This window comes from Capricornis sumatraensis, chromosome 13, assembly GCF_032405125.1.
Source record: "Capricornis sumatraensis isolate serow.1 chromosome 13, serow.2, whole genome shotgun sequence".
Classification (NCBI taxonomy): Eukaryota; Metazoa; Chordata; class Mammalia; order Artiodactyla; family Bovidae; genus Capricornis; species Capricornis sumatraensis.
The window spans coordinates 22,128,108-22,416,465 of NC_091081.1; the positions used below are offsets into that span (position 1 = coordinate 22,128,108).

Here is a 288,358-nt window from a genome sequence, read left to right on the forward strand (position 1 = left end):
AGTACTTGGATGCAATGTCAAAAACAACAGAATGATCTCTGTTGGTTTCCAAGGCAAACGATTCAATATCACGGTAATCCAAGTCTATGCCCTGACCAGTAATGCTGAAGAAGCTGAACGGTTCTATGAAGACCTACAAGCCCTTCTAGAACTAACACCCCCAAAAGATGTCCTTTCATTATAGGGAACTGGAAAGCAAAAGGAGGAAGTCAAGAAACACCTGGAGTAAAAGGCAAATTTGGCCTTGGAGTACAGAATGAAGCAAGACAAAGGCTAATAGCGTTTTGCCAAGAGACTGGTCATAGCAAACACCCTCTTCCAACAACACAAGAGAAGATTGTACACATGGACACTATCAGATGGTCAACACTGAAATCAGATTGATTATATTCTTTGAAGCCAAAGAAGGAGAAACTCTATACAATCAGCAAAAACAAGACCGGGAGCTGGTGGCTCAGATCATGAACTTCTTATTGCCAAATTCAGACTTAAATTGAAGAAAGTAGGGAAAGCCACTAGACCATTCAGGTATGACCTAAATCAAATCCCTTATGATTATACAGTGGAAGTGAGAAACAGATTTAAGGGACTAGATCTGATAGAGGGCCTGATGAACTATTGATGGAGGTTTGTAACATTGTAAAAGAGACAGGGATCAAGATCATCCCCAAGAAAAAGAAGTGCAAAAAAGCAAAACGGCTGTCTGAGGAGGCCTTAAAAATAGCTGTGAAAAGAAGAGAAGTGAAAAGCAAAGGAGAAAAGGACAGGTTTACTCATTTGAATGCAGAGTTCCAAAGAATAGCAAGAAGAGTAAGAAAGCCTTCCTCAATGATCAGTGCAAAGAAATAGAGGAAAACAACAGAATGGGAAAGACTAGAGATCTCTTTAAGAAAATTAGAGATACCAAGGGAACATTTCATGCAAAGATGGGTTTACTAAAGGACAGAAATGGTATGGACCTAACAGAAGCAGAAGATATTAAGAAGAGGTGGAAAGAATACACAGAACTGTACAAAAAATATCTCCACAACCCAGATAATCAGGATGGTGTGATCACTCACCTAGAGCCAGACATCCTGGAATGTGAAGTCAAGTGGGCCTTAGGAAGCCTCAGAGTCAGCCATGACTGAAATAACTTAGCATGCACACACACACACAACAAGATCAATAGTTAAGAGTAAGAAACCTATTAGGCATCCAGATGAGGATTTTAGAGAATGATTGGATATAGGAGGGCCTTGACAGTCACTTAAAAAAATTTTTTTTCAGCCTACAAATGACTCATCAATATATTAGGAGCCATTTGGTACATGAAGCAACCTAGGGAGGGAGCGTATACAGAGGAGAAAAGAGGCCAAAGGCTAAATCTGGAATCCTCCCATAATTAGAAGCTAGGAGGAAAAGAAGGACAAACAAAGGTAAAAAATAGCTGCCTGTAAAATAAGAGCAACAACTGGAGAATGTAGCGTTCCAAAGCCACCTACAAGTTACAGGATCTAGGGTTTGAGCTTTGGCTTCCTCATCTGTAAAACAGTACTTACCTATAAGAACTTGGTGGAGAATGAGTGAAACTATAATGTTAAGTACCTACCAGAAAACCTAGCCATGATAAATATAGACTCTAACAGTTGGCAAAATTTAGAATGTTGTTTATACACATGACTGGGAAAGACTAGAGATCTCTTCAAGAAAATTTGAGATGTGAAGGGAACACTTCAAGCAGAGATGGGCTCAATAAAGGACAGAAATGGCAGGGACCTAACAGAAGTAGAGATATTAAGAAGAGGTGGCAAGAATACACAGAAGAACTGTACAAAAAAGATCTTCACAACCAAGATAATCGTGATGGTGTGATCACTCATCTAGAGCCAGACATCCTGGAATGTGAAGTCAAGTGGGCCTTAGAAAGCATCACGATGAACAAAGCTAGTGGAGGTGATGGAATTCCAGCTGAGCTATTTCAAATCCTGAAAGATGACGCTATGAAAGTGCTGCACTCAATATGCCAGCAAATTTGGAAAACTCAGCAGTGGCCACAGGACTCGAAAAGGTCAGTTTTCATTCCAATCCCAAAGGAAGGCAATGCCAAAGAATGCTCAAACTACTGCACAATTGCACTCATCTCACACTCTAGTAAAGTACTGCTCAAAATTCTCCAAGCCAGGCTTCAGCAATACATGAACCATGAACTTCCAGATGTTCAAGCTGGTTTTAGGAAAGGCAGAGGAACCAGAGATCAAATTGCCAACATCCTCTGGATCATCGAAAAAGCAAGAGAGTTCCAGGAAAACATCTATTTCTGCTTTATTGACTATGCCAAAGTCTTTGACTGTGTGGATCACAATAAACTGTGGAAAATTCTGAAAGAGATAGGAATACCAGACCACCTGACCTGCCTCTTGAGAAAACTGTATGCAGGTCAGGAAGCAACAGTTAGAACTGGACATGGCACAACAGACTGGTTCCAAATAGGAAAAGGAGTACGTCAAGGCTGTATATTGTCACCCTGCTTATTTAACTTCTATGCAGAGTACATCATGAGAAATGCTGGGCTGGAAGAAGCACAAGCTGGAATCAAGATTGCTGGGAGAAATATCAATAACCTCAGATATGCACATGACACCACCCTTATGGCAGAAAGTGAAGAGGAACTAAAGAGCCTCTTGATGAAAGTGAAAGTGGAGAGTGAAAAAGTTGGCTGAAAGCTCAACATTCAGAAAACGAAGATCATGGCATCTGGTCCCATCACTTCATGGCAGACAGATGGGGAAACAGTGGCTGACTTTATTTTTCTGGGCTCCAAAATCACTGCAGATGGTGACTGTAGCCATGAAATTAAAAGACGCTTACTCCTTGGAAGGAAAGTTATGACCAACCTAGACAGCATATTAAAAAGCAGAGTAATGACTTTGCCAAGAAAGGTCCGTCTAGTCAAGGCTATGGTTTTTCCAGTGGTCATGTATGGATGTGAGAGCTGGACTATAAAGAAAGCTGAGCACCAAAGAATTGATGCTTTTGAACTGTGGTTTTGGAGAAAACTCTTGAGAGTCCCTTGGACTGCAAGAAAATCCAACCAGTACATCCTAAAGAAGATCAGTCTAGGGTGTTCATTGGAAGGACTGATGTTGAAGCTGAACCTCCAATACTTTGGCCACATGATGCGAAGAGCTGACTCATTGGAAAAGACTCTGATGCTGGGAAAGATTGAGAGCAGGAGGAGAATGGGACAACAGAGGATGAGATGGTTGGATGGCATCATCGACTTGATGGACATGGGTTTGGGTGGACTCCGGGAGTTGGTGATGGACAGGGAGGCCTGGCGTGCTGTGGTTCATGGGGTCACAAAGAGTCGGACATGACTGAGTGACTAAACTGATTGGGCTATTTTCATACTGGAGTTAAGTAAAGATGAACGTGTTCAGTTATGAATATCTGAAGCCACAAAGTGGCAAGACTAGGATTCACAGAAAATAACAGAAAATCAACAGGCAATTGACCTTCATTTTGGAGTAACGTGTGCGTGTGTGTGCATGCGTGCACTTACTCAAATGACATCATGACTAGGTATATGTTATTTTCCAGACCATCTTAAAAGTTTCCTAAAAGGAGAGTTTGTGTGTGAAGTTTGGAGGGAGAACAGAATAAAAAGAGTATTTATGAGTGCTTACTATGTGTCATGTACTACAATAGATTATTTGAATTTACTTACATAAACTTCAGAAAACATGAGATAATATTAATATGTTCAATTTACTAAAAGGTGTTCTAAAAAATTTAAAATTTGAATAAAAACAATAATCAATCAGAGATGCTAATTGCCTATCAGTTTATTTTCTTCTCTTGACTTAAAAATTATTAATTATAAAAACTACTATTTATTTTCTACTATGCTTAAGGAACTGGAGCTCATAATTTACATGTATTGTTTCATTTTCAAAATAGTCCCACAGAAAGATAGGTGCTATTATCACCATTTTATAGAAGGTATACTTGAGGGAATTCCCTAGCAGTCCAGTGGTTAGGACTCTGTCCTTTCACTCCTGAGGGTCCAGGTTCAATCCCTGGTCAGGGAACTAAGATCCTATAAGCTATGCAGCACGGGGAAAAAAATTCAAGAAATAGAAAAAAATTAAAAATATAGAAAAGAAGATATGTCAATACTTGAGACCTAATGGGTTTATGTAAGTTGTTTTAAAAATATAGTTAATAAGTCACAAAACAAGACCATGGACTCTGGTTTTTCTCATTAAAAAAGGCCTCAATGCATTCACTATACTGGACTATCATCATAATATTTTGATAATTATTCTTCATGTTCAACCTTCCAAATGTTTTCACTTTCATTTATAAAGAAGTATTTTCTGCTTAAACAGTTCATTTCAAAATATATTAGGACAAGAAAGGACACATCCAGTTCTATGTTACTTTACACACTTACAAGATTTACAAATTCCTTATAAAATTTAAGCCAAGATCAAAACAAGAAAAACTCTAGAATTTCTAAGTCTAAAGCTTACTAGGGAACAACTTGCTTCTAATGCTATCAATGTTCAATATGGGGGCAGGCAGTGTCAGCCAAACAAACAGTGTGTGGAATCAGTCAGGCTGTATGCCAGCCAACAAAGGAAAATGAATCTATTCTGTTGTGGACTGAATGTCTGTGTTCCTCCTAAAGTTCACAATCTGAAGCCCTAGCTCTCAATGTGATGGTATTAGGAGCAGGGGCCTTTTATACATGATTAAATTTAGATCAGGTCGTGAGGGTGGTATATTCATGGTGGGTTAGTGCCTGCATAAAAAATAGTGAGAGAGCTCACTCTCGCTTCCTCCATGCACACACATCAAGGATTGGCCATGTGAGCAAACAGAGAGAGTGAAGGATTACAGGCCAGGAAGAAGGCCTTTACTAAGAACTGAACATTTGGGTACCTTGATCTTAGACTTCTTGGCGTAAAGAACTGTGATAAATAAACATCTGTTATTAAAAATGACCCCGCTGCTGCTGCTGCTGAGTCGCTTTAGTCGTGTCCGACTCTGTGCAACCCCACAGACAGAAGCCCACCAGGCTCTGCCATCCCTGGGATTCTCCAGGCAAGAACGCTGGAGTGGGTTGCCATATCCTTCTCCAATGCATGAAAGTGAACAGTGAAAGGGAAGTCGCTCAGCCGTGTCTGACTCCTTGCCACCCCGTGGACTGCAGCCCACCAGGCTCCTCCGTCCATGGAATTTTCCAGGCAAGAGTACTGGAGTGGGGTGCCATTGCTTTCTCCCAGTCTACAGTATTTTGTTATAGCAGCCCAAGCTGACTAATACACTCGGTGACATAGCTAACATAGAGCTGGAATTATATGTGATTCAGAACATTCAGAATTAATCTAGCTGGTCTTTCAAAGAACATAAAGAGTGTATCGATAGATTTTACAATTGCTACAGATCTTACTGAATATTCATGGCCATGTAGAGAATGAAATGAAAACAAAGAAATCAAGCAAAAGTGATCTCTGTGTTGACAGCAATTACTACTGGATAACTTAGAATTTAGGAATGTATCAATTTTTTCAGTATTTCTAATACTTCCTCCTAATTATGTTTGAATTTGACTAAATAGTTCATATTTATACAACCTTTCTCCAACTTTCAATATGTACTTCCCCTTTGGAATGATCTTGTGCACATGTCCTCCAATACGCAGCATAGGCTGCACAGTTTTGAGGAAAATATCTGCTGAAATGTCTGCTGAGTGAGGGAGTGGGAAGGGGACTATATAGGGAAAAGTGTTTAATAAAAAATGAGCTGCAGTAAAAGAAACAAACAGAGATTAATGTTCTGCTGCTGATGATGCTAAGTCGCTTCAGTCGTGTCCAACTCTGTGCGACCCCATACACGGCAGCCCACCAGGTTCCCTTGTCCCTGGGATTCTCCAGGCAAGAACACTGGAGTGGGTTGCCATTTCCTTCTCTAAGGTTAATGTTCTACCCTTGTTCAACTTTGCACTACCTAATGTTCATAATTTATTTATTGCTCTTAGAAATTTATTAATAATGTTACTTCACTTTTTAAAAACTTTCTTAATTAGTGTAGGCATGCTTTATTATCTAGTTCAAAGTGTATTAAGGAAAGTTTCTTTTCAGAATAAGTTTTCAATTAAAATATTCTTTACTAAGAATCCTCTTGAGGCTACTGAATCCATCACTGATGATATAGAAACAGGAAGGCAGGGCTATCGGTAATGTCTCTGCTTCATTAGAAACTGTGGCTTTCTCTGTAAAATGCTAAAATCAATATCACAATTTCAAGCGAAGTCACAATGAATCCATACTCAAACAGTAGAGTTAATGAATAACTGAAGTGTTCAGGTTTAGATTCTGCTTCTTTCATTCAGCAAGCCTGGACTCCAGTGGATCAGGCACTGTTTCAGGGACAGAGAAATAAGGTACACACCTGCTGCCCTTAGGATTCACTTTCTTGTGTGACAGAAAAATCCATCAGCAATTCATTGTTCCTAACTCCTATAGCTTACTTCTAGGCAAATTGCAATGTATACACAGAGGAGATACATTAGTTTGCTTGGGTTGCCATAATGGAATGCATGGTTTAACAAACATAAATGCATTTCTCATCATTCTAGAACCCGAGAAGCCAAGATCAAAGTGCCAGAAGATTAAGGCTTGCAGAGGTGCACCTTCTCACGGAATCCTCCACGTGATGGAGTAAGAGACAAGTTCTCTGGTGTCTCTTGTTGTAAGGGCACAAATCCCATCATGAGGGCCCCGTCCTCATGACCTCATCTTACCCTTTTTACCTCCAAAGTCCCATCTTAAAATACTATCACATTGGGGGTTAGAACTTCAACATAGGAATTAGGGAACACAACATTCAGTCCATAACAGGAGGGATGTGTTAACTCTACCTATGGTTATGGAGTAGGGCATTGCAGAAGAATTGACCCCTGAGGTCTCAGAACAGGCATAAGAGGTTGCCAGTGAAGAAACAGTGAAGGCATACTTTGTAGAAAGAATAGCAGGGGAAAAAAACACAGGGGGGAGAATGAAAGGTGATCGTTGCATCATGGATAGGAAACAGTGAATGAGGCAGAAAAGTAGTTTGAGACCAGATTATAGAAAGGTCTGAGCATGATTCTGAGAAGCTTAAAATTTCTTTGGATAGCAGGAAGCTGACGAAATTGTGTGTGTGTTATTAACAAAGTTTGTTTGGACTAAAGTACTACAACTAAATTTAATATTTAAAATTGATTTTTTAATGTTTTTATGGTGAAAAACATCAAACTTAGAGATAACAAGAATAGCACAAAGAACTGTATAGTCTTTACACAGATTTACCAATTATTACTATTTGGCCACATATACCTTATTCTCTTTCCTTCTCTCTCTCCATATATGTGTGTGTGTGTGTGTGTGAGTGTGTTATATATAACATATATATATATATATTTCTTATATAGACACATAGATATGCATGGGTATGTATACACACACACATTTATATATACTCACACGTATATACACACTTTTTTTCTGAACTAATTGAGAGTAGTTCATCCTTTTACCTCTTAATAGTTCAGTGTGTATTTTCCAAAAATAAAGGCATTCTCTTTTATAACCAAATTACAGTTTTCAAATTCAAGAAATTTTAATCCATATAATTCCAATTTTGTCAACGGTTCTAATAATGACTTTTACACTATGAAAAATTTTACCCTGTAGAATCAAATCTGGAACCCTGTATTGCATTTCATTTTCTTGTCTCTTTCATGTCCTTTAATCTGCAAAGTTCTTCAGCCTTCTTTTTCATGATAATGGCATTTTTAGAAAAACATTGAGAATTTTTAAAGAAAATGATATGTTACAATTATCTTATTATTGGAAAATGACTAAGGTCAGTGAAAAAGAGATGAATGAATGAGAAAATAAGGGGCAGAGAGGTGACTTGGGAGACAGAAACAGCTTGAGGTGATAAAGATTCAGTGGGAGGGTGAAAAGGGCACCCACATGGGAAATTCAACAGCATTCAATGCCGATTTTGTACGAAACTAAAGAAATTAAAGTTTGCTTCTAGCTTGGTCCATTCAATGGATGGTGATAGGATTATCAGTAAAGATTTTGCCTTCTGTTTGATTCTAGGTTGAAGGAGGATAACCAGTTTTGCTTTCGAGTGCTAAGTGGATCTAAGTATCATGCAGTTGGAAATAAGACATAGAGCTCTGGTAAGATATCGAGGGTAGGGAAGGAGTACCTGAAGAATAACAAAACTAAATAGCCTGTCTTCTGCTTAGCTTTCCACCTTCCAGCTGAGGCTTGTACACAGGAGATGCTTAAGATGGATTGTAGCCTGACAACCATCTCACAGTAGCTTAAGGGAAAGGCGAAAGGGTAGTCAAGTTTTCTTCCAGGCAGATGAGGGCTGGGAGGACTCTGGGGATTTCCCTGCAGAACTGAGAAAGCCCTGAGCTGATCAGGGCAGCCCCTCCCCTGCTGCAGAGACTCAAATAGGAATTAATAGGGTCCCAGAGGAACAACGCGTTGCACCAGCTTCACAATCCCCCATCCAGAATTTCCAAATCTGGAAAACTCCTATAGAACCTTTCACCTACACTTCTCTTCTACTGTTCTGTCCTGCACCCGCTGTGGGGGTTGGGAGGGAGTATCCAAAAAGGAATCAGACCATCCAGTTGGTCATTTATTGGCTCATCATTTATTCATCTATTCAAGAAATACATAGTGAATGTCTATAATGTGCCAGATGCTGTGCTAGGTTCTTCAAGTACAGCAATTAACAAACATATTTGACGTCATCATTGCATTTCCAATCTATCAAGGGAAACATTATATAAATAATTAACTACAATTGCTAAGTGCTACAAATGGGGATGCTGAGTGCAGTCAGAATGTGTGAGAGGGAGAGGCCCAGCTTGGTGTAGAGGCTCAAGGAAGTCTTCCCAGAAAAGGTCAAATGAGAAGGTAAGGAGGAAGCAGCTGGGTAAAAAGGGTGAGGAAGCAGGGAGGGTGAGGTAGAGAGAATGCCAGGCAAAGCAAACTGTGTAAAAAGAACCCAAGGCAGGAAGGAACTTTGCCTAAATGTGGAAGTGAAAGCGTTAACTGTGGCTAAAAGGAAGAGAGAGCTCCTGGGGTGAGGTCTTTATGCTAAACGATAATCAGCCACTGGGGGAGGAGGGGGTTACTGGCAGGATGTGACATAATCAGCTACTGCCTATCAGGTCTCTCTGGTTGTGAGGTGGAGAAGAGATTAGAAGATCAAAGGTGAATGTATGAAGAACAGAATAATACAGCTTTTCCCTCTTGGGACACACAGACATTTATTAATAATATAAGAGGCAACACAGAAACATAGCAAATGAGCATGACCCTGAGTAGGACTGGACCTCCTTGCTCCTGAAACACAGCCTAGCTCCACATGGCTAAGGCCAGGGATTGTAGAAGTCCTGGCCATCTCCAGGGAAGAAGAGGAACAAGACTCCCTCTCCAGGTAGGTCCTCAGGACTGCCTTGACCTCCAAGGGAGAAACCTGACCCCAAACAGTTTGCCTGCTCTCTCTCTCTTTATGCCAGCACATACACCAACTCCAGAATCTTTCAGCCTGACCAACTCAGTAATCCAAATACTGCTCTATAATCAAAGAATGCTCTATCTCTTAGGACCTTGCTCCATATTTTCTGTTTGCATAGTATCTGAATAAAAATCATACTTGAGATGATTTCACCTTTAAATTTACTGCCTATAAATGCTCATCATAAGATGGCTGTGAAGTTTGCATTAAGAATCATATGTTATCATATATAAACGACTTCACTCAACTAGAGCAGCATTTACTCTGGCTTACTTCCATATTCCAAGACTTTAATGTTGCCTGCTGGCAATAGAAACACTGCTGGAATTCATTCTTGAACAGAACTTTTTCTGAACTGGAACTTGACACTAAAAAGCAGTGAAGAAAACTTGTTACCATTCATTTATTTTGGACTTAAATTCAAAGGGTGAGAGGAACGGGAAGGACAATAGTTCTTTGACACAAGCAAGTTAGTAGAAGGCAAAAAATCTCTTTATTAGACTTGATAGCCTGAGGCAGAATAGTCAGGAAAACAATTTTGCAAAGTAGATCTTTGCAAGGGAGGGGAAAGATAAGATAAATATATGTAATGAAGCATATTAAGCAACTGCAAATGTTGTACCTGGACCCTCTAAATTCTAAAAATTCCCAGCTCTTCATTCATGTGGAATTTGATTAAAAAGAATGATAAAATTATATATTCAGAAGTTAAAGGAACTTGGACATTTGAAGTTGAACTTTTTTGCTTTCATTTTTGCATTTATATGGAAATCATATTCAAGTATGACATGAAATGAGTACTGTATTATTAAAGTAGCAGTTATTATTATTCCCAAAATAGTAACAGCCACTTAAAATGTACTACTTGAAACTTACTCTTCAAGCATGATTCTATTACTTCCACTTATTTCCTAATTGTGACTTTGGGACCCAAAGGACAACAGCAACTTTCAGAAGCGTAAGCTGAATAAAATGTCTTCCTGGAAGATGTGAAAGTGTGTCTACACTTTACTTTATTATTACTGTACAGATCTTCCTAAGATAAACTTACACTTTTTTTTGGACTAAGATTTATGAATAACTGTCAAATTAAAAAGAAATGGTTTGAACAAAAGCAAATTATTAGCAGACCAGCAGATTATTAAAATTCCACAACTGTATTTCCATCTCATGTTCTACATTATGGTTGTCCATAGCCAACCACTGCCAAAACACTAGCAGTCTCGGAAAATAGAAAAATGTGCAAAGCAATTTTCTTTTAGACCATGTTAATTTTACTTTCTGAACTTCAATATTCACAGTATACTATGGAATTTATTTCTGTACCCATCTCTCCACAAATGTGGCACACATTTCTTTTTTCTTCCTTACTCTGTGCACCATTCAACCCAGAAATCTGAAAAGGAGGAAATCTGGAAGGGCAGAGTCGAGTCTACAAAGCTGACTTAACTTGGCTTATATTCTCAAAAATTTTGGCCTAGAATAGCCAGGTATATTCTAATCAGAATAGTTATAAGACTCAGACAAGCTCAAATTCTACAAAATCAATGATTTTTCTTTTTTAAAATTTCAGCAGACTTTCCAGATGAGAGAGTTTAGTACTCTTTCAGTTTACCATGCCTTGGGGTCATTCTGTTCCCATAATTTTATAAACCTATAATTACAGATAACTTTTAATTGGTTCAAATTATTCTTAAAACCATGAGAGGGAGAAAAACTTCTAGTTGTTCCTCAATATTCAGTCCTTCTTTTCCCAGAATTTTAGGTGAACACAAAATCACTTTAGCTAGAGACTCATTTCTCTTGCAAACCAAGTTTTGCCATTGGCCTGTGAGTGGATAAGACTGTGGGATTTTTTAGGTCACATTAGAAAACTGTTTGCCTTCACTTCCTCGTTACCTGTATTTATTACTTAATAATACTTAATAATTTACAAATCGATATCGTCCAGGCAAACCAGGATGGTTAATCACCACGTCTGAACCTTTTACCCAAGCCCCAATTACAAAGGTTTAGCAAGAATTTATTAAAAAGCCTGATGGTCACAGACCACATTTAAATTCCAGAGAACTCCATCGTGGAGGGAGATGATTCCTTGTGAGACCAAAAATTGCCAGAGAAACTCTGCCTCTTCCTCCAAGTTACCTTTTCCTGGGTTTGACAAAAAGTGAATTTGTTGGAAATGGTTCAGATAATTTACCCTAAGAAGATTCATAAGCAGGACCTTGAAAGGAGATGGGAGAACACATCTGAGAAGGAAATGCAGTTCTGTCATCTTGAAGCATGTGCTGCTGTTTAGGCACTCAGTCCTGTCTGACTCTTTGCGAACCCATGGACTGTAGCCCACCAGGCTGCTCTGTCCATGGGATTTCCCAGGCAAGAATACTGGAGCGGGTTGCCATTTCCTTCTCCAGGGGATCTTCCCCACCCAGGCATTTCACTGACAGGTGGATTCAACCCAAGGATCAAACCCACGTCTCCTGCATTGGCAGTACATTCTTAACCACTGAGACACCACAGAAGACCACAGCATGTGTAGCTAATCAAATAATCCGAAAATATTACCTATCAAAGGTCTGGAGCCTCTCTGGTGGCTTAGACAGTAAAGAATCTGCCTGCAATGCAGGATCCCTGGGTCAGGAAGAAAAACCAGGCCTGGCAGTAGGAAGCCTTCAGCATCATTGAAACAGTGAATGCCCAGAGAATGTGGACAGAATATAGACCAACAGTCCTGCTATAACTGACCTATCCAAATTATATCCTGAGTCTTGCCGTTTCTTATCTTTTCTACAGTGACAACCCTAGTCCAAGCCAATGTCAACTCTCTCCTGAAATGCTGCAGCTGCTTCCTCATTGGCTTCCTTGCCTGTATTCTTCCACCCGACCATATCCCCACAGAACCGCCCAGATGATTTTTTCAAAGCATGATTCCAATTATATCATCCTTACTCTGCCAAAAATGCAGAGATTACAGAACAGAATCCAGCTTCCTTACAGTCTTCAAAGCCTTTTCTTCTGCCCCACTATTTCTGACCTCATCCCCTCAGTAAAGTTAGTTGACTACCCAGTCACCCACTCTGTGTTGATTAGACTTGTCTCAACCTTTGTTCCGTCCTTCCTTCTGTTAATATTGCTCTTTTCAGTGGATCACCTTCTAACTACACAGGTATAACTCAAATATCATCTCCCCAGAAAGGCCTCCTCTTGATATCTTAGCCCTAATCACCTTATAAACTGCCTTTCCTTAGAGCATTTATCAGTCCCCCTAATTATCTTTTTATATGTTTTCATATTTCTTGTCTGCACACAAGAAAGTAAACTCCTGATAGTCAGGGATTTGGCATGCCTTATTCAAAGCTATGGGCTTCCCAGGTGGTACAGTGGTAAAGAATCCGCCCACCAATGCAGGGGACACAGGAGATGCAGATTCAACCCCTGGTTTGGAAAGAAACCCTGGAAGAGCAAATGGCTACTCACTCCAGTATTCTTGCCTGGAGAATTCCATGGACAGAGGAGGATGGCAGGCTACAGTCCCTGGGGTCGCAAAGAGTCAGACATGATTGAGCAGCTAGGCATGCTCGCAGGCATTCAAATGTATATCCCCAGTACCTAGAACACACTAGGGATTTCAGAAATATTTGTCACTGAAAAAATGTTTCCAAGGTTAATGAGGTTGAATGAAAGGGCCCCTCTGTCTTATACATTGTAAACATAACTTCAATATACCCTGTTTATCATTGGTCTACAATAATAAAGAAGAGATGCTTTGCTAAGAAAAGGCAAAACTCGTGAGATTATGGAAAATTTTTCATCAGTGGAGTCCCAGTTAATGGAGTTCTACTTCTGAAGAGGTTTTTAATGATAATGTTCTAGCTATTTTTAGAAAGAAAATAAAATGACAACTTCCAATTTTTCTTTTCCCCCTTAAGTAAACCCATTTGTAGCTTTCAGTTAAAATTGTTTTTACCAGGGTTTAGTCATGCATTGAAAAATTACTGAAACTAACAACTTCAGAAAACATAACAATTTCCAGGAGGTAAATTATTGCTTTCTGAAAATCTAAAAGCTTTTCTTGTTTAAATATTTAAATTAAGGTGGTTATATTTTATTTTCCATGTGGTATTTCCTGCCTTCTCTTTCTACATATTGGCTGATTTAGTCATTAGATCACATCTCATCTTATATAAAGACCCTGAAATTAAAAAATGTTTGGGATAAAGTCAGCAAATTTTAAACAGGAAAAAAAATAAATGCACACTGTCAGGGTTCAGTAGGATGCTGATGGCAGAACACAACACTCCACAGTGAGCGTCAAAGCCCCTCAGATACAGCAGTCACATTCCAACCTTCCCCCTCTCCCCCTTCTTCCCCTGCCCATGCCACTGACTTTGTCTATACTTGCTCATCTCCAATGCTCTCCTCTAATGCTTTTTGTCTTCCTTCAAGTCCCAGCCTGTGTCCCCTCTTCTATAAAGCTCCCTCCAAACCCCCCAGGGAATCACTAGGTGCTTTTTTTTTTCTGTGCTGAGTGCTCAGCTTGTATTGGGTAAAACATGCCTAATGTTCCCCTTTTCAAATAGCCTTGTAATGTCCTGCCTCCCACTGGATAATCTCTCAGGGCAGGAACTTTGACTTTGTCCTGGAATCCTCCATTCGTATATTTTACTGGGAAGTCTCAATGTGTGTGTGTGTGTGTGTGCATGTGTGTGCATGTGCACGTGTGTGCATGTGCGCGTGCGTGCTCAGTCGTGTCTGACTCTTTACAACCCCATGGACTGTAGCCTTACAGGTACCTCTGTCCATGGGATTTCCCAGCTGTGTCTCAACATGTATATGTATGTATGTATATATGTATGTATGTGTGTGTGTGTGTGTGTGTGTGTGTGCATGCATGCTCAGTCGTGTCCGACTCTTTGTGACCCCATGGACAGTGTGGTGTGTGTGTGTGTGTGTGCGCGCGCGCGCGCACGTGCACGCGCGCGCGCGCACGTGCACGCATGCTCAGTCGTGTCCGACTCTTTGTGACCTCATGGACAGTGTGTGGTGTGTGTGTGTGTGTGCATGTGTGCGTCCATGCATGCTCAGTCGTGTCCGACTCTTTGTGACCCCATGGACAGTGGTGCCTCCCAGGCACCACTGTCCATGGGACTTCCCAGGCAAGAATATTGGAGCGGATTGCTGTTTCCTACTCCAAGGGATCAAACCTGTCTTGCATCTCCTGCATTGGCAGGCAGATTCTTGACCACTGCACCAACTGGGAAGCCCAGGAATAGTGTTCTTTCAATACACTCCAGGGTTCTGAGAGTATGTTCTGCATACTGAACGACAACAGTTGTCGTTGTTCACTCACTCAGTCATGTCCGACTCTTTGCGACCCCATGGCTGTAGCATGCCAGGCTTCCCTTTCCTTCACTATTTCCTAGAGTTTGCTCAAACTCATGTCCGTTGAGTAGATGATACCATCCAACCATCTCGTCCTCTGTCATCCCCTTCTCCTCCTGCCTTCAATCTTTCCCAGCATCTGGGTCTCCCAATGAGTTAGCACTTCGCATCAGTGGCCTTGATAGTTGTTAATAAAGATGGGCTAGGAGGAGATTGAGGTGAGACTTGCTATGATCCCATCTCCTCCTTTTCTTTATATTTTCCTGGTCTCAAGATGGGGCCAGAGACTAGTGGAGTCTGGACTGAGGTTCTGACTTGCTACACTACCTCTAACACCATGAGTAAGATACTAGCTCGCAGGTCTTTTAATTAACATCTTCTACTTCCTTTTATGAATACCTTTTATGAATACTCTCTCATCTATTTTCAGTCCTCAAGGACTCTTGTACCCTAAAGCTATACACCTTTTCTTCTACTGACTTTAATAATCAGTAGAATAGGGCTTTCTTATTCCTTAACACTTCTAGATTCCAATTTCAACCTAAGAAGGTTGGTTTACAGGTTATTTAAGTTACTTAAACTAAGGCACAAACATAGGCGTGTTCCTATTTTAAATGAAATTCTAATAAATTCTAATAGACTATTTTTATCTTGAAAGCTACCATTTTTGGCTAACTGTAGCACCCTGGTTATAAGCCTTCTTTCATATAAAATAAACTTTTATGAAAAACAGACATACTTAATAACTATTCACTAACTACTAACTTGCATATTGTGACAACTTGCATATTGTGACAGTTAATTTTATGTGTTTTTGGATGCAGTGCCCAGACTAAATACTATTTTTGGGTGTGTCAGTGAAGGGTATTTCTGAATGAGATTAACATTTGAATCAATGAACTCAGCAGATTGCCCTCCCAATGTGAGTGGGCAGCATCCAATCCATGGAGAGCCTGAATAGAACAAAAAGCAGAGGAATTCGCTCCTTTTTCCCTGCCTCATGCTTGATCTAGAACATCTCTATCTCCTTCCTTTGGACTGGGATTCACACCATCTGCTTCCCTGGTCCTCAGGCCTTTGGACTCAGACTGAATTATAGCATGGGCTTTGCTGGGTCTCCAATTTGCAGATGGCAGATTACGGGACTTCTCAGCTTCTACAATCACATAAACCAGTTTCCCCAAATAAATGTATCTATAGCTAACTCCTGACATTGCTGTTACTCTGGAGGACACTGACTAATACAGATATATTATAAATAAAAATTACTATCAAATAAATCGCCAAGGTCACTTCTAGTTCACTGGTTAAAGCAACCAATGCTCAATAAGACAGAGGTTCATCTCCACGTATTAAGTTTCTGATTGAGTTCCAACTATTTCAAATTACTCTCTAGTCTATTATTGGCCTCATCTTCCAAATTTAAGCAAAAATAAAAAGCCTTCATTTACCTTGAACTCTGTCTCATTTTAAGCAAGTGTTCTTGCTTCAGCTGTAATACCAGTCCAAAAAATTAACATAGCAAATGTGTTAGTTTTTGGTGTTTTCTTTTTAAATGACTGCTAAACTCTGTATTTGATCATATAAAGTAAAATTACTTCATGATTTTATGAGAGGGTTTTCTTCAGTGCAGTTTGAAAATATTTTAAATTAATAATGTAAATGTTATTCTAATGTCACCATTTCTCTTTAAAGTTGTAGGAAGAAGTTAAAGATCATTTTCCTTTTCTCATCCCCATTTCCCTGGAGACCACCACTGTTGGCAGCTGGGTACACATACTTTCCAAATATTTTCCATGTTTAGATACATATATGGGTATCAATTTATGTTATTTATTAAAGTATAATTATGCTATATTTATTGATCTATAATTTTTTGTATGTTTCTAATTTAACATGGATACTTTCCCAAGTCACTATTTGGGATCCATTTTATTCTTTCTTTAGGCTTCCCTGGTGGCTCAGAGGTTAAAGTGTCTGCCTGCAATGCGGGAGACCTGGGTTCAATCCCTGGGTCGGGAAGATCCTCTGGAGAAGGAAATGGCAGCCCCCTCCAGCATTCTTGCTTGGAGAATCCCATGGATGGAGGAGCCTGGTAGGCTACAGTCCACGGGGTCCTGAAGAGTCGGACACGACTGAGCAACTTCACTTTCTCTTATTCTTTCTTTAAAGGTTATGTAACATTCAATTATTTATATATACCATATTTTACACATCTTTTCTTCTGCTGACTTTAAGCTTGTTTCATTTGTGTGGGAGAAGCTCATGCAATGGACTGAAGGTTTGTATCCCCTAAAATTCCTATTTTTAAACCCTAACCCCGAAAGTGATGGTATTAGGAGGTGAGCCCTCTGGATGGTAATTAGGTCATGAAGGTGATGCTCTCATGAATAAGAATCTTGTCACTGTTTAGTTGCCCAGTTGTGTCTCACTCTTTGCAACCCCATTGACTATAGTCCACCAGGCCCTTCTATCCATGGGATTTTCCAGGCAAGAATACTGGAGTGGGTTGCCATTTCCTTCTCCTAGGGATCTTCCCCACCCAGGGACTGAACTTTCTCCTACATTGGCAGGAAATTCTTTACCGCTGAGCCATCAGGGAAGCCCGGGTGAACAGCATTACTGCCCTTAGAAAAGTGACTCCAGAATGCTCTTGCCTTCCACCATATGAGGATAAAACGAGAAATCGGCAGTCCGTGAATAGGAAGAGTGCTCTCACCATGTTAGCACCCTGATCTTATACTTCCAGCTCCTAGAACTATAAAAAATAAATTTCTGTTTGCAAGACACCTAGCCTGTGGTAATTTGTTCAGTTCAGTTCAGTTCAGTTCAGTCGCTCAATCGTGTCCAACTCTTTGCAACCATATGAATCGCAGTACGCCAGGCCTCCCTGTCCATCACCAACTCCTGGAGTTCACTCAGACTCACTTCCATCGAGTCAGCGATACCATCCAGCCATCTCATCCTCTGTCATCCCCTTCTCCTCCTGCCCCCAATCCCTCCCAGCATCAGAGTCTTTTCCAATGAGTCAACTCTTCGCACGAGGTGGCCAAAGTACTGGAGTTTCAGCTTTAGCATCATGCCTTCCAAAGAAATCCCAGGGCTGATCTCCTTCAGAATGGATTGGTTGGATCTCCTTGCAATCCAAGGGACTCGCAAGAGTCTTCTCCAACACCACAGTTCAAAAGCATCAATTCTTCGGCGCTCAGCCTTCTTCCCAGTCCAACTCTCAACATCCATACATGACTACTGGCAAAACCATAGCCTTGACTAGATGGACCTTAGTCGGCAAAGTAATGTCTCTGCTTTTGAATATGCTATCTAGGTTGGTCATAACTTTCCTTCCAAGGAGTAAGCATCTTTTAATTTCACGGCTGCAATCACCATCTGCAGTGATTTTGGAGCCCCCCAAAATTAAAGTCTGACACTGTTTCCCCATCTATTTCCCATGGGACCGGATGACATGATCTTCATTTTCTGAATGTTGAGCTTTCAGTCAACTTTTTCACTCTCCACTTTCACTTTCATCAAGAGGCTTTTTAGTTCCTCTTCACTTTCTGCCATAAGGGTGGTGTCATCTGCATATCTGAGGTTATTGATACTTCTCCAGGCAATCTTGATTCCAGCTTGTGTTTCTTTCAGTCCAGCATTTCTCATGACGTATTCTGCATATAAGTTAAATAAGCAGGGTGACAATATACAGCCTTGACGTGCTCCTTTTCCTATTTGGAACCAGTCTGTTGTGCCATGTCCAGTTCTAACTGTTGCTTCTTGACCTGCATACAGATTTCTCAAGAGGCAGGTCAGGTGGTCTGGTATTCCCATCTCTTTCAGAATTTTCCACAGTTTATTGTGATCCACACAGTCAAAGGCTTTGGCATAGTCAATAAAGCAGAAATAGATGTTTTTCTGGAACTCTCCTGCTTTTTCGATGATCCAGTGGATGTTGGCAATTTGATCTCTGGTTCCTCTGCCTTTTCCAAAACCAGCTTGAACATCAGGAAGTTCACGGTTCACGTATTGCTGAAGCCGCTTGGAGAATTTTGAGCATTATTTTGTTAATAGAAGTCCAAATGATTAAGACATCTGGTCCATCCCTACTTTAGTAAGAATATATGATTAGGATTTCCTTTGGTTTTATTTCTTACAAACTTTCTTCCTTCAACCCACTGTCTCCCTCAATCAATCACATATTTTCTGAATGGCCGATTATGAAAGAACTGGCCTCACATACCAGCCATATTTTCTTCATTTCTCATTCATTCCTCAACCCTGCATCCTGCCCCTCTACTCTTCTGAAATTTTTCTTGCTAAAGACACCCATACCCACATAGTTGCCCAGTTCAGGAACTTTTCTTCCCAGTCTTCATCTTACTCAACATGGCTGCATCTTCTTAATCCTGGTTTCCTGAAGTCCTTTCCTCCCTTGTCTTTTGGGATAACATTCTCTTCTGGTTCTCCTCCTACATCTAACAGCTATTTCTCCATTTTCTCTGTTTCAGTTTTCTCTGCTTGTCAACCACATTACCTGTCTCTGTCATGTCAGTGTACAAAGTTCTATTCTTGGCTCATCCTTTTTTCTCCTTCTACATGTCTTTCTGGTGTTCTCATCCTCTCTGATAGTTTCAACTATCAGCTATACATTTCAGTTCAGTTCAGTCGCTCAGTCATGTCCGACTCTCTGCGACCACATGAATTGCAGCACGCCAGGCCTCCCTGTCATCACCAATATGCTAAAGACGTCTGAATATATCTGTAGGCCCCGCTGTTCTCCTGACCTACAAAGGCCCAGATTTATTCTTCAGTATCTCCAAAGGGGTACCTTAGATTGACAACAAAACTCTCCTTGTCTATAGCTGGAAAACTCAGCAGTGGCCACAGGACTGGAAAAGGTCAGTTTTCATTCCAGTCCCAAAGAAAGGCAATGCCAAAGAATGTTCAAACTACCGCACAATTGCACTCATCTCACACACTAGTAAAGTAATGCTTAAAATTCTCCAAGCCAGGCTTCAGCAACGCGTGAACCATGAACTTCCAGATGTTCAAGCTGGCTTTAGAAAAGGCAGAGGAACCAGGGATCAAATTGCCAACATCCTCTGGATCATCGAAAAAGCAAGAGAGTTCCAGAAAAACGTCTATTTTTGCTTTATTGACTATGCCAAAGCCTTTGTATGGATCACAATAAACTGTGGAAAATTCTGAAAGAGATGGGAATGCCAGACCACCTGACCTGCCTCTTGAGAAATCTGTATGCAGGTCAGGAAGCAACAGTTAGAACTGGACATGGAACAACCAACTGGTTCCAAATAGGAAAAGGAGTACGTCAAGGCCGTATATTGTCACCCTGCTTATTTAACTTACAGGCAGAGTATATCATGAGAAATGCTGGGCTGGAGAAAGCACAAGCTGGAATCAAGATTGCTGGGAGAAATATCAATAACCTCAGATATGCAGATGACACCACCCTTATGGCAGAAAGAGGAAGGAACTAAAAAGCCTCTTGATGAAAGTGAAAGAGGAGAGTGAAAAAGTTGGCTGAAAGCTCAACATTCAGAAAACGAAGATCATGGCATCTGGTCCCATCACTTCATGGGAAATAGATGGGGAAACAGTGGAAACAGTGTCAGACTTTATTTTGGGGGGCTCCAAAATCACTGCAGATGGTGACTGCAGCCATGAAATTAAGACACTTACTCCTTGGAAGGAAAGTTATGACCAACCTAGGAGTAAGTGTCTTTTAATTTCATGGCTGCAATCACCATCTGCAGTGATTTTGGAGCCCAAAAAAGCAGAGACATTACTTGGCCAACAAAGGTCTGTCTAGTCAAGGCTATGGTTTTTCCAGTGGTCATGTATGGATGTGAGAGTTGGACTGTGAAGCTGAGCGCCAAAGAATTGATGCTTTTGAACTGTGGTGCTGGAGAAGACTCTTGCGAGTCCCTTGGACTGCAAGGAGATCCAACGAGTCCATCCTAAAGGAGCTCAGTCCTGGGTGTTCTTTGGAAGGACTGATGCTAAAGCTGAAACTCCAATACTTTGGCCACCTCATGCGAAGAGCTGACTCATTGGAAAAGACCCTGATGCTGGGAGGGATTGGGGGCAGGAGAAGGGGACAATAGAAGATGAGATGGCTGGATGGCATCACTGACTCGATAGACATGAGTCTGAGTAAACTCTGGGAGTTGGTGATGGACAAGGAGTCTTGGTGTGCTGCAATTCACGGGGTGGCAAAGAGTAGGACATGACTGAGAGACTGAACTGAACTGAACTCATGATTTCTCCCCTCTTGTCAAAACCTGATCCTCTGCCTATCTTCCATAGCTTAGTCACATTTCCACCCGTCCTTGAGGTCCAAACTAAAAAAAATATTCAACTCCTTGCCCATCTTCATATCTGTTTTTAATCAGTTTTTTCACTGTTTATCTGAAGTAATTCATTATGTTACTACCACATTTCTAAAGAAATATTCATCAGTCCTTGTCTGAACCATTACACTTCACAACTAATATCCTAGCCTTTAGCCACACAACTTTCATTTTATTGCCAATTAAATTATTATCTGATATAATGTATGTCAGTCCCCTGTTTAAAGACCTCTAACATTTCCTAAGAGTCAGAGGATTTTAAGAGGCATATAATTATATATACTATATGAATATAATAACATATATTACAAACATATACACAGAAGTACATAAAGGCTGTTAGTCATTAGACTCCATTTTACTGAAGCATCACCCCTCACTAATTGTCCTCTTTCAGTCACTCCTCAAGCTGTCTGGGTACTTGAGTCCAGGTCTTTGCTCAGGGTATTTCATCAGCTTGTAATTCTCTCTCTCCCTCTTCCTAATAATCTGATTTTTCTACTAGGACTCATCTCAAAATTATTGATATCTCCTCTGTAATAGTTCTCCCAGCCCTCTCGTCAGTTACAGGAATACAAACTTCCAAGTTCTGTGCATTCACAACCCTTAGCTCACACCTCTCTTGTTCCATTTATCACCTGGTATTGTAATTATTTGTTTCTGTATCTTCTCCACAATGGCATAAATCCCTAATGAACAAAGTTCACTTCTTTGTATCCTATCACACAGCGCTGTGTCTTGCAGGTAGTATACACCAACAAATATAGTTGAGTTTACTATTTGGAAAGACCAGATAGTGTGGTCAGGTCTCCAGCCTGTGCCTCCAGTCTACTGTGCTCCAGGTGACAATGCAGATCACAATGGTGACTAGATAATTTAGCAAATTTAGGTTGGTTGCTCTGTTTACTTTGTCACATTAGTAACGTAGTTCTAGGAGCAGCATTTTATCAGAAATTTCACTGGGGATGAACCCAGAAAACTTTCTCTCTTTGGAAGAGAAGAAAGCAGTTAAGATGATCGTGTTCAATTTTTAGAATCAGGGAAATGTTTTCAATGAAAGACTACATAAGGGGTAATGAAATGCTAAGTGGAAAGGATGCAGGTTATCTTCCTTTTCTCAGAGTAAGTTAGCATTACTTCCAAGTTGGACTTCATGTATTTCTTAACAAATCTTTATTTTCAAAATTTCCTCCTGAGTACAGATAGTAAAAACTAACAAAATATTTATTGACTAGAGCTCTCTGGGATATAGTAGAGGTCAGGGAGGCCTGGTGTGCTGCAGTCCATGCAGTCGCAGAGTAGGACACGATTTAGCAACTGAACAACAGCAAGAGCTCTTTTACCCTTCAGTTCATTCATCACAAAGGAACTCTTTGAACTTCGAATCTGGAAATACTGTTAAGTTAGATATATCAGCAGTAGCAGGAGGTACTGTTTCTTAAATCTGTCCCACATTTAATAAATGCTTCCACTGAGGGCACTTGTCTCCTAAAAACCGTATGTTCTGTTTAGATTTATACAGTGTAGTTTGCATGGCTGTTTATGCTAGATTTCAGTGTGGAATCATTCAATCAATGCAGTAAACACTGCAAGAAGATCCTCTGACTGCTAGGCATGGAAAATGCAAACCCTGGCAAAAGCAGTTATCAGCAAACAGGCTTAAGTTCCCTGGTTATTGCCTAAGATTTAAAAAACACTCAGAAAAGCAACATGACATAGTAGAAAGAGTTTTGAAGACAGGCAAACTGGGCTTATATCCACACTCCATTACTTACTAACTATATAACCTCAGGCAAGTCACTTGACCTCTCTGAATTTTCCTAATCTTTTCAATAAGATGAATTCTACCTATGTTAAACAAGAGATGTGATAATTTCTATCAATGATCAAATGAATGAATGATAGTCACTTTCCAACCTTCCACATTTTAGAAACAGATCTGCACAGAATGACTGGCTTACAAACCAAAGGAAATTTTAATACACAGTCTTAGAGCCAAAGAATTTATAAGGCAGAAGTCTCAACTAACAGATGAAGTGTTAATGAAAATCAAAATATTAAGTTATATACTATAATATGAACTTTTCATAATGAATTAATTTTTATGCCAAAAGTAGTAAATGACTGATGAAACTTGTTTTAAAACTTGTTTATTCATTATGACAGTCTGGTTGTTCTAACAAGGCTCTTTGACCTTGGGACTGTATTTAAAAAAATAACTACTATTTTTGTAACTTATATATGACCTCTGGAGTTTAATTAATAACCACAACACAAATTCATGGGAACAATATTTAAAGAGTTTATCTAGAAAATGCAAAGAAATATTTTTCCTGTATATGAAATTTCTTAACCTGAGGCATTTGAGATGCTAGATGCTTTCAAATATAAAAGTCATATTTATTTAAAGGGCTTTACTGTCAATTTTTGGTACTGTACTACAAATCACTGATTTATATTATTTTAAAAATCTATATAATTATTTCCATTAATTGTTTCACATATTTTCTTTTCATTTTATTAAAAATGTTTTTCACCTTACTAAAAATACAGTAGGAGGTCATTCATCAGGCACACATTTTTGGGTTACTTAAATAATTAATGTAATTACACAGATTTTTCAAGTAATTCTGCCTGAATTTGATTCATTTAGTTTAAGTACTTTATCTGAAGGGTAATGGCTCACTTTGGCAAACTATTTTAAATCTATAAGCTTTATAGTAAAGGATTTGGATTGCATAATATTTGGATTATCTTTTTGGTAATAAGTGAGCCAATAGACAAGTACTTCTAGTGAGAATACTTACTCCCAAAGTAAACACACAAAATTTTTGTTAAAAAATAAATGTTAACCGAAAACATTCATTTTACCAAATAATTTTTCTTAAGATCTTCATAAAACATAAGTCTGCAATCTCTGTGGTATGGCATTTTAATTCTAATCCGCCTTTTTTCTACCACCTGATAGTACTGTATGTATAGAACAGCACTGTCCAATAGAACTTTCTGCCATGATGAAATGTTACACACGGTCCAATGCAGTAGCCATTAGCGAGATGTTGCTACTGAGCATCTGAAATGTGGTGTGACTGATGAACTGAATTTTTTTTAAAGTTAATTTAAATTTAAATAGCTACATGTGGCTACTGACCACTACATTGGACAGTGTAGGGCTAGAATGCATGCTGAAGTATCTGGAGCAAGCAGTGGACCAATATGCTTACTATGTCCTCATGCCCCATCTCCTTCTCAAGCTCTTCAACTCTTATCTACCCCATAGCAGGATACAAGTTAAAACTCATTTCCTTCGTGAAGCTTTCACTGACCACTCTAATACACATGCATGTCTCTCTCTTCTGAACTCCTAAATACTTACCTGTTTTATAATGGAATTTAGTACCTGGTTATACACCATGGACCACAGTTTACTTTTAATGTATGTAGATTTTAGCATAAAAACAATACAAATAATAGTACCAGCTTCTACTCATTGAAAGGTTATAATGTTAAATATTTTATACACATCTTATTTCATCTTTTTAAAATAATTTTGCTTATGTATTTTTTGGTTGTGCTGGGTCTTCTTTGCTGCACAGACTTCTCTGTCGTTGTGGCAAGCAGGGGCTACTCTCTAGTTGTGGTGTATGGGCTTCTCATGGCAGTGGCTTCTGTCTGGAGCACGGGCTCTAGGGCACTCCGGCTTCAGTAGCTGTGGCCTGAGGGCTCAGTAATGACAGTTCCTGAGCTCTAGAGCACACACTCAACCATCACGCTGCACGGGATGGGCTTAGTTGCTCCATGGCATGTGGGATCTTCTCAGCCCAGGACCAGGGATCGATCCTGTGTCTCCTTGGACACATTGGCAGGTGGATTCTTTATCCCTGAGCCACCAGGTAAGCCCTTATTTCATCTTTTTAATAGGCCTCTAAAGCATGTGTATATAAATGTAAAATTATAATCTCTATTTTACTTATGAGGAAACTGACTCAGAAAGATGAAGTTATTAGTCCAGGTCAAAACAGCTAGTCAGGGGAACTCAAATTTGAAACCAGGTGCGTGACTCCAGCAATACAGGGTAGGGACCTTTTCAGAGTAGGCACATTCATATGAGATTCTTTGGCCTGAGCTGATTACTGGAAGCGATAATAAACAAAGCTCAGTTTGTGTGAGAAAATTAATTGGTAACCATAACAGCTTAAAGGGAATAAAAGATTATGATTCAATTTAAATAACAAGAGTATTTCACTTATAGTGAGAGAACCAAAGTTCTGTCATCATAATCTATCAATACCACTTTCTTATAGACAAGTTGCTCCCTCTAGTGAAAAGTGATGGGAATACCATACCCTCAAATATTCAAAGGAGAAAAATCTCTGCAGAAGCTATACTTTCCTAAGGGGTCTTTTGGATATTTGCGGAGGTGAGTTCTATATATTACAAAGAATGGAGGTTGTTATTGGCTTTCATTAGGTGGGGCTTCGGTGCTAGATACCATGCAGGAGGTCCTTATCAACAAAACACTGGCCTATTTCTGAGAGGGAAAACCCATTTATATTTATCTGAGCCTGGAAGTTAGCATCACTTTACATATAAAAACAAAATATTTTTGCACTGTTTTACTATGCAATGAAATTTTCTAGGAAGGAAACTATGGCATTTCACCTGACAAAACACTGTCAGTTGTATAGTATTTAAACATCATCCATGATGAAAGAGAAAGAAAAGGGAAGAAAAACACTGCCAATTAAGCTAGGACACAATATATTCTTATACATAATTTTATCTCTATTTAAATGGTTCCTTTAGACATATTTAGACGTTAAGTCAGGTGCACACTTGGACACCTATAAAGGGGGAAAAAACAAAATAAATTAAGGTATTTCTAAAACTTCTTTGTATTCATAAGATTTTTGACTCAGAGTTGTTAACATCCATGTTTTTCAAAACAAAATTATTCTCTTGCCACCAAGTATTTTGATGATGCTGTATTTGTTAAAACACTGCTCAACTTGTGTCTAGGTTTTTTCCAAAGCCACTGACACCAATTATATACATTTTGACATTGGCACTTTTTTGAGCCTTCCAAAGATATTGATGGTTGAAGGGGTTGCTGCCAGGAAAAACTTGAGCCACACAGAGATGCAACCAAACTTCAACCCAAGGAATAACCCTCTCATACTGTTCTAACAAATTACCACAGACTTAACAGCGTTAAGGTACACAAATTAATTATCTTACAGGTTTGGAGGTTAGATAAAATCAAGATGCGGGTAGGGCTGCGTTCCCTTGGAGGCTCCATGGGAAAATCTACTTCCTTACCTTTCCAGCTTCTAGAGAAGCTGCCTTTATTCTTTGGATCTTTGTTCCTTCCTCCATCTTCAAATCTTTTTTCTCCCTCTTTTTCACTTTCTCACCTCTGCTCTGGTCATCAGTTTCACACTGACACTCCCATTTCTTTTTGCTGTAATTAAACAGGGTCCACCCACCAGGATAGCCCAGCACAATCTTTCAATCTCCTGATGCTTAACTGAAACATACCTACGGAGTCCTTTTGCCAGGTAAGATGATACAGGTTATGAAGGTTAGGTCATGGACATTTTAGGGGGCCATTATTCAGTGTACTATAATAGAAAAAAAAACAACCACCACCCCAAAACATTTGCCTCTTTCACATCTTGAGGTAACTAACCAGTTTTAAAACTGGTATCCAGCCGTTTGTGTTCTACTCAAGGCCATCTTGGTTTTCCATTTTAACTGGCTTTTCTTCATAAAAATGGAGGTGGATGGCCCCTCTACCAGTAATTCTCCGAGGTCCCCTAGCTCTCTAACACCAGTTTTCCTCACAAGTCAACAAACTAAAACAACCAAAGACACTGACATCCCTTTTGAAAGAACTCTACAAGCTAATTACCATGAACAGATACTTCACCAGAGCCAAATTTTACTACCTTCTTTCAGAACTAAACTTGTTATTAGATTAATAAATTGATGGGGCTGGAAATAGCTTTTCTATTTCCTGCAGTGCCGGGCCGCGGAGCGAGATTCAGCAATTGATTCTGACTTAATTCCTGCAAACATCAAGCAAGCAAGCTCTTCTTTGATAGATTATCAAGGTAAGGCTAGCAAGGAACAATATGCATGAATGACTTGTGTGGTAAAAAGTCGTTCAGTAGCTTTTTCTCCCAGCGATGTTACAGTCCAGAATATTTTCACTACCCGAGAAAAGGGAAACATTTTGCTATTAATTTAGTTAAAAAATAAAGAGAATTTTGCTCCTGCCCATCATGGAGTAACAGGGAGGAGATTTACCCTCTTGCCTACTGCTACTGCTGCTAAGTCGCTTCAGTCGTGTCTGACTCTCTGCGACCCCATAGATGGCAGCCCACCAGGCTCCCCCGTTCCTGGGATTCTCCAGGCAAGAACATTGGAGTGGGTTGCCATTTCCTTCTCCAAAGCATGAAAGTGAAAAGTGAAAGTGAAGTCGCTCAGTCGTGTCCGACTCTTCGCGACCCCATGGGCTGCAGCCCAGCATGCTCCTCCATCCATGGGATGGGGTGCCATCGCCTTCTCCCACTCTTGCCTACAAAACCATAAAAACATGTTTTCAGACAACAGAAAGCAGTGTAGTACTGGGATCCTTACAATTAGCCCAGCGAACAATCCGGAGGTACTTCCAGATGCACTGCCAGGAAGGGAGTGGGGCGGGGGTCTCACTGCTTCAGACTCTGATTGCGAGCCACATATTTACGTAAGTCAAATTACCAATCCACCGGATTAAATTCGTAAAAATAAAGCTAACACTCGTAAAATTAAAGTGAACACTCGGACCGTAGGACGCCTGGTAAGCCATCCCAGAAGCCGCGAGTTCTCGCGTCACATCGAGATCTACTGCCCTGACGTCATCCTCACGGAGTCACTCGCGAGATTAGAGAGTGGGTGGTACGAGCGAGCAGTTTTCGTCAAGCGCGGCTTCTGAGAGGAAAACAGACATTGGCCTTCGGTTTATCTGGGTGCTGCCGACATGAGCTGCCCAGACGGGGGCGAAAGGACCCCTCTCCTTGAAACCCACAGCCTCACCACATCCGACTGTGCCGCCGGAGCTCCGGACCCTCCCCGGTGCCTGAAAACAGAGGCGTCACAGGTGATGGCGGAGACGGGTGAGGGGTATTTCGAGGCCGTCGCGCTCCCACCACCCCAGCTTCCAGAGGAGGAAGGCGCACCCCCAACTGCTCCCCTAGATCCAGGCTTTGCCGGTACGTTCCAGATCCGAGACGGTGGGGATGGCGGTTACGTAGCGCCCGAAGCGGGGCTAGAGCCGGCTCCGCCTCCTACGGAGGGCCTGGAAACGGCGTCTGTGTCCCTGACAACGGACGACAGCCTGGGAAATGGCCGTCAGCCCGGAGAGCCGCAGGGCTTGAGTCGAGAGAAGCCGCTAGAAACTTGTGGCGCGGAGAAGTTGGGGTCTGACTTGATGGCGGAGGCGAAGGCTGAGGAAGTGAAGACTGAAGAGGGCCCTGTCTTCTCGGTCGCAGTGGATGAGGAGCTGGTGGGGAAGGAAGGAGCGAAGGAGGAGGAGGGAGTGGAGCAGGGAATGGAGGTGGAGGAGAGGCCAGTCGGTGAAGAAATAGAAATGGTGGAGAACAGAGTGGTGGAGGAGGCGGGGCATCGGCCCCTGCGTATGGATCTCCGCATGAACCCGCTGGAGGCCATCCAACTGGAACTGGACACGGTGAACGCTCAGGCTGACCGGGCCTTTCAACAACTAGAGCATAAATTCGGGCGGATGCGTCGACACTACCTGGAGCGGAGGAACTACATCATTCAGAATATCCCGGGCTTCTGGGTCACTGCCTTTCGGAACCACCCCCAGTTGTCTCCCATGATTAGAGGCCAAGATGCAGAGATGTTAAGATACGTAACCAATTTGGAGGTGAAGGAGCTCAGACACCCGCGAACAGGCTGCAAGTTCAAGTTCTTCTTTCGGAGAAACCCGTATTTTCGAAACAAGCTGATTGTCAAAGAATATGAGGTTAGAGCCTCTGGCAGAATAGTGTCTCTTTCCACTCCAATCATATGGCGCCGGGGCCATGAACCCCAGTCCTTCATTCGCAGGAACCAAGAGGTCGTGTGCAATTTCTTCACCTGGTTTTCAGACCACAGCCTTCCAGAGTCTGACAGGATTGCTGAAATTATCAAAGAGGACCTGTGGCCAAATCCACTGCAGTACTACTTGCTGCGTGAAGGAGTCCGTAGAGCCAGACGTCGCCCAATAAGGGAGCCCGTGGAGATCCCCAGGCCCTTTGGGTTCCAGTCTGGTTAAACTTTGCCGTTGGGAAGGTTCCTGCACAAGGTCCCTTTTTGCCTCTTAATGGACCTGCGCTTGGGCAACAGATACGGATATGTCTTCTAACCACCCCTCTCTCCCCCCACTTTTTTCTCTGACATTTCTGGAGCCTTTTTCCTCTGGACATTCAGTTCTCTCAGCCTCAAGATTGAGACAGTCATGGCCATGCTCCTTCATTTCCACATGGCCTTCGTGGTTTTCTGCATTAATATCACATGCTGCATGGCCCGTGATTCATACCACTCCTAAATAAGCTTGTGATGTAAATTGTATAGTCTTTATCTGCACTACTTGGACCCTGTTTGTTCCCAGAGCCTCCGGTTTGACTCATATCTAGAGGTATTTGTCTAGGAGGCCATTCTACTACCCATCCTGATCTCTGCAGCACAGGCATATAGCCTGTAGACAACTGGGCGTTAATGACATCAAGGGAGAATTGCAGTGGGCCACTGGGCCTGTATGATTTCTGTGACTCCATTGCTCTTGTTGCACCTCTGGTCACATACTATTGCTGCCTGCTATTGGCTGTTCCCTTGACTGCTACCTACTGGATGGACATCTGCTAGAACGTTGTCAGCCCCACTCAGGTTTCTGGTAAACAGTCTCCAGGTTTCCTGGCAGCACTCAAAAGACCCTTCCATTTTCCCCAAAAGACTTCTCCTCTATTCCTCAACTCCCCCCTCCGACCTCCGTTTCCTCTACTCCCATCATCCAGAACCCTAATAACTGTCAGGCAAGTGGTTGAGGTGACAGGTTAGACTTCTCAGGGCAGGTTGGCCTAAAGATGGTGTCCATTCAAAGTACCAGGCTTTCTCAGTCTCTAGTGAATCACTCAAAAGCTGGGTACCTCTTTGTGCCTCCTTTTTTCATCCTGAGCATGATTAAGTGCCAGAGTGGCACCTTCTCCGTTGTCTCTGTCCTGTCTTAAATGGTAGCTCATAAGCATATGCAAATCAGGTCTTTTAATTTGGCTCTCCATTATTTCAAGGAACAGGCTATCTTGTTTAATAGATTGCCAGAGCTCTTATTTTCTTCTCTCTTCCGCATCTTCCACCCCCTTTAGCAATCTAGAGGATTTAAAAGGAGACAGATTTAGATGAAAAGTGCTATCTAGGCCATAACTGATGGAAGAATTAAAGATATTGTGATGAGTGCCCAAAGCAAGAGAAACTGAACAGATCACAGATAGGCAAAAATGAGCCAGGTTAAAATTGGGCCTGAAATTAAGACAGAGTCTTCAAGGAGGTTGTCAGTGGTGATGGGAGAAGAGGTTCTTTTCCCAGAGTTAACACGTGAGAATTGAAGGGGGTTAGAATGTTAAATACATTACCTAGAAAAGAGTTCTGTAAAAAAGGCAGCTGAGTACTTTATCTTGTTTTCATTTGACTTAATTTATAAGGAAGGTTAGTACTGCGTGCTTTATTTCACTAGTATTTAGTAATATCGTGTTATTTTCCTTGTTTCTGGTGACTGGGAAAATTGAGCTATACAGGCTTTATTTTGCTTTCAATTGAGAACATTTGGAAAAATGTGCTATATCTCTATGATATAGACACTTAAATGAATATCTGTAGTGAATTTCAGCTTGTTTCTGTTAATAATTAAACTGTATGCTTAGAAATATAATCTGTGTAACTTGTTCTTGTCATATTCTTAATACTTTGGAAATTGTCTTCATGAAAAAGTAGCCTACTAAAAATATGTGGCTTAATTGTCTGTCTTCATAATTTGCCTGGTTAACAGCTTAGTAATTCATGTGTCCTTTCCTAAATAGCATAAATACTTGTGAAGCTGCTCTGTCAAATTGAAAGTGTACCATTGATATATTTGTCTTTCTTTATATGCATGATAGTAAAATAAAAGCATGTTACTTGCTGGATTTCTTATATTTCACCCTGCATGTAAATATGCATGAAGAAATTGTTCTAGGCGATGGCAGGTTATGAAATTAACTAAAGTTCTTAAATGGATACAGTAGGCATTCTCCCAAAAGTAAGAGGGGCTTCTCTGGTGACGCAGACAGTAAAGAGTCTTCTGCAATGAAAAAGACCCTGGTTCAATCCCTGGGTCAGGAAGATCCCTGGAGAAGGAAATGGCAATACACTCCAGTATTCTTGCCCAGAGAATTCCATGTGCAGAGGAACCTGGCAGGTGACAGTTGCAAACTGTCCATATGGTTGCAGAGAGTGGGACAGGACTGAGTGACTTAACTCTTTCACTTTCAAAAATGAGAAAATGAGGATCACTACTGTACCTTCCAGTGCAGGGAGGTTTGTTGTTTTATTTAAAATGTTAACAATTTTAACTTCTTACTCATGATTTCATTTTTTTCCATACAGCTTGTGTAGCATCATCCCCCTTTCACTTATCCCCAAGTCATTCAGGCTCTTTTTATTCATTTTTGCATTTAATAAGCAAACATGCCGAGAGTTCTTAACATGAGTTATATACTTTTATATCCTTATACTTTCTCAACTCTAGAAACTTGTTTGTTCTTTTCTTCAACTTCATTACCTTCTGCCTGTGTCAAATCCTTTAAGGCCTGTCATAGGTAACATTTTTGCCTTAACAATTTTTCTATTCTAAATATTTCTTTATAAACTTGGTGTACTTTGTAGGGATGTATGTTCTAGAAAATAACGTAATAATTCATTATAGTGAATTTTGCACAGTGATACAGTAAAATACAGAGATATACTTTCACAAGTTTTTCACACCTTCCCTTTCTAATTTGAAAGCTTTGTGAAAATAGAGATAGGATGTCTTTTACTTATAATGTTTGCCCATAGTTGTTACCAGATAGATACTAATACTTATTGAATGACAAAATGAATAACTCAAATGGAAAGAAATAACAACTTAGTACCCAGAAAAGACTTTCGATGAGGTAGTGGAAAGAAGAAAACAGTTTTTAAGACATTTGTAAAACTGATGTCAACAAATTTGCAGAGCCTTTCTTAAGTTTCATGCTTAAATAGAAACGGTCTAAACACTAACTTTTCACTTGCCATTTCAACAGGGCGTTACTTACTTTGGTTAGTCCAAACTGGAATCTGCTCTAAGTATAAAATACATACTTGATTTCAAAGACTGAGTGTGGAAAAAAAGAATGTAAAATATCTGTTTTTATATTGATCACATTGAAATACTTTTGATAGGTTAATATATATTAATAATTTCCCCTACTTAACCACAGAGAGTGAGACATGACTTAGCATCTGAACAACAACATTTAAAAAATGGCTGACAGTAAATTTTATATAGAACAGCATGGTTCTAGACTTCGTGATGAATATGTCAGAGCATATAAAAAATATCTAAAATGTAATTTTCTCCCCATGAAATTTTTTGTGACTTTCAGTTAAGTCGCTCAGTCATGCCTGACTCTTTGTGACCCCACGGACTGCAGCACGCCAGGCTTCCCTGTCCATCGCCAACTCCCAGAGCTTGCTCAAACTCATGTCCATTGAGTTAGTGATGCCATCTAAGCATCTCATCCTCTGTCATCCCCTTCTCCTCCTGCCTTCAATCTTTCCCAGCATCAGTGTCTTTTCCTCAGTTCTTTGCATCAGGTAGCCAAAGTGTTGGAGTTTCAACTTCAGCATAGGTCCTTCCAGTGAATATTCAGGAGTGATTTCCTTTAGGATTGACTAATTTGATCTCCTTGCAGTCCAAGTGACTCTCGAGTCTTCTCCAATACCACAGTTCAACAGCATCAATTCTTTGGTGCACGTTTTTCTTCGGCACAATTCTTTGTGACTTTGGAGCAAAGTTTATCTAGCTAGAATTCAAGATGCGTAAAGTATAGCTTGCGCTTCCCCGAAAGCTCAGTGGTAAAGAATCCACCTGCAATGTGCAGGTTCAATTCCTGGTTCAGGAAAGTCCCCTGGAGAAGGAAATGGCAATCCACTCCAGTATTCTTGCCTGGGAAATCCCATGGACAGAGGAGCCAGGCAGGCTTAAGTCCATGAGATTGCCAAAGAGTTGGACATGACTTAGTGAGTGAATAACAACAAAATTATAGCTAGAAGCTGATGGATAAGTTATAAAATGAACTGTCTTTAATCAGTTTGTTCTTGGATACCTAAGATACACTCAGCACTTTGTAAAGTGTATTGTGTAAAACTGATTTGGGGTATGTAGGAAAGATGTTGAGTGCCAAATTTGTACTGACAGTTATATTGGTTATTTAAAGTAGTGTATAACAACATTTAGGACCTGCAGCTTCCTATTAATTCTAGAATGTTTTGTATTTTTTGGTGTACAGATGTACATGAAGCTCAGAAAATAATTTGTCATTAATCATATTGTTTATCTACAAATTTTAACAGTTGGCTATAACAGAAAAAGCAAGTCCCCATCTAGTATTGGACCAAATCCAATGCTTACCACTTGAAGAAGCATATTTTATTTTTTTAATATTTATGATATATTTTTACGTTCTCTGTACCTTACTGTAAAGTGTAGTGTGTTTTAGAAAACTAGTGTTGTCTAAATTGTATTAAAAATTAGTTTGCAGCAATTACTACTTATTTTGTTTTGGATATTAAGGATTATATGGAATAGTGAAGTAAAGGTTGTCCTTGGGGAACTGTCTCATTGAGGGGGTATCATTCTTTGGATGTTTCTTCTTCAGGAAATTCACATTCAAACTAGTTACATGCATAAGGAGACTTGGGCATAATGTGGCCTAAAGGAGGTATCAGAGATGATCAGGACCATACACCCCTCAGGACCATTTTCGTCTCCCTCAATGTTAATATATAATTGAGGTCCTAGACTGTACAGAAGTAACAGATAACAATATATCCTTTCATCAGTATGGGAGGTGTTTCACTTGTGAACAGTTCTGTCTTTAAGTTTGCTTGAAGTAGATTGAGCTCTGAAGAGTTTGAGTCATTGCCTCTGCCCTCAGAGTTTCTCAAAACCTTAAGGAGAATTTCTCTGGGGTTATATTAAATATACTGAATGTCTACTTGGCTCTACTTTTTCAGGATTTGCATTTAACATAATTTCCTTCAGAACAGGCCAGGAAGAAATGGTTCTGTTAAGAGTGGAGTCAGGTAAGTTCCTGATTTTTATGAACAAGTGTTTTACTGTTGACTTGATGAAACTGGAAAGGCATGCTGGTTTTAAGTTGGAATTAACTGTTTTACAATCTACTACCCAGCGTATTTGCCAAAATAACTACCTTCCCTGAGCCTCAGTTGTCCATATGCAGGGATGATAATATCTTTATTATAAGCTAATATTGTCCCAGCGTGTATTTGGAGAATAGATTCTATAGTTTCAGAGAGGATAATAACAAACATTTGGGAGCTTGCTGTGTTCCAAGCATTGTTCTAAAGATTCCAAGTATTAGTTAATAAAGGTTACATTGTTCTGAAAATGCCAATGCCTGGCATATGGTATAAATAAAAAAATATTAATTTCCATTTACCTGCCTCATTTAAATTTCTCATTTAATTCATATCCTGACAAGTAGCCATCTAGTTTAATATTTCTCAAACCTAACTGTTCATTATCAATAGCTGGGGAGCTTTGAAAAAAATCCTGATGTTTAGGCCCTACCTCAAACTAATTAAATTAGATTTTAAGGTGCAGATAGGATATAGAAGCGACTTAGCAGCAGCAGCAGGAGAATTTAGAATCATGGATAACCTTTCCCTGGACTCCTCAAATGAGGGAATACTCAACTTTTTTCCCAGTTTTGTTGAATTTACTCAGAGTCCACTGCCTTACAACATCTAGCTGTTGCAAAGGGCCTGGCAAATAGTTGTCTCTCAGCACATTTGCTCCATATTTTGACCCCAGCAGTCTTGCAGAATGGAATTAGCCTGATTCCACAAAAGAGTTCTAAGTACTTGAAGATCATCCTTAACATGCTTCTCAACTCCCCACTAACCAACCTGGCTATCTATCAGTTCCTTCCATTTCATTTTCTGTTCTGTATGCTAATTATTTATTTTGCCAGTGCTCTTCATAAAGTCTGGTGCCTGGAACTGAATGAGATAACATCCAAAAATAGAATGAGATTTTCCCCCCCTGCCGTTATTATGAATAGTATGTTTCTTTAAATGGATCCTTGGAGAACATTAGCTTTTGAGGCAGCAATATTACCCTTTTACTAAACCCTTAAGTTTTAAAGTATTCGTGTGCTGCTGAGTTTGGCTAACCATCTTACCACATTTTATTGAATTTTGTGTCCAACACTTTACATGTATCTATACTAATTTCTTTCTATTACTTTCTTAACCTGTTTACATTTGGAGGATTATTGCTAATGAGTAATTCTCCCTAATTTCATATTGTTTGCAAATCTAGTCTCTAGTGGTGTCAGGTTCTCCCTCCCAGGACCTTGCCTTCAGAGTCACACAGCATCTTTAAGACATCATCTTTCCATCAACTATGAATCCCATCTATTATCTAGTGTGTGTATAGTTTAACACACACTATAGTTTAACTATAGTTTATAGTTCTAGGGCATCAGAACTTGGTGCCCAAGCATACTTGGCGCCTCTTAAGGAATTAGGGAAAGATGCCCCCTCCAGACAGGGATTAGGAAAGTGTGCCAGTTCTTCCCAGATGTAGTCCGTTATAGCAGATGTGTTTCTCTTTCAAATTTCCTTGTCAAAAAAGAAAATGACTTAGTGATCTTCATTTACCTCTGTTGATCACTCTGCTTTTTTTTTTTTGAAGGCAGTATTAATATGTAATATTACTACTTCAACATTTGTGGGTTTGAAATTTTTCAAAATGAAGTTGGAAAAATATTAAAAATGTCATACAGCTTATTTTAAATCAGTCATCAAAATTAGAAAACGTAAAGTATGAAAGTGCACAACTAAAAGCTTATAGACCTGATCGATTTCCATCAAAGTAACATGAATACTCACATTTAAATGATTGTTCTATAATTGGAGACTATAAGAAATGGAAAGACGTATTGTGAAGACGTATTGCTGAAAGTGGGTTATTTCTTTCAGCTCTAGATAAGACCCACCATTGCACCAAGCTGATCATATATCTTGAAACTTAGGATTCAGGTTCTCGTTTACAAAGTTCTAGAAATATGGGTCTTAGTAAGGGCTTCAGAACTAATTTCTTGAGGCTGAGGCCCACTGATGGAGCAGATTGGCACTGCAGAATCAGACACAGCTACTGAAAGCATGATTTGTACACCAAATCATATCTATGTCTTTATATTCACATTATATATAAGCAAATCATGGCTCAGAGAAGTCAGGTGACCTGTGCAAATTGAATAGCTAGTAACCACAATTGAGACATGAAGCCAGATCTGTCTGATTTCAATGTCTGTGTGTTTACTCTGTATTAGGTTTGCTAGAGAAATAGAGACAATAGGAATAGACAACTATGAGGAACTGACTTGTGTGGTTATGGAGGCTAAGAAGTCTCATGCTGTGCCGTCTACAAGCTGGAGACCCAGGGATGCTGGTAACAGTATAATTCCCAGCTGAGTCCCAAGGTCTGAGAACCAGGGGAGCTGATGGTATGAATACCAGTCCAAGGGCAGAAGAAGAATGATGTCCTAGCTCAAGTACTCAGGCAGGAAGTAAAGGGCAAATTCTTCCTCTACATTTTTGTTCTATTCATGCCTTCCTAGACTGGATAATGCCCACCTAAATTGGGGAGGGCAATCTACTTTCCTGAGTCCACCAATATCAAATGCTAATTCCAGAGATACCCTCACAGATGCACCCAGAAATAATATTTAATCTGTCAAATTAACCCTGTCAGACTCACACAAAATTAACCATCGTTACCAACATACAAAGGTATGAGGTCTCTCAGGTCAGGGACTTGGCTCTGATTTCACTCACAAAAGCAAGGCTTTTTTTTTTTGCGGGGTTGGTGCGTGGGGGCTAAATGTTGTCACAGAGAATCATCAACTAAATAAGCTAGATTGAGAAAATTTTAATTTTGTAACAGAACCTAAGTATTAGATTATTATCCTTTTTAATAAAATATGGAACATTAAACATTGAAAACTCATGCTGTAGTTCTTTTAATGAATGCATGGTTTATAAAATTGGCATAAATATACTCTTTGGAACAGTTTAAACTTTAACACCAAAGACAAACTAGTCATGTTATTATTATTTTGGTTTATTATTTGCTTTTTAAAGAAAATAAAGAGGTCAACTATTATATCTAAAATTGTTCTGTAAAATATTTTAAATATAATAGATTATTTTAAAAACTATTTCCTCCCTCTAGTGACCAAGAATGGGAATACCACATCTACAAGCATTAATCTGATTCTCAATGTGCTTGTGTACCTCCCCCTAGAGGATGCCTGGGAAATTTGCCAAAGTTATTTTGGTTATTACAATGAATGTGGGTTCTACTGGCATTCATCAGGGGCATTAAGAATGCTAGGTAGCATCCTTCAATGTGATGCACGGTGCCCCATATAATTGAATAATCCGTTGCTGAATATTCATGTAAATTAAAAACATTAAGCCTCAGTTCAGTTCAGTCGCTCAGTCGTGTCCGACTCTTTGCGACCCCACGAATCACAGCACGCCAGGCCTCTCTGTCCATCACCAACTCCTGGAGTTCACTCAGACATGTCCATGAGTCAGTGATCCCATCCAGCCATCTCATCCTCTGTCGTCCCCTTCTCCTCCTGCCCCCAATCCCTCCCAGCATCAAAGTCTTTTCCAATGAGTCAACTCTTTGCATGAGGTGGCTGAAGTACTGGAGTTTCAGCTTTAACATCATTCCTTCCAAAGAAATCCCAGGGCTGATCTCCTTCAGAATGGATTGGTTGGATCTCCTTGCAGTCCAAGGGACTCGCAAGAGTCTTCTCCAACACCACAGTTCAAAAGCATCAATTCTTCGGCGCTCAGCCTTCTTCACAGTCCAACTCTCATATCCATACATGACCACAGGAAAAACCATAGCCTTAACTAGACGGACCTACTAGTCAGCAAAGTAATATCTCTGCTTTTGAATATGCTATCTAGGTTGGTCATAACTTTCCTTCCAAGGAGTAAGCATCTTTTAATTTCATGGCTGCAATCACCATCTGCAGTGATTTTGGAACCCCCCAAAATAAAGTCTGACACTGTTTCCACTGTTTCCCCATCTATTTCCCATGAAGTGATGGGACCGGATGCCATGATCTTCATTTTCTGAATGTTGAGCTTTCAGCCAACTTTTTCACTCTCCACTTTCACTTTCAAGAACCTACTATAATCCTGCTGCTGCTGCTGCTAAGTCACTTCAGTCGTGTCTGACTCTGTGCGACCCCAGAGATGGCAGCCCACCAGGCTCTTCCATCCCTGGGATTCTCCAGGCAAAAAGACCGGAGTGGGTTGCCATTTCCCTCTCCAATGCATGAAAGTGAAAAGTGAAAGTGAAGTTGCTCAGTCGTGTCCGCCCACCAGGCTCCTCCATCCATGGGATTTTCCAAGCAAGAATACAGGATTGGGGTGACATTTAATCCTACATATGAAAACAAAAATTTTTGTATTCTTTATACACTGCATTTTTGAAAGCAATTTATTTCATTTACTCTAAAACATTGATTGTAAGATACATCATTACCGAAGGCTAAGAGTGAAGAAAACTGCCAATTAAGCTCTGATACACACATACACAAATAAATGTTGACACAAAGCTTTTTAAGATTTAGAATTTTTATCAACAATCAACAGAGTGAAAAGGCAACCTATGGAATGGGAGAAAGTATTTGCAAACCATGTATCTGAAAAGAGGTTAATATCCAAAAAATATAAAAAACTATTGATTCTATAGTTATAGCCATCCAACTACCTCATCATGTAATTTAATATAGGTATACCCAAGCATTTACAAATTAAAATAGATATTCTAAGACTGATTTACTTGCCTAAATTTCCATAGCTCATGAAAGGCAGAGCTGGAACACCTTCCCAACACAAGTGACAAGAATAACACCAAGGAAATGTTATATCTAATGGGTTGATTTAAGGCATAGAGTGAAGACCAAAATTTTTGTTTCTCCCCTTAGTAATTGGGCACTTTCCCAGCAATAGCCACTACTTTGTGGATGTGGGGCAGGGAATAGAAAGATGGGAATGATTTAATATTAAACTTGAATGGCCATATGGTCTTATTTCTAAGAAAGTTGCTTTCTTATTTTACATGTTGTGTACAGTTGAATAATATAATGAATGAGTGTACTCATTCCTGAGTCAGTTTACCTGAATTCAGATTTTGGCTCTGTCACTGCTATATGATCTTGGATGTTTTTGTTCAGTCACTAAGTCAGGTCCGACTCTTTGCAACACCACGGACTGCAGTACATCAGGGTCTCCTGTACTTCACCATCTCCTGGCGTTTGCTCAAACTCATGTTCATTGAGTGGGTGATGCCATCCAACCATCTTATCCTCTGTCGTCCCCTCCTCCTCCTGCCCTCAATCTTTCCCAGCAGGGTCTTTTCCAATGAGTCAGCTCTTTGCATCAGATGGCCAAAGTATTGGATCTTCAGCTTTAGCATAAGTTCTTCCAATGAATATTCAGGTGTGATTTCCTTTAGGATTGACTGGTTTGATCTCTTTGCAGTTCAAGGGACTCTCAAGGGTCTTTTCCAACACCAAAATTCGATCTTGAATAAACAACTCAATTTCTCTTTGCTTCAGTTCCTTCTGAGGTAAAGTCACTTAAATAGAGGTGATCATACTACCATCTCATGGGGGTGTTGTTGGAATTAAATGAGAAACACATTTAAGTGTTTAAGTGGTGTATAGAAGACACAAAATAAATGTGAGCTATGATGAGGCTTCCCAGGTGGCTCAGTGGTAAAGAATCCACCTGCCAATGCAGGAGATGTGGGTTTGATCCCTGGGTCAGGAAGATAACCTGGAAAGGGGGATAGCAACCCACTCCAGTATTCTTGCCTGGAAAATTCCATGGACAGAAGAGCCTGGAGGGCTACAGTTCATGGGGTCGCAAAGAGTCAAATATGACTGAGCATGCATGCATCTGCATGATGAGTATATACAGGCAAACCTTGGAGGCATTTTGGGTTCAGTTCCAGACCACCTCAATAAAGTGAGTATCTTAAGTCTTAAGAATTTTTTTTTTTTTTTTTTGCTTCTCAGTATATACAAAATTATGTTTATACTGTAGTCTTTGGTATGCAATAGCACTATATCAAAAAATAAACATACTTTAATTGTTTTTCTTCATTTTTATTATTTTTTTCTTTTCTTTTATTATTACTATTTTTTTTTACTTTACAATATTGTATTGGTTTTGCCATACATCAACATGCAGAGTCAATGCTCCCAAAGTCTGCCGCTGCTTTATCAACTAAGTTTATGTCGTAATCTAAGTCCTTTGTTGCCATGTCAGTCATCTTCGTAGCATCTTCACCAGGAGTAGATTTGTCTCAAGAATTTCTTTGCTCATCCGTGGGAAGCAACTTCTCTTCCATTAAAGTTTTATATTTATAACAAATACAATGTAAAAGTATGAAATATTATAAGAGTTACCAAAATGTGACACAGAGACACAAAGTGAGCAAATACTTATTGGAAAAATGATGCCTATAGACTTGCTTGATGTGGGGTTGCCATAGCCATATTATTCATTTCGGTAAAGCCTTTTAAAAAATCTTCATTTAAATCAAATCATCAAGTTTCACTAAAATCTATGAGATTGTCACTGGACTACTGTGTAAATATAGCAGATGCTAAAGAAGAAGCCACTATGCTGCCATCCTTTTCTAGCTGGGGCGAGGAGACAGTTACCTGCATGAAACAACAAAGTTTAAGATAGAAGATAAATAAGTACAACCTGGATGGCAAAGGTAACAAGAGCTATAGAATGGTAAGTGATTAAGGAAGGTATAGGAGATGGGAGAATGCAATTTGCCAATTAATATATGTCTGACCATGGTTAACTTCTCAGTGATACCTGGGTTCTTATTTCGAAATTTACTCATTTAAAACACCTAGCACAATCTAATGAGGTAGGCTTGAATGGAGTTTTAACAAATGGGCAGGCTATTACTAATGGAAAATGATTCAATTGACAGGAATAATCAAAGCTAGCTGGAGACAGGGATGTTTCAAGTAGTGGAGATATAAATTAAAAAAAAAATTTCATATGTACAATGCACCCCAGTGGTCAGAGCTGCAGCATTTATTAATAGAAGAGGAAAGAGGTCAGAGAAAGATAATTAGTTTGGGAAAAGTGAATCCTGTTTGCACTTTTTTTTCCCCTTCAATGGGTAACTATTAGCTCACAGCAGTCAGTCTGGCAGTCTGTCCTTGGATATCTTGTTTATGTAGTCTCTGGAAAACCTCTGTGATCTAAACTATGAAGCTGAAGGACAGGCTGTTTCTCTGTAATGTCTGCCTGTATCTAGCACCTCCCTTCTTAGCTGTGCCAGGCCTGCACTACTTCCCTCACAGAAATGTCAATATAACTGCTGACTTTCTTGAAATCCTTTCCCCTCAACTCTTTACTTCTCATTGGAAATCTCTTCTGCACCCTTATTTGAAAGTGATCATAATCTGAGGTTGTAGTCGAATTTCTATCACAAGTTATAATCACTTTTTGAATATGAATGTAAGATGTTAAACAAAAATATGCAAAATTCAAGTTTTTTTTTTTGTTATACTTCAACCAACAAAACAGATAGTAGTGACACCATTATCAAATGAGTTATATGAGTTCATTCTGACCTCCCCAAATTTTAAAAATATTTTTAACATTAACTTTAAAAACATTACTTAAAATATTTTAATTAAGACAATAACTCTGGTGCCTGCAAACAGTTGATCATGGGTTGCACCCTTCAGTGAATTATCACAGAAGAAAATTTTGGCAAATTTATTGGCTTCATTCCCACAGGCATTGTGAAGCAGGAACTCTTTTCACATTAAGATCACAACTCTAGGATAAGCAATATATAATATGTAAACTCCAGTAATGCTGAAGAAGCTGAACGGTTCTGTGAAGACCTACAGGACCTTCTAGAACTAACACCAAAACAGATGTCCTTTTTATTATAGGGGACTAGAATGCAAAAGGAGGAAGTCAAGAGATACTTGAAGTAACAGGCAAATTTGGCCTTGGAGTACAAAATGAAGCAGGGCATAGACTAACAGTTTTGCCAAGAGAATACACTGGTCACAGCAAATACCCTCTTCCAACAACACAAGAAAAGACTCTACACATGGACATCACCAGATGGTCAATACCAAAATAAAATTTATTATATTCTTTGCAGCCAAAGATAGAGAAGCTCTATACAGTGAGCAAAATCAAGACCAGGAGCTGACTGTGGCTCAGATCATGAACTCATTATTGCCAAATTCAGAATTAAATTGAAGAAAGTAGAGAAGACCACTAGACTATTTGGGCATGACCAAATCAAATCCCTTACAATTATACAGTGGAAGTGACAAATACATTTAAGGGATTAGATATGATAGAGTGCCTGAAGAACTATGGATGGAGGTTTGTAACATTATACAGGAGATAGGGATCAAGACCATCCCCAAGAAAAAGAAATGCAAAAAGGCAAAATGGTTGTCTGGTGAGGCCTTAGAAAATAGCTGTGAAAAGAGAAGTGAAAAGCAAAGGAGAAAAGGAAAGATACACCCATTTGAATGCAGAGTTCCAAAGAATAGCAAAGAGAGATAAAGCCTTCTTCAGTGATCAATGCAAAGAAATAGAGGAAAACAATAATATATGAAAGACTAGAGATCTCTTCAAGGAAACTAGAGATACCAAGGGAATATTTCATGCAAAGATGGGCATAATAAAGGACAGAAATTGTATGAACCTAACAGAAGCAGAAGATATTAAGAAGAAGTGGCAAGAATATACAGAAGAATTGTACAAAAAAGATCTTCATGACCCAGATAACCACAATGGTGTGATCACTCACCTAGAGCCAGACATCCTGGGATGCAAACTCAAGTGGGCCTTAGGAAGCATCACTATGAACAAAGCTAGTGGAGGGGATGGAATTCCTTTGAGCTATTTCAAATGCTAAAAGATGATGCTGTGAAAGTGTTGCATTCAATATGCCAGCAAATATGGAAAACTCAGCAGTGGCCACAGGACTCGAAAAGTCAGTCTTCATTCCAATCCCAAAGAAAGGCAATGCCAAAGAATGTTCAAACTACTGCACAATTGCACTCATCTCACATGCTAGTAATGATCAAAATTCTCCAAGCCAGGCTTCAGCAATACATGAACTGTGAACTTCCAGATGTTCAAGCTGGATTTAGAAAAGGTAGAGGAACCAGATATCAAATTGCCAACATCTGTTGGATCATCAAAAAAGCAAGAGTTCCAGAAAAACATCTATTTTTGCTTTATTGACTATGCCAAAGCCTTTGACTGTGTGGATCACAAAAACCTGTGGAAAACTGTTCAAGAGATGGGAATACTACACCACCTTATCTGCCTCCTGAGAAATCTGTATGCAGGTCAAGAAGCAACAGTTAGAACTGGACATGGAACAACAGACTGGTTCCAAATAGGAAAAGGAGTATGTCAAGGCTGTATATTGTCACCCTGCTTATTTAACTTCTATGCTGAGTACCTCATGAGAAATGCTGGGCTGGATGAAGCATAAGCTGGAATCAAGATTGCTGAGAGAAAGATCAATAACTTCAGATATGCAGATGACACCACCCTTATGGCAGAAAGTGAAGAAGAACTAAAGAGTCTCTTGATGAAAGTGAAAGAGGAGAGTGAAAAAGTTGGCTTAAAACTCAACATTTAGAAAACGAAGATCATGGCATCTGGTCCCACCACTTCATGGTAAATAGATGGGGAAACAATGGAAACAGTGACAGACTTAATTTTTTTGGACTCCAAAATCACTGCAGATGGTAACTGCAGCCATGAAATTAAAAGACGCTTGCTCCTTGGAAGAAAAGTTATGACCAAGTTAGACAACATATTAAAAAGCAGAGACATTACTTTGCCGACAAACGTCCATCTAGTCAAAGCTATGGTTCTTCCAGTAGTCATTACGGATGTGAGTGTTGGACCATAAAGAAAGCTGAGTGCCGAAGAATTGATGCTTTTGAACTGTGGTGGTGGAGAAGACTCTTGAGAATCCCTTGGACTGCAAGGAGATCGAATCAGTCAATCCTAAAGGAAATCAGTCCTAACAGTCATTGGACGAACTGATGCTGAAGCTGAAACTCCAATACTTTGGCCAACTGATGAAAAGAATGGACTCATCGGAAAAGACCCTGATGCTGGGCAAGGTGAGGGCAGGAGGGGAAGGGGACGACAGAGGATGAGATAGTTGGATGGCATTACCAGCTCGATGGATATGAGTTTGAGTAAGCTCTAGGAGTTGGTGATGGACAGGGAAGCCTGGCGTGCTACTGTCCATGGGGTCCCAAAGAGTCGGACAGGGCTGAGTCACTGAACTGAACTGACTGAACTGAATAGGTTAAATTTTAGCAATTAAAATCCCCTTTGATTACGTTTTTTCCCAGTAATGCGCAAAGGCTGAATTTGCTCTCTTACACGTGCGTAGGTCACTTCTAAGTAATACATTTTGCTACTTACATCAGTTAGAGGTAAGAGAAAATAGTGTCCAATTGCTTCAGAGGTGTTTGCCAAAGTACATAAACTTTGAAATGTGTAAGGCTACTGGAATAATCCTTTATTTTGTCTTTTTTAGCATGAGAGGAATTTTCCTTTTTAGCTGCTCCGAATTTTAAAAAATCATCTCAAGTATTTTTAAAAAGCAGTTTAGGTACCTTAGAAGTTTATTCAATCTTAGAAATCCACATTAACACACAGTTCTTGCTTGAGTTTGTCTACGTCCATTTCTGTAAGCCAACTCTTCCAGACTAATAAAATTCATAATATTTTTAAACAAAATCAAATACACTTAACTGACATGCAGAATCAGAAGGCTCAACGAACTCTCGCGCGATTTTAAGACGCTACCGCCAGACGTCACAGGTTGCCATAGCAGCCATCCTCCGGAGTGGAAAAGAAGGGTGGTGCGAGGGGCGGATCGCTGCTGCTGCTGCTGCGGAGGACCGCGGACGGTCTCCTGCAGGTCTGACTTCTGCGAAAATGAGCGGCCTGGATGAGGGCGACAGCCTCCCTATCGCTAAATCCTGCAGCGCCGCTACTCCCGACCATGCCCCGGGACATCCGGACCTCAAGCAGTGTCAGGGCGAGGAAACCGAGGCGACCTCGGTGATGGCGGACACAGGTGAGGGCGGCTTGGAGACTGCCGCAGAGGGAGGCGCGGCCCAGGACCCCGCGGTCTGTGGCCTTGCGTTCCGCATTCGAGTTGCTGGGAGTCGCGGCCGCGTAGCGACTAAAGCGGGCCAGAAAGAGGCTCCGGCTTCCACGGAGGGCCTGGAAGCAGCCTCTGCCTCTACCTCGGTGGGAGCCGACAATAGCCAGGAAAATGGCTGTCAGCGTAGAGAGCTACGCAGCCCTGCAATCGAGAAGGCTCTAGAAGCCTGTGGCGCAGGGAGCTTGGGGGCTCAGATGTTGCCTAGAGCGAAGGCCAAGGAAATGACGAGAAAGTGCGCTGTTTCTGCGGCAGGGGAAAAGGAGGGAGTAACAGAGGCGGTGGTAGAGGGAAAGAAGGTTATGCAGAAGGAAAAAAAGGTGGTAGGAGGCGCGAAAGAGGAGACCCGGGCCAGAGCCCCGAAGATCAGTAACTGCATGGATTCGCTGGAGGCCATCGATCAGGAACTGTCAAATGTAAATGCCCAGGCTGACAGAGCTTTCCTTCAGCTGGAGCGCAAGTTTGGCCGTATGCGGAGGCTCCATATGCAGCGCAGAAGTTTCATTATCCAGAATATCCCAGGTTTCTGGGTCACTGCCTTTCGCAACCACCCGCAGCTGTCACCTATGATCAGTGGCCAAGATGAAGACATGATGAGGTACATGATCAATTTGGAAGTGGAGGAGCTTAAACACCCCAGAGCAGGCTGCAAATTCAAGTTCATCTTTCAGAGCAACCCCTACTTCCGAAACGAGGGGCTTGTCAAGGAGTATGAGCGCAGATCCTCTGGCCGGGTGGTGTCTCTTTCCACTCCAATCCGCTGGCACAGGGGCCAAGACCCCCAGTCCCATATCCACAGGAACCGGGAAGGCAACACTATTCCCAGTTTCTTCAACTGGTTCTCAGACCACAGCCTCTTAGAATTCGACAGGATTGCCGAGATTATCAAAGCAGAACTGTGGCCCAATCCCCTCCAATACTACCTGATGGGTGATGGGCCCCGCAGAGGATTTCGAGACCCAGCAAGGCAGCCAGTGGAGAGCTCCAGGACCTTCAGGTTCCAGTCCGGCTAACTCCTGCCCTGTGAGAGAAGCTCCTGCACAAGTTCCCCTACCACCCACCTCCTCTCATACCCGTGCTTAGCCAACAGCATGCTGTCCTCCCTGTACTTTCTCTTCACACTGGATTATTTTGTCCTTTGATCCTTCTAAATTCTCAAAACTCAGTGGCAAGATGGTTGCTTATATGCCAGTGCTCTCCTTCTTCTGGGCCTTCCTGCTCTTCTGCATCCTGTTCCACTGTTCCAAGTGCATGGCCTTCCACTGCTCCTGTGCCAAGCACCTAAGACTGTAGATACCCACTGCCTTCTTTTGCATGCTCTGGGCCCTGACTGTAGCCTTCTCCCAGTTGTTAAAGCGGTTGTCTACCACGAAAAAGCTTGATATACTTTTGCAGCTACTTAGCTGGGCTTCATACTTTGTGCTGACTGTCCTGATACCCATGTACTCTGTGGCCAAATCTTTGAGTTTCACTGCTGCAAGATGAAGCTGATAGAGATGATGCCAGCCATCACCTAAACTGAACATTCCAGGCTACCAGTAACTGGTTTTCAACTGTCTTCCTGGGTCCATGCCATCTACCCTGCTGGTTATTTTGCAGAATAAGCAGCTGACTGGTGGGTGGTTACTAGGCATGAATGAGGTAACAAATGAGAAGTGTTCTGTGTTGTGTTGATCTTATGCCTTTGGTCACTCTGCATTGTGACCAGGTGGTGGTGAGTATGAAGCCCTGTGATACGGCCCACCCAAACCTGCTCTCAGCTTTCTGGATGAGATTTGCACAGGCACCATTCCCTGCCTCTTTAGGAACTATCTGGAGACTTAAGCTCCTGGATAGCCCACAGGAACCATCCCCCGCTCGACCCCCACCCCCTGCTTGCCAAATGGTTATCTGGAAACTGCTTGGCTGTCAGGCAGGTTGGGCAGTCATAGTATCACAGTGCCTAAAGCAAAGCTGGTGGGAGGTCCTTTCCAGCAGTTAGCCTTTTTGAGCTCTAGCCAACAAACCACCATTAATCTAGACGTCCCCCTTCTGCACCCATTCTAAACATGACAAAGTCGCCAGGATGGGGACACCAAGGAAGAGGTATTTCTGGTCTGTAGGGCCTGTTATGTATCTTTCTCTCTCTCTTTCCTGCTTTCCTCCTTTTCTCTTCCTCATCCTCCTCCTCATAAACAGTTACAGCTGAGAAAACAAACTGGCAAAGCAGGCTTTTTACTTTGCTTTCCCTTTGTGTCCAGGAGAAAGATACCGTGCATTGGACTTCAGCTTTCTTACTGCCCTCTTCTGCCCTCATGTGTCCACCCCACTTCCTTTAGTAAAGTCTAAACATTTCAAAGGGAACTCTGTAGGGTGAATTGCCTGCTTATGGACATTGTTCGTTGGGGCCCACTTTTACAGCCCCGTACTCTTCGTTATCCATTTACCAAAACTTTCTGTGTGTTTTCTTGAGCCTTAGCTTAAGAAGCTGAGGGGAGATCACAGAAGGGCTTCACAACAGACCCAGAGCAGGCTGTGATCCAAGGTAATAAAAACTTGGTTTCACTTCACCTTTCTAAGCTTGGAAGCTTTTTGAGGGGCCTCGTATCACTTAGAAATAACCAAGGCAGCATTTCGAGGGTCACTCCTGTTCTCTGTACTGTTTTTTTCCCTGAATTCCCATGGGCCTGCATCTTACCACCCTGGCGTTCTTGGCTCTCAGTCCACAGCTTCTGCATTTCCTTCCCTGCTTCTGACCTAGTAAATGAGGGAACAGGCTGCAGTCTCCTTGTGGGAGCTGCTGAGACTCCCTCATCGGGGGTAAGGGGGTGTGTGAAGTCTGCTCCATAGGATGTCTGTACAGAGCTGTGGGGAGGGTGTCCTAGGCTGTAGAAACTGAAAGCCCAGGAAACCAAATGAGCTTGCTGTGGATTGGGCTTGGGAATGCAAACAGGATAGATTGGAACGCTGCAGGGTCAGCAGTAAAATGAGAGGCACCTGTGGTTTTTCCCAGGAGAGGTGGGAGAATGAAAGTGTTTGATGCTTTAAGATGATGCTTGCAGATGTTAGGTTTTCTCTCCAATTTTTCCTGACTCCTTGAATTCACCAGTAGATTTTTGTACTCAAATACAAGTCTGAATGTTTTGTATTCTAGCATATATGGACAATTAATGGCATATGCTCCTTATTTCACTGTGTTTGAGTCAAATCCTATTAATTCTTCTCCATATTTGCTTGCTGGCAAAATTGACGTTTACAGCCTGCTGTTTGTTTGTAATTGAGAATGTGTGCGAAAATATCAGGCTTGTTTCCTGTGCAGTATGAAAACTTTTGTGACTACTCACAAATATATCAGCTTGTTCTGGTCTCTCTTCTTATATAGCTCTATTCTTAGAAATATAATTTGTGATCTTTGAAATTGTGCAAATTGTTGCTGTCATGTGAAAGTATTCTCAAACAGAAAAACCTAACTTTGTCATCTTGATATTTCTTGGTCTAGTAATAACTGTTGTACTTGACATCTTATGTTCCTAACTTGTAGAATTGTTCTGTCAAACTAAACAAAGATAGTACTTTAGTCTTCTCCTGTGTGTTCAAAAGGAAAAATAAATCTGTTACTCTGCTGTGTTTCTTGTTTTCGCCAAAAATAAAAATAAATAATGCTCTGTTTTGTCTAGGCTAATAAATGGTTGGAAAATCATTAAAGTTATCAAGTTGTTACAGTATCGTGTTGAACCTTTTAAAAAAGGCAATAGTGCACCTTCCAAGATTTTTGCTTGGAAAACGGTAGATAAGAAGCCCAAATGCTTATTCATAAATGTATTTCCTACACAGTCAGCACAGTTTTCGGTGGTAGTTGAACCGCTGTGTATTGATTTTTGTCACTTACCTAGAATACTATTTTCAGTGGAAAACTGTTCTCTATTGCACAGTCATTTTCAGTTACATTTATGTTAACTATGTCCCATCTTTGGCTCATTCTTTAGTTGATGAGCTTAAGATAGACTTTCGGAAGAATTAATCAGTGGATATTCTCTAAATACTACTTAAATTCTTTTCCTACAATAGTGTGGTGCTCTAAAAGGAAAGAAAAAAAATGACTAAAATATAATGTCTAGAAGCAAATGATACCAGACATCACAGTGTCAGTTACCAGTAATGTCTTGCTTTTCAGCATCTATTACATGAAGGTTTGGGAGATAAATACTTCTGCATTCTCTGAAGCAGAGAGAGCAACGAATACTACAAGGTCTGCATAAGTGAATCACTGAATATTTTTAGCCATCTAAACAAAATTTTGACATAAATGGCTCCAAATTACTGATTTGAATTAGAGATTGTTCATTAAACCTACAGGTAAACCAGACTTGCTGACTCTTGATGCAGTTCTTATTTGCAAGCTCTATTTGCTGAAGTGTAATTTTTCTAGACCTGGAGAACTTTTAAGTATTAGCAAAGTTTTCCTTTATAAGTTTTATACTCATTTTAACTTCCCCATACTATGTTCATTTTACCTTTTCAATTCAGTGATTAATTTCTGCATTGTCAACCATCTGTTTCAAGCATTATCTTTTTATCCTATTCTGGATATAATCAGAAAATATCATTTTTGTTGGTTTATTATCAGCTTCAGTCTAACCAAGATTCGTTTTTCTAGTAGGCTGGTGCTACTCATTTGTCACAGATTAACATGGTTTCTGTTCTTTTTAGTCCAATAAAATTAGACTCAGTATTTTCTTGGATTCACTTACTACACAATTGGTTAACTCAAATAACCCTGCTCCATTTCTTTGCATTGCCTTTTGTTTTTATTCCTGTTCTGGAACCAAAAGTCTTAGATCTCCAAACCAATGACTTTCTCTCATCCTTTTATCCAAGGAAGCATGACCATTGTGGTCTGCTCTGGCCACATTACCCTTTGAGTACTTCATAATTTTCTTGGTCCCTATATTAATTAACAATATTATTGGGCATCCTTATCTATTTTTCTGGATGTTTAGCTTAGGCCAGATACCCACAAGGTTTTCTCTGACCTTCCTTATTCAAACGGGCTCTTCCACATCACTCCGGCTGCTGCTTTTGCTTCTGCTTTCTCATACAGTACATGAGTACATCGGTAGTTTTCATCATTAAAAACAATCCCCTCAAAATGACCAGTATTCCTAATTTTGAGTTCCTGGTCTCATAGAGTTACAATTTAAGCCTAAGCCTTCAATATCTGATTTTGCATCAGATACACGTTCCTTGGTTTGACAGTCCAGAAATCTAACAGCAGGTACTTAGATTACTGTTCTTAGATTACTGTCATAATGCTGAAAGTTTTACTATTCCCTTTTAAGTAGTTGAGAAAACAGCTCAGAAAATTGAACTAAATTACCTAAGATGCAAATCACAAACAAATTGCTTGATTTGAAGCTAGGGTATCTTCCACTGTATCACAGACATCTGTATTAAATTAAGCATAAAACAAAACCCTATTATGTGAGTATTAAATGGAAGGTTATTCTTAACACATTCATGATGGTCTTTGAAGAGATTTGAAGTTATAATTAAGATCCCATAGATTAAAACACTTCTGAACTTACATATGTAATCATGATGTTTGGTGCATAAATGAAATTACCAGTTCACTTCATCAAAGGGAATAAGTGCAACAAAACAACAAAAAATTTTAAAAATTGTGTATTTAATTTCTGCTGTATAGCAATGTGATTGTTATATATACACATGCATTTTTTATATTCTTTCCATTATGGTTTATCACAGGATATTGAATATAGTTCCTTGTGAATAGTAAGACTTTGTTGCTAATTCATTCTGTATATAATAATTTGCAACCCCACATCCCCATCTCTTGGCAATTGTAGTTCTGTTTTCTATGTGGGTTTTGTAGATGTTCATCTATCGTGTTTCAGATTCCACATATAAGTAGTATCATATTATAGTTGTCTTTCTGATTTGCTTCATTTAGGATAATCTCTGGTTGCATCCGTGTTGATGCAAATGGCATTATTTATGACTGAGTAGTATTCCACTGTGTGATATATACACACCCTATCGTCTTTATTCTTTCATCTGTTGATGGGTGCTTAGGTTATTTTCATGTCTTGGATATTGTAAATAGTGTTGCTGTGAACACAGGGGTGTGTGCATCTTTTTGAATTATAGTTTTGTCCAGATACATACCTAGAAGTAGGATTGCTGTATCATATGGCAATTTAGTTTTTTTTGAGGAATCCCCATACTGTTTTCTGTAGTGGCTGCACCAGCTTACATTCCTGCCAACAGTGTCAGAGGGTTCCCTTTTCTCTACACTCTCCAGTGTTTGTTTGTAGACTTTAATGACAACCATTCCTACCAATGTGAAGTAATAATTCACTGTAGTTTTGATTTGCATTTCTCTAATAATTACCAACGTTGAGCATTTTTTCATGTGCCTCTTGATCATCTGTATTTCTTTGGGAAAATATCTATTTAGTGCTGCCTATTTTTCGATTGGGTTTGGTTTTTGTTGTTGGAACTATTTGTGTATTTTGGAAAGTAAGTCTTTGCCAGTCTCATCATTTGCAAATATTTTTCCCATTCTGTAGAATTGTTTTTGTTTTGCTTATGATTTCCTTTGCTGTGCAAAAGCTTGTATGTTTGATTAGGTCCCATTTGCTTTTATTTCCATTTCCTTAGAACGACCCAAGAAAAAATTGGTATGATTTATGTCAGAATGTTTTGCCTGTATTCTTTTAGTTTTATTGTGTCATATGTTTGTCCTTTTGAGGGTGTCTGGTGTGAAGAGGGTGTATTCTAACTTCCTTGATTACATGTGGCTATCTAACTTTCCCATCAACCCTTGCTGAAGAGACTATTTTTTTGCCCATTGTGTATTCCTGCCTCCTTTGTCAAAGATTTATTGACCTCAGATGTGTAGATTCCTGGGCTGTCTATATTCTGTTCCACTGCTCCGTGTGCCACAATGCTACAAAGCTACTGTAATCAAAACAACAGTATAAATAGTGTGACAGCATGCTGTTTTGATTACAGAAGCTTTGTAGTATTGTCTGACATCTGGGAGGCTTATGCCTCCTGCTTTGTTTTTATTCAGGATTGCTTTGGCAAGTCTGGGTCTTTTATGGTTCCATATAAACTTTAGGATTATTCTAGTTCTCTGGAAAGTGTCATGAGTAACTTGACAGGGATCACATTAAATCTGTAGATTGCTTTGGGTAGTATGACCCTTTTAAGAATATTCTTTCAACCCAAGAGCATGGGATGTATTTCCATTTCTGTGAATTGTCAACTTTCTTAATGTTTTATAACTCTCAGCTTATCTTTCACCTTGTTAGATTTATTCATAGGTTTTTGTTTTTTTGATGTGATTTTAAAGGGGACTGTTTACATTCCCTTTGTTAGTGTAAAGAAATGCAACCAATTTCTATATGTTAACCTTGTAGCTTGATACTTCGCTGAATTAGTTTATCAGCTCCTATAGTTTTTGTGTGGGGTCTTTAGGGTTTCCAGTATATAGCAGTCGAATATATACAGAAGACTCTAGTAATAGAGTCATCTGTATGTAATGAGTTTTACTTCTTCACTACCAATTTGAAAACATTTTCTTGTCTGATTACTGTTCCTAGGACTTCCAATACTGTGTTGAATAGAAATGGTGAGTGGGCATCCTTGCCTGATTCCAGATTTCAGTGGGAAAGCTTTTGGTTTTTCACATTATATTGGTTTTGATTTTGTAATAAGTAGCTTTTATGATGTTGTGATATGTCCCCTCTATATCCACTTTATTAAAGAATTTTTATCATGAGTGGATGCTGAATTTTATCAAATGCTTTTTCTGCATCTGTTAAGATGATCATGTGGTTTTTGTCTTTGGTTGATGTGGTATATCATATTGATTGTTTTATATACACTGAACCATCCTTGTGACCCTAGGATGAATCCAACTTGGCTGAAGCATATGATCTTTTTTCTGTTGTTGGATTCAGTTTGCTAATATTTTGTTGAGAATTTTTGCATCTATATTCATCAAAGATATTGTCTTGTAATTTTCATTTTTGGTAGTGTCTTTGTCTGTTTTTGGTATTGGGTGATGGTGGCTTCACAGGCCTGTGTGCTAATATTAAACTTAAGTCCTCTGTCCATTTACACAATTTTCTTGCCTTTTTACTTCATGTAACTTTATTATCAAATATACAGTTTTTCTTCTCTAATATCGTCTTTAAAAATTTTGATGATTATTTTTCTGGCACTTTTTAGAAACAAATAATAATTTAAAAAGTTTAAATACAATTCAACAGAAGATCATTCATTAGAAGCACTGACTGCTCTGCTAGTAAAGTGGGAGGAAACTTGGATATAAACTTTAATTTCCTCTTTTGACAAGATGGAAAAAACGGAAAGGTGGTAACTTGTTCAGATTTCTTAGGTAGGTACTGATAAGACGAGCACCAGAACTTCTGACTTGAATGAATTTCTTCCGCTCCTCAGTGGCTAAAAGAATGAAATTAACTTATTTGGAGGTTCTCATTTTTCATATTAACAATAGTTTAGAAGTATTTAAAGATGTATTATTCTTTGTCATTGACAAAAAACATGCATAAGGAAAAATAGCTTTATTTTTAAAAGAAATCAAAGGTCTACAGGAAAGTATACATGAAAACAGCATCTTTCACTTGATTGTGCATGCTCTTTATTATATTCCAATGAGATTTTAGAAATCAATTTCAAAGCCATTAACATTTATTAACAGATATTGAAGAAAGCTACTGCCTTTGAGGGAAAAAAATTCAGTAACTGTTTACCTACCCTGAGATACTCAATCCCACAATATATTTGGGATTATTTGAGCATTTAAAAATTTAACAAAATATTTATCTTTTCATTGCATCTATCAACATGTTAAACTCTTGGCTACAAACCAAGTAAAATGATGGTGACCAGTGTTTTCTGATTCTGTCCATGATGGACAGAGTGAAACTACAGCATAAAGAGTAGCCAGGAATTTATACTGTAAACATTATCTGGGTCCAAACATCTTGCAACAAACCGCTACTAATATGACTACATGTAGCACACAGAACACCCTGGACTGCAATACATCTATAAAACCTTTTAAAAATAATTCTTTTCAACCTTTTTCATTATCACTGCCCTTTGCCCTAGAAGAAAAAAATACATTTAATAAATTTAGCTTTAAATTACACTTCTCCCTAATGAGAGAAATACTAAGGAATAAGATTTGATTGTGTAGAATAGAGATATGGAGAACCATAATCTACTGCGTTGAGATTTTTTTTACACCAAGAACCAATTATTGCCCCACTGAGAATACACAACTTAAAGTGAATGAAAAGTGAACTAGACATTAGGGAGGAAAATGAAGAAAACATTAGGGAGGGAAAAAAAAACCCCTAATGATTAACACTGGAGGCTGAAATAGTTGGCTTCTTCTATCATCCAGGTCCCATCATGGCTGAGAGGTCTCAGAAGACATCATGTCTATCTCCTTGTTTTGGAAATTAGGAAAATAGTATAAAATCTGATAGTTTGGAATAATAATTTAATCTTACTAGACTTGGTGTTTTTGACTATAAATTGAAACAACAGGTAGAGACCAGTTATTCTCAATTTTGGCTGCATTTTCCTGGGACATATTAAAGTTGTCAATGTTCATCTGTACCCCCAGACCAATTAAACCATATCTGGAGGTTATAGTCTAGCCAGTGGTTCTTAAACTTTAGTGTGAGTCATACTGTAATTAAATGCAGATTGCTGGGTCACAGTCCCAGATTTTCTCATTCTATAGGTCTGGGATGGGGTGTGCAAATTTACACTTATATCAAGTTTGCATGTGCTGCTATGCTAGTGGTTTGGGGACCACACTTTGAGGGCCACTGGTCTAGGTAAATGTGTAAATATGCATGCGTATGCAAGAACACTGGAGTGGGTTGCCATTTCCTTCTCCAACGCATGAAAGTGAAAAGTGAAAGGGAACTCGCTCAGTCGTGTCCGACTCTTCATGACCCCATGGACTGCGGCCTACCAGGCTCCTCTGTCCATGCGACTTTCCAGGCAAGAGGACTGGAGTAGGGTGCTGTTGCCTTTCCCATGTGTATATATAGCCCCAGGTAATTGTAATTTCAGAACTACTAGTATAGAAAATATTAATAAGATTCTTTTCAACTCTAAGATACTGAGATTTTAACATAACAAGTGTCGTTGGGTCAAGACAATCTCTATAGAAAGGAGCCCTATGGAAAACATACCAATTTCTTGGTCACGTTTCATTAATAATTTTGTTTCTATAAAGCATTTTACAGTAGTTTTTGAAAATTAACATTTTTACAGTATATTTGCTGCATATATGGTTTTTCACTCATTTTTTGGTAAAGATAGTTTATTTGGCTGTCAGTTTTCCAGCATTTGATAAGACCATTGGAGGGTTTGGATAATAGCCTGCTGTTTTTGAATTATTTGAAGAGAACCTTGTAAATTTGTAGTCCAGGGGTAATTCTGGAAAAAAAAAAATTATTCTGCAGATCTCAGAAGGCCTTTTATAAATATAAACAAATCAATATTTGATAGTTATTTATAATAAAACATTTTTTAGAGTTTCATAATTTTAATATTTCTTTTGTCACCAGGATAGGTTGCACCTGGAATGAACAGTGTAGATGTCTTTTCCTATACAATGTACAGTTAATATTTAAGTCAAATTACATTTAGAGATATTGCAAATTATATTCAGAGCTCTAACTAGTGAATAAACTCCTTTATTGATTCGCTACACAAAAGTAAATACACAAAATAGGAATACTCCTCTGATTTGTTTTTTAAATTTAAATACCTCTAAGGCTTTATCCAGAAACTTACGTAACTGGTAAATGAGAACTTAATCTTCATGCATGTGTGCGTGCTAAGTTGCTTTAGTCATGTCTGACTCTTTGTGACCCTATGGGCCCTGGAGCCTGCCAGACTCTTCAGTCCATAGGATTCTCCAGGCAAGAATACTGGAGTGGGTTGCCAAGCTATCCTCCAGGGAATCTTCCCAACCCAGGGATCAAACCTGTGTCTCTTATGTCTCCTGCATTGGCAGGCAGGTTTTTTTTTATCACTAGCTCCACTTGGGAAGGCAATAATCTTCATAGCCCTGAGTAGTAAGAGAGTTATGAACAATAATCTTTGAATGGTTAGCTAAATAATTCCAATATGCACAATATGGCAACTTTTTCATATGATAAGCATCGCACACACACAGCCACAAGAGGAATGGGTGGAGAGAACACAAAATTAATACTTTCTCGACTGTGGGACATTGTGACATTTTCATATAAATATCTCAAAAGCTAGCCTTTGGATATATTCTTTCTAAGTTTCTTCAAAGAACCATTACCAGAAATATTACAAGTGAAACATTAAGACCTAGGTCATGTAATAATTATTCATTCCACATGCAGATACTGGTTAGTAATCCTTATTTCACAAATTTTACAGGTAAAACATCATTTGGTAGTACTGAGTATTCTGAAAATGATACTAAAATAAAAATTTTATTTTAAATGCCAGTGAGAATCATTAAGACCCAAACAGTTAAATCCTTATGAGGAAAAAACTAGTGCTGAAAATTGCGAAGAAGGAACACTGCCTTTCTGAGGTCAGAGAAAACTAAGATTACTATGAACAGAAAAACATTCAATATTTTTCAGTATTAATGAATTTCACTGGTCTTCACTGCTTCAAGTTAGCTGGAGTGTATCTTCAGCCATTAAGTCTCATAAAAAAGCACTGGAAATAAAATTGATAAAACTGAGTTTCAAAAATAGTGCACCTGAGGTTCTGGATTTCTTGTAAGCCACCAAAATGATACAGGCTAAGAGCTGACCCAACTACCTCTTTCTCCATCTTTCCTATACACTTCCTAAAGTAAAGGTAGCTATTATTAAAAGGTTAAAATGATTACACTATCAAAATGCTTATAAAGCAAACACTGCAGTAATATATATTGCAAATTTTATAACATCTATAAAAACTGCTTCTAAGGAAATTCTGAAAGAGATGGGAATACCAGACCACCTGACCTGCCTCTTGAGAAACCTGTATGCAGGTCAGGAAGCAACAGTTAGAACTGGACATGGAACAACAGACTGGTCTCAAATAGGAAAAGGAGTGCGTCAAGGCTGTATATTGTCACCCTGCTTATTTAACTTCTATGCAGAGTACATCATGACAAACGCCGGGCTGGAGGAATAACAAGCTGGAATCAAGATTGCCGGGAGAAATCTCAATAACCTCAGATATGCAGATGACACCACCCTTATGGCAGAAAGGGAAGAGGAACTAAAGAGCCTCTTGATGAAAGTGAAAGAGGAGAGTGAAAAAACTGGCTTAAAGCTCAACCTTCAGAAAAATAGGATGATGGCATGTGGTCCCATCACTTCATGGCAAATAGATGGGGAAACAGTGGCTGACTTTTATTTTTCTGGGCTCCAAAATCACCGCAGATGGTGACTGCAGCCATGAAATTAAAAGACGCCTACTCCTTGGAAGGAAAGTTATGACCAACCTAGACAGCATATTAAAAAACAGAGACATTGCCAACAAAGTCAAGGCTAGTCAAGGCTATGGTTTTTCCAGTGGTCATATATGGATGTGAGAGTTGGGACTATAAAGAAAGCTGAGCGCTGAAGAATTGATGCTTCTGAACTGTGATGTTGGAGAAGACTCTTGAGAGTCCCTTGGACTGCAAGGAGATACAACCAGTCCATCCTAAAGATCAGTCCTGGGTTTTCATTGGAAGGACTGATGTTGAAGCTGAAACTCCAATACTCTGGCCGCCACCTGATGTGAAGAGCTGACTCATTTGAAAAGACCCTGATGCTGGGAGGGATTGAGGGCAGGAGAGAAGGGGACGACAGAGGATGAGATGGTTGGATGGCATCACCGACTTGATGGACATGGGTTTGGGTGGACTCCGGGAGTTGGTGATACATAGGGAGGCCTGGCGTGCTGCGGTTCATGGGGTCATAAAAAGTCAAGACATGACTGAGTGACTGAACTGTCTGAAGCATTTAAATGTCAATGAGAGAATCACATCTAACAGAATATGGACGAATAAAGAAACTTTCCCTGGTGACTCAGATGGCAAAGAATTCGCCTGCAATGCAAGAGACCTAGGTTCGATCCCTGGGTCAGGAAGATCCCCTGGAGGAGGGAATGGCTACCCACTCCAGTATTTTTGCCTGGAGAATTCCATGGATGGAGAAGCCTGGTGGGCTTCAATCATCGGGTTGCAAAGAATCGGACATGACTAAGCATGCAAAGAAACATTACATGAATTCAGGAAGATTTCAAGTGACAATGGTGAGTATCAGGTTTTTCATTCCCTATCTCCTTTAAAACAGAAATTTTATTCTGTCTTCCAGGTAGCACAGGAAGCAGAAAGTCTACCAAGGTTAAGAAACTGGGTGTGGAACAGCCAAACTGAGGTCAGATGACTATGCTGTTAAAGAAGAGGATGTCCAGATTGGGGATTCACCAAGAGGGAGATATCTGCATCTGTCTTAGAAAAATCACTGTTGGGTGCTGTTTGGAAGAAAAGACAATGACAGACAACCAAATTCTTGTTTACCACAGTGATCTTCTATTAAACTGTACACTGAATACACTATCAACCACATTATCTAACAATTACATGAACTGAACCAAAATGAATATGCTTAAACAGTTAAGTTCAGTGTAAAACAGAAATACAACAACTCTTGTGACTTTTCTTTTCTTTAAGATATTGCCAGGATAACATTTATATAAAGATTTTAAAAGCCAAGACCATCATACTGTTTTTCTTTCAGCCTTTTTTTTTTTTTTTTGGAGGCAGATTACACAGTACTATCCAAATTTACTGAATATGTTACTGAAATAATTTCAAGTTCTGTGAGAGGATTTCCTTATGAGAATGTGATCATAAGCATTGAGTGCTAAGTTAAAGAGAAACGAATACTTTGCTGTTTGAGGAAATGTCTTAGGCATCAAAATCAATACTGAATATAATATACCAACTCTCATTCTTTCTCCACAAAAAAATCTACTTTAGCTTTGTTTGACTACTGATGAGTCCAATTAAGTATTTTCTCCTAAAAAAAGTTAGAAGACAAAGGCTCTGCCAAGTTCTTTTTCATGGTGCTGAGGAAGAAAACTTTGGGAAAATGAAAATGAGAGACACACTGATTTTGTTATTGCTTCTTGAAGGAGAAGTGATTACCCTAGAAGACGGGATTATTTTCCCATTTTTTTGGAGAAATATTTAAATCCTAGAATGGAGAGTCACTTTTCTTTGAGTCTCACTCTTTCACAACCATATCCCACTGAACAGCTTTTAGAATAATTCAAGTACTTTAGAATAGTTCATTGACTTCCATTATCACAAAATCCTACTCTCACTATAAATTTGAGTCCCTTTGAAGGAAAGAAAGTGAAATATAAAAACTGAAAATGACAGTGTAATTCTGGGCCGGTCCCTCCCTTTACCATTAACATGGTACTGGAGAAGGGGGCGGCAGAGGAAAAGATGGTTAGATAGCAACACCCACTCAGTGGATATGAATCTGAGCAACACCCACTCAGTGGATATGAATCTGAGCAAACTCCAGGAAATAGTGCGAGAGAGGGAAGTCTGGCATGCTGCAGTCTATGAGGTCGCAGAGTCAGACATATCTTAGTGAATGAATGACAATAAACATGGTATTGTCTCTTTTCATCTTTTGATATTCAAACTTTCTGCATCTTTCTGTCCCCATTTTGAGTTTTAAAATTATTTTACATAATTAGATCAGTATGTGTATCATTACAATTCTTTTCAAAGTTATTAACATCTTATTAGAGATTATGATATGCATTTGTGGTTTGACAGCTCTCATCCTTTGCCTTATATGTTAGAACACTTTAACTCCAGCCACTCTAATATGAGATTTATATGCCCCTGGTGTCAGGTCTTAAACTTCTTTCCTTATTCAAACCTCATAGGATGAAAACAAATTGTTTCCAACTGCAAATATTCACATATTTACAGTTCCAATTTATTCACATATCCTTTTGTTGCTGTATATTCATTTATTCTTGTGTTTCTAGTCTTCCAATAGGGATCATTTTCACTTTTGCATGAGCAACAATACCCTTTAGTGTCTTCCATAGCGCAGGTCTTCTGGAGATACACTTCCTCCATTTCTGTCTGAAAGTGAAGTTGCTCAGTAGTGTCTGACTCTTTGTGACCCCGTGGACTGTAGCTCACCAGGCTCCTCCGTCCATGGGATTTTCCAGGCAAGAGTACTGGAGTGGTTTGCCATTTCCTTCTCCACGGGATCTTCCCGACCCAGGGATCGAACCCGGGTCTCCCGCATTGCGGGCAGACGCTTTACCGTCTAAGGCCACAGAGAAGCTCCATTTCTGTCTATACATACTTTTTTTTAAATCATTTAATGATATTTTTACTGGGTATAGAATTCTATCAAGGGTGACAACCATTTTCTCCCAGTAATTTAAAGATATCACTCTATGGTCTTTTGGCTTTTCTCACTCTTTTGTTGAAGTACTCCTTTGAAATCAATGTCTTTATTCTCTGACTGCTTTTAGTATTTCTTAATTATTTGGTCTTTAGCAGTTAACTTTGGGATTTCCTTTTAGCAGTTAACTTTGGGTATTGTGTTTCAGTTCTTTGGGCTTCTTAAACTTTTGGCTTTTTTTTTTTTTCTCATCATTTTTGGAAAGTCTATAGCTACTACTTTTTAGCTTATTCTCTCATTGCCTAAGTTTCTAATGACAGGAATCTTACTCCTCATTCTATCTCCTGTGTCTCATAGTCCCTCTGCTTGTATCTCCCATGCTTTTTCCTCTTCAGGATTTACTGTGGATATTTTTTGGCTGATTTTCCAGGATACCAGTGCACTTTCCCTGTGGCTACTCTTCTCTTAAACCTATCCATTCAGTTCTTAATTTTGACTTTTTAATAAGAATTTTCACTTTCCCAAGTTTTTATATATCTACCAAATTTCTCATTCCTTTCTTTTCTATCCTTGAAGTTGGTTACTTCTGTTAGTGTAGTCTTATATCCTTGCATACCTGGCTATTTTTTCATTATGTGCTGAACACTATATAAATTAAAAAAAAATAATTTGAGTCCTCAAAGACTTTTATCTGCCTCAAAAGAAGAATGATTTAAAGTTGAGCTTCAAGGAGTACATAAAAAGGTAATGAGATGAAAGAAAATCTCAGTCACCAAAATCTCTATTAGAGAAAGCATTGTATTGGTCCTAAAGTAAGTATCTGAATTAACCATTATTAGTCAAAGGTAAGAATAACCCACAGGGTGTAGATGCATGCTCAAGAAACAGGGATCACCTGCTAAGTTGTCCTGTATGACCAGGAAGTAAAGGATTTAAAGTTCTCTTTGAAAAGAGAAGGAGAAAGAGATCAGAGAAGGAAAATCCCACAAATGGCAAGAAAAAGAAGAACAAGAACACATGTATTGGATGGTTAAACCATAACCAAAAAAGGTTTAAATAAAATATATATAAAAAAAGCTGAGCTTCAATTCCTGTGAATGCCTACTTCTAATTCATCCTTCAGGGTCTCAAGACGTATTGAGAGAGTCCACCAGGTCTATCCCTCCTTTGGCAGGTCTTACCCCGCCCCCCTCCACTTTCTACCCCTGTACATTCATGAAACTACCAAAAAAGCCACTCACTTCTTCGGGTGCCCTCTCTTCAGTTAGCAAAGAGGAGGAAAAGCAGGCCCCAAAGTCAGCGTCACCCAGCTGGGCCTCCTTAGCATCCTGTCCTTGTAACTTTCCCCTAGCTTTATCCTGTGACTCCAGGCTGATTAAAAAAAAAAAAAAAAAAGTGCAGCATTTGCAGTTGGTTCCAGCAGACAGGCAAGTCCTAATTACCTCAGCTGCCAAATCTATATGTTATCCAAGAGAAACCTACAGATGTCATGGAAAATTTTCTTCTTTTAAAGAAAAAAATTTCACTGTTTGCAGATGACATGATACTATACATGGAAAACCCTAAAGATAGTATCAGAAAATTACTAGAGCTAATCAGTGAATTTAGCAAAGTTGCAGAATACAAAATCAATACACAGAAATCACTTGCCTTTCTATATACTAACAATGAAAAAAATCAAAGAGAAATTAAGGAATCAATCCCATTCACCATTGCTACAAAAAGAATCAAATATCTAGGAATAAACTTACCTAAGGAGACAAAAGATCTGTACACAGAAAATTATAAGACACTAATGAAAGAAAGCAAAGATGACATAAACAGATGGAGAGATATTCCATGTTCCTGGGGAGGAAGAATCAATATTGTGAAAATGACTATACTACCAAATGCAATCTACAGATTCAATGCAATGCCTATCAAATTGCCAATGGCATTTTTTCACAGAACTAGAACAAAAAATTTCACAATTCATATGGAAACACAAGACTCCGAATAGCCAAAGTCATCTTGAAAAAGAAGAATGGAGCTGGAGGAATCAATCTTCCTGATTTCAGATTATATTACAAAGCTACAGTCATCAAGACAGTATGGTACTGGCACAAAAACAGAAATATAGACCAATGGAACAAGACAGAAAGCCCAGAAATAAATCCATGCACCTATGGGTACCTTATTTTTGACAAAGGAGGCAAGAATATAAGAGCGGGCAAAGACAGCCTCTTCAATAAATGGGGCTGGGAAAACTGGACAGCTACATGTGAAAGAATGAAATTAGAATACTTCCTAACACCATACACAAAGATAAACTCAAAATGGACTAAAGACATAAATGTAAAACTAGAAACTAAAAACTTCTTAGAGGAAAAACATAGGCAGAACACTCGATGACATAAATCAAAGCAAGATCCTCTATGACTCACCTCCTAGAGCAATGGAAATAAAAACAAAAGTAAACAAGTGGGACCTGATTAAACTTAAAAGCTTTTGCACAGCAAAGGAAACTGTAAGCAAGGGGAAAAGACAACCCGTGGAATGGGAAAAAATAACAGCAAATGAAACAACTTCACTCTGTGTAATAGGTTCTAGGTTCATCTACATCATTAGAAGTGACTCAAATGTGTTTCTTTATGGCTGAATAATATTCCTTTGTGTATATGTACCACAACTTCTTTATCCATTCATCTCTCGATGGACATCTAGGTTGCTTCCATGTTCTAGCTATTGCAGTGCTGCAGTGAACACTGGGATACATGTGTCTTTTTCAATTTTAAAACTCTTCCTCAGTGCACAGTAACAGGTAAAGCTTCTTAAGTATTTTCCCTCTTACCTGCTATTGCTTCAATACTTGGAATTGCAATAGTGCTGTAAGCACTGATTCGCTTACAAGACCATGTATAAACCAAGGAATCTTCTCTATTTTCCAGTCTGGAAACTGAGTCAATAAAAAAGGAGCCCCATTTTTTAGATGTTGTATTTAGAGGCTTTGCCTTTGATCCCTGAAATAAGAAACAGAATAATGAAACTGATTAATAAGCATTCAACCTCATTTTCCCCACAATTAAGTAAATCAAAATAGAAAAACTCTGCAGAAATTTCAGTTGTTCAGCCAGACCATATAAAAAGTTAAAACAAAGCTCAGCAGTCCTTCAAGCGTTTCCCCAGTGGCTCAACAGTAGAGTCCAGCTGCCAATGCAGGAGACACAGGTTCGATCCCGGGGTCAGGAAGATCCCCTAAAGAAGGAAATAGCAACCCACTCCAGTACTCTCACCTGGGAAATCCCACGAACAGAAGCCTGGCGGACTACAGTCCATGGGGTTGCAGAAGTCAGACACAACTAAACACCAAAGTACTCCTTTGAAGTACTCTCTTCTGGCTTTGCCTGGGAACGCCTTTCTCAGCCTTTGGGACCTGGTGTGGATGCCACCTAGGATGTTTTCCTTGACTTTCCACACTTAGGTGAGATTAGGTCTCCTCCTCCATTTTCTCACACTCTTGAGTTTATTCCTAATATAGTACTTTTCAAACCATCTTGCAATTATCATACTATTTACTTTTTGCCCTGGACAGATTATGTACTATGTAAGGTTAAGAACTATCTCATGTATTAGTGTATTGCTAGGGCCTAGTGCCTAGGACATAGCAGGCACAGAAAAAATGTAGACTAAATAAAAGATTCATTCAAGAAATACTTCTCAGTGTTTTATAGGTGTAGTATAAAATTAAGAATGAAAAAAAATCCCATCACACCCATATAATTTGAGTTATAAAATCTGTCATCCTTTCTGGATGAAAGTTTTGTTTGAGAGCATCAGAGAGTCCCAAATATGCCTTTAGACTCATGATTCTTTCTGCTGGAACTCAATCTGTGAAGCAAGATGAAAATACATGTTTTTCAGATGATGCTGTTTAGATGGTGTTTAGAAATCCCTTATCAAGAATCTATTTGGATTTCACCAAACATACTAAAAGCAGTATGGAATACAAATATCTGTGCTACTGTGTATGCATTTAAGGTGCATTTAAATATAATTTCTCAAGGTGTAAAGAGAAGCTTATAGTGTAACTTCTTTATTTGGTTCATTGTCTTTGTCTAATGAGTCTAAGGAGAGATGACTCACATCGCACAGACTATATGTAGATAATGGTTCTGCCAACACCGAGTGGCAATCTGGGCTGCATGTTATTCCTCTGAGAAGAGGAAAGCAGACTTGTTTACCCTTTCTGGTTCAATGTATTACGGATGCTGTTACTGTCTAAATGTTCATGTCCTTCCAAAATTTGTATGTCGAAACTCTAATCCCCAAGATGATGTAATTATGAGGTGAGGCCTTGAAGAGGTACTTAAGTCATGAAGGTGAAGCTCTCATGAATGGGGTTAGTGTTCTGATAAAAAAGAGCCCAGAAAGCCCATTATGTAACGTTGTGTTTGTAATGAATTAGCAAGGAAAGGGGTCTATGGGAGAAGATGGAGCTACTGTTTACATAATGCCGTGTCTCACTTTCTTTTCATTGTCTGTGCATTCTCAACTCATTGTAAAGAAACCAAATTTCCTTATTTCTCTTTAAGGGCAACTTCCTCCACAATCCCTCAAGTTATAGGGTCTACCTCCTGGAAGGTTATCTTAAAACTCTTAACTAAGTCCACAGAGCTATGCAGTTCACAGAGTTTCCAGTGTCACACTGAAGACTAAATGTTACTCAACAGAAACCTTGTAGAACCTGACTCCTTTATTCTCACATAGTAGTCTTTGTTCTTTAGAACACTTTTAGGTTTACAGATAAGTAGGGCAGACAGTATGGAGACTTCTTAAATACGTTGCCTCTGCTGCTGCTGCTGCTGCTTCAGTCGTGTCCGACTCTGTGCGACCCCAGAGATGGCAGCCCACGAGGCTCCCCCGTCCCTGGGATTCTCAAGGCAAGAACACTGAAGTGGGTTGCCATTTCCTTCCCCAATGCAGGAAAGTGAAAAGTGAAAGTGAAGTTGCTCAGTCGTGTCCGATTCTTAGCGACCCCATGGACTGCAGCCTACCAGGCTCCTCCGTCCATGGGATTTTCCAGGCAAGAGTACTGGAGTGGGGTGCCACTGCCTTCTCCGATGTTGCCTCTGGTCCACCCCTAACACGATCTCTCCTCTTAGTAACATTTTGTATTAATTACTGTGTTATGTTTGTTACAACCGTGCTCCATTTATTCATCCCCTTCCCCTCTGAGCCCTGGGGCATTCACCGGTCTCTTCCCTGTCCCTACATGTCTGTCTTTTCCAGAATGTCATACAGCGGCGTACAGAATGTAGCCTTTCAGACTAGCTTCCTTCCCTTCTTTCCCCGTAACATGCACTTTAGGTTCCTCCATGTTTCTCCATGGCTTGATAGTTTCTATTATTTTTTGATTTGCTCTTTGGTTTTTGACTTTTTAGATTCTTCCACTGGAATGAATTTAGAAGAATGCATAGTGCATTTTATTTTCTGATCTTTCTTTTTTTTCTGCTTATTTTTGCTTCTATATACTACTTTCCCTTCCTAGACTGATGACATACTTTACTTTTCTTTCCCTCCAAGTTCACTGGGGGTGGCTCGGGAGTAAGTTTAAGGGAGCTACCAATTTTGGAAGTTAGACCCATGGAAAGAGAGCACGATGGCTTTCATGGCTAAGCCAAAGAGACAGAGTGTAACTACAGCGCGTCAGGATCTGGCTGCCTCGTCATCAGCCAAAGCACAGCTGTGGTGCCACAGCACTGAATGAAAGCAGGGAGCCCAGAAGACAGACAGATGGTCAACGGCTTTATCTCAGCATCATTTAAAAACTACCCACAGGATCAACTGCAGAGTCGAGAGGGCATGAATACCACAGTTAAGTGCCAACAGACTTCACTGCTCATGGCAGAAACAAGCACTTTCTAAGATATGACAAACATAAAGGTCTTTCTTCCAAGGAGAAAACTAAACGAGACTCTTACCTCATATTTTCCTTTTTTCTCTTCAGGTTCTGATTCCTCAGGCTTCCCATCTTTGTCCCCTCGGAGCTCTTCGAGGATAAGGACTGTCTCCCAATTACTATAATGACAGGCTGGGAAAATATCTGAATGCATGCTGTCACCAAAGTAAACAACCTATAAGTCAGACAGCAAATTTTGTCTGAGACATGAGGACTGTGAAGGCGAGTGACGGTCATTTCACAAAAGGCACAAGAAAATTCCTTAACAGCTATCAGAGTAAGTCATGTAAAAGCTGCATAAGCATCTTAAATTTCCTTGGATAACTTCACAAGTGACCACTGACTTGTTCCATTTGATTCACAGGGTGTCAGGTTTAAGAAATTACACAATTCATTTGCATGCAGAAGAACAGCAGAAGATAAGTGAACTTAATTCAAATTTCTGAAATGAAAATGAAAGAGCCCAAATGTTTACAGTTAAACCTGCCCCTGGAATTGAAGAGCTGGTGACATTCTGGAGACGGCCTGTTATAGAGGATTAGACTAGCAAGAACACTCACAACAGAACCAATTCACCAAAGTTTATAGGCCCCACTCACACCTGCTGAAACAGAGTCTCTGAGAGTGGGTGGGGTGAGGCAGGTGGACTCCAGGAGCCTCCCCAGGTATTCTGAGGCAAAGCTCACAGACGAGGAAACTAGGTTAAGAGCATATGAGCTAGAACCTCCAAGTCAGAGGCCCCAGGGGGCTGTGACGCTGTGCAAACCAGTGGATCAGGGCTCAGTGATGGACTGACCCATCCTTCTCACGGGGCTCGTGGCAAACATTTTTTAGAAGGAAGTGTCCTGCTATTAAAAATATACCAATGTCCAACATCAACAATATGACAGGATGTTAAAAGCTAATGTGTCTTTAGTCTGTAGTATAATCAGTTATTGCTGGTTTCACATATAAAAAGGTCCTTGATGGGCAGTTAGCAGGATAACATTCCTCAGGTAACCCACACACTATTCTAGGTCTGTGTTCCTGCTTGGAATATTTGCTTTTCTTTCTTAGAGATAAAAATGTCCATCAAAGGAAAGACTTATTTAAGCAGAAGAGGTAGGCAAGGAGGTTGGCAGATAGTTTTGCGGAATGCATTTAGAGTTACGGTTTTAGTTGACAAAAGTTTCTCTCTCCAAGTGGGCCACAAAGACTCCACCTCAATGAGAAAATACCTTGGGTTCAGGTTTGCCAGTCATTTTCTTCAGAAGTTCATAAAGGTGGACAGCATTCCCTTGGGAGTACCAGCCAGGTTTATCCAGAGATGGCAGCGCCTCCCGCTCCTCGTCATTCTCTGAGAACACAGGTAACAATCATACGTTTTCATCAAGTGATAGCACTCAGCTGGAGAGACCACGGTTTGCGTGGCTGAAGGACATGTATAAGAAGGAACCACGTGGGGATGGCAGCTACCATTCAGCGATCACCTATACATCATGAGCACTTCGTTGACATAAAAAATTCAGAGCAGTTTTAACTTCGCACAAAACAGAGAGGAAGGTACAGAGATATCCCATTTACCCTCTGCCCTCACAAAGGCACAGCCTCTCCCATTACTGGTGGTAATAAAATAGTCCAACATATAATAATGTAAGATGAATTTCTACACAACCTCAGTTATTTTGAACAAAAAATTCTAAAATCACAATTACAGATAATTAAAGCTACATCACAGCTAAAAGTCAAAAGATATTCAGGCCTATTTGGCTGACATTTCAGCAGCCATTTTTTAATTCTTTTATACAATCAAATGAAAACCCTACTATTCTCTAAAGAATAGGTCAAAAATGAGCCATGCTTAGCCTAACATTAAGAGTCTAAGAAGACTCATCATATTCCTGGAGAAACATGGTGAAAATCAATTATTTCTCATGTCTGTCTATCTTTATTTAGTACAGACTGTCTTGCCACGTAAATAATGTGGGTTTGATGGCAACTGGAAAATGATTAACTTACACATTTATTTTTGAAAGCAAACCTACATTTGATATGTAGAGGCCCCCTGTGTAGGAACCATTGGGAAGGGAAGCTTTCTATTGCTTAATAAAAAAATATAAACCTATAGAATCATGATTTCTCAGATACTGGGACTCAATTATTAACAAAAAAGAGAAAATTTCTTCTTTATACGAAAACCAAAACAAAAAACTCACTTTACACAAATATACCCCTCCCCTTCCCTGTTTCCAGCCCCCAGACTGGAAGCTGCTCTGTAGGGTCCTATCCATGCAGGGCAATGTGGAGGGCTTAGAACCTTCGTAACTGGGAAGCTGTGGGACTGAGAAAACTATTAACTCCAGCAGCAGACAGCCAAGGTGGCGTATGAAATCATCAGAGCTGAAGCAGAAGTATACAATCCAAGGGAACAAACTCAAGGAAGTTTCAAGCACCATCTTCATAAACCCAAATGCAATACTTACACATTTCTTCTCATGCTCTATGGGAAGCACCACCCTCCCTTTTTGTGTCTCCATGACAACGGCTGACATCAGTCCCTTGCAACTGCCTCCCTGTGGGCACTCTAAGGTGGCCTCCCAGTTTACTCTGTGTCACCAGGCAGTCACTGCCACCCTGACAGGCAACATGGCCTGTAAGTCCATCCCACGCATTCACCAACTTGCTTATGTGTTTGTAACCTCATGAGGGGAAAGGACACTTATCATCTCTTTAATTCCCTTCGTTGCATCTAACATGAAATTTTGCACATGGCTGTCAGCCAACAGGTTATTTATTAAGTGAATGAATAAATTTTAAACAGGAGAGGAAAGACACAAACTGTGAACTCACCAAGTGTCCGGAAAGGCCTCTGACTTGGTAAATGAGAGAAGAAGCCAGGCTTCAATGCATTTGTAATCACAATGTCAAAAAGATCTTCAAAATCATTCCTAAAAAGCAGTGACATTTTTCATAAGTTTATTTTAAGGAATTAGAAAAGGTCCATAAAAAACAGAACTTAATCTTTGCCTATTTGACCAGAGCATCATTTCTTATTTTTTGATTAAGAAAAAAATAAGAAAGGGGATAGAAGGTGGTCGAGCACTAATTATCCAGACACCACCCTGAAGCATACACATAAGGGGAAAAAAAGCACATTAGCTCATTAACTCTACGTGCTAAGCTGACTTTCTCACTATGGCAACAGTTATAAATTCAACAGTTCTAACATCTATGTATTCACACACTATGTTTTCAAATTTAGGGCCTGAAATTTGTTTTGAATTTATTAGCATCGAGTTATTAATAATTTTGTGTATCTCATGGGTCTTACAGAAAGCCAGCAATGTACTGAGTCAGGAGACATCTTTCAGAGAGTGTTAAAAAATCAGGGTAGTCTTATAATATGGTTATTTTTAGATAATAATAAAAATGTTTTTTTAGTCTGTATTTAATACTATACTATGCCAAAGCCTTTGACTGTGTGGATCACAATAAACTGTGGAAAATTCCTCAAGAGATGGGAATACCAGACCACCTGACCTGCCTCTTGAGAAACCTATATGCAGGTCAGGAAGCAACAGTTAGAACTGGACATGGAACAACAGATTGGTTCCAAACAGGAAAAGGAGTACGTCAAGGCTGTATAGTGTCACTCTGTTTATTTAATTTCTATGCAGAGTACATCATGAGAAACGCTGGGCTGGAAGAAGCACAAGCTGGAATCAAGACTGCCGGGAGAAATATCAATAACCTCAGATATGCAGATGATACCACCCTTAAGGCAGAAAGTGAAGAGGAACTAAAAAGCCTCTTGATGAAAGTGAAAGAAGAGAGTGAAAAAGTTGGCTTAAAGCTCAACATTCAGAAAACGAAGATCATGGATCTGGTACCATCACTTCATAGGAAACAGATGGAGAAACAGTGGAAACAGTGTCAGACTATTTTTTTGGGCTCCAAAATCACGGCAGATGGTGATTGCAGCCGTGAAATTAAAAGACGCTTACTCCTTGGAAGGAGGGCTATGACCAACCTAGACAGCATATTAAAAAGCAGAGACATTACTTTGCCAAGAAAGATCCGTCTAGTCAAGGCTATGGTTTTTCCAGTGGTCATGTATGAATGTGAGAGTTGGACTGTGAAGAGAGCTGAGCACCAAAGAATTGACGCTTTTGAACTGTGGTGTTGGAGAAGACTCTTGAGAGTCCCTTGGACTGCAAGGAGATCCAACCAGTCCATACGAAAGGAGATAGTCCTGGGTGTTCACTGGAAGGACTGATGCTAAAGCTGAAACTCCAGTACTTTGGCCATCTCATGTGAAGAGTTGACTCACTGGAAAAGAGTCTGATGCTTGGAGAGATTGGGAGCCGGAGGAGAAGGGGATGACAGAGGATGAGATGGCTGGATGGCATCACCGACTCAATGGACGTGAGTTTGAGTGAACTCTGGGAGGGGTGATGGACAGGGAGGCCTGGTGTGCTGCAATTCATGAGGTTGCAAAGAATTGGACACGACTGAGTGACTGAACTGAACTGAAGGATTATTTGGGACAGCAAAGGGAAGATAATTCTTGTTTCTGACAGACTCACTATTACATTGGGGAGATAACATTTACTCAACACTTTAGGAATAGTTTTGTAACAGCAGAACTGTACTACAGAGGAATTCAGATATGAAGAAAAATTCTGGTAACCTGCACTAATGAAAAAAAATACTCCCAAGTGTTTACTCTGAAGCATGGTCCTGGTACCAGGACACAAATGTCTCTATAAAAGGCATTTACTTCCCAAGGCACCTGGGACTGCAGCCTTAATTCACTGCAAAGGATCCCATCCCTTAATATTAATAAGAAAGCAGAAAGACACCAACAGACTGTCACTGTGCCACAGGTCAGTCTGAACCTGCACGTGCTGAAAAACATGGGAATCAGGAAACTAAACCAGCCAGCAAGGGGTCAGTCTGGAGGGTAAATTTTGCTTCATACTCACAGCAATTCAGTACAGTGTCTGATAAAATTTGAGGAAACATTAGGGCAAATCTAATAGCCGATTTCAGAATCTAGATCTGACCATGGATATTCCCCATAAGGATGCCATAAATAAGTATTCAGTTCAGTTCAGTTCATTCACTCAGTCGTGTCTGACTGTTTGCGACCCCATGAATCGCAGCATACCAGGCCTCCCTGTCCATCACCATCTCCCGGAGTTCACTCAGACTCACGTCCATCGAGTCGGTGATGCCATCCAGCCATCTCATCCTCTGTCGTCCCCTTTTCCTCCTGCCCCCAATCCCTCCCAGCATCAGAATCTTTTCCAATGAGTCAACTCTTTTCCACCTCTTCACATGAGGTGGCCAAAGTACTGGAGTTTCAGCTTTAGCATCATTCCTTCCAAAGAACACCCAGGGCTGATCTCCTTTAGAATGGACTGGTTGGATCTCCAATGCTTACTAAAATTTATCAATTACTCTGCCTAATACTTTAACCTGTATCAAGCTATTTAAATTTCCCCTAACACCTATGAGGTATTGCTTTTGTTCAGTAGCTAAGTTATGTCCGACTCTCTGCGACCCCATGGACTACAGCATGCCAGGCTTCCTTGTTTGTTCTTCACTATCTCCTGGAGTTTGCTCACTGTCCCATTTTTAAGATGATGAAATGAAGGTTTAGAGAGGTTACAGAACCTACCCCGGGTTACAGAGCAAGTTGCAAGGCAGGGCTTCCGTCCACATCTGCCTTGAGTCTGCACATTTATACTGTCTCGCTGTTCATGGATGTCAGCCCCACACCTGGATGGGTAAATGGTGAAGTGCCCGGCTCCACAGGGAAACTGCTGCAGGGGGCCTGTATTCCAGGTGAGTGTCAGGGAGTATAATCTATAACTCAGTGTCCCTCAAGAATCACCCAAAGCTGAGAAACCACAGACACGGAGGATCGCCTGAAGGACTTGTGGTCTGTCCACAGTATTTTTCAGAAAATCTAAAGCCCATCAGCTGTGAGCGTGCTGGGCCTGGCAATATTGCTCTGCTGCAATGTACTTGGGGCATCTTGCTGTCAGCAGATGTTGAGGGCTGTTACGAGAAACAGCCACGTGTCACTCAGTATTGTTTTATATAATGACATGGTCACCGCTGAACACTTTTAAAAGGGCACTGGTCTAATCTGTTATCAGGATTTTATAAGACCATGAAAACAAAATGACTCACCACTTACCCAAGGATATATTCGCAGAGGAGTCTACAGTAATCACTGTGAGAACTGGTAATTAACATAAGGATTTTGCCAGCATTCTTTAGCTGTCGAAGCCATTTTTTTACTGATTCCGGACAAGTGTGTAAATATTTGCCTGGATCTCTTTTTATTTCTGGAAAATATATTCCACAGTTTTCTGAAAAATAAAAAATATCACAGAGATTAAAAATTTTTTTCTGACTCAGTGTATTCTCAAATAAGTACTTCTCTCTCAAATTATAAAATTAAAAGGATAAAAGCTATGTTCAAACAATCTAGCAACAATGCCATTACTAACTTCTTGAATATTTATTGTTCTTTACTTAAAAACACAATGACTGAAAATGTCAGTTGAAAACATTTTCTGGTTGTTTGACAAGTGTTAAAACAGATAACATAATAAACAAGATATATCAGCACTTTCAAATCAGAGAAAAACTTACTGTATTTGAAATGTCAATAAATATTCTTTTAATCATTCAACAAATACTTGCTGAATTCAGATAACAAACAAATCCGTTTTCAGATAATGCAGCAGGAACACATCTTTGGCATGAAGCAGTGCAGAAAGGAGCTGGGTTCTGTTTCAAATGGAACTGAGACTAGATCTCCTGGGTCTGTTACAGCCCTTGGGAGGCGCTGTGATATTAAATGGAAAAACAAGCCAGAAAAGGCAGGAAGGCAGTGCAACAGACAGAAGTTGAAGAACCTGAGTCACTGAGCTGGCCCAGCTCTGTTCCTTTGGGTCTATAAAGAATCCAGGGAGTCAGCCTGAGCTCCAAGGCAGACGGTGCCAACATTTCGAGAAGTCCTGGTCAGATGCACCCAGTGTTTGATACAGAGCCTTCAAAGTTATGTGTGCTTAGGCAGACAACTGCAGGTTTGGTTGGAATGCGATTAGATTCATACAGCACTTTAGAGATACAGGTTTTGCATCTGCACTGGTAAGCACAAGAGAACCTGAGTTCTTTCCTTAACTGCTAGAGAAAAGACACATGCATGGACAAAACAAGCAGTGAAAGAGCTTCTGCTGAATGATAAAATTCTGCAACAGATATAGTCTATATATCTGTAATTCTGTTCAGTGTCATGCACTTAAAATAAGGGAAATGAAGTTTTTACTTCAAGAACGTTAGGACAAGAAAGAAGAGTCTCTAAGGGGGGGGTGGGGGAAGAAACAAACAACAAAAACAGAAATGGCACCAAATACTGTTATCTGACTGCCCAAATCCACTCTCCCTCTTCTTTGCTGGAGAGCATTCTAATTGTGTTGGAGGTTTCTGAGGGGCTGGGTGCTTAGAGAGGGTGGGTCTCTCTACCAGTTCAACCTAACGGGGTAATTTCTTCCCATGTCCTGGTCATGTGAAACAACTCAATTTAGCAACAGCTTAACCATTAAGGATATCTATTTGCAGCCTACAACAGCTTTCTTCAGAAAATAATACAACGTAAGAGTTATTCATCATCAGACAAAAATATTACTTAACCAAAGAAAGAATGTTGTAAAATGAGAAAAACAGCTGTCAGAGTGCCAAGAACAACAAAAACAAACTTCATGCTCTCGAATTCTGCCCTACAGAGAACATGTGTTCTTGGATCTCTTAATATCCCAGAAGCTATGTAATGGCCCTTGAAAAAATTAAAATATACCTTCTGTTTTTCAGGGATGAGAAGGAACTAGTAAGAAAGGACTAATTTAAGAAAGAAAAACTAATATATTTAAATAGCTAAAAACAGAAATAGTTTGATGAGTAATGATCAAAGCAATGGCAGAAGCTTTGATCTCCCAGGATTTATCTGAGGCAGTCATATGTAAGATTATTTCACCCAGAAAAACAAAGGCTTCTGTAGTAATATTATGGGCTGGATTAACAAAAGATTTGTAGTATGTAATGCTGAAGATACTTAAGCATCTGGTTTCAGAAACAATTGCTGAGAAAAGGCTATTTTTTCCTTAGCTTAATGTGTGCTTACCACACATAAGTGTGGTCAAAATGCCACCTAGTGGTCAAAATGTAAATTACTTTTAAAAAACTATTCCATTTCCAAATGAATTAGAAAAACCAAAACATATACATTTAAACAGAACATTTTGAAATTCCTGCCTAGATTAGTATTAGTTTCCCTTAGTAAGCCTAAACTAAAAGAGTGCAAACATAATAGTTTAGTTGGAGAAAACTGCTCCCTGAGGAAATAATGGAGGTGTTATCGCATTGTTCACAAGCCAGAGAGAAATGAACAAATTAAAAAAGACAAATCCTGTACAAATGGATATTTTATGGTAGATTATGGGTTACTCTTTGTATAAAAGGTCACTAACCGTGGTTGGGGAAAATATTTTTCATTCCTTGTAACCTCAAATCATTAAGGGAATACGAGGTATGTTAATATAAATACACACTCATCTTTTAAAGTTTATTTTTACTGATATAACTAACACATAACGCTGTGCAAGTTTAAGGTGTACAATGTGTTGATGTGACATTTATATACTGTAGGAGACTATTACTGTATTTAGCTAACACATCTATCATGTTGTACAATCATTTCTTTTTCTTTTTTTGTGGTAAGAAAAATTAATTATCTAATCTCTGAGCAATTTTGAAGCTTATAATTTAGTACTGTTGTCCATAATATATACCCTCATTTTTACTGAAATAGTCAAGCTATTAAACCAGAGGAATTTATGTTAAACATATTATGCTGGAATAATAGCTGCCTATTAAATTATCTCCCTAAAGGCAGGGAGTCTGTCTTTCTGTTTGACATCGAGCAATCATTCAATGGATGAATACTTAAACATAAGTGGAGAGGCAGACACAGGAACATTTATGTTTAAAGTCAAAGCAATAAATGATTTGTAACATATAACCTATGACAAAAATTCTATTATTCATGTTCTATTAATGTCATCCTATCTAAAGTACCTCCCTTATTGGTAAAAATAATCATGTTTATTCTGTTTTTATACTTAGAGATTTACACTGACTAGACAAGACAGGGAACCGAGACTGAGGCCTAAGGTGGAAAGAAAGGAATGGTCTTGTTTGTTCTCCACTCACAAAGCAGCCTGTGTTTTCACTTAACCTCAAAAGAATTCTATTTCACTGCCATTTTATGTAACTCATTTTCCTGGCCTTTACACTCCTCTTCTATCCTTAGATGCTGATATTTTCTGTATCCAGAGGGGATTAAAAGCAAAAAATTTAAAAAGCTAGTTCTAAAGAATAAAGGTTTCACTCTCCTATATTAAAAATTCGGTATTAATGCCGTCATGGGAATAACAGCAAAGTGTTGCAATGGTCCTTTAGGGCAGAGAAAATGACCTGCATGTAACCACTGTAACTCAGGATTGAGGGACCCCTCGTGGTAAAAAAAATAAGTACAACTTGAATATTAAAAATGCTTTTTTAGTTTAAGAGACGATTGTGCCACACCACGTTTCCTATCATCATGGAATAAGTAAGCATTTTCCTTGTTAACTATATCGCCAGTGTTGGTGTGACGCGTGGTTTGTGTTCTCTAAGCTGCTGTGCGGGAGGATCAGAGATTCTGGAATGCTATCAGCTCCACCATCAGCCTCCAATTAAGGTCTGTTATCATTTCCATTGCAGAACATAACTTAAGAGAGTGAAATATTTACAACCTTTGTAGGTTATAGAAGAGCAGGCCAGTGAACAGCTAAAATGTTCAGCCATGAACTGTTTAAATATATTTGCAGTAAGGAACGGTACAATTTTCTGAAATACACATATACTATATAAATTTCTTTTGGCCAAGAGATACTGAAATAGTTTTTGAAGCATGAATGAGATAAACAATAGATTTAAAAATGTTCTAATTTTTTTGTTTGTTTATAGAAGGCAAAAGATGAAACTGAAATTCAATGTTAAAACAGATTTTCTGTTTATGGACCTTATATGGGCCCTAAATGGTTTGCTTTTAATATTTGTAAATAACTCTAGAATATCTAGATTGAGTGAGTATCTATGTACTAAACATAATGCTTGGAAAAGGACAACAAGAATTGAGAAACGAAGGGTAAATGTATTGCAAAACATAATCTATAAAATTCACATGAACAGTGTTTGACTTCTATCTCTGTATCTGTGTCTTACCCCAAAGATTCTGATTTAATTGGTCTGGGATGGAGCCGTGACACTGATATGTTTTTTTAAAGCTCCCCAAGTAATTTCAATGTACAGTTAGGATTAAGAATTATGGCTCTAAGCATAAGAACTAGAACTTTTGCTATTATTATCTGTATATCCTGCCTGCCTCATTGGAATCACTGGCTCTCAGAGAGCAGGAACTTCTTAATTTTATAGTATCTTGTTACCTAACATGAGCTATGTAACCTCATTGCTTACGTGTCTAAAACCTTGTTTTACATTTAACTTATCAGGTGATCAGTGTCTGTTAAAGAAAAATAACATGTGCAGAAGCAGCAGAAGTGAAATGCTTCAAATCCATAGTCAGTGCTACAACTGTTGAATAACATGCTTTTCCTCACAATACCTAGAGAAGTTTTTTGTAGTGACTGAGCTGATGTTGGGCTTCCCTGATAGCTCAGTTGGTAAAGAATCTGCCTGCAATGCAGGAGACGCTGGTTCGATTCCTGAGTCAGGACAATCCCCTAGAAAAGGGATAGGCTACCCACTCCAGTATTCTTGGGCTTCCAGTATTCCTGAGCTGATGTTATCTATGCTATTATCTGGGAACTGAGATTTTATATTGAGATAGGCCAAAAAAAAAAAACAACCCCAAAATCCAAATAAATGTCTTCCACATTGAGGTATAAGCATTACCTTCCTTTGTGGAATGCACTGTCCTCTCTCTGCTGCTTTAGAAATGCTTGCCGCTCATCTGTTGAGCGTTTCCCAACACCTTCACCCAGTCACACCACCTCTGGACATCATTCACACACTGCACGATAATAAACACTTGAAATAAGTGTGTTTATGTATTTTTCTTTCTCCTGAGACTGAGATCTTTTAGGAAAAGAACTGTCTTTACCTTGGTATTTACATTCTCGATGTCAGAGAAACAGTAGAGGATGAATAACTGAAGAAGTCAGTCTGTGGGTGGGGAGAGCTATCAAGTAAGATTTATCAGGTGATCAGAAAAACCCGAGGCTGGCAAACTGCAGCCCGCAAGCTAAGAAAGGTATTTACTTAACATGGTTAGAGAAGTATCTACATAAAGCCTCTACTCTTTACATGATCTGGTCCTTTGAAAAAGTTAGTTGATTCCTGAGACAGTATTTCACAATTTTAAGACAGTAACAATAAACAATAGTTATAACTCAGTTTTAGAAAATGCCAGCAAGACTAATGAAGTTGTTCATTTGAGAGATCCTGTTGAAAGGTTTCATAGTATCTCAGCAGAGTGACTATTAGAAGATCATGTGTGATAAAACTGCTTTCTGAAAGACAATGTAAATACTTTTATGTATTTTTTTCACCATGACATACCTGCCAAGTGCTGAGTTGCTCAGTCATGTCTGACTCTGCGACACTATATAGACTGTAGCCCACCAGACTCCTCTGTCCATGGGATTTCCTGGCAAGGATACTGGAATGGGTTGCCATTTCCTTCTCCAGGGGATCTTCCTGACCCAGGAATCAAACTCGCGCCTTCCGTGTCTCCTGCATTGGCAGGCAGATTCTTTACCGCTGAGCCGCCAGGGAATCCCTACTTGTAGCCCCTCAGTTATTTTCCGGCCTGGGTCTTCTAACAGTCTCTTCTATTCAACCAGAGAAGGTTCTCGTCACTTTTCCATCTTGTTAAAACAAACCTAAATCTGTCTTTGCCGTTGCCTGTATGATTTTGATACACCTTATTTTTTAGTCTCTGAATAAAATATTTCCAGGTTCATTTGCTCTGCTTACTAATGGAGTAATTTATAGCAAGACACTTCTAGTCCAGGCCAAAAGCTTACAACTGGTAATATTTTCCCTTGTTAAGGTCAGAGGCAGTAGAAAGATCCAAGAAAGGCACATGAAGACAAGATGACATCATCAGAAGGACCTAAGAGCATGTCGCTGGGGATGAATCAAGGCACTACTGCCTAAACACACACAAGTCAGCTTCACAAGAAACAGGAATGTTTTCCTTGGCAAACCAACAATGCCCCAGGTTAAACCTGGGACAAGTTTTAGGGGCCAGCTTCAAGGAGACGCACTGTAAATTTTGTCTCAAAATAGGTTTTTAAATGTATTTACCAGGCATGATACCATCTTGCATGGGTTTTGTCTTCACCAGAGGACATGGACCCACATATTAATCTGACTTGAAACCTCCCAGCTCCTCCAGAAGAAAGAAGATGGAAAAAATCAGAACTAAAACAGGATAGCTTGGGGCAAAGCAGGCTCAGAGAAGCGCTAATGCTTAATCCTTAAAGTTGTAGCTGGCTTCTCTAGCTCTGAGGCACACAGAGATCAGAAACAGAAACAGGAATAAAGCAGGCATATGCCAGACAGTAGGGTTCATTTACAATAAATGTTTTGAGAGAACCTTCCTCCTACTGAGGACGCCAATGCTCAGTTACTTAATGATTCTTAAAACAAAAACAAATCTTTCTTCTGGAGTAGGTAGCTTAACAGAATGCCGAGACAGCATTTTAGAAGGTACACACAATGCTCAACTCAGCTCCCAAAAGAATATAAATAACTAAAAAAAACCCCATTATAGGAACACAGTCTTCGTTCTACAATAATCCATTTTGAACAGAGAGTGGACAAAGCCTGGGGGCACAGCTGACCCAGCCTCAGTCACTAATACACAGCCTGTAGCCTCTGCATGGAGACGGCAGGACCTCAGGTAGAAATTGGGGAGAATGGGCTGGAGGGGTTCCCGAATTTTCTACTGTAAGGAATGCTTTTAATCTTCTCAGCCTCTCTTTTTCCTTCTTTGGCCGACCTCCTTCCAATTTGACTAATACAAATAAGTTTACGTATCTGGGGTACTTTTCTGAACTAACAAATATATAGTCATAGTAAGATGACAACCATATATATTTTTAAAATACTTAAATAAGAGAGACTTCTAAAACTAAAAATCAAAAAACAACTCAGCCGGGTTAACATGAAAAAATCTTAAAAACAATGTTAAAAATTCAGTTTTATACATACATACATATATACACATAAAATTAAAGATTTTGAAAGAAAGATATTTTTCTGCTTTCTCCATCACACTATCTTAAGCCATTATTCAAAATCAATTTCTTTTCTGCTTTTCTAAATTCCATCCTGCTTTTAGGAGTCAACATAATTTCCACTTTTTCTACTTTTCAATCTGCCAGCTACTATATTCTAGTTTACATACTCCAACCATTAGTCATATATTTTTCTATATGGTTTATTTTGTAAGAAGTTTATCTTCTATTTAACCTCTATAAATCAAATTTCTTTGTGTCATTATAGTGACTAGCATTACAACAATTAGATTCTGAGCATAGAACACCTTCAATAAATGTAATGCAATTAAACTTTCTCTTAAGGATGTTGAACATACTTGCTTGAAATCTTGGTGAGTATAAAGTATTATGTGATTCAATGAAATAAACAATTCCTTCCGTAGTCAAAGAGAACTGTATCTCTGCTCAATCTAAATGAGAAAGTGAGAAAGTGAAGTCGCTCAGTCATGTCCGACTCTTCGTGACCCCATGGACGGTAGCCTACCAGGCTTCTCCATCCATGGGATTCTGCAAGCAAGAATACTGGAGTGGGCTGCCATTTCCTTCTCCAGAGGATCTTCCCGACCCAGGGATCGAACTTTAACCTCTGAGGCACCAGGGAAGCCTAATGAGGCCTACTTATAAATTTTAGGGCTTTCCAGGTGGCGCTAGTAGTAAAGCACTCACTTGCCAATGCAAAAGACTTAAGAGAAACGGTTCAATCCCTGGGTGAGGAAGATTCCCTGGAGGAGGTCACGGCGACCTATTCTAGTATTCTTGCTTGGAGAATCCCATGGACAGAGCCTGGTGGGCTGCAATCCATAGGGTCACACACAATTGGACAAGACTGACGTGACTTAGCATGCATGCACATATAAAATTTAATTAAATGGAATCTCAAGACTAAAATTCTTAGGAGAAGTAGTGCAGCTCTGATTGTTGGTATATATATAGTATCACCCGTGTTTCAGAATAAAGCACAATAAATCTGCTATAAGTATAGAATAGTTCTAGTTATCAAGGCAGGGATCCTGTAAGTTCCCCAAAGTGTGTGTTAGTTGTTCAGTCGTGTCCAACTCTTTACAGCCCCAAGGACTACAGCCCGCTAGGCTCCTCTGTCCATGGGATTCTCCAGGTAAGAATACTGGAGTGGGTTGCCATTCCCTTCTCCAGGGAATCTTCCCTACCCAGGGATTGAAACTGGGTCTCCTGCATTGCAGGTAGATTCTTTATTATCTGAGCCACCAGGGAAGCCCAAGTTTCCAGAAAACCCAAATAAAACAACACTGTCCTATTCAAACTTTGTCACTATGAAAAATTATACTCTGACTTCTCTTGACCTAAGAAAAAAATCTGTTAAGAAAGCATATGACATAAATGAGCATATTATTTCTTTCTAAAGGAAAGGTGCTGTCAACATAAATCCAGAGAAGCAGAAAGCCTAGAATTACTCAATAACCAAGAAAGAAACAAACATTCAAAATTCAATTTAAGTAAGGCAAATATTTTACTCACAGTATTTGGCAAAAGTTAGCAATAAACACCAAATGAGCTACGTGTACTAAATGAAGAAAAATGTGAATGAAAAGGAAATTGCACCAGACCTCACAGATGCCCAGTAACAATTCCATTTATCTGAAAACTATGACAAAGAAAAGGTTTTTCCTTCCACATAAGAACTCCATTTACATGTCCAAAGGAGTTTAATCTAAATGTCTCATGCCAGCAAATTAAATCATTATAGAGCAGAGGAGGAGGGCAAAAGGAATTTGTGATTTTTCAGATGAAGTCATTAAGCAATGGCTCTTGCTGCTGATGTGAGGAGAGCAGCTACTCCCTTCTTACTAAAAAATCTTCAAAGGACAGAGCAGTTGTGTGCAGAGCATATCAACATATATAACAAGCACATTACAGGATGCAGTCTGGGGTGATTCTGGACGGCCGGAATCTCAATCAGACAGTCCTGATTCAAGTCTCAGTTGTGCAATTTGCTTGGGTAAGTGTCCCGGTCATTCAGACACTTTGTTGGCCTATCTGTGAAACGATGATGATATTAGAACCCACCCGGGAAGATTATCCGGTGGATGAAACACAATAATGTATGTGAAACACCTGCTCAGTGCTTGGCACATAGTAAACACTCTCTGTGAGCCACCCTGGCTTAAATATAGGCTTAAATCAACTGTGAAATCCCCCTCCTATGGGCCACGTTGCATCAGGAGCGTGTCCCACAAGGGTTGAATTCATGATTAACATGGTACTTACTTGCAAAACATATTTGGAAAAAACTTCAAACGTTCTACTGACCAGGATGCAAGGCAGTGTCTCTTTTTGCCTCTTCCAGAGAAGAACACAGGACTGAATGCCCACCGCTCCATTATTTGACATTTCTCGTAGCCCTGGGCAGACAACCTTCCAGACCCCAAGACCCCATCTCCTCACTGTGGATACTGAATACAAGGCCTAGGGAGGCTGACTTGCCTGTCAGCACACAATGGTGTTATCGCACCTTTCATTTCACTGTCCATTAGTACAGCAGAGAATCTTTTTGTATTGTGATTAGTCACCATCTTTCATTCCTTCTGCAGTTCTATCTAGAATACACAAGGTTGGGAATGAAGCACTCACCAAAATAAAAAAAGTTTGTTGAACCAATGAGGTGAATTGAGGGCTATTTATGTCAAATTACTTGATTACAAAAATTCACCAAACTCACTTGGAGAGCGCTTGGTAAACTAAAGCATTATTAACTCCTCAAGTATTTCTGATTCCACCAAATGCCTACAGGCTCACATCAGAGCATTATTCTCTCTTATCCAACTGTTTCCCTGAAGGACCAAAGGCCATGGTCTTCAAGGCATTTTCTAAATGGGCCTATGGAAAGTTAGAAGTGTGTACATTTGATGATCACTCTGCATGTATGTAAAATAGATAAATAAATTGTGGTAGAGTCATACAACTGTGTGCTATACAGTAACGAAAAGGAATGAATACATTATACAACAGGCAGAAATTACAGAGACATAATGTTCAGGAAAAGAAGCCAGGCAGAAGAACACAGATATACCCTAATTCTACTTCTATAAAGTTAAAAATCAAGCAATATTTATCTATGGTGTAAGATATCCTTCCAGGCAAGGGAGATTGGCTAGAAGGGAGAATGAGGAGAGCTTCTAGGGGACCAGAAATTGTTGAAAATATGAAAACATAAGCTGAAAATATGTTCATGAGTAACACTATTTAACAACAGTACTTATAAAAAACTGACACAACATTTGCATGACCATAAACTTAATATAAGAAACTGAGTAGAAAAAGTGCTAAATCAGAAATTTAAGAGTCCAATCAAATGAGAGTCTATGTAACCCAGCAATGTAAAACTGTTCAGAACAGAAAAGCAAGCATTTAGCAAATTAGCTTGTTTAAATTTTCATTAAATAACATCTTAGAGTAGCTTTACTATTTCCTGTCTCCCAGCACAAGAGGTGGTTTTCTACTGTCATGATCTGTGGTAGACAGTTGTCCATTAAACTTAACTTGAAAGCATTGTATTAAGATGTCAAAGGCCATGTTATAAGGAAAAAAAACTTCTGGCGGGATAGGACCCCAGGTTTTTTTGGCATTTAATATTGCTCCTAATAATATATGTTACCTTTGTATTTTCCTTATGCTTTGAGAATTTCCAGTACAGAAACTGTTAAGTAATCAAAAACTGTCATTCTAATTTTTTCCACAGAGCTTCTGAATCTACTTGTACAATTCAATAACAGTAGTTAACGACAAGAGCTGTCATTGTTTTAGTATTTATCAGTAAATGCATTCTCAATTTATAAACCACAGGTCCCCTTTTCCCAGACTATAATCTCAGAATTCTGTTCTTAACTTAATGGAAATATCATGTAGCTAGATTTTTGTCTGGCTTTGTAAGTGTCACTCAATCCTGATTTAAAGTGTCCCTGAATTTTGCAGGCATCAAATAACAGATTTGTATCTGTAAAAGAAAACAGTCCTTTGTTTTCAGAATTAAAGAAATAAACCTCTTGCCAATAATAATTTTCTAAAGGTTCAGACTCTTAAAGGTAGAATCAAGGGCATATGAGACCACTGTTCCCTCATTTCCCCCAAAGAGTATGGTGATTAAAACTCAGCAGCTTTTATTTTTTAGGGTTGACTTAAGATCTCATGACTTTCAAGTCAGAAAGAGACAAACAAGTATTGTATATTAACACATATATATGGAATCTAGAAAAACGGTACTGACGAACTTATTTTCAGGGAAGGAATGGAGACACAGATGTACAGGATGGGCTTGTAGATACAGTCAGGGAAGGAGAGGGAAGGATGAATTCAGAAAGTAGCACTGACATACATATAAAACCATGTATACATTGGCTAGTTAGTGGGAAGCTGTTCCATAAAACAGGGAGCCCAGCCTGGCACTCTATGATGACTTAGAGGGCTAAGGTGCAGGAGGGGAGGGAGGCTCAACAGGAAGGAGATACATATATATATAAATTATGACTGATTCACGTTGCTATACAACAGAAACCAACACAACATTGTAAAGCAATTTTCGTCCAATTAAAAAAAAAAAGATCTCACAACTTTCAATTTAAATGTGCTAAAATTTAGTAGGAACTTTGGCCAATATATTTGAAACATCCTAAGCACAAGAAAAGAAAGTTCCTCAAAAAAGTAATTTTTTTCTAAAAGAAGGGCCAAGCACGCACAAGCAACTCTGAGAGCTAACATACAAGAGGAGCCTACATCCAATACTGTCTAGACCTGTGTTGTCTAATATGGTCATTAGCCACACGTGGCTATTTAGAGTTAAATTAACTAAAATTAAAATGTGAAAGTCAAGTCCTGCAACACCCTAGCCACATTTCAAGTGCCTGGCAGCAGCATGTGGCTAGTGTCAGCCACACTGGACAGCATGGATATAGACCATCTCATCCCTGGGAGGTTCTGCTGGTCAGAACTCCTCTAGGATAACTTCAGTCCATGATTCCTAAAATTATCAGCTGTGGCTGCATAAAACTACGGTGTGGCACTGAGATCAAAATAGCAAGCAAACACGATCTGGTCCAGAAACAGAGCATCTAAGAAAGCAGAAGTCATGATTATAATCACGAAACCATGCCAAGGCTGCCGTGTGGACCTGTGGGAGAAACACGATGGCCAGAATCAGGTGGCTCGGGCTCTACACCTGCATTTCAGCCGTGTGTTTCTGTCCTCACCTGCAAGATGGCAGTCATTATTAGGGTTAATAATCATGCTATTGGGTGGGATGAATGACAGACCTAAATGATGCGGGTGCCTTAGGAGAGTGGTAAGCACTTGCTTATGTCATTATTCTTATGTTAAACGACGCTTTTGTTATCAGCAGTAAGCTTAACTACACCAGTGCTTAGCTCACTGTGGTACTTGAAACCAAAAAGCATCATCAGGGTGATTTCATGTCGGTAGTTATATGAGGGAAGCTTGATTGATCAGTTCTTAAGCACTAGCAGATGACAGAACACTGCTCTCTGTATAATGGAGTGATTCTGAATTCAGTATTTATAATGAACCGGGCTCGTATACATACCTCTATACAGTGCTACATGCCTGGGAAGAATAATCTTTTCACTGAAATACGGAGGGTGGAGTAAAAGGTGAGAGTATCACAAAGAAACCAGGTGTGTGCTAAGTCACCTCAGTCACTTTCGACTCTCTGCAACCCTATGGACTGTAGCCCGCCAGGCTCCTCTGTCCATGGGATTCTCCAGGCAAGAACAGTGGAGTGGGTTGCCATTTCCTCCTCCAGGGGATCTTCCCAACCCAGAGATCAACCCTATGTCTCTTCCGTCTCCTGCACTGGCAGGCGGGCTCTTTACCACTAGCTCCATCTGGGAGGCCCCTACAGTAAATATTTTTTCATCCTGTAATACAATGTCTCACCGCGGTTTTACCATCGTGAAGGATCTCCCCATCTTCTATGCCTGTTCTGCATATATCTCGGTGCGTTACTTGCTGGGCAGTCTGTGCTTCACCTGACAGCTAAAAGGGGGTGCTGCCACAGTAACTCATTTTTCCATTCCTCTTTGAGAAAACAGAAACCAAACAGGGAATCTTCCAGATCTTGGTTAGAAGAAAGAACCTATAAGCTGCAAAGGCAGCTCTGACAAGGTGCGGTAAGAAGGGAGCACATGAGGATTTCCTCACAACAGAAAGTAAAGCTGGTCTGCCATCGGATTTACACCAACATGGTGAAGACTGTTAAGTGATACTTAAGTACCAGAGAGAAGGACATTAAACATCACCGTGAGAATGATGTCTGGGAGAGATTCCACAGACAGACTTTTAAACCTTAGGGAGTCATATACCAGAGCCTGCTACTATCTTTCTGGATAAAATAAAACTGTTTATAATAGTACCTTAATTTTATTTAGGTATACTTTTAAAAATAAACTTCAGAATAACTTTAGATCTACTGAAAAACTGCAAAGATAGTAAGAGAATTCCCGTCACTCACACTATTTTCCCTATTATTAACACTTTACAACATTACACGTTTGGCACAATGAATGAGCCCACACTGATGTATTATTAAAATGGCCACGCTTTATTTTTATTTCCTTAGTTTTTATTTCCTGTTTTTCTCCTTCTTCCAGGATCCCATACTACATGTAGTGGTCATGTCTCCTTAGACTCCTCTTGGCTGTGACAAGTCTCTCAGACTTTCCTTGTTTCTGATGACTGACAGTTTGGAGGAGTACTGGTCAGGTATTTCGTAGAATGTCCCTCGACCGAGATTTGTGGTGAGACTGGGGTTATAGGTTTTTGGGAGAAAGAGCCCAGAGGAGAGGTGCCATTCTCACATCATATCAAGGGTATTTATGCCATCAACATGACATCTCACTGCTGATGCTGATCTTCAGCACCCAGATGAGGCAATGCTCATCAGGTTTTTCCACTGAAAAGTTACTCTCTTTCCCCCTTACCATACTGCACTCTTTGGAAGGGAAGACACTGTGCACAGCCCTCAGTTAAGGAGTGGGGAGTTATGCTCCGTCTCCTTGAAGGTGAAGTGTCTGCAAAAATTATTTGGAATTCATTTGCATAGGCAAGCAGTCTCTTCTCATTTATTCATTCAATCATTTATTTATATCAACAGACTCACTGGTATTTATTTTATACTTTGGGTTATAATCCAATTTTACTTTATTTACTTTGTTCTTAAATGGTTCCCAGCTTTGGCCACTGGGAGCTCTATTATTTGACTCCTGGGTCCCTTTGCTGTGTCCCATCATTATGTTTTGGTTTTTCTTTTGAACCACTTCCCTACTTTGTGGCACCACAGGATGCTCTAGCCATTTTGCATGTTGCCTACCCCAGTCTTAAGAGTCAGACACTCCTCCAAAAGAGCTCTGGTTCTGATCAGGGTTCCTGTTCAGTTTCTAATGGTGTTTTCCTACACATGCTTCTCTCACATCCACAGCCTCTTGGACTGATGGGTAAAACCAAGGTTTTGAGTAGCTGAGGGATTTGCTCAAGATCAAGACTAATAATGGCAGGGTTGGGATAAAATTCAGTCTTTCGATGGCAATATTGTTCTTTTTCATCACTGAGTGATTTCTCGGTGAGGACCTGGCCTCAAAGATCAGTCTCACAACTTATAGGAAAAAGGAAAAGAGAAACTGACATTACCAGAACACAGTCCTTCCAGGAGAGAAAATATTAACAGAGGTATGTGCCAGACTCTATCTATCTAGAAGGAAACAACTGGAGATTCTATATTCTATGGGAAAAGGTCTCTAATTGTATTACAGCAGTGGTGCTCAACTGGAGGTGATTTTTCTCCCCGCTCCACCTCTCCCCTACCCCGAAACATCTGGCAATGTCTGGACACATTTTGTTGGGGAGGGGTATGCTGCCACTGGAGTCTAGGGGAGAGAGGTCAGGGATGATGTCAAACATTCTATAATGCACAGAGGAGCTCCCGCAAAAAAGAATTATCCAGTTCAAAATGACAACAGTGCTCACGATCAGAGATCCTAAACCCAGGGACCCCTAAAGAACTTCACCCAGTTTTATGCCATCTCTACTCTTGCTGAATTACTTTCCCATTGGTGGCTATGAGGCACAATTGTGGAAGATTCTGGGGGGCGGATTCTGTGGCCTAGTGAGTTAGTCTATTAGCAGGAAAAAAAAAAAAAAAAACACCCAACCCATTTTGATTAAGGGATACGGCTCACCATGAGATAAAAGAGTTCTCCCTGGTGGCTCAACTGGTAAAGAATCTGACTGCAATGCAGGAGATCAGGTTGGATCCCTGGGTCGGGAAGATCCCCTGGAGAAGGGAATGGCAACCCACTCTAGTATTCTCACCTGGAGAATTCCATGGACAGAGGAGCCTGGTAGGCTACAGTCCGTGGGGTCACAAAGAGTCGGGCATGACTGAGTGACTAACACTTTTGGTTCTTACATGTGGGTCAAACAGAAGAAGGGGTGCTCTTTAAAATTAGCAGTCGTGGCTCATGTGTTTACCATACATGCCATCGTTTACTAGTAGGCCATGCATCTGCTATCTTCTAGTTCAGGAACAAGCTGTGCAGAACGGTATGGTGGCTTAGAAAGTCTGCCAATGAACTGGTCAGCCTTACTAAGTAGATGCTGCTCCCCAGAAACTGTTGTTCACTGCTCAGTGACCTCAGTTTGGAGAGGAAGTAAGTGACTGAGTCCCTGTTTGCTGATGCTCTCAGTGACCACCCAGCAGTTTGGCAGAAGAAAAGAACCCTTGTTCACTATGACCTCTCTTGGAAGCTTTAGAAAAGCTTGCTCATTCTTGGTGCTAACATTCAATGGAGAACATTTTTGGAGCAAAGCTAGGTGTGTCCTGGGATCATAAATCGCCACAGCCCTCTATAAAAAAACAATAGAGCTTACAGGGGCAGTATAATTTGGGGTGATCTTATTTGGGGAAATCCTGATGATGCAGATAGGTATATGTAAAAATACTCCATGCACCGTAATGTCTGGTACATAGTAACTGCTTGTCAACTGTAGCAACAATAAAAACCCAAATGTTTACTCAGTGTTTCCTAGGTGTCAGGCCCTGTCCAAAGTACATGCTTATCTCATCAAACACTCATAACTAGCCTATGAGATAAGTGCCACTATCACTATTACTACCTAAGTTATGAAGGGAGTCAGATGCTTATGGAATATATGATAGTTAAAGAAAGGAAAACTGTCATCTTGCCATACAATCTTATTCCTGGAGATGACATGAGGTCATAAGACCACAGTGATAAATAAATGCCAAGTTTAGCCCCTTAACATCCCCACATTACCGACCACAGTCTTATAGGAGGTGTCAAACACTGGACGGGATGGGTGGATGCGCCAGGAAACAACACAGTGCTGCAGGTCAATTAAACTTCAAAACAAACAAACTCACAGAAAAGAGATCAGATTTGTCGTTAACAGAGCCTCTGTTAACGGGGACAGGAATCAGATGAAGGCAGTCAAAAGGTACAAACTTCCCGTTATAAGAAAAATATATACTTGGGATGCAATGTACAACATAATAAATGTAATTAACACTGCTACATATGAAAGTTGCTAAGAGAGTAAATCCTAAGAGTTCTTACAAGGAAAAAAAGCTTTTTTCCTATTTCTTTACTTTCATATTTATATGAGAAGATCAATATTTACTAAACTTACAGTGATAACCATTGATGTAATTATTATGCTGTACACCCTGACTTATACAGGGCTGTATGTCAAGTGCATCTCAATAAAACTGCAAGAAAAAACATTGAAAGTTTCTAGGTCTATACACACCCCTCTTCAGTCCTGCATTCAAAAATCACCATTTTTAGTCATTTGTTCTTAACCTTTCTGATAATTTACATTCACAGCTCTAAGTAATATACTTAAGTTCTTAATTCATAAGCTTTAGACAATATCCACCAGCTTCCTACTAAGAAATAAGGATTCACTTAATTCACATTAACCTATATTATCCTTTTCCTTCCTCTTTAAAATATTTATAATTATATTCAGATTTATTCTCTTACTGGTCACTTTTTAAATACCGCACATCCAGCTCTATTTATTGTTCCATCAAAATTTAACTCCCCACAACATAAAATAGGCTATCAGTAATTCTCCTTCCCATCAACTCTCCAACTCCCTTCTACATTTAAAAAAAAAAAAAAAGTTATTTATCTGACTGTGTTGGGTCTTCACTGTGGCACGCAGGATCTTAGCTGAGGCATGTGGGATCCAGTTTGCTGAAGGATTGAACCCCGGGCCCCTTGCTTTGGGAGCGTGAAGTCTTAGCCACTGGACCACCGGGGAAGTCCCCTTCCCCTTCTATATCTTACCATCTGATCATCACCTTATCTTTTTTCAAATTACCAACAAATGTTTCTGTGCTTTATAAGTTGCTTCTAAAAATCAAAGGTAAATAATCTGTGTTTACTGTATTGTGATCAGTAAACATTATTCATTACAGAAACAAGGAATGTTTTAGAATTACGTTTCTATTTCCAGAAGTTCATTTTTTACTGAACTGTCATTCAAAAGAACATGTTACTAGAATAATGGTCAAGTGGATTTCTTTTTCTCAGTTTTCATAACTGCTCAAAATCACACATTTTTGTTGTACTGTGATTGGACAATGACATTATTGTACATTTTTAAATCTGGAGTTTCTAATTGCCTTTACTTTTCTACTGTTCATATCATCAAATTTTGATAGCAAAATTATATTTGGGCTCACCAAATAAAGATGAAAAATTCAAAGTTCATTATAGCAGACTTAAAATAAAAACAAACTTTTGAAAATACTATTTTGTTTTTAAATTCTTAAAGATAACTTTTTGCTTATGGGTCCTTTAACACAGAGATGAAGTGTATTCCGTATACATTAGTAAGATCCATTTATCTGATACTTTCGGTTTATAAAACACTGCCTGCAAATATTGTTTTGTGCTCTCAACCCATGAAGGATGCAGAATCGTCTCTATTTCACAAATACAGCAATTTAACATCAGAGAGAGTGAAAGATTTAGCTACAATCAGACAGCAAGTAAGCTGCAAGTTCCAAATGTGAAACCACGTTTTCTTTTCCCCCTCAAAGTCCAAGGTTCTTTGCTTCCACCACAGCTGCCTAACACATGGGCTCTTTCTGCCTTTTGTTTAGAAATAAAACATCATGATTTTGGTTTAGAAGTTTTGTTATCAATTAGAGGACTCCTATGGAAAGCAGCACACTACTCTCCCTCCTTATTTATTAAGGATAAGGCAGGGAAGGATTTTTGTAAATAAACAATAGAAAAACTGGCAGAACTAGAAAACACAGAAAAACACAAATCAAAAGGCCATTACACAAAGACGCTGCAATGACAAACAATAGTCAAGGCAGGCCAAAGATTCACAAGCACTAGGCTTCTCAGGGAATAAATGAGCGCCTATAATATAAGCACTGGGGTTACTACTCCAGCAAGACAGTGCTGACATGGAAGGGACACTGATCCCAACCATACTCTCACAAACCAGGCTATCTCACACAAATAGCCTTTGAGGAACAACTCTGGGTACACTCTCTGAGAGGTCAAGGGCTACCAAAGAGGAGAACCAGGGTCCTGAGAAGATGCCATGTGAGGAAACCAGGGGAAGTTCAGCACGGAGAAGCAGGCTCACGTTGCAGTCATATGAGCACAAAGAAATGGGTTTCAGCATAACACGAGGAATAACTCCTGACAGAGGAAACATGCCCTCAAAAACTGACAAAATAACAGCATTCAGACCAGCTAGATTCTGGTTAGCTGAAGCTTTAGACTCTCTATCCAGGTATGAGGCAAAAGCTGAAAATTCAATTTCTGAATTTTGAATTTCATGTTTACCATGTATAATAAAGCAAATATTCTTTAAAGTTATTTAAGATTTGATTTTGACTTTACATCCGAAGAAAACAGTTCAGGAAAAATAGTTTCTTAAAACAAGAACTTACTTGATGTAAATATTAACAGAAACGCAGAACTCAACTCAATATGCTAAACATATTTCATAAGAATATTTGACTACATACAAAAAGGGAATCATCCCTTTCATCAGTAACAGTATCAGCTGATATTTACTGAGAGATCACTACATTATTAGGGACTCTTTCACCCATCATATGCACTACCACTAATAACACAATTTATCTCAATTTTAAATGTGTGCTGAAGACTTACAGGGGTTAACCTGCCAAACCTAGAGTTAAGTCCAAACTGACATCCATCTCTTAAAACATCACATCCACTACCACTACCTACCTATTCAGTGGACTGGAAGTTCATGTGATAAATTCTTACCATGATATTAATGATTATCAATTTTCATCTGAGTAATGGGCAAAAAGGAGATTAATCAGATGCCTTTCATAAGACCAAATTCTCACTCTCATGTTTGCTTACAATTTCTATTATCCTTATTCTGTGTGGATAGAAAGGGAAGTCAATATAGCTCAAAGTAGCAACATTAATTTAAATTCATCTCTGATAATGTTTCCTGCTCCTTGCTGGTGAGGACATCAATAAATAATGAAAACTTGGTAGACTGAAGGTCTAGGGAGTATAGAAATACTGCCTATCAGTACATACAACTTTAGGAGTCAGGTTGTAGGATAAACATTTCAAAGTTTGATGTTGATTGTAGAAACTTATCTCAACTACTTTATTACATAATTGTTAGACAATTTTGTAGATTATTTTCAGCAAAAGATTTTCTTTACAAACTGTTTAGACAGGCTATTTTCCTATTGCAAGTCATTCCATATACACGGTGGTACCATGTGTGCTGAACAATCAAGATGTGGTTACTCCTATGTATCAAATACATATCTTTTTGAGTTAGACAGTGACTGCTGAAGGATATTTCATCTTATCAATAAACTATAATCTATTAGTAAATATTTATGAAGCACCTACGAAGTAGAAATCACTTGCACTGTAAGACCGTTCTCTTTCCTCCTCTTTCCTTCCACAGAGAAGGAACTATAATATTAAGTACAACAGGGTTTTTTTGTTTACTTATGGTTAACATTTTTTGAAGATCTCAGATGCTGTTCTTTGTTTTGCATCTTGAAGCAACAGGTCGTTTCAGGTCAGAAGTAATAAATTCCAAGGAAAAACAGTTGTTTATTTTTTTTAATTTTCCTTTAAGATACTGACGTTCAAGGCTGAATACTATTAAATAAGTAGAAGCACATATTACATTTCTAAGGAATGGTTTCTCCTGTCAACAGCACTGAGCCCAGGAGTTCAGAGGCTCAGGTCCTGGTTCTACTGTAACACTCACTAGGCAACTTTGGGGAAGTCACCTTAGACCTCTCAACCCCAGTTTCTTCATTTAAAATAAGGAACTGGAGTTGGGTAATTTCTCAACTCAACCCCAGCTCATAATTCTAGGATTTCCTCGTAATGGTCTTTATAAACAGGGGTTTAAGTCAGGTGGCGCTTAGTGGTAAAGGACGCCCCTCCCAAACATGCATTTGATCCCTGGGTGGGGAAGATCCCCTGGAGGGCATGGCAACCCACTCCAGTATTCTTGCCTGGAGAATCCCATGGACAAAAGAACCTGGAAGACAATGATGTCCATAGGGTCACAAAGAGTCGGACATGACTGAAGCAACTTAGTACACCCAAGTTACTAATGAGGATGCTTGTAGAAGCACCACACAGAACCCCATCCAATGAAACTAAGAGCACATCTCGGCACCCACTCAGATTACTGAAATCCAGCAGACCTGTCACTTGCTCCTCAGAAGAACGATTCTTTCCATACCACATGATTCTGGCAGTTCAGCTGTCAAGAATCCAGAGACCAACACATTTTTGGCAGCTTCACAGGTCTAAAATCTTTCCTGTTTGATTTTATTCAAGACCTAATAAAGCAAAAGGTTGTGCCAAAGTACAAGCTTTCTTCACTGGGTGTTTATCCCCATACCCACCCTCACTTTTATTGCTCTTGATGTAAATTTAGCTGGGCAAAAAGGTCAACAAATGGGATGGGAGAGCGTTTGCTTTGTTTCCTCAAGATGCAATGCTCCTATCTCGATACTATGCTATACTCTCCCTCACTTCTCATTCTGCATCCAAGTAACTGTCCATAGCTCCCTCATCCTACATCTACCAACCTAAGAACCATCAGAAATTACTTCCTTTCATCTTGCAGCAATAACTTCACTTTTCAAGGAAAAAATTCCCCAGTATTTCACCTAATAATGAAAGAAAACATAGGATGATAATTTTAAAAAATACTCTTCTGACTCAGGGAGGCCTCACTGAAAATACAGTGCTAGGAAAAGAAAATAAACACACACTATCTACTACATGCCAAACACTTTCTATGCCTCATCTTATTTAACAGGGTTGGACATGACTTCACTTTCCCTTTTCACTTTCATGCATTGGAGAGGGAAATGGCAACCCACTCTAGTGTTTTTGCCTGGAGAATCCCAGGGATGGGGGAGCCTGGTGGGCTGCAGTCTGTGGGGTTGCACAGACTTGGACATGACTGAAGTGACTTAGCTTAGCTTACAGCCTTTGTGATAGATATTGTTATACCCTTATCACAGATGAAAAAAGCCCTGAAGTTAATTCAGTGAGATAAAATAACTTGCCCATTATTTAAACAGACTGTGCCATTTCCATTATATCATGCTGTTCATATTACTCTGACATGCTCTGAAAACTATTAAAAGAAAAGCATGTATTTTATTTCTGCTGTGAAATCAGTTAAACATCTTGAAAGGCAAACGCATGATATAGCAAAATATACAATAAAATAATTATTTACTCACTCTGAAGTGATGCTAATGTGAACTTGGCATTTATTTAGGCATCTGCTCTGCCTACCATTATTTCACTTCCCTACCTGCTGAATAGATTTTTGTATCCTTTTCCTTAAGGACACAGTTCTATTAAAATCATTTTATTCACCCTCAAAACATTTTACCATAGCCAACTACAAATATTTACTCTCACTTGACAAGCAAGAGTCTTTTTAAAGGAAGAAAAACAGTCTGCATAGCTGGTTTAAACTTTTGAACTCTATTTCATCCACAAGAACGACAGAGGACCAGCAGTCTCATAAACACAACTCAATGTCATCCAACTTGCGTTCATCTGTTTATACGTACATTCATGTGACCTCTCCATGTACAAAAGATCTGAATTACCTGCACACAATGCTTAGGAAAAGATAAAGATACAGAAAGAGTAAACATCACAACCAGAGGAAATAAGAGTAAAACGTCAATATAAGAAAGACAAGAAATAAAATGCACACCTATGCCAATACTGGGGCTCTATGTAAGTTACCAACTGAACTCTGAGCTTACTTACTAGTACTCAAAACGGGGAAAATTACATACACACAGTCAGTCATACAACTCTAACGTTTTATGAGAGAGAAACTTCTGGTTAATCAAGGTAACTCTTTGATCACAATTTACACCTAAAAAAATTTCTCAGGAGTGGAACTAAAAAAAGAGAACAAAATTTAAGTAGAAAAGGTATACTGCCCAGATCCATTTTATCATCAGAAACTGCAAAATGTGGTAATCAGTTCTACTATTGCTTTTCCTTTTTTAAAGCTGAAAGTCTTTTATAAAGAAAAGCTTTCATGAATCAACTATTTAGTTACTGTACATTAGAATATGTACAAGAGATAATTCTTTGATTCTTTCCATTTATTTTCTATTTTCAAAGCTAGTTCCGTTGTATCCTCAAAATAATGAAATAATACAATAAATTATAATATGTATATAATATATTTTAATAATAAAACATTTATTCCTTTAAGGGAATAAAGTAAAATACATCTTTTTTCAGACTATGTAACTAAAAAAATTAAAATAATAATCATGTGAAATAAAGAAATAGAAATCTTTATCCTCTTAGGTTAAATTCCTCAATTTTATAGAAAACTGGATGGTATTTGCCAGTCTAAAAACCCAAGATTTTACTGTGATGATGGCTTCTTGCTATTTTATGCCCACTGACATTTTTCTAAAGTTCTAACAAATGTTAATTTGCTTCAGAGAAATCACCGGTTAACAAATCCTTTAAGATAAGGGGCGTTTGTATACATAAAGAATCTTGGCTAGCATTACGTACATTCTTGTGTATTTCCAAAAGAGAGAGAGAAAAAAAATCACTCCAAGTAATAACAGGAAAAAAACAGGGCCCAAGAGGTTAGGTCTTAATCCAATGAAATCTTATAATACTAGGTTATCACTGAAGCTGCTTTAGATTCCAATCATCATGCTACCAAATGGTTACCAAAAATCTGCGATGTTTTTGAACAGCCTCGAGGATTATTAAAACAATTTAATATGTTAATTTTTTAAGAAAGTCTTTGTGGTTGGTAATATTCAAGGAGAAAACAGAATGCTAAAACCACAATTTTCTGAATAGAAGTATTACTGCCTGATCAGAAAAATAAAGTAAATCCTTTCCCTGACAGCTCAGGTGGTAAAGAATCCACCTGCATTGCAGGAGAAGCCAGTTTGATTCCTTGATCAGGAAGACCCACCGGAGAAGGGACAGGCTACTGACTCCAGTATTCCCTTGTGGCTCAGCTGGTAAAGAATCTGCCTACAGTGTGGGAGACCAGGGTTTGATCCCTGGGTTGGGAAGATCCCCTGGAAAAGGGAAAGGCTACCCACTCCAGTATTCTGGCCTGGAGAATTCCATGGACTGTATAGCCCATGAGGTCACAAAGAGAAGGGTATGACTGCGAGACTTCTACTCACTCCTGCCATGATGCAGCTATCAGAATTCTCTATTTTAATACTGAGGCAAGGAGCATTTTGACAGTGATAGTGAAACACACTGGAAGAATACCTATTATACATTATTTCTGAAATAAACAGCTATCCCTACCCTCATAATACCTCCAGGTGAGTATCTCATTATGCTAAATAAATTATAAAAAGATAAACATATTTTATTTTACAAGTTTTCAACCTATTTTAGGGCCAAGACTTACTCATTTGTGTAACGATAAAAATGAGGATTATGGAAACTGTTTCTTTCTACTGCTAATTAGCAATGTATCCTTAGACCCATGAGAGACAACACAGTAGATCTGGAAACGTGTATCGAGTCAAGGAAGAGTTGTTCAGGGCATGATGGTTTATAATGTGAACACTGAAACATCAAATTTGTTAAAAGCTGGAGGCTTTTGGTTCTCACCTAAGTCAATAAGCCCAAGAGTTGTTTCTGGTTTTGTTTTCACTCTTCTGGCATGCTTGCATTTTTGGGGGGGAGATCAGTTAAGGAGTTTATCATTGGAGGGAAACTGTTCTATGATTCTAGAAAGGAGATAAAATATTAGACTTTTCAATGAAGCTGTCTTCACCAATATCATGCTTGTTTATATTGAGTTAGATATATTCAATCCTTAGAGGAGAAGGTGGAGCTCTTGGTAATTTGACTTCCACACCAGCTTATCCTAGTGATACCTGCTTTAACATCAAAAGACTGAAAGATAGTTTTCTGCTTCACTGTAGAAATCCCTTTTAATGAAACTGGCCAGTCTTTTTTTAACTGAGGAGTAACTGACATATAATATTATATTAGTTTCAGGTGTACAATGTATGATTTGTTTTTGTATATATTGCTAAATGGTCACCACACAATTAGTCCAGCTAATGTCTATCACTATATAGTTACAAAATTTTTTTCTTAAGATGAGAACTTTGAAGAACTACTCTCTTAGCAACTTTTAAATACATAGTACAGTATTAACTGTTTAGCTGTATATTACATCCCCATGACTTATTTATTTTTATAATGGTCCTTTTGACTGCCTTCACCCATTTTTTTTTGGCCAACTATCCTCACCCATACCTGGCCTCTGACAACCACCTATCTGTGTTTTGACCACCCAATTTCTGGATTCCTATACCTAGACATAAAATCCAGATATGTCTATGGCTTTCTTCTATCCCTTCCATGAATCAGGAAGGGAGACTTTACGTTAAGATGTTGAGGCAGGTTTTCTGGATCTGTCCTTTGGTGGTGATGGTTTAGTCGCTATATTCCATGTTGTACAATATACCCTTACAGTTTATTTTATACACAACAGTTTGTACTTCTTAGCCTCCTACCCTTACACTACCCCTCCCCGTTTCCCTCTCTCCACTGATGACCACTAGCTGGTTCTCTATACCTGTGAGTCTGCTTTTTTATTGTATATATACTTATTTTATTCCTATAACTATATCCAGTAAAAATAATAACGTGTTCTTGACTATGACAATTCAAAGAAATCACAATAAAGGTTTAAAAGGCAAATGTTGTTTAGAAGCTGTCGTGTCTGACTTGTGATCCTATGGACTGTAGCTGGCCAGCTCATCTGTCCACAGGCTTCTCCAGGCAAGAACATTGGAGTGGGTTAACATTTCCTCCTCCAGAGGATCTTCCTGACTCAGGGATCAAACTCACGTCTCCTGCACTAGCTGGTGGATTCTTTACCACTGAGCCACCAAAAAAGCCCTTGCTTTACTTCTAAATACACTTTATCATATAATTTTCTTTACCTAAGCAGTATTTTAAATTTAGCAATAAGGTTCACTCTTAACTAGAAAATCTGTATGATTAAAGAAAGCTCACGAATATTTTAGACCCAATTTACAATAAAACAGATGGAAGTTATTTATAATAATACTTAAGAGAGTGGTGAGTTTCCATCACAGAAATAATAGTCTAGATCTTACAGTGGCACTTGTCTTTGGATATACTCTATCCAGTTTCTTCCTTAAAGACTATAATACCCATGAATGAAAAACACAGTTAATTGAAAAGTATGACATGAATGTTATAAACAGTGAAGAGAAAAAGCAAAAGAACATAATTTGAGGCTAAACTGAATTATTTGTACTGAGACTTTGTTGGAAATGAAAAGCTCACATAATAAAAACTTAATTTTTAGAGTCTTGTGCATGGATTCATTTTAGGAGAGGATCTGTATCAAAACTATATACTAGACCATAAAGAAACTGCACTACAAATGGGAACTCTAGATTTTAGTTGTGGCACTCTAGACATTTTCTAAGTCCACATGTCTCAGTATTCAGTTCAATATAAGAAACTGTATTAAAATTACATGTAAAGTTCCCATTAACTTTCTGAAATATTATTGGGGAAGAATGAGGTGTTTAAGAGGGAGAAATATACTAAATGTAGGACAGTGCAAAATACAGTTTGTGTTACTGCCTATCAGTTTACTATCAACTGCTATGGAAAAGCTAATGATGTTTACTAAGTACTTAAGTGCTTAATGGAAAATTGTTTATAAATCTTCCTTTTAATACATTAATATTTTGAAACAAAGAAGAAAACAAACGTGGGAAAAAAGCTAGCTCTAAGGTAAAAACTGAAAGGTTTTGAAAGAAATCTGTATATTACACGTAATAGTTTCACTATTTTGTCTGGGCTTTTTTTTGTGCTATGTTATTACCTACAGTGATAAGCTCTAAAAAGCATTTGCAATTTTATACAGTTTAAGAGACCCCACCATTTATGAATTGAAAGGTGGGGGAAGTATTAGAACCATTGAAGCAAACAGAAAGGGAGACAATGAAAACAGATTGGGATTTCTTTCTTTTCTCAAGGGATGAGAATGGCTCATGAACTTTCACCAAGCTAGCTATGATCCTTCATTAGTTGAGAACAGTTAATGAGAGGAGGAATTTATTCTGGAGAAGGGAATGGTTACCCACTCCAGTATTTTTGCCTAGAGAATTCCATGGACAGAGGCTACTATAATGTTTAATATATATCTGAGGATATTCTGATATATATGTTTCCCTATAATAAGCAGTTTTTGTTTTTGACTGTGCCTCATGACTTGTGGGAACTTAGTTCCCTGGCCAAGGATCAAACCTGGGTCCATGGCAGTGAAAGTGCCGAGTCTTAACCACTGGACCGGTAGGCAAGTCTCTAATAAGTAGTTTTCAAGAAAATATCCAAGGAAGAATTCAAATAAAACAATGATTCCGTTAATGTCCGAAGATTAAGAGTAAAATGACCAGAAAAAAAGGATCTACCTTAAAAACTATTACCGCTTACATATTACGTTAGTTCATAAAAAGCAAGAAATAAAAATAATATTTTAAAGTACAAGATAATAAATTTACCTTATGACATATCTGGGAAATACTGATGTTCAGCAAAAATACGGAGGCAGAAACTAAAGGGAAGCTGTAAAAAACAGCGTAGATGAGAGGGAGGTAATTTTCTTTCACTAAGTCTACTGTATTTAAAGTGAAAGTCGCTCAGTTATGTCTGACTCTTTGTGATCCCACGGACTCTATAGCCCATGGAATTCTCCAGGCCTGAATAATGGACTGGGTAGTCTTTCCCTTCTCCAGAAGCCTACTGTACCTAAGCCTGTAAAATTCTTGATCTTTGTCAAAACACTATCAAACGTGCAATGCTTATTCATTAGAGAGCTCCTATTCAATTTCAGTAAGAAAATAAATTCTATTTTGCACCATAAACACTGAGCAGGCATTTTAAAAGCATCCATATAATTTGCAACTGAGTATCTTTATTTGGTAGAAAAACTTTACGTAAAATATGGAGCTGTTCAAACATCAACAGGCAAGCTCTGCTTCTGGTTTGGATGAAGGAGGATGTGGAAGACCTCTGGCTCCTGCTGAAAGCACAACAAATCCCCAGCTAAACCTCAACACAACACACTACCTTCTACAGAAGAGGTGTGAACACATAAAAATGTAAACCAATTAAACAGGAAGAGCCCAGTTTCATACTTTAGACCCATCGCCGAGCTTGGAGAAGTGAGCCCATCACAGAAGGGCAGTTTGGCAGGCAAGAAGTAATCAGAGGGACTCTGAATGCATCTGTGGACTCACTTGTCAGATTTAAATCTGGAGGGGCTCCAAAGGCAAAGGCAGTACTCCCTGCTCAGTCACTGTCCTGTACATGGAGATTTTAAGAATCAGCACAGGTTGGGTACAGGACGCTTGAACTAGCTTACCTGTGGCACGGCACTGGAGGAAGGGCGTCCGACACAGCAAAAAGTGGCAAGACGACGCCAGCTACAATTTTAAAAAGCTAAGCGTGGGCCAGCATGCCCGCCTGAAACAGCTGAGAGCACCTCAGGGGGTATCCTGCGCTCACAAGGTTTGCACAGGCCTCCACCAGGCGCTCACGGCGAAACTGGGGGAGAGGCAGGAGGCGTGACAGAACTCTGGCACAACCAAAGCAAGATACAGAGGAAAAAATTATGGGCGCAAGCAGCAGTCCAAATTTTAGCTGGACAAAAATTCAAGATGGCTTCCATTAAAACCAAAAAAGACCAAAAAAAAACACCACCTTACTGAAAGTCATAAAGGGAGAAGCCAGAATTCTCCAGTCTGCCTATTCTTCATGGAAGTCTCATTATTTTCATTATGAAAGCAAGCAAGAATAAGGAATACTTTATTCATTAAGCATTTGCATCTAGTCATGGGCATAATTTGAGTTAAATGTTTCACTGAACACGCATACCCTGTTTTGCATCAGGAGAGAGGGAAAACACTAACATTGGCGAAGACTCCTATTACTGTCAAAACAGTTTGTTTGCAATGTTCTTACAAATGAAATTCAAATCAGTACATTTTCAACCCTGTTTCAAGCAAGCGGGGGAGGGTGGGGGTTAACTCTTGTCTCCCAACCTTGCTGTGGGCTAGACTGAGTGACTTGTTTTCAAAGAACAGAGTATAAAATAGGGAAAAATATTAATAATGCTATGTTGGTAATCAAGATTATATCATGAGTGATATCTCACCGATAGTATACATTCCTGGTATGATGTGAGGAGAATACCGTTTCATCTCTGTGGGAGTCTTCTTCCAAACCCACAATCCCAGTCTAATCATGGGGGAAAAAACCCCAAAAACCTCAAGTGGAAGGACATTTTACAAAATACTTGGCTAGGACTCCTCGAGATTGTCACGGTCATGGGAAATAAGGAAAAACTGAGAAAATGTCCCAACTAGAAAAGACTAATAAGACATGATGATTTAATGTAATGTGGTATCCTGGATGGGATCCTGGAACAGAAAAAGGAGATCAGTGGAAAAATGGGTGGAATCCAAACGAAGCCTGGAGCTTAGCTTGTAGTGATGTATCAGCGCTGTTTTCCCAGGTTTGACAAAGTAAGAAGCTAACCTCAGAGGAAAATGGATGAGGGATATACATTATATCTCATATTATCTTTGACACTTTTCTGTAAATTGAGGGATTATTTTCAAAAGTTTATAAAGCAAAGTATTTTTTTAAACCCCACAAAAGACTTCTGATATACTGCAGTGAATGGAACCCAGTTTTGCTTGTAAGACACTCTTGCCAAAAATGCATAGTCTGGGTCCAATCAGGGTATACACCAGACAAACTCAAGCTAAGGGACACTCTACAAAATAACTGCACGCTTCAAGAATGATAAAAAAAAATTCTGATAGATTGTTCCAGATCGAAAGAGACTAAAGAACCATGACAATTACATGTAATATATGACCTTGGATTGGGTCTTGGGTCTGAAAAAGTAAATGCTACATAGTTCATCCATGGGACAAGTAGTGACATTTGAATAAAATTGGGATATAAGAATCATGAAAAAAATAAAAATAAAAACCCCACAAAAGTAATATGTCTAGGAAAAGAGGAGACCAAGGGAGTTTCTCTGCCCTGTGCCTGGTGTCCACGAGCGCACAAACCCCCATGGACTCGTCTTGTTCCCGCTGGAATGGAACACTCCGTGTGAATGAAGCTCACTGCTCTGAAGTGGACTCACAGACTGCTTATCCCCTCATACCACAGCACAAGAAAACTCTTTTCTGTTGTCCAGAAAGCACAGAGGTAAAAGACATGCCACAGACATCTCACCACCATCCCAGATGGGTGCAGTTATTTCAGTTTCAGGCTGTGAAAGGCAAATATATCAATTTCTCCCTATTTTTAAGTTTCCATTTTTTGACCTTTAAGACAAAATTTTGAGAGCTTCAATCTGTATTTCAAGTGAGTGGTACTGAGCACCCTTCAACAGTTACATGATCAGTTGATCACTCAGATGGACACTGTGAAGGCTTGTGGTATGACACTTATATATAATTTTTGATTATTTTTAGAACAGTGTTTAACTTATTCATATAATGGGCCCCTAAAAAAAGACCAGAAGCATAAACCCCACAAAATTTCAACTTTAACAAAATATGGTAGAATGTAAAAATGACTAATTCTACAGGCTTATACCCAAATAATTATACCTATGAACATCATTGACATCTGGTCAAATTTCTTATGTAACAAACCAAAATATCTCTGGTATTTCAGTAAAAAATGTTAAAAGAAACAATATACAGAGGATTTTATCCTGACTATCACATCTGCCATGCGAAACTGTAAAAAAGTGCTTGCAAATAGAATCCTGAAACAGTCTTTCATATCTTATCACTCAAAACCAAACAGGAACAAATAGATTTTCCTAAAGGTCAAAACTCAAGAATTCCCAACACCCAGACAGGAAAACTGTTTTTTTTGACTATTTTTGATGGCTTAACACATAAGAAATACAATAAACACTAAAAATTCTCAACAAATAATTTTCTTATAGTATAAATATTTCCAAGAATTATCCTAAAATGACTTTATAATATCATCTTTAATAGGATGCTAATCTGTTCATAATTTTTCACAGAAAATCATATCCTATAGCATATAAAAATGAAAAAGTAATTTTCAAAATTTCTATGAGAGAATCACAACATCATATTACTTAGAAAAGCATTTGTTGCTGCTCAGTTGGTAAGTCATGTCGGACTCCCTGTGACCCCCATGGACTGAGTTCCCAAGGAAAGGGTTTACAAATACATAGGAGGTTATGAAACATTCAGCAAGTTCAGTTATTTGGATTTATAGATGGAAAAAATAAACATCCAACATTTATTTAAATTTATGCAGAGTCTGGAAGAAGAGAGAGAGTTTTAGAGCAAGAACCAACTTCTCTTTGTTCCTCACAATCTTCCCACAAATAACTTCTTTAAGAAACTGTGGCCTTCATCTGGTGCCCAACCATCAACAGTATCCTCACTGCTAAGCAAAGTGGGTCAGAAAGTGCTCCATCCTTGGACTTCTCTGTGTGTAGGAATTAGATTTAAAGGTAACTATTTAAGCACATCATCAACATCAAAACACAAGGCTTAGCAATTACACACTCATACCAGTGGTTATCCCAAGGCTTCTCACTGAACCCCAGGTGCCCAACACAGCCCCATTATTCTCACCATTGGAAGAAAGCTAAAAACTTAATGATCTTTAAAATCAAAAGTAGAATAGAAATTATCAGAAAAAAGCAGAGAGGTACAGAGGATCTCTAATGGAAAATTCAGCCAAATCATATTTGGAAAAAGCTATCTTGCTACTTTGCTCTCCTCTCACCTCAGTGCCACCTTCCAGATCCCTCCCAAAAGCTAGTTCTTAAGTTATATGACATTTATGATTTAAACTGTTAGCTCAGCTGGTAACAAATCTTCCTGCAATGCAGGAGACCCAGGTTTGATTTTTGGATTGGGAAGATTCACTGGATAAGGATAGGCTACCCATTCCGGTATTCTTGGGCTTCCCTGGTGGCTCAACTGGTCAAGAATCTGCCTGCAATGAGGGAGACCTGGGTTTGATCCCTGGGTTGGGAAGACTCCCTGGAGAAGGGAAAGGCTACCCACTCCGGTATTCTGGGCTGGACAATTCCATGGACTGTAAAGTCCATGGGGTCACGAAGAGTTGGACATGACTGAGTGACTTTCACTTTCTTTCACTTTGTAATTACAGGTCTGAAATCTGATTATTATTATAATCATCATCTTTATCACCACTAACACTTGCACAGCATTTTTTGAAAGTAAATTTCAAATTTCTGATAGCTAGGGTATAAATGGCCTTTTGGAACAGTGTCTATTTGTAATTTCCTTTCACAAAAAGTTTTTCTAAGCGAAAGCAAAAAATACATATTTAACTGACTGTATGACTATATGACTTGTATTCTTTGTAAAATAATAACTGGCAAGTAATTAACAAATAAATTAAGTGATGAAAACATTAAAATATGCAAAACCATAACAGAGATGACAACTATGTTTTAACAGTTCATTCACACATTTATTCAACAGTCATTTATTGAACACTTAGTAAGGATAAAAGAAAAAGATGAATGTTCACTACTTTTAAGGATACTATAGAGCAGCAAAGAGAGATTCCTGAGTGTCCCTTGGACAGCAAGAAGATCAGACCAGACAATTCTAGAGGAAATCAACCCTGAATATTCATTGGAAGGATTGATGTTGAGGTTCCAATACTTCAGCCACCTGATGAGAAGAGCCAACTCATTGGAAAAGATCTTGATGCTGGGCAAGACTGGAGGGCAGGAGGAGAAGGGGGTGGTGACAGGATGAGATGGTTGGATGGCATCACTGACTCAATGGACATGAGTCTGAGCAAACTCTGGGACGATGGTGAAGGACAGGGAAGCCTGACGTGTTACAGTCCATGGTGTCACAAAGAGTCAGACATGACTTAGCAACTGCACAACAACCACAAAAGAGAGACGGGGGCTTCCCTGGTGACTCAGTGGCAAAGAAGCTGCCTGCCAATGCAGGAGATGCGAGTTCGATCCCTGGGTTGGGAAGAATCCCTGGAGAAGGATATGGCAACCCACTCCAGTGTTCTGACCTGGAAAATCCCATGGACCGAGGAGCCTGCAGGCTGCAGTCTATGGGGTTGCAAAGAGTTGGACATGACTGCAAGACTAAACAACAACAAAGAAACAAAGATCTGGGAGCCAACAAGTTCAAAGAAGAGTGGTGGGGTAATCAGTGGGGAGAAGGAGCCATTGAGGAGAAAAGGGTGGGGGGACAAACTATGTGGGATAGGATACGTGTTGGGAAAAACCTCAGCGAGGGGAGACCCTGGAGCTGAAGTTTGAAAGATAAGTTGGCCCTCATAGATAATGAAGATGGGATACTTGTAGGGTGGGGGTAGGATGCTGATTTTTCAAGCTGATCCACTGAAGTACTGGGTAGAGTTCTATGACGTACATTGGCAAACAGTAAGTAAGCAGTCGAGTAAGGCTAGATTTTGCAGGAGTGAGGTCCAGCAACCTCCAAGGTTTAGCTACTGCTAAGAAACATAACTTGATCCATACTTCACTGTTTATGGACACAAACCTTTTTCAGAATTTAAAGGTAACTTCAACAACAACCACAACAAAGCTCAATAGCTCAAGTGAACTGAGCACTTATTATGGGTCAGGCATTTTACATACATTTCTCATTTAATATTATAGTCTTGATTAGGAACGATTGTTTCTGAACATAGAACTTCTTCAGCATTTAAAGGTAACAAAAACAAAACTAACAGCCGTGGTGTATTTATTACTATTTATGACCAACCTAGATAGTATATTAAAAAGCAGAGACATTACTTGGGCAACAAAGGTCTGTCTAGTCAAGGCTATGGTTTTTCCAGTGGTCATGTATGGATGGCAGAGTTGGACTGTGAAGAAAGCTGAGTGCCAAAGGATTGATGCTTTTGAACTGTGGTGCTGGAGAAGACTCTTGAGAGTCCCTTGGACTGCAAGGAGATCCAACCAGTCCATTCTAAAGGAGATCAGTCCTGGGTGTTCAGAAGCTGAAACTCCAATACTTTGGCTACCTCATGCAAAGAGTTGACTCATTAGAAAAGACTCTGATGCTGGGAGGGATGAGGGGCAGGAGGAGAAGGGGATGACAGAGGATGAGATGGCTGGATGGCATCACCGACTAGACAGACATGAGTTTGGGTGAACTCTGGGAGTTGGTGATGGACAGGGAGGCCTGGCGTGCTGCAATTCATAGGGTCGCAAAGAGTTGGACACGACTGAGTGACTGAACTGAACTGAACTGAACTGAACTGATGGATTAGGTACTTGACATACATTTGTTATTTATGTTCACAAAACCCTAGGAATAGGAATTATTTCTATCAGATAATGATGACTAGGTAATCTGCCCCCCAAGCACACAAGTAAGTAGCAGGATGGACTTCAATCGCAGTCCAAATTAAACCTGTACCCTTGGGACCCTCTCTTTGAATAACAACTTTTAAAAAGCACATATGTCTGTACCGTTATTATCTTCTTCTCATTCAGATCACACAACCGTGGGGAGACTGTATAAGATAATTTCCTTTGATTCCATATCTTCTTTTAGCTACCACTCCCTCTTTCCAATCCACAGCAAAACCAATAAAAAGGTGTCTACACTGGTCATATCCATTTTCTCTCTTCCTATTCTCCTCCCATAGTGGTTCTCTTTCTGAAGAAACCTGGAATCTGCTCTGGACAATGTTGGCTATGGCCTCCCTATTATTCAGTGGTCCCGCTGTCCTCCTATCACCGCACAGTTTTTCTTAGCTCCTGGACACTATTCTCCCTACTTTTGTTGTTTTCCTTTCCTTATTACCTTATCTACCCTGCTTCTCGGCTCCTCTTCTGCCTTCAGGAACTCTAAATGTTGGACTGTCCCTTGCTCACCCCTGCATTTCCTTCTTCCTTTTATGAAGTTAAATGCCATCTATATGGTGATAATCAATACATTTTTATCTTTAATCCTGAGCTCCAACTATTTGTTCAACTGTCCATTCATCGTTTCCAGGACATCAAATGGGTATCTTCAACTTAACAGAACTTAAGATAACTCTTCACTCCTCATGGTTTACCCATTTAATAACAGTTCTCAATGAAAGAAAAAAACCTTAGCACAGGAAGATACTATAGGCTTCCCCGTGGCTAAAGAGGTTATGCAGTGCTGCATGTATTTAATCAGTATGCAATACGAATAGCTAAGACCCCAAAGCCTTGCTTAGATATATATGTTTCTATGGTGTATTCTTCTCTATGGGACTTGGGTGCATATCATGGTATTCTCGGTAATCACTTTGCTTACTGTTACAGAAGTTGAAATTTTAAAAAAAGTGAAAGTGAAGTCACTCGGTCGTGTCCGACTCTTTGCGACCCCATGGACTGTAGCCCACCAGGCTTCTCCATCCATGGAATTTTCCAGGCAAGAGTACTAAAGCCAGTTGCCATTTCCTTCTCCAGGGGATCCTCCTGACCCAGGGATTAAACCCGGGTCTCCTGCATTACAGGCAGACGCTTTATCATCTGGGCCACCAGGAAGATTAGACTCAGTTAAAGACAGAATTAGAAGTAAGACCAGAAGAAAACTAACAGATAACAGAAAATACTGAAAAGAAGAAACATAAAGAATCAGTAAAAGCATCTCCTAAAATACATATAACTGAAATTTCAAAAAAGAGCAGAAGCAGTATTTTTAGAGACCATAATTAGAAATTTCCAAAAATTGATGGTGTTAAGTATACATTTGAGAAACCCTGAAAGTCCCAAGGGTGTAAAGAAAAACTACATAAAGGTATACCATAATAAAAGGCTAAAACCCAAAGATGAATTTTTTCCAGTAGTCTAAGCAAAACAGATTTTGCCTGGAGAATCCCAGGGATGGGGGAGCCTAGTGGGCTGCCATCTATGGGGTCGCATAGAGTCGGACACGACTGAAGCGACTTAGCAGCAGCAGCAGCAGATTAGAACAACCCAACAGAAACAGTAGAAACTAGAAGGTAGTTCAGAAAATAACCAACATCTTATATTTCTATTCCTAGAGAAAATATCCTTCAAAAAGAAGATAAAATAAAACATTCAGAGAACAAACACAAAATACATAAAGTACTATTTTTACATTTCAGCTGAATTAAACAATCATATCTATTCATCACAACTTAAAATCCACGCAAAGTAATTACTCAACAAAGGCCATGGATATTGTCTTTTCTTAAAAAGTGCCTGGGATAAATAAGAAACAAAGAAATTGGCAAGAAAATGAATAATCATATAGATGTAAATTGTCAAATCTGGATAGTTAGGCAAAATCATGTGAGTAAAAAAAAATATTGGTGATTTGGTAAGCTGTCTCTTTTTTCTTTTTAGAAAAAGGTTATTTGTCTCTGACTTTTGATAAGAATAAACACACAGCTGAGTCAATTTTGAAAAGGACTAAGAATAAACAATCAATAAAGCTACAAAAATGTCACATGATATTGTATATTTTAAAAAATACTACTGATCCCAAAAGAATGGCTTAAGAAGCAGTCTTTGTGTAAATCCCCAACACTGCTAGTTTAGTAAGTACATAAAATGATTTTCCTTCTAAAAATGCACACATCACTTAGACTGATTAACTAAAGCTACTGAAGGATTTGTTTTTGGAGCGTCTGAATGCAAGTGTTCATGCCAAGGTGTCATTCCATTCTTACATTAGCACAAGGGATCAAATAAATGGAATTCCCCAATCCCCATCCACGTCTCAATAAGTCACCAACTGCTGGAAAACAACAGAAATTCACTCCCTCCTGGAAATGAATCAGGAGGCAGACCATGATTTGGTAGCCAGCATATAATTCAGCAGAGCTTCGTATAAAAAGCATAAAGTTCAAAAGGACCCAAAAGAAACTTGGAAGTAGTGGACTGGTTTTCCTCTTCCTGGAATCACTGTCGACAGCACCTGTGAAATTCTGACTGTGTGGCACTGAAGAGCACACCAGGAAAACAAAGTAGTGACTTTTAAAGAGCAGCCAACAGCAAGCACTCAGGGACCCTTTCAGCAAATACAGGTAGGAGGAATGCAGATGTACGATACCAATAATGTGACCCAATGGAAAGCAGGGTTTGAACAAGTGGCTGTTTAAACATTTCTCACAAGAGACAATAAAATGTATTTACAGAAAATATAATACTTTTTTTCTGGATCTCGTAAGATTGCTGTTCATGACTTTTTGTCTTCATTCAGCAATTGTTAAACAAAAAAGCAAACCATTTCCAAACTCAGTATTTCTCTTTCTTCATGGGAAGACACATTGGAATAGGCAATTTAAGCAGGAGGAACGCATCCATGCAGACGTACAGAACAAACATGAAAGCTAGTGTCTGAAATTTCATGTATCTTCAAAAGAGGTATCATCTTTACGGTACTCCCAGACCCTCTGTAATCTTTTGCACTCACTTTAGTAATACTAAAAATCTCTCAACAGTAAAGAGAAAATCAGCGTGGTTAATTAGTTTATTATGCAATAAAAACGGCAATAGAGCAATCTGTCCTTATCACAGCTATCAACACTACAAAGTTATTGGGAGTTCAGAGGGACCACATTGTTTTTAACTCAAGGTGTTAACATGTGATGCTTTTTTCTCTCTAGAAATGAGAAGTGTCAAACAGAAGATGGGCAAACTGACAAGTACAAAAGAAAATATAATTGAAATATATGCTGTTCATTTTCCTGAATGTTCTTGTAGTATTTATATGGCATTTTGCTTTTGTACTTTAAGAATGCTTTGTGTCTACAAGATGTACAACTCAAGGATCTAAGGCTTTCAGAAGGAGCCTTAATAGGATGGGTCAGGTCAGCTACTGACCTTTATTATCTATAATTTCCCTCTTAAAGCCTCTGAAATGTGCCTCTCATCTCTGCACCCTTGCTCACTTCAACATTCTAATTCTATTTGACTCTTTATTTGTTTAAAACTGAGCCCTAACAAGAGGAGGATAGGGAGATACCCTCTCTTGTGGTTCACTGTGCTTTTTTGTGTGGTGGTGATCTACTGAAAAAGAAGAACTCAAAACACTTGCAATTTCACATATCCTTTATTTCCCTTTGGAGTCAAATCTCTGCAATAATTAACGTCAATATTTTTCAAATTAAAAAAAAAACTATTTAGCTTTAAGACTGACACTGGGTTTTGGCAGACAGCTTTTTCAACAGTTTCAACTCTTTGAACCTGTCCCCACAGTTCACTGCTACAGTCTGGGCTTCCAAGATAGCAATGGCTAACAGACTAAAATGAGTGTGGATGCCCATAGAAGTTGCTTGTCTAGGGTTCCCCTACACAAGGTACACTAACAACTGACTGGTCTCAGACAACTGACACTTATACAGAAACTTAAAGCACTGCAATTGATTCAAAAGATGGGATGGGGGGGATCTTCATTCTTAGACCAACTGAAGTAAGAAACCACGAGACAAAGGGAAAGGGGGTAAAATACCTGGGATACAAATAAAGTTTCACTTTGTTTTCCCCTTCTCACCCTAAACAGTTCAGGTAATTGCAGCCCAAGGTTAATCTCCTCCCTTCCCTGTCTTGTTTGGCTAGAGGAGAAGTGATATTATGGAGTGAGTATAGTTAGGCAAAGACAAAATCACAAAACAAAGCAAAATAACAAGGTGTAATGAGGAGAGAGGAGCAGTCCTTCTTCCTAAGGAGTAAATGGTTCCTCCATGGACCGGGGGCTAGATGCACAGATTCGGGTCCTTAAAACACAAGGAACTGTGTTGTGACGGGAGAGTAAGATGGGGTGAGGGCTGGAAGCACAGTCAGTCATCTAAGCTTAATTATCTTCATATCCATAGTTATCTTTAATAACAATTTCAAATGCAGTTTTTACTCAAGATATACTGAATGTCAGAAGCAAATATGAAAGGGTCATTAGAATATTTTTAGTGTCATCCCTCCTGACTCCCCTCACACCCCCCAAGTTGATTAAATCCATCTCTCAAGGCAACTTTAAATTACCCTGCCTCCAGGAAGGATACCTCACGTTCTCCTCATCATCCCCAATTAGGAACCTGTAATTCCCCCACCCCGTCCCTTACTTTATCCACATCGTCTTTATGACAGGTTCCTTTCTACTTATTATAGTCTGTCAGTATTAATTTTAATACTTTGGGGATAAAAAGCAGAAAGCACATAATACTTCTTTCCAAATACTCAAAGCTCATTAATTCTGTCGGAAATTTAGAGGGACAGGGACCAAGGAAAACACTACAGAAAGTAAATGTGAAACAGGAAAACAAGAGGCAAATGGGAAACATTCTTTATTTATTCTTCCCCCAAATAAAGGATGATGGGGACTAGGAGGCCAATAATATTATTTTTTCAAAGTAAAGAAATATTATTGACCTTAACATAACTTTAAGAATTTTATGCAATGGTATAATCAGAAAAGCATTTTTGACTACTAGCATAATATTTCATTACAGGAGATAGCTCATTACTGAACGTGATTTAAATCAATGTAATTTTTCCCAGACTATTCCCAACCCTAAATGCCTTTAATTGCTTATTTTAGTTTCTTGCATATTCCTCCAGTTTTTTGTTTTTAAAGCCACCCTCCACTTCTGTTTATACAAAAGATAGCATAAAATGTATGTAATTCTGTACCTGGCTTTTAAAAAACTTATGTATCCTAGAAATCCTTCCAATTGAACACATGCAGAACATTTTCCTTCTTTCCTTCCTCCTCCACCTTTTTTTCTTTTAAAGGAGAAGTGTATTATTTCTCTGTGTGGATACACTATAGCTTATTTAACCATTCCCTTTTAGATGGATAGAAGCCTTGCTTCTAATCTTTTGCTTTTATGACCAATGTTATAATGGATAACCTCATTCATGTGTCCTTTCATTGATGTGTAGAATACTGGCAGGAAAATACATCTGCAATCCTCGACTGACTCAAAATCATTTTAAACTGTTCACTTTAGGCTCTAAAGGACATTCAAACTTCTTTAACTGGACCTAACATATTACATTATTTAATCCCCAAATATGGTCTTGGCAAAGACTAATTTACACTAGTCTTTTAGATGACCTAGCAAGCGGCACTGATTTCCAGAAGAGGTGTCTGTGCTGATGAGAGGCAAGAACTATAAAATGAAACTACTATAAAGTGCTAAATGAAAGATTTTTATCTCTCTCAGATTGTCCCAGATTGTATGGAAACTTGAAGAAGTTAGCAAACTGCACAATATGCAACCGTCAAGACTGTATGTTTCCTGTAACACTAAAGTTTGCATGTTAAATATTTGTAGTCTTAACTATCCAAATGGAGAAATATTTCAGGGCCATATTGCATTCAGTTGGCCACATATAAAGTCTATATATTCCCTAACTAAATAAAGTTCTATTCTATCATAAGGGCCTCATTTTAAATCTGTACAGGGAGTAAAAAACAAAACAGATAAAGAATGATGTGATTTTAAGCCCCCCTCTTTTAGTCCTGACTTTCTATTTTTATCTCATAAAGAAATATTATATTCTCAAAACAATTCAGTATTTTTCCTCATTTATAGGATGTTATAGCCCAGTCAAGAAATGTAATAAGATGCCTCTGCTAAGAAATACTACCTATTTATTAATTCTGATTTAATAAAGCATATAAATATTGCTTTATTTTTTGTTTCATGGCTGAAATAAAACAGAACAAATAAGGAATTATTTAATCCCATCAACAAAAACATCCCAAATACTTCTCAAGGAGGCTCTTGCCAATTCATAATTAAATTAACCTGTAAGTTTACCAAATAAACACCATGAACAGGGTACTTTTAAATGGTTTTAACAGTACCTCACTGTTCTGGCACTTTTTAAAAAAGCAAATACAAGGTCTTCTGTATTTTGTTAATCAACATTTTGCTGGAAAACTTAAAAATAAGGTTTACAGAAAAATTCCGAAACATCAGTCAGATCACCTGTAGCAAGGAGTACAGCATGTCTGGGTGAATCTATTGGCCGAGTTCAGGGAAGAAAACAGGTCGTAAATATGCCTGCCCTGTGAGGAGACTGGGTCACCATGGACAGTGTTAGGATATAGGAATGGGAAGAGATTCAAAGCCTCAGTGACAGGAACTTCAGATATTTTGCTGCTCTGTTTAAGTAGTAAATGTATTTATTTACCAACTATTTTAAAATTTCACATATTGTTAACACTACCACGTGGTAACCAAAAATAAAATTATTAGAATATTATAGTATTACTATTCCAAGGGGGAAAATACATTGAAAATCAATGTACTGACCTTAGACCCATGCTTTAACATCTTTTTGGTCAATCACTTCAAACATATAAACACTTAAACATATAAATCACTTCAAACGCATAAACAAAATAAACCTAGAAATATTCCCTTTAGAGACATGTATTGCCCATCCTGATTTACAAGATTCACCCTGCACTTTCTGAGTGCCGTAAACATAACTTTACACTAAAATGGTCCTTGGAAACTCTCTGGTATTTAATAAGCTTTAGTCTGAGGGACTTCCCTGGAGGCTTTGATGGTAAAGAATCTTCCTGCAATGCAGGGGACCTGGGTTCAATCCCTGGGTCGGGAAGATCCTCTGGAAAAGAGAATGGCTACTGACTCCAGTATTGCTGCTTGGAGAATTCCATGGTTAGAGGAGTCTGTCAGGCTACAGTCCATGGGGTCGCAAAGAGTCAGACATGACTGAGTGACTACCACTTTCACTTTTTTTTTCCATTGTCACCCTGAAGGTTACTTTGCCAAACCACATTTCTAGGCGTGTATCTTTCACAAGGTCTCACAAAGAAGGTGAAAAAATAATCCTGTCAAGATCAAATCTTTCACTTACCAAAGCTTAACAGCCTTCAAATGACAGGAACTATTCAGGTCATTGCATGAAATGTAAGAAATAAAAATGACTAAAACAATAAGAAAATTATTAGGTTGAACTACCGATATTTCACTGTTTTTGATATATAAAAATGGTAATTTCATGTGGTTCAACTTAATATATTCCTGAATCATGAACAGAAAGAATGGTGTTTATAACCAAAACTTAATTCGAGGAGACTTAAAAGAAACTGGAACAAAATGTTTTACACCTTAAAATTTAAATGAAGACATGGAATAGTTTTGTTTCATTTTGAACTCTAGCTGAACACAGACTCTACAAAACACTGTGTTTAAATATAAAGTGAATGTACTCATCTGACGATAGGTATTCTTTCTTTAACAGATGTAAAATCACCTTCAAGGTATTTGTGAAACTTTCAGAGCTGAGATCTGTTTATATTCTGTGCAAGAATACGATTTTAAAATATACTGGCTTTTTAAATGTCTTATCAAAATACATTTTATAAATTACAGCTATAATCATACAAGGTCATAATTCTTAAAAGTTTTTAAGAAAATTCTAACTAGCTTGACTATTCAAGATTAAGTTATTTATATGTTTATATATGCATGTATGTGTGCATATGTGTAAAGGCATATACATATTTATATACCCGACATTTTATAAAATGTTATACACTAAGCTATTTCGAGGGATTAAGATTCCCTTCCTTTTCCAGAAGCAATGTAATTCAGCCATCTAGTGGTAAAGTATAAAGCAATCACCTCTCTGTATTTTATTATGGTATGAAAATAAGACTAGCAGTATGGAGGGGGATTATAGGTTATTTAGATTTGCCAATCTTCCCCCTCTGGCGAGGCCACACAGCCTAACCAAGAAGTCAGAAGCACTTTCTTTGTGGATCTTTAAAATGTATGTTTAAATATCAACATGGCAAAGCGTCAGTTTTTATTTTTTATTGTACTGTAATGAGCTATATACCATTTAAAACATTCTACCAAAAATCGATTACTTTGACAAATAAACAGATTTGGCTCTAAATTTGCTGACACAAGCCTTAAAGCTACAGGAGATACAGTCCACTGGGAATAGGATATATGTATAAGTCACAGGAAATACAGTAAGTGCTAATGTAAGACTCTGTAGGAGCAGAGAGAGAAATGATTTTAAGCTTGACCAGTTTCCTTGAGGAGAGATTGCTGGAGCTAAATTTTGGAGGCTAAAAAAAGAATTCACTTGATGGGCACATGTGGCATCAGCATCCTCTTCATCCTCTCAGCTCCATGTCCTCCTTCATGTCTTCAATTTCCACCTACAGTCGGGTTCCTTCCAAGGCCATTATCTCCATATCAGATCTATCTCTGGAATGCCATTTACACAATCAAATGAATAATTGAAGCCCAACAGATACTTCCAACCCTACGTGTTCAAAGACAAAATGATCATCTTTGAAAGCTTTGCTCATTTTCTCATACTCCAAATCTTAATGGATGGAATCACAAACCTTTAAGTGTTCAAGTCAAAAAGCTCAAAGTCATTCCTTCACTCCCACTGTCCCTATCAAACGGAATGTAAGATCCTGTAGATTCTACCTCCTTACTATATTCTGTAAATATCTCATTTCTGTATCCTCTGAGACTCCTCAGTTTTGTTCCATAACATCCTTTATCAGGATGATTACAACAACCTTCAGATTCCTAACTCTCTGTACCTAGTAAATTTCCAACACGATGTTGGAAATGTGAGTCTGAAGAAGAGGCCAGGTGTCTTACGTAGAGACCAGAAAAGGGAGAATAAGCCGGTGAATAAATGGTGAAGTTATGGCAATGGCTGTGGCCATCCAGGTAGGCCCTGCAGTATAGACAGGACTACACACAGACTCTTTAGGAATCTCAACATTCATGGGAGGAGCAAAGAAGAAGAAAGAAATCATGGAATACGGTAAAGAAGAAATTCAGAGTTGATAGGGGACCAGGGAAAGAGGAAAGGAAGAAAGCCAAGCGGACAGAGTTTTGAAAGTGATTTATACAAAGTCAGACGTTTAGAAGTATGGCAGTATTATACTGAAAATACATCACTGGACTTGGGAAGTGGGACTTTCTGGCTGCTTTATTAAGAACAGTAGAATGGTGCCAAGAACTGTATGCGTTGTAAAAGCAAAGAGGCAAGTCTAGAACAATTACCTAATAAGTATGGCTGTGAAAGGAGAGAAGGAAAGAGAAGAGAAGCAACTGTAGGCTATAGGAAGGTTCCTCTTATTTCATAGCATTCAAAGTCCTGAAAATATTAAGGGGCTTACATAAGTATGCAAAGAATAAATGTGTAAAATAAAAGTCCCATGTGAGATAGAAGGGGATGAATAGCGTATCTAAGAGTTGGACTGCCCTGGAGAAAAAAGCAAGGCACCTCATTCTCTGACATGGTAGCATGGACAATTAACAGAAAAATTAAAGGTAGATGAAAGAGGAGCTAGAAAAGTTGTTACCTAACATTTTCTTTTACCTTTGAGAAATAATAACCCTTTGCCTCTTGCAAAGGGATCTATCTTACGGTGAAGAAGCAGGGGCCAGGATGAAAGATGGAAGTCGTAAAAGAAGTTGAATAGTCAACTGTTGTAACTTTAAGGTGATAAAACCCAAATCATTAACAGAAAAGAATCAAACAGCTCCTATATTTGCCAATCACATGTGCCAATTTCGAATCTAGAATCTTCAAACTGGTTTAACATTCGCATTTCAGAAGTTAACTGCACTGAAAGTTTAATGAAGTAAAATGAAGACAGTGTTTCATTTTAAAAAAGACTATGGAGTACAAACCTCACAAACTTATATCCTTCAAAATTTCCATTTCTCCTTCTCTTTCGTAAGGAATAGCGTACCAAAATAAACCAGGTCACTGTAACCCTGCATATCAGTCAGAGAAGTAGCTCAGTAAAATGAAATAGGTGTTTTCAATCAAGTTGGCATCAACTACTCCCCAAATAACATGTCCTTATTAAGTTTCAGAAGCCAAAATAAATGCCTTGCTGCTCTAGAAACAAAAGAATTTTGATGAGACAAAATGATTAGATTATGAATGTTTCAACAATCAAGAAGAGCTGTTATTATTCACAGGCTACAGTGAACTATTTTGTTGCTGTTTATTATCATTATTAAAGTTTTATTTGCTGTGCTAGACTAAACTGGTATTTATTACCGAAAAAATAAAAAGGCCAGCGTTTATTCCTATTATAAATGGGAAGAAGAAATAAAAAGCCATGTTTTCTAACATTTATACTATCTATATATCTAACCGTAAATTTAACAACCTAATGCCACATTTTTCAATATTTACGTGTACAATTTTCCTGATAACACTGAATTCTAGAAGCATACCAAGAGGCCACATATAAATTATATACATTCCATGGCCCTATACTAACAAACTTAAACAAGGAACAGCATGAAAGAAAGGGTTTGGAAAAAGATGCCTTATGCAAATAGAAATAATAAGCAAGTGGGGTCACAATACTCATGAGACAAAACAGACTTGAAAACAAAGGCTACGAAGAAAGATCAAGGAAGGACACTACATCAGTATATATAGAAAGAAAGAAACTTGCAGTGCTCAGTGTTTCAAGTGAATAAGTGAATGAATGAAGGGAATAAATCCCTGTTTTACAAGGCTCCTAATCATATGATAATTCTGAAGGGCATAAGCCAAAATCAATATACATTGAAAACATTTAGGATTTTCCTTCTTGTGTAACTTATTTTGAGAAAAAATCAGCCAGGAAAAATAGGCACTGTACAATAAAAGTGTATTTGCACATATGATTGGGGTTTAAGATGGCTGACACACTCACTGAAAGGTGCACACTGAGAATCCACTGCACAGGGGGAGGGAGAAGTGAAGAAGGCTGGTGCAGACGCTGAGGGCAGTGGGAAGATGGGCAGGGCACTGCACAGAAGCAAAAAAGGGATGAGTAAGGGATACAACTAGGAGATGCAAACCCTACTTCCTGTTCAAATTCAGAGATAAAGTCCAGAAATGAGAAGATTTCCATCAACAAAACATAACATTTTTAAATGCCGTAAGAAGTTGTCAAATGTCATCTTATAAAAAATCCTAAAACCACATATAACCTGAAATTATTTCTATTCATAAAGTTTAAACGCCAATTGCAGTACCTAAATCAATTTATATAATATTTAAATGTAAGCTCTGTATCCATTACACACAATTTTAAGTGTTCTGATATTTCCAAACTCACCACATTTGATATTTACTACTTACAATATTCCAAGATTCTCCAGTTTCCCTGTTATCATACAATATGATGAGAATATATGACAGAGAGCTACAACAGCAAGCAACATGAATAAAAATAAGCTCATCAAATATTGCAAGATGATGCCCCAATCTCTAAAACCTAGCTTTTAAATATCACTTTTACCCAGCTACTTCACTCCACACACACCACACCATTCTAAGACACCATCTTCTTAATGACCCAGTGACCACTTATTCCCCAAAGTTCTGCATATTGTAGCCAGTGTAAAATTTTTAAAAACACATATTCAATAGGTCACTTTTCTGCAAAGATCCTTCAAGCCTTGGCCTCACGGCTTCTGTCGAAGGTCAGACTCTTCGACTGGGTCTGCACAAGTGCAAGCTCTAGCTCCTGCGCTTTTGGTCTCTTCCTTCTTGGCCCACAAGCCTTCTTTCAGGTCCTGAACAGTAGTTTGGGGGCAATCCTCAAAGAGAGCTATCCTAGGAAATAAAGATCAAATGTTGTACTAACACAGTCACTTCTACCTACCTCTGAGGGGGATATCAGAATTTAGATAAAAAGCCATGAGTCCTAATTCTGATTCTTTGTGTAAATCAAATTCCTTCTCAATTTCCTCATCTCTAAAGAAAGGGCAACTTGTCAAAAGGATCTCTAAGAATTTTCAAGCTCTCCAATTCTATAACTTTTTCACCACTTGTTTTATAGATATTGCAGCCTCAAGGGTTCTACCCCAATAATCTATACTGATTTGGTGTACTGAGATTAAATTCAACTATTTCCTTTTTAATTCAGTGACTGTACTAAGCAATGGGACTCTTGGAAAACAGCTCTCTCCAATTTCCAGTCTAGCTGCCCTTTTCAACAGCTGTCTTTTGGTTCACCTTTGTTAAAAGCAATAGTGCTTATATATGTCACTATTCAAATAGCACTTTGTTTGGAGACTCCATCTCAGACTCACCTTATTTATCTTACTAGAACAGAATAGGTCAGTGTTGTGTTAATATTGGTAAGGAAATAACTTAGAGGATTATAATCTTAAAATGTAAAGTCAGTCTAGTATAGAAACACACTGTCTACTCGATTTCTTGTCCTACAGAGTGGGAAGAAGCGTGAGTATGCAGAAATGGCTTACAATGCTCTGAAACTGTACAGTGACAAAAACAGCTATTTACGCTATTAATTATGAAAAGTTCTTAATTTAAAATTTTAGAAGTCACTGGGTAAAATTGTGTTGAATTTGCTAATAATATCACTTACAACTTCAAATTCTGACTCAAATGTGTAATTACCCTAAAATGGCCTGCCAGTAAAAAATATTTTGAGAACTTTGTTGGTTTGCTGTCCACCTGTGTTTATCCATGTGGCGCTAGTGGTAAAGAACCCGCCTGCCAACGTGGAAGACGTAAGAGATGCGGGTTTGATCCCTGAGTCGGGAAGATTCCCTCGGGAAGGGCATGGCAACCCACTCCAGTATTCTTGCCTGGAGAATCCCATGGACAGAGGAGCCTGGTGGGCTACAGTCAATAGGGTCTGTAGGGTCGCAGAGAGTCAGACACGACTAAAGCAACTGAGCATGCATGCATGTGTTATCCATGGACTATGCACCTTTCTTATAATAAAGAAAGAAAAATTCAAGGAACTTGTGAAAAAGACTGAAAATTCAAATGAGTAGGAAAGTCTGAGAAGAATGGTCAATTTCCATTATTTAAATTTTCACTATGTTCTAGTAACAAAAAGGATCATCAGCTCCTTCAAATGAACTGTAATAAATCAGTGTCAGGTAATACGTATTTATTGAAGATATTTCTTTTGACTCGATTTTTATTTTCCCTTTTATGCTTCCAATTTGATTTACTTAACAGAAATGACTGCCTACAAAGGTAACCACTCAAAATGTGATTTTAAAAAGTACATTTAAGTATATCTTCATAGTAACATTATTTTGCTCAGTTTTCCCACAGAGAAACACAAAAAGCCCCCAAAATTTACTTAATAATGACTTTGTTATAGGAAAACCATTTGACTTTTAGCCACTACTTCCTTAACAAAAAAATATATATATATGTACTCATTAATACTTCTACTAACATGTCCATATTTTAAGAGTACAATGAAAACTGATATTCACAATGATGGTCCTAAGGCAATGTTTAAGATTCAGAAGAAAAGTTACGACCAACCTCGATAGCATATTGAAAAGCAGAGACATTACTTTGTCAACAAAGGTCCGTCTAGTCAAGACTATGGTTTTTCCTGTGGTCATGTATGGATGTGAGAGTTGGACTATGAAGAAGGCTGAGTGCCGAAGAATTGATGCTTTTGAAGTGTGGTGTTGGAGAAGACTCTTGAGAGTCCCTTGGACTGCAAGGAGATCCAACCAGTCCATTCTAAAGCAGATCAGCCCTGGGTGTCCTTTGGAAGGAAAGATGCTGAAGCTGAAACTCCAGTACTTTGGCCACCTCATGCAAAGAGTTGACTCACTGGAAAAGACTCTGATGCTGGGAGGGATTGAGGGCAGGAGGAGAAGGGGATGACAGAGGATGAGATGGCTGGATGGCATCACTGACTTGATGGACATGAGTTTGAGTGAACTCTGGGAGATGGGATGGACAGGGAGGCCTGGCGTGCTGCAATTCATGGGGTCGCAGGGAGTCGACGCAACTGAGCGACTGAACTGAACTGAGTATTAGTAAAAAAAAAAAATTAAGCTTTAGTATTACAGTTATTTACTACTGTATTCAAATACTCAAAAAAGCAGGAAATCTATTTTGTTTTCCTGCTTTTTTGGAAGGCACATATAATAAACTCAGTGAAAACAAATCATACATTCTTTTTTCTCCTTTTTGTCCTTTTACAAGATTTGGAATAGATTAACGTGTTAAAACATTCAAAAGGTAAAAATGGGCATACAATGGCAAGTCAGTCTTTCTTCCACACCATCCAGTTTCCCTCACAAAAGACAATCCCTTTCACAAGTTTTTTGGTCCATCTTACATAAAGTGTGTGACAGCTTGTGTTACATAGACAGTTACATGTATTTTACAAAAGGACTGTTTTAATATATACTCTATACATTTTTTTTTTCTACCAGCTGTATTCTGGAGGTCCTTTCAAATCAGTCTCTACTAAGGCAGCCCCACCTTTTTCAGTTCAGTTCAGTCGCGTCCAACTCTTTGCGACCCCATGAATCGCAGCACGCCAGGCCTCCCTGTCCATCACCAACTCCCAGAGTTTACTCAAACTCACATCAATCGAGCCAGTGATGCCATCCAGCCATCTCATCCTCTGTTGTCCCCTTCTCCTCCTGCCCCCAATCCCTTCCACCATCAGAGTCTTTTCCAATGAGTCAACTCTTTGCATGAGGTGGTCAAAGTACTGGAGTTTCAGCTTCAGCATCATTCCTTCCAAAGGACACCCAGGGCTGATCTGCTTTAGAATGGACTGGTTGGATCTCCTTGCAGTCCAAGGGACTCTCAAGAGTCTTCTCCAACACCACAGTTCAAGAGCATCAATTCTTCGGTGCTCAGCTTTCTTCCAACTCTCACATCCATTCATGACCACTGGAAAAACCATAGCCTTGACTAGATGGACCTTTGTTGGCAAAGTAATGTCTCTGCTTTTTAATATACTATCTAGGTTGGTCATAACTTTTCTTCCAAGGAGTAAGCATCTTTTAATTTCATGGCTGCAGTCACCATCTGCAGTGATTATGGAGCCCTACTTAATGTTCCACTACTCAGATGAATGAAATTGTAGCTAGTATTTATTAATGAATATTTGAGCAGTTTCCCTCTTTTGCTATATAAACAAAGGTATAATATATATAAATAAAAATATATAAATATATATAAATATATATATATACACACACGCGGACACACACACACACTGACACATATATCCTCTGTACATATACAATTTTATCTGTAAGATAAATTTTCAGAGATGGAATTCTTGAGTAAATATGCGGATTTAAAAATTTTGAAGTTTGTATTAATTTACACTTTCTGCAGCAGCTTCTATTTGCAACTTATTATGAAAGAAATGGAATATCTTTGCACAAGTTTAAAGTCATACTTCCTTTTCTGTTGTTTATATCCTTTGTCTATTATTCAATAAGGTTATTGTTTTTTAGTATGTTTTAGAAAAACTTTAATATTTTAAAGACTATTATTTCCTTGTCCATTAGATGAGCTGGAAACTTTACTCTTGGTTTGTCATTTGTCTTTAATTTTGCTTTTATTTTTCTTTATAGGCAGAAAGTGAAGTCGCTCAGTCGTGTTCGACTCTTTGCGACTCCAAAGACTGTAGCCTTCCAGGCTCCTCCGTCCATGGGATTTTCCAGGCAAGACTACTGGAGTGGGTTGCCTTTTCCTTCTCCAGAGGATCTTCCCGACCCAGGGATCGAGGCCAGGTCTCCTGCACTGTAGGCAGACGCTTTACCTTCTGAGCCACCAGGGAAGCCTCTTTTATGCAGAACATTTTTAAATGTTGTCAGATTCGTACATCTATTCTTTAAAAGTTTCTTGGTTTGAGATTATACTTAGAAAGGTTTTCTGATCCCAAGATTTAAAAAAATACATACTTGTCTTACATTTTTTAACAGCAACTTAATGACTTCTTTTTAATGGTCAGAACTTTGATAATCTGGAATTTATTTTGGTGTTAGGCAGGGCACAACTTTATTTTTCAAAAAGCTACCCATGGGTTAAACAAAACTTCTAGAATAATCCATTTTCCACCGATGGAGAAGGGAATGGCCTTCAGTATTCTGGCCCGGAGAATTCCATGGACTCTATAGTCCATGGCGTCGCAAAGAGTGACTTTCACTTTCACAATCAGGAAGAATTACAGATCAGGAGAATGAAAAACAGATCAGGAAGAAATCACAGTACACAGAAATATGCTGTTGTATCATAATTATAGGAAATTATAGGATGTAGATAATACAAATATTCTTCCTAGCCTTAATTCTTACTTGTTAATTCATTTATCTTTCCCCTCTCCCTGGTAATTCTTTCTTTCTTTAAGAAGAACATTTCCAAGTGGCCATCTGAGAATTTTCCTGGTTTCAACCCAAAGGGATTTCTTTTCCCATCTTGAGTGAAGTAATTCCAGTAATTTACTTAAGCCATATGCCTGCAGAGATACTCCTCTTCCCTTTTATTTGAACTTGAAAGGTCAAAGTATGATCAAGTCCATTTTATAAGCTATCTAGAATTACAGGATGATGCCACATAATCAAAAATGTTTTTCTACAGCCTGGATAACTTATTTGCCTTAATCCTTTTTAATCATATCCTGGCCTGGAATCTCAGAAAATTCACACTGTTTTTTATTAATACCTTAGGGACTCTCTGCCCCCAATCCTATTCACTCACCTCAACTTCTATCTACCACAAAACATGAAGTTTTTCCTAATCAGCACTATCTATAACCATAACCAACAAGTTGGGCTGTGTGCCATGCGGCTGGCACCTCTGCTGCGTTAGGAGAAAAAGAAAGACTTCTCTCTCTTTCTCTGTGCTGCTCTCCAGAAACAAGTCAGGGAAGACTTCTGCCTGGGGGTAGTGTTCTGTGGAAAGCCTAGTGAGTGAAGCCTAGACTGCATACTAAATTAACATAACTGCAAAACAAAATTCTGGGCACCTGTTCACTGCTCTTAAATACTGTTGCATACATGTTAAAAGAAGGTGAGAAAGTACCAAAAAAATCTATTTGGTCAGTTTGCAAATACAGTTTTCCACTCATCCATGTAATAACTACTGGCAAATAACAGAATGAACTGCTAATAAAATATAAAGTGAGAAAACGAAACAAACCATTTTCACATTTGATTGGATAGAAAACACAGATCTGATCTTTAGATCTCTGGCAATGCCTAGGAGAAAGATCCAGAGGATCTTCCTGACCCAGGGATGGAGCCTGGGTCTCCTACATTGCGGACAGGCTCTTGAACGTCTGAGAATGTGTAAAATGGTAAATAAATAAATACTGGGTAAGAGATGGAAAGAAAACAGTAAGATGACAATGGCAGGATTTATAATAAAACAACACAGAACCCATTATAATATCTTAAATTAAAGTCAAGCTTATGAATTTATTCTCAAGCAATGATTATAACCAACCTCTTTACCAAGAAATAATAAAGAACACAGAAAACCACATTTTAAAAATCAGCATTCCCTTTTAATCATCAATTTAGTATTATTTAAGTTTTTTTTAGACTTTCACAATGGATATTTATTGAGCTCAGATCTTATGATGTAGATAATCCAAATATTTTATTGCCAACTTGGGAAAGGAATACGTCAAGGCTGTATAGTGTCACCCTCCTTATTTAACTTATATGCAGAGTACATCATGAGAATGGAAAATGGAAACAGTGACAGACCTTATATATATATATGTTTGGGCTCCAAAATCACTGCAGATGGTGACTGCAGCCATGAAATTAAAAGACGCTTGCTCCTTGGAAGAAAAGCTATGACCAACCTAGACAGCATATTAAAAAGCAGAGACATTACTTTGCCAACAAAGGTCAGTCTAGTCAGAGCCATGGTTTTTCTAGCAGTCATGTATGGATGTGAGAGGTGGACCATAAAGAAAGCTGAGTGCCGAAGAATTGATGCTTTTGAACTGTGGTGTTGGAGAAGACTCTTGAGAGTCCCTTGGACTGCAAGGAGATCCAACCAGTCCATCCTAAAGGAGATCAATCCTGAATATTCATTGAAGGACTGAGGCTGAAGCTGAAACTCCACTATTTTGGCCACCTACTGTGAAGAACTGACTTATCTGAAAAGACCCTAAAGCGGGGCAAGATTGAAGGCAGGAGGAGAAGGGGATGACAAAGGATGAGATGGCTGGATGGCATCACTGACTCAACCGACATAATTTTGAATAAACTCTGGGAGCTCATGATGGACAGGGAGGCCTGGCGTATTGCAGTCCGTGGGGTCTCAAAGAGTCGGACACGACTGAGCAAGTGAACTGACTGATTTCATCACACCTCAAAACAAATACCATCTGGAGACATTTAATGGTAAGCAGTTATCATAAGACAATTTGCAGAGGGAGGGGAAGATCCTAAAGAAGCTTCCAATCTATTACAAAGCTTCAAACACACAGGAAGGTTTTATGTTCCATTACTTTGCTCACATATTAGATTTGAAAGGCACTCCATTTCCCATGTGTCGATCTGATGCAAGAATCAAACCTGAGATTTGTTTGTTCATTCACTCTGAGAATACTTCAACATCATACTCTAGCTGAATCCTTACTCTAGCTCCTCAGATCATGTCCCCCCACTGCTGGCAACAAACACACTTTAAAATAAATCCAGTAACTTTCAACAGAGTTGTGCAGACAACAGTCAATGCTGTCAGTCTAAGATGCTTTGGTTAAAAAAAAGTCTCATTTTGAACTACATGCCAAAGAGAGGTCTCCGTCTCCTATCATGCACACTTGGGCTGCGCTATGGTGAACTAGCTCAAAGCTGTCAGAGACCAATGCCATTGGCTCATTATTGGGTTCCTTCCTGTTATCACATCCAGTCCCTTTAAAGATTGTATTACTGCTGTGAAGTCTTAAGAAACAGTTCGGTGTGTCACAAACAGGCTCTAAGAGTCCACTGACTAGCCAATTTGAAATCAACATTAACTTAAATACACTCAAATATTTGAGTTCTAAACTTAGAATCTTTTACTTCAAGTAATATAGAGAACTAGAAAAAGATATGTTTTCAACAAACATATTCAGCAGTTTTGTGCACGTGGATGGAAACTGTGTTAAATTTATATTTTAACATTGTAACAAAAACAAATGTTGTGTCACATTTTGCTATAAAGTGGATTCCAATTATGTAAAGCCCTAGTGTGAGCATGCTAAGTTAGGTCAGTCCTGTCCCACACTGTGTGTGACCCTATAGACCATAGCCTGCCATGTTCCTCCATCCATGGGATTCTCCAGGCAAGAATACTGGAGTGGGTTGCTATGTCCTCCTCCAGGGATCTTCCTGACCCAGGAATTGAACCTGTGTCTCTGACGTCTCCTGCATTGGCAGGCGGGTTCTTTACCACCAGCACCACCTGGGAAGCATAAAATCCTAGGAGTCCATATATAATGTTCGAGTGCAGAATGGCCAATACCAGGAATACATCAGTCCTGAATGTCATCATTATTCAGAAATCAGTGACCAAACTTATCTGTGAAATAATCAAATACTATTACAATACTTAATGACTGAAAAATCATAATGAAAAAGCTCCTATCTCTCTAAATTTTCCCCCAAGTTGTCAAAACATTTAAGGCCATCCCTTTCACATCAGCACTTTTATAAAGGGTTGTAAACATCTTATTGTCATATATTAAAATCTAGTAGAGAAAATATATCACAACCAAACACTGCTACAAATTCAGCCAACTACAATTAATGACACACAGCAATAACCTTTCTTGATTTAAGTACAGTAAAACAACTCATTATAGTTAATTTTTTGAGTAAATGACTTATTTCCTTATAGGCTTATCCATAAAATGATCACTTGTCTTAAAAAAAAAAAGGGCACACTCACATTCTTTACATATGGCCAACAAGGACAGTGTAATTTGTTGGCAGTTTTCATAAAGAGGAAAAAAAACTATTAGTAGGTTTAATTCATTCTGAAAAAAGAAATCAAAATAAAAAGGCAGAAAAACATAGTACTATTCTTTTAACGTTACTGATGTCAGTGCAAATTCCTTTAATTACTATCACAGTATGAGTAAAATGTCAGGTATTTTGATATTACCCCTAAATACTATACAAAATAACAAAAATCATGTCTCTGGGAATTTCACAGTAATAGCAAACTACGCATGACAGAACTAGAGCCTTCTTCCAAATAAGATATAAACCATAACAACTATGTTTTTATCCACGAATTCTTCCCACCGTAAAACATAAAAGAGAATAGTTAACCCAGATTTTGTGAGGCATCCACCTGACTTCCACATCAGACTGACACATAGAGCTGAGACACCTGGAGCAAAGAGCTTGGAATCAGAAACTATCTCCCAGAGCTAGTAAATACAGCACCTTGCATCTTCGGCAGTCTGAAGAATACAGTTAACAAGAAATGAAAAGAAACAAGAAAGGCAGTACCAAATTATTTTTCAAGGTGTGAAGAACACTACACATGCACAGACTGCTTCCTGCTTACTGTGAGCCACTGCCATGAGCCCTCTCTGAGTTATCACTCTACCAAGATGCCCAGATCACTACAGACAGCCCTTCTGCAAGCACAAAGTTTAGCTTCCACCACACACTATCATCTCATTTTCCTGTACATGTTTATTTTCAGATTCCAACAGATTTCAACAAAATTATCAGACACAAGTTACAAGTTCATTTAACATATTTTAAGGGTAAAAAACATGACTTTGATAGTGGAACTGACACTGATGATACATAAAAAAATTATGTATAATATGAAACTACTCTTTTCAGTTGACAAATTAAGCTGTCTGTGGCTGTGATGTTTATGTTACTAAATTTTTTTTTTCAACTCAATGCAATCTCTACTACTTTTTCCTAAGAATTTGCCAGGTAAACCTTTTTTAGGTTAAAAAAAGCAAAAATGATGTTTAATAAAACCGAGTTGGGGGGATTATCTTTTAAAATTAAATTCCTAAAACTGGCCCCCTAAATACTAAAAAATAAAATGGAATATCTGTGAATTGTATTAACATTAGTTTCATATTTTAGAATGAGAATCTATTTACCCCCTTAAAGTGTTATAAATATGAAAGTAAAAAATTTACTTTTCATATAAATCTGAAAGTAAAAAAAATTAAAAAAAGGAATTATTCTAGCAATAATTCCATCTGTATCACACATTAGAAATCAGCCATGAAGTGAAAATAAGGTAACAAGTATTTTTAGTTTTTAATCCAAGCAACTTCAAATTTTTCATGTAAAAGGAATTGCTCTTTATTTTTCCAGATTAGAAACATACCACTTTACATACTTTTCTCAGAAAATCACTTACTAAAACAATTAGAACCTAGTAAGAGAATTTTCATTAATTAAATGCTGATCAAAAAATGCTTGCATGAAAATATTCTCCTGTTGGAAACTCTGATAATGAAAATGTGGTGCTTTATTATTGTATGAAAACAACATTTCCTTAAATTCAAATGTCAAATATAGACTTCTGTTGATAATTTACGTAGAACTTTTTCAAGTAAACCTAGAATTTCAAATTCTGTGAAAAGAATGCTCACCTCTCTATTATAGAAAAGAAAGTCAACCAAAGTACAATTTAGGGAAACATTCTCTATCATCATTCAAAGAGGTGTCGTTCTTTGAATATACAGTGGCATAGCGTCCCACTTGAAAGTTGGGAAAAGAATAACAGTAACTTACTGGATCTCAATGAGTCAGTTTTAAAAATAGGGTCTTCCTTGGCTAGACAGGTGCAGACAACACGTAAGATGCTGTATATTTGCAAAATACTAACTAATGAAAATCAATATTCAAAACACAGAAGGACTGCTCAAAAAACAATGACGACAACAAGAAAAGACAACTCAAGAAATATGGGCAAAGATACCAACAGGCGTTTGAGAGAGGAAGAAACACAACCGGCCAATAAATATATGAAAAGACGCTCACTCTCATTAGAAATCAGAAACATGTAAATAAAAATCTAATGAGACAGCATCTTTATAGCCACCTTTAAGACTGATAAACCTTAAAATTTAGGTGAAACCACGTAGTTCTTATGCTCTGCTGGTAAAACATAAAATGGCTTTAGCAAACAATCCAGTAAAACACAAAGTATGTATATTCAATATTCCACTTACAGGTATCTTACTTGAAAAATTCTTCTGTGGATAGATAGGAAACATGTAAAAGAATGTTCAAAGCAGCATTATTTTTAAGAGCAAACAAAAATAAGCTAAATTTCCATCAGCAGATGAACAAATAAATTCTGATATACGATGGGAAAGCATATAGCGGTAGCACATGAACACACAGCCACATACATAATACAGATCGATCTCAAAAGTGTCATGTCGCATCAGAAAGTCAAGCTGCAGCGGCTCACACACGCTATAGTTCCTTTTAAACAGAATTTTAAGATATCAATGAAAAATGTTGTTGTGGGCTATGCATGTGTTTTAGGGGTAGGGTATGGGAGGCTATCCTTTCTATGATGACAGATGAATAACATACACATAAATTCAGCAGTTACCTATAGGGGGAACACAGGGAATAAGTCAGGGAGGTGGGCACAGGGGCTTCAAAAGTAGTGATAATATAGGTATCTTTTAGGTGGGTGGCAGATACATATATGTTCACTTTTTGTAGGAAAGGATTACACAGTTATAAAGAATTATATATACTATAAATACATCAAAATTTCCTCAATTTTAAATATTAAAAAGGGGGTCCTTGTTCTTGGAAATTGTCAAAAGCAATGAGGTGAGGCAGAAAAAGGAGACTGGCATAATGTGGCCTGATGAGCATTAGAGCTGTTTCCACCCTGAGAAAGCAAGGCAGCCAAATGATGTAAAACTGGGACGTCAGCGTTTCAGCTAGTTTATAAGGGATGGACTTCCAGCCTAAGTCGATCCACTGAAGAGGAAATTACACAAAGGGGTAATATTTTAAAATACCTAACTGTATGCTCTTGTGGCAAACACCACTGTAGCATTTGACCCTGGCATCTAAACTCTCCCCTTTGCCACCCACTGGCTTGACAAACTCAAGGGTTTCACTAGGGTCTTAAAGACAGACAGCTTCTACACAAATGGCCCTTACCTTGAAGATGACGACTTAGTTATTTATAATGTCTGTTAAGAAAAACACAATTAAATTCCTATTTCTTACTTTCCTCTCATGAAAAAAATACCTAAAGAACCATTAACTCATTGAAGTGCCCCACATATGCACTTTTCAGTTGAAAAATAAGACCTTAAAGTGCTATAAAAGTGAAATGTAAAAAGACATAAGCGCTCTTTACTATCATACAAAATGTTTTAAAAAACTCTCATAAATTTATCAATACTGCAAGAGTCAAGCGCCTTTTAAAAGCAGTTCAACACTGTTTTACTGTAGCACACAATATGCATTAAAATGGACAAGAATTTTGATGTCATCAGTTCTGAGAGTAAAATAAAGTCTAAGTACAGATGGTTCCCAAATAAAATTATTTCTCAGAATTTACCCTAACATAGATGGTTCTCAAATACAATTTTTCTCAATATTACCGTGAAGTTAGCTTTTAAATGGTATTATCCAAAACATAGTGTTTTACCCAAAATCCACACGAGTTTAATCAACATTTGTACCAAATAACAGAATATTAAGTCAGTAAGTTAATACTCACAAACTGTTGATACTAGAGTGCTTCCCCCCACCAAAAATAAAACATATTTGATAAGGTTGCCTGTTCCCCTCCACAGGCTACAAAACTCTTTAACAATTCCCTCTTGAAATTGCAACCCACTCCAGTATTCTTGCCTGGGAAATTCTGTGGACAGATGAGCCTGGCGACCTACAGCCCATGGGGTCACAAAAGAGTCAAATACAACTTAGCAACTAAACAATAACAATATGACCAATAGGCATTTTGCTAAATTAATTTTTAGAAGCTTTTCCTAAATTTGAAGAAAAAAATTCTGTGATAAGCATGTAATTGGTCCCAGTTCAAAATAGGGTGATACTAATTTAAAATGCATTTTTGGTTTCTGAAACCAATACAATCAGAGGAAAAGTTGAGTCCTTTATGTTGTATTTGACAACTCAAAAATTACTTTTCCATTTGAAGCGTAGGAGTGAACTAAAGATAGGACTTTGGTTAACCTTTTGTCCAAAGTTGAGTTGTTTTGAGGATATTAAATCTAAAGAAATAATAACATTTGAAGATGTAGGTTGAACAAAGCTCACCCAGGATATATTAGCAAGAGAATTCAAATAATAAATCAATTTATAAAAAGCTCTCTGCCTTTTCTTTTAAAAACCACCAAACTCTCTGAAGTTGAAAATCCCACACTAAGGTTTCTCCACTTAGAGCTCTCTTTTTACAGAAGAAAAAGGCTTCATAACTTTTGCAACAGTTTAGCTATTGTTAGGATTAAAATATGTTAATAATTTAAACATCTGCCAAAACACAGAATCATTTAGTAATGCCACCCTGCCTTCCAACCATTTTAAAAGACCATGATGGGCTAAAAATAACTGTAAAAAACACTTCCTCAGGATAAAGGCAAACATAACAACATTAGCACCATTTGCTCTTTAGTTAGCTTCTTTTTAAATTAGCAAATTCTAAACTAACCCAGTCTAGAACTGAAACAACACAGCTCTTTCAATGGCAAAGAAATCTGAGAAGCTGATCTGGAAAGCAAGTATAATGGGATTACACTTTCATACAAATTCTTGAAAAAGAATGGCCAACACAGTTTTAAATTAAATAGTACTATACTTAAAATTATACTGGGTGCTGTGTAAATCCTCAAGAGATATATCTACAGAAAGCAGTAACTGTATCATCACCGACTGTATGATCTTGCCTAGAATGCTTAACCTCTCTGAGCCTCAATTCTTCATGTCTAAAGATGACAGTACCTACTTCATGTGGCTGCTACAAGGAATAAATGAGATAATAATGCAAAGTCCTTAGAACTGTATCCAGCACATTATACAAGCTTAATACATATAAGCTATGTGGTGGGTATTTTCTAATGGATTTCAAAACTCTAAGACACTTGATTCTCCATAAAAATTTTAGGTATAGTAAATAAGGGTATTTGTCAAAACATGACCAGGGACCAGGGGTGATCCATAGCTACAGTAGTGCTTGAGGTTTAGCTAAGAAGTATCTTTTGATTGAATTAAAGTATAATGAAGCTAGAGTAAATACTAAGTAAAACTTATGGAAAATATTGGCGGGGAGGGGGGCGCTTCCCTGGTGGCTCAGAGGTTAAAGCTTCTGCCTCCAATGCGGGAGACCTGGGTTCAATCCCTGGGTCGAGAAGACCCCCTGGAGAAGGAAATGGTAACCCACTCCAGTATTCTTGCTGGAGAATCCCATGGACAGAGAAGCCTGGTAGGCTACAGTTCACACAGGGTCGCAAAGAGTTGGAAGTGACTGAGTGACTTCACTCACTCACTCGTAAGTTAAATTATTAAAATTTTATTATGTTGTTCATTAAATAATGAAGTGATGTATTACTTGTGGTTTTAATGGAAAAAAGTTAATTCTGCTCAAACATAAGTTTGCTAATAAATAGAGGTATGTGTGTATATATGTGTAATTATTGTTATCTAGAAGACTTAATGAGTCATAAAAAACGGGTTTATGTCTGCTTCAGACAAAATGTAAATATCAGTCTAGTACTTAATAAGATTAGTATTTCTTGCAGCTCAAATATTCATTTTTTGATGATAATGAATGTCTCAAATTTTTTATCTTACAAATTTTCATGTTCTAAGATATCTTTAACTCAAACTCCAAATAATAATTTATTTTCCCTTTAAGGGTCACATTCAGGAAAGAAGATGCTAACAGGGAAAGAATTAATAAATGCTGTCAGTAGTCTACGAGCCTATTTTTATTTCCTGGCATATGTGTTTAATACTTTGAGGATTTTAATGAATTGGTATATCAACAAGTAAATGAGGTATGGATGGGTGAAAAAATTTGGAAAATAAAGCACAGGCTAGTCTAAAAGTTATCTGTTGCTCTAAAATTATACAGTTCAGGTTTCTGAGACATTTGGGCTCCTCTCCCTTCTCTCTCTATCAGCCCCTCTCCTACACCTACACCCTGAACTCTACACCCCCAACCATGGCTACCTAGAGGAATACTGTCTTTGGAAGCTCTTACTCTGAAATTCTAACTTGATTACCAATAGGAGGGTTGAAGGTACAGAGTCTCTAGAACAGAAGCTACAGTTACTTTCTTTTGCAAAATGGCTTTTGGGAAGCAGTTGTTAATTCCCAAAGCCATGTAGGAAGCTGTGACTTCCATAAGAATTGAGAGTTATTTTAAGGTTAAACAGAGACTGAAAAGACTCAGATTCAAACCAACACTATGCAAAAGGATCCACCCAAGTGCCCACAAATATGAGACAAGATGCCCACACTCAGTAAACACTGAAATCTGGTCTCCTAAAGCTCTTAATTCCTTCCTTCAGCAAATATTTACAAGGTCCGTGTTCTGTACCAGGCACTATCTGTGCAGAATGGAGCTTCAGTGGTAAATAACCAATAGTCCTTGACTTACATTCATAAACAATTAAAAAGTGTGATGATCTGGAAGATGGTTTCACACCAGAATCCATGAAATCTGGATTATAAAACAGCCAGAGCAAAGGCTGTAAGAGGCTGCGTTTGGTATCTGGCTCCTTCACGAGAGTAAGACCATCAGCAGCAGGTTGTGTGTGTGGCCAACTCTTTGTGCCCTCTGGACTATAGCCCACCAGGCTCCTCGGCCCATGGGAGTCTCCAGGCAGGAATACTGGAGTGGGTTGCCATGCCCTCCTCCAGGGGATCTTCCCCACTCAGGAATCAAACCCGAGGCTCCTGCGCTGCAGGCAGATTCTTTACCACTGAGCCACCAGGGAAGCCAGGTTAGCAGCATCTAACCTAGCATCTGGCACAAAGTAGAGATTCAAACACTGGGGAAGACTAGCACTATGAAGAGGTTCAAATATAACGTCAGAGGTATTTAATTCTTCAGCATCGGGGTGGACACCTCCATCATTCACATTTACTGAGCATTCCCAGACACCGTTCTACCACTTCACATACATCTTTCTTCACCTTTCAAAGTTCCCAATAAAAAGAAAACAGGATAGGACCATACAGTTTCTACATTTCAGCCTTACTAGCATCAGAAGTGGCAAGATTTACTCTGACACAGGTGATTGATTAAATATGACTGACAGAAGCTTAGAACTGAACAGGTCATGGCGGGTGGGGAATGCAGAGAGGAGATACTACTATTAATAGCTGTTATATCCCTATGGTGTATAAATTTTATTTTCAATTTTCTATGTGTTCTCTAAATAGTAATTACTTTAAAAATCTGAAAGCTAGTAAGCAGACTTGAGGGATTTCACTAAAGAGGGGACCAGGGTGCAAGAAGTTGGGAGCCAGAGATGGCAGGAACAGTAGTCCCTTAGCCCGAGTCTACAGTGAAGGGGAGAGGTCTTCTGGCCAGGTAACAAAGTGTCTGACTAAACATTAAGTAGATGAAGGCTCAGCATTACTTCAGCTGAAAACTCCAGGGTGTATTTTAATTGCTTATATGAGCAAGTTACTGCTGCAAGGAGCATCAGTCTTGAAGGCAGGCTTCTTGGTGGTCTATGTTACCACCTACAGAAACTGTGCTTCTCACCCTCTAATAGATAGTGATCGTGGAGCTGTCCTGTGTATGATAATAAATGGGGGAAGGGGAGCACAAAGAGATATAAACAAAAAGCATCACCCCATGATTTCTCCAATTAATACTTTAACTCTCTAATTCCTCCTTCCAACTTAGCAGACTGCACATGAGAAGCTGAACTTGTAAATAAAACAGGAACACACTTGAATGGAGGAGAACCTGTTAGGTGGCCGAGATCCTTGAAGATTTCAGGTCAACGAGCCAAGAAGCTCTATATTTTAAACTCAGCAGGTTACTATGAAAAGATGGTGATCTCATTAAGCACCTGAGACATAAAACTATGAGTTCTTTAAATAATGTGGCAATTTATGCACCACAGAAAATACAAAGCCTTTGTTCAAACTTTCCAAATGACTCTGTTTTTCTTGACCTGGCCTGAAGTTTCAGGGCTTTTCATCAACACCTGTCTTTATGCATGAATTTCCCCTTTCCAGCTCTCAGCAGCTATCTAACCACTAAACCACATTAGGTTATTTACACTAATAGATCATTTTTAGCTCTTGGGTTCTGTAATAGGATTGACGAATGTTCTTTTAAAACATTTTCAAGAGGAATGAGGTACAGCTAGGTGGTGGCGGAAGCTGTGGGTCTCCAAGTGTCTTCACTTCTGGGCACTTTCCTCATTTCCATGGCTTAAAAGACGGAAAGATTAGAGGAACAGGAAAGTCAGTATCTTGCTTGCTCAGGTAAGGACATGAACACATGAGCTTCATCTGTGGTGTTTGCCCTCAATGGGCTCCCTCATCAAAAGCCCTGTACTTCAGAAACTCAACTTGATTAAACATCAGGGAACACGACATTCATAAGAGACAGCTAGTTTTCTCCTCTGAAGAATAAAATGACTAATCTAGATAACCTTTAATGTTCCTTATAGCTAGCTCTGAGTCTCTGAAAGAACAGTAATATTCTGCATCAAAAGTTTATGCAAAAAGTTTAAACGTTACAAAAACTTTTATGAGTCAACTAAAAAGATAAACTGGGAAAAAAACATATGCAAGCTATATCATAAAAAGAGGAAACAGACCACTTCTAGGATTATGCTAGAAATATGGTCTTAACTATATGAAAAGGTGCTCAGTCACACACTTAGTAAGAAGGAAAATTACTAGGCCAAGACCCCAATTTTCATTTCTAAAATGAGGAAATATTGAGAAGTTCAACAAAATCTAAATAACACATCCTACTGGTGAGGCAGTGGAAAGGAACTCTCACACAGTGCTGGTGGGAATGGAAAACGATACAATACCTAAGGAGGGGGACATCATAACAGTTAACAAAATTACCTTTTGGCTCATGTATCCATGTGTAAATATACTTATATGAGTGCATGCTAAGTCACTTCAGTCCTATCCGAGTCTTTGCAACCCTACGGACTACAGCTTGCCAGGCTCCTCTGTCCATGGGGATTTTCCAGGTAAGAATACTAAAGTGGGTTGCCATGCCTTCCTCCAGGGGATCTTGCCAACTCAGGGATCGAATCCGCATGTCCTATGTCTCCTACACTGGCAAGTGGGTTCTTTACTGCTAGCACCACCTGGCTGATGCTACTAAGTCGCTTCAGTCATGTCCGACTCTGTGCGACCCCACAGACGGCAGCCCACCAGGCTCCCCCATCCATGGGATTCTCCAGGCAAGAGTAGTGGAGTGGAGTGCCACTGCCTTCTCCACACCACCTGGAAACCCAAATATATATGTATATGGATTGTAAGCATTATATATGTGGATTATACACACACACACATATATATTCAAGCTAATAAGCAAGGAAGGAAAGAGAGAATTAGGATATCTACGTAATGCTCATTCCTAGCAACATCACACACAACCAGCAATGAAAGGTTTCCTGATTAAAATACACAACACCCACTGGATCTACAAAGTACCCTTGGCTAAAAAGTATTTGTGTGTGTACCTCTCAAACCTAAACCCGACTGAATCTCTAGATCTAACTACCAATTTTTCAGGAAATGCAGCATACAGAGAAGCATGTTAAGTGACAGCAAAATCCGAAGTGTAGGAAACTACAGGCGAGAGGACCCAGTTTCTCGGCAAGTAAGCTGTAAAGGGAAAAAAGAGATGTGGATAAGAAACCTACATTAACGGGGCATGACAATTCAGGGATATTCATGAATCTAAGTTGAACAAACAATAATCAATAAAAAACTATGAATATGTATGTATGTATACTACATATGGGGTTCCCAGGTGATGCTAGTGGTAAAGAATCTGTCTGCCAGTGCAGGAGATCCAAGAGACAGAGGTTCAATCCCTGGTCGGGAAGATCCCCTGGGGTAGAAAAAGGCAATCTGTTCCAGTATTCTTGCCTGGAAAACCACGGAGAGGAGCCTGGAGGGCTTCGGTCCTTGCAGTCACCGAGAGAATCAGATACAGCTGAGTGACTAAGCATACATCCTATATACGTGTTTGTATATCTCTACATACATTTTAAGTATGCATGCATATCCACATACATACATACATACATACATATGTGTGTGTGTGTATATACCTACATAACTGAGGAAATCTGAAGTGAACTAAAGCATCTGATAATATTAAGAAACAGTTAATTTTGGGTTCATGTTGAAAATACTATTTTAAAGAAAAAGAACTTACCTTCAGGAGAAATATACTAAAATTTCACAGATGAATTGGTACAGTATATTCCCTGGTGGCTCAGACGGTAAAGTGTCTGCCTACAATGTGGGAGACCCGGGTTCAATCCCTGGGTTGGGAAGATCTCCTGGAGAAGGAAATGGCAACCCACTCCAGTGTTCTTGTCTGGGAAATCCCATGGACAGAGGAACCTGGAAGACTACAGTCCATGGGGTCGCAAAGAGTCAGACACGACTGAGCGACTTTGCTTTCACTTTCATGGGATTTGTTAAAAATGTGGGGGTGAACAGAGGAAGGATTGAGTGACAGTGACTTGAGATTAGTTAAGTTGGGTAGTGGGTACATTCATGGTTACCATTCTCCCTACTTCTATGGATAAGATGAAATTTTTCTACAGTAAAGCTAAAAGCCACATGAGCAAAAACAAGAAAATTTATGTATCTAATACTAACAAGCTGGTAATAGAACACTGATATCAGATTAAGACCTAACTTAGAAGTCCATCATGCTCACCCGAGGAGCTTCTTCGAAATAGTTTCTGAACACCATTATCTTAATGAATCCCAAAGACAGAAGGAACGGTGTTGTGTCCCTCAGGACTGTGGGAGTGTGGAAAGAAGGTTGAGAACCACCTATAGTGTTTAAACACCGTAAGGGTGGGGGCTGTACATCATTCATCCAGCTCTTTTACCACCATACCTGACATGTAGAAGGTACTCAAGAAATATCTGGTGAATTAATGATAACCTGGGAAGTGAAAATGAACATGTGAGCTTGCTGCTGCTAAGTCACTTGAGTCGTGTCAGACTCTGTGCAACCCCATAGACAGCAGCCCACCAGGCTCCCCTGTCCCTGGGATTCTCCAGGCAAGAACACTGGAATGAGTTGCCATTTCCTTCTCCAATGCATGAAAGTGAAAAGTGAAAGTGAAGTCGCTTAGTCGTGTCTGACTCTTCGCGATCCCATGGACTGCAGTCCACTAGGTTCCTCTGTCCATGGGATTTTCCAGGCAAGGGTACTGGAGTGGGGTGCCACTGCCTTCTCTGACACATGAGCTTAATAGCAGCTAAATGCTAGTGTGCAAAAAACATCTTCGTATTTGATATTGAAAAAAAAACCATTTAGGTTGCTGAGTTTAAACAGCATGACTTTCTGTTCTTTAAGTAGAATAGGTTTTCATTATAAAGCCACAGTCTAGTCACTTTCAACAGCTACAGGTAAATTCTTAGAATAAAAATAGCTTTAAATACACAATTGGGCGGGGTGAAGCTAGAAAATATTCTGATTCTACAATCTGTTTTGAACAAGACAGTGCTTTTTATGTGACTAACAAAGCAAACAGTAGTCAGATTCCTTGTACTGAAATAAACACACTATTTGCAAAAAGGGTTGAACGTACAAGGCTTATTCAATAAAGATACCACATTTCCCAAAATTAAATGGGAATATAGAATGACAAATACCCACATATATTTACATATCCCCCAAAGAAGACATATGACCACTTGGTATGGATTTTGTCTCTAATAATTACTAAATGGAGCCAAGCCCACTGTCTCACCACAGAAAACAGCAAAATACCTCAAGCACAAGAATTACCCAATTTTAAAGTTGGGAGGAGTTTAGAAACTAATCCAAACTTTTCATTGTGTTGATGAAAAAAGGAACACCTAGAGAGGTTAAGGTGAAAAGTTCTGGAAATAGTTGAAGCAACCATAGATAAACACATGGTCGACACAGGTGCACAGAATGAAGAGCTGAGAATTATTCTTTGAATTTTCACATGAATAACAAGGAACAAGGTATCAGTCTCAATTATAAACAAATAAGTATGTGTCACCATATATACACATAAAAATACTGGAATATACATTTCTAATAAATCCTTTTAAAACAAAGTCTGTAACCTAGTATTCAAGGGCATCCATAACGTTACCCCACTTACTTCTTCAAAATCTTTCCCAAGAGAACCATAGTACCTGGAAGGCAGCCATTTCTCTCTCTTATCTTTTGTGGACTCTTACAGATGTAGCAGAGGACACAGTATAATTACAAAAAGTATTATTCCACAGATGATCTTCAAACGATGCAAGAATGGTCAGAATATACAGAACAGACAAACAACAAGGCCCTATTGCATAGCAAAGGGAACTTTATTTAACATCCTATGTGAAGCTGCAATGGAAGAGAATAAAGAGAGAGAGAGAGAGAGAGAGAGAGTGTGTGTGTGTGTGTGTAACTGAATCACACTGTTGTACAGCAGAAATTAATATAACATTGTAAATCAACTATACTTCCATAAAAATGACTGAATAGAAAACACAATATAAACTTTTCAATTCTCCTGTTACTCAGAACTGATATAAAAATCATATTTCATATGAATCTGTGAGTATTATACAGAGACATGGTAAGGTTTTAAATATAGCAACCAATAAAAGGTTTCAAAGTGTGAGTTAAGTGAAAGGAAGGCAGTGAGATGAGTTATCCTTTTATATTTCTACAAGGTGCTATGCAAGGCTTAGCTCAAAATATATGCAGAAAATTACATGCAGGGGAGGAAGAGGGAAGAAAAAGAACAAACCCTGATTTCATCCACTGGTCACACATTTAATTTCAATTACTGATCAATCCTGAATCCATGCCACTTTAATTTTACAGAGATTTTTTTTTAAAAAAAGACGTATCTATGCCTATTATGGAATTTTCCTTCTCACCTACTTCATCCATAAAGTTGATGTGACTTAGCTCCAAAATGACGAAATGAAATAAGAATCAGAATTTGGCCTCTCAACTTGCTGTTATTAGATTCTTTAGGATCCTGAAAACTGATTTTAAGAGTCTCCTATTATTGTTAAAGAGAATACTAACTACTGAAAATCACAATGATAACATTTACTTTCATCTTTTGGGGGAAAAAGGTTTCTAACTGAGCTGATTTGAGATTCTAGAAGGAATCTGCAAGCCAAACCGATAATACTTACAAAAAGCTGAAAGCAAAGTCTGAAGATTAGTTTTCTTCTGAAATGAACACAGCAACCTTATTTAAATGGACATGATATGATATGATATTATCAAGTTAAGGGTTTTTGTACCTCCTCCACTGCAACTCTAAAATAAAACCCAAAATTAAGCAATAAAATCTGAAGCCATCTACCAAACACAGTAAGTAGAGTGTTGTGAACAATGAATTTAAATCCTTCAGGGTAATTACACTGGCAGCTCTCTAAATTTATGGATGTCTTGCTTCTGTTTGAAAAATTTTAAATAATTAAATACAAAACTAAAATGTTTATATGCTAACATATTTTACATTTCTCTTATTAACATCTGAGGGCTTACATTAAGATCCTGAAATACAAGACAGTATACCCACATTTTCACTATTGTGCTTCTTCCAAGCCTAAAAAAAAGAATTGGGGTATGCTATTTTCATAAAAGTTTAGAAACATTCATGGACACATTGATGGCTTTATGTAATAAGTGAAGAATTTAGGTGATGGTTTAAACCCACACTCCCCTCCAAAAGACTTCTTTCCCTACTTTTACATACTCCCAACTATTTTCAACCAAGTAACACAAGAACGTGCTTTCTAAAAATATAAAGGGGCTAGGATCACCCCATCATGAACGAACAACCTAAACATCTGAGTAATAACTTCTAAAATAAAATCACAGAAAAAGATGGTGCATTGCTAAAACTATTAATAAAATTTAAGACAAAGAGTTTATTTTTCAATAAGAAAACAAGGCAAAGAGAGCCCAACCTGATCTTGTATGCCTGCCCAATAGAACTTTCCACCATAATTAGTGCTTCCACCTCTGGGGCAGGGGGAGGAGCTTAAACTCAGGGTAACCTCACGGAGCAAGGGCAAAACAGTATAAATGCTGCAGGACAGCTCTGGAGAGGGCATCTTCTGCAGTGCTCACCTGGGCACAGGGCAAGGCACAGTGCACTGGTAAGAAGCCACCTCCAGGAACTCCGAGAGTCCGGGTAAGTCCACTGGTAGATCTCCATGTCAGCGTATTTGGAAAAAAGTCTCAGTTATTTGCTACTTTGTGATTTAAAATAATGGCTTTCCACTAAAATCACTCAGAAAGTTTAATTTGTACCTGTCTGTAAAATATAGTCTTAATTATAACTATATTTGCAAAAACATGCTGTAATCTGAATTTCAGTGTTTTTGAGACTATTGGTAACTTCAGTCTGTATCAAAGATCTTGAGTTATTTAATACAGACATCCAACTACAGTTTCTGTGTTTCTTTTATTGAAATCATTTTATTTTCACTTGATTATCTGGATATGGTTTTTAAAACCGACGAAGACATATATTCACATAATTAACCATTATAACTCTCAATTTATGGAATATATTCAAGATATACAGAAAAAGGTTAAAAAAGTAGATGAAGAATTCATCTATGCAACATTAGAAAAATAAAGCAGGTCAATAATGAAGCTATATGAAATTATTCTTTTCTGTTTTTCAGAATCCAGCTGAGATCATGCTGCCACAAACAGCCCTTTTGCTGCTAATGTCCTTGAACTTGGTTCATGGAGTGTTTTATACTGAGCAATACCAAACACCTACGGGCATAAAAGGCCCACCATCCAACACCAAGACACAGTTCTTCATCCCTTATGCCATAAAGGGTAAAGGTAAACTGAACTATATATCTTGCTGTATTAACTACTGGGTTGTTGCTTTATATAATCTTAACGATCTCTTTAGCAAAATGTTTTTTTAATTTTATTTGGCATTAAATTACCTTCAAACTCCTTAAATAGCCCAAAATGAAAAAGCAGGTCTATTCAAGAACATTCATATCCTTTACACAAGAATAGCAGAAATACCTAAAGAACATTAGGAAATTTTAGGTGTAGAATTTTTTCCCTCAAATGTGTGCTTTTTGCACAAGTAATTCCCACAACCTAGACATATTAATCCAACCAAATTAGTCATGTTTAAATTGTTTTAACTAAATATAACTGTCCATTGTACACAAAAAGAGTAGGTTTATATATCTAAATGCTTACACACATTTCTTTTTACAGTTTATTTTTCTAGCTTACAAATCCATACAAAATTGAGTCTTAGCTATCAAACAACATGAGATTCCCACAAGAGAAATTTAATAGACAAATGAAGTAGCAATTCTCATAATTTTTTTTAATGCATTTTGGTTTAGTTTAGTAGTTAAGTGCACAGACCTAACTGCTTTATGCAACCCTGAGTTAGCTACTTATCTCTCCATGCTTTAGCTCACTTATCTGTAAAACAAGGCACGTATGTCTATTTCAAAGGGCGGTTCTGAGACTTAAATTAGTTAATATGCAAAGTGCTTCAGTTCAATTCAGTCGCTCAGTCGTGTCTGACTCTTTGCGACCCCATGAATCGCAGCACGCCAGGCCTCCCTGTCCATCACCAACTCCCAGAGTTCACTTAAACTCATGTCCATCGAGTCCGTGATGCCATCCAGCCATCTCATCCTCTGGCGTCCCCTTCTCCTCCTGCCCTCAACCCCTCCCAGCATCAGAGTCTTTTCCAATGAGTCAGCTCTTCGCATGAGGTGGCCAGAGTACTTAAGGGTTAGCTATTATTACTACTGCTTCTATTTTCCATACTACTTCCATTAATTCTACTTCTATTATTACTTCTCTCCTCCTCTTCCTCTTCCGAATACTCTAGAACGGGTGCTGTAGCCTTAGGTAAGTTTTAACTCTGTTCTTGAATCTGCTCAGCTTTCTTGACTATTATGAAGGGTACTGATATCATGTATATAAAGTACTAACAAATCCTCAAGCAAGGGCAACTTTTAGGTTCATATTCACCAATTTTATTTAATAGCTATCTGGCACAAACTACCTGCTACATTACTGAATTACACTGAGTAATATGAAATGACTGTAGGACACAAATTTCTTTTCCATAGTATTTTTCCATTATGCTTACATATTTTAACCTATAAAGCTAAGAATAGTTGTCATAAAATTTAAAAATTATGCTTCTGGAGATGACTATTTTTAGCAAACTGAATGTATAGGATTGTCTTTTTAAGAAGAAAGATAAAATTTTAAATGTTTCATGAAAGGTAGCTTAATGATCAGAAATAAATGCCTAAGTACTCAATAGATACCTTTCAATGCTCAAATACAAACACAGTATGAGAAAGAAAACAGTTAGGAAAAGAATTAAATACAAGAAAATCTGATACTTTGCTTGAAGCAACAAATGCAATTTGAAATGCTATGATAAGCAGTAATGAACTATACTCTGTATGATCACAAATTCAGACTTTTTTGTAGCTTACAAGATCATAACAAACAGTTGTGAATTAAAATAAAATGCACCACCACTATTAGAAGTTTAAAATATTTTCTATCTTTTCACCATAATATACTCTATCATTTCGGTTTTTCTTTTATAGAAAAAGTGAAAATATATCTTGTTAACAAATGAAAAATTTAGAAGCCATATTTTAACTATTAAATCCACTTTAGTTTACTTGGTAATACAAAGTAGAAACAAATACATTATTGCTATTGCTAAATCACTTGAGTCGTGTCCAACTCTGTGCAACCCCATAGACGGCAGCCCACCAGGCTCCCCCATCCTGGGATTCTCCAGGCAAGAACACTGGAGTGGGTTGCCATTTCCTTCTCCAATGCATGAAAGAGAAAGGTGAAAGTGAAGTCGCTCAGTCATGTCCGACTTAGCGACCCCATGGACTGCAGCCTACCAGGCTCCTCCATCCATGGGATTTTCCAGGCAAGAGTACTGGAGTGGGGTGCCATTGCCTTCTCCATCTAGCAGCAAATAAATGAAGACAAAAGCCCACAATTTATATAGTGAAACACTGAATTGCTAACAGATATACAAGAAATTCCTGTGCAGTTGCTAGGCACATCTGTTCAAAAAGGTTAAGAGAACTCAGTCAAAACACACTAAATTATGCTGCAGAGGTTTTCATTACTGGTGAGTACACCGGAACCATACTCTGACACAATCAACCACTTTGTGGACATTTAAGAAACTTCTCTCCTGCAACCTACCAGGGTAACATTTTAAGTGACAGAGATCACTGTCTTTGGAGTTTCAGTCTCAAATTAGGCTCAATTCAGTCATTCACAGCAAGACTTGCTTTTCCTCTCTACTTTAACAGTTAGACAGATTTCCAACCAGACCAAGACAATTATTTTTATATAGACATGATCTTTATAAGATTCTGAATCAAACCCCAATTTAATATGATTTGCATTTTAAAAATGTCCTATTTTACTGCAAACCATTAAGAAAGCCTTTATTCATTTATTCTATTTGCAAGGCATTAACACTCGTTCATACAGATATATCACATATGTACAGTAACATCACCAACAATATGTGCTAATATATGGAAATCTTTTCCATAAATTAATTTTTCTCATAGTCTTTTTCCTCATGTCATTTTCTGAAAATCAATGGGTAAATAAAACTACACATTTGTTTGAAAAATGAAATATAACTTCTAATTAGTACAACATATAAAGATACTCAAATGATTTTCCTAGTTCAGTATATGTTTTAATGACTATGCTCTGTATTTTATACTTCATGTATTATCAAATGTTTTCCAAATATCAGGAACATCTCTATCCAAGAGTATACATTAGCAACTACTATTGGCTGACTACTTCTTACATGCCAGTTAATTAATATGAAAGATTTTAAAAATACAGTAATGTACCAGTTAACATTTAAAAGAAATTATACCCATAAAAATATATTTTCAAAGGCAATTTTCAATTCTTTTAATATCAGTTTCATTTTAGTCTTCATTTTGATATTTAAGCCATTGAAGATTTAGTTAAATGGAGTTGAAGCATATTAACATGTTTTATACAAAAGAAGATGGAGCTCAAAAGTCACAGTTCTAAGTCATTTTCAGGGTTTTGACCAAACTACTCAACTACTTTGACATCTACTAAATCTACCATCACTATGAACCATTTTCTGACAGCATAAGAATCTAATATGAATAGTATACACAGATATTCTAACTATATTTCTGAGAATTTATTAAACAGAAAATTAATTTTAAATAAATCCTGGAAGTAGATATTTAAAATCGTAAGTAATTTCATTACCATCTTTGCTAATATAGAAGAATTTCTGAGAAAAAAAGACTTTTATCTAGAGGCATATGATAGTGCTGCCTAAAGACCCTTTGACATGGTGATACTTCCCCAATAGTGTATCCTAAAGCCGGCCATGCTCTGTTACACCCCACCTTTGAATGACTAAAACCAAAACTCTGGACACCTCTTAAAGCACTTATCATATGGACACTTGTTTTATTCTCTTTGGGACTACAGTTCTTACAGGCTGTGTTTTGTACTTTTCTTATACTTACAGTTCAATAATAGATTTCACATTACTGGCACTGAGTAATTTTTTAGTTTAAATTTACTATACTCAAGTATTTAGCTCAAATGAACCCACAGATCTATGAAATCAACAATATCTGCATTAATCAAACAAAATTTTATTTAACCATTTTAATACTATTTTATGTACCTTGCACATTAATTCTCTAATTCCTTATTTCAATTTTAAGTCAATAACAGAGAACATAAGCGCTCATGCTTTGTACTAAGGTCAAAAACAACCAAACGAAAGAAAACCCAAAATCTAAAGTGTTTACAGCAGGGTCATGGCAGATGTAAATTAAAACAGACTGTGTTTCTCCTTTATCTTACAGGATAGCTTTTGTGAAGGAAACTTGTTTTAGTTCTTAACCTGTTCCTTTTTCATTCTGTACTTGCCTTTTTCCTCTTTTCCTATCAAATGCCATTTTTCCCTTTTCCTTTTTCTAGGGAGACGATCTTCCTATAATAAATGTGCTAGTAAGTTTACCTCCAATGCACTCTTATCTAAATGAATGTTTCAATCCCAGCTTATTTTCATGGATCATTAGGACGTAATGAAAGTATGATGGTAGCCACGGTCTTGTGAAACCATCTTCTCTAGCACTATGTTTTAAAACAATATAAATGCCTGAAAACAATATAAAATTGTCTAAAACCATTTAAGACTAGTCTGCCAAAATGGTCTGACTGACACTGCAATAAACACCCTGTCCTCGTTTATACTGTGAGCAGCAGTGGTTCCTTAGCATCACTAAGCCCTTACCCCACGTGTTCTGTGCGTGTCTTTCAGGCGTGTCACTAAGAGGAGAGCAGGGTATCCCCGGTCCACCAGGCCCCGCTGGACCTCGAGGGCACCCAGGCCCGTCAGGACCACCAGGAAAACCCGGCACCGGAAGTCCTGGGCCCCAAGGACAGCCAGGGTTGCCAGGACCACCGGGACCGTCAGCTACTGGGAAGCCAGGTATACCAGGCCTCCCAGGAAAACAAGGGGAGAGAGGACTAAATGGACCAAAAGGAGATATTGGACCAGCTGGTTTACCAGGACCACGGGGCCCACCAGGGCCACCTGGAAGCCCCGGCCCAGCTGGAATTTCTGTTCCAGGAAAACCTGGGCCACAAGGACCTACAGGAGAACCAGGTCCCAGGGGCTTTACCGGAGAAAAGGGTGCACCAGGGGTCCCTGGACTGAATGGACAGAAAGGGGAAACGGGGTATTGTGCTCCTTGCCGCCCAGGTGAGAGGGGCCTCCCAGGTCCTCAGGGTCCCACGGGACCACCTGGCCCTCCTGGAGTGGGGAAAAGAGGTGAAAATGGGTTACCAGGACAGCCAGGCCTCAAAGGTGATCAGGGTGTTCCAGGGGAAAGGGGACCAGCCGGCCCACCAGGCCCCCAAGGCCCTCCTGGGGAACAAGGACCAGAAGGCATTGGAAAGCCAGGAGCCCCTGGAACTCCAGGCCAGCCAGGGATCCCAGGGATGAAAGGTCACCCTGGGGCTCCAGGAACAGCTGGGCTCCCAGGGGCTCCCGGCTTTGGGAAACCAGGCTTGCCAGGCCTGAAGGGACAAAGAGGACCTGTGGGCCTTCCAGGGAGTCCAGGTGCCAAAGGGGAACAAGGCCCAGCAGGTCATCCTGGGGAAGCAGGTCTGCCCGGACCCTCAGGGAATATGGGACCCCAAGGACCAAAAGGCATTCCAGGCAACCCCGGGCTCCCAGGCCCTAAAGGTGAGATGGGGCCAGTGGGGCCTGCAGGAAACCCTGGGGCAAAGGGAGAAAGGGGCTCCTCTGGCTTAGATGGAAAACCAGGGTACCCAGGAGAACCAGGTCTCAATGGTCCCAAGGGTAACCCAGGGTTGCTGGGCCCAAAAGGTGACCCTGGAATCGCAGGATCCCCTGGTCTCCCAGGCCCCGTGGGTCCAGCAGGACCTAAGGGAGTGCCTGGACACAACGGTGAGGCTGGGCCCAGAGGTGTCCCTGGAATACCAGGTACTAGAGGTCCCATTGGGCCACCAGGCATTCCAGGATTCCCTGGATCCAAAGGCGATGCGGGAATTCCAGGGCCTCCTGGCCCAGCTGGCATAGCAGTCAAGGGCCTCAATGGCCCTACTGGGCCACCAGGGCCTCCAGGACCAAGAGGCAATGCTGGGGAGCCTGGCCTCCCAGGGCCCCCAGGGCCCCCAGGCCCTCCAGGCCAAGCAGCCCTGCCTGAGGACTTTGTAAAGGCAGGCCAAAGGTCGTTTGTTAGTGCCAATCAGGGAGTAACAGGAATGCCAGTGTCTGCTTTCACTGTTATCCTCTCCAAAGCTTACCCAGCTATAGGTACTCCTATCCCATTCGATAAGATTTTATATAACAAGCAACAGCATTACGACCCAAGAACTGGAATCTTTACCTGTAAGATTCCAGGGATATATTACTTCTCTTACCACATACATGTGAAAGGGACCCATGCTTGGGTAGGTCTGTATAAGAACGGCACCCCTGTAATGTACACCTATGATGAGTACATCAAGGGCTACCTGGATCAGGCTTCAGGGAGCGCCGTAATCGACCTCACCGAGAACGACCAGGTGTGGCTCCAGCTGCCCAATGCAGGCTCGAATGGGCTGTACTCCTCTGAGTACGTCCACTCCTCTTTCTCAGGATTCTTGGTGGCTCCAATGTGAGCATATTCTCACCAAGCTAACACAAATCTGCTTGAAACGGCATTCCCCAACTCCACCCCATCCCATGAAATGCATATGGAGGTAGGCTGAAAAAATGTGACTCATTTTAGTTTTCCAAAGTACAGGCCTGAGCTCTCAGATACGGTAAACATATGTGAAGATCCTCTTGAGTTTCTAGTCAGCAATCCTAAAACTCCTAAAAGTTTTCTGAGAACTCCTTCAGTATTTAAAATTTTCATCCTGATAAGCTAAAAAAGTGATCGCAAAAAACCCTGAAATGTGATGCGAAATCATGTCAAATTTGATTTCAGAAGTTCAGCATTTCCTTTTAAAAATAAGTCTGTTTCTGACAATTAACAGGAAAATTTCCAGGAAACATTCGGGAGATTTCATATATCTTTATGGGACTTAAATACTTGAATATTCAAATTTAAAAAACACTATATACCCTAAGATCTTTCTGATGGTACATTACTTGAAGGTTTAAGTGGCCCCTTTTGTCAATATCTATTCAAGTATACAGGTGCATATAGACTTTCTACAGCTCTCATAAGAAACCCAAAATATTAATGTTGAAGTTAATCTGAAATGCAAGGTGCTTTAGTCATGATCCTTTTCAAATTTTTCTGTGGATTGCTGAAAGCTTTCTATATACCCTTTAAAACTTGGAAATGGTGTCTAACCTATTTTATTTATTTGACACAAGTGTGATTAATTTGCTTTAATGATAATGTTAATATGATTTTGTGGGTTTACAGAGTATTAGCATATGTACCTTGGGCCTCCCATTCCAGTGAAATTGTAATATCAAGGGTTTCAAAATCTGACTAGAAATGAAAAGATATTTATTTCTGCTCTGTACTGTATTTTAATGTTTCTGTTTAAAACTCATAAGCTGTGCCTCATGAAATGTTTTATCTACTCCTTATTTACAATGCAATAAAATAACATCAATAGATGATTATGTTGAATTTATTTGAAACCAGCAATTTGCTATTCTCAACCACTCTTTTAAGGGTTTTCAACTTACAAAGTTAATAAAAAGTAAAATGATACAGTGGTGGGTAGCTTTTTCAAGGGGCATAGATATACCCTTCTACTGGAGATGGGCATCTCCACACACCCAAGCACTCATTGTTGACTGTGAAAAGCCATCAAACAGAACCACATGTGATCTACAGGGTGAGGGGCTGGGGACTGGAAACAGAAAAGTAAGACAATCACCCAAGTCAGTGATATTCTTCTAGGAAGGAAAGAAGCAGGCAGCAGAGAAACATGTAGTTTGAACAAATATTCTGCAGTTATTCACTGCCTTGACATGTTTTTAGTCCTAATATTTAGGATCATTTTGATGGCTTAATGACATTAAAAAGCAGGCAAGAATTTTTATGCCAATCAAACAGCAACATTTTTATTTTTCTCAGCGAAAAACACTGCCTGTGAGCATCCACCAGTCCAAAGGCTGAATTAGGACAGTCTGGTTCAAGTCACTCAGGTACCATACTATAAAGGCGTCTCTTAATGCCTTAGAAGCAATATTTCTGTGTAACCCAAGCAAACCTGCTGATGGAACCATAAAAGCCTGGGCTTGGGTTGGTGATCTCTGCTCCCATTCTGTGTGAGCTCAACCTGCTTTTAAGCATTACGAACAGAATTTTCACTCTTCCTCTCCGTCTATAATCACTACACTAATGGTTACAGCTGTCACCAATCTCATTTCCAAGTCAAGAAAGACCAAATTCTGGGGTATCCACAAAAGAGTCCTATTGGTAAGCATGTAAAAGACAGCATCGCTTAGAATACTGGCAATGATGGCCATTAAACAGACATGAAGAAAAGCAGCTCTTAGAATATAACCAGTATCAACTTTATATCAATATCTAGGGCCAAATTAAATCCTAATTAAGGTACATAAAAAATAGGTACCTCCTAAGTAATTCATCAGACGCACAGCACTGAACAAACATCTAAAGCCTCTCTCCAAGAAATGGAGGCACAGACACAGAGAACGAACTCATGGACACAGCCGGGGATGGAGAGGGCAGGAGAAGTTGAGAAAGTAGCACAGACAGACATACACTATCATGTGTAGAACAGATGACGAGTGGGAAGCTGCCACATAACACAGAGCTCAGCCTTGCACCCGGTGACAACCTAGAGGGCCGGACGGGGAGGGAGGGAGGCTAATGAGGAAGGGGGATGGATGCACAATCCTGACTGATTCGTGCTGATGTATGGCAGGAAACTACTGCAACACTGTGAAGCAATGATCTTCCAATAAAAAAATAAAAGCAATAGTCTCTCTTCACATTACTTACCTTTAAAAGCTGACACCTTATAATTGTGTTGTATACCAGCAACTATGTCCTTCCAAAAATCAAACGGTTTTTCACCATTGTTCTGCTAAAGGAAAAAAAAAAAACAAATCCAAACGTGACACAAGTAATAATTCTGTTTTTAAGCATAGTAGAAAACACTTGGCAAACAACTATATTACTGCACTGTAAAATAGGGATTCGTGTTTTAGGAAATAGATTAATAAACTTCTCACTTTTCCAGATGGGATCGTAGAAAAATATCTTCCATGAAAATCATGGCTATAGAGATGTATATACATATGACTAAATATTAATGTAACCCATATAACCCAAATAAAATAAAAATTTCCATGCATTATAAAATCTAAACAATATACACTACTTTTAACACATGAACAAACCTACAATGTTATAGCTTAGGAGGTATCAGGATATGTCGCTTCCTGTACCACGGCATCAATGGAGCTAAAAGGCCTGCAGCCTTAAAACTGCAAAAGCTGGTTACTTTACGATTCTGTGCACATTTACCTGAGTTTCAGTAAACAAGAGCATCAAGTCTCTACTGGTGAGATGAAGGAGGTTCCTAATCCAAAATTCAAATCATTTATGCTAAGTATTTTTTTTTAAACCCAGAAAGCAAGTAAACAGGAAAATACACAACCCTATAGCCCCGTGCTTCCTTGGAGATATTAACCAGAGTCCTATATAAAGAAATACTAACTACTCGATAGTATTTAAATTATATCAAACCCAAAATATTTAAAGATCGGTGCATTTGTTACAGTCACTATAAAATGAGAAGCTGACTCCATCCCGTAACAACTTCTACAAGCCAGAACTATGGCTCAACAGAAACTTTCATAAACACATGACTGTAATTCTGATTCAGAAAGAAACCATCATCTAGTCCTATCTGAATGCAGAGTCCCAAAGAATAGCAAGAAGAGATAAGAAAGCCTTCCTCAGCGATCAATGCAAAGAAATAGAGGAAAACAATAGAATGGGAAAGACTAGAGATCTCGTCAAGAAAATCAGAGATACCAAGGAAACATTTCATGCAAAGATGGGCTCAATAAAGGACACAAATAGTATGGACCTAACAGAAGCAGAAGATATCAAGAAGAGGTGGCAAGAATACACAGAAGAACTATATTAAAAAGATCTTCATGCCAGACATCCTAGAATGTGAAGTCAAGTGGCCCTTAGGAAGCATCACTAAGAATAAAGCTAGTGGAGGTGATGGGATTCCAGTTGACCTATTTCAAATGCTAAAAGATGATGCTGTGAAAGTGCTGTACTCAATATGCCAGCAAATATGGAAAACTCAGCAGTGGCCACAAGACTGGAAAAGGTCAGTTTTCATTCCAACCCCAAAGCAAGGCAAATGCCAAAGAAAGCTCAAACTACCACAATTGCACTCATCTCACATGCTAGTAAAGGGATGCTCAAAATTCTCCAAGCCAGGCTTCAGCAATACGTGAACCGTGAACTTCCTGATGTTCAAGCTGGCTTTAGAAAAGGCAGAGGAACCAGAGATCAAATTGCCAACATCTGCTGGATCATTGAAAAAGCAAGAGCATTCCAGAAAAACATCTATTTCTGCTTTATTGACTATACCAAAGCTTTTGACTGTGTGGATCACAATCAACTGTGGAAAATTCTGAAAGAGATGGGAATACCAGACCACCTGACCTGCCTCTTGAGAAATCTGTATGCAGGTCAGGAAGCAACAGTTAGAACTGGACATGGACAACAGACTGGTTCCAAACAGGAAAAGGAGTATGTCAAGGCTGTATATTGTCACCCTGCTTATTTAACTTATATGCAGAGTACATCATGAGAAACGCTGGGCTGGAAGAAGCACAAGCTAGAATCAAGACTTCCGGGAGAAATATCAATAACCTCAGATATGCAGATAATACCACCCTTATGGCAGAAAGCAAAGAAGAACTAAAGAGCCTCTTGATGAAAGTGAAAGAGGAGAGTGAAAAAGTTGGCTTAAAGCTCAACATTCAGAAAACTAAGATCATGGCATCTGGTCCCATTACTTCAAGGCAAATAGATGGGGAAACGATGGAAACAGTGACAGACTTTATTGTTTTGGGCTCCCAAATCACTGCAGATGGTGACTGTAGCCATGAAATTAAAAGACACTTGCTCCTTGAAAGGAAAGTTAGAACCAACCTAGACAGTATATTAAAAAGCAGAGACATTAGTTTGCCAAGAAAGGTCCATCTAGTAAAAGCTGTGACTTTTCCAGTAGTCATGTATGGACATGAGAGTTGAACTATAGAGAAAGCTGAGTGCCAAAGAATTGATGGTTTCCACCTGTGGTGTTGGAGAAGACTTGAGAGTCCCTGGACTGCAAGGAGATCCAACCAGTCCATCCTAAAGGAGATCAGTCCTGGGTGTTCACTGGAAGGACTGATGCTGAAGCTGAAACTCCAATACTTTGGCCACCTGTTTCAAAGAACTGACTCATTTGAAAAGACCCTGATGCTGGGAAAGACTGAAGGTGGGAGGAGAAGGGGATGACAGAGGATGAGATGGTTGGATGGCATCACTGACTCAATAGACTGAGTTTGAGTGAACTCTGGGAGCTGGTGATGGACAGGGAAGCCTGCAGTCCATGGGGTCGCAAAGTCAGACATGACTGAGAGACTGAACTGAGGCCTATCAGAAACATCACTGTCATTTTGAAAGACAATATAGGCAAAAAGGAACGGGATTCTGGCATAAAACCAATTTATGTTCATAGTTCTTAAGCTCTAAGTATAAACTGATATAACCAGAGATCTATTTAATCCTGATACCTAGGACAAAGAAAAAAACTATATAAACTATGCTCAAAATGATCGTTTTTAACATTTCATCCCATTTTTCTGGTTTTATACTATCTACCTATGCTTAAAAAGACACATGGAATTTCTTTACATTTCTTTTATTTTAAAAACTCTGCTAATGAAACCAAGAAGTATTTCTCCACATGCAGGTGTGGTATTTTCTTTTTCTAGACTTTTGCACCCCCTGCTGGAGAACAGGTTTATTATCCTTAGGTATGGTCGTTATTTAATTTTCCAAAAATACTTTGACCAATTTCTCTATGTCTTTCCTTCTTGGTAACCTCTGAAAGGAAGGAAATTGAGTAAAGTCTCAACTTGAAAGACATATATAATTAAGTCCTCAGTGTGCATGTGCGCTTAGTTGCTCAGTCATGTCGGATTCTTTGCGATACCATGGGCTGTAGCCCTCTGTACATGTAGGCTCCTCTGTCCACGGGGATTCTCGAAGCAAGAATTACTGGGGTGGGTTGCCATGCCCTCCTCCAGGGGATCTTCTCAAGCCAGTTCTCCTGCATTGCAGACGGTTTCTTTACCATCTGAGCTACCAGGGAAGCTCAAATTTATGAGCCAAAAAGCTCATAAATTTATTAAGCTCAAAAGCTCCGATTCATGGCCAAATAACATACCATAGTTTCTAAGAAATGAGGCCCCACTCACCTTTGTTAAAGAGTCTACCACTCTGGCACATAGAAGAGCTCCAGGCAGGTCAAAGTAGTTATCATAAAAGTAGTATTTTCCTAAAAAGAACACAATTTTAAACTGGGATCAAATTAATGCCTCATTTATGTCATACGGAAAACTTGGCTAAAAGAGGCTATATTTTGGTTTAGTTACTTAAAGGAGCTTCTATTTCAATTCAGAACCACTCTACTACCCTGTCATCCATTGTCTTTTAAAGAAGGCTTCACTATAATGACTCTATTAATATAAAAAAGTTATAATAAAATATGATATGTATAAGTTAAGCATTTTATTAAAAACATTTTAATGCAAAATTAAAGACTATATCATAAATATGAAATAGATTATGAAAAAGTCACAATCTGTATTATCAGTGTCACTGAACTTCAAAACCATCAACCTAACACTGGATTACCACGAAGTGCATTCACTAATCTGTGCTGGTTGATCCCCTGGAGTCTCACATTCAATCTTTATGCAACTTTAGACAAATTTCAGTGCAATGTAAGAATAGCCAGGGTGAGAAAAGGAACAACAACAAAAAAAATATGTCCTCACATCACGCGATGACACAGTGTGTGCTTATCTTAGAAAAACTTAAAACCAATACAATAAAGTAATTAACCTCCAGTTAAAATAAATTAATTTATATTTTAAAAAAAGAAAAACTTATAAGCACAGCACAGGCACACTCTAGATCTTGGAGAGCAGAGGGTTTGATTTATCCTCCTTGGCCTGAGGCTAGAATTCAAGTTGAGCCCTTCCTTGGCACTGACAGCACTTTTGAATCTGCTGCCCCTGGGCAGAAGACACTTTGGAGGACCCACGTCACATCCCCTTGGTCCACGGCTGACGCCAGCCACAGCTGTGCTGAACGCCACTGTCCTTCCTCAAGCCACACCTGCGTCATTCCCTCTCTCTGGAAGCCTCTAGAGCCCATGTGGCCAGCCTCAATGGACAGGTCAGGAATCAGTGACTGCAGGCCCCAACTTCCTGTCCCTCGGGTTGACAATTCTGGGAAGTGCTCTCTGCGCTTCTCCTCAGAAGTCCTGGTGGAATCCAGGCTGCTTCTCTGTTCTTTCCTTTCACGTCACACGCTCGCTGCTCTCTCGCTCTGGCAGACTGCAAGGAGGAGCGACCTCTTCACTTTGAGCACAAACCTCAGAGTCCTCTGTCCTGAGAACTCCTGGTACAAAGAGGAATCGAGCAGGATCAACAGGTGGAGCCGGATTTCAGTTTAATGTAAGGGAGTACTTTTCAAATTACAATTACTTTTGTGCAGATTATTATAACTGCCCGCCCCCTTCCTCCATTTGTAAGCTATGTATGAGGTCATGGAACATAGCAGCCTTGTGTCTTAGTGTCTACTACGCACAATTTCCAGTATATTGTAGGTACTCAATAAATGCCTGCTGAATGATCCAAAAATTGAATGGATTACAGTCAACCTTGGAACAACACAGGTGTGAACTGCACAAGTCCACTTTTACATGTATTTTTTTCAACACGTAAACAAATACAATAAATACTATAGCAGTTCACGATCTGTGACCCGCAGTAAGTTGAACCCACAGATGCAGAAACTGAGACAGGGAGGAACTCCAATTAGGGAGGGCTGACAATAAAGTTATACTCAAGATTTTCAGCTTCTTGAGGTAAGTGTCCCTAATTCCTGAGTTGCTCAAGAGTTAGCTGTATGTTGGAAAGAAGAAGCGTCACGGTAAATTAAGAGAAAACTCTCTGTAAGGTCCAGATGTTCATCTCTTTAAATGTTACTTACTTAACACCCTCACATCTTCATGCCAAATTATCAAGAATATAAAAGAAATGAAGTCAAGTTCTGTTAATTCACAAACTGGTTGCATAGGTTTCCTTTTCCTCTGTTAAGAATACTAGGGTTGTCATAGTCGTCTTCTTTTTTTTTTTTACTCTTTCCCAGCTAAAATTGTTGGGGGAAACATTTCAGACTAGTTTTCATTCTTAAGAAAGGCTAGGATGTCTTTGTCAGTATGAGGAAAAGCAAGAATTTGGAGAAAAGGGAAAAGACGGCCCACACATCTCTGCCCACCCTGCTATGCTGTCAGACCACATGACACACCAGGGCTGCAGGGACCAGGACAGTGGACACAGATTCCCAAGGCTCACTACCCGCAGTGCATCTAATCTCTTGGTCTATGATACCAAGTGACCTGCCTGAACCAGCCAGCTGGTGTAAGTGGACCTGCCCAGTTCAAACCCATGTTGTTCACCCCTATTTACAACTGCGCACATCTGGACAGATTGCACAGTGGTACCGCCCGCCAATGTAACAGGCACAAGAGACGCAGGTTTGATCCCTAGGTCGGAAAGATGCCCTGCAGTAGGAAATGGCAACCCATTCCAGTAAATTCCATGGACAGAGGAGACTGGTGGGCCACAGCTCACAAGAGTCTAAAAGAGATGGACATGAATAAGCATGCACGCTTGTACACATTCATCTGGAGAGACTACAGGAGTCCTCCTTACCACTTGAATAAAAAGTAACTTCCTAGCATTTAACTTCCTAGCATTGTGAGCTGAGATGTGTGAAAGCATTCTACACCTAACCCCAAGGTGAAATCTGTTTTTCCTATCAGCTTATTTTATTAAAATAACACACACTTCCTGACGTTTTCTTCTCACTATGAAAATACAAACCACCTAAAGACAGCAAATATGACAAACAAAAACACAATAGCAATAAGGAATAACTCCAACCATTTTCCAGTTACTGTATTTTCAAAAGGAAAATAGGTGTATTTCAAAACTGTAGTATGGGAGAAAATGACCAAAAAAACCTAGAACAAATAAAAAACTAACAATTAAGACTTTTAATGAGGTCTATCTGTTTGTAAGTGTTTTAATCATTCTTTATTAATTTATGCACACCTGTTGTCTATAAATAATTTTTGAAAAATATTTTCATGTTTGCTCACGGTAAAACTCTTTAAGGAGAGTGGGGAAAAGTTGTGTAAAATCACTCGCAATAAAGCGGGAGGAGAAACAATGGTAGAAGATATTAGAAATGGCAGTAAAGAAAAGAATTCTAGAAAACAGGAGAGGTGAGGAATATGAATGTGGGGAGAAGCGGGGAACGGAGAAATAAAAGGACTGTGCAGGTAATGAATTAATAAAAATACAGAATAAGTAAGGTATTATTCCTAAGTGCTAAGTCTTCGTTACTCCAGAACAAGTGAAAGGTGAATCAATAAAAACGTTAAATAAAACAGAACCAACTGCCAAAGAAAAACCAGACACACGTGGGAAATAATACATCCAATTTCTATGAAACCACAGCTGCTATCTTGTGCATCCTGCCCAGCAGGGGGCAAGGACAGTCTGTTCTGTGTCTTGATGCCACAGGTTAAGGGTCCAAAACAACAGGCGAGGGAATGGCGGTGCTGCCCCCACAACCGTACCTGACCGGAAGGCCATTCCCGTGTCCGGCATGAAGTGCTTCCACTCCTTCCTGCCAAACTCCTCCGCCAGTGCCTCCGGAGACAGCATCTTTGTGCCGTGGCTGGCCCTGGTTTGAAGAGATGAGGCACATGGTTCATCGGTGGTTCCCTTGAATACTCCTTCCTCCCGCCTTGCTATTATTAACTTATTAATTCACTCCAATACTACTAAAGGGTTTTTTAAGAAAAAAAGTTTCCAACTGGATGACTTCCCCATTTAGGATTCTATAAGGATTTCTCTCTTTTTTTATTATGTTATTTCTTAAATTTTATTTTTAAAATTTTTATTGGAGTATAGTTGTTTTACAATGTTGTACTGCAAAGTGAATCAGCGATACATAAACATATATCCCCTCTTTTTTGAAAGGCATTTCTCTGGACAGCTCTTTTTCTTCCTCCATTTCACCCCTCAACCAGCAAGTGATCAGGAGAAGCACATTCTGAGGTCAACGGTGTGATAGGTGCCCCAGACCAATCTATAAACTACAACTTCTCTGGGAGAAATAGGACAAGCCTTGCCTAAGAAGTTGTCCATTAACCATGCAGATAAGACTTGTCTAATGGAACAAAGAGGAAACAACTGCAAGGACTAGGTGGGAAGCTGGCCTATGGGGAGGAGAGAGTGCAACAGTCAGAGCAAGAGCTGAGGCCTGCAGGAAGAGAGATGTGCCTGGTACCCAGGGCTGCGCAAGCATAGGGACTATGAAGACGAAGACGGGGTAGTAATATGCCACTGAAGGACATAACATAGCTAAAAACACAATGGGAAACAGTAAGATGAACGTGGCAAAACCTGGAACAGGAAGACAAGAAAGTAGCTATTTTTTGTGTTCAAAATACTGCTTTTACATCGGTTGGGCCTGGTTAAGGGAATCTTACCCTACTGAAAAACAGTTAATATTTCATGTAGTTTATTATGAGAAATTACAATGCTAAGGAGTATCATTCTTCTTTTCTTGGAGTTAGACTGTGGTAGCAAAGCAAAATGAAGAAAATGGAAATGAAATAAGAAAGGCAAATGGAAGAAAATCACAATTAGGATCCTTTTTATAGAGAGGTTAACATTTATATAATTAAAGCTATATTGAAGGGGAGGAATCTTGAGCAGGAAATACAAAAAAGGTATCTACTATGTCGTTGGAAAGCAAGCATCAAGGATATAAGCTTATAAACTCAGGAGGAGCTGGCCAGTTAGCCAAACTTGAATGGAGATGGTCAGACCTTGGGGAAATGATGTTGGGGATGGGGACAGACAGACAGACAGAACAAAAAAAGAAGCAAAGTTGCAGAATGATTTCTATTCTTTTAACCATGACTGAAGATAGCCAAGTACACTGTAAGAATCTGAAAGGGACATTAAAGGTCACGGTCAAAGCTGCATTGTGTGTATGTATGTATATATGTGTGTGCATATATACATCTATGTTTATTTATACATACAAATGAATACATACACTCATATCTCTAGCTGCCTGAGGAAAAAAGATGAAATGAATTACAAAATTATCAGAAGTGGAACGACATCTGCTTCAGCTAGCTCCACCTTAGGGGGCAGTCTGGGTAAAGGGTGAGCCTGTACTGTACAAAAGGAATGATGCACCCAAAGGGATGAGCATCCTCTTCTTGGATTCCAACTGAGTCAGCATAAATAATAAATCACACAACTGCACAGCCCCGTTAACTTGCCTGCACTGTCAGTTTTGAAAGGAAAATAGATGCTTACCCCATGGTACCTTTTGTAAAACACAGAGCAGTGATGCCAGCTGCTTTTCCACTGCTTGTTCCGTGCTGTGCTAAGTTGCTTCAGTTGTGTGCAACTCTTTGCAACCTTATGGACTGTAGCCTGTCAGACTCCTCTGTCCATGCTTGCCCTACTCTTATTAACACTCAAAGTGTTGGACTCACCTTCCCTGGTGGCTCAGATGGCAAAGAATCTGCCCGTGATACAGGAGACCCAGGTTCAATCCCTGGGTTGGGAAGATCCCCTTGAGAAGAGAATGGCAACCCACTCCAGTATTCTTGCCTGGAGGATTCCATGGACAGAGGAGCCTGGTGGGCTATAGTTCATGGGGTTGCAAAGAGTCAGACATGACTCAGCAACTAACACTAACTAACTAAGGAGAGGGAAGGAAAAGGAGTCAGCCCTAAGCTCGGGAGGGGGAGACACTGATGAAGGCTGGAGGAATCTAGAAACACTTCCAGAAGCTGAGATAAAACATGAGTCCTGCATGATGGGGGCAAATCTGGACAAGTGGAAGAAAGAGAGGTGTGCCTAGACCACCAATTCCACCCCATGTCCATTCTTTCCTTCTTCCTTAATAAAGAGAGCTTCAATTTTACTCCAGGTTAACATGATAAAATTCCCAGGCTCTTTTGCAGTAGAGGCAGTCAAAAAGCAAGTTAACATTCTACTGTATTTCCTGTGCAAATATTTCTGATAAGCTAAATGTAAAGAATTAGACTTTTCAATCTAATGCTCCCAGATTTATATTTAAATGGCTCAAACGATTCCTACAAAGACCTGCAGGCACACAATCTCTCATCTGATTGACTAAAGTAATAATCTTGTTTAATCCACACCTTAACAGTCTAATCCTACATGGTAATAAAAGAGTAAAGTTTCGACACCACAACTAAATTCTATTACCTGAGCACGGTGCCGTTATCTGCAAGTTTAATGAAGTTCCCATCTTCCAGATCCAGTGCCAAGCCCTTGCAACTGAAACAGAAAAGTCTGATTACCAATCAGTTCATATACTTATTAATACTTAACTCAAGAAATAATAAGTTATATTTTCAAAAAGTCCTAATACTAAAAAAAGACTCTCCCACCCAGGTGAATAACATGTTAATTAAACAAGTAAGCTCTTGAATTCTAAAATTCAAGAATTCTAAAATTAAATATCCTCAGAGCAAGTACATGAGGAAAGCTGCTATGTGGGCAAACCAAGGACAGCATATGTAGTGTCTAAACTCTTTGAGCTGAGAGAAAAAAAAAAAAAACTCAGAACAAAAAATGAGCACCGTTGTATGCCTCTGCTAAAATGTACAAATGTTTTTCATTAAATAAAACACACACAAACACACATTCACATTTTACAAGTTAAGATCTTGGCCAGAATCTTTTCTGTACTCTTTAGACTGCCTCAATTTAGGTCAGGCTATAAGAACTAGCCCTCTGGGCTAGGCATATTATTGAAAATCACTAAAAGAAAGTCAAACACTAAGTTTTAAGTTCTTCACTGTAAAAGACTTATGGGATTTTGGAGGAAAAGTGGGTTCAGAGTCATTATTATGAGTAATAAAAACAAGACGGCATAATGGCCACCAAATACCAACAGAATGAAAAGAAAAGGACAGGGTACTTTACAAGCATTACTTACTTTGGTCCACAGTAACATTTCCATAGGAATTTCATATGGCAAAATGTTTCTGTTTCTTCCTTTTCAGAAAGGGATAAATCAAAAAGGACAAACCAAACACTCGAAGAATGCATAATAGATGAACACTGTTGCTCTAGAATTATTTCCTGATGTATTTGTCATGTGTTTCAGGACAACTGTTAATTTTTAACTGAACAATTTAAAGTGGTTTAATAGGATTTCTGTTTGTTTTTATTGGTTAAATGAAGAAGAAAGACAAAGGAAACCTTGGGAAGCTGAGACTCCTAAGCCAGGAAGGGAGTAAGCTGTCAAGAGTCTCTGTTATAGGAATATCTACCCAAATTACACAAAAACAGATGTCCTAATTCAGACCTTTATTAAGAACATGGGAATTTCCAGGTGACATGATGGTAAAGACTCTGCCTGCCAACGCAGGAGACACCAGAGATACGGGTTGGATCCCCAGGTTGGGAAGATCTCTTGGAGCAGGAAATGGCAACCTGCTCCAGTATTCTTGCCTGGAAAATTCCAGAACAGAGAAGCTTGACAGGCTATCATCCACAGGGTTGAAAGGAGGTGAACACTGAGTGCGCACATGCACACACACACACGCATTCAAAACATGATGATTTCCACCTCTTTTCACACAGTTCTGTATAGGAAGGGCAATAAAATAATTTTTTTAATAAAAGATGTACATTTTAGAGACAGTTCTTAATCTCTGAAACTCTTAATAATGACAGACTTAACCCATGCAAAAATACCCAAATTAGTCACATTCGCTCTTAATTTTCATACTTAACTAAGCAAGTCTAAAAATAGAAAGGACTTTAATTCATCAAATATAAAACTTTTAGTACAGCTCAACTTCACATTTCACTTTCTGTCTCCATGGAAGAGGAAGCATTAAAATTTTATCCACAAGAATTAAAAACCAGAGGGAATGTACAGACCTTTAAAAAAAAGCTGCTTACCAGAAATCCCAATCCTCTGGGGTTACCGTGAGCAATCCCTTGTCATACCCTTTCTCCTTGACCAGGAACTGAGCAAAGCTATTATAAATGAGCTGTTAACAGAAAGGAAAAGAGATTAAATGTAAATTTCACCATTCCTTCTTAACTTCACAGGCCTGAAGACCTAATGGAATCAGCCAGGAGACAGGTGGGAAAGAATCTGTATTATCTGTTAACTGTGAAGCTTCCCAGGAATTTAGGCACCCCTGTGAGCCCCAGGTAGCTGCTGTCTTTTTTACATTATCAGTGTACAGTTATACAACCAAGGGCAATTATTAATCTTACTCCTGAAGCCTAACGGGTTGGAGATCATTAAGACTTGACAAAGCTTTCTAAACTGATTTAACACTTGACCAGATGATAAACACACTGACCACTCTACATGCACCCTCTGTCCCTCCTTTCCAGAAGGCCCCATGGCAGCTGACAACGCTACTTCATATACTTGAGCCCCACACAGTGGAGGCCACCCCACTGGCCCAGACCTTGGCACAACCTAAACCTAAATCAGTGTGCACTTACAGAAAACCCCTGTCAAGGAGACCTAACACACACCAATCACAATCTGCCGTGTCAGTTTTAGCTCACTTACCGCTCCCTAGAGAACAGGCCCCTCCGTCCGGATCAGGAAATCTCCAACCTCCTAGCCAATCAGACTCTGTTTTTGCGTTGCCTCATCTAACACTACAAAACACGGTCATGCCCAAAATCTCTGGGGAAGAGTGGTCCACTGCACTCCCCCAATCCATGAAACGTTTTCTCTAAATGAAGGGACATCAAATTCATTACTACTTTTACTTTTGTCTCCCTTGTGGCTCAGCTGGTAAAGAATCTGCCTGCAATGTGAGAGACCTAGGTTCGATCCCTGTTGGGAAGATTCCCTGGAGAAGGGAAAGGCGACCCACTCCAGTATCCTGGCCTGGAGAATTCCACGGACTATACAGTCCATGGGGTGGCAAAGAATTGGGCACGATTTCTTTCTTTCTTCTATAGGGGAATCTCGAAGAGAAATACACATGAGGACCAGGCAAGTAATCTACAGGAGGGATCACGGCGCCTTCATCAGACACAGGGACTCTCTCTTTTTATCCACTGTAAGAAAAGCAGAGGGGAAAGAAAGAAAAAAAGACAAACCTCCGGAAGCAAGCATAAAAGTAAATGCTCTGCTAACTGTCGACAGGTTTCATTCTCAACAACAAAATTCCAGGTTTTTTGAGACTGAACAGCGTCCAAGAGGACAGAGTATCCTGACCCTTCTTCTGCAGGTTTCAACAGCACTGGAATGGCACAGAGGGGAAGTGGGAATAGATACAGCAGAAGAGTGGAAGGCCTTCCTGAGGGAGTGATGTTCACACTGACACCAGCAGGACAGAGCAGTTAGCTGGGTGAATCCAGGGGGGAGAGGGCCACACAAGTCCAGGGGACACACAGCTCAAGCTGGGGATTGGGGTCACGAGTGTCAGGAGACGAGTACAGAGAAAGCAAAGGCTCCTTGTCAAATAGAGCTGTTTCCTGTCATAAAGCTAATGAAAATGGCTATACATGTATCCCACACAATGTGACCCTGATCCAGGTCAGTTGTTCAGAGTTACATTAAGTCAACACTATGTACAAACAGTCCTCAACCCTGGAGGTGAGTCAGAACCACAGGTGATAGTTCTTAAAACCACCCAGAAATTCCAAGCCTCCAGGACAGGGTGGGGCCCCTACCAAATTCCTGAAACTCTGAGACGATTAAAAATCACTGACTTCTATGTTATATGAATTTTCACTCATATGAATTATCACTCATAAAATGTACTGAGTCACTCGAAGGTACAAAGTACTATGGACAATTAAAAAAAAGTACACATCATGATCCTGCCTGCAAGAAACCAGTGCCCCGGGATTAACAGATGTAAATCCCATGTGTAATGTAAATCCTCAGATGCTTAGAGCAGCACATGGCATACAAGTAAATTCAATTTAGGTATTGCTATTATCTTCAGTCATGTGCTGGTTAAAAAAAAAAAGAAAAGAAAAGCCCTGACTCACAGCCTTTGTTCATTTTCATGGTACAGATACCCGCTACCATGGCACATTTCAAGCTACCAATGGTTACTGCATACCATTAGACTTGCCTCTGGTCAAGGTAAGTATTTTCAGCCTTGGACAACTGGAATTTCTCACCCTTTGGCAATATTGATCAAGACACGGATATGGGATTCTAATAAGATCAGATTCCTTCCCAAGGCAAAGAGCCCTTTCCAATAGTGCTGCCTATGGCGGCGCCCACAGCTATATTTGGAGGAAAAGGTTCTATAATAGGAGAGAATGGGGTCAATGTGTAAGGAGAAGCAGAGAACAGCAGTGCTGAGAAACACAGGGAAGGCTGTGTCTTTGAAAGCCCTCTTCCAGTTCTAAGCCCGTGGCCCTTGAAGCTTTCCCTTAAATTAACGTTGACTCACCCCAGAAGCCCTCGTGGCATAGGGCCTCCACCACCCACCCCTTCCTCTCCCGGCCTTAGCTGCTAACTTACTTTCCCAACAGTCTCACCTGACTGACGAGCATGCAGAATCCCCAGCGGTTGCAAACTGGTGCCCTGCAGGTGGCAGGCAGACCACAAATTATATCTGGTTCCCACTGAAGGATGCCAGATAAAATATGAAACTCCTAGGTCAACTGGATTTTCGGCTAAACAGCCAATAATGTCTTAATATAAGCATATCCCATGAGCCAGCTGGAACACACATACACTAAAAATGTTTTTGTTCTTTGAAACTCAAATTGAACCGGATGTCCTGTATTTTTCTTCGCTGTATCTGGCAATCCCATAATTCTGCTGTGTTCTGAAAATGAGCTGGCACTGAAAAAAACTGACAGACTTCTCACACAAGCTTCGATTTCTAACTTGTCTTGAGAGAATTAGATCTGGCAAGACTGAGCCTCTACGCCCCACGGCAAATGCTGGCAGATGAGCACGGCTGTGTATGTGTGTTCTCCTGGCTGCCAGAGACCCCCACATTCCCCGTCGCACATTCAGGTTAACTGCCTGGCCCCGAACTCTCCTGAGTCTGCAACTCCAGGACAACACTTGTGTCATCATTTCTAGGATGTTTTTCCTGAGCACCTGTTGAGGTGATGCACCCAGTTTCACATTTGCATAACGCTCTGCACTTATTAAACGGCTTCCCAGGTGGCGCTAGTGGTAAAGAACCCACCTGCCACTGCAGGAGACACAGAGACTCTGGTTCAATCCCTGGGTTGGGAAGATCCTCTGGAGGGAGGGCATGACAATCCACTCCAGTATTTTTGCCTGGAGAATCCCAAGGACAGAGGAGCCTGGTGGGCTGTGGTCCATAGGGTCACAAAGAATCAGACATGCCTGAGGCGACTTAGCACACAGCACACTGTACTTACTAAATATGCCCATGAGGCACTCAGTGACCCATCACGCAAACACCACTGCCATCTCCAGCATCTTCTGCCTGATACCCAGCAGATCCAGGTGCTGTTTCTCATCTCTTGGTCCTTGCCTTGGCCATATTTCCTCTGCCTCAAAAGTTCCTCTTTGCATTCTCACCTGCCAATTATCACTCCTGTGCTGGGACCCGGCTTAAGCATCACTCACTCCAAGGTCTCCCTTTTGGGCTTTGCAGCACACAGAAAGCCTGTAGTAGGCGGCAGAAACCTGCCGGCCAGCCCACCATGCTGGGTGATCCTGGACAAGCTACTTATCCTTTCTGTGACTGTGTCCACATCTCTAAAGGAGGTTAATAACATCTACCTCATATGGCTGTTTTAAGGATCAAACCAGTCTGTATCAGCAGAATGCTTATTAGAATAGTGACTGTGAGTGCCATATTCAGTTACTGAAATAACTATTATTTATTCAATCGTTTCATAATTATTTACTGAACTCCGCATGTGCAGAGTCAGCTTGGCACACGGAACACTCAATAAAGTCACAGATACCGAAGTCAAAGGGTCATGGCTCTAGGATCTAGGGGAAGGTTCTAACAAGTAAATAGGAAAAATTCAAGGCAGTGTGTAAGTGCTATGAGAAATTAACGCTTTATGGAAAACTGGAGGTAGGATCAAAATAAGAAGGTAAACTTTAGGGGGCCCAGGCTACTTAACTTGAGACCTGCCAGATGACGGGTCAGTGTGATGAAGAAAGGAGGGCCCCAAGCAGAGGTAACAGCCAAGCATCAGCAAGGGCCAGGTAAGCTGCCGTCAGCACAGGGGACCAAAGCTCACCTTCCAACATCCTTACCCATTACAAGGCCACCTGAAGCCCTGTGTGTTATCTCTGTACTCCTAACCCTATTATGGTGCTCAGCACACAGAAAGATTTCTGAACCAAACAGAAAGAAAATGCACCAGATTTCTGTTTTCAACCTTTAAATATCACTTATATTTGAAGCTTGTAGTAAAGAACTCTTGCTTTCGGGAAATCTTGGATTCTGAAATTGTATGCTCACACATGCACAAAATTGACTTTTAACAATATTTCCTTCAGAAGAAGGTGACTAGAGAGGAAGTGCAAGAAAATGGTCATCAGGGGGAAGATTTGAAAGGCAAAATAAGGAAAACATGAATCAAAGACCTAGACGAAGTAGTGGCCAGAGAATCGAGGAGAAAAGTCTCCTTAACTCTCAACATGAGGAAGGAAACATCTGTACTGTGGGAAAGCAGGAACACACATTAGGAACAGTACACTTTTTTTTTTTAAACCATCTGTACATAGAAAACAGGAGTAATCCACACACTGTTTTGACCTTTGACCGGTACCCAAACTGCAAACTGGGGCAGTGAACCTCATCTTATTGAGGAGCTGCCCTGGCTGATGTCTGCACCAGCTACTTGGTGCTCTATCCTAAGTGGTCAGGTTGGACAATGATTCCAGTAGTAACTACAAAAGCCACCACGTGTGTCAGAAACAGCTCTCAGCGTTATATATCCATTACCTTTTTAATCCTTGCAACAACCTTTCCAGGTAAATCCAATTAGCCCGGTTTTACAGTTGAGGAAACTAAAACTAGACACAGGTTAAGTAATTTGCCCAAGGTCACAGCGCTAGTAACAGGAGTAGTGCCTTAAGCTAGGCAGTCTGGCTGCAAAATCCTGGCTTTGACGACCATAGCCAGTTTTTTTTTCTGTTTTGGATACTTAGATCTTTGATTTACCAAAAAAAAAAGTTTATTTCTCAAAATCAGTTTCCATGTGAAACTAAAGGAATGGGGGAGGGAGAACAATTCACTTAACGGTACAGGTATGCAATGATACACACTCCACTTCCTGCTCCTTCCCTAAGTGCAGGAAGGGCTGTTGTCAGGATTAAAACCTGCGTGGAGCTTGGAGTAGATGAGCAATACTTGGTTCTTTCTCTTGGTAAAAGGCAAAATTAGGGCTAAGATCTTAATGACTTTCCGGTTAGTCTTCTTTCCAGAACACCACACTATTTTACCCAGATGGCAGCATTTAAAAACTGACAGGTGGTCGCATGGAAGTGCAAAAGAAAAAAAAAATGCAGCCAAAGACGAAGACAAAAGTCGCTAACCAGGTGGCTGTATCAGCGCTCTGCTGGTAGCCAGAATGATTTGCTGAGACGTTCCAAGACTGGGGATCTGCAAAGGACACCCCCAGTTTCCCCGGCCCCGCCCTTCCTCTGCCCCAGGAACCACTTTCCCAACCCAATCTTGCACACCTTGTCTTTCCTCCCCTTTTCTCCCCTACCCATCTCTCAAACTAGGCTATGGGGCTGGGCCAAAGAAGCCGGTACACAGAGCAAAGGCGGAGACGGAGTGGGCGGGGGGCAGGTATGCACGCTTCCTTCCGCCCCGCCTTGCGGCGGGAGGCCGAGTTGTGCTCAAAGGCGCGGCGGCTGCAGGGCCCCGGCGACGCCCGCTGCCGCCTAAGCCGGGAGGAAACTCGAGCCCGCGCCACCATGGAGGCTGCACGCCGGGCGCCCGGGCAGCCCGCGCCACTCACCCGGGCGCTCTCGGGCAGGTTGTAGCAACACAGAGTGTGGTCCAGGTCGAAGCCGACCACGTCGCAGGCGGCCAGGGAGAAGTGCTGAGCCATAGTTGCGCGCTGAGCTCCAGCGACTGCGTGGACGCCGGAAGGTGGCGAAGAGCACGCGGGCTGGACGCTGCGGGACTCCCCGGCGGGACGCGGCGGAGCGGGGCGGGGCTCCGGACGCCGCACGGCGGCCCCGCGCGCTTCCCGCGCCCGCGAGCCCCGCCCCCGACCACGCTTCTCTCCGCCCCTGGCAGCCGGCCTTCCAGGCGCCCGGCCTTCGGGTGACACCCCCAGACCGGCTCCTGCCGCATTTTCACCACTCTGATCGCCGCCCCAAAGTCCGAAGGCGGGATATGGCCAGGAGCGGAGCCACTGCTGCAGGGACTGGGGGCGTCGCTAAGTCCCTGTTGGTGCATAGCTTTTGCCACAAAATTAACTCGGGCTCCGCAGCGTTATCAAAACACCAGGGAAACCGCGAGACTACCAAGTTACACCTGACTCTTTACTCTTGTCTGCGAAATCATATAGGATTTTGGAGAAAATGTTATCCAGTAATACCCCTCTGCCCCAGGTAGCCTATAATTTGGAAGATATTTTTTTTTTCCGCGAGATCTCTAACCATGGATTGAATCAAAAATTTTACATCCCTTAGTAAATTCCTATTTCTAAGTAAAATGGGGGACTTCAACATTTCACCCCCTGGAACTTATTAGAAAATAAATTTGTTAGAAATCGTGAAGGACCATTTTTGCAAAGTGATGATGATTAAGGAAACCAATATTCGTTGTTATTTGATTATCTTACTTTTATTATAGTGAAGAATTTTTCCTATGAAAGGACTTTAGAAACTTCCTAAAACATGCTGCAGAAAAGAAAACTTTATGAAAAGAAGTTTTAAAATTTATACAACACACAGCGATTTGAATGACAATGTTCTCAATTTTCTGAAGGACTGTGTATAGCGAGTAGCATTTTAGATGCACAGAAGAAAAGTTAATTCATTATGTACAGTGGATGCTCAAGGCATTTAATTCTGAGAACTCCTGGATATGAAGGGCTAGGACTCTGAGATTTTTTTGTTGTTTATAAGAGAAAATACAAATCTTGACATTAAAAAGAGAATATAAATGTATTATCTTTGTACTGCTTCTGTTTTAAATTTAAAAGAAGACTTTGCCCAAAGGGAAAAAAATCAATAGTCATGACATAATGAAAATATAATAGATTGAGAATTATACTTAACCCTTACAAATACTAATCCTTATGAGGCTAATAGACCAATTAATTTAGTACAATAAATAGTTCAATCTGGTAGGACACTTATTGTACCCAGTGGACCCGTTTGAATAAATTAATAACTTGTTCCATTATGACTTGTGAAAGCCCCAAACAAATATGTCTGGACTAGGAACAGAAGGAATCCTCAAGAAAATTGAGCTATTCACTGGTTAAAGCCCAACAGCCATGTGTTTAATATCTGTGAATCAAAAAAGAAAAAGCTGTATTATTTCATCACTTGAGCCTGTTTCTTTTTCGTGAATCTGTTGGCCATAGAATTGACCTTAGCATTCTTTCTTGGCCCCTGCAGTAGAGTGTGTCCCAAGGTCACACTATAGGTAGACTACACATTGAAGGCCACAAGTCTCCTTGAGGGATATTTTGTTTTACTGTGGGACTGGGCACTTCAGGGACTTCTCTTGGTAATGTAAGTGTACACATGCACGCATTGCTAAAAGGAAGAGTATGAAAGAATTGGGTTTTCATGGCGTACGTGGTCATGATCCTGGACTGGAGTTGGCCCTAAGACCTGGACATGCTTATCAATGGTCATATCTACTTGCTGAGAAACAACTCTTACATGTCTTATATTCCTCAAGGCCTTGTCTACAACGTTTACATTTTGTAGGAGGGTTTAGAAAATAACCTGACCCCATCATCCTGAATGAGCTGTCGCTCATCATGACTTTCCATTCACCTTTCTTGCCTATTATCTTAAACCTCAGTCTAACTTCTGTAAGAACATGTGGGATGGTCTCCCTCTTTTCCTTCACTCCCTACATAACCTTGAACTTAAATACTGACATTTACTTCATTTCATAGGCTTATTTTCAAAGGCAGATATTTTCTTTCTTTGTATACGTTAAAATTTTATCAAATATAGTGGCGTGCACACCTCTTCTGTTGTCAACCAGAAGTTCAGTCTTCTACTCAGACTCCAATTAATTTCTGTTTCTTTGAATGATATGTTAAATATGTCAGTATTTGGGACTGAATTACTTCCCCTCAAAGTTCATATGTTGAAGCCCTAAGCCCCAATGTGACTACATTTGGATATAGAGATTTAAGGAGGTAAGTATGGTTAAATAAGGTCATAAGAGTGGGGACCTAATTCAATATGGCTTGTGTGATTATAAGAAGAGGAAATACACAAGGGATGCACATACATAGAGGAAAGGCCACTTGAGCACACAGGGAGAGTGTTCAACCTGCTAGCAAGAGGAGAGATTTCACCAGAAACCAGCCCTACCTGCACATTGATCTTGGACTGTCAGCTGCCAGAACCATGAGAAAATAATTTCCTGTTATTTGAGCCACTCAGTCTGTGGCCTTCTGTTAAGGCAGTCTCAGCAGACTGACTTATAGATGTTGTTTTGTCAAATGAGCAAATAACGTTAATATGTATTGTCTGAAAGATCTTTGGGGAAAGTGTTAGTTGCTCAGTCGTGTCCAACTCTTTGCGACTGTGGACTGTAGCCTGCCAGGATCCTCTGTCCATGGAATTCTCCAGACAAGAATATTTCCAGTATTCTTGGGAAGGGTTACCATTCCCTTCTCCAGGGGATCTCCATGACTAGGATTGAACCTGGGTCTCCTGCATTGCAGGCAGATTCTTTTACATGGGAGCCACTGGAAAGTGAAAGCCGCTGTCATGTCTGACTCTTTTCCACCCCATGGACTACTGGAGTGGGCAGCCATTCCCTTCTCCAGGAGATCTTCCCAACCCAGGGATGGAACTCAGGTCTCCCACATAGCGGGCTGATTCTTTACCAGCTGAGCTACCAAGGAAGCCTTAAATGATGTGAAATTTGTTTAAATTATTTGTTAGCTTAAAAAATTTTGATACTTTTATTCGTATTTAATGTCAATACCATGCTGTGGAGTTTTAGGGTTTTTTTATTTAGTGTTCCATGTACAAATATATATACATTTTTTCTTATAATTAAGAAGTTATAATTTTGAGATGCTCAGAAATAGGTTATGATTTTTATTGATCATTTTCTAGGTTTGAATATTATCACTATAACTGACCTATATTTTAATAATGAAAATACTATAATTTAGGAAATTTAACCTTAGGTATGCCTTAATTTGTTACTACCTAGGTAGTAACTTTGTGATCAGCTAGCTTAAATTTTAGACTCTAAAATAGCACATTAAGTGATATTTTATCGATTTATAATACTGTATTTTAACATATAAATTGTAAATATTCACCAGGCTTATTAAGAGGGGGAGGAGGGAAATAGTCTGTTTAATTTTTCATTAGTTTAAAATGCTTTTCTAAATACTCCAAAATAAACATTATAATGTTCAACCTTTTATGTAATCTAAGCCAATCTACACATCTTCTCTGGATCATATAATTTGTTTAAAGGGGAATAATTAAGATTATTTAGTACTTTAAAATGTACAAATGCCTAAAAATCAATCTCTCTAAGTCATTTAGCGAAATAGAGCCAAAAGCTGATTTATAATACAGGGCTGTGGCCTTAAGATGGCAGCAGTTCTGCATTAGGAATATTTTTCATTTGATTTCTTTAATCTTCGCATTTAAATACATTATTTTCTACTCTCCATTTCTCCTCTTGCCACAAGAAGAGAGGCCTACTTAGAAATTTTACTGTAAGTTTTTTTGTGTGTGTGTTTATTTTTGATGGTGTAGGGGAGAATGTGATAGAATGAAGTCCTTTGGTAAGAAACTGCTTAGATGTGTGTGAATTAAAAAAACAAAATGTTTACAATGTGAAATGAGTGCCTCTTGGCGAGAAAACTAAAATACTAACTAGCAAAACTGTGACTCAAACAGATCTCAAACGATGTAGCAGTGGACTGAAATTTTATTAGGGCAAATGTTAAGTTTGGGGTTAGGGTTAAGTAATCAACTTTATCAGTCTGTTATGGAGCATCTTGACTGATCAGATGTTAAGTCAGAAATAAAATTTGGATAAACTCAAGGTGAATTCAGCTAGCTCTGATTTGAATTCAGTTTCTCTTTAATTGACTGTCACTTCACAATGCTTCCCTTTGCCTTGGCTGTCTGAGGTATGAAGGTTCTAAATTGCAGAAGGTCTACCATGTGGTCAGGGAGTCTGGGAAGAGGCTTTAGGTCCTTGGTTGCTGGCATCTGTGTAACTGCTTTTCCTCAGCTAGACCGTCCCTGTCAGTCTTCGGTTGCCTCTGGCCATATTGGCCACACTAGCCACACCATCAGCATCCATCCCTGCTGCATAAATCCTGAAACACCTCTAGTTACAGAGTCATCAGGAAAATGGATAGTTTGACCCCAACCATGAAATCATCCCTCACTCTACCAACCTCTGCTCCTCTCTTGAGCAGTTCAAGGAAACCTTCACAGGAGACTTTCGGCTTTGGAGCCACAGAAAATCAAGGTACGTGTTATGGTGAGGGAAGGCCGGGGGGCTGCCTCTGACCCTCTTTCTACCTAGCTGTGACCTCACCCACTGTTCCTATTCTAGTGATGGCCCTGTCTTGTCATTGGACATTCTGCAAAGCTTTTGAAAAGAGAACTAGGATTCAAGTCTCTCTGCTTTTGGATCCTCAAGCTCATGTGGAAGGTTCTTTTGTTTCCCACACAGGGGATTTAACCTTGTAATGGGATAGAATGTAGGGTCCCTTTCTCAGAGACCCACACAAGTGACTCACTCTGATGCTCTCCATTCTGTTTCCCTCAGGACTCACATTGTCAGATAAGATACAGAATGTCTTTCAAGTACAGAGGTGAGTAAAAGTTTTGAGTCTTCAAGGGCATCCAAATATGAACATATCTCAGAAACCCCTTACAAAGAGTGATCCAGTCAATGTGGAGGCAAGACTCAGGCATGAATCCAGAGCTTCTTTGTCTCCAGACCTCTTAACCAGGATGTTTATTTTCATGATTTAAATGACTGAACACATCTTACCTGTGTATTTTCATCTTTGACCATTTATCCCTGTCTAATCATGCATTTTTTATGATGTACAAAGTGTTTCATTAAATGGATAACAATACCTCTTATAATTTAATATTGTTTCTTTATTTTGCCACAGTTTCTTTATCTGTAGAATCAGATATTTGAAATTAAAAAAAAATACTGGTATCTATTTACTATTTTAATAATGACATTCAAAATTGATTATTTTATTGCTTGTCCATCCTTCTCTACCATTGTTTTTTTCCATAAATGCCTCAACAAAAATATTCACACCAACCCTTTTTTTCTTTCTTTTTTTTAAAACTATGAAATCATGATTACACATTTATAGTAGACTTGGAAAGTACAGAATAAAGTTACATATAGTCCTGCTATTATTACAATTATTTTTTAAGTAGACAAATGAAGATTTTTAGTTGAAGTTTCAATATCAAATCTCAAAAATTAATAGAATGAACATACAGAAAAGCATAAGGATATAATAGACCTGAAAAGCACCATGAACTAAACTAATTCAGTGTAATTAAGGTTTATACAATTTTCAAACAGGAGGATACACATTCTATTCAAGTTCCCATAGACTATAAACTCAGAGAAACTGGAACATATCCAGGGACATAAAACAAGGTATAAAAATTTCACGGTCTAAAGGTTTCGAAATCATGCAGCATCTGCTTTCTTATCATCCACACTAACCCATTTGAAAAGCAATGTGCAAATGTCAAGAGTCTTAGAGATGGTTTATATGTGTTAACATCTTTAACCCTCTTCATTTTCTGCCGTAAGGGTGGTGTCATCTGCATATCTGAGGTTATTGATATTTCTCCTGGCAATCTTGATTCCAGCTTGTGTTTCTTCCAGTCCAGCATTTCTCATGATGTACTCTGCATATAAGTTGAATAAGCAGGGTGACAATATACAGCCTTGACATACTCCTTTTCCTATTTGAAACCAGTCCGTTGTTCCATGTCCAGTTCTAACTCTTGCTTCCTGACCTGCATACAGATTTCTCAAGAGGCAGGTCAGGTGGTCTGGTATTCCCATCTCTTTCAGAATTTTCCACAGTTTATTGTGATCCACACAGTCAAAGGCTTTGGCATAGTCAATAAAGCAGAAATAGATGTTTTTCTGGAACTCTCCTGCTTTTTCGATGATCCAGCGGATGTGGGCAATTTGATCTCTGGTTCCTCTGCCTTTTCTAAAACCAGCTTGAACATCAGGAAGTTCACGGTTCACGTATTGCTGAAGCCTGGCTTGGAGAATTTTGAGCATTACTTTACTAGCATGTGAGATGAGTACAATTGTGTGGTAGTTTGAGCATTCTTTTGCACTGCCTTTCTTTGGGATTGGAATGAAAACTGACCTTTTCCCATCCTGTGGCCACTGCTGAGTTTTCCAAATTTGCTGGCATATTGAGTGCAGCACTGACTCTTGAGAGTCCCCTGGACTGCAAGGAGATCCAACCAATCCATTCTGAAGGAGATCAGCCCCGGGATTTCTTTGGAAGGAATGATGCTAAAGCTGAAACTCCAGTACTTTGGCCACCTCATGCGAAGAGTTGACTCATTGGAAAAGACTCTGATGCTGGGAGGGATTGAGGGCAGGAGGAGAAGGGGACAACAGAGGATGAGATGGCTGGATGACATCACTGACTTGATGGACGTGAGTCTGAGTGAACTCCGGGAGTTGGTGATGGACAGGGAGGCCTGGCGTGTTGCGATTCATGGGGTTGCAAAGAGTCGGACATGACTGAGTGACTGAACTGAACTGAACTGAACTGAACATCTTTAATCCAATTCTAGACATCTGTCGTAAGATTTCTATCCCAGAAAAACTTCAGGTAACAGGGTGATTGGGTAATGGTAGTGACATTTCCATAATCTGCCCAACTCCTGTGTTTCAGCTAAACATTCCAATCACCATTCCTCTAAAATGGACTTTTGAAAAACAAAACAAAAGAAGGCAGAGAGAGTAAAAATAAAAGGAATGCTAAACATTTGGGAGCAATAGAAATATTAAATTATGAGAGGTACTGTTATCGATTTAATGAGACACTTTTTGTACATCTAAAAATGCATGATTAGATGGAGATAAATCATCAAATATGGTAGATTTAAACACAAGTATAATGATAATTTTTTACTGGAGTCTAGTTGCTTTACAATGTTGTGTTAGTTTCTACTGTACAACAAAGTGAATCAGCTATATGTATACATATATCTCCTCCCTCTTGAGCCTCCTTCCCACTCCCCCCAATGATAATTATATTAAATGTAAATTATCTAAAGACTCCAATTAAAAGTTGTCAGTTTTGCTCAAAAAGCAAGATCCAAGTATGCCATCTAAAGAAACCAACTTTACACATGAAGCTATAATATCATTTGAAAAAATTGGCAGTGTGCCATGAGGTATCTGCCATCATGGAAAAACTTTAGTATAGTGATTCATTTTATTAATTTTCTCTAACATATTTCTATTAATTTGACTTATTAAAAGCAAAAATAGAAGATATAAATGAAGAAGGACTCTTGCTTAGATTTCTAAATTTCTGGATCATAAAGCAAAATCAGATTAGTCATCAAAAGACTTGTTAGGAAGCAAAAAGGAAATCATGTATTATCTCCCCTATCTTTGTTTTTGAGTTGCTTTTAACCTCCTTTCTCTATTCTTCACACCTACCTGCCCAGAACTGGTATTGAGATCTATGGAAACACAAACACATCTTGTTGGCCAAGGTCAGTTTCCAGACCACACCTGTCCACAGTTCCCACTCACAAGTGGCTTATAGTCCTTTAAAAAGCGTGGCCAAGCATGTCAGGATCAGGGATGAGGAAAACAATGAGCAATTCTCTGGTCTTTTGATGGTTGCTCCTTCTTAACCCTTTCACCATTTTTGTTAGCATAAAGAAAAGCTCTTGTCATTTTGACCATATTAACTAGTTTTGCCTCATAATAGGTGCACTAGTTAGAAATGGAATTGAGTAATAGGAAATCCACTTGTGTAAGGCACACATTACCCAATACTAAGGACACTAAGTATTTTTCCTTCAGTGTTGTTTCATTATTGACTGTTTTTCTGTCAGACTTCCCTACCAGCTTGGAGAAGGAAGTGGCAACCCACTCCAGTATTCTTGCCTGGAGAATCCCATGGACACAGGAGCCTGGTAGGCTATAGTCCTTGGGGTCACAAAGAGTCAGATGCGACTGAGTGACTTCATTCACTCACCCACTCTCTATCAGCTGTAAGTTATTGCAGACTGGGAACTGTCTTGTTCATCTTTATGAGTCTTAGTCTGTAGCACACAGCCTGGCACTTAGTGCCCATTGAATGAGCGAATGAATTTCCGTTTCCTAATTTCCATCTTCATCCATTATGAATTTTTGAGTGGGTGCAAGGAAGCTTTTACTTGCAAGGCAAGAGGCACTATGTTTCGTTGACACTCTAAATCCCTGGTCTCAGTAATCAATAAATCAGGATTCACATTTCACAGATTTATAATAAAGAGTTTAATCTCTTGGAGCCAGTTTCAGGCAGTGTTCTGACAACCATTAATTTTTAGTCCTGTCAAATACTAGTATAAGTGTATCAGGCACAAATTTTTTATTTGACCTTCTATAGACTCTTCATTGTGCGCACCAAGAACTCTGATGCAGGCTGTATAAATTATCACAGGGTACAAATAGTATACGCCAACATTTTGAGAACCTAAGAATTAACTTCCCCAGTCACACTTATTTTCTAACAGTACATCATGTGAAAAATACTCACTTTAGAAACTTTGGTTTATATATTTAATGGTAAAGTTCATAGAACTTTTCTAGTTTCTATAATAGATTCTGCCTATATTGATCTAATACTCCCCATTAAACTCTTCATTAGGACTGTTGACCCTTGAAATGTAGTATTTTTTATACACTATAATTTATTCTTATCCTTCAAGCAATATTTTTAAAATGTCATTTGGACATCCAAACAGTTCTTAATGAGAATGGTTGAATAAAGTCTGTTTTTGGCTTGCAGTGGAAGTGTCAATATATGCATAATTTATTATTGTTAATTTCTTCTGGAAATTAGTCAAGTAGGCATTATAAGCAACATGTCCATTTTTTCCTTTTTTCTTTTTTTCACCCACAAATTTGACAGTACTCCAAGGAGAGTACAAAGTGCTAATGTCTCTGGGTGCACACGTGACCTCTGTCCTTCCTCTTGCTCTCTGTGATGTGTGGGTGTGACCACACACACACAAGGCACTTGCATGTGGGTGGGGAAGGCTTGTCAGTGAGTGGAGAAATAGCAAACATTGAGCTTGAGCTGTGAGGACTGAAATACCTGACACAAACCCTGGAACTATAAAAATTCCATAACCAACGTTTGCTTTTAGGAGTCTGTGTGTCCATCCCAAACTCTTATGAATCTTCCTCAATCCAATAACTGGACTCCAGGCTGGCTACACTCATTTTTCCAGATTGGTCAGGGGGCATTAAAAGCAGAACAAAGCTGTCCACATGGGAGTGTTCTACTGTTATTGATCTTGTGGATAAACAATAATATTAGCAAACAAGTTAAATACCTCTGTCTAACAAATCCTGGCATGTCATGTTCATACCTGCTGGAAGATACTGAGGATATCTGAAGCTGTGACACTCTATTCCTGGATCAAAACACTGTTTCCTCCAGTTTTCATTTTCCAAGGTACATTGTCTTGTAAGACACATCAGTGTTCAGCTTTGTGTAACTGCTGTAAGAGCACGTGTTGATCTGGCAGGGCCGGAAAAAAGGAAGGAATCTGGTGACAGGCAGGATTTACATTACGAAGCAAAGGTGATTCTCCATCTTCTCTGAAAGAAAGAAGCATTGGCTTTCTTCACGTACAGTCCTTAGAATATAGGAAGTGGTCAAAAATGTTTGTTCAATGAGCAAGGAAATGTGTAAACAAATACAATAAGCAGGAAAGAAGTCAAGGGGGTAATCACAATTTAAACTAGAGAGAAGACCATAAACTTACTAAAAGATCATACTGAAATAGCTCTGTGAACCTACCTACAAGGATCAAACTACAAATTTGAATGAGGTAAGAGATGAGAAAAAAAGAGTTGTTATTAGTTTCCAAATTCTGAAACTTGGATTTAAATAATCACAAGAAAATAAATAATACTATTAACCATTGAGGGCTTCAGTTCAGTTCAGTTCAGTCACTCAGTCATGTCCGACTCTTTGCAACCCCATGGAGTGCAATACTTCAGGCCTTCCTGTCCATCACCAACTCCTGGAGCTTGCTCAAACTCATGTCCATTGAGTCGGTGATGCGATCCAACCATCTCATCCTCTGTCGTCCCCTTCTCCTTCCCACTTCAATCTTTCCCAGCATCAGGGTCTTATCAAATGAGGCAGTTCTTCGCATCAGGTGGCCAAAGTATTGGAGTTTCAGCTACAGCGTCAGTCCTTCCAATGAATATTTAGGACTAATTCCCTTTAGGATGGACTGGTTGGATCCCCTTGCAGTAAAAGGGACTCTCAAGAGTCTTCTCCAACACCACAGTTCAAAAGCATCATAGCTTTCTTTATAGTCCAACTCTCACATTCATACGTGACTATTGGAAAAACCATAGCTTTGACTATATGGACCTCTGTTGGCAAAGTAGTGTCTCTGCTTTTTAATATGTTGTGTAGTTTGGTCATAGTTTTTCTATGCAAGCATCTTTTAATTTTATGGCTGCAGTCACCATCTGTAGTGATTTTAGAGCCCAAGAAAATAAAGTCTGTTCATGGTTTCCACTGTTTTCCCACCTTCTGCCATGAAGTGATGGTACCAGATGACATGATCTTCGTTTTCTGAATGTTGAGTTTTAAGCCAACTGTTTCACTCTCCTCTTTCACTTTCATCAAGAGGCTAGGTTTTGTTTGTGTCCTCCAAGAATCTGTTTCCCCAGTGCTATGTAAGTTCTGAGGGCTCTATGGTGGAGTTAATGGCGATCTCCAAGAGGGCTTATGCCACACCAAGGTCTGCTGCACCCAGAGTCCCTGCTCCACAAGAGGTCTGGCTCAGTCTCTGTGGGGTCTCTGGGTCCTATTGAGGGCTTACTTTGTGTCAAAAAATTTTATAAGCATTTTACAGCTATGAACTCATGTAATCTTCACAGTGATCCTGTGGTGTAGATACTATATCCTCATTTTTATAGACGAGGAACTGGGCATAACCAGATTTTAAAAACCCCAAACTTGTTCATAATCACATAGATGGTAAGTAGTCATAGAAGAGACAAAACGTGGTGACCTAGCAGTCTATTTCATCTATTTTGTCCACAAGTGGACAAATGAATTCATGACGATATAAGAGTCAGATTTTCTCCCCGAAGGGGAGAGAGAGTTCAACAAGCAGGTGGGAGAAGAGAAACTGAGCGAACTTGGTGAGAGCTGAGAACCTCATAGGTGATTGAAATGAGTCTGATCTCTGCTCCTCCTCTTCTACCTGAGCATTCACAAGACAGAGGATGGTGGGGGCTCCCAGAGCAGGGAATATTCTTTGCTTTCCAGGTTGTAATCAGAGAAGACCTCACCTAACATGACCTCACCTAAGGCATGACAGGGTCAGGAGCCAAGGTGGATAAATAGGGACAACCACTCTGATTCTCTTGTGTCCTTGGAGAACAGTAGTAAGTTTCCCATGTCCCTGAATAGAGCTCTGATGTAAGGCAATTGAGAGCCAAAGATGAGAAGAAGCCTTGGGATGAGACGAGGGGAGTCAGATCTCTCCAGTTTGACTTTTAGGCAAGGAAAGAATCAAGGCAAGTTTTCAAATGGATTTTGTGTCTACTGATGATCTCCATGGCAATTTGATTACTATATGTGAACTTTTGCTATTTATAAACATTTGACCATAATGCAATTTTTTTAAAAGTATTTTAGAAATAATTTTAACATTTTTGCTCAAATTTAGTTTTGTCCCATGTATATCTGATTACCTGCAGAAGTAAAATAACTGGTTAAATTCATTTTGTCACATAAAATAAAGAAGTACCAGCATATTTTGTTACCTAGAGGTAAGGTCATCATCAACTATATGGTTTAGGCTGAGATTTCCTCATTTTAACACAGAAAGCCTTTTGTACCCGGAGATCCTCAGTGTTTGGTAAACCGGGGTAGTTAGTCAGTACCTGCATACAAATCACATTTCCCTAACATTAAGGGAATTCAGATGAGTCAGTCCAAGTATGACTGGTTTTAGCTCTGCAGAATGTGCTGATGTTCCATCTTAAGCACTAGGTAGGCACTCCTCATTTGGACTCATTGAGGACTTCTTGAGTCTTCAGCAGGCCTCTGAACTGTGGGTTTGAAATTTTTCTTAATATTTTCTAGGAAGATGAAAGATATCTAAGTCTGTGAAAAAGCAAGAGCTAGGTGATAGAGAAGCATCTGTGATAGCTTCACAGACCATACAGGGGTAACATAGGAGCAGGTGATTTTGACTTTTGTGTCTCTGGAGAATAGGAGTCAGTACAGGACAAGAAATTCTCTGACAGCCTCCTTTGCCCTAGCAGCCGCCAGGAGCCAGGATTTTGGACTTTGTTGTCAGCTCTCTTATTAATTCCCTCAGCAGTCCTTGGCATCATAGCCAAACATCATTTAAGCTCTCAGTCTGTCAACTCTGGATATTTCTTAGCTATCTCACAGTGTTGTTGTGGGAATTGATTAATATTTATGAACACATTTAAATGGAGAAGTGCAGTATAAATATTATTGAATGAATTGAAAAATTGTTTCCTACATAATATTATACATAAAGGAAAATAAGCCATAGACTAGTGCCTTCTTGGAAGAGTTTTAAAATAATGATCAGTTATCTGCTGTTTCCCCTTTCATCTTTAATAAGTTTAGTGTTTTGTTATTTAATGTTTTCAACAATGATTTCTGCTAAGTTTATTTACTTTTATTGTTATTGTATTGATACATTTTGTTTCCTGTTAAGTTCAATTTATCTCTTTATTTCCAGTTAAGGTTTTCTAAGTCACTGACCATGATTTTTCTTCCATTGAAATTTATCTAGTTTAAAAGGGACGTTTGTCATTACTTAAGAGTAACTATTGAAACTCATTGCTTAAGAGAATAGATATTTCCATAGTCAGGATCATTGCATCAAATTTTTGTTACATGAATTCTTGCCCCCTTCTTATATTTTTGTGTATAAAATTAAAAGTATATTTAGCTGGAAGAAAATGAGGCTTTTAGCATAATAAAATTTTACTCAATTTTTTGGTTAAGCTTATGAGTTATGTAAAACAGAGAAGTTATACCTTTTAACAAAACACATATTAATAACAATTCTCAAAATATTCATAATGGTAGTATTTTACAAATGGCAAAAAATACATTCAATGTTAAAAGACAGTCCATTTTAGAAAGATTATGTTTTAAAAATTCTGTCTCATATGTTGTGACAGCAAGGAGAGCTACCTGCTATTGTTTTAACAATTCAACATTTAACTGTTTAACTTCTGTATCATGTCTAACTTTAAGACCAAAATTATTATTGTAAATGTTTCTTTAATTTCTCATAACTTCAACATACGTAACTCTTCCCAGCCAAAGCTGCTATTTAGTTAAGACACTGACAATGCTGTCTCCCGTCACCAAATGCTGTGTCACCGAAGGGTGGCAGCCATTTCAGACTGAGTGTCTTGGAGCATCCATATTTTAGTAGAGTTCAATGCTGATGCAGGGCCTAGATCTCAGTAATATATATTTAGAAACTTTAAAAAATATCAATTTACTCCAAATGATTAAATTTATAAAATATATCCTAGTTAGCCATATTCACGGGAAAATGACTTATGAAACACATATCAAAATTTTAACTCCAAATTTAAGGTATACTTGGTCAAACTAGTAAAGTACATTCAGGAGCCCCACACAAAGAAAACTGCTTACTGAACATAGAATCTGGAAAAGGAAATTGTTATCAAATAGATGAGACTTCACTCTAATATGTTCTAGAATGAGAGCCTTTCTCATTCTTAACAAAATTCTGTAATTATAACTGATAATTAAAAGTAGAGTGCAGACAATAGAGCCACACTAAAATATTCTTTTTGTTTACTCCTCTCTCTCAATTGTTCTTATCAGTAACATACACAGAAAATCCTTCATAATTACCTAACAAATTTCCTCATGACAAACATATTACATTTATTGGAATCTATTTCAAAGGGCTACTTCCTTTTTCAGGGAGCACCCTAAGTCTTTTGCTGAGGTTTGAGAATCACTCTAATCTTAACAGAAGTTTATTTTATGTTCTTCTAGATGCCTCCCACTGCCCAACTCCCTGGTACAATTTCCACAGAGGTCTAACTTTATCTGCATTATCAGTCAGTTAGGGTTAGGTTAAGGTCTGCAAGAAACAATACCTGAAATCTCTGAGGCTTAAAATAACCAAGATTATTTCTCCTTTAGGTTTTATGTATCTGTCTGGTAAGTGAGGCTCCTTTCTATGTTTTGCTCACTCAGGGATGCAGGCCAATAACCTTTGTCTGGAACATTGTTGTCATGGTAGGGAAGGAAATGCAGTTAATTGCACTCTTCCTCATACAGGCTTCCATTTGTAAGTGATACATACTAGTTCTAATAACCTTTTATTGGTCAAAGCAAGCCATGTGGTCACGCTTACCTTCAACGGGATAGAAAGTACAATTCTACAATATACTTGGAAGAGAAAAACTAGAAATATCTTTTAACAGCAATAATAAATGCTGCATCTAGTTATTTTCATTAACATTTTCATTTTTAAGGAGAATGTTTTCTCAAATGAAAGGTTCAATCACTCAACAAATATTCATTTGAGTGTCAAGTTTTTCAATCTGTTTTACCAAATGCTATGAAGAGAGGCAAAAAGCAAAGGAGAAAAGGAAAGATATAAGCATCTGAATGCAGAGTTCCAGAGAATAGCAAGAAGAGATAAGAAAGCCTTCTTCAGCAATCAATGCAAAGAAATAGAAGAAAAGAACAGACTGGGAAAGACTACAGATCTCTTCAAGAAAATTAGAGATACCAAGGGAACATTTCATGCAAAGATGGGCTCAATAAAGGACAGAAATGGTCTGGACCTAACAGAAGCAGAAGATATTAAGAAGAGGTGGCAAGAATACACAGAAGAACTGTACAAAAAAGATCTTCACGACCCGGATAATCACGATGATGTGATCACCCACTTAGAGCCAGACATCCTGGAATGTGAAGTCAAGTGGGCCTTAGAAAGCATCACTACAAACAAAGCTAGTGGAGGTGATGGAATTCCAGTTGAGCTGTTTCAAATCCTGAAAGATGATGCTGTGAAAGTGCTGCACTCAATATGCCAGCAAATTTGGAAAACTCAGCAGTGGCCACAAGACTGGAAAAGGTCAGTTTTCATTCCAATTCCAAGGAAAGGCAATGCCAAAGAATGCTCAAACTACCACACAATTGCACTCATCTCACATGCTAGTAAAGTAATGCTCAAATTCTCCAAGCCAGGCTTCAGCAATACGTGAACCGTGAACTTCCTGATGTTCAAGCTGGTTTTAGAAAAGGCAGAGGAACCAGAGATCAAATTGCCAACATCTGCTGGATCATGGAAAAAGCAAGAGAGTTTCAGGAAAACATCTATTTCTGCTTTATTGACTATGCCAAAGCCTTTGACTGTGGGGATCACAATAAACTGTGGAAAATTCCTCAAGAGATGGGAATACCAGACCACCTGACCTGCCTCTTGAGAAATCTGTATGCAGGTCAGCAAGCAACAGTTAGAATTGGACATGGAACAACAGACTGGTTCCAAATAGGAAAACGAGTACATCAAGGCTGTATATTGTCACCCTGCTTATTTAACTTATATGCAGAGTACCTCATGAGAAACGCTGGGCTGGAAAAAACACAAGCTGGAATCAAGATTGCCAGGAGAAATATCAATAACCTCATATATGCAGATGACACCACTATTATGGCAGAAAGTGAAGAGGAACTAAAGAGCCTCTTGATGAAAGTGAAAGAAGAGAGTGAAAAAGTTGGCTTAAAGCTCAACATTCAGAAAACTAAGATCATGGCATCCGGTCCCATCATTTCATGGGAAATAGATGGGGAAACAGTGGAAACAGTGTCAGACTTTGTTTTTGGGGGCTCCAAAATCACTGCAGATGGTGACTTCAGCCATGAAGTTAAAAGACGCATACTCCTTTAAGAAAAGTTATGACCAACCTGGATAGCATATTCAAAAGCAGAGACATTACTTTGCCGACTAAGGTCCGCCTAGTCAAGTCTATGGTTTTTCCTGTGGTCATGTATGGATGTGAGAGTTGGACTGTGAAGAAGGCTGAGCACCGAAGAATTGATGCTTTTGAACTGTGGTGTTGGAGAAGACTCTTGAGAGTCCCTTGGACTGCAAGGAGATCCAACCAGTCCATTCTGAAGGAGATCAGCCCTGGGATTTCTTTGGAAGGAATGATGCTGAAGCTGAAACTCCAGTACTTTGGCCACCTGATGCGAAGAGTTGACTTATTGGAAAAGACTCTGATGCTGGGAGGGATTTGGGGCAGGAGGAGAAGGGGATGACAGAGGATGAGATGGCTGGATGGCATCACTGACTCGATGGACGTGGGTCTGGGTGAACCTCAGGAGATGGTGATGGACAGGGAGGCCTGGCGTGTTGTGATTCATGGGGTCGCAAAGAGTCGGACACAACTGAGCAACTGAACTGAACTGAACTGAACTGAAATGATGAATGATACAAAGATGCAAGAAGTATGGATCTAAGGACTTGTGTATAATAGAGTACAACAGTCGTCTTATAGAGCTTGGTACTTCTGCTTCATAGTCCTTAGCAAGTAGTGATTATTTCTGCAACTATTTGTGTCATGTTGTCGCCTATCCCGGTTTATATATTCTATATAGGTTATGGCCTATATCTCTTTTCATGTCTATAAATATAATCTCAAGAGCAAGCACCATGCCTAATACCCAGTAGGTGATGTTCAATGATTGTTTACGGAATATATTATAAAAGAAAAACACTCATGAGGAAGTCAAAGAGAGAGACATTACCCCCAAACAAATATATACCTTATTTAGACTTGTATCTCCCGGTATTTAGCTGGTCAGTATTTTGGTTGGGGCTAGGTTTGTAGCAGGGATTTGCATCTCAGTTCATATGTACTATTTTAAGTTTTGATATTCTGAATTTCTGTTAACTGGGGAGATGTAACAATGTGTACAAAGGAGCCTGGTGGGCTACCGTCCATGGGTTGCAAACAACAAAAATGTGTACAATCAACCATAGTATAATGAATACTTTTTTCTAAAGATGAATATAGCACACAGATTATAGGTTTTTCATGTTAACATGAAGCAAATGCATGTATCACTCTGTACATGAGGGTCAAGATGTGACTTGTAGTTTAACTTCAACTGAGGAAATGCAAACTACCTTCTAATATTTATATGCTGAATATATTTTCTTTGATAATTCTCCAAGGAACATAAATATTGAGACTTGGTTATATTTCCAAGATGATCAACCATCTTTCAAGGTACAGGATGACAATTACACCAGGACAGCAAATACAATCATTGTGCCATATGAACCTCTGCATGTTACATGGTTTAACAAGAGATTTTCAATATAAATATATTATGTTCCTAAAACATAATTATTCTGAGCTAAGTTATTAAAATGCCAGGAGTTTGAAAAAAAAAATCTAACCATCCTAAAGAGTCTTTTGTTATTTTTGAAAATTTATTAGAGGTATGTATGTGAAGTCAGCCCAAATACTTCGTTAACCTTGACTTTAAATAGTAGGAATTTATGAAAATAATAGGATTTGTTTTTCTTTTAAATCAAAAGAACAAAGGAAAATAAATGCTTAAAAATGAGACAATCAGATAATAACCACTTATGTAAGCAGTGGAAATCTAAATGTGGTTACTTAGGAATAGTTCAGTATCAAAAGAAAGAATGCCAAATATATTACTTATTTATTGAGACACAAAAAAGGCCTGGCAGAACAGGAAATTCTTGAAGCTCTGCCCAATTACTTGGCATGGACATTGGAAAAATCTAAATCTAGGAAGTTTAGTGTATTTAATAATATTTTCATTGTGTTTATATAAAATCATGTATGTATAAGTAAGAGCCAGTACATTTGTTATTGCTGATAATGAATAACAGAAATAACCTAATATAATCTCTTTTAATTGGAGAATGCCTGTTGGACATATGGCAATATTCTTTTCACCCTTTGGGTTAGGATTTTGTGAAAAAATTTTTGCAGGTACTAAGAATGCTAAAAAAATAAGTACTATTGGGACTTATCATTATCATAAATGCATCATTGTAAGAAAGGGAAGCCTGGGCTCAGGTTAAATGATTCACGGACACCATAATTGTTGTTGCTGTTGTTGTTCAGTCACTAAGTTGTGTCTGACTCTTTGCAACCCCATGGACTTTAGCCCACCAAGCCCCTCTGTCCATGGGATTTCCTAGGTAAGAATACTGGAGTGTGTTGCCATCTCCTTCTTGAGGAAATCTTCCAGACCCATGCATCCTGCTTGGCAGGTGGATTCTTTACTGCTGAGCCACCTGGGAAGTCCAGACACCATAATTAGAAGCATACAAAATAAGTTGTCCAGACGGAAAATCGGGGATTGGAGCCCTATCCTGAAGCTAGCATAACCTGGTTCTGGGATCTTGAATAGGGCCATATCAAAATTATCCTTGGTCCTCTTCATTTTCTACTTCTAGATTCCTCTTCCCCCAATTATGACAACCAAAGATTGTATGGAATCCTCTTTTGATTGAACTTCTTGAAGCAGAATTCTGTGCGGTGGGAAGGAAGGATCCTCCAGGGCAGGAATGCTGGATATTCCTAACTTTATCATCAATAATAGCTCAGTGACCTGAAGCAAGTCACTTCGCTATTTCCTTCATTCAAACAACAGAATGGGAAAGACTAGAGATCTCTTTAAGAAAATTAGAGATACCAAGGGAATATTTCATGCAAAGATGGGCTCGATAAAGGACAGAAATGGTCTGGACCTAACAGAAGCAGAAGATATTAAGAAGAGGTGGCAAGAATACACAGAAGAACTGTACAAAACAGATCTTCACGACCCGGATAATCATGATGATGTGATCACTAATCTCGAGCCAGACATCTTGGAATGTGAAGTCAAGTGGGCCTAAGAAAGCATCACTACAAACAAAGCTAGTGGAGGTGATGGAATTCCAGTTGAGCTGTTTCAAATCCTGAAAGATGATGCTGTGAAAGTGCTGCACTCAATATGCCAGCAAATTTGGAAAACTCAGCAGTGAACACAAGACTGGAAAAGGTCAGTTTTCATTCCAATTCCAAAGAAAGGCAATGCCAAAGAATGCTCAAACTACCACACAATTGCACTCATCTCACATGCTAGTAAAGTAATGCTCAAATTCTTCAAGCCAGGGTTCAGCAATACGTGAACCATGAACTTCCTGATGTTCAAGCTGGTTTTAGAAAAGGCAGAGGAACCAGAGATCAAATTGCCAACATCTGCTGGGTCATGGAAAAAGCAAGAGAGTTTCAGGAAAACATCTATTTCTGCTTTATTGACTATGCCAAAGCCTTTGACTGTGGGGATCACAATAAACTGTAGAAAATTCCTCAAGAGATGGGAATACCAGACCACCTGACCTGCCTCCTGAGAAATCTGTATGCAGGTCAGCAAGCAATAGTTAGAACTGGACATGGAACAACAGACTGGTTCCAAATAGGAAAACGAGTACGTCAAGGCTGTATATTGTCACCCTGCTTATTTAACTTATATGCAGAGTACCTCATGAGAAACGCTGGGCTGGAAAAAACACAAGCTGGAATCAAGATTGCCAGGAGAAATATCAATAACCTCAGATATGCAGATGACACCACCATTATGGCAGAAAGTGAAGAGGAACTCAAAAGCCTCTTGATGAAAGTGAAAGAGGAGAGTGAAAAAGTTGGCTTAAAGCTCAACATTCAGAAAACTAAGATCATGGCATCCGGTCCCATCACTTCATGGGAAATAGATGGGGAAACAGTGGAAACAGTGTCAGACTTTATTTTTGGGGGCTCCAAAATCACTGCAGATGGTGACTTCAGCCATGAAGTTAAAAGACGCTTACTCCTTGGAAAAAAAGTTATGACCAACCTGGATAGCATATTCAAAAGCAGAGACATTACTTTGCCGACTAAGGTCCGCCTAGTCAAGTCTATGGTTTTTCCTGTGGTCATGTATGGATGTGAGAGTTGGACTGTGAACAAGGTTGAGCACCGAAGAATTGATGCTTTTGAACTGTGGTGTTGGAGAAGACTCTTGAGAGTCCCTTGGACTGCAAGGAGATCCAACCAGTCCATTCTGAAGGAGATCAGCCCTGGGATTTCTTTGGAAGGAATGATGCTGAAGCTGAAGCTCCAGTACTTTGGCCACCTGATGCGAAGTGTTGACTCATTGGAAAAGACTCTGATGCTGGGAGGGATTTTGGGCAGGAGGAGAAGGGGACGACAGAGGATGAGATGGCTGGATGGCATCACGGACTCGATGGACGTGAGTCTGAGTGAACTCTGGGAGATGGTGATGGACAGGGAAGCCTGGCATGCTGCGATTCATGGGGTCGCAAAGAGTCGGACACGACTGAGCGACTGAACTGAACTGAAGTGAGGCTTCCTTAGTGGTCTGGTGGTTAAGAATCTGCCTGCCAATGCAGGTAGGGACATGGGTTTGATCCCTGGACCAGGAAGGTCCCACATGCCACCAGGCAACGAAGGCACAACTGCTGAGGCTTCTGCGCCCTAGAGCCTGCACCAAGAGCACTCACTGCAGCGAGAAGCCCAGGCACCGAAACTGGAGAGTAGTGGCTGCTCACCGCAACTAGAGAAATCTCTTGTGCAGCAATGAAGATGCAGTGTAGCCAAAATAAAATAAATCTAATAAATTAAACAGCAACAACAACAATGAGGTAACTGGACTAAAATCTTTAAAATCTCTTTCAGGATAAAGGAAAAAATCTTAGAGACTAGACAATAGCATTACTTTAGAAGGTAACATTGCTAACTGAGCATTTATATGCTGGTGTCCTGCTCAGAGAATCAAGCTGAGAGTTGTCACTAAATTTCTGCTACACAAACTGTGGTCTAGAAATCAGCAGCAAAGACATCCTCTGGGGCCTCTTTAGAAATGCAGATTCCCAGGCCTCATCCCAGATCTTCAGAATCAGAATTTATGTTTTTAAACAAGCAGATTCAAGTCTGAGGAGCAGCTGGGCTAGATCAAATTTGTGAATGTTGATGCCGACTCAGTTATACTTTGTGTCAGAGGTGAGAGGGATGGAAGGAAGTCCAAAGCCCAGCCAATTTCCCTTGACCATCTGCAGGTCCCTCAGCCTGAGTCCTTTCTTGTTTAAAGTGAGAAGTTAAGCAGAGTTGAGACCTCTCTGGACCTGGATAAGATCTCTTGGAAATGTCAAGTGAGGGTAGCCTTTAGTTTTCAAAGCACACCAGTTCTTCTATTTCCTCTGGATCTCTATGCTTGCTTTCCTTCCACCTGGGACACTTCTCATCTTTCACTCCCCCTTTCACTTATTCTTGTTTCACTTATTCACTTATTCTTATTCTTTCTTCAAGAATAAGAAATTCTTACGTAACTCTTACGAAACTCTTTAGTAATTCTTATTCTTTCTTCAAGTCTCAGTTTAGATGTCACTTTTTCTAAATGCCCCCTTTTCCCACATGCTTATCTGAGATAGATTTCTGTAGGTTTCAATCTGTCTCATTAACAGAAATATTGTGGTGTGTGTGTGCATGTGTACCCACACACACAATCTATTTACTAATGACTCTGTTAACTTACATGGCTCATACAGACCCATTCTCAGACTTTTCAGAGACCCTTCCGTATTGAAAGCAAGAGCAAGAAAGAGACCCCTCCACCCCATTCATGGGGCTAGGACATAACAGACATGAACAAAGGCATTCTAATGTTTCTGTAACATTATTTTATCATTTGAAACTTTATAGTAAATTTTGGTATTTTGGTGTCTTTTAACATCAAATCTTAAAATAACACAAAATATAAGATGGAAACGTATTTTAGTTGATCTACTTGGGCGATGCAGGTGTAATTTTAATTTTAGTTCACACAAACTTATAAATTGTTATTTTCCTGAAAGAAAAATGCAAATGAAAGAATGATGAGAGATGAGGAGAGGGGTGCAGCAATGGCATCCCACTCCGGTACTCTTGCCTGGAAAATCCCATGGACGGAGGAGCCTGGTGCGCTGCAGTCCATGGGGTCGCAAAGAGTCGGACATGACTGAGCGACTTCACTTTCACTTTTCACTTTCATGCATTGGGGAAGGAAATGGCACCCCACTCCAGTGTTCTTGCCTGGAGAATCCCAGGGGCAGCGGAGCCTGGTGGGCTGCTGTCTATGGGGTCGCACAGAATTGGACATGACTGAAGCAACTTAGCAGCAGTAGCAGAACTAAGAAATGATGGATGGGCAAGTAGTCATATGGAGAGAATTTCTGGGGAAAATCAGAGATTTTAAAGGATGTTTTCCCATGCAATCTGTTTCCTTCATATGCTCACAGACAATAGTTTTGGCTAGGTATGCAGCAATGCTTTTGAAACTGGATATGTAGCCTGCATTTTGCTTTTGCTTTAAGTGGGAATTTAGTTGGAAATGTGACAATTTCCTTAGTCACTTTCAGTAGTACAAGGAGAGGGCACCTCTGGGTACCCAGAGGTGGCCCAGTTCATATTTTCACAATAATGACTAATATTTATTGGACACCTGTGTGCCCTGGACAGTGGGATAAATATTTTAATGTATTTCCACATTTAATTCTTATAACTTTATAGAGCAAACATTACTGTTTAGGAATTGTCAGAGTTTTGTCAGAGTTTTACAGAAGAAGCTGAGGCTCAGCAGTCAATAATTTATCCAAGACCACACAGCCAAAGAGTGCCAAGGGACCAGGAAATCTCACCCACAAGCCATGTTGCCTCCCTGTGACAGTACACTGGAGCCCTCTACCCAAATGACATTGATTAACAAGCAGTGACATTTGGGTTCATTTCTTCAGCCAGTTGTGATTCTATCTAACTTCACTGTTGTCTGACGTACACTAGAAAAATCTTCCTAGCAATGCTGATTAAGAATTAATCTTTTGACGGGAGTTAAACCCCAACAGAGGCATGGCTCTGCTAACCTTATTTTGCACATGAAATTTGGAATTAGTCAAGAAACTTACAAGATTAACAGTAGGAAGCATACTTTAATACTATACATGCTCATGCTCTATCCAGCCAGAAGTTTTCTCAAGTTTGTCAAAATAACAGAAGGGCTTAAGGAAAAAGCAAACAAACAAACAGAGACTTCTAGGTGTTTTCGTTTTTTTATCATTTGGGGAAATTGTGATGGTCGCTAACAGACTAGAGAGAGTCCTGAAGATTACTAAAATAATTTTGCTGCTAGATAAATGAGAACCTTGATTAATGAACTGTTTGTTTAACAGGGAAGGACAAATTACCTGAGTGAACCATGCATATCTATCTTCGTCTTAGAAAAGGCTTATCAGCTGCTTCCAGGAGATTGTATATATGAGAATATTAACTCCTTTTTGAAAGCAAGTGGAACTTCCATTGGTGGGCCAGGGGTTAAGACTGCGCTTCCCCTGCAGGCTCGACCCCTGGTCAGGAAACTAAGATCCTACATGCCAAGTGGTGCCGCCCCAAAAATTAAAGAAAGAAAGAAAATTCATTACCTCTTTACAGATATCTCTAGAATATTTGGTTAGTATCATGCTGAAATCTAGACATATTATGTCTATTTCAAGTCCTTGATAGTGCCAGAAACAAAACGAAGAGCTTTAAATAGGTTTTACCTTTCTTTAGTTAAAAATTTTAAAAACTTTCTCTCTGAAGCTAAATTGATTTACTTGCAGGTAAGAGAATTCACATCAGTAAATAAATTCACTGCATAGTTTACTGAGGGGAGAGAATGGTGGTTTCTGAAGTGTTAGAAATGGAGTTTCCTGGTTATACTCTTGAAAACATACCCTCCGGATAGTATAAAATCAGTTCAGCATTTGCCTATCTTTAAAGTAGTCTATTGCCATTGGTCAGGAAGGATGCCTTAGCTACGGTAAGGATCTAGCATGTTCCTCAAAATTCATATCCTTCAATAGTTTTACCTTGTTTCAACTAATTCTGAAACACAGGTTTGGCTTTGATATTCCCCTAAGTGCTTCTATCCTGGCCCAGTGGTAAAGAATCCACCTTCCAATGCAGGAGATGCAAATTTGATCCCTAGGTTGGGAAGGTCCCCTGTAGTAGAAAATGGCAACCGACTCTGCTGTTTTTGCCTGGGAAATTCCGTGACATAGGAGACTGGCAGGCTACAGTCCATGGGGTCACAAAAGAGCTGGATACCACGAAGTGACTGAACATGCACGCATGCACAGTGCTGCTATAAGTGAAACATTTTCCCTTTGCAAAAATTGGAGTTAATTTGGCTTTTTTAAAATTTATTTTTGAGTCCATGTTGGCTTCTAAAAATCAAGATGTCTGCTGGAGCTCTAGCCACCTCAACTCAACCGAGTTTCAGGCAAGAGGAAAAAGAAGAGAGGGAAGGGGAAAAGAGTAGATTCTCCAGCTGAGTCTGTTTTCTTTAGGGATTTTCCTGAAACTCCAACCAATGACTTTTGCTTACTTTCTTTTCTAATTTTAACTGGAGGATAATTGCTTTACAATGTTGTGTTGGTTTCTGCTGTAGAACAATGTGAACCAGCCCCAAGTATTGATCACTTCTGGTTGTAAGGAAGGGTGAGAAATGTAGTCTCCAGCATTTCACTTCTGTAAAAGTAAGGTTCTGTTAGTAGGAAGAAGAAGCTGGACACTGGGTAGGCAAATAGATGTTTTTGTCTCAGAAGGAAAGAAGGTGCAGGGATTTGCTGATGTAGATGTATCTTTTCGATGCAAGAGAAGGACACTGAATCTGTTAATGTTGAAGAGATTTGGCATTTCTGTGAATTTCGGTGACAAGTTCATCACTAGAGAAAAGGGATATTTGCGGACAGTCTGAGAAGTATGGGGGACGATTTGGAATAGTGCTATGAAAAATGACAAGAACCACATCTTAGTGGACCGGCACATAAAAGAAGGGCTTAGCAGGAGCTGGAGATCATTAATTTGTCCTGGCACACAACTGAATAGCTGTGGGATTTTCAGCTATTCAGTGCTTAACAAATCAGATATAGGAGCATGGCTTAATTCATTTAACATTGTCTGTGCGTTGGATGTGGGGTTGTAGGAGGTAGAAAAAAATCAAGGAAGAGAAAAATTATTTTGGCAAAAACGGACAAAGTAATTCCAAAGGAGGTGTGGGGTTTTTATTCAGGCCTCAAAATGCAGGCAGGAGTCTACTGAGAAGGGAAGGAACACCAAGCAAAAGAATGGAAACAAAATCAGAGATGGGAATGAACAAGACCTATTGGAGATACAGTAAGTCTGTTTGGCTGAGTAGAAGGGTTAATCTAAGGCAGTAATAGAAGGTGGATATTGAAAGAGTACATCTGATAAAGACCGAATAAAGAACAAATTCTTTAGTCTTGAATTCCAAGCTGTATTTTCCAGGCAATGAGGAACTGTTGAAGGTTATTGTGCAGGAGAGTGATTTAAGAAGACTGATGTGGTGGCAGTGTGCTGTAAGGATGGGAAGAGGGTGGTTGTGAAAAGAGGTTTAAGAGGCTGGCAAAGGACTCTAACATTCGGGAGACGATGCATGGAAAGGAGGGGACTAAAAGGCAGCCAAAGCAATCTTGAGAAAGAAGAATGGAACTGGAGGAATCAACCTGCCTGACTTCAGGCTCTACTACAAAGCCACAGTCATCAAGACAGTATGGTACTGGCACAAAGACAGAAATATAGATCAATGGAACGAAATAGAAAGCCCAGAGATTGGACACCTTATCTTCAACAAAGGAGGCAAGAATATACAGTGGATTAAAGACAATCTCTTTAACAAGTGGTGCTGGGGAAACTGGTCAACAACCACTTGTAGAAGAATGAAACTAGAACACTTTCTAACACCATTCACAAAAATAAACTCAAAATGGATTAAAGAGCTAAACGTAAGACCAGAAACTATAAAACTCCTAGAGGAGAACATAGGCAAAACACTCTCCGACATAAATCACAGCAGGATCCTCTATGACCCACCTCCCAGAATACTAGATATAAAAGCAAAAATAAACAAATGGGATCTAATTAAAATTAAAAGCTTCTGCACAACAAAGGAAACTATAAGCAAGGTGAAAAGACAGCCTTCGGAATGGGAGAAAATAATAGCAAATGAAACAACTGACAAACAACTAATCTCCAGAATATACAAGCAACTTATGCAGCTCAATTCCAGAAAAATAAACGACCCAATCAAAACATAGGCCAAAGAACTAAATAGACATTTCTCCAAAGAAGACATACGGATGGCTAACAAACACATGAAAAGATGCACAACATCTCTCATTATCAGAGAAATGCAAATCAAAACCACAATGAGGTACCACTTCACACCAGTCAGAATGGCTGCGATCCAAAAGTCTACAAGCAATAAATGCTGGAGAGGGTGTGGAGAAAAGGGAACCCTCCTACACTGTTGGTGGGAGTGCAAACTAGTACAGCCACTATGGAGAACAGTGTGGAGATTCCTTAAAAAACTGCAAATAGAACTGCCTTATGACCCAGCAATCCCACTGCTGGGCATACACACCGAGGAAACCAGGAATGAAAGAGACATGTGTACCCCAGTGTTCATTGCAACACTGTTTATAATAGTCAGGACATGGAAGCAACCTCGATGTCCGTCAGCAGATGAATGGATAAGAAAGCTGTGGTACATATACACAATGGCGTATTACTCAGCCATTAAAAAGAATACATTTGAATCAGTTCTAATGAGGTGGATGAAACTGGAGCCGATTATACAGAGTGAAGTAAGCCAGAAAGAAAAACACCAATACAGTATACTAACACATATATATGGAATTTAGAAAGATGGTAACGATAACCCTGTATGCGAGATAGCAAAAGAGACACAGATGTATAGAACAGTCTTTTGGACTCTGTGGAAGAGGGAGAGGGTGGGATGATTTGGGAGAATGGCACTGAAACATGTATAATATCATATAAGAAATGAATTGCCAGTCTATGTTCGATGCAGGATACAGGATGCTCGGGGCTGGTGCACTGGGATGACCCAGAGGGACGGTACGGGGAGGGAGGTGGGAGGGGGTATTCAGGATGGGGAACACATGTACACCCGTGGCGGATTCATGTTGATGTATGGCAAAACCAATACAGTATTGTAAAGTAAAAATAAAAAAAATAATAAAATCCTAAAAGAAAAAAAAGAAGAAGAAAGTCACTAACGTTCATGCTCCCAGCTCTTTCCACACCCTGGGCTCTCATTTGTGAATACTTGTCAAAGTGTTCATCTTAACACACTGGGTCCTTCCCCATCCTTCTTTCCTTCCTTCCTTCTTTACCCTCCCCTCTCCCCCACCCCTCTTCCCTCCCTTCTCTCCCTCCCTCCCTCTTTCTTCTTTCCTTCCCTCCTTTCTTTCTACAAATACTTACTGAATATTTACTACTTACAAACTGGACATTGTATAAGGCACTGAAGATTCAGAGAAGGAAAATTCATTCCCTTGGGGAATGCAAACAAGTAAGGAAATCAAGTGGAATTTAATAGGGGATCAAGTAGAAGTGTGTGTGCCAGCTTTTAAGGGCACAGAGAGTAGGGTCCTCTAATCTGTTATGGCAGAGAAGATGATACTTTAACTTGCCTGGAAAAATCACCAGGGAAGCAGGTAGAAGAGGGAGCAAAGATGCAGCAGGAAAGAGGACCCTGGGCCTCAGGGGCAGCTGGTGGCTTGGTGAACCTGATCACAGTGTGTCAGAGCAAAGGACCGTGGGGTTCAAGAAATTACCAGAATCTTCTGTGTCCTGCTAAAGACATTAGATTCTATTCCAAACATGTTTTGGAATAGGATTTTACGAAGAATATTAGCTTTTTAGAGAGTCACTGAAGGGGCTTCCCAGGTGGTTCAGTGGTAAAGAATTTGCCTGCCAATGCAGGAGACACAGAGACGCAGAAGACGTGTGTTCAATCCCTGGGTCAGGAAGATTCCCCGGAGGAGGAAATGGGAACCCATTGCAGTATTCTTGCCTGGAAAACTCCATGGACAGAGGAGTCTGGCGGGCTACAGTCCATGGGGTCACAAAGAGTCCAACATGACTTAGCAACAAAGCATGCAGGCAAAGAGTCATTGAAACAAAGGAGTTAAAATTTCAGGGCTGGAGTCAGATTGAGACCAGGGTGTTACTCGTGGTTCAGCTACTTGGGGACTGTGTGACCTTGGGCGAGTAACTTAACCTCTCTGCTCTTCATTAAAAAACGAAAAGAAAAAAAAAAAGAAACAACAAAAACTACCCTCCTCGTAGGATTTTTTTTTTCTTTTTTCTGATAGTTAAATGAATCACCATTTGTAATATTCTTAGCACAGTGCCTGGGGCTGAGAAAGCCCTCAAAACTGATAGCTACTTTTACTAGTACTCATATCGCCTCTAGCATTGTTACTACTACAATAACTGTTCTGGGAGTGGTGTGGAAGATGAGATAAGCTGGAGGAAGGGAGATTTGTCAGGAGGCCTCTGCAATAATCTAGGGAAGAATATTTGTTTTATCCAATACCTAAATGTCATTCAGAAGGAATACAAAATGTAGAATAAATGAAAAGACGGACAAGTAGAATTTAGTGACTGATTAGCTCAAAGAAACCAAGGAAAGAGTAAAAGATGACCGCAAGGTTTCAAGCTCAGGTGACTGTAGAATTCTGATACTGTCTGCACAAGGAAGCTCTTTCTCTTCCCACCCATTCCCTCAAGTTTCTCAGGCCATTGCTCGCCTGACATCTTTGGATGGCCAGTTCATTTTTCAGTTTCATTCACTAGGTCGGTGACTGTGCTGTGTGGGTGTGCCACTCTGCCTTTTTCTGGAATGCCTTGTCAAAGTCATAATGAAGGCATATTTGAATTTAGAACCTTCAAATTTCTGAAGTGTTAAATTCCACTTAGAAATTGGTTTTGAATAAATCTTTCTATGCCTGTGTCCTAAGTCGCTTCAGTTGTGTCTGACTCTCTGTGACCCTATGGACTGTAACTTGCCAGGCTCTTCTGTCCGTGGGATTCTCCAGGAAGAACACTGGAGTGGGTTGCCGTGCCCTCCTCCAGGGGATCTTCCTGACTCCTGGGAACCTGCATCTCTTACATCTGCTGCATTGACAGCCAGGTTCTTTACCACTAGCGCCACCTGGGAAGCCCATAGATCTCTCTATATATGAGCCCATATATCTTTTTATATTTGCTTCCAAATCTTATTTCATATTCTAGATCATATGTTTCATATTCTAGACATTCTAGATCACGTAACTATCTCTAGAAAGACTTTAACATCTATGCCTCTGTTTAGAAGCATTAATAGAATTCTATACTTTATACAATTTACATTGTGTTTGGAACAAAATTTTATTATGGCTGCTTAATATTATATACTCTTTATTTTCTCTTCTGTTTTATATTGGAATTATATTTTTGGTCCCATATCACAAATAAAAAAGCAATCAAACCTGGCTTGGCTTTTGGCTTTTCTCTTTCTGCCACGTTAGTACTTCTGCTCTGACTCTGAGGGCTTGCCTGGTGGCTCAGTGGTAAAGAACCTACCTGCAACGCAGGAGACACGGGTTCGATCCCTAGGTCAGGGAGATCCTCTGGAGTGGGAAATGGCAATCCACTCCAGTATTTTTGCCTGGAAAATTCTAAGGACAGACAGCCTGATGGGCTACAGTCCACGTGGTTGCAAACAGTTGGACATAACTGAGCGACTAAGACACAAACACTTATACACACAATCTGACTCTGAAGACAGTTGGAGAAATCTGGAAGTATGATATGAGATCTTGTTTTAACCAAATGATCTGTTCATCATGAATGTGTGATTTCGATACAAGGAAATAGGAAGGGAGACTAAGGCCACAGTTTTTTGCTTTCTTTTCTTTTTTCCTTTTTTTCTTGAGTTCAGTTATTCTGATTACTAAAAATGCTTTGCTGTTTGACAAAGAACAGAAATTCTGAGTTTGGATGGGGTTCAGGGATCCAGTAACATTCAGAGAAATTGTTTTTAAGAGAGAAACTTTAAAATAAATGCCTTATACAAAAATAAGTAACACAGCCTAAACAAGTTGGCAGAGTTCTCTGCTAGTGAAAATGGCCTTGTGTTGATCTGTCTAAATTCTCTGCCTAGGTTTCTTGGGATCCAGGGCACCTATCCGTGAGACAGCTGTCCTGAACTAGGGGAAGTAGAACAAAACTCACTGCCTATTGGAATCTCTGTCCAGGATCTTGGCTTCCTTAGTTTCTGAGTTCCTGCCAATGAAGTTAGCAAGAATTAGTGCAGGCTTAGAGGTCAGAGTTCAACAGCAAGTACCTCCACACCAGTTCATATGCAACCCTTGTACTCTTTCTCTCCACTTGTCACCTAGTCTGTGTGTGTGTGTGTGTGTGTGTGTGTGTGTGTGTGTGTGTGCCCCCGTGTTTCAGAAATAGTACATGAAGGATGGGAAATTGTCTCTGTGGGAAAATGTAGTATTTTGGGTTCTCAGCATTTTAGTCATCTGCTCTTGTATTTTTCCAGACTGTGAACTTATTTTGAGGCTATTAAAATCTATTCACGGTGATTAAAAAAAAGGTAGGGACTCACTGACTCTTTCCCAATTGCCGTTTTGTCTAGTAGCAAGTACCCAAACGCTTTAATTTTCCTATTTCCCTTAGTGGTGGCAAAACAATCCTACTCATTTATGAAAGGACCTATCTCTGCCTTTATTTTCTGTGCTGGTAGATCAGCAGGACGAAACAGTCCCTGGGCTAACTTGTCTGTCCAGAAGTAAGGATTTTGGCAGCTGCTTCAGGAATTGGCTCTCTGGTGAGGGCGCTGGTCTCCCTTGGGTGTGGGAGAAGAGAGAGGTAGAAGGGACCGGAATCCCATTAAGATCACAGGCACAAAGGAACCAGGAAGTAAGAAGAAATTATTACAGTCTGTTCATTGCTCAGGATGTTAAAGGCAATAGCCTGGGCTGGTTGGTTAGTCATTAGCAGAAAGGAAAGAGCAGTGAGGGTCAGGACTGGTCAAACCTCTGAGACGGACTTGAGGCGGGGAGAGAGCTGCCGGCAAAGGCAAGATGTGAAGACAGACTTACTTGGAGTTCACCTGCTTCTCTTGGTAACTTTTTCCTGGGACAAGAACCAAGATGCCTCTTTTCTGTTCTCAGGCGTTTGTCTAAATAAAGCGTTCTCAAATTTCTTTTTGTGGAGGGAATCCTGAGAAACCTTCCCACCGATCAGCTGCCCACTTTCCACCTGGTATTGCCTTGGAGCTGGTGAGTCTCTGCAAGCAGGTTGGCCGGACAGCTGTGAACGGGGCTTTGTACACTCTCCCAGAGCCGGCAGGACTGGTGCGGATTGCAAAGTTTCCGGGTGGAGGAAGAGAAAGTGGATCTGCAGAGAGTGAGGGGAGAGGGAGAAGGCCCTCTCCCCCACTCCCCCCGGGGGCGCCATGGGTAACCTCTGCCTGAGGCTCCGGACCTACCTGGATCGTTGTCCCTGCTGCTGGTGGTCTGAGGAGGCAGACAAGCCCGGGGTGATTCAGAACCCATGGGCTGACTGCCCTCCTGATCCTCCCCGGCCGCTGGCTCCAGAGCCCGAGAGAAGCCAGGGCCAGTTCTTTGTGGCTCTATTTGATTACCAGGCTCGGACAGCCGAGGACCTGAGCTTCCACGCGGGTGACAAGCTCCAAGTCCTAGACAAGTCCCACGAGGGCTGGTGGCTGGCCAGGCACTTGGAGAAAAGGGCCGACAGCGCTGGCCAGCAGCTGCAGGGCTACATTCCTTCTAACTACGTGGCTGAAGACAGGAGCCTCCAGGCAGAGCCGTGAGTATCACACACACTATTTCTCAACTCTCTGAGGGCGGGTAATGGGTTTTTCTTTCTTACCTAGCTGCAAACCCATTAATTTTCAAAGAGCTGCTTAGAAAGTTATGAGGAAGTACTGGAAAGATCCTTCTAATTGAAACCCATCTCCCCTGAGAGGTGAGAGTGAAACTGGAAGGTAATTTTTGAAGTGACTTCCGTTACAGTGGCATACTCCACCTGTCCTAGGGGCAGTTTCATCAACGTAAACAAATGGTGTATTTAATACTCTCTCTTTTCTTTGGCTGTAAAAGAAGTCAGGGCTTCCCTGGTGGCTCAGATGGTAAAGAATATGCCTGCAACAATGCAGGAAACCGGGGCTTGATCCCTGGTTGGGGCCTCTGGAGAAGAGGATGGCAACCCACTCCAGTATTCTTGCCTGGAAAACCCCATGGACCGAGGAGCATGGCAGGCTACAGTTCATGGGTCACAAAGAGTCGGATACGACTGAGTAACTAAGCACTAAAGAAGTCGTGCCTCACATTAACATAGAACTGGGTTTCTTTAGCAGGTAGCTCAGTCGGTTAAGAAACTGCCTGCAATGCAGGAGACCTGGGTTTGATTCTTGGGTTGGGAAGATCCCCTAGAGAAGGGAATGGCAACCCACTCCAGTATTCTTGCCTGGAGAATCCCATGGACAGAGGAGCCTGGTGGGCTACAGTCCATGGGGTCGCAAGAGTCGGACACGACTTAGTGACTCAACCAGCAGCAGCAGCAGCAGCTGTATCATAGGTCTCCCTTAAACCACACTTTCAAACCTCAAGTCCAGCTCTCTCTTTTTCTAAACTTCTGAAGCATCAACTCCAGTCCTGATAGACACACAAAGGCTAACGAACGAATTAATAGAAGGTCACATTTAGAAGATGTCACCTTTTCCTAGTAAAATCATGACTGGATGGTCTTCTTTGAATCCCATTTGGTTTTTATTATAATTAGAAATTAGCCAGCTACAGATATTCAAGAGGTTTTAACAAGGAAAATAATGACGTTATTTCTCCAGAGAAGGGGATAGGCTTTACCCTGATATTTGAATAAATCCTATGACTTATAGTGGAACCAAGGAAGAAACTTTTATGTACTTAGGCACTTACCCATTCATCTGTGCACCTATCCATCCATCCATGCAAGTGGCAGGTGGAGTAGTGGCATGGGGAGTTGGGGCAAGGGCAAGGTTATGCTAGCGGTGGTTTGAATATAAAATAGAGCAAGGTCTTGACAATAGATACTTGGGGTGTGGTGAGTTGAGAAGCAGGCTCTGACTGTTACTTGCCCAAACTGTTTCTACCTCGTTCCAATGAAACCCAAGACTGGGAATGTTTCTCAGGACTCATTTTATAGAGTGTATTCTTAGTAGAGGCACCTCTGGGGACTCACTCATTTTCTTATATGTTTTCTCTTTTGATGTGAACTGCAGCATTTTTTTACTGGCCTGGGGAAAAATATTGTAGAAAGAGCTATGGTGCATTGTTGCTGCTTTCCAAACTCAAATTCAAATACAGAGAGGGTTAGGGGACTTTGAGATTTTTTTTCCAACATCAGGGGTCTATGAATGTTAAGAAGTGCCTTATTTTAAACCTAAATAGAAATGAATTGAAATCTAGACTTCTGACAAATGGAACTGAACTGTTCTCAGATGAGAAAATCACCTATATGAACATTTATTTCTGTGATAATCTATATGAAACGTCTTTATTCACTGAGTGCTTAGTTATATGCATTTATAATATGATTTTTTCTACTACATGATTTCCATGTAAGGTATGGCATTATATATGTTTTATATCCAGTGTAACATAATATTAATGCTGGTGCTTTGAATTCATAATATACTAGTTTATATATATTCAATTCATTTAACTGCTTAGGGCTCCGTTTCCTCATCTGTAAGTTCTCTGGGGTCTCCTAGACCTCTAGATTTCTCTATTATATAGGAACATGACCTCTTATGTTTCAAATGTAGTGGTTCAACTACATTCATACTTGACAGAACAATAGATGCTGAAGACAGCAAGTGAATTGAAATCAGCATTTCAAAAGCAATAATGTTTTGGGTTAACAGGATCAAACACAGCAGCCTTACTTCTTTAGATTCTTTTTGCCTAACGAAGTAAGACAGTTACATTATCATGGCTGTTTTTCGATTCTCAGGGGTTGTCTGTAGCCAAGAATACTTTTTTCCCTCTGCACGTAACTCCTGACCTTTCCTCTTGGAATTAGTTCTCAGCAGTGTCCCCATGCGTTACTACCATCCTGTATCTTTGTGTAGGATTTTCTTGGGATCTTCACGTCCACCGGCATAAAAACTTGATGCCCAAGAATAGAGATGCAGATGTAGAGAACGAAGCTGTGGACACAGGGGCAGAAAGAGGGTGGGACAAACTGAGAGTGTAACATTGACATGTATACACTACCATGTGTAAAGTAGATAGCTAGCAGGAAGCCGCTGTGTAGCACGGGGAGTTCAGCTTGGTGCTCTGTGATGACCTAGAGGGGTGGGATGAGAGTGGGTGTGTGGGAAGGAGGCTGAAGAGGGTGGAGATACATGTATACATATAGCTGATTCACATTGCCGTATAGTAGAAACTAACACAACATTGCAAAGCAATTATACTCCAGTTAGAAAATAATTAAAAAAAAAAAAAAAAAAAAACCTTTGATGCTCATATACTGCTCTCATGCCTCCAGGTCAGCATGAGCCACTTGTTTCCTTTTAAGTGTACACCATGACTTTCACCTGTGAACCCAGGTTGCTAATAAGGTTCTTGCAACCAAACAGCTAAATTGCTTCAATGCTTTTTATGCAGGCGGTTGTAGCCTCTAGAATTTCACCCCATTTCAAGTAGAAGCAATTTTAACTTAGTCTTCTAAGTGAAGGTATCCAAGGAACCCACAGTGCCTTAATACCCTGGGGAATTATTATTTTTTTAAAAAGCTTATTTTAATAACTTTCTTATGTGAGTTTTTAAACTTGTATTCCTTATGAATAAATAAATAAACTTCCTCCTTCTCCTCATGAATTCTATGAAAGTTAATGTTTATTTTACAAGGAGCTCAGTATATAGTATTAAGTAAAGATTATTATCTTCACATGTGTGAGATGAGAGGGAGTGGGAAATCAATGAAATTTATCATCCAGTTCCTTTTTAGACTGGTTTAGTGCAATACATTTGAGTGTTTATTGTTAATGTCTTTATCCTTGACTTGCATTAATAAGAAGACAGTGCAAATACTTTTGGAGTAATCAGTGGCAGGGCATGTCAGTTAAGTTTCAGTGTTGGTTTGTTCCTTTGTTTAACATTAGGAAATAAAGATGTTAGAAAAAGAACTAGACTATTATTAAAAGACAAACTAATATAATAATTGATGACTAAATTCCACCTAGAAATGCTTTCCCTTTTCTGAATACTTTACATTAAATGATATAATAAATTCATTCTGAATGATTTATTTTGTTTCTAGGAAGAATCACTGTTTTATCTTCAATTTTGATTCCTAGATCATTTCATAGATGAGTGTTTTTCTTCCACATCTTCAACATGGAATCCCTCAAAAATCTTACTCTTAGGCTCTGATTACTCAGAACTCACTGTACCCTTTTAAAATTCAATGTTCTTAGAGATATAGTTAAAGTTCTCCCAGAAAATAATGGTATGGAAATTACCTATGAAGCTTGAAGCCAAGAACAATGGCTTTAAATTCCATTGCTAAAAAAATTCAAGTGATGAAATATATTGATGAAAAGCAAAAAGATCAGTAATTGTATAATTTCCACAAAGCATCATTCTTCTGTGAAGAGTTTAAAAGTTGTTTCCCTAATTGTTTCTGTGCTTTTGGTGGTTCCCACCTTTGATGTTAAACTGGACTAGACTCAGAAGTACTTTGTGAAAAGATTTTCCTACTCTTATTGCCATGTAAAGGTAGATTGGGCTTACTTCATGGCTCAGTGGGAAAGAATCTTCCTGCAATGCAGGAGATGGGTTTGATTCCTGGGTTGGAAAGATCCCCTGGAGAAGGAAATGGCAACCTACACCAGTATTCTTGCCTGGGAAACCCCATGGGCAGAGGTGCCTGGTGGGCTACAGTCCATGGGGTTGCAAAAGAGTTGGACATCGACTTAAGGACCAAACAATAACAACAAAAGGTATATTGTTCACAATTCCTCTCCTATTCACCATGATACAGACGGCCTTGAAAAAGAGCACAAGAATAAATATTTGTAACTTGTAAATTCATTGTTAGTTTATGCTTGTCAGATAAAAGTGTTAGAATTTTATAAAGTTTTAAGATAATAGAATTTCTCTTTGTTTAAGGAATATTTTTATAATCATGCTCCTCTTTAATGTGTCAGACTAAAATTCTGTCAAGATTTTATCTAACTTAAAGTCATTGCTGAGGTCTGAAGAAAGTCATTGCTAAGTCATTGCTAAGGCTTGAAGAAAGTAGCATGGGGAAATAAACTAGTATGTGCTCAAAAAGCAAATTCTCTTACACCACTATCTAAAAATACAATTGCAACTTTGCTACTTGGTTATTTGAATACTGTTGAATTTAATAATAATTGTCCAATATAAGTTGTACACAATGTTCCTAGTTGTTTTCAGCCTAGATGTCAGTAGATGTCTTTCTCTGCTAGGATATGAAGCCTGCATTTGAATCTTAAAGAGAGAGGAACAATGTGTTTTAAAAATCATTTACCATCAATAAATAAATAAAGAAAAAAGGCATCAGGATATTCACAAATCAATCTAACATATCTACTTTGAGTAGTTGAAATCATTAGAAAATCACCGATGGGTAAGCAGTCGCATAAATATTCTTAATCCACATCATTTATTTCTTTTCCTTTGTTCTAGTTTTCAGGGAAGACTAAATGCATATGGGTAGAATTGGAAAATAACATATTTTCAATTTCTCTCCTTGAAGACAAAGTATTCTTAGATCTATAGTTTAAAAAACTAAGTAAAATGTTTATTTTTATATAAAAGTAAAATGCATTATAAGAATACATGTGGTTACTTATCAAATTAAATGTTTTGGATAATCTCAAGATAAGAATTTTCAGACATAATTTAAATCAACAAAAGCATATTTCTATGCTGAGATTAACTGGAAAACTCTGTAATTAAATGACTGCATTTCTTATAAAATTATGATATAATCTTATTTCTTTATCCTTTGATATAAAATAACAGTGTGATAAATTTATTGCTCAAATACTTTGTAAAAAATTAAAACCCAGCAAAGCCAGAAATAAATAAAATTTAAGAAAAAGAAGTAAAATAGGTACTTTTAAAATTTATTAAAAAATTACATTTCAGCTATATTATTACATGATTTTTCATATTAATATAATTGTACTGCATTTATGTTTATATAACTGTGTTTATGTCCATTATTGAATGCATTATATATAATTTTCATCATTTTTAAGGAAAATTATAATTAACTGCTACATTAAATACATTTTATAAGAACAATGGCAAAATTACAGAAATGAGGAAAAGAGAAATCAGCAGAACTTCATTAAAATCAAAGTAAAAGTATAAGTATAATTAATAACAGTTAAAATAGTTGATTAATAGCAGTAAAACTTGACTACAGGCATCTCAAAATATTATTCCTTTGAGAAGCAATGAAGTACCATAGTATGGAATTATTAAAATAAGTCAGGAGTCAGTCATTTAATTGGTAAACTTAATTTGGAAGTTTCAGCTGCAATATGCCATTCAGAACCACTCTCTCTTAATAAAAGCATGGGTTATTTTTTCCTTCTCAGGTTTTCAACAAATTTTTAGTATGGGGAAATATTATATGTGCGTGGAATATTAATAACTCATACACTACTGTGCTTCAGTCCTAAAGATTAGAACTTAAATTCTAGCTTGATTGAATTCATTCTTTGAAAAAGAAGAAAGATCCTATTGGTTTGTTTTTTTTTTTCAAACTGGTTTGATTTTGTTCAAGTGAATTTATTTGAAGGTTTGGTTTGTCTCTGTAGATAGATCCTAGTATTACTTTTTCAAGCATTTCACCAAACTGATATGAAAGTAGACACAACCTTCTATAGTAAAGTAGGACATTGTTAAGCAAACACTGTGTCCTATGGGCTAGGTTCTGAGGCTTCCCAAAGAGAAGCCTACAAGACTTTGCCTCAACTAAGTGTCTGATTTTCAGCTCAGAAAACTTTGTATTTCGCAACTACCTATACCACAGTGAGAATTTATACAGTAAATAAAAATCAGAGACATTTTTTAGTTCTTCTGGTGGATATTTTAACTTGGTCCCTATATTAATGACATAGAATTTTGATTGAGGTATAATGCTGGTTACCCTTTTTGATCTGGCCTGTGGTGTGCTTAAAAACCAGGCTATGGGTCCCAAAGATCTGAATTTGAATCTGGCTCTGTCATGACCAAGCCATGTGACTTTGAGCAACTTACAGTACATAGGAATAAAAGTGACCCCTATCTCATTGGATCAACATGTGACATAAATTAATTAGGTTGTTGTGCAGAAAGCATGCACCATAGAGAACCTGACACATAGTCAGGGCTTAAGAAATGTTATCTGTTACTTAGCTGGCCAGCTCTTCCTTTACCTCTGCCTAAATGGATGACACTTTGCACACCCCACTCCAGCCTCAACCCACAATATTCTTTCCCTATTTCAGCATCCACACGATGAGCATCTTTCCATCTTTCTCCCATACTCTCCTTTCCCTGTGGTCTTGAGCTTCCTGTGTGTGTGTGCTCAGTGGTTGCTCAGTTATGTCCGACTCTCTGCGACTCCACGGACTGTGGCCTGTCAGGTTCCTCTGTCCAGGGGATTTTCCAGGCAAGAATACTGGAGTGGGTTGCCATTTCCTTCTGCAGGGGATCTTCCCAACTTATGGACTGAACCTGGGTCTTTTGCATCTTCTGCCTTCTTTACCCCTGCGCCACCTGGGAAACCCCAGGAGTAGGTTATTGCGCTTGCAAACTCTCCCTCTTTTTTTTTCCTGACCAGTTCTCATTCATCCCTCAGGTCTTACCTTGTTTGTTCCTCTCTCCCTGAAGGCTTGGTCTTCCTGCTCAGAGCCTTTATCAGTTTTCATTATTGTTATTTTCTCTAAGGCTCTAAGCTGTTTGTGGGAGGTGGGGAGATGAGCTATTGCCTTGGGCTCTGAAACTTCATGTAGTGCCTGTGCATAATAAACACTCATAAATGTTGGTTGAGTAAATGAATAATTAAATAGTGATTGCTTATCTATAAATCTCAAGTCTTTTATTGAAATAAGAAGCAGCTGTCTTATGGAAAAAAGAATCACCTCTTTTCTTTGACTGTTTCTCTCCGAGTTGCTTTTTTTAACCTAGGAAGAAAATCTACTGAGTTTCCTTATTTTAGGGATAGGCCATTTTGCATTTTTTTCTCAGTGAATTGCCCATGCCTTAATTTCTGGTTATACTCTTAGTCATAATAGCACAATTTCCAGGCTCCTAGAGATTCGTGGCTTCATTCGGTCCCTAAGGGAAAAATATTTAGGGAGTTATAGACTGATTTGAATATTCTTTGTAATGTAGAATGAATACCTAAATGGTATGTATATATGTTGTTTTTGGATATCATTTCAGTGAGATTCACAATCAGTTCCTGGTTTGATATTCATTGCGACTAAACTGAACTGAACTGAAACTATACTGTGGTTAATTTAAAGTAATCACTGGCCTGAGCTTTTAATGGATGGAAAAGCAAAACCCAATTTACAAAATTAATGTTGTGGGACCAGAGTTATAATTTCAGTTTTTATGCTGAACATATACAACTTCAAATTATTATGTGTATGAAATATTTTCCAGTTTGTGCATGCTGAAAGTTTGACTTTTTTTTTTTTTACTGAATATTAGGATTGTCACTATTACCTTCTAAAACGTTACCAAACAAAATAATTACATCTTCTTTTTACTAGCTTTCTTGCTAATTAGCTGTTAATTTCTCTGCAGCATTCTCTGACTCCCAGTTCTTAGCACATCATAGCACTGGAAGGACTTTCTGGGGAAGATAGTTATGCAGATTAATTGCAGCTTGAATAATATTTCAGACATCCTCAGGCTATTTTCCAGAAGACTGCAACTTCAGCAGTTAGTCTATGTGGATGTTTCTTTGAAGATGAACATAACAGAAGAATTTCTCTAAAATGCATAGATTCAAATGTAAAACATATGATCTGTATTACCCAAATTATTGCTCATTTGGTGAATTTCAGATACTACAATAAACTACCCTTGTGTAATATCTTTGTCATGTCATTTTTTCCCACAAAGTTTTTCAGTTAGATTTTTTTCCTATTTAAAAACTAAACTAACTTTAGTGTTAGCCTCTAATTTTTTTCATGTTTTCTTTTTTATTTATATGCATTATTTTATACAGACTTTAAATTCAGAATAAATTTCTCAATTAGAGTTTTTATCCATTAATTTTGTGCCTTCTTAAGGGTAAAATGAAAATACAATTCAAGAAATATTATTGCTGAGAACTTTTGAACTTTATGAAAAGTGAAAGTGTTGGTTGCTCAGTTATATCTGACTTTGCGACCCATAGACTGTAGCCTGCCAGGATCCTCTGTCCATGGAATTTTCCAGGCAAGAATATTGGAGTGGGTAGTCATTCCCTTCTCCAGGGGCTCCTCTTGACCCAGGGATTGAATCTGTGTCTCCTCCATGGCAGGCGGATTTTTTCTTTTTTTAACCACTGAACCACTAGGGAAACCCTTGACCTTTATTTTAGGTTTCTAATGTGAAGAACATTTAGAATCTTATTTTAAAATAAATCTTTTCACTAACACAAATGTTGCATAACACACTGGCAGTTGATTTGGATGATTCAGGAAAATCCTATATGTGTGCTCAGTTGCTTAGTCATGTTGGACTCTTTATGACCCCATAGACTATAGCCTGCCAGGCTCCTCTGTCCATGGAACTCTTCAGGCAAGAATACTGGAGTGGGTTGCCATTTCCATCTCCAGGGGATCTTCCCAACCCAGGGATCGAACCCAGTCTCTTGTATCTCCTGCACTGACAGGTGGATTCTTTACCACTAACGTCACCTGGGAAGACTATATAGTTCCAGTGAAAGGCCAGTAATTTGATAGACTAAAGTCACTCCAGTATCACATCTATCTTTTAGCCATTTCTGAAAATTAGTTACAACATACCAAGATTCCCATAAGGGACACTATTGCAAGCTCCAGAATTGTGCTCCTTGCAAAGTCGCTGCCAGAACGTCGTCTCTGGAGGTGCCTGTGTTATTTCTGTGAAGTTGGACTCAGGATACTTTCTGCAAATCTTTTCAGCATTTCTAGTCATTGAAGAAGATAGAGTCTACCAGACTCATGTATCCATTGAATACACTTTTTGTGTATATTTACCATGTTAAAGGCATTGTTTTTTGAGATAACAAAATTAATAAGACAGTGCTTTTTCTCCAGATAATTTTACAGTTTCTGGAGGTAAGACTGTTAAACCAAGAATGTATGACAATGCCTATTAGACAAAGACTACCAAGAACATACCTATAGTAGTTTATTATTCATTACAAGGAAAGAGACGCAACCCATGGACAAGAGTGGAGCATCTCAGTAGGAGTATTAGAACACACGAGAGGATTTGGGGCATTGACTTTGGGGAGAGTTTAGGAAGCAAGACTGCTCTGGATGGATTACTGTCAGGAAGCAGGGTAACTGTATGATTTTGTATCTTAGTTAATCTTCTTGAGAAAGAGGGAAGACTCGATCAAGATTAAAGTTATGGTTGGTAAAGAAAGAGCAGTCACTTATGTTAACCAAGATAGGTGGATGCTTGGTCATTTTTGTGCTTGGACAATGTCCATTTTTCTGGTGAGTGTTCAGATATAGTTAAGAGTGAGCTGATCTTGTTTTTGCCTTGATCTGTCATGGTCACAGAGTGGCCTTGTCTGCTGTTGGTGTTTATGTTCAACAGGAGAACTCCCAGGCCTAGTCTGAAGTGCCAGGCAAACTCTTGGGTGCCAGGGCTGCTTTTCTCTCTCAGCCAGCATAGGGCAGATGCTGATAAATGCCAGACAGTAGCACAACTGTCTGTCACATAGCTTGCACTTCAAAATAGTATTTTAAAGGATGTTGAGGAACCAAATACATGGATGAATATGTGCAGAGGTAGAAGAGAGAAATTCTGGTTTTGGGAAAATCACACCTTTCTTCCAGGGTTCCGCTCTCTTGACCCCCTCCCAAGAGTCTTTTTCTAACCTTTATAGAAATAATTCGTAGTTTGTTTTCCCCATAATCTCGTATAACTTGTGAGTAGAACAATAATAAATAATGTGCACGCTAAGTCTCTTCAGCTGTGTCTAACTCTTTGTGACCCTACGGACTGTAGTGCCCACACATGTTTCTGTCCATGGGATTCTCCAAGCAAGAATAACAAAATGGGTTGCCATGCCCGCCTCCAGAATAATAATTAATAACTGATATTTATTGAGACTTTATCATTATGCTACTCAAAAAATATAAAATAATTGCACTTGTATTACCTTATATATTACAATCTGCTGAGGTAGCTGCTTTCCCTGGTGGCTCAGAAGGTAAAGAATCTGCTGCAATGCAGGAGACCTGGGTTTGATCCCTGGGTCGGGAAGATCCCTTGGAGAAGGGAATGGCAAACCACTCCAGTATTCCTGCCTGGAGAATTCCATGGACAGAGGAGGCCAGCCAGGTATAGTTCATGACGTCATAAAGAATCGGACACAACGGAGTGACTAGCACTACACTTCACAGATGAAGAAATTGAAGCTAGGAGAATTTAAGCAAACTGCTCAAAGCCCACTCCATACTCTTGCCTGGAAACTCCCATGGACGGAGGAGCCTGGTAGGCTGCAGTCCATGGGGTCATGAAGAGTCAGACACGACTGAGCGACTTCACTTTCACTTTTCACTTTCATGCATTGGAGAAGGAAATGGCAATCCACTCCAGCGTTCTTGCCTGGAGAATCCCAAGGACAGAGGAGCCTGGTGGGCTGCCGTCTATGGGGTCGTCTACTCTGTAGTTGGACATGACTGAAGCAACTTAGCTGCAGCAGCAGCAGCTCAAAGCTACACAGCTAATAAATGATGAAACTGAGGTTTACCTGCCTCCATCCTGCCTCTGGACTCTCTACTTTTATCATATGATGGCTAGTTGCATAACTTATGTCTTTCATATGAGACTGTGAAGTCTTCAGTTCAGTTCAGTTCAGTCGCTCAGTCATGTCCGACTCTTTGCGACCCCATGAATTGCAGCACGCCAGGCCTCACTGTCCATCACCAACTCCCGAAGTTCACTCAGACTCACGTCCATTGAGTCCGTGATGCCATCCAGCCATCTCATCCTCTGTCGTCCCCTTTTCCTCCTGCCCCCAATCCCTCCCAGCATCAGAGTCTTTTCCAATGAGTCAACTCTTCGCATGAGGTGGCCAAAGTACTGGAGTTTCAGCTTTAGCATCATTCCTCCCAAAGAAATCCCAGGGTTGATCTCCTTCAGAATGGACTGGTTGGATCTCTTTGCAGTCCAAGGGACTCTCAAGAGTCTTCTCCAACACCACAGTTCAAAAGCATCAATTCTTCAGCGCTCAACCTTGTTCACAGTCCAACTCTCACATCCATACATGACCACTGGAAAAACCATAGCCTTGGCTAGAAGGACCTTAGTCGGCAAAGTAATGTCTCTGCTTTTGAATATGCTATCTAGGTTGGTCATAACTTTTCTTCCAAGGAGTAAGCATCTTTTAATTTCATGGCTGCAGTCACCATCTGCAGTGATTTTGGAGCCCCCCAAAATAAAGTCTGTTTCCACTGTTTCCCCATCTATTTCCCATGAAGTGATGGGACCGGATGCCATGATCTTCGTTTTCTTAGAGGGCAGGAAACTTACATTTCCTGCATCATGACTAGAAAACTGTTTAAGACAATGTCTGTGCTCCAGACAATTTGTAATCCCAAGAAGTGAGACTCTCTACTGTGTCCTGAAATTGTAAATTCCCTGTAGTAGAAGCACTGTCTGATTTAATTTTACTCAGTGCTTATCCATGAGACAATTCAGTATAAATTGTTGAACATGGGGGAAAAGAAGTAAAAGTATATTCAGGGAATGGGAAGTTGTATAATTTAACTGAAGTATTTATGGAGAGAGCTATGAGAAATAAATCTGGAAAAAGAGGTTGGGACAAGGTTTTGGAAAAGACCATGTGTGCCAGGTTAAAGACTTTGGGTTTTGTCTGATAAACAGATGAAAAGTCATGCTTTAAAAAGACAGTGATGATGTGGAAATAAAATGGAGAAGAGACAGGCTAGGTGGCGATAGAGAAGCTGTACCCAATGTTTCCAGCATGAGTTTATCAGGGTTTAATTTCTAATTGTGGTACTGTTAAAAAAGGAAGAGTAGGAATATAGGAATTTCATGAATGAAAAATCAAGAGGACTTAGGGGAAGAGAAATAATTAACATTTTTAAGTATCTTTGATGTACTGAACACACAAAACTGTATACATGCGCTAATTTAATCTTTGTAATAGTCTGCAAGGCAAATTTTCTTATCACTGCTTTTAGGACAAGAAAACTGAAACTCAGATTTAAATAAATGCAAGAGCATTCTTATCTGGTAAATACTAGAGGCAAAACTAATTAGAAGAAAAAGAGAGAGGATTTAAAAATATGTTTTTGAGACCACGTGACATATTAAGAGAAATATACATTTCATAAAGTCCTCTTTTTATTGGGGGCATGGTTGAAACAGTAAGAAAGACAATTCACTTTTAAGAATGTTGAATGTGAAGTACTAATGAGTCATCTCAGTGAAAATGTCCAGGAGAAATGCAGAAATACAAAAATATGGGCAAAAAGAGATCTATTTTATAAAGATAAATATTTGAAGGCATTCACTCCGAGGTGTTATAGATGTTACAGGAATATGAGAACTGCAGGCATTGTAGATTTCAGAACTATAGTGTGAGACGCTAAGAAACAGGAGAAGGAGTCAAAGATTAACTCTTTAGAAATGCCCATAGTTTAGGTGAGTAGACGTGGTGAGTAGATTGTAATAAAAACTCTGTTGTTCACACCTCCTTGTTACACACTCTTGGGTAATCTCCTCCCATACAAACTCTCAGTTGGCCAAGAAACTTGCTTTGTCCAGTGGAATAGAGATCGAAAAGGGCTTACACATTGGGGCTTGCTTTCTTATTGTCCTTGGAGTTCTGCAACTACTACGAAAAAGCTCAAGCAACCTCCTAGAGGATCGAAGACTATGTGAAGAGAGGCCCTGTTTGTCCCAGGTGACTCACAAGCTGAGTGGAGACTCATGGTCAAGCCCAGCTAAGATCAGTTGAACTCCAAATTGCTCCCTTTTAGATTCCTGAGTTAACCATATATAGTCAGGTCTTCATATCTGTAGATTCTATATCTGTGTATTGGGGTCTCAAAGAGTTGGACAAGACTGAGCAACTGAACTGAACTGAACTGATTCAACTAAATATGATAGAAAATATTTGGAAAAAAATTTCCAAAAAACGAAACTTGAATTTGTCACATGTTTGCAACAATTTACATAACCTTTATGTTGCATTAGGTATTATAAACAATCCAGAGATGATTTAAAGTATCTCTAAAGGATATGTGTAGATTGTATGCAAATAATATATGATTTTATAAATATGGGAGACTTGAGCATCCACAGATATTGGTATTCTGGAACCAACCCTCTCCGATAAGGAGGGAAGACTAGCTGTTAGAAAGCAAAACCTAACTAAGAAAGGGAAGAAGGATTCCTGAAGGAAACTGAAGAATTCAAAAAGTAGAAGAAAAACAAACAGCATCTTATCAAAATAAGAAAATGGAATGTCAAGAGGGAGGTTTTGGGTCAAATGCTAAACGAAGGTCAGAGTAATGAGGAAGAAGTAAAGATCATTAGATTTACTGGAAGATTACTGGTGACACTAAAAAGCAGTTTTATCATGTAATTATGGATGATATCATGCAGTGAAGAGTGTAAGCGAGTTACAACAAGGAACTTCATGCTCTGACTGGGACTCTGCACTGCGAGGTATAGGCTGGGTTGAGCCATAGAGGTTTTGTATGATAGGGCTCTACTCATGGGACTTGGGTCCATCCTGAGAATCAGAGCTGAGGAAAGACAAAATCAAAAAAAGCAGTGGAACTTAGCTGCCTCCATCTCTGAGCAGAGTATTCAGGGTCTTAAGGACTATGTTTGATTGGGATTTTCCAAAAGTTTCACCCTGTTTAGGGCATCAGAGTTGGCAGCTTTGCAACATCCTTCGGTGAGTTAGATATTTGGATTTGGAAGTTAAGGCAGAATGAAGATCAATAAAGCGTTCAGCCTTAGTGCAGTTTGGGCTTCCCAAAACTGTTGGAGAAATTAAAGACTTTTCTCTCGGGTGCTATACTCTCAAGTTTTAGGGTCATGTGGAAAGACTGAGCTTAGTTCAAGGTCTTAAAGTAGAAGCAGCAAATACATAAATAACTTTTAAAGAGGTTTGTCTGTGAAGGAAAAGAAGCATATAGGAAAATAGAGATGGTCCCTAACTTTCAATGGTTTGACTTATGACTTTTCAACTTTATGATGGTGTGAAACCAATCTGCATTTGGCAGAAATCATAATTTGAATTTTGAACTTTGACCTTTTCCTGGGCTAGCGTTACAGGGTCGTATGCTCACTCATGATGTTGGACTGTGGCAGTGAGCCTTGGTTCCCAGTCAGCCATGCAATGGTGAGTTTTTAAACAATCCGTACTCTTAAAATCATCCTGTACCCATACTCCAATCCTGTTTTTCACTTTCAGTACACTACTCGATAAATTACATGAGATATTCATCACTATATTATAAAATAGCCTTCTATTAGATGGTTTTGCTCAACTGTAGGCTGATGTAAGTGTTGTGAGCACATAAAATGTAGGCTATGCTAAGCTATGATGTTCAGAAGGTTAAGCGTAATAAATGAATTTTTGACTTACAATATTTTCAACTTATGATAAGTTTATTGGGACATAACCTCTATCCTAAGTCTAGGAAGATCTGTATATTAAATAGGCTTGATGATCAAAACTTCGTTGGAAATACTTGGTCACTTTAAAAGCTCTTTGAAAATGCTTCATACTTTATTACAAATCTTCATCTACACTTTTAATCCTTCTTTTTTATGGTGTAGCTGTAGTACTATTTTACAAAATAAAAAGAATGATCTCAGATACTCCTGTTGCAGAACAAAAAGGCAATATGTAGTCCTCTGAATAAAAAGGCAATATATAGCCCTAAGCATTTTCTTAGAAGACAAACAGGGCATCTGTTAGGTAAGCCCTGATTATCTTCTATTATGCTGCTGCTGCAGCTAAGTCACTTCAGTCGTGTCCGACTCTGTGCGACCCCATAGATGGCAGCCCACCAGGCTCTCCCGTCCCTGGGATTCTCCAGGCAAGAACACTGGAATGGCTTGCCATTTCCTTCTCCAATGCATGAAAGTGAAAAGTGAAAGTGAAGTCGCTCAGTCATGTCCAACTCTTAGTGACCCCATGGACTGCAGCCTACCAGGCAGACAAGAGTACTGGAGTGGGGTGCCATTGCCTTCTCCGTCTTCTGTTATATGCTATAGTTATAGGATACTCCTGGTTTAACTTCAGGGTACTATCATAGAGAGAATAGAATAATGTTTCAGATAAAAACAGTACAAAAGTGATTCAGTTTCTTATATCTGTGTTATGCAATAGTTTATAGGCACCTATTGGTTTTGATGCAAATCACTCTGAACTCTGTACTATCTCTTATCAAAAACTTTACTTTAACAAGCAGTAGTTTAAGAAAATGGAAAGTCATGCTATTGATTTTGTAGGTCCTGGTAAAGCGGTAGAAAGTGAAACAGTTACATGAGAAATAATGGACATCAAAGGATCTCAATAGATGATTTTTCTCTTATGCTAGTTTTGGTGCTTAGTGAAACCACTGATAACTTTTAAAGCATCATGGTTCACTTTATGAAAAATTTAATATTACAAAATATTCCAGTTTACCAATGGCTTTCAAAAAGTTTTATTTAAAAAACACATTTTATAAATACAAAAGAATGTGTGAAACTTAAGGTAAGATTTAAAGCATGATGAATAATGAACATCCATTTTACCAGCCAGCTCATGACCTTGACTGTTACTAACAAATAATGTATGAGTTCTTCCCCTCCCCCTTCTCCATGGTAAATTTAACCTTTTCCTAGTAAATGTAGATAACAATTCAATTTCTAACAGTGAAAGACTGGAATCAATCCAAATGTCCATTATAAGAGAGGGATAAACTGTGGTTTATTTATTCAATGAAATCTTATACATTAGTGAAAATGATGAATTGAGTGGCATGCAACAACATGGGTATGTTTTCAAAGTATAATGTTGAGTGGAAAGAAAATTTTAAGAGATTGCATATAATATGATTCTATTTTCTAAAGTCTTCAAATAAAATCAAATAATATATTGTTTGGGCATATATGTTAGTAAACTATAAAATAAGGTAAGGGAATGACAAACAGCTGTTGGATTTGCTTATCTTAGTGTTGTAAATTCTATGCTTCTGTTGAACATTTAAAGAAATGAGTAGAAGAGTGATTTTCATGCATCAATCAGGAAAATTAAAGGTAACAATGCTGGCCAAGAGGTCAAATGTAGATAATGTGATTAATCTTATATTGTTCATGACTCTGCCTTTCTCACAATATGGTTTTCACTGAATTATATTGTCCTCCTAATATAAGACAGACCTAAAAATAGAGCTTTTGCAATTACTGTTGTCTTTATCCACTATGACTTTTAAGACACTCCTCCAAACTTTGGTGACAATAATTCTTAACCTATGGACTATGGATTCCTAAAGGTTCCAGAGAGGGGCCTGAGAGAATTCATGAGCTCTGTGAAATGGCAGATAAAATTTGTGTGATATATATTTGTGCATTTTTTAGGATAAGGTGGTATAGGTTTTATCATGTTCTAAAAGGAATCATGTTTTAAAAATATAAGAACCTGCCATTAAATTAGCACACATAGCTTGTTTCTCTTGAGAAACTGATTTACTTCCTTATAGCAGATAGTAAATTCTTAATTTATTACACATCACATTTTTATTCTTAGCTATGAGGAAGCTCAGAGTCCAGTTAAATGTGTGTTCATAATAATTGGACTAGACCTTAAGTCTAATTTATTTTCTTCCTGCTCTTTCTTTCTGTTTTGAATTCTTTTTCAATTTCTACTCTCAAGAACATATATTGAGTTTTGTAGGAGTCTGTAGAGGTCTAGACATGTTTAATGTTTTAGGATCTTGAATGATAAAGAAAATAATTTTATGTCTTAATCTACTTACTGGTTAAAGAGTACTTTAAAACACTGGTTTTTTTTTTTTTTTTTGAGCTTTGTTGAGAGACTAATTCTAAGCCAAACTAACAGGTTGCTTGATAGAATACAATTAAAGTGAAGTCGCTCAGTTGTGTCTGACTCTTTGCGGCCCTGTGGACTGTAGCCTACCAGGCTCCTCTGTCCATGGAATTTTCCAGGCAAGAGTACTAGAGTGGGTAGCCATTTCCTTCTCCAGGGGATTTTCCCAACCCAGGGATCAAACCCGGGTCTCCCTCATTGTAGGCAGATGCTTTACCGTCTGAGCCGCCAACCTGCCACTGCTCCCTTATCTTGCTCCCACTTTGCGTTTCTGGGTCTAACACTAGTTGGCGCTGTCTCTCCTCCCTCATTCTTGTTTCATTTCTTTTCAATTTCAACCAGGGGCACATATCTTTGTCTACTGGAGTATCTGATGCAACCTCCCGGCCCTTTCTCCTTGTTTCCAGGATAGCAGTCAGTGTGTTTGTGCGCGTGTGTAGGATTCATTCTGGTTATCTCTTGATCCGTAAGACAAGGCAGAAAAGTGCCCTCCCTAGAGGCTTTAGCCTTCTGTGAGGCCCATGCATTAGAGGAGAAACATACAAAGAGCCAAGAACAAAAGGGAAGGAAGGCACGCAGTGGTTTAAAATGTGAGTAAAAAGGCAGATGATATTTTTTTTAAATTATTTTACATTGGGGTATAGTCAATTAACAAACAATGTTGTGACAGTTTTCAGGTGAACAGCAAAGGGACTCAGAAAAAGGGGATGAATTTTTAATAAACCCCATCAGAAGAAACTGAAGATCTCATATGCTAAAATAAAAGAATATAAAGTAAAACTGATGTTCAAGACAGACGAAGTGAGAATGTGAGGGATTAGAGAGAATGGGAAAGGGGATTGATGAGTAGACAGGCAATAGCTTGGCTTGGTTTGTAGCTGAGGAAAGACTGTTAAGGATACTTAGCATCTCCGTGCTAAGAATGGAAGGCAGACAAATGTGTGCAAGCAGGGAAGTCCATAATTCTAGGCTTATAGTATGTTAACTGTATTAAAAAATATCCCTGGAGTTTTTGCATTTGTGCTACATAAGTGTTTATACTAAGGAGACTATAACCAGATGTAACATTTCAAAGGCAGGCTTTCTGTTGGGTCCTATAGTGAAGAAAATAAAATGCTAATCATTGTCTCTGAAAGTGAGTTACATCCTTTTCTTCCCTCATTCTACCTTTTTCTACCATCCAAATGATATGTTACATTTTAGTGCTGATCATCTTTCACAGTGTAAAAAGAAAAGAACCCACAAAAATATTCATCATACTGAGAATGAAATGAAATGATTGACTTCAGTGATCCAAGAGTGAATGGACCTCCTGCCTGGACTGTGGGCAGTTTGGATTAAAGCAGCTCGATAGTGATATAAGAGGTCTGTTGCATTCACTGATGGAAAATTGGCTGTATGGGCAAAGTAGTAAAACAGAAGACTTCTGCAGGGACTTAGAGGAATTAATAGCCTTGCTCATTCCCACTGATTGAGAAGGTCTCACAAAGAAAGTCTGACATTCTCCATTTAGGCAAACAAGAAGGATTTGTTTGCTGATTTAATAGTCAAATAGTATGTTCATAATAGTAAAACCACTTTTGTTCTGATGACATGTTCACATATAGACTCCAAAATCTCCTTTTGAGGATTTACAAGAATAGATGGTTGAATATTTATCAGGTCAGGTTTACGTAAGCTTCTACACAATTCCAATGATGACTTTTCACTTTTCATTTACTTTGTTCACCTTATCTATACATTTACATTTGCAGTTAAGAAGACTCATATTTATCTTATAAAGCTAGTTCATTTATATAATGGACAAAATAGTATTTTTTTTCCTTTCTGGAACTTTTTCAGTTAATTTGACTTTGAAATTAACTTAATAGAAGCTAATCTTCAAATGCAAAGGAAGAACATCTCCCAGGAATTTTTGCTCAACAGTTCTGGGAATATAAAATATTTAGAAAGCATTTTGTTTTAGCATTGTAACTGCATTGTTGCAGCTGATGGAGGTCACTGAACACGCTTAGTGATTTAGTTTTGTACAGAGGGTATTGCGAGAAGAGTGATCCCAAGTTGTTTTTCAAACCTACGTTCTTATTCATTTGGCATATGTCAGCAACTTGTGGTTGCTATAGTTTTGGGCCATTGTAAAAAAAAGATAGGAGTATAAATAACATATGGTTTAGTTTGATCCAGCAGAAAGTAAGTATATTTGCTAAGTGTAACCCAAGTAATTGGCAAGGTTACTGCATTCCTGGAGCTTACCTTATCTGCTGGATCTTAGTCCCTGCTGAAAGAGGGGAGCAAGCTAATCTTATCACTGGAGGATTTGTCATGAGAGAAGCTTTGTCCAAGCAAAGAAAGTACCTGTTATTACTCCTTAAATTGCAGATCTATTTTAGAAACCAAGTATTTTGTAAGACAAACTTATTTTAAAAAAAGGCAGATGGATCTCCTACTGCATGTCCCTTTTTTTGTACAGACAATTTTCCTAGAATAAAAAATTGAAATGAAATCATGTTTAATGGAGCCTAAAGGTAGTGGACATTGAGAAAGAGAGTCAGATGAAGAGAAAGAAAATGGAATGAAGATACGATGGAAGAGATGAAGGAGAGGGTAAGAAGGCAATACTTAAATTTCTATGACAGAGGAAAGTAACATGTCAAACAACCATTGTGCATGTTCTTCTCGACTGTAAACAGAAACCATAGAAACAGACATTCACTTGCTCACTATTTATCTGTCAGAAGTTGTTGCAACACAAAAACTCATTACCTGTTAGTTTAGCCACCAATATTGAAAAAAAGTCAGTACAGTGGAGTATTAAGGAAAATCTTTAATAATAACTCTATTAAGAGGTCAATGAGTTGGAAAGCTTGATTGTAAAGAGTGGCTACACAATTTAAACAACAATTTCTTTTGTTTCTACCATTTTTGATTCAGTCATTTGTTACATTTAATTCAAATGAGTTAACTGTCATGCACAATACTTGGCTAACGAAATACGTTAGCAGATCATAACTTTAAAACTGAATTTTCAATCAATGTTATTAGGTAGAAGGTTTCTGACAGTATGTTTTTGGTGACTGGATAGGAGTGAATAATGGCTGTGGGCATATTAGAAAAGAATTAGCAAGTTTAGAATGTGCTTGAATCTTCAGCATTCTGTAGGTTCAACTGAAATTGAATCTATGGATATTGATTTCTTATAAAAATTCTAGACCTCTCTTAAGTTCACCACTATAATTTACATCCCAGTTAGTAAAGAATTAAATTATCTTTCAGAACTAATTTCCTCTTGGAAAGCCATGCAGCAGCAAGCAAATAAAATCAACATTCTTAAATCTTAAAAGCAACCCTTCACTCCTCTCCGCCTCTGGCTATTGCACATTAATCTCCTCTCCTGTACAGCAAACTTTTGAAAAGTTGCCTTTACTTGGAGTCTTTTTCTTTTTCTCTCTCTCAACCATGCTCCTCTTTTAAATGTTTTTACATAGAAAATTTCAAACATTTACAAAGCTATAGAAAACTGTATCGCATGTCTCATCACTCAGCTTCAACAAATTTGTTGATAATCCTTCTTCCAACTCCTACTCCCACCCTACCAATGGTTATTTTGAAGCAAATACTAGGCATCATGGGCTTCCCTGGTGGCTTAAGTGTTAAAGAATCTGCCTACAATGCAGGAGCCACAGGAGGCGCAGGTTCAATCCCTGGGTCAGGAGGATCCACTGGAGGAGGAAATGGCAACCCACTCCAGTATTCTTGCCTGGAGAATCCCATGGACAGAGGAGCCTGGTGAGCTACAGTCTATGGGGTCGCAAAGAGTGGGACATGACTGAAGTGACTTAGTATGCACGCAGTAGGCATCATATAATTGTATCCATAAATTCTTTTGTAACTCTCTCTGAAATATAACACACAAAATACTTTTAAGAAACAAGAAACCAAACATAATTACAATATAATGATCAGTCCTAAAAATATTAAATAACCCTAACATCATCAACTACCCTGTTAATGTGAAACTTCCCAGTTTTATAAATGTATTTTTAATACTTTGAATCTAAATTTTTATGGATTTACTTTGTGATTTGTTCATCAATCCAGTTAAAGCCCACATATTACAATTGGTTTATCTCTTTTAATATCTTTTAACATGGATTCTTCTTCTATGTCTCTTCCTTGGTATGTATTTCTTTTGCTTCCCAAACTGGATTTTGCTGACAGACTCTTTCTTGAACTGACTGCAGTTAGACTTTTATCGCTTGGGAAGCTGCTCTTATTAAAGTCCAACTCACCCAGAAAGTCCATTGGTCAGGTCTTAGTCCTCAGTTTAGGTATCTTATCAATACTGTTTTTTAAAATTAATTTATTTTAATTGGAGGCTAATTGCTTTACAATATTGTAGTGGTTTTGCCATACATTGACATGAATCAGCCATGGGTGTACATGTGTTCCGCATCCTGAACTCCCCTCCCACCTCCTTCCCCATCCCATCCCTCAGGGTCATCCCAGTGCACCAGCCCTGAGCACCGTCTCATGCATCGAACCTGGACTGGCGATCTATTTCACATATGATAATATACATGTTTCAATGCCATTCTCCCATATCATCCCACCTCGCCTTCTCCCATAGAGTCCAAAAGACTGTTCTATACATCTGTGTCTCTTTTGCTGTCTCACATATAGGGTTATCGTTACCATCTTTCTAAATTCCATATATATATGCATTAGTATACTGTATTGGTGTTTTTCTTTCTGGCTTATTTTACTCTGTATAATAGGCTCCAATTTCATCCACCTCATTAGAACTGATTCATATGTATTCTTTTCAATGGCTGAGTAATATTCCATTGTGTATATGTACCATAACTTTCTTATCCATTCATCTGCTGATGGACATCTAGGTTGCTTCCATGTCTTGGCTATTGTAAACAGTGCTGCGATGAACATTGGGGTACACGTGTCTCTTTCATTTCTGGTTTTCTTGGTGTGTATGCCCAGCAGTGGGATTTCTGGGTCATATGGCAGTTCTATTTCCAGTTTTTTAAGGAATCTCCACTTGTAAAAGAATGAAACTAGAACACTTTCTAACACCACACACAAAAATAAACTGAAAATGGATTAAAGATCTAAATGTAAGACCAGAAACTGTAAAACTCTTAGAGGAAAAGATAGGCAAAACACTCTGACATAAATCACAGCAGGATCCTCTATGACCCACCTCCCAGAGTAATGGAAATAAAAGCAAAAATAAACAAATGGGACCTAATTAAACTTAAAAGCTTTTGCACAATGAAGGAAACTATAAGCAAGGTGAAAAGCCAGCCTTCAGAATGGGAGAAATAATAGCAAACAAAGCAACTGACAAAGAATTAATCTCAAAAATATACAAGCAATTCCTCAGCTCAATTCCAGAAAAATAAACGACCCAATTAAAAAGTGGGCCAAAGAACTAAATAGACATTTCTCCAAAGAAGACATACAGATGGCTAACAAACACATGAAAAGATGCTCAACATCACTCATTATCAAAGAAATGCAAATCAAAACCACAATGAGGTACCATTTCACGCTGGTCAGAATGGCTGCTATCCAAAAGTCTACAAGCAATAAATGCTGGAGAGGGTGTGGAGAAAAGGGAACCCTCTTACACTGTTGGTGGGAATGCAAACTTATCAATACTATTTAACGCACTTGATAATTCCACTATCTTTGATACATTTCTTTTAATTGATCACAAGGACACCCACTCACCTGGCACCTGGTTGACTCCTGCGTCACTGCCTGAGACATTTGTGCTGGCCCCTTTTCTTCTTCCTGACCACTAAATAGAGGAGTGCTCAGTCCTTTAACTTTGATCTTCTTCTCAATCTGGCCTCATTTTCTGTATCAGCTCATTCAACCTGATGCATGTATATTCAGTGATCTACTTGACATCACTATATCCTCATGGAAGTTTCCAAATTCCAGGCATTTCCAACATTCCAACGTTTCCAAAACTGAGCTTCTGTGTTTCTCCTGTGAACCTATCCCACTGTCTTCCCCAGCTCTGTCAACAGCAATCTCTCCATTTACTCAGGCCAAATATCTTGGAATCAATGACTGCCATTTTCCTTTCAGTTCTCACTTCTAGTCAGTCAGAATGTCATTATGCCTCCATCCTCAATAAATATCCACAAATCAGTACCTCACCAGCCTCTGCCATTATCTGGTCCCACTCACCTCGATCTTTCAGTCTGGCTTACTGTGATAGCATCCTAACTGGCCTCTCTGATTTGACTGTTGCCTTAAATATAGTCTGTGCCCAACCCAGAAGGCAGAGTGACTGTTAAAATGCCGAAAGTTAAAATAACTTCCCTGCTTGAAACTCTCCAGCAATTTCCTATCTCACTCAGAGCTAGTGACCCCAAGTCTCCTTGAAGTGACCCCCCCATGTCCACCTTTGCTTCTCTGACTTCACTCATTTCTCTCCCTTTGGCTTATGCTTCTGCCACATGACTTTTTAGGGACAGGGCGGGCAGGGCGAGTATGGGTCTAGCTGAAAATAATTCTGTAAAGTTTTGTTTACAGGCTGGAATTTGAATTAGTATTGCTCATTAAACCTGTAAGAAATAGGGAAAAATGAAGAACTTTGTAGATGGTCTCACAGATGCAATGTCTTGCTCTACCCTGAGTCGTCGATATACAAGGTGTGGCTAAATTACTCCCAAATTGTTTGATATTAAGGGAGACATCTTTCTTGATATTCCATGAATATGTACATTCATCCTAAGAATATTGGAGAACATAACCAGTTTCAGTTGTATTAATTCATGTAGGAAAGATTATTATTTTCACTTAGATTTTCAGAATTGAAGTGTGGCCTTTTAATTAGCTTGTGCTGATGTTTTATCTGTTTTTGGCATTTGAAACTGACTCTTATTAATAAGGGGCAGCCTGTAGGCCATTGTACAGTTTTGAGAGCATACTCTTTCTTGTCTGTGGATGCTGAGGGCAAAAAGGGAAAATCTGGGAGTTGAACAGATTGATCTCTTGTACTTCTAACATCAATGAAAGGCTGTGTTATTAATAAATGGTTATCTAGATTTCAGTCCTAGGCATTTCAAAACCTTTCATATTGCATTTGCTCTTCTCTTATTTATGTCTTTTATAAGAGAATTTTTCTTAATGGATTCAATGCAATGTATGCACATCTAAAAATAGCTCAACACAAAAATACTATGAGTAATTCTGTGTTGTCATCATGTAAAATTATCCTGCGCATTTCAAATATGTTTCTCTGTCCCCTAAGAAATTAAACACAGACATGAAATATAAATATGTGTTTGCTGTAATGCTACTTGACATTTTAGTTGTAATTAACAGGACTTCAAATATTAGCCAACATTAATTAACAATGTAAAATACCTTAAACATGAAGAGTTGTAACAATGCTGAGTAGATTAGGCGCATTCATCAACATACCTCATGGTTATTAAAGATTTGTTTCTGAGTACTGCATTATTAAACGGGTTTATTATGTCTCCCGCATGAATCTTTGGTTTCTGCTGGATTTGTTCTGCAGATATTACCCCTCCCTGAGGCTGTTGTGGTGTTGAGTACAGGCTCCATGGTCTGCGTATGCAGGGTGAGAGGCTGATTTGAGGTGTGGTTTTGGGAGAAGCAAAGCTGCCTTCTGTTTTTGATTTTGGTTATGTTAGTATTTTATTTTTGTTAAGTCTCAAAGTGAGTGGGGCACGGGAGCGGAGAGCAGAAAGCAGAGAGAATGACCCTTCAGGTGTCCCGCAAATGCTATTTCTTTGGGTGTGGTATGCCCAGCCTCTCTATGATAGTGTAAACTTACTTCCAATGAATCCAAGAACTCAGATAAAAGCCTTTCCCAGGTGGTGCTACTTGTGACTTCTATTCACTCATAACGTCAATACTATTAGTTTTCATTCAAGGAGCATGTGTCTAGAATGGCTTTGTGCCTTAGCCGCCCATCGTCTCGTGACATTATGTTACACAGTCCCTGACTTGGACATTTTTTATAAATATTACAATGATTTTCACTTTACCTTTCTTGTAGATACTGGCTGGCTTCTCCCTTGAGCCCTGATCCTACTTCTGAATAGTTCTTTTTGATTAGTGTCTCCAACTACCATGCCTTACTGCTGTGTGTATGTGTGTGTGTGTGTAAAGTTGCTCAGTCATGTCCAACTCTTTACAACCCCATGGACTGTAGCCCAGCAGGCTCCTCTGTCCATGGGATTCTCAGGCAAGAATACTGGAATGCGTTGCTATTTCCTTCTCAAGGGGATCTTCCCAACCGAGGGCCTGAACCAGAGTTTCTTATGTCGCTTGTACTGGCAGGCAAGTTCTTTACCTCTGCGCCCCTGGGAAGCCCTCTTTCTCCTGTACATTAGTGTAAAAAAAAAAAAGTCTGAAAGTTCTTGTTTCACTTTTCTTCTAATTGATCTCAATCTTTTTAATCATGTTTTTTTTCTTCTTTAAGCCATTAACATATTTTTGTTTATTGAATCTGCTGTAGACCTATAATACTGGATTAAAAATCTCCTGTTTTCGCTTTTAATTTCAAATAGTTCTTGCTTTATATTATTTTGATTTATCCTATTATACATATGAACATATTTTAATTTTAACTATAATTTTTTATCAATTACAATGACTTTATTTTGATGCTATTAAAAAACTCCAAACTCTTTTTCTAAATTAATGTTGTCTTTTTGAAATTAAAAAATTGAAGTGGATAAGCATCTAACATTGGACTTTTTATTATTTCTAGGTCTTTCTATCTTTGGTGCCCCAAACAATAAATCATGCAGTTAGGTCTGGTCTTTTAAACTAGTCTTAAATTCTATGACTTGAAGGACCATTTAGGCTGCTTTTATCCATTATTCATTAAATAATATTGATTTGCTTGTATAATATTTATTGTCACTTATCATTCTATTTGACACTTTAAAAATTATAGCTCCTTTTCTTGAGGGTCTTTATTTGAGACTGTTTTATGTTACTCTACTAACACGATGGATGGAAGTTATTTCATCTTAAAGAATAGAAGTGTTTAAGCACTGCTAGATGATTTAAATATGTTTTCTCATTAGTCCCTTCATCATGTGAAGTCATTAATACTTATTATCTTTAACACAGCAGTCAGTTTAGGACGTCCCATGGCCAGCTCTTTAAGGCCTGATCCGAACCCTGCTGTGAGCATATCACTCCACATAAAGCAAATATGATGGCCATGTGCAATACGTTTTGAGATTTATTACTCCTTATCACCCTTCCCTGATCCATACCCTTATTTCTTGCCCCATTTGACACATCTCTTCAGGTCCCAAGTCATGCCATCACTTATTATAGGATATGTTTCCCTTCTTCTGGTAAATCAGTTGTAAAGATTCTCTTTCTAATAACTCAGCTTTTGTCTTCTCAAAACCTTTTCTTTCCTGATTACTCTTCTTGGAAGAGTAGCCAGCTTTCTCTAACTTAAGTCCTTAAGAACTTGGCTCCTTGAAGGATGTATTATTCACATTCTCGACACTTTTTCAGTAGTGAAAACAAATCTGATTTCTATTTATTAATCTATCATCTATTAATATTACTTTCTTATACTAACTGATGTTTGATCTACTTTGGCCCCTTTACTGTCTCTGTTATGCTTTTTCCATGGATGTGGTAACTATTTAAAGACCAGTAATAACATCACCGAGCTTCCCTGATAGCTCAGTTGGTAAAGAATCCGCCTGCAATGCAGGAGACCCCACTTTGATTCCTGGGTCAGGAAGATCACCTGGAGAAGGGACTGGGTACCCACTCCAGTATCCTTGGGCTTCCCTTGTGTCTCAGCTGGTAAAGAATTCACCTGCAGTACAGGAGACCTCAGTTTGATCCCTGGGTTGGGAAGACCCCTGGATAAGGGAAATGCTACCCACTCCAGTATTCTGGCCTGGAGAATTCCATGGACTGTATAGTCCATGGGGTTGCAAAGAATCGGACAAAACTGAGTGACTTTCACTTTCAATTCACTTTCAATAACGTCAAATTTTGGGGCTCTATTACTCAAGAATTGCTCTAGGTACATCTCTTCTTCAATCACTTAGAATTTTCTTACTAATCAATAGGTCTTGTTCATCATCTCACTGACTTCAAACATTTAACTGGAAAACTGGAGCACAGGAATTGGTGCCCTGTGGCTTTTTCCTTGTCATCTTTCTAGAAGCGGATGTTTATCTTCTCATTGTTTTTTTCTTTACTTTTTTTTTTCTCTATCAATATATGTTATTTTTGTTTGCTGTTCCAATTTGGTTCATTGCGAACAGTAGCAGATCAATTACAATTAATACTAATAATTTGGATATTTTAAACACAAGACACAGTTGATATTTCAACATTTTGTGCCACAGTAATTTGTAATTGCTACAACTACTCATGCCTGTGGCACAGATGAAATAAACCTGTTTCTTCTTTCTATTAATTTTATTAATTAAACAATTTTATTTATTAAACAATAAAGCACATTGAATTATAAGCAAGTGGGATAACTGATTCCACTCTGAGTTTTAAGAAACTGGGCGATCTGTAAGCATCAGTTTTTTTTTTTTTAAATTGAAGGATAGTTGATTTACAAGTTGTGCTAATCGCTGCTGTACTCAATTTTACACATATACACATTAAAAAATATTATTTTCCATTATGGTTTATTCCAGGGGCTTCCCTGGTGGCTCAAATGGTAAAGAATCTGCCTACGATGCGGGAGACCTGGGTTCAGTCCCTGGGTAGGGAAGATCCCCTGGAGAAGGAAATGGCAATCCACTCCAGTATTCTTTCCTTGAAAATCCCATGGACAGAGGAACTTGGTGGGCTACAGTCCATGGGGTTGCAAAGAGTCAGACATGACTAAATGACTAACACTTTACTTTTTATGGTTTATTCTAGGAGATTGGATATAGTTCCATGTTCTAACAATAGGACTTTATTGTTTATCCATTCTAAATGTAGTAAATACATAAATAAATATCAGCTTTTGAGTTAATCATTTTATTTTGAGAGAATGGTAAGTTCATGCGGAGTTGATAGAAGTTATACAGAGATATTTGGTATATCTTTTGCCCTCTTTTCCCTAATGGTAACATTTTTCAAAATTGTACTGTTGGGATTCCCTGGTGGCTCACTGGTAAAGAATCTGCCTTTACCAATGCAGGAGACACCGGTTCGATCTCTGATCCAGGAAGATCCCATGAACCTCAGAGCAACTAAGCCCATGAGACTCAACTGTTGAGTCTGTGCTCTAAGCCCGGGAGGTGCAACCATTGAGCCCACATGCTGCCACTGCTGAAACCCATGCACCCTAGAACCCGTGCTCTACAAGAGATGCCACCAGTGGGAAACTTGCACACCACAGTGAACAGTACCTCCACTCACCGCAACTAGACAAATGCCTGCTTAGCCAAGGAAGACTCAGTGCAGTAAAAAAAATAACAAACACCCAAAAAACTGTACTGTTATGTCAGGACCAAGAAATTGATATGGATGCTGTCAAGATTCAGGCAGTTCCCTCACCACAAGAATCCCTCTTACTCAGTCGTGGCCCTTCCAGCCCCTGGCCCCAACCCCTGAAAACTATTAACCTCCATTTCCTTAATTTTACTTCAAGAATCTTACATAACTGAAGTTAGACATTTTGAGATTGGATTTTTTTCCTGCCCAGTATAGTTGCCTGGCAATGCATGTAGGTTGTTGCTGGTATTAGTGGTTTGTTCTGTTTCATTGCTGAATAGTATTCCATGATGTGGATGCACACAGTTTGTTTAACTGTTCACCCACGGAAGGGCATCTGAGTTATTTTCGTATTTTGGCTATTATAAGTAAAGCTTCTATAAACATTCTTGTTCAGGTTTTTGTGAATATAAGTTTTCATTCCTCTAGGAGGCAGGCCCAACAGTACAACTGCTAAGCCTATGGTAACTGCATTTTGTTGTTCAGTTGCTAAGTCATGTCTGACCCTTTGCGACCCCATGGACTGCAGCACACCAGGCTTCCCTTCCTTCACTGTTTCCTGAAGTTTCCTCAAACTCACGTCCATCGAGTTGGTGATGCCATCCCACCATCTCATCCTCTATCATCCCCTTCTCCTCCTGCCCTCAGTCTTTCCCAGAATCAGGGTCTTTTCCAATGAGTCAGTTCCTTGCATCAGGTGGCCAAAATATTGGAGCTTCAGCCTTAGCATCAGTCCTTCCGATGAATATTCAGTATTGATTTCCTTTAGGATTGACTAGTTTGATCTCCTTGTTGTCCAACCTGCATTTCAGTTTTGTACAAATCAGCCAAACAATTGTCCAGAGTGGCTGTGCCATTTTATGTTCCCACCAGCTATGTATCCAGCTGCTCTGCATCTTCACCAGGATTTAATATTGTCATTACCTTTTATTTTAGCCATTTTGAAAAGTAGTAATATCTTTTGATTTTATTTTGCATTTCCCTAGTGGTTAATGATGTTGAACATCTTTTACTGTGTTTATTTACCCTTTGTATATCCTCTTCCATGAAGTGTCTCTTTATGTGTTTTGCTCATTTCCTTGAGGAACTTTTGTCTACTATTGATTTTAAAGAATTCTTTATACATTCTAGACACTAATCTTTTGTCAGATACAAAGTTTGCCTATATCACACACATTTTCTTTCAGTCTGTAAACTGTCTGTTATCTCCTTAATGGGATCTTTCACAGAGCCAGAGTTTTTAATTTTGCTGAAGTTAATTTTAATATGTGTCATACTTTTGGTGGAAAGTTTAAGATCTATCTCTTTGTGTAGCCCTAGATTCTGAAGATTTTGTGTTTGATTTTACCTTGAAGTAGTGAAGTAAGTCACTCAGTCGTGTCCGACTCTTTGCAACCCCATGGACACTAGGCTCCTCCGTCCATGGGATTTTCTAGGCAAGAGTACTGGAGTGGGTTGCCATTTCCTTCTCCAGGGAACTTCCCAACCCAGGGATCGAACCCAGGTCTCCCACATTGTAGACAGACGCTTTACCATCTGAGCCACCAGGGAAGTTACCTTAAGATTTTACCCTACTGCATTTTAATAGGAGACTTACTTGCTACACTTTTCTGAACTGAAATCAGTAGTCTTGATTCCAAAGTCATAAACTATGTAAATGAATACATGGATGAATTAGCCATAGTCTCTATATTTGCTGGAGTCTTTAAAATATATTTTTGATGGCTCTAGCATTGTAAAGAAATACAGAGTGCCTCAACTGTAGGTATTGTCATGAAGGAAGAAGAGCATGGAAAGTTAGGACCCTTGCTCTCCATGCCTTATAGTGCTATTAGTAGATTACCAGAATAAGGGACATCCAATAGAAATGTTGAGAAGGAAGCTGAGGTCAGAGGTCATACAGCATGTAGAACATATTTATATCCAGAGATTAAATGGAAGACTTTGGACTCCAGCATCAATGGAGAACTTTTAGCTTGTTCTCCTGAGTGTTTACCATCCTGGATTATGAAATCCATATAACATGACTCATAGTATTAACAAAGGATTATGACACATGAATGGTTAGTAATAGCTGAGAACATTGCTGAGAAATAGACTATCAGCGAAAGATGTCATCACATATGTTGAATGTTTGGGCCTTCTTATAATCCTGGTCTTTCCAAAGGTCTAAATTATAAAGGTGTGGCTTGCAGCTTCATTATTTCTAAAAAGGGCTTGATTACTTTGAAAGTATGTTTGTGGTTCAGGCATAAGTTCACAATGACATCATCAGTAGGGGTGGTTTCCTTTTAGAACCAAAATTTAAAGTACTTTTTTATAGTTAAATAAACATAGAGTCCATGTATAGATTTTAATATGAAACTTATGGTCATTTTTCAAAGAGTGACAGCAAACATTGTGTTTTTGTTTACTTCTTGTCCTTGATATTTCCTTTCTAAGAAAAACTAGCTAACCAGAAGCACAGCTTTGTATGACGTATTGAAGATTAGATACCTGCTTTCCTGTCTTCTGGCTTTAAGCCCCAGTTTAGTCCCCTGAAAATGTATGTCTATATTGTCATAATCAAAGAAGCGGTGGCAGTCTATGTGGTATCACTTGGCAGATGTTATGAGGCTGCACTAATCCCAACTTTCCTTTACATGGAGCCTGGAATTTTTGCTATCCTTTGAATTAAAGCCTTCTTTCCAGAAGACATTTTTTTTTACAAAGGAAAATAACTTACCAGGGAAGTAGATATTAATATCTTCAAGAGATTCACATAGCCATACCCAGCCATTTCCCTAAGAATATGACCCTCAGGAAGCACAAGCCAGGACAGTTATATTCATGTGGGGCATCTAAAATGCGGGGGTTTCTAGAAAGCTGAGCGCTGAAGAATTGATGCTGTTGAACTGTGGTGTTGGAGAAGACTCTTGAGAGTCCCTTGGACTGCAAGGAGATCCAACCAAGTCTAACCTAAAGGAAATCAGCCCTGAATATTCATTGGAAGGACTGATGCTGAAGCTGAAACCCAATACTTTGGCCACCTGATGTGAAGAACTGACTCACTAGAAAAGACCCTGATGCTGGGGAAGACTGAAGGCAGGAGGAGAAGGGGACGACAGAGGATGAGATGGTTGGATGACATCACCGACTCAATGGACATGAGTTTGAGTAAGCTCCAGGAGTTGGTGATGGACAGGGAGGCCTGGCGTGCTGCAGTCCCTGGGGTTGCAAACAGTTGGACACAACTGAGCGGCTGAACTGAACTGAACTGATGGTAGCAAAGGTATATTTTATTAAAGGGAGATTTCTGAGAAGCTCAGACTTTCCAAGTGAATCTTTTTCACAAATGCCAACCTATGTATTTTCAAGTTGAATTAAGGAAGTATTGGCATGATAAAAACTAAATAGTATTGGCTTTTAAAAAAGTAAGTTTTATGAAGTAGAGTACACACCACAAAATGCACATATCCTAAACTTCAATGAACTTTGATACATGTGTACTTATGCCTGTTCAAACAACACAGCAGTTAAGATGTAGAATGTTCCCATCACCTGAGAAAGACCCCTCATAGTCCTTTTCCAGACACCTCCCTTCTTTTGTCTCTGGACAAACACTGTTGTAATTTCTTCATTTTGCTGCCTCTTCTGGTCCTCCACATAAATGGAGTCCTATAACACTTGCTTTTTGGGTTCTTGCTTCTTTTGCTCAAGATGATGGTTCTGGGACTCAGCCCTATTGTTGCATGTATCATTAGTTTGATTTCTAGCATTAAGTACTAGTTCACTGTATGACTGTACCACAGTGTGCTTTTTCATCCTCTTCTTGATGGATGTTTGGGCTGTTTCCCGTCTTTGCCCATTACAAGTAAAACTGCTCTCAGTATGGCCTATTTACGACCATGTTTTCATTTTTCTAAAGTAAACACCCAAGACTGGAATGGCTGTGTCATAGGTTTACCCTATGTATGTTTAACTTTATAAGATATTGCCAAATAGGTCTCCAAAGGGTTGTACTCTTACAACAACAGGTGAGAGATGCTCTGTATCTTGCCCATGTTTGATATTCTTGGTCTTTTTTGAAAATTTTAGTCTTTCTCCTGGTTATAAATATCTCATGCTAAGTTGCTTCAGTTGTGTCCAATTCTGTGTGACCCTATGGACAGCAGCCAACCAAGCTCCTCTGTCCACAGAACTCTCCAGGCAAGAATACTGGAGTGGGTTGCCATTTCCTTCTCCAGGGGATCTTCCCAACCCAGGGATCAAACCTGGGTCTCTTATGTCTCCTGCATTGGCAGCAGGGTTCCTTATTACTAGTATCACTTGAGAAGCCCATGTAGTTGAAATAATCTTCCCGCTCATTAGTAGTAGAAGCGGTAGTGTTAGTTGCTCAGTTGTCTGCAACTCTTTGAGATCACACAGTCTGTAGCCCACCAGGCTCCTCTGTCCATGGGATCCTCCAGGCAAGAATACTGGATTTGGTTGCCATTCCCTTCTCCAGAGGATCTTGCTGACCCAGGGATCAAACTCCGGTCTCCTGCATTGCAGGCAGACTCTTTACAGTCTGAGCTACAGGGAAGCCCCACTCACTGTCGTTTAAATTTGCATTTCCTTAATGACTAATGATGTTGAGCACATTTTCTTGTGTGTGTTGGCCAGTCTTATACCTCCTTTTGTTAAGTGTTTGTTCTTTTTGTCCATTTTTTTTAACCCAGTATCTACGCCTACTTGGAGTTCATTTCTATTGACTGCATTTTTTTTTTCTTGAGGGTGAATCACACTTTCCTGTTTCTTTGCAGTACTGCTAACTTTTGAATGAATACAGGACATCCTTGTAGCTACTCCAGATTCTGTCACATTCTTCTGAGAATTAGTGGCATTCTATTTTAGTAGGTAGCTAAACTGACTGGGCTCTAGAGGTAAACTTTGTCTCCTACAAGAAATATAACTGCTTGTATCTTTATTCTGTAAGATATATCTTACTACCACATGGGGTTTATACATAACTATGTAACCTAACCTAATATTGAAGTCCATGGTAAAATCAAAGTATACATATATATATATATATATATATATATATATATATATATGAATATATTCTTGGAATTATTTTACCAATATATTTTAAAAGTCCTGCATCTGAGCTAATGAGAAACATTTTTCTTGAAATGTCTTTGATTTTAATACCAGATAATTCTGATCTCATAAAATAAATTGGAAAATATTCTTGTATTTTCTGAAAGGGTTTGTGTATAAGATTGATGTTATTTCTTTCTTAAATTTTCACAGAATTCACCTGAAAGCCTTGGGAATACGGAGTTTTCTTTGTGGGAAGGTTTTAAATTACAAACACAATTTCTTTAATGAATATAAGGTTATTAAGATTTTATGTCTCCTTCCATTTGTTGGGTAAGATGTTTTTTTATCAAAGGACATGTCTATTTCATCCAAATTGTCAAATTTATTGACATATAGTTGTTAACAATATTCCTTTATTGTTATTTTAATGTCTGTGGGAATTTGTGGTGGTTCCTTCTTTAATTATAGATATTGATAATCTGTTTTTGATTGTTTTCTTGAGTGATATTGCTAGAGGCTTATACCTTTTATTAATCTTTGCAAAAAATCAATTTTTGTCTTGTGAATTTTTTCTATTTTTTTGTTTTTCTTACCATTGTTTTTATTATTTCTTTCTGACTGTCTCTTAGGTTTACTTTTTTTTTCTATTATTTTTAAAGTGACTATTTGGTATGATTTTGAAAAAGCACTAGAGAGATATGTATATGTATGCTTAGGAAATTTGTTAAATAGTTTTGCAATTTTATTCTTGTTATCAGGGATTTCTTTTCAAGTGACCTAATTATTGCTGTAAATTTAATTTTAATTAATTAATACAATAGACATGAATATTTACAATAGAGAAATAATAAGGCATAGAGAAATAATAAGGCATAGAGAAATAATAAGGCAGAAAAGCCTTGTTTTTTGTTTGTCAAATCAAACTCCTAAAAATAGCACTTTAATTTGAAAGTAGTAATATAGTTATGTATTTCAAGCAAGTATACTGCATAGGTCTTTTTTTTTTTTTTCATAGTCTCTGCCTTATCAGCCATTATATGTGAAATTTTATCTGCACCATTGATGTATTGATCATACATGTCACATTATGAAGCACTTTCTCACAATATATTTCTTTTAAGATGTATTTCTCCAATTATCTGACATCACAATGATGTATGATATGGTTAGGTAGCACATATTTTTTGACTTTTTGTCTTTTTATACTGGTATACATGTATGTTTTTCCAGTTATTATGTAAACTTGTAAGTAAGCCTAATCTTAGAGTAGGTCTCAGTAAATATTTATTGTAATGTTTTTCATTTTAGAGAATTCTCAACGTTTAAAACATTTTAAAATCTGCTTGTTTAGTTTCTAAAGAACAAGCAGAATCTGATTTTAAATGTTAGTGGATCATAAAACATCATTTTTAAAAACTAACATAACACCATTGAAGTTTTTGTAGTGATTTTTTTCAGTATAATTTTCTCACCGAATTTTGGAAACCATTTGTACTCATATCAGTTAGACATATACAGGCATGTGCAGTGCTGTGCTTAGTCGCTCAGTCATGTCTGACTCTTTGTGACCTCATGGATTGCAGCCTGCCAGGCTCCTCTGTCCGTGGGAGTTCTCCAGGCAAGAATACTGGAGTGGGTTGCCATGGCCTCCTCTAGGGGATCTTCCCGACCCAGGGATTGAACCCAGGTCTCCTACATTGCAGGCAGATTCCTTACCCCTTGAGCCACCAGGGCAGCCCAAGAATACTGGAGTGGGTAGCCTATCCCTTCTCCAGGGTCTCCAGCATTGCAGGCGGATTCTTTACCAGCTGAGCTACCAGGGAAGCCCCATATACAGGCATACCTTGTTTCAATTTGCTTTGCTTTATTGCATTTTTCACAAATTAGAGTAAGTCTGCTAGGGCCATTTTCCCAACACCTTTTGTTCATTTTATGTCTTTGTCACATTTTTGTAATTCATGCTGTATTTCAAACTTTATTTTTATTAATACATTTATTATACTGATCTGTGATCAGTGAGCTTTGATGTTACTATTATAATTGTTTTGGGACTCCATGTACCACATACAAAACAGAGAACTTAACTGATAAATGTTGGGTGTGTTCTGACAACTTCACCAATGGGCTTTTCCCTCATCTTTCTGCCTCTCCTCCAGCAGACATCCCTGTTCCTTGAAACACAACTATAATGAAGTTAAGCCAATTAATAACCCTACAGTAATCTCTAAGTGTTCAAGTGAAAGGAAGAGGTATATGTCTCTTGCTTTAAGTAAAAAGCTAGAAATGATTAAGCTTAGTGAGGAAAGCATGTTGAAAGCCAGGATAAGCTGAAAGCTGGCCCTCTTGTGCCAAACAGTTAGCCAAGCTATGAACAGAAAGAAAAAGTTCTTGAAGGAAATTAAAAGTACTGCTTCAGTGAGCACATGAATGATAAGGAAACAAAACAGCCTTACTGTTCATATGGAGAAAGCTTTAGTGGTCTGGTTGGAAGATCAAACGAGCCACAACATTTCCTTAAACCAAAGCCTAATTCGGAGCAATGTGCTAACTCTCTTCACTTCTAGAAGGCTGAAAGAGGTGAGGAAGCTGCAGAAGAAACTTTGAAGCTAGCACACGTTAATTTAGGAAGCTTAAGGAAAGAAGTCGTCCATCAATGTGGCAAGATTTATTGTTGTCTTATTTTAAGAAATTGCCACAACTACCTTCAGTAACCACTGCCGTGATCAGTCAGCAGCCATCAGCATCGTGGCAAGACCTTCCACCAGCAAAAAGATTACAACTCCCTGAAGGCTCAGATGATAGTTAGCATTTTAAAGCAATAAAGTGTTTTTAAATTAAGGAATGTAAATTGTCTTAATTAGGCACAATGCTATCCCATACTTTATTGTTGTTTAGTCACTAAGTCATGCCCTACTCTTTCAAGACCTCATGGGCTGCAGCCTGCCAGACTTCTCTGTCCATGGAATTTCCCATGCAAAAATACTGGAGTAGGTTGCCATTTCCTTTTCCAAGGGATCTTCCTGACCCAGGAATCGAACCAATGTCTCCTGCATTGCAGCTGGAGTCTTTACCACTGAGCCACTAAGGAAGCCCATCACATACTTAATAGACTACAGTATGTGTCGACATAATTTTATATGCCCTGGAAAATTAAAAAATTCATGTGATTCACTTTATTATTGCGACGAGTGAGTGAGTGAAAGTCGCTCAGTTGTGTCTGACTCTTTGCGACCCCATGGACTATACAGTCCATGGAATTCCCCAGGCCAGAATACTGGAGTGACGGTAGCCTTTCCCTTCTCCAGGGGATCTTCCTAACCCAGTGATTGAACCTAGGTCTCCCACATTGCAGGTGGATTCTTTACCAGCTGAGCCACAAGGGAAGCCCAAGAATACTGGAGTGGATAGCCAATCCCTTCTCCAGGGGATCTTCCCAACCCAGGAATTGAACTGGGGTCTCCTGCATTGCAGACAGATTCTTTATTATTGTACATACACTTTAGTCTCTTATTATACACACTTTATTTTGATGGTCTGGAACCATCGAAAATGCTCAGTGTCTTCAAGGTTTGCCCGCCCTACAAAAACTAAGACTTCAAAAATGTTGATAAAGTTGACAATTGGGTAAAAGTAAGTCATTAAACTATTGTTTCTACTTTGGAATAAGTCTGAAAATTGCTATAATACTAAGCTTAAAAATTTGTTATGAGTAAGAAACCAAAGGAAATGGGAAGCTTGTGTCTTATTGAGATTTTTTTAAAGAAAATATTTCTGAACATGGGTAGATCTAGGTTTCATGAATCTATAGCTTATGTAGTCTAGAGGAGGAGGTTCTCTTTAAAAAAAGAATTAAGCTCTTCATGTGAAAATGATTTTATAATACCATTTTCTATAGAAATAATAAGTAATAATTTAGTTTTATTTTTGAAATATCTAATCAATTTTTTGGGTTGGTAGTATGGAAAATCTGCTTTAAGCTTCATAATTCATTATCTGCAATATCATCTATAATTTTAAGGCTGTTTTACTTATTTAAATATTTATTTGAATCTTATTTTGCTTTCCATTTTCAAATTTTGATCTTTGTGCAGCCAAGTTTACCTCTGAACAACAAACAGGAATTAGTGTTTAACTTTTTAAAAGTATATTCTGTATTCTATGAGAACATTTTTAATAAGTTGATTCATAGTAAGTCTAGGCTATTAAAAGTGGACAGTCCTTTGTGTTGTATGTAGTATTTTTTTAGGCAGGATGTCAAAGAAAATAAAAGGTAGATATCCTCATGTGATTTTCTTTTTTTGTAGGAAATCAGTGAAGTTGAAGAGAAATGTAAAAAATGAAAAACAAAAATACATGACTTGTTACTATAGTCAGTGCGATGGTTCACTCTGTTTAGCACTCTCTCTGGAAGACAGCGTAAGAGATTATGTACTCACAATGAAAGGGATGTATCCCTAAATATCCTGTTTTTTACTAAGACCATATTATGGGGGCAATTTTCTACAAATTTAGGTAAAAATTTTAAAATATCTTTTTATAATATTTTTAACCCCTTTATGAAATCATTTCTTTTTATTTCTGACCCACTCTGTAGAGTAAAATTTTGAGTTGTGGACATGTTTCTTACTCCACATTCTGCACAGTATTAGGAAAATTGCACCGAAGTGCTTTGCACATCTGCCAGCACTCCGGCACTGCCTGTTACCTCCATGACTTGACCAGCTTATGCTGTTTCTCTTGGCTCTAGTTTTCTCCTCCACACAATGAGGATATTGAAGCACTTGCTTTGACCCCAAGATTTGTACCCCAAGATTTGCCATGAGAATGAGTGCCATGATGTAGGTTTGATGACACAGTGACTTGTGAAGTGAAATCCAGGTGCTGTCCTTATGGTGATTGTTGTTATTGTCCCCTTATTTGTAGGGCTGTGATCATCTGATTGGCTATGAGAATATTAATGACTGATAAAAATCTGACTTACGCTTTTGTTCTCTGTTCAAAACCTTCAGATGATTCTCTCTATATTAATGTCTTATTTTAAAAAGTTATTTGGTTAGCTTTAACTTTGTAGGACTCACTTTAACTCGGTAAGACTCACATCCCCAAATAATCATTTGTTCATTCATTCATGGTCTGTACTGATAGTATATTTAATACCAGGTGTTGTGGTAGGCTCTGAGCATTGGGGTGATGAGCAGAAAAATAGGGTTTTGCTCTCTTGGCACTTACAAGTACGGTAGGGAAGTGAGAATTAATCAAAAAATATTTTTTTAAAAACCTCAAGGAAAGGAATGTGGTGCTCCTATTCACCTGGCTTGCAGACAAGGATTTCTTAGCCTGAGATACTTAAGCTACAATCCAAAGGAAGAGTAGGAGTTAAGTGGGAAGGAGGGGTCTTATATAATAAATCTACCATCACTCAGCCTGGTAAAAACCTCATGCCTATTGAGAGTTCCAATCTTGAAGCTCTTGAGTGTTTCTGTCCTGTGTTGTCATTCCAATAGCAGGTCTTTTCAAATCTATAAGGTTTAAAAATCTTTTCTGTAGCCCTGAAACATATACATTACCGTATGTAAAATAGTAGGTAGTGGAAGGTTGCTGGATAACACAGGAAGCTCAACCTGGTGTTCTGTGATAAAAACTTAGAGGATGGGATGGAGGTTGGGAAGGAGGCTCAAGAGGGAGGGGACATATGTATACTTATAGCTGACTCACACTGTTGTATGGCAGAAACCAGGACAACATTGTAAAGCAATTATCCTCCAATTAAAAAAAAAAATCTCTTTTCTGGGATACAACTGACAGGTCAGAGTTTACTATACTATATATTTCACTGAGTTCTTTAATTAATCCCAGGCTACTAGTGTTTTAGTAGGTGGGAAAATCTTTGTATCACAAAAAGTATGAAATGAAATCTTACTGAATTATAGTTGGTTAATTAGTAAGGTGGCCATCCATGCAGGGCATAGTTCAGCTTCTTAGAACACATACCAATTTACCAGTGTGTGTGTGCTCACTTGTATTGGACTCTGTGACGCCATGGACTGTAGCTTGCCCGTATTCCTCTGTCCATGGAGTTTTCCAGGCAAGAATACTGGAGTGGGTTGCCATTTCCTTCTCCAGGGGATCTTCCCGACCCAGGGATCAAACCTGCACCTCTTTTATCTCCTACCTTGACAGGTGGACTCTCTAACACTGACGCCACCTGGGAACTTGTATACAAATAGCTTATATGCTATTTATAAACAATATTTACATTGTGTATCATTGGAATGTATCCCCTTATTAAGACACTTTGAGAGAGCAAATATTTTAACCTAATTCAAGAAATCCATTATTTTAATAAAGTTGCATTATTTAAAGGATAATTGTAACTGGAAGAAACTCTGCCCCTTCACCCCTAAGCCTGGGTGTGTCCTTGCCCTTGACACAAGAATATGCATAATTACGTGGCCATGCTCTGATATGGCCAGTGGTGGGAGAGCTGCTTACCTAAGGATTTGATGTACTGAAGAGAATTCTATTTTCAAAACTCTCACTGTTGGTGTTGATGAGAATCAAGATCTGGAGTGCATGGACCTTTACTGAAAGAATAATTTGATGTCTGTTGGAATCTCCAGGAGGCCCAGACCAAACTGCCCTGCCTACAGCAGCGGGGGGTATTTTATTGAAAAAACTCTGTAAAAGTAGGGCCCTGGATCTGAAGGAAAAGAAGGTGTTGGCAAGTTTTCTCTTTAGGGGAAAGGATATTAAAATTTTAAGAACAGAGATTTCTGGTATGAGTGAACTTGCTTTCTATTTTAGATTGTCTCTAAATATTTGCTTTAAATTTATGACTTGTTGGAGGGGTTGAAAATAAGAGAGTGCAGTCCAACATGGAGCAGAGTGGACCACAGAGAACAAAGATTTGAGGTCGAAGATACAGATGTAAGAGAAAGGCTGTCTCCTCAAAGCACAGAGCTGAGCACCGAGCTGAGCTCCCTGTGCTTTATAGCAGCTTCCCACTAGCTGTCTATTTTACATGTGTATATAAAGGCTACGGTTTTTCCCGTGGTCATGTATGGATGTGAGAGTTGGACTGTGAAGAAGGCTGAGCCCCGAAGAATTGATGCTTTTGAACTGTGGTGTTGGAGAAGACTCTTGAGAGTCCCTTGGACTGCAAGGAGATCCAACCAGTCCATTCTGAAGGAGATCAGCCCTGGGATTTCTTTGGAAGGAATGATGCTAAAGCTGAAACTCCAGTACTTTGGCCACCTCATGAGAAGAATTGACTCATTGGAAAAGACTCTGATGCTGGGAGGGATTGGGGGCAGGAGGAGAAGGGGACGACCGAGGATGAGATGGCTGGATGGCATCACGGACTCGATGGACGTGAGTCTGAGTGAACTCCGGGAGTTGGTGATGGACAGTGAGGCCTGGCGTGCTGCGATTCAAGGGGTCGCAAAGAGTTGGACATGACTGAGTGAACTGAACTGAACTGAAACATGTCAAGTTGAAACTCCAATACTTTGGCCACCTGATGCAAAGAACTGACTCATTTGAAAAGACCCTGAGGCTGGGAAAGATTGAAGACAGGAGGAGAGGGGGATGACAGAGGATGAGATGGCTGGATGGCATCACCGACTCAATGGACATGAGTTTGAGTGAACTCTGGGAGTTGGTGATGGACAGGGAGGCCTGGTGTGCTGCGGTCCATGCGGTCACAAAAGGTCGGACACGACTGAGCAACTGAACTGAACTGAACTGAGACATGTCACTGCTGCTCTCTCAATTTGTCCCCCCTCCCCCATCCCCCATCCCATGTCCACAAGTCTATTCTAAAAAATAAAAACCAAAACCTAAACAAGGCTGTAATTTTCAGACCCTAGGTACTTGGCTTCCTGCCTCTGAATTGTGTGCTGCACTTGGGAACTTTCAGCATCCTCAGCTCCACCTCAGCCTGGGGGCATTCGTCTGGTACCTGCTCTGCCTGGCATTCTTATGCAGACTTAGGGGGTTGGAAACTGAGGCCCTGAAGGAAGTTAGGTGGTGCTGGTTGGTGTGCGTGTAGCAGAGTGGGTGTTGAGGGACAGCTTTCTTCCTCTCAGACAGCATTTCCTCCTAACAGTTCCCAGGAGTGAGGTTTCAATATAGTTTTGCAACCACTGTTTTCTCTAACTCTAAGCAAAAACAGGCAGAAAACCAATTTTCAGGTTCAGAAACATCCACCAGGGCTGGCGTAGCCTTCCTTTTGTTTCCTGACAAATAGCTTGTTGACACTGAAAACAAAAGGTGTATTTTCTGGCACTGCTTCTGGGTTTCCTTTTGACAAGAACCAGCTGCTGTATGGACTGTTCAGCTTCTAGCATTTCAAAGTCCAGTGGGTGGCCTTTATGAAGGTTATAAGCATCAGTTATTTATGCTAGGGTTATTATTGGTAATTGTTAATTATATTCAATTTTAGTGGGTAGCTGGGTACACAGGGTCAGATTATGGAAAGAAAAAGGAAAAGCAATGTTTTTTCTGACCTTTACTGAATTCTTTGTCTCACTCCATGTCTGCCTGGGAACACCTGTTTCATTTAAATCCCTAAAATGGCAGTGCAATTAGTGCACACCTGATTAATGGTAGCTGCAGACACATTCCTCCCCCCACCCCCAAACACATATTTATACATCCTTTTCCACACATATGTGTGCGTCTCTGTGCCATATATGGGTTAAGACTAGACAGAGATTTTGTTCTTCATTGTATATTTGCCAAATGTGAAAGATAATTTCATTTAAATAGTTTGATTTTATATGGCTTTAAGAGATGTCTGTGAATGGATCCTACTTTATTTATTCTAGTATAATCAGAAATAGTATTCCTATCCTATGTATAGTTATTTTTCATAGAACAACACTCTTCCCTTTAAACAGGTTGCTCACTTTTCTTTGGCTAAAGAGCCACTGCTTCCCAGGAGACCCTTGGGAACGACCCTTAGCCAAGGACCCCAACCAGTTTTTGTGAAAACCTTATATACCCTAAGTGTATGTGCCCAAACCCACCTCCCCAAATTCCCTGAAGCTAGTCTGAACAAAGGAAGAGAAAGATACAATCAAAGTTAACCTGTGATTCATATGCCTTAAGCCTAGGTAGTTAACAGTGGACAATTATCAATAGGCCTGTGGTCATACTCCAATAAGCATAATAGAATTTATGATTCTATTCAGTTACACAGATAATTAGGGTATTCTTTTAGGCAATGGAGAGTCTAGGTATGAGCCCTGGGGTTCTTCCATCCAGGGGGCCTGGTTTTCTAGTTGGTATGTCATTTCCATAGATACTGGGCATTTAGCTCAAAGTCCACAGTCTGGCCCTAGATGGAGTCCTGCTTTCAAGATGGAGCCTGTTCTGTCTGTTTCCTCCTTCAGCAGGATTTCATGTTCCTTCCATTCTCAGCTGTAATTCTACCAGCCTGAACTGTGCATGCACAGAGTAGGTGTTTAGATGAATCCTTGTCGCTGTTGAGTGAAAAATGAATGAGTGGATGAATTTTATGCTGGTAGACTGTAGCTATAGCTTTGTCACCAGTTCTTGTGTGAACCTGAAAAAAACCACCTAAACTTATTAAGGAAGATGAGTATTTTCTGTCATAGGTGTCATGGAGAATTTAAAGAAACGATGGATTCATGTCCCAGAAAAATGCATATATTCATTAAAACACGTTTACAGTGAAGTTCAAAGATTTACTCGTGGACCCACGTAAAAATTTCTTTGCCGCTCTGAACTTCTGATCCACTCTCCTATGCTCCTCCCACAGAAGAATTCCTTCTTGTTTCCACACTCCATATTGTCATCTCTTAAATTTGTTCATTAAATAATTTTTAAAGTACAAATCAAAATTTTCTGCCATTTTTGCTGGTGTGCCTCAAACTTAATACTATCTCCCATTTAAAATCTTAAGTGGAATATCTTACCCTCCCAATGAACTTTTAAAATTTTGCTGATGATCTGCTTCTCCCATTGAGTTAGTAGTTTCCACCTGCAATTACCTATAAACATCAAAGAACTGGTTTTCTTGTTTCTTCCTTTAATGGTCCCTCCCCCCTCACTGTTGCCAACCAAACCAACCTGCTCACAGACACCTTGCTGGCTCTTCCGTCGTGCACATGCCCTTGCCCTTCATGTTTTCGGATTTCTCATCTTTCCCAAACCTGTATTCAAAGTGTGTTTTCTTTAAGAAGGCTTCCATCATTGACTCACTGTTAATTGTTCATGTCTCTGACAGCACCCCTTGGTGATTCTATGCTCTTTTTGTTTGATCACTTTCTTTTTTGAGTTATTACCCAGTTAAAATGATCTTGTGCCCCTCTGTTGATACTCTAAATTCTCAAAGGAAAAGGAATGCACTCTTCTTTTCCTCTTTTGCTTGCATTCATCTGTTCTTCATATGCTTATGAAGTAAATATAACTGATATATTTCAGCATATAAGCATATAGAAAATTATATCAATATTACCCTGTATGGTAACGAGAAGGTAAAGATACTTTAAAGGTGTTTCCTATCTTTTATATGGAATAAAGAATTCAATGAAAGTGAGGGATGACACAGCGCATCATTTAGTGTTGAAATGATAAGTACCATGGTTGAAAGTCAAACATGAGCCTCTGGTTTTGCTGGTGTCTGTTCTAATAATGGGTACCTGTGCTGTATCAGTCACAAAATATTTTGAATATAATCTCTGACATTTATAAAAAGGATATATATGCTCCTTTTTCTTTTTCTTTTTGTATGAGAAACTTGTTATCCTGAAAATTCAGACTGGCCTGCCAAATCCAATACATGGCTGTATGAACCCATCCACAGCGGGTGCACACAGGGACCACCCACTGATTAGACTCAAACCTTAGGTCTTGTTTTTTCCCATGAAGATGGTTCTCAAAGAAAAAGTTATTTTGTAGCTTTTTAAAGAATACTCAATGGTTTAAATAAAGTGGGTTGAGATAAATATCATTCATGACACTGGAAATTAAAATTCTATAAAGTTAAGTGAATTAAAAAGTTCCTTGTAGCTTTCTGTCTTGGAGTGAGAAAGAAAATGATTCATGAAGGAAGGTAACTATTTTTGAGGGGTAGGAAACTAAGTCACTCTGAAATTAGTGACCCATATAACCATTAAAAAGAAACCTTAGCACCTCAAAGCTTATTCATGTAAGAAAGAAATGGGAATGAACATGTGTGATGTTTTGTGAAGTAAAGCATTTCCCCAGGAATTACAAAATCAGTTTACTTTCTTTGGGTGTGACAAAGATAGAAACCATTTAATGTGTAACGCTTTCAGCTCTAACCCATATTCCTCTAGTTTCTAGGACAAGCATTATCACAAATGTACAAAAACAGAGTACATAGGTTAAATTTTTCACTTTTATTTCAGGCTTGATGATTGGAAACACCATCATATATGTACACATTTTGTTTTTTATTTTAAAAATATTAACTTTTATTTCCTTTTACTCTGTTGAAATGGTTGGGAAGCAAAAACAGTGTGCCTTGAGAATGAAGGCTTGTCTAAACTTTGTTGTATTCTTCCTAAACTTTTTGTGAGGAATTGTGTACTTTTGATGACTAGACTCAGGGAAGTGGATTCAGGTTACAATCAGATGCTTTCATAAACACGTGGTACTGTACCTTTCTCAGTAGGGAAAGTACCAATTAGTTAACCTTACTTCCTGAGAAAATTCCTTCAAAAGTCCCCTTTCATGATGACTACAAAGGTGAACAATAGCAACAACAAAGCTTTATCAAATGACCCATACAAGGAATTTCCTGGTTTTTCTGTGACTGCAAGTCCTACCTCAGATACCGGATGTGACATTGTGACTTTATCACACACTCTTTTCCTGTGTGCAGCCCTGATATCCCTGTGTTTTGGAGGACAGAAAAGTCAGCTTCATTTTTGGTCTCTACATTCACACAGAACTGTTCCCTTTGGCAGAAGAGAGTGGTTAGATTGAAATCTGTGATCTGAGCCCAATTAACATTCGAATCTGTGCTGCGACTGGCCCAGAGCAGATAAGGTTTCTTCCTTAAATGCTTTGCCCTCCACGCTCTTTGGCAAGAACAAATAAAAGATTACGTGAAACACAGGCATTAAGTCCAACATTCGGTATAAATCAAAAGACTACATAAAATGCCCACACTGAGATACAATGTGTTAACTGCTTCATCAGCAAGTATTTATTTAACTGTTCCAAAAAGCATATCTGGTGTTATCAGACTCAGTCTTTATGCCAGGGAGGTCTGCAGCCTCAGGTGAACACAGGGACTAATCTCAAAATAAAAAGTACTACTGTGCAGCACTAGCTTTTGTGTGTGTCTTGCCAAACCAGAGGAGTAGTGGCTGAGCCCTGAAGGAACGCTAGGGAGGCAGGTTTTAAGTGATGCTACCACCAATAGTGGGAAGAGGATGTGTTTAGCTGGAGCAGAATTGATATAGGGAAGATAAGGCTGAAGAACTGGCTAGTGGCCACATGGAGGTGAGTTAATAAAGGTTTTACTCCATGAGCAAAGGGAAGCCTTAAAACTTTTTTTATGTGTATGTACTGGTGAGAGGTACCAGGTAATGTTTTCTGATGCTTAATCTAGTGGTGGTGGTGAGCAAGTGGGAGAGAGACTGAGCTGATGCACATAAACTTGCAGCCATGGTACTTGGCTCCTTGTGTGTGATCTGGAAGCAGAAGCTATTAAGATTAAAGGTAGCAGTAAAACATTGCCATAGTCCAAATGGTGATGATGCATGGGACAAAGGTTGTGGTGGCGGAAATGGAAAGGAGGGAAAACTAAGAGAATACATTATCAGTATTATTATTATCTTTTTGTCCTTATCATAATAGGAGAGTGGGGAAAAGTGGCAGGGTTAATTAGTACAAGCCAAGAGGGATGCTGAGCCAAAGGGAAGGGAAGGGGAGGGAAGGGGAAAGGACATGAAAATTACCTGGACCATAGGGAACTTTGATAGAGGCTTTCCTGGCAGTGTTACTGAAGCACAGATTAGTGCAGGCAAGTCATATAGAACCTCCATAGCTTAAGGGTCATGATTCCAAGCCTTAGGTACCATAAATGGCTAAATGTGATTATGAATGTACCCTGCAAACTGTAGGAATTTTGCAAATATGTTAGTCTCGCTGATTCTCCCAAACCACACTGGTGGGGACAATGCTGCTGCTGCTGCTAAGTCGCTTCAGTCGTGTCCGATTCTGTGTGACCCCAGAGATGGCAGCCCACCAGGCTCCCCCGTCCCTGGGATTCTCCAGGCAAGAACACTGGAGTGGGTTGCCATTGCTTTCTCCGGTGGGGACAGCAGGTGGTTTTTTATCCATAATAACCTGTGTTACCATAATGACAGCAATAAAAATACCCCTAACCTGCATTTCACCAGGGGAGTCATCCCCGGGTACTTTCCCATTGGTGGCTATGCCAAGTTGATCTACCCACTTTCTTTTTTGCTATTTTTGGGGAGGATACAAGTATTGGTATTAGAAATCTATTTTTTTAGAGTCTAGCTAGCCGTCTTTAGGAGAGGGCAATGGCACCCCACTCCAGGACTCTTGCCGTGGACGGAGGAGCCTGGTAGGCTGCAATCCATGGGGTCACTAAGAGTCGGACACGACTGAGCGACTTCCCTTTCACTTTTCACTTTCATGCATTGGAGAAGGAAATGGCAACCCACTCCAGTGTTCTTGCCTGGAGAATCCCAGGGATGGGGGAGCGTGGTGGGCTGCCATCTATGGGGTTGCACAGAGTCGGACATGACTGAAGCAACTTAGCAGCAGCAGCAGCCGTCTTTAGAGTTTAAGGCTAGCCATCTTAGTTGTTAGGGAGACATTGGGAAAAGAAATTATTTGTTAAATTTATAAACATTAGCCAGAAGTTACTGAGGATGAGTGTCCCCTTTTAAAAAGATAGGAGGAAATAACCTCCATCTTATTGGAGTTATGAGCGTCTACTTTGTGCCAGTCCGTGAGGCAGCAGAGTGAATAGAAAAAGGCTCTAGTGAATGAAATAAGGAAACATTAATGGAGATACCACAAGTATCCACAGGTTTATTTTTCTAAATTTTGATTGATGTCTATGTTATTTAGGTGTTAGTTTTCAGTAACACTGCATACATTTTGTTTTTTTAAAAAAGATACTTTCTGTCTTTTTTGTAAAATATAGTCCAGTTAATCACACTATAGCTTTAGTTAGCTTTATATATATTTATATAGCTAGCTTAATATATATATATATAGTTATTGCTTTACTTTCATGTAAAGGTGGGCACAATAAAGGACAGAAATGGTATGGAAGCAGAAGCAGAAGATACTAAGAAGAGGTGGCAAGAATATATGGAACTATACAAAAAAGATCTTCATGACCCAGGTAACTACGATGGTGTGATCACTCACCTAGAGCCAGACATCCTGGAATGTGAAGTCAAGTGGCCCTTAGGAAGCATCACTATGAACAAAACTAGTGGAGGTGATGGAATTCCAGTTGAGCTATTTCTGATCCTAAAAGATGATGCTGTCAAAGTGCTGCACTCAATATGCCAGCAAATCGGGGAAACTCAGCAGTGGCCACAGGACTGGAAAAGGTCAGTTTTCATTCCAGTCCCAAAGAAAGGCAATGCCAAAGAATGTTCAAATTACCGCACAATTGCACTCATCTCACATGCTAGTAAAGTAATGCTCAAAATTCTCCAAGTGAGTCTTCAACAGTAGGTGAACCAAGAACTTCCAGATGTTCAAGCTAGATTTAGAAAAGACAGAGGAACCAGAGATCAAACTGCCAACATCCGCTGGATCATCGAGAAAGCAAGAGAGTTCCAGAAAAACATCTACTTCTGCTTCACTGACTACACTAAAGCCTTTGACCGTGTGGATCACAACAAACTATGGAAAATTCTGAAAGAGATGGGAATACCAGACCACCTTATCTGCTTCCTGAGAAATCTGTTAGGTCAAGAAGCTACAGTTAGAATTGGACATGGACTAATAGACTGGTTCCAAATTGGGAATGGAGTACATCAAGGCTGTATATTGTCACCCTGCTTATTTAACTCATATGCAGAGTACATCATGCAAAATGCCAGACTGGAGGAAGCACAAGCTGTAATCAGATATACAGATGACACTACCCTTATGGCAGAAAGTGAAGAAGAACTAAAGAGCTTCTTGATGAAAGTGAAAGAGGAGAGTGAAAAAGCTGGCCTAAAACCCAGCATTTAAAAAACTAAGATCATGGCATCCGGTTCCATCACTTCATGGCAAATAGATGGGGAAGCAATGGAAACAGTGAGAGACTTTATTTTCTTGGGCTGCGAAATCACTGCAGATGGGGATGGGAGCCTTAAAATTAAAAGACGCTTGGTCCTTTGAAGAAAAGCTTTGACAAACCTAGACAGCATATTAAAAATCAGAGACATTACTTTGCAGACGAAGCTGCATCTAGTCAAAACTATGGTTTTTCAGTAGTCATGTATGGATGTGAGACTTGAACCATAAAGAAGGCTGAGCACTGAAGAACTGATGCTTTTGAACTGTGCTGGAGTTGGAGTTGGTGTTGAAGACTCTTGAGAGTCCCTTGGACTGTAAGGGGATCCAACCAGTCAATCGTAAAGGAAATCAGTGCTGAATATTCATTGGAAGGACTGAGGCCGAAGCTGAAGCTCCAATACTTTGGTCACCTGATCTAAGAACTGACTCATTGGAAAAGACCCTGATGCTGGGAAAGATTGAAGGCAGGAGGAGAGGGGACAACACAGGATGAGCTGGTTGGATGGCATCACCGACTCGATGGACATGAATCGGAGCAAGCTCCGGGAGTTGGTGATGGACGGGGAAGTCTGGCGCGCTGCAGTCTATGAGGTTGGAAAGAGTCAGACACAACCGAGCAACTGAACTGAACTGAGCTGATTGCTGTAGTTCTCTTTTCTGGATTAGTAAAATGGACTACTGCCACCTGGTGGCGGCGTGGCCTAGTCAAGACTGAACAGGCAGAACGGAGAAGTCAGTTCAGACAGAGACCTAAGCTCACGTTCACATATCCACTTGTGTTCTATCATTTCCCCCAAGCCACAGCGTCTAAAAACAAATATATAACTTGTCCCTTCAATCAGTTCTCTTAAAGTAAGTGCTATTTATTAAGTGTGAGTGTGGCCAGGCATTGATCACTTTACACACATGATTATCCTTAATCTCAAAACAAGACTGCAGGCTAATGATTATTAGTCCCAGGTACAAATGAGGAAATACAGGCATAACTTCACAGTGAGATGCTTTAGCTCTTACTTCTCATTACACTCTGCCTTCTGATGTGCTGCTGAGTACGTTGTCCTGTGATGCAGTTTTGATACCCTGGTGTCATGTTTGATTTTCTATCTGTTTCACTGCTCATCCACTTTCACTCATTCCATACTCCTTTGAGATTTTTCTTGTAGCTTTCAGTTTTAATGGCCCAAATTTCTAGTCCAGATCTTTATAATGTGCAGTTTTTTGGTAGTATGTACCTGATTGACTTCTTTCAAATTAATTGTGAAATGATATAACTGCATCTTATTATGAACATCCAAATTACAGAAAAGAATGCAGAATAAAAATAGAAAGTTCTTTGTCATCATTTTTTATCTGTCCCTAAAAGAAGTAAGCACACGTAATTTTTGACTTATTGGCTTTTGGAATATAAATAAAATTATAATATTCCTAGTACTTTGTAATTTACCCTTTTGTATCCAGCAATATGTCTTGCAGATCTTTCTATATCAGGGCTATATAATTTACACACAATAGACACTCAGATGTTTGCAAAATAAATCTTGGATTTCAACTACATACTCCTTTTGTCTAAAAAAATATTGTATCTTTTCCTCCATTTTCATCTAATTGAAGCATTTTTCTCCAAGGTTATAGGTTACTATGGAGCTCCTCTTCTTTTTGGTTAGTCTTAATCAAGGTCTCTTTCATGGTGGATAAAGCATAGTAATAAAGGTCATTTTCATTAAATATCAATAAAATGCCTATATGTGTGTGTGTAGTGTCATTTTACTGGATAGTTATTCACATGTAAGTGCCAAATCTAGCTTATTCTCCGAGGTGTTATGTAAATTTATAACCTCTTTCCTGTTCCTGTACCGCAGTAGTTCTGCCTTCGGTGTGCATCAGATTTACTGGGGGACAAGCTGCTAAAACCCGGGTGGCCTGGCCTCACCTTCAGACTTTCTGATTCAGTAGGTATGATGGAAAGCCTGCAAATTTCTAGGTTTCCATGTGATGCTGACCCACATTTTGAGGATCATGCTCTATAAGACTCTTCTTTGATGTTTTATAACCTTAGGATTTCTTGATTTCTTCTTGGCATTCACTGTTTGCTGCACATAAGAACTACAGCTTACAGAGAGAACTGAAAATGGCTGCGGTGGATGTACTCTTCCGGAATGCGGCCAGCAAGGGCTCTGAAGGCAGAACCGAGGAGGATGACAGTTCTGCCCGAGGCTCAGACCACAAATTAAGGAACAATTTTCACATGTGCAGTGGGTGGAACGCACTATCGGTTGCCCATTAGTCTATACAACAGCATACGCTCTAGTGATCACAATCTATAGCAGAAGCATCATCTTTGAGTATGAAAGATGGCATTATAATGCCACTGCATCCAGAAAGCTAGTTTTATTCATTTTCTTCACTTCTTTTAAATATTTATTTGTTTTTTTGGCTGTGGTGGGTTTTCATCGCTGCATAGGGGCTTTCTCTAGTTGTGAGGAGTGGGGGCTTCTCTCCAGTTGTGCTTTCTCATTGCACTGGCTTCTCTTGTTGGGGAGCACAGGCTCTAGAGTGTGTGGGTTCAGTAGTTGCAGCACATGAGCACAGTAGTTGCAGTTTTTAGGCCTTTAGAGAACAGGCTCAGTAGTTGTGGCTTGCGGGCTTAGCTGCTCCAATGCACGTGGGATCTTTCCAGACCAGGGATCAAACCGGTGTCCCTTGCATTGTAAGCCAAATTCTTTTGAACCAACAAGGAAGCCCTATTTTCTTCACTTCTTGATGGTAGCTCAATCAAGTCAAATTCCAGATATTAAGTGAGCTGATACATCCAGTTAAACATTCAGTTCAGTTCAGTTGCTCAGTCGTGTCCGACTCTTTGCGACCCCTTGAATCGCAGCACACCAGGCCTCCCTGTCCATCACCAACTCCCGGAGTTCACTCAAACTCACGTCCATCGAGTCAGTGATGCCATCCAGCCATCTCATCCTCTGTCGTCCCCTTCTCCTCCTGCCCTCAATCCCTCCCAGCATCAGAGTCTTTTCCAATGGGTCAACTCTTCGCATGAGGTGGCCAAAGTACTGGAGTTTCAGCTTTAGCATCATTCCTCCCAAAGAAATTGGGATGGTCATAAAGTTTGTTTGGGTTTTTCCACAAGATGTTATGGGAAGACCTGAACAAACTTTTATGCCAACTTAATAGTTTCATGTATTTCATTGTTATTATCAATTTTTTACTGGTGTGATTTGCCTTGTAAAGTGATTGTCCAAGAATCCAGAATGGGTGAGACAGAAGTTGCTCTCTGCAAATGTAGTAAAATGACTGTATCTTTAACCATTTGATTTACAGAACTGTTTGCTTTTATGTATATTGGGCAGAGAAAACACATCATTTTATAAACTTGATTATCCAAATTACAAATGTAATGTTTACATGTAAAACTTACATAATGGAGTGTTTATTCTTTAGAAAAATGAGATATAGGAGATATAGTTGTACTTCTAAGAATTTAATCTGCAAGATAAATTATAATTCTTATAGAGGTTTACATATTTACATTTGGACCAAACATTTTAATGTTGCTGGATAATTAATGCACTAGAAATCAGGAAAATGTATGGGATTGATCAGTATATTTGATGCATGTTACTTCTTTGCTTGAAATATTTGTCTGAAGAAATTTTGCCGTTGCTGGAAATGGAGTCTAAAAAGAAATTGCCTGAATACTTTAACTGTCAGTTCAGTTCAGTCACTCAGTTGTGTCCGACTCTTTGCGACCCTGTGGACTGTACCACACCAGGCTTCCCTGTCCATCACCAACTCCCGGAGCTTGCTCAAATTCATGTCCATTGAGTCGGTGATGCCATCCAACCAACTTATTCTGTGTTGTCCCCTTCTCCTCCTGCCTTCAGTCTTTCCCAGCATCAGGGTCTTTTCCAATGAGTCAGTTCTTCGCATCAAGTGGCCAAAGTATTGGAGCTTCAGCTTCAGCATTAGTCCTTCCAATGAATATTCAGCACTGATTTCCTTTACGATTGACTGGTTGGATCTCCTTGCAGTCCAAGGGACTCTCAAGAGTCTTTAACACCACAGTTCAAAAGCATCAATTCTTTGGTGCTCAGCTTTCTTTATAGTCCAACTCTCATATCCATACATGACCAGTGGAAAAACCGTAGCCTTGACTAGAAGGACCTTTGTTGACAAAATAACGTCTCTGCTTTTTAATATGCTGTCTAGCTTGGTCATAACTTTCCTTCCAAGGAGTAAACGTCTTTTAATTTCATGGCTGCAGTCACCATCTGCAGTGATTTTGAAAGTGAAAGTGAAACCATGGACTGTAGCCTACCAGGCTCCTCCCTCCATGGGATTCTCTAGTCAAGAGTACTGGAGTGGGTTGCCATTTCCTTCTCCAGGGGATCTTTCCTGACCCAGGGATCGAACCCAGGTCTCCCACATTCCAGGCAGACGCTTTAACCTCTGAGCCAACAGGAAGCCCCCCAAAATAAAGTCTGTCACTTTTTCCACTATTTCCTCATCTATTTGCCATGAAGTGATGGGACCGGATGCCACGATCTTAGTTTTCTGAATGTTGAGCTTTAAGCCAACTTTTTCGCTCTCCTCTTTCACTTTCACCCAAGAGGTTCTTTAGTTCTTCTTCACTTTCTGCCATAAGGGTGGTGTCATCTGCATATCTGAGGACATTGATATTTCTCCTGGCAATCTTGATTCCAGCTTGTACTTCCTCCAGCCCAGCATTTCTCATGAGGTACTCTGCATAGAAGTTAAATAAGCAGGGTGACAATATACAGCCTTGACGTACTCGTTTTCCTATTTGGAACCAGTCTGTTGTTCCATGTCCAGTTCTAACTGTTGCTTCCTGACCTGCATATAGGTTTCTCAAGAGGCAGGTCAGGTGGTCTGGTATGCCCATCTCTTTCAGAATTTTCAACATTAGCTGTCACTCAATGGCATTTATCCATAAAAATCTGTGTGTTTTTTTAAATGTGTTTGCTTAAACTTTGTATAAATGGCATTATAATGTTATGGATCATTCTTGAACTTCCTTTTGTCTCTCAACGATATATTTACTTTAACTCCCATATAGTAATCCATTTTATATGCATAATTAAGTTTATGTATCAATTGCTCTGAAGTGGACATTTAGGTTGTTTCCAATTTTCAATGTGAGAATTCTTTAGTAAATGTTCTTGTGGTATATTTCCTTGAGCACGTAGAGTATACAACCTAGAGAGGAAATTAAGTAGTATACAAATATTCAGTTTTACCAGGTATTGCCAAATGCTCTCTGAACGGATTGTACCAATTACCTTCCACTAGTATTAGTACTGTATAAAGATTCTTGTTTCATATTTCCCCCAATGTCTGAATGTGAAAGTTTTCAATTTTGTCCAGCCTGAAAAGTGAAATCACTTCTCATTTTTATATTTAAATATTCTTAATATTCATAATTACTGGCAATAGATAAAAGCTGTACTTCTTTCCTTTTTTTTTTTTTTTACTGGTTATTAGGTTTTTCTTTTCTGTCATCTATCAGGTATACACTATGTCAATTTTTGTCATAGTATATACTGTGTCTTGTTTATTGTTTTAGTGAATATAGATCTCTATATAAACTGAACAGTAATGTTATTCTTGGTTATATGTTGTGCAAGTAACTTTTCTAGGTCTGTGGCTTATTTTGAAATTTTATTTTATGGCAATCTTGGTGTTGTTAGTTTTTAATAGTGATGCAATAATTGTCATAAGTCTTTCTTTCCCCTTAAGGCTTATATGTCTTATGTCTCTTTTTGTATTGTTGAGGAAAACTTCCCTACTCCAATATCCTCAGAATGTTTTAAAGTTTGCCTTTTATATTAGGTTTTTAATCTATGTAAAATTATTGTGTATGCTGTAAGTAGCATCAATTAATATTTTCATATGGATTATGAATGGTACCAGTATCATTTATTGACTAATCTATACTTTCATCTGGAGAAGGCAATGGCACCCCACTCCAGTACTCTTGCCTGGCAAATCCCATGGATGGAGGAGCCTGGTATGCTGTAGTTCATGAGGTCGCTAAGAGTCAGACACGACTGAGCGACTTCACTTTCACTTTTCACTTTCATGCATTGGAGAAGGAAATGGCAACCCACTCCAGTGTTCTTGCCTGGAGAATCCCAGGGATGGGGGAGCCTGGTGGGCTGCCATCTGTGGGGTTGCACAGAGTCGGACACAACTGAAGCGACTTAGCAGCAGCATAGATTCATCACTAATTTGTATGTTTGGTTCTGTTTGAGTTTTTAATTATGTTCCATTATTCTATTTACTTATTTATGCAGTGATGGAAAAATAAATTTCCATTTTTCTATGAATTTATTCCATCGCCACCTTGGAACATTTCCAACCAGTTCAGTTCAGTCACTCAGTCGTGTCTGACTCTTTGAGACCCCGTGGACTGCTGCATGTCAGGCCTCGTTGTCCATCACCAACTCCCGGAGCGTGTTCAAACTCATGTCCATTGAGTTGGTGATGCCATCAGACCATCTCATCCTCTGTCGTCCCCTTCTCCTCTTGCCTTCAATCTTTCCCAGCATCAGGGTCTTTTCAAATGAGTCAGTTCTTCGCATCAGGTGGCTAAAGTATTGGAGTTTCAGCATCAGTCCTTCCAATGAATATTCAGTCCAACTCTCACATCCATACATGACCACTGGAAAAACCATAGCCTTGACTGGATGGACCTTTGTTGGCAAAGTAATGTTTCTGCTTTTTAATATGCTGTCTAGGTTGGAACATTTCCAAGCCTTTTATAATTTCAGTTGGGCAAACAATAGTCTATGGATATTAATTTGGTTCCCGTTATTGAATCAGTGTGGTAGTCATTAGTGTAGTCCACCCAGTGTTTCCAAGTTTCTGCCTTAGAGGAAATAGTAGGATTGCATTTTCTCTTTGCATTTAGGCATGAACATACAACTTATTTGTCCAGAGGCTCATTCTTGAGCAGAAGCTTTAAATAGAAGCTCCAGAAGCCAGCCTGTGATTTGCCACAGTTTCCAAGCCTGCCCTCCTGGCCAGTCATGGAAGCATGGAGATGAAAATTCTTTGGCAGACACAGAGATGGATGTAGCACAGATGAGCCCAGTGGATGTGCAGCTGAGCACAAAATAAATCTCTGGTGTCTCTAAACCACTGAGACTTTTGGAGTTGTTCATTGCTCTAACATAATCTGGCATTTCCTGGCTGATACAGTTAATATTATATAATTTGAAATTTGATAATTAGGAAAATGGTAAACAAACATCTTACTTTTGTCTGGAGGTAATTATATTTTAATGTCCTTTTTTCTCAACTTTTTCCACTTCTTCTTTCAATTGTATCACCTTAGTGCGCTCATACTCCCTGATATCTGTGATCTCTTCAAACAATTGGAGCCAATTTTGAGGGCCCCTCTCAGCCTGCAGTTCCTCACTCAGCCTGTATCTTTCCCCTCAAGCCTACATTTCCTTTACAGGGCTTATATTTTAAAAGATGATAACCTGGAAAGATAAATGTTTTACCTAAAATCTTTAATGATAAAGATCAAAATTATGACCCCGTAGTGAAAGTTTATTCATGAAAATCTGGCTATCTCAGTTCCTCTTTATCATATTGGTGCCTACTGACTTGACATAGTCAGTTTCAAGCTGGCTCTGATATTAATATCCTTAATTCTTTGTTGCAGTTGATCACATTCACATTTACTGACTCTTATGGTTCTAGAATGTAATGGATAAGAGGGTAAAGATAAGAAGTGGAGGGGACACTGAGAAGATACTACCCAGGCAGAAGTATCTTTTCCATATAATCTTTCCATGGATGAAGGGGCTTCCCTCATATCTCAGTTGGTAAAGAATCCACCTGCAATGCAGCAGACCCCAGCTCAATTCCTGGGTGGGAAGACTGGCTGGAGAAGGGACAGGCTACCCAGTCCAGTATTCTTGGGCTTCCTTTGTGGCTTGGCTGGTAAAGAATCCAGCTGCAATGTGGGAGACCTGGGTTCAATCCCTGGGTTGGGATGATCCGCTGGAGAAGGGAAAGGCTACCCACACCAGTATTCTGGCCTGGAGGGCTCCATGGACTGTATAATCCATGCGTTGCAAATGGTCAGACACGACTGAGTGACTTTCACTCACTCACTCCATGGATGAAAACTTCCTTCTAAACATGCAAAATCATTTTACATTACTGGAGGAGTTGACAGCGATGGACGTGGAGAAAGGTGGAAATTAAAGCTCAGAGAGGGACTTCCCTGGTGGTCCAGTGGTTAAGAATCTTGCCTTGCAATCAGAGGACATGGGTTTGATCCCTTGTTGGGGAACTAAAATCCTGTATCTCATATTCTATGGACAGCTAAGCCTGTGTGCTGCAAAAAGGAACAATAAAAAGAAGCAGCAGCAGAAGAAAAGCTCAGAAAACTACATTTTTGACTGTTCTCAGTTTGATGTGAAGTATATGAATCCCTGGATTGAAATGTTTGCTTCCTAACAGGTGTTAGGAGAGTTAGTGGACAGTCTGATGGTGATGATGAGCAATTTTGGATCATGGAGCATGGCAGACTTAACCATGTGGTGGTAAGCCCACCTTGGAAGCTTTACATTTGACAGAGAGTGAATACAGTATTTCTCAGACAGAATACATGTGTGAGAAGGGTTGTCATAGCAGACATCACCCAAATTCCTATTTTTTAATGTATTAAAGACTCCTGATGAGGATTGAAGACATCCAGAAAAATCATGTCAAGTATCGAAAGCTACCATTTATACCTGTTATAGTTTCACTGAAGAGTATCAAGCCTCTGTGATATTGAAATACTTTCTTGACAAACTTCTTCCTCCTTAAAAAAGATGAATGTTGATTGGTTAATTAAAGTTCATCTCTCTCTCTCTTTTTAGATGGTTCTTTGGAGCAATCAAGAGAACAGATGCTGAAAAACAACTATTATATTCAGAAAATCAGACGGGAGCTTTTCTAATCAGAGAAAGTGAAAGTCAGAAAGGCGATTTTGCCCTTTCAGGTATGGGAATTGTTCTGTGTGAATTAAGTATGGATATGAGAGTCTGTAGTCATGTCCTTCTGTGTGAACATGGACATGTTAATTTTAAGTTTGCCTTATTTATCTTCAGAATAGTACCAACAATAAATATACTGAACCACTCGAGTAATATAAAAATTAGCAAAAAAAATTCTATCTATGGTTAGAAGTATCTGTAAATAGTTTCAAATACATACTCTCTAGGTATGAAATGACAACTATATGGATCTGCCTATGTTTTCACACTTTTGCATTACCTACTAGCCTATCCTTCTAGAGAAATGATAAGCAAGAAGCAGAGTCTAAACTTGTCAGAACTGATCTTGCCATAATACATTTTGTTTTTTAACATTTCATTTGTATTTGCCTGATAAATAGAAAATGAATTGAAATCCTGAATGCCAATGCACTTAATTAACCCATGACATGTAACATTTGGTCAAATGTAGTTTTCTGGCTAAGAGTCAAGTATGTGTTTACTTTATAATATCTTAGAAGACAAGAAGCGCAGGGGACCTCAGAGTCATCTTTAAGCATTACAGGTGCTTATATATTAGGTAGTCATCAGTCAAAAGCTAGATTAAATGTTTTAGATCCTAGCATTAAAAATATAGAAGAAGAATATTTCCATGAGGAAAACACAGGAAAAGTAGGATTACTTGAGTCATATCTTTAAATAATTCCCAGACTACAGTGACTGTTCTGAACACTTTCTAAGTAGAATATTATGGAACAAAATCGCTTTATAGGCTTAGAATAAAATTACAAGGATATTGGCTGTTATGTTTTGAGAATACTCTAGCGCTTGCCTATGGATTTAGGAAGCTTTGTAGGCTCTACTTGGAGACCAGCATATTATTATAGATTCCTTTCCAATGAAGTCAAGCCATTTAGAGTCTTGCAAACAAATTATCTGATTGCTGTGTATTCACCCGGGGGCAAGTAAAAGCAGACCTTTATGTTCTGCTGAAAGGGAAATTTTCTCATTAGCCAGAAGAAGGGTGATACAGGAGAAAAATGGGGAAAACTGGTCTTTGATATATCTACATTCAAACAAACAAATGAGTGAACAAGCCAATTGCTGACTTTGATTACCACTAATGATCTTCAGGTGTATCAGTCATGAATTTATTTCTTGGTGCAGTTGTCTCCTAATCAGTCTGAATTGATGGCCTTCAATTTTGCTGACGGTTGTGCCACTAAAGGAAGGCAAATAATATCCCTTTTCTATCTCTGTCTTTCCCACATGAGTGTTCCTTCGAAGTATTGTCTTTATTCCTCCGGCGGCAATGGTTCGTAGCTGTCAGAGCAGAGCTTCGCGAGGAAGCGTGATTTATTGGTGCTGGGGCAGGCGCTGAGAAGCAGCAGCCCAAGGCTGGGGTGGGTGCTAATCGGCTCGTTGTGATCCTTGCACGGCTGTCAGCTCTTGTGAGGTCTGCGTTGATCCGGGGAGAGAGTTAGGGCCGTGACACCTCTCATAATGGCATGACACTAATTAGCTGTGAATTAGAGCGGTGCTTTTGGATATTACATATTATATGTGGTAGCCAGAGAATCTGTCTTCATTAGATGCATGACAGGTAGTTTTAGTGGCCTTTACTGTTATTTGTCATTGGTAGAGAGTTGTTTTTCTGATGAAAAATGTAAAATTCTGACTGCATGTCAACTGGTTCGGCTATTTCTTGACTTCAATCAATTACTCTAGAGGAAATGATTATTGTTATTGCCATTAATATTAATTTGATGTTTGGTGTCCCATAAGCATTTATATTATTGTTTAAGGCACACTTTCAGAAAAATACACCTTGAGGAATAAAAAATGACTTTCAGTTGAGTTTTTCAGAGAAAACACTGCATTGCACATAGTGATTTTACTTTAGGTTAACTCTGCATAGGAAAATCTCTAGAGAAGGAGAGGGAGTTCCAGATTCATCCTCAGTGAAACCCTTTCAAGAGCAGATGATACTAGACTGAAGATAGTCGAAAAATGACCACCCTGAAGACATGAGACAAAGGGTTCATCACCAATATTCAGGTTGATGCATCTAATAGCTGATACCATTTTTTATACCATCTATTTCTGGAACAGACGTTTGAGTGCCTACTCTGTGCCAGGCCTTTGTTAAATCGAGGGCATCAGGGAGAGCAAGGCACTGTCTCAGGAGGGTTATAACATGGCTGTCTCGTTGTGAGACGAGAGGGCCAAGTGTAGGAGATGGCATTCGGAAGGTTTCACAGAGGAGGCCGCCTTTGTGTTCAGTTTGTGTCACAAGGTAGCAGAGTGACAGTGATTATTTCTGGCAAGGCCAATGCACAGAGTTGTGATATGCCTGGTGTTATGTGGAATGGAGGGTGGGAAGGGGGAAGGATAGAACAGGTGTGTGTGTGTGTGTGTGTGTGTGTGTGTGTGTGTAAAGCAGTGATGGAGGAGAGCAGGAATGGCCAAAAATGAGCCTGAAAAGTTGGAGCTGAACTGTTCAGGGCCTTGTGCGCCAGCATGAGAAGTATGGATCTTTTTCTCTAGCTTCAAATATGGAAGGAGGTGTTAGGTAGAAAATGCCTTGGGCTAAATGTTGGTGGCAGTGTGGAAAGCAGAACAGGCGAACGATTTGTAGGTGATGGTCTGGGGAGAAGGGCTTCCCTGGTGGCTCAGATGGTAAAGAGTCTGCCTGCAGTGCGGGAGACTGGGGTTTGATCCCTGGGTAGGGAAGATCCCCTGGAGAAGGAAAGGGCACCCCACTCCAGTATTCATGCCTGGAAAATCCCATGGACGGAGGAGCCTGGTAGGTTATACAGCTCATGCAGTAGCAAAAGTCGGACATGACTGAGCAACTTCATTCACTCTGGAGAGAAATGACAGGTAAACACAGAAGCATCATCACTGCTGTCTGAAATCACAGGTGTGAGACAGCAGAGTCAGTCAGCATCCCGTGGAGTGGGGCCTGGGAATCTCCAATTAGCCAGCTGCACCGCTGCTTTGCTTTTCCCCAGAAGCCGCACGGCCTCTCTGTCACTCTCCTCTTTTTATGGGGCAAGTGCAGGAGTGGCCTTAGGGCTCTCGAGAGCAGCCTGAGTTTGTGGTGGTTGTTCAGTCGCTAGGCCATGTCTGACTCTTTGTGACCCCATGGATTGCAGCACACCAGGCTTCCCTGTCCTTCCCTCCCAGGGTTTGCTCAGACTCATGTCCATTGCATCGGTGATGCCATCCAACCATCTCATCCTCTGTCTCCCCCTTCTTCTCCTGCCCTCAGTCTTTCCCAGCATCAGGGTTTCTTCCAATAAGTCTGTTCTTTGCATGTGGCCAAAGTATTGGAGTGTCAGCTTCAGAATAAGTCCTTCCAAAGAAAATTCAGGGTTGATTTCCTTTAGGATTGACTGGATTGATCTCCTTGCGGTCCAAAGGACTCTCTTGTCTTCTCCAGCACCACAGTTTAAAAGCATCAATTCTTCAGCGCTCAGCCTTCTTCATGGTCCAACTCTCACATCCATACATGACTACAGGAAAAACTACAGCTCTGACTATATGGACGTTTGTTGGCAAAGTGATATCTCTGGTCTTTAATGTGCTTTCTAGGTTTTTCACAGATTTTCTTCCAAGGAGCAAATTTCTTAATTTCACGGTTGCAGTCACCATCCGCAGTGATTTTGGAGCCCAAGAAAATAAAATCTATCACTGTTTCCACGTTTTCCCCGTCAATTTGCTATGAAGTGATGGGACTGGGTGCCATGATCTTAGTTTTTTAAATGTTGAGTTTTAAGCCAGCTTTTCCACTCCTCTTCTCCTGTGAGCACACCAAAACTGCAACTAGATGCAACATCCATCAACAGGAGGACGCTGGAACCCACCAAAAAAGATACTCCATGTCCAAGGACATAGGAGAAGCAGCAATGAGATGGTAGGAGGGTGCAATCACATTAAAATCGCCCGCCAGGTGGGCAACCAGCAAACGGGAAGTACAATAATACCAAAGAATTTCTCACACTGTTGCAAATGTTCTAGGCCCCGCATCAGACTTCCCAGCCTGAGGATCTGGCAAAGGGACTGGGAGTCCCCGGGGAATCTGACTTTGAAGGACAGTGGGATTTGATTGCAGAACTTCCACAGGACATGGGGAAACAGAGACTCGTGGAGGGCACAGACGAAACCTTGTGTGCACCAGGAGCCAGGGGAAGGGAGGCTGAGCCAGACCTGCCTGCGAGTGCTTGAGGGTCTCCTGCGAAGGCTGGGGTCGGCGGTGGTCTGCTGTGCGGACAGGGGCACCGGCAGCAGCAGCAGACCTGGGAGGCTTGTGTTGGCATAAGTCCTCTTTAGCTCTGCCATAGAGCCTGTAGACTCCAGGACTGGTTTGCCTTTCCAGGAAAGGGTCGCCTCAAGCCAAACAACTAACAGGGAGGGAGCCCAGGCCCACCCATCAGCAAACTGGATTAAAGGTTTACTGAGCATGACCCTGCCCACTAGAGCAAGACCATTTTCCCCACAGCCAGTCCCTCTCATCAGGAATCTTGCACAGCCTCCTAGCCTGATTTTAGATATCAGCTATTTGCAGGGTGGTTTGGAAAGCCCAGCTCCTCTGGGCTTTGGCACTGTGGGAAATTGTAGCTCCTCTTTTGTGGAAAAGGAAACCATAGGACCTGTCAGAAGTATAATAGAATTCAGGTGCAGCCCTTCTTACTGCTCAAAGGGGGAGGTGGGGGACAGGCCCAGTGGGCCCAGGATCATGCAGTTTAGAAGGAGCTCCTGGGGCTTTTTGCTAGAGAGTCCTGCTTATCTCTATCAGTGATGGCTTGAGTCAGGGCAGAGGATTAGCAAATAGAGGATAGGACATGGAGGTGAAAAATTTAAAAGATAAAGCTGACAGGAATTGGTGGCTGATGAGAAATGAGGTAAAATAAGGGAGAATGCATAATCTAGGGTAACTGTGATTGGGGGAAACTAGTCACCTGAGCCATGATGAAGTCCATGAGAAGACATACTTGGAGAGAGGAGAGGGAACCAAAGGAAATTAGTTCAGAGGTGTTTGAAGCAATTGCAGGAGGGCATATCTATTTTCTAACTTGTGTCTGCTGAACTGAGAACTCACTGTGATACATCTCCATTACAATGAACACGTAGGTCCCACGGAGTGTGCAGCACTTCTATAATAGTGCTTTGTGATTGCTTTGAAGCCTGCTATCTACTCTTGAGAATATAAGGTAGGTCTCTGCAGCAACATAATTTAATTTTTAAAATAAATATGCTAGAATTTTTAGAACTGATGTATCACACAAATAGCAGAACTGCCTTTATAGAAAAGATATCACACATTATGTGAAAGGCCATAGCTGGGGCAATTTAATATGTTAATATGTTCATTAAGGGCAGCTTCAATACTTGGAAGTGGCCAGAATCACTGGAAGAAATTTCTGAATCATATGTTAAATTTCTGATTAACCTGAGTGATACCATAGGCTTCCCTGGTGGCTCAGAGGTTAAAGCATCTGCCTCCAAGGCAGGAGACCTGTGTTTGATCCCTGGGTCGGGAAGATCCTCTGGAGAAGGAAATGGCAATCCACTCCAGTATTCTTGCCTGGAGAATCCCATGGACGGAGAAGCCTAGTAGGTTACAGTCCACGGGGTCGCAGAGTTGGACACGACTGAGCGACTTCACCTTACCTTGGTGATACCATGGACTTATAATATGGTAAATATTTCTGCATGCCTTATAAATTCCTTCTGAAGGCAATTAAAAAAATAATGCGAACAACAGCAGCTTCATTAGGGAAGGAGTGTACCCTTTCATGTTGACCTTGTGTGTACCCTTCACGTTGAACTTACATATTCAAAGATTCATTTAAATTTATGAATTACTCTTTCAGCATAGGTAAAAATGTGCTTTTCAAACTAGGTTATACACTCCTTGAACCGAAGCGACATACTTTTATTGCTTCTGTTTCATGCTTCTTCTCTATCTCCACAGTTTCTAGAACAGTTTGTAAAGATGGTACATGCTCCAACGCTCACGTATTTACCCTGTCATCTACCAGCAGCAAAGATAACCAAGGCCATTGACACTTTCTTAAACCTCAGAGGTCTGGACCGTGTAAGATCACAAATAATCCTATGTAGCGACTTAGCAGCAGCAGCAGCAGCTGTGTTTCAGACTTCTTTTAGAAAAAAGACAGCATCTTACCTTAACAAATTAGTTGTTTCCAGGTAATAAGACTTGTAGGGAAGACAGAATTGGAGAAGGATGTCATTGGCATTGTGGCCCTGTATCTCTCTGCCTGGCCCAGAATTCATGCCCAAACTCACTTTTCACTAACCGCTGAGATACCACTATTGCTCCCAAACTTTCTAAGACCTGCTGACTCATTCTAATCTGATGCTGACCAATGGTAAAAGGCTGTGTGTTTCATTATCAGTCCCCCCAGCCTCCATTTAGTTTTCATTTAAAATTAATGTGGACATAGTGGCCACAAGAGAATGTCAGGAATTCTATTACTATTAGCCATGGACATAAATACAATCGTATATCCCAAGGAGGGGCAAGTAATAATTGGTTGGAAAAAAAGTGCTCCTTCAATTTATTATGCAATGAAATGTCTATGGATTCTAGGAGCATTTTGCTATTGGTTAGAGATGTTTTGCTTTTTAAAAAGTGCACACGGTGCTGAAAGAAAATTCTATGTTAACAATTCCAGTATCTCACATAAAATGTATTAAATTTTAAACATGTTGGTGCCATCTTAGAAAATGCCTTTTAATTAAAATCATAATTTAGTTATGTTCAACTTAATTGCAAATATCATTGCCCATAATAGCAAGTGGTGTTTTTTGGTAAGTAATCATATTATGCCTGCCTTTTCTTAATGTTACTACTGATGAATTATATTTCAGATGTTTTACTCTATACAGTTAAATTAACATTTTATTATGTAGTACATATATCTGTGTTTATGTCTGTACACACACACACACACACACACACACACACACACACAGAGATACACAGGCAAAACCCATTTCTTTCTAGGCACCCAAATTCAATATGGACTATATTTTTGGATAGTAAGACACTGCCAGACCTGAGGTGTCAAACCAGTTCTTTCTGGATCTTGGGCTTTGATAATATACAAACTTGATGCTCTCAAACTGGGGAAAAGGGGGAAGGATTAGGAGAAGAGTTGAGCAGGGGAATACAAAAGGAGGCATAGATAAGGAAGAACATTTGAGGCATGGTGCTGAGTGTTTGATTGAACAGGAAACTAAGATATCTTGACTTTGGAAATGAAAGTCAGAGACTCACAGGCCTTCCAGTTCCTCCTCCTTACCACCAGCCTTGAGAAAGTTACTTTAGTTTATATCTCAGGGAAATAATAACTAAATAAAAACTAAATAAATGTTTATATTTCAAAGTTACCTGATTCTTCAATAAAGTGTCCAAGGAATTTCTTTTTGTTACACTAAGTGGAGAAAACGTGTTATTGAAAAAAAAAAACACAACAAAACTGTAACATTAAGCCTAACGAGAACATTTCACACGGTGTTTACACAAACATGGATGTTGTCTACAATGCTGAATGCTGTATGTCTACCGTTATTTTAAGACCAAAACACCACGCCAGCTTGTACTTTCTGGTCCCCCCTCTTCGCAACTGCAGCCAAGGAGGGCTTTCAGTCAAGCATGTGCTCCCTCTAGTGGCATGTCAAGAAATAGCATGCCGTTACGGAAACAATAGAGGAGGTTTTTTTAGTTTAGATTTTCTGTTTCCACGACTCATTAATTTATAGAAAGGGGAAGAAGATCTGATTTTTAGTTGAAAAGAAGTTTCTAATTTTAAAATATCTCTATCATCTTGTGCTATAAATAAAACCACATCCAACTTGCAATAATTTTATTAATTTCAAAAAATTGACCAAGCTTTGTATTTTCTTAATGATTCAAGTTATCTATTTTCCGTGTCCTGATAGTTACATATGATGTGTTCATGATATACAGAGTAAATGAAATAGACACAATCCAATTTAATAAATGAGTAGCTCTAATTTTTAAACATGTATTTCAAATGATACATGTATATTAGCTACTTTATAACTATTTGTCAGCACTGCATCAATCATGGAATCATTTCTAATGCATCTTAGAAACAAGCTTTGCATCAGGTTATTAGATGCTTTGGCATGGGAACTACAAATTAAGAAAGTATTTTGTTGTCTTAAAAGCCTAGCCATGGCAGAGACTAAATTTATTTTCCTATTTGTTTCAGTGGGTCAGGGACCTTCCTTAAATCATCTTTCATAGCTATCTCCTTTTCACCCTCAGAAACTTTAAAAAATCTTTTGCCAGAAGTAAAATATGGAGAAAAAAACATGAAAGAAGCAAAAATTATATTTCTATTTTATAATTTTAGTAAGCATCACTTTCTTTATATCTTTTACGTGTATAATCCTGAACAAAATGATGATCCAAGCCTTAAAGAACTTGTGATTTATTCATTCATTCATCAAATACTTATTTAATGCCTACTATGTGCAGTTGGTATTCAGAAGGCTGGACTACAATGGTAAACAAGACAGTCCCTGCCCTCATGAAGTGTTCCTTCTAGTTGGCAGTGGAGGGGAAATGCCAACTAATTAGAAAAGACGCACTTTTATAGGAAAGGTATCTACTTATTTGTTATGTTAACTCTGGTTTTTACAAGACTAAGCAAATAGTTGAAATCAGGGAAGACATTTTGATTTTCTATGCTGAATAATGATGGATTGGAGTAGAAATGAGGATTGCTTTCTTACGCTGGAATTTGAGAGAAATCTGGAAGCAGAATTTTATTCTGAGGTTATCTAGGTTGGGACAGTGAGGTCATCAGAGTGACAGCTGGATTCTCCCATCAACAGTGATAAACTCAGCAGCTTGGCTACAGGGGTTTGGCTTTTTTCTCTTAGTAGCAATGTGGCTTTGGGCAAATCACTTAGCCTCTTTGTGCTTCAGGTTCCTCCTTAGCAAGCAAGCAAGAGAGAGTTAGTTGCTCAGTCGTGTCCAGCTCTTTACGACGCCATGGACTGTAACCTGCCAGGCTCCTCTGTCCAAGGGATTCTCCAGGCAAGAATCCTGGAATGGGTTGCCGTTTCCTTCTCTGGGGGATCTTTCCAACCCAGGGATCAAACCAGGGTCTCCGGCCTTGCAGGCAGACTCTTTACTGTGTGAGCCACCAGGGAAGCCCTCTTTAATAAAATGGAAATTAAAGATAGTATCTACCTCCTGGTGGTGTTATTTGGATTAGATGAGTTAGACGAGTTAATGCATGAAAAGTGCTTAGAACACTGCCTGGCACTAAGTTGGAATGTAAATACATGTTATTGCCATTAAAATTCAAACCTAAGCCTTTGGAGAGCTTGTACCATGATCCTAGCTTAGTGTCATGGCTTAATGATGGGAATCTGAACCTATCAATATGATCATTGCTGACTGGGATGGCAGGAAGAAGATATTGGCTTTTGTTCTTTGCTCTTTGAAATTTGTGCTGTAACTTCAGCACTTTGCTGTGTTTATTTTGGTAATTTAGGTTGCAAAAAATGAGGGTTGGATACTTTAATGAAGCTGCTATTGGGTGGGAGGGTTGCCCAGAAGACGGGGTAGAATCCTAAGCGTCAAGCACTTTACTCCACATACAGCCCACCGTCTTTCCCCGCAGGTGCCTTTGTCATAACGAGTCTTCAGAATTTTCAGATTTTATTTAAATGTTTAAGTTTGTATCCCAGTTTTCTCTTCTGGAAAGTAGCAGTCATAATTTTTCTCTACCTCATTCGAATGTTATGATGACTATATTTATTTCCTTGTTAGAATGCTAGACATTAGAGAATCTGAACTGGAAAGGACTTTTAAGACACTTATTTTGTAATTGATGGAATTGGAGACAAGCAGAGTAAGTTGCTCATCAAAGGTAACCAAACTAGATCTGAGCATAGCTAGTTCTGAAATTGGATCTTTGGGCAGCTTTGAAATCTTGTTCAGAAGTCACATTGCTTTCTTTAAAATGTCCTGTATCAATCAGATTTTGATCCTGGATCTCAGTGATTTACTCATGTGACATGTTGCTTGGTCACGCTCGGTTAGATTCTGTCCCAGATAGAAAGCCTAGGTTTATTTCCATATAGCTTTCATTCTGGGACTTAGGTCAAAGGAGTAGCCACTGTCCCAGGTATGGCACTCTCCTGGTGGAGAGCAGAAGATTGAAGGGGCAAGGTGGGAGGAGACCTACTCTTCAGAGTCTTTACAGCTTTCGCTGGGATGTGCCATATGTTGTTTGCCCCCACTCCATAGCAAGTCACACACCCACATCCTAAGTCAAAGGGATGGGGAAGGATGCTGCACCTATTAGAAGCCAAGAAAGAATGATTGATTCACTGGTCTCGTGTCTCACGTAATTGTGGTATGTGTGCATGCTCAGTTGCTTAGTCATATCCAACTCGTTGCGACTCTATGGACTATCGCCCACCAGGGCTCCTCTGTCCCTGGAATTTTCCAGGCAAGAATACTGAAGTGGGTTGTCATTTCCTTCTCCAGGGGATCATCCTGACCCAGGGATTGAACCCATGTCTCTTACATCTCCTGCACTGGCAGGCGAGTTCTTTACCACTAGCGCTTCCAATTAAATGCTATCAAAGGGCTCAAAAGCCAGTAGGAGAGGTCCAGTGTAAATACACAGGAGCAACACTGTGGAATGAGTTCAATAGCAGAAGTCTACTAACAGTGGGATATGAAGGACCAAGTGAGTCACTCTGCTTGCTCAGGTCTGGAGGCTTAACCGAGGAGGAGAGCCTGAGCTGGACCTTGAAAAATGAACTTGTCTCTAATATGTAAATAGAACAATATTCTAGTTGGAGTAAATAGTTCGTGCAAATGCACAGAAACAGGAAACATCATGGTGTCTTCCAGAAACTACCAGTAAGTGTTTAAACCTTGAGGGTAGGGTGCAGAAGAGAATTCTGTTACGGTATATGACCATTAAGCAATGCGGCACACTTGAAGAGCTTTAAAAAGGAGAATCATAAATACAGATCTGGGTTTTAGAAGGTGACTCTGGTGACTGTGGAAGATGGACAGAGATGTTGGAGACAGGGAAAGCAGTGGCCCAGAAGAGAGAAACTGAGGGGACATGCCGTAGGGTGATGGTGATGGGGAGTACAAATAGATGGGATATAATGCTCAGTTGGAGATGAGAAATCAGGAAGGCAGAGGAGTCAGGGGGTGATCCTTGAATCTCTAGCTTTGCTGTCTGGGTTTCAGGATGGCAATGCTATTCGCTGAGAGAGAATATTCAAGTGGGGAGGAAACTGGGGAATAAGATCATGGGATTTAAAGTTGTGACTTGGTACATCTGAGGTGCCCGCAAGGGTCTGGAAGGTGCATTGGAGAGAGAGTGGGGAGTCATCGCACTTTTAGTCCAGTCAGCTGAAGCTGCGTCTCTGCAGCGTTACCAAGGATAGCTGTGAGAGCTGAGGTGGTGGTCCAGGTCAGAACCAACATAGAAGGAGAAGATGTAGGCAGAGACGACTGAGAACTGGTAAGAATAAGACAAGTGAAATCACAGCATTAGATGGAAGAATGTTCATCCTGTGTTTCCCTTAAAAGGTGTCAGTTGCAGAAATAGACTTCTCTGTAGCATTATCCTCATCTCAGGATTAAATAGTACCCATAAGCCTACTTGCTCCCAGAGCTGTGAGCAGTGACTTGTGAGAGTAGCCTAAAAATACTCGCTGTTTGGCAATAGAAGGAGACAGTTGGTGGAGGGATTAAGTGTGTGGTGTGGGATTCAGCATTACGTTGCCTGGTTTCGACTCACAGAATGAATATTTACCTGCTTTGTATCCAGGGGAAATTTACTTAATCTCCCATTACTTTGTTTTCTCCTCTGTAAAACAATGAAGAAATATCCACATCCCTTAGGGTTGGTATGAGAATTAAATAAAATACGACATAAAAAGGCGCTTGGCACAGTGCTTGCTTAAGGCAGGTGCTCAACAAAAATCCAACTGGTTTTATGTTTGTGTGTAAAGAGTACTACCTTTTGCACAGGAAGATGAAGGTGTTGACCTCCCTTGCATTGAAACATGTACTTTGAACTCTTTTTCCGGGGATAGTGATGAATCATGGTGAGTATCCGTGGTTGTTCACCTGATTCATACCTGAACTAGTAAGAAGCATTAGGAAGATGGCTGGCCAGCCTTCCAAAAGCAGCCTATGACTAGGAGATGGTTTGTCTTTATGTAACATGTTTACTTGAACATGACCAGAGCTGTGTTTGCCACCAGCTATGACAAATGAAGCCAAATCTAAACAGACTTGTATACACTTCACCTAATACTTGTCTGAAATAAACAGCAGGAACACATCTTATATCAAGGGTCCTCATTGGGTATGGAGAATGAGAGCTCTCTGCTTTTGGAAATGCAAAGGAATAACGAGCAAATGACCAAAAGTTGTCTTGCATATGTGAAAACAATGAAAAATGGAAGGAGACAGTATTCTGCTATGAAAATCAATTAGTTAATACATGAGAAGGTCCTTTGTATTTTCCCAAGGAGGTAAACATTCATTTCAAAGTATTTCAGTTATCCTTCATTACATTTCTCCATGACTTTCATCATTCTGTTCGATATGTCTGCTACTTACTGAGATGGGGTGCAAGGAAGGAGAAGAGGGATTCAGGGCTTGAGTTCTCCATCACAGAGAAGGCTTCCTGAGAGTTTGGGGGTGAGTTTGGTAGGGAAGTTAAAGGTGGTATTCTAAAAGTCCTCAAACATTCTTCTAAGAAATCAGTCAATAATTTCTTGAAAAAAAGCGAAACAAAACAGGAAACAGGAAATAAATTGTTAAAGGTTTCTACTATTTCTACTGTCATTAACAGGACACCCTAGATGACTAGACTTGGATTCCAGCCCTGCAAACTACTAGCAGTTTATTTTGAAATTCGAGGTTCATCAGTAAAAGAGGGATTTAGACTCAGTCATACGTAAAATTTCTTGCCATTCACACATCATGTTTTCCTTTTTTTGATAGACTAGTAGAATTTGCAAAAACTATCTAGACTAATATTGCTTTTTCCAAGAAATCCCTTATAATTTTAACTTTCTAAGTGGAGCATTAAACCTCCCAGAAACCCCAGAGAACCAGGCTGTTCCAGTGTGGAGCAATTCATTTAATTAGAAATTCTTTCTTATGTTTGGCAGATATGCCATTTTATTTGATTATATATCATTTCATTTGATTATATATCATTTCATTTGTGAATGTGTTTACTTCTACGAAAGCTTTCAAGTTGGCTTACATTGCTGAAACAGAGCTAAACATAAAAAAATAAGCAAACATTTAAAAAAAGACCCATAAAATACAACTAAACATTAAAAAAGACAAATCAATGAAAAAGAACAGAGAAATAGATCTTGCTGAGCCTCTAATGGGAGATAATTATCACAATTTAGAAATCAGTTTAGCTTGGGGTTCTCTTGCAGTTAAGGCAGAAATGGAACCATATTGTGCTTCTCACTGGGTTATGTGAGAAGAGATGCATTATGATTTTAAGTGTCAAGTTCAAAGAGAAATGAGTTCATAGAGGTCTTTATATAAAGAATATCAAGTATCTTAATAGCCAGTCTTGAATAATGTGTGTGGACATTGTCTCAGGTGGTTAATTATGTTGCCTCTCTATAAAGTGGGAAGCATTATGTATATGCTTTTATTTTAAATTCACTATACTTTTATTACAGTTGGTTTGAAAAAACAGAATAAGTAAAATATTCACAAATCTGCCAATCTAGCACAACTATTATCCTATTGGCAAATTCAATCATCTTAGCCCTCATGCAATTACGGTTTTCACAAGGAACCTCAGCTGGGTTTCTTCAGCAGGAAAGGACCCCGGGACGTAGCAGCAGCCAAATGTATCCTCATGTCTGCAATTATACTCTTAATTTTTTACCCCACTTATTACACTGAACACATTATATATTTTTCTTGTTACTATATAATTTTTATGATTTTATTTTTAATTCTCAATTTTAAGATTTGCTGCAATTTACCAGTCATTTCATGCTATAAAAATGTTGCATAAATATCCTTACACTTATTGCTTTCCCTGTTTTGGATGAGGAACAGTGTTTAGTTTCCCATACAATGCTTTCACTGAGTTTCAAGTTGGAAATTGGCTCACCTTAGTGGACAGTCTAATAACCAGCCCTTTGCAATATGTAGATGTATTTAGTCTTAAGAATGTTGACGGTGATATTGCTTATTATGTTTTCTGTGTTTTTCTTTATGAGGACTCATGCGAGAAATTTCTCTCATTTCAGTACCAGAAATCATGTGTTTTTTTGAATCAGAATTTATTAATATTTTCTTCAGGGAATCAGGTAACTGAATGATTTTCCCTCATGGCTGTGAGCTGTCAAAAATGCAGAGAGCCAAATCTTTGGTGCATATCTAGCAAACATGAATGGAATGGAAATCTAAAGAATACCTTACATACAGTATACCAGCCTTTTTCTGGAGTCATCATCCTTTTCTTTCCTTTTTGCCCTATTTCCTTCATCCACTTCCCTTAAATTTTATTCTATTTTGATGATTTATGCAAGCTTTTGGAGCTTTCTGGAACAAAGCAGAGATATAACTAAATAAATACATGTAAATACTTGAATTATTTCCTTAGGGTAAGTTTTGAAAAGTAGTGGCTTTCATGTCACATTAAATCTTAACCCGGTGAAAATTTTCCGTAGGAAACTGAGATAATATAATCCATGGATGTAAATTCCTGGTGATTTATTGCCGATGTAATACTAAGTGAGAAGTTAGAGTCCTGAGAGGAATAAAGAGTCAAATTGTTTCCCAGAGACTTTCTGTGCAATGTCAGTTCAGTTCAATTCAGTTCAGTCGCCCAGTCATGTCTGACTCAAACTTTTACTTACAAGTTTGAGCTTACTCAAACTCATGTCCATCGAGTCAGTGATGCCATCCAACCATCTCGTCCTCTGTCATCACCTTCTCCTCCCACCTTCAATCTTTCCTGGCATCAGGGTCTTTTCCAATGAGTCATTTCTTCGCATCCGGTGGCCTAAGTATTAGAGTTTCAGCTTCAGCATCATGTCTCTAGCTCTGTGCAATATCAGAGGCTGCGAATGCTCTTTTCATGTAAAACTGTGGTAGATGATTTTAAATTAAATTATGACAAAACATTGATTGCTATAATTATGTATTAATTAAAGTGATGCTCATCTTCATACGATATCATAGGTATAAACAACAAAATTGATTATTTTGTTCTGAAAATTTAAGAGCTAGCTTTGACGGGGGATTGGCCTGCCTTTGTAAGGAATTAGACCATATAGGTCTTGAAAATAAGACCAGTGGTTTTCTCAAAAATATTCTAAGTATTTGGACAGCCATGTGATTCAGGCTCATGGATTTCTATGCTATATAATATGGAAGAGGCAGTTGATTTTTGCCTTAAGTATAATTGTTTAGATTATCTTTGACTAGAAAGTATGTCCACGGGTTTTCTGGACCAGTAACAATGCTGGAAGACCTCAGGACTTGAGAGCTATCAGATGTATCCTCAAATAGCTTTTCTCAAAAAATTCTTAGTTCAGTTCAGTTCAGTTGCTCAGTCGTGTCCGACTCTTTGCGACCCCATGAATCGCAGCACACCAGGCCTCCCTGTCCATCACCATCTCCTGGAATTCACTCAGACTCACGTCCATCTAGTCCGTGATGCCATCCAGCCATCTCATCCTCTGTCGTCCCCTTCTCCTCCTGCCCCCAATCCCTCCCAGCATCAGAGTCTTTTCCAATGAGTCAACTCTTTGCATGAGGTGGCCAAAGTACTGGAGTTTCAGCTTTAGCATCATTCCTTCCAAAGAAATCCCAGGGCTGATCTCCTTCAGAATGGACTGGTTGGATCTCCTTGCAGTCCAAGGGACTCTCAAGAGTCTTCTCCAACACCACAGTTCAAAAGCATCAATTCTTCGGCACTCAGCCTTCTTCACAGTCCAGCTCTCACATCCATACATGACCACAGGAAAAACCATAGCCTTGACTAGAATCCTTAACTGGAGTATAATTGGTTTACAATGTTGTTTTGGCTTCTGCCGTAAAACAGCGGGACTCAACCATAAGTATACATATGCCCCGTCCCTCTTGAACCTCCCTCCCATGCTCCACCCTTCAAGTAGCTTGTTTTAGTAAGTTGTTTGAGTCACCTAATGTAGATATTCTCTTAAAGAGTCTTCACTTAACCCAACAGTTTAGTAGTCAGACTTACTGACTGATGTTCATAGCGCACTGGATATGCCTTGCAGGGAGACAGGTGACCTTAGGTCACTTGACCACATGCAGTTTTATGCATGAAAAGAGTCAAATCCATTTGTTCTCTTTGGTTTTGGTGGATTTTTTTTTTCACCAAAAAAGAACATTTCTTCTACATGATGCCACTTTAATATTTTTAGATAGTTGTATCAATACTTTGTTCTTTCAAAACTACTCGTCCTGGAGCTCTACTCTGTTTGCTGTAGAACAAAATACAGTGCAAAACGGATGTTTGTTTTGGATTCTGTTTTAATGGGAGCATCCCTGATAGCTCAGTTGGTAAAGAATCCGCCTGAAATGTAGGAGACCCCAGTTTGATTCCTGGGTCTGGAAGATCTGGGGGAGAAGGGATAGGCTACCCACTCCAGTATTCTTGGGCTTTCCTGTGGCTCAGCTGGTAAAGAATCTGCCTGCAATGCGGGAGGACCTGGGTTCGATCCCTGGGTTGGGAAGATCCCCTGGAGAAGGGAAAGGCTACCTAGGCCAGAATACTGGCCTGGAGACCTCCATGGACTGTATAGCCCATGGGGTCGCAAAGAGTCGGACGTGACTGAGCAACTTACACTTTCACTACTTTCACTTCTGTTTTAATGGGGGATTCAGTATAATGACTCAAATATTATTTACTTACTGGTGTAGAACTATCTTGACATAATTTCTGAAGCAATGGCATAGTAGGTGTTATAATGAGTGTAATAGTTTTGAAAGGTACAAACCAACCTACTAAAGAGAAACCAAATGAACAGGGGTTTACATGTGTAGAAGTTCTCTCACATGAATTTATAGCAGTTTCTTTACTTAATATGTTTGGTAGCCACTATGGTCTGTAGTCATTATTGTGCAAAGAGTGGAAAATTTTACTTTGGAAGTGGCTCTCTTTTGTTGACAATGCTATTTGATAATACTGATATTCTAATATAGTACTCACACATTGGACGTTTGGAAATATCTATCATCCTTTGTGAATAATGACACTCAAACTACCCCTGTGGGAGTATATAGATAAGATCATTATTTTCATTTTCTAGATAAGGAAACTGAAATGAAATTCTTTGCCGAGGGTCAAAGAACAAATCACTGGCAGAATAAGATTAGAGGAGTGAGTTCTTGATTTTCAATCATTTGCTCAATCATCTAAGTCACATTGTTTTACTCAGTATGAGAGCAGATTATTATCAGTCAGTAGGAATAAGGCTATGCTCAGATGATGCCAGAAGACCAGCTGAAAAATGAAAATCTGCTCACTCAACCATTTGTTTATCTGCAAAATGCCAAACTGCTCATTATACTGATATTTTTCACTAAGCCTAATAAGTTGTCTTCATGTCTTGCAGACACAGCCTCTAACTTAATGTTTATACTGCACTCTAAAGTTAATTTCTGGAGGCTTTGTCTTTTAAAAACTTAATTTTGGAATATCAGAATTATTTAATATGTTCTGAATATGTTAGTCATGGTAAATTGAGGAAAAAAACTCTTTGAAAGTGTTTTTTGATGAAATATCACTCCTTTGTGCAGTGGTAAACAAACACCTTTTCTAACATGCGAGACTAAAATAAGATCTCATCATTAGGAGAAAACTGGGCTTCCATAACTGCCACCAACTCCTTGTAAATGCATTTGGGCCTGGCATATGGGACTGAAATCATAAGACTGCATCTATATCACATGGATTTCTGCACAATCAGTTACCTTGGTTGTGAAGGTGACCAAAAAAAAAATATAATCAGGTGACCAGTGTTACGATCTTTATAGAAGGACGTGGGCAGAAATAGCTGAATTCTTTCAAAGTTCAATAAGCCTTTATTGTACTTTGCATACATGCTTACCTGCATCGTGCAATATATCCTAATTCTTGGACATGTTCTGGTAGATTAATCAGTTGACAGGTGAAACATTTTCCCCTGGGTCAAACAGTATACATGCAAGTCAAGATGCAAGCTTGGGATGTCTGGCCTTCTAGTAGCTCAGTTCATTCAATTGTGCTTCTCCTGGGTTTGTTGATGGATGATTCCATTGTATATAGCTAGCCTTGTATGTTTTGCAGTTAAACTACTAAAATACTTTAACTAGTCTGAACTCATAGTAATTCACAATAAGTATGGCATAAGCATTATCATTCACTTATAGCCTGTAGAATGTAGAATAGGTTTGGTTCAATAAGAAAGATCATGGTGAACTAGAACAGGAATAGAAAATTCACTTTTCCTTGGTTCTGAGATCTTCTGAATTCAATCTTTATTAGGATTGGACCATTTACAAATGTGTGGACCCATTACTAACAAATTAAAACCACTTTAAGAAAACAACATGAATTTTGGATTTGATTACTCAGGACTATAACATTAAAAGTGCTTTCATCCTAACCCAGTGTATTGAATTTACCTTAGGTGGCTTCTGTGATCTAATTTTAAAATATATATATGCGTATGTGTATGTATATATATATGTATGTGTGTGTATATATATATATATCTTTTAGTCTTGCCTAGACTGAAAGCTTGAATGAGCTATACATAAATCATCTGTGATGTTGATCAGAGATGAAGTACATATCCTGTGTTATTGCAAAACTTAAAAAATTAGATATAAACATGAATGATTGTCTTTTAATGGTATTTATACACTGGGGTTAGGTTTGTTTTCCTCTATTTAAAAATAAAATTCTGGGGAAGTCTTGACTTCAAAGTATTGACATTTGTAAAATTTGTTGCTGTTGTTGTTTAGTTACTAAGGTGTGTCCGACACTTTGCCACCCCACAGACTGCAGCATGCCAGGCTTCCCTGTCCTTCACTATCTCCGGGAATTTGCTCAAATTCATGTCTGTTGAATCAGTAATGCTAACTATTTAATTTTGCAGCAGAAGCATACATTTTATTTCAAATCTAAAAGTTAGTGACATCGTTCAATCAACCAGCAAATATTTGTATTAGTTGTTACTCTGTGTCAGGCTCTAAGTAGGTATTAGTTCATGACACAGAGACCCTGTAATTCACAGAGCCAGCTCTACTGAGATAAATCCACCATCACAATTAACCTGGGTGATGTGAGAGAAAGGAGCTAGAAGGGTACATGCAAAGGGTGATGGGAGGAGACTGGTTCTGAGGATTTAAATTGAGGCCCGAAGAAGATCTGGCTTTTAGACTATTCATGGGAAAACCATTCAAGGGGTATTTAAGGTAAGGTGAGAATGACTTTTTCTTTTGGTAACGTGTAGTTTTCACAATTTGTATTTTTCTGAAAGGACTACAAAAAGAAATGAGAATTCAGAAAGAGAAAGCAACAGTTATTAGAAATGTTGGAACATTAAGGTAGAAACGTTTGGAAATTTTGAAATTTTTTAAAGCCTGCTTTTTTATTTTAATGTTGAAGAAATGGAGGTTCAGTGACATTGCCGTGTTTTGGTCACATACTAGTTAGAAAATATTGGTTCTTACCGTTGAGAGTTTAAATTTTAAACTATAAATAGTTGGTAAACATTTACTTAGGTTTTCTCTATAATCAATAGCAATTGCCAAAGCCATATCAATCATTGGGATTTGCATCCCTTGTTGAGAAAATCACGAGTATTTTGACCCTTCAGTCATCTGTTGACTTTAGTCTCTGGCTTAGAAGTCACTAGGCCTTTTGTGATGCATTAAAAGATAATTCTTAAGTTTAATTTCCATGTAGTCCATTTTAGTTTGGAGCCAGATATGGTCCATCTTGATTAAAAAATAATTTTTTAATTGGAAAAGATGGTGATGCTTCCTATCACTTCCAGTTAGAGACATATTGCTTTGCTAGACACTTCAGTTATAATTTATGTACTTTTCTTTTTGATAAATGGCAACTGGAATTTTCAGGCCAATATTTATATAAATTGCAGGTATAATTTATAGTGTAGCTACCTACTTCTAATATTTATTATTGCTTTGTGGAGAAATACATTGAGGCTAATATTGTTTACATCTCTCTTTTTTTTTTTTTAGCTTTTTAATCCATATACAGAAATCTGTATAAGCGTAGTTTTATATCCTAATAAAACCCCTCTATTTGGTGATGATTATTTAAGGCAATTAACATTGCCTCAAGAGTTATAGTCAAAGGGAATGGTAACTTGACAGATCAGAGTACAAGAATGTGTTCTAGACACTTAAAAAATTATGATTTAAGAACCTTATGTTATTTTTGGAAGAGCTAAATGTTTGCCTGCCCTCTGCATTTAATATAAAGAACTGAAAGTAAAATATTTTCATGTATGCAGATTATATGATTTTTTCAGTTTTATTGAGGTTTAATTGACAAAAAGATATTTAAGTGTACAACATGATGATTTGAAATACATATACATCATGAAAGGATTCCCTCTCCCTACATCGAGTTAATTAAAATATCTGTCACCTCATATATTTCTCTCTCTTTTTGGTGAGAACATGTGACAATTACTGTCAGCAAATTTCACCTATGTAATATAGTGTTATCCCCTACCATGTTATATACCAGATGTTTAGACCTTATTCATCTTACGGCTGAAATTTTATTCCCTTTTATCAGTTCCTCTCTATTCCTATTCCTCCCATCCCACCCCCAGGCAGCCATTTGTCTATTTCTATAAGTTCATTTTTTAAAAATTCCACATATAAATGATGCTATGCAGTGTTTGTCTTCCTGTGTCTTATTTTACTTAGCACAGTGGCCTCCAGTTTCATTCATTGTTGCAAATGACAGGATTTCCTTTTTTTAATTTTTAAAGGCTAAATAATGTTTTTCTCTGTCTCTCCTTCCTTCCCTTCCTATGTCTATATCTATATATCTATACATAGATTTTGTTTCCTGAGAGCACTTTTATTTCAGTGTCCATGTAATATAATTTAATGGGAGAAAATTGTCCTTTGTCTCTGTACCAGAAAGAACTGTTTCTAAATATCTTTTGTGATTTTATCTTATGAACACTGTGATTTCTGAAACCATTTCCTTCTTTACATTGCTAAAATAATAATACAGTCACTTTTATAGCTTGTTTTAAACAAGTATACTAGGGCTCAAAGCATAGTTTTTTTTAGTGTTAACCGTACTCTTTTATTTTTATATTTCCTTTAAAATATGATTTTCCCATTCTTTTTTCCTTTTTATTCTGCTATATGCTTTTGTAAGCCTCCTGAAGCCTTTTCTGAAAGAAAAGTTGAGAAATAAATAGAATTTGTTAAAATTTTATTCCATGCATGGAACTATCATCATAAAAAAAATAAAATCTCTTTTGCTTTGGCAAGTTTATTAAAAGGACTTATTCTGGGTTCCAGTTTTAGATGAAGGGGTTGTGAAACACTACAGAATCAGAAGACTGGATGAAGGGGGCTTTTTCCTCACCCGGAGAAGAACCTTTTCAACATTGAATGAATTCGTGAGTCACTACACCAAGACAAGTGATGGCCTGTGTGTCAAGCTGGGAAAACCATGCTTAAAGGTGAAATGCTTTCAAGCTGTGTTCCTTACTGTTGAAGTTACTTTTTTCCTTCAGATATTGGAGTTTTTTGTCATATATGCTAGCTCAGGAAAAAAAAAAAAAAGGTCATTGAATACCTAAGGCATGGATAGGCAAACGATGGCCTATGAGCCAATACTACCCCACACTTATTAATATTTTTATGAAAGTGTAAAGTGTTGCTCAGTCGTGCCTATCTCTTTGTGACCCCATGTACTGCGCCCACCAGGCTTCTTTGTCCATGGGATTTTTCCAGGCAAGGATACTGGAGTGGGTTGCCATTTTCTCCTCCAGGGGCTCTTCCCGACCCAGTGATCGAACCCTGATCTCCTTCTCTTCAGGCAGATTCTTTACTGACTGAGCTACCAGGGAAGCCCCAGTATTTTTATAAATAAATTTTATTGGAACGTAGACACACTCATTCATTTATAGTCTTTGTCTTTTTGCTATAATAGCAGAGTTTGGTAGTTGAAACAGAGACTATATGGCTCACTAAATCTAAAATATTTATGATCTCATCCTTTTCAGAAGAAGTTTGCCAAGTCCTGACCTTAAGCAGTCACTGAACACAGAAAATATTCATTCTTTGCACTAAGACACTAATCTAATATCCCGATACTGGAGCATTTAATGATATGGCTGGAAGAGAAAAAAGTGCTGGAATAGAATTCTTACTTAGATGATCTGTATTCAGGAATATTAACATGAAATGACCAGGTTCATTATCCAGTTGTCTGCATATAATTGGTATCATTTAACTGTTCAACAGTTTATTTGGCCTGGTGTTTGGTGGAATGAGATAACATTTATAGAATTTTTATCTACCTCTGTCATTAAATTCCATCGTTTGCATGTTTTACCTAAATGTGTTTAAAGTTAGTGGTCAGTCACCTTAACTGTGCAAACCCGCAGCTCCTCATCAGAGTTTAGGGCTCATGTACCTACTCATGTACCTCCTCATCAGAGTTTAGGTCAATGGTATAGCCAGTCCTGTGGTTTATAACTGGATGACTGCTTAAAACTTCCTGATGATGCCTGATTGGAATTCTATAGACACGTCGAAGCAGAAGAATTCTGATCATTATGTAGGGAATTTGTTGAGTTAAATCCTGCCAACTGAATATGCAATTTTGGTAGAAGTATATACATCTTAGGGTATCACCAGTGGCTCAGTGGTAAAGAATCCACCTGCCAATGCAGGAGACGTGGGTTCAATCCCTAGGTTGGGAAGATCCCCTGGAGGAATCCACTCCAGTATTCTTGCCTAGAAAATCCCATGGACAGAGAATCTTGGTGGGCTGCAATCCATGGTATCGCGAAGAATCAGACATGACTGAGCAACTGAGCATGCATGCATATACATCTTAGATGGTACAGAAATGACCTCACAAGAATAGCTAAGCTTATGATAAGAAATAGCTCACCTGATACCAAGACATGACTTAAAAATACCTAGTTTAACTCACAATGTTGAATTCAGATAGGGAAAAGATTTACAAAACATAGGTGACCTTCTGTGCACTCAAGATGCCGATGACTTAGTGTAGGAAATAAGATAAATGTCTAATGACAGATGACAAGCTAGATTGTGAAGTATAGAGCAGAAGCCATGCCTGTTTTGTTTATACACTGAAGCCTAGTTGGTGCTTGAAAAATATTTATTTATTAAGTAAATGAATGAACAAATAAGTAAATAAAATTGAAAAAAGATGAAATTAATTATGAGAAATTTGATGATACATATGGTAGATGCTATGGGTCAGAGAGTTGGGGAAATAACTGTGGATGAGATGGAACTTCATTTGACCTTGACCCTTGATTTAGGTAGGATACAGAGAGAATGCACACCAGATAAGTGGGAGGGGGACATTATAAGTGGGCTTGGGATGGGATCAATGGACAGCAAGGTGCCTGATGTAGCAGGATTTGGGAGGAGAGCACCTGGGTGAGGTAATAGCACAGATTCTACCACTATTGCTTTTCATTTTAAAGTAACTGGGTCAACCACTTGTAAAAGAATGAAACTAGATCACTTGCTAACACCATACACAAAAATAAACTCAAAATGGATTAAAGATCTAAATGTAAGACCAGAAACTATAAAACTCCTACAGGAGAACATAGGCAAAACACTCTCCAACATAAATCACAGCAGGATCCTCTATGACCCACCTTCCAGAATATTGGAAATAAAAGCAAAAATAAATGGGACCTAATTAAACTTACAAGCTTCTGCACAACAAAGGAAACTATAAGCAAGGTGAAAAAAGACAACCTTCAGAATGGGAGAAAATAATAGCAAATGAAGCAACTGACAAACAACTAATCTCAAAAATATACAAGCAACTCCTGCAGCTCAATTCCAGAAAAATAATCGACCCAATCAAAAAATGGGCCAAAGAACTAAACAGACATTTCTCCAAATAAGACATACAGATGGCTAACAAACACATGAAGAGATGCCCAACATCACTCATTATCAGAGAAATGCAAATCAAAACCACAATGAGGTACCATTTCACACCAATCAGAATGGCTGCTATCTAAAAGTCTACAAGCAATAAATGCTGGAGAGGGTGTGGAGAAAAGGAATCCTCTTAGACTGTTGGTGGGAATGCAAACTAGTACAGTCACTATGGAGAACAGTGTGGAGATTCCTTAAAAAACTGGAAATAGAACTGCCTTATGACCCAGCAATCCCACTGCTGGGCATACGCACCAAGGAAACCAGAAATGAAAGAGACACGTGTACCCCAATGTTCATCGCAGCACTGTTTATAATAGCCAGGACATGGAAGCAACCTAGATGTCCACCAGCAGATGAATGGATAAGAAAGCTGTGGTACATATACACAATGGAGTATTACTCAGCCATTAAAAAGAATACATGTGAATCCGTTCTAATGAGGTGGATGAAACTGGAGCCGATTATCCAGAGTGAAGTAAGCCAGAAAGAAAAACACCAATATAGTATACTAATGCATATATATGGAATTTAGAAAGATGGTAACGATAATCCTGTATGTGAGATAGCAAAAGAGACACAGATGTATAGAACAGTCTTTTGGACTCTGTGGGAGAGGGAGAGGGTGGGATGATTTGGCAGAATGGCACTGAAACATATATAATATCATATATGAAATGAATTACCAGTCCAGGTTTGATGCAGGATACAGGATGCTTGGGGCTGGTGCACTGGGATAACCCAGAGGGATGGTATGAGGAGGGAGAAGGGAGGGGGGTTCAGGATGGGAAACACGTGTATATCTGTGGTGGATTCATGTTGATGTATGGCAAAACCAATACAATATTGTAAAGTAATTAACCTCCAATTAAAATAAATAAATTTATATTTAAAAAATAAATAAAAATACATTGATTAAGAAAAAAATAAAGTAATTGGGATAAAATTTACAATATTTTGTTTTTAAAAGTGATGTCTCTAAAAGTACTTAGATTATTTTCAACCAAAAAATGTTAAATATAACTTTTTTCTTACCAGTATTCTAATTATTCTGTGAAACAGATAGAAGTCCCAGCTCCCTTTGATTTGTCATATAAAACTGTGGACCAGTGGGAGATTGACCGCAGCTCCATACAACTTTTGAAGCGATTAGGATCTGGTCAGTTTGGTGAAGTGTGGGAAGGCCTGTGGAACAATACCACTCCGGTAGCAGTAAAAACATTAAAGCCAGGTATGAGAACCAGAATGGCATACATTGATTTTTATAACCTACTTGCCATTATAAATGTTCAAGAGGTCATGGGACAGCTGGTTTGGACACCAAGCAAATGTTTTGCTAGGTGACCACAGTACTCGATCCCAGTACCTGAGATTTTCATAATTACTGCAGATGTGTGGTTTTGAATCCTAATCCTGTTGAAAACTGAGACTAACCTTTGCTGTCCAATCTGATCATCTTTTTTTCCAAAAAAGAAACAGCTAGCTATCCATCCTAACATTGCTCTCTAAGGAAGGCCTTTCACAGGTCAAAAGAGAAGAAAAAAATTAGATTTCTTATATTAAAAAAAAGCTCCACGATAGTTTTCTCTCCAACAGGAATAATTATTATTGATTTACAGTGTAATAGCAGCAAACAGCTTGGGTGATTGCTTAAATGTCCTCACTTCACTGGGGCCATTAATCAATCTTCTCAGCTATTTATTGCTTAGCAGACTACCATGCAATAAAGACGAGCCCGAAATCAACTCCCACAGTAGCTCTGACGGGCAAAAATTAATATTTAATGTTGCATTACTAGCTGAGTTGAGATTGGGTCTCTCTTGCTGTGCAGCTGGTCAAGCTTCCCCTGCAGAGGCTCCTGATGTACTGTGGTTCCAGCTCTAGTGGCTGGTCTGATTTGGCAATGATTTAAGCTTCCTTGGTGGCTCAGACAGTAATGAATCTGCCTGCCATGCAGGAAACCTGGTTTTGATCACTGGGTTGGGAAGATCCCCTGGAGAAGGGAATGGCAACCCGCCCCAATATTCTTGCCTGGATAATTCCATGGATGGAGAAGCCTGGCAGGCTGTAGTCCATGGGGCCACAAACAGTTAGACACAACTGAGCAACTAAAACATACACATACATAAGTGGCCCGTATTCCGTGAATCTGATGACCACCCAAACATCAACATAAAAACGTACTGTAGATAAATTGTCTGAATGAAGATCATAATTGATGCTCTCACTGGAAACTTCATGAATCAGATTATTTGGGGGTGGGGGCATGATCCCACTATATATGTAATTGACCATAGGCCAAACTAATTATAACAACCCTAAATGGTCCCTTACTATGGTGTGGGTGCCTCTTTTATTCTTAGCTGCATTTTGCCACAGTCTTAAATTAAGTCTTTATTCAAGACTTTAATCCTATTTGATTATGTAGAGCAAACCAGTGGTAGAAACTGAAATGAGGGAGCTCAGTAAAAATTGATGGAGGAGAAAATAAGCCAATTCCCCATATTCTTCCTCTGTAAGTCCTTAGTCAGTGAAGAGATATTCATAGTTGATCTGTTTGGTTTTCCTAAGAATATGATTGCTAATAATAGTACAAATATGGTCAACACTCATTGAACACATATGTGCCAGACAATACTATTACCCTGACATTGATTCTATGATGTTGGTAGAATTATTAGCCATGTTTTAGAGATGAAGAAACTGAAGTTCAGAGATGTTTGGTAATTTGTTCAAGATCACCAAGTGAGGTAGGGCTTGATTGAGCCTGGGTAGTGAACTTCTAGAGTCTTAAATGGCATACCAAAGGATAGATTGCCTCTGTGAAATAGCCTGCAGGGCACAAGTAACTCTTTCTAACCAAATATTAATGAACAAGTCAGAGTGTTAGCTTGGAGTGTCAAAGCTTATCCATTCTTGAGGTTCAAATATTAGCTGTGAAATCTTCAAAATGAGAGAATAAGGAACAAAATGGACTCTCTGAGCATCAGTGAAAATGTTTGCACTATCTATAGGGAATACTGCGAGGTGAAATGACAGTATTCCTTCAATTACATCAGCGACCCTGAAACATCATATTGTATAAGAAATAAAAGATTTTAAAATGACTAATGAAATGTAAACTTCAAGTAGCCTTCTTTCTCTTAAATTCTATGTGATTGTAACTACTTGGCACTTTGCATGGTGAGTCAGAGTTGAGCCAATATAAGTGCAATTTAACTTAGATGAGTCTTCAAAATAGGCTCCAATGTCTCTCTTATCAAGCTACTAAAACTCCAACTGTGGAGGTATTAATGCATGAGAAAATGTGGAATGCCAGTTTCAAGTGGTGAAAAAAACATTAATTTGGGGGAGGGGCCCATGAATGTTTTCTGCTTGGCCTATACTATATGTCCCTACAGAATTAAAGACACAAACAGGGTAGAATGTCATTGCTTTCTAGGATGGTTATCCAGCTCTTCCCACAGTGGGCACCAAGGACAGGGCAATGATTAGTCTTTGGATCCTGGACAGAAAACCTTGCTGCAGTAATTAAGCATTCAGTGTCTTCCAGTGTTCATGTTAATAGAATGTCTTCTCTTTGTGTTCCTAAGATGCCTGCCTTGTTTTATCAATTAGACTGTCAGTCTCTCCTTTTTCCTTCATTTTTCATATGGACCTGAAGCAAACTGTCTTCACCTACAGGTTGTAATACATAAGCTGCACAACCCTGATGCACCAACACACCAGTTATTAGGTTGCCCTGGTTGAACTGATTCTCTTCCTTGATAAATCCGAAGATTTGTGACACCAATGCTCTTACTTTACTGAGAGGCAGGAAGCAATCTCGGTGATTCCCACCAGGCTGCTCTGAGGACAGGAATGCCTCAATAACATAAAGTGATTTTCCCCTCTTCTTGTTTCAGGTT

At 39.1% G+C, this 288,358-nt stretch overlaps 5 protein-coding genes across 6 annotated transcripts in view; 4 read left to right on the forward strand and 1 right to left on the reverse strand.

Moving 5' to 3' along the window:
- Positions 1-28,328: 28,328 nt before the first annotated feature.
- TSPYL1 (TSPY like 1) lies at positions 28,329-31,507 on the forward strand. Of its 2 annotated transcripts, XM_068984912.1 has the most exons (2): positions 28,329-28,863; positions 28,930-31,507. In XM_068984912.1, exons 1-2 carry the CDS (start codon positions 28,354-28,356, stop codon positions 29,650-29,652), a joined length of 1,233 nt encoding a protein of 410 aa, XP_068841013.1. In that variant the 5' UTR covers positions 28,329-28,353; the 3' UTR covers positions 29,653-31,507. The 2 variants fall into 2 exon arrangements, with proteins under 2 accessions (XP_068841013.1, XP_068841012.1); XM_068984911.1 differs by having other exon boundaries at positions 28,329-31,507.
- A 14,232-nt stretch (positions 31,508-45,739) lies between these two features.
- TSPYL4 (TSPY like 4) lies at positions 45,740-49,596 on the forward strand. The gene has a single exon (XM_068985008.1). It carries the CDS (start codon positions 45,762-45,764, stop codon positions 47,001-47,003), a length of 1,242 nt encoding a protein of 413 aa, XP_068841109.1. The 5' UTR covers positions 45,740-45,761; the 3' UTR covers positions 47,004-49,596.
- A 5,083-nt stretch (positions 49,597-54,679) lies between these two features.
- On the reverse strand, positions 54,680-169,568 carry NT5DC1 (5'-nucleotidase domain containing 1). The gene is made up of 12 exons (XM_068985539.1): positions 169,462-169,568; positions 163,450-163,541; positions 161,740-161,811; positions 159,054-159,160; positions 155,593-155,672; positions 152,093-152,177; positions 73,592-73,766; positions 70,234-70,331; positions 68,622-68,740; positions 67,427-67,579; positions 64,297-64,465; positions 54,680-56,484 (listed from the first exon to the last, which is right to left on the reverse strand). Exons 1-12 carry the CDS (start codon positions 169,552-169,554, stop codon positions 56,369-56,371), a joined length of 1,359 nt encoding a protein of 452 aa, XP_068841640.1. The 5' UTR covers positions 169,555-169,568; the 3' UTR covers positions 54,680-56,368.
- COL10A1 (collagen type X alpha 1 chain) lies at positions 143,210-149,774 on the forward strand. Its single transcript, XM_068985538.1, has 2 exons — positions 143,210-143,363; positions 147,904-149,774. The coding sequence occupies exons 1-2, from the start codon at positions 143,210-143,212 to the stop codon at positions 149,772-149,774; spliced, it is 2,025 nt and encodes a 674-aa protein (XP_068841639.1).
- Positions 169,569-201,408: 31,840 nt separating the features above from the next.
- Positions 201,409-288,358, forward strand: part of FRK (fyn related Src family tyrosine kinase) — a 97,290-nt gene continuing 10,340 nt past the window's right edge. The window contains exons 1-5 of the mRNA XM_068985296.1: positions 201,409-201,782; positions 260,045-260,166; positions 281,805-281,968; positions 285,513-285,681; positions 288,356-288,358. The exon at positions 288,356-288,358 is cut by the window's right edge and continues 156 nt beyond it. Of these exons, the coding sequence (XP_068841397.1) occupies positions 201,409-201,782; positions 260,045-260,166; positions 281,805-281,968; positions 285,513-285,681; positions 288,356-288,358 (832 nt within the window). The remainder of the gene's footprint in view (positions 201,783-260,044; positions 260,167-281,804; positions 281,969-285,512; positions 285,682-288,355) is intronic.

What these genes read in the sequence shown, in the direction of transcription:
- COL10A1 (XM_068985538.1), top strand. Translation starts at nt 143,210, where the DNA reads ATGCTGCCACAAACAGCCCTTTTGCTGCTAATGTCCTTGAACTTGGTT. An exon ending in TTATGCCATAAAGGGTAAAG is followed by an intron (nt 143,364 to 147,903) that starts GTAAACTGAACT and finishes CGTGTCTTTCAG; the next exon opens with GCGTGTCACTAAGAGGAGAG.
- TSPYL1 (XM_068984911.1), top strand. Translation starts at nt 28,354, where the DNA reads ATGAGCTGCCCAGACGGGGGCGAAAGGACCCCTCTCCTTGAAACCCAC.
- TSPYL4 (XM_068985008.1), top strand. Translation starts at nt 45,762, where the DNA reads ATGAGCGGCCTGGATGAGGGCGACAGCCTCCCTATCGCTAAATCCTGC.
- NT5DC1 (XM_068985539.1), bottom strand. Translation starts at nt 169,554, where the DNA reads ATGGCTCAGCACTTCTCCCTGGCCGCCTGCGACGTGGTCGGCTTCGAC. An exon ending in CTGGCAAACCTGAACCCAAG is followed by an intron (nt 67,580 to 68,621) that starts GTATTTTCTCAT and finishes TCTGACTTATAG; the next exon opens with GTTGTTTACTTTGGTGACAG. An exon ending in AAGTATTGAAGCAATAGCAG is followed by an intron (nt 56,485 to 64,296) that starts GTAAGAGGGAAA and finishes TTTTTTTTCCAG; the next exon opens with AATTACCCCTGGACTACAAA.